This window comes from Trichosurus vulpecula, chromosome 8, assembly GCF_011100635.1.
Source record: "Trichosurus vulpecula isolate mTriVul1 chromosome 8, mTriVul1.pri, whole genome shotgun sequence".
Taxonomy (NCBI): Eukaryota; Metazoa; Chordata; class Mammalia; order Diprotodontia; family Phalangeridae; genus Trichosurus; species Trichosurus vulpecula.
In genome coordinates this window covers 24,712,227-24,979,825 of record NC_050580.1, presented here as the reverse complement: position 1 = coordinate 24,979,825, position 267,599 = coordinate 24,712,227, and the positions used below count along the sequence as shown (strand labels likewise).

At 41.7% G+C, this 267,599-nt stretch overlaps 1 protein-coding gene across 4 annotated transcripts; it reads right to left on the bottom strand.

Moving 5' to 3' along the window:
- Positions 1 to 58,771: 58,771 nt before the first annotated feature.
- Positions 58,772 to 264,630, bottom strand: ARID5B (AT-rich interaction domain 5B). 4 transcript variants are annotated; one of them, XM_036735070.1, is made up of 10 exons: positions 264,579 to 264,630; positions 263,908 to 264,162; positions 228,735 to 228,960; positions 172,180 to 172,410; positions 106,496 to 106,608; positions 96,225 to 96,429; positions 94,198 to 94,250; positions 85,097 to 85,194; positions 68,332 to 68,530; positions 58,772 to 64,892 (listed from the first exon to the last, which is right to left on the bottom strand). In XM_036735070.1, the coding sequence occupies exons 1-10, from the start codon at positions 264,597 to 264,599 to the stop codon at positions 62,760 to 62,762; spliced, it is 3,534 nt and encodes a 1,177-aa protein (XP_036590965.1). In that variant the 5' UTR covers positions 264,600 to 264,630; the 3' UTR covers positions 58,772 to 62,759. The 4 variants fall into 4 exon arrangements, with proteins under 4 accessions (XP_036590965.1, XP_036590966.1, XP_036590964.1 ...); XM_036735071.1 differs by having other exon boundaries at positions 61,538 to 64,892; positions 94,198 to 94,226; XM_036735069.1 differs by lacking the exon at positions 264,579 to 264,630 and having other exon boundaries at positions 61,538 to 64,892; positions 263,908 to 264,201.
- Between the last annotated feature and the right edge of the window lie 2,969 nt (positions 264,631 to 267,599).

Below are 267,599 nucleotides of genomic sequence, written 5' to 3'. Positions count from 1 at the left end.
ATATTAATTAGGGGAGAAAACAGGTTTTTTTAGGGGAGGGGGGATATATTTATTTTCTATGCCTAGTTGTCTCCATGCAGTTTCCACAACAGAATGAATGAGTCAGATTCTAAATGTAGTCTTAGAGTCTGGAAGAGTTAAGTTGCACCCACCTCAACACCAGGGTGTAAACTTTGCCCCCAGGGAAAACAGCTGAAAAATTGAGGGTTGTTGGGGAGAGAATCTCTAGTTATGTTATTAAATATGTGTCACATATTCATCCTGTGAATTTTAATGGGAATCAGAGTTTGTTTTAATTCATATTTCAAAAGTTTTATTCAAACCACAAATTGCCAAATCCACCCCAGAAAGTTTCTTTAATATTCTGGAATTCTCATCTGACATTTCACTGGCTCCAATTCAGTATTAGTCACCAGTTTATAGACTTGACCTTTTAAATTCTTGGGATAAATTCTGGAATCATATTGAATTCTTCATCTTTAAAAGGAATTTTTAATGCACTATTTAAAATTGTTTCCTTGATGAGCCCTGTGGCTGTGTGTTACCATTAATCTCTGAAAGTCAAATATATCCAATTTTGGTTTAGAAGTTACACATGACTACATGTTCTATGCATTATTGAACAAGAAATTCACTTTTCTATATCCAGTGCTAATTTCCTATTGTGTAACATTGGATTTTCAAACTTGGGTTTGTAATTGAGTGCTTGGCCAACATTTTAACATTTAATTAGCAGTTGTGTTCAAAGGAGATGGCAGATTAGGAATTCTCCGAAAAGTTGAATATGGTATTAATTTTCCATATTTAACACAAATAAATAGTATTTTTATTAAACCTGATCTCCCTTTCTTACTTAAAGGTTTGTAATGTGTTGTCTCTGTTATCTACCTAAAGTCAGATTCTTACAACGGTGACATAATTTCCATAGGTGGTAATTTCCATAGCAACTAATCATGGTGACAGAAATGGGATTATGAATTCAAGGAGAGGAATAAACAGCAGGAACCGATGAACACCTTAAAGGAACAAAAAACCCCTTTCTTGTTATAATGTTCCTTGTAAGCAAGAACAGAGGCTTGTTTCTTAAAAACTCTAATCCAAATTTCCAAACAAAGCATTTTCCATAAGGTGTCAGTAGCAACACCAACCATCTCAAATCTTACTGAATTCTAAATGTTGTTGGAAGAAGGAAATAAAAATACAAGGATTAAATTACTGCCCTGTTCTCTAATCTCTAGGGATCTTTTTAAAGCTATTAAAAGCTCCAAATCTTGGATCAGGCCTGCATTATTACAATGCAAAATAAGTGCTTGGCCAAAAGGGCCTCTGTTAATTTAATTGGAGCCTTTATTTTTTTCCCTGATAATATCTGTTGCCATACATGTGATTTTTATGTGTAGAATATATATGTGTGCCTATATGCTTATGTGTGTAGAAGTGAACACATAGAATGATGCCACTTTCTCTGTTATCTGGACTTGCATGCACTTTTTTGTGTAGCCACGATATATAGGAAGAATGAGGGAGACTTTCCCAACTGCTGGAGGAATAAGGAGAGACAAGATCCTCGGTGAGAAGGCAACCCTGAATACTTGGCTAGCATGATTTATGGAAGATTCTGCCTATGAAATCCTAGAAATAAAGCTAACTTCTTTCTCCAGTCAAAGAAGTTTATATTACTTGCAGTTTTGATTGTCCTTTTAACAAATGATGTTGAAAGTCTAAAAGCAAAATACCAGCATTAAAATGTAAAATAATTCTTTTTTAAAAGTAGGGCTGCTTTAGGTAGTATTTTGTGTCATCTGTTTCTGCTTAATTGTATATCTAGACTACGCCGGAGGCAGAATGGCTTGTGTCACTGGGATCGGCCATTCTCTCTTTCATAGTTGGAACCACTAACCTCTCTTGAAACTTTTGAATTCCATCCTTCTCATTTCTCATGTAAATTACAGCAGGGAGGGATTTTAGTTTGGTGTGAGTTAAAAGTTCCTGGCTACAAAAATAATTTACACACCAGTCCTACCTTTCCTCGGTGGGCGACTTTGAAGGTCTTAGACGTCGATGGCTCCGTTGTTTCTCTGCCAGTGGACGTGGAGGAACTGGGGCCCTTTACCGTCTTCCTGATGACCTCTCCGTTACTGATGGGCCAAAACCAAGAATAACATAGGTTCTCTTTATTTTAAAATTCTCATTTTGTTCTTTCAGTTAACAGACATCTTTTCTCTCCCTCTCACTGTCCTCTACCATGAAAGAAAGAAAGAGAGAAAGAAAGACCTTTTAACAGATATGCACAGTCAAGCAAAGCATGTACTGCATTGGCCGTATCCAAAAATGTCGATTGAATTCTACATCTTGAATCATAACTTCTGTTGTAAATAAAGGTGATAATAATAATTCGTGTTTGTATAGCACTTTAAGGTCTGCAAAGTGATGATAGGTAGATTATGTAAATAGATTATAAATAGGTAGAGGTTGATCAATTATAAATAGCAATCAAAGGAAAATTTATGTTGATGGTAATTTAATAGAAATGTACATGAATCGAGTGACCATTAAGCAGAATACCCAACATCTGATTAAGGATTTAGTCTATAGTAATCTGATCCTACTTGTGAGCCCCAAGTCAATTGTTTGCCCTTCAGAGTTTCACCGACTCTGAGGTATCTCTGGTACAATTTGTACACTGAAGGAAATAACTCATTATTCTTACCATCATGTCTGGAAAGAGTTAAACTGCCTCCCAAAACTAAGCAGTTTCTTCTCCTGCTGTCAGTGAGATCTGGGCCCTGTTTGCTTACGGTTTATTAGATTAAGTACCACAAGAGCAGGGAGTGTAGTAAAAAGTATTGAGTTGTACATTTTTCCATCATGCTCTGGTGTAGACACCTACATGATTACCATTAAAGTATCTGTGTTAGCTCTAGAAAAAAAAAAATTAGGATAAATTAATGAAACTTCTTTCCAAAGCTGTTAGAACAGGGACTTTACTGTCTCATAGCTATACCATGGCCTAATAAATGTCATCACTAGATGTTAAAGTGAAAATATAACTCCATAAAGTAATATGCTTCATTAGAAACAACTTCTAGGAAATATGTCTGTAAAAGGATTGTATGTACTATAGATAATATACAAATAGTACAAAAACATACAAAGACAGGAATAGCAGTACTACATTCATGACTCCCCAAAATCTTCTTTTCAGAATAGCTTATTTATCTGTTGGTAGGTATTGATCAATCAGCTGTACCATTTTCTGATCCAAAGCAAGTTTTCTAATTTAATTCTAAATCATTTCTTTATCCCCACAAATTTACGGTCATCATTGGGAGATATTAGAAAGACTTATTTTTTCCCCTAGACAAACACATTGAATTGAATGTTTTATGGAATGGGATTTCTGTCTCCCCTTTGCCTCTCATATGCACACCTTATGGAAGTCAGCCTTGTCCTACGAACAGCTTCCAGTCCTCTGTTCTCCCTTGAAGAAACTGTTAGAAGGTATTGAGTTAAACCCATGATGAAGTTCATCAGAGACCTGTTCATTTTATCTCATTTCCAATAAGGGGCGGCAGTTTATGATATAGAGTAATGTATGCTGAGTTGTAAAAAAACAATGCTGGCTCAGCTTTAATGAACGGGCTGTCCTTTCACATTCCTCCTGTGCCCTTTTAAATTGTTTCTTCACGTAGACAGATGATAAACTTGAAACAAAGCCTTTTTTGACTCAAACTTCAGCCCAATCTTGGTAATGATAGTCTTAATCAGTGAAACTCAATAGAGCTAATAGATGGATGGCGATTCTGTGATGATATTCTGATGCTCAGAAGATGACTCTGGTAGCAAATTTGCATTTTATGCCCTGCTACATGAATTCCCTCTAATAGAATTAATGTATTTTTAAGCATTGACAGTCACAGTGTGGCTAAATACAAAAATAATTGAATCACAGAGTGGGGATGGAGATGTAAATCTAGAAGGCATTTGGTTAGCATATAATTTACGCCTCCTAAGGTAAACAGCTTTTTGGAAAATAGCAGACATAACCAGTTCTCTGGTGAGTTTTGCAAAATCTGTTTTAACTTTCTCGGGTACCCCCTGACCTATGAGAGCGCCTTTTTAAGTGGACTCAAATGTATGTGGAAAGTTAAATCCATTTATAAATGCCTTATCTTTGCCCTTTAGGGTTCTATTAAATGTATTTTACCTGGTACTATTAAAAATGGAAATTGTGGTGATTTAGAGACAACCCATGTAAGGTCAGTTAGACATGTTTGTATTGTATAAGCAGTCAAGTATTTCTTCAGGCATGGATTCAAGCACCTCAGCCACCTGCAGAGAAGTTAATTAGTTCAGCCCCAAATGGAATTATAGGGCAGTGTGGTACAATTTATGTGAAATGCCATTTTAAAAAGCAATCACCTGTAATGTGGGGTGAGGACAGAAGTAGCAGAGATAGAATCCTTTTCTCTGAACTGGCAGGGAAATGCCATCGCTCCAAGAATTTTTTTTTCAATATGGTAGGAATTTAGCAAAACACAAATTGTGTTTTTAAGAGTGAAATATTAAAACACTAATTAAACTTTAACTGATGACAGTTTAATTTCCTGGTACGCCTTAAATGTTCCATTAGTCTTAAACTGTAATGTAGATGGCGATGTCTTTTTACACTTACATTTCAAAGACATTGCCGTAGTTAAATGTTTACATATTTACTTTTAATTGCTTTATGGGTACCAATCATAGGCAAAGGTTTGTTCTGGATGGTCTAACTTTGCAGTTAATGCTTTTTAGCCTTAACAACTAGGAAGTACTATTTCAGTTTTGATTTTAAAAAATAAAAATGCTTTTGTCTGACATGAAATTATGTATAATTTGTATTCTGTATTTTTTTCCCCTTAAAATCTGTGTTAAACTGAATTTCTGGATTAAAGGGATCTATTATACCAAGGACTTATATTTCCTTAAGCAAGTAGAAGCCATGCATTCATGGCAGCTATAAATTCAAAGAACCAATTCATGAGTACATTTTTTTTTTTGCCTCTTCCTCAAAGAGCTTTCCTCTGGGTTAATACTGACAATAATAAACAGTGTGGTGACCCTAGTTCAGTCAAAAGGACAGACATGCCAGGCGCTTGTGTTAATTGTAAAACTAATGTCCTCATAGCCTCGTCTGTTATAGCTAACATTTGTCAAATGCAGTATTGGATGTATTTAGCATCCCACGCTCTTTGCATATAACCTTTCCTTGAATACTCGACTTCCTCTTTTCATAGTCCATACTATCAACAATCCATGAAATGGAAACTCTAAGCTTACTCATAGCTTAGTGATGTGGAATTTCCCCAATGTCTAAGTAACTGATAGTAAATTAGGCACTTGAGAGAAACTGTCTCTCCTTGCCACTAAGAGACCACTTATTTTAATGCCACCTCCCTCAGCACCTAATTTATTCCCAAGGAACACCTTAAGAGATGGGGGTGGGAAGAGAAAAGAGCAATGGAGTCATCGCTTACTCAATTACTATGTTAGGTCTACACTTGATTGTCCAAACCTATAGCATAACCGATGCTAAAAAACCTCTCCCTTCTTGTGGAAATGAGCTTGCTTACGAACTGAAGGAAGGATGCACTAGGACCACTAAGATAGACCTGCCAGGTGTCAGGCATGTGCTAAGAATATGTGTACAAAGAATAAAGAGACCCCTCCTCTCATTCAAATTACAGTCTAATGAAGGGGACAAACACATAAAATATGTAGCATAGATGTAAATATATTTAAAATATATAAAATAAAAATAAAATATAAATAAAGACTTTTACAAAGTAGTTGGGGGATCAGGAAAGGCTTTGTGTAAGAGGAAGTACTGAAGCTGCAGTTTAAAGGAAGTGAAGACAAATCATTAAGTTGGGTGAATTTTCATGTTCAAAATAGGTTTTTTTTTGAGAAGTGCAAACCAAATATTGCCAACTTAATATTGCAGAAAATGCATTTTCAGAAGTAGTCCTAAAGGGTATGTGGTCATGTGTACATGTTCTCTTTATAATGAAAATTCATTACTGGCTCCATATATCAGAGTGTTTTCAATCAAAATATGTTCCATATGTTTCTTCGTGTCATTTTAACAAAGGGAAAAATAGAACCTACTGAATTACAAATGATCCAGTGGGCAACAGGGAGATGCATTATGGGTTTGAGCAGACTCTGCTTTGTTACCAACAATACCTTGTGAGTTAGATGGGCTAGGAAGCATACTAAGTGAAGTAGGGCCTCTAAGTGCCATGTTAAGTGAGAGAGAAGTCAGGAATGACCAAGGGTGGAGGAAGAGCTGGAGGTGAGAGTAAGTACAGAACAGCGTTCATTAAGTGTTAAATTTATCCATATAATTGTCACTCCTAAGGGGAAGCCCGATTAAGTGGAAGGTGAGCCTTGGAGTCAAGAAGACTCTGCCATATGCTGGCCTTGCGCCCAGGCTGTCACAGATGGCATACTCTCCATTTCCAGGCAGACTGGACTAGTAGCTATTAATTCTACCTGGTCCTACCCTCTGCAGTCCTGGCACTGTTAACTCCAGCCATCCCCATCATGAACACTGCAACTTAAACAACTGAAAGTCTTCTTTCTTTGTAAAATAACTCTTTTCCAGAAGGCAATACCAATCTCGAGCTGAAACTGCCCTTTCTTTCCCTCCATCTGCATCTTGCAGCCTTCTGTCTGAACTCCTTGCTTACCAGATTCTCCCCAAATATTGTACTGGTATACATGACTTCTTCCTCCATTAAAGATAAGCTCCTCGAAGGCAGGGACTATCTAATTTTCCATGTTTATAACTCCTCTAGCGAAAGGCCTCAAGGCCTAGTCATGCAAGGGTGGGGAACCTGCAGCCTCGAGGCCACACATGGCCCTCCAGGTCCTCAAGTGTGGCCCAATTCGGTCAAAGGGCTGCACTTGAGGACCTACAGGGCCACGTGTGGCTTTGAGGCCACAGGTTCCCTATCCCTGGGGATAGAGGATTGGCCTTAAGAGTCAAGAAGTTGCATTCAAATTCTACTTCTAACACTTAATAGCTCTGTGACCCTGTCCCAGTCATTTACCCTTCTAGTACCCTCAGCCACTCTCTAAGACTAAAAGCAGATGCTGATCTGCATTGATGGAGGGACTTTCCACACCAGTATTTCCCTACACCAAGGAAATCACAGGCCCAATTTAAAAAAAATACATATAAATATATATATATATATATATATATGTATGTATCAACCATGTATGTCCCAATAAAAGGTATGTTCCATAAAGACAACAACTCTTGCATCTTGCAACATAAGTAGGTGTTTAATACATTTTGGTTGTATTGAATAAAGGATTATTAAATTAGAGATGTTCAGAGATGATACAGGAAAGACCAGGTGCCATATTTTGTAGCAAAGCATCTTGGGAGCCTTCCATTGGCCAGTTGAACACTGCTCCTGTTTGTCATTGATTTGTGATTCTTTGGAACACTAGAGTCTCCAGAAAATGCAAGCTGATCATCCAAAGGGCAGTGGAAAAGAAGCACATTGTGAGTGTGAACTGGCTCTAACCCATGCTAAATGAGGAATTAATATAGAAACAGGGGAGTGGATATTGTCAACAAATGCATGACCCGGGAAAAATAAAAGATTGGTCATGGAGGAAGAGGAAGGACTGACCAGTGGACAGCTTGCAAGCTCCATTGGTATATTCATGATATCACAAGAATATAAGGAAGGCCCCTAGATCACTGAGGGGTGAATTTATAGAGGCTGCAGGAGGACAGTCAAGGAGGGTTTGTGATCATCATTGTTGGAACAAGTGTTCTTCAGCCATGTCTGATTCTTCATGGCCCCATTGGGGGTATTCTTGGCAAAGACTGGAGAGGTTTGCCAATTCCTCCTCCAGCTCATTTGACAGATAAGGACGCTGAGGCAAATAAGATTAAGCAACTTGCCCAGGGTCACACAGCTAGTCAGTGTCCGAGGCCAGATTTGAACTCAGAAAAATGAGTATTCCTGACCCCAGGCCTGGCACTCTATGCACTATGGCGCCACCTAGCGGCTTCTTGAGTCAGTGCCAATATTGAGATAACACTGAGTGAGAGATTTATTCTTCCATAAAAATCATAGATTTAGATCTCCAGCTCGATGCTTTCATTTTTCCAATAAGGAAACTTATTAAATTTAAAAAACAAAACAAAACACTTTTGCTGCTTCCTAGGAGCTGTGTCTTCCTCCGAAAGTCAGTTCATAACATAAATTCGTGACTCTCAGTCAGTCAATAATCATTGAGTGTTTCCTGTGTGCTAGGTACTGTGCTAAGCTCTGTGATGCAAAGAAAGTGAAGGCAGGCCTTGCCCGGAGAACTTTTCTGGACCACTGAGGAGAGAGTGTTGCCTCTCACTAATGTTTCCCCCCCACCCCCACCCCCGGTATTCAAAACCTATCACATGCATGAGCTTGTGTATGTAGGTCCTAGAAGGGCAACGCAACACTTTGCTAGTATAATTTTCTTAGCCTTGTGGCCCTCCACGGATCAAGATACCATTTATTTAATGATCATAGAGCAAGGCAGCCTCCATTAAAGCCTTCCCAATGCTTCCTTATGGTGTTTAGTTGACCAGGAGTTCTTGAATCTATGCCAGCAGAATATAAGCTCTGGCTTATATTTTCTTTATTTTCTTGGCAAAAGTACTGGGGGGGGGGGGTTGCTGTTTCCTTCTCTAGCTCATTTTACAGATGTGGAAACTGAGGCAAACAAGGTTAAGTGACTTGCCCAGGGTCACACACATCTAGGAAGTGTCTGAGGCCAGATGTGAATTTGAGACTTCCTTACTGCAGGCACTGTACCCCCTGGGTACCCAATGTCAGGTCCTACCAAACCAGAAGGGCCTTGAATATGAGCCCGAGAATGGACTATATTTCTGTTGTCCAAGGACCAGCCTAATTACCATATTTCCCCATGTATAAGACACACCTTAATTTTGGGGCCCGAAATTTGAAAAAAAAAATGTATTACATAAAGTTATTGAACTCAAGTTTTATTCATCATAAAATTCATGTAATAATACGGTGAAATTCAAGGACCTTCTCCTCATAGCTTTCAGGCATCTTTTGGGCAAGTCTAGTGTGTGTACACATGCTTAGTCCATTCCGTTTCATGGACCTGAAGCACCAATTTTGTCTTCCTTTGAAATCAGTAACTTCTTTTTCATCAGCATTTCTTCTTGCCCCATGCTGAACCATGTTTGTGGACACAGGAATTCCAGCAGCCCTTTGCTCTCCAATCCATATCTTCAATTCCTTCTCTAAATCAGGCCATTTTGCTGACTTGCCTCTCATGACCTTCTTCTGCCGTGGCATTTTCAGTAGGGTTTCTTGGATTGTTTTTGCAGTTGGAGGAGGACCAAACTTACGTTCGGCAGCACGCTTTCCATTCGCTTTTGCAAACTGGGTCACTTTTAACTTGAATTTAGCATTGTAGGAAAGTCTTTTCTGGGCCATTTTTGGGCAGAACATGGCAAAATGTAACCTAATATACCGGTAACAAATGCAAAATAATAAGTGCAAAGACAACAAGTACGAAAAAGTGGGAAATGCAAGTAAAAAAATCTACAACCACTGTATAAAATGCATCCAGTTTTTAGACCCCAAATTTTTCAGAAAAGGGTGTGTCTTATACATGGGGAAGTATGGTAAATGCCGTGTGGTGGGGGAAGTGTTAGGGCCTGGAGCCAGGAGAAGAGTTCAGATCACACATCTGTCACTTATTTTTTTTTCCTCCTTGCCTAGCCTTAATCACTAAATGGGTGTTGCCTCAGACAGACAGACCTGGGAAAGAGCTTAAAAAGACCAAGGTCTCCTGCTGCATCTGGGGCCATCTCCAGTCATCCTGTTCTGTATCTGGCCACTGGACCCAGATGGCTCCGGAAGAGAAATTGAGGCTGGTGACTTTGCACAGCCCTGCCCTCACTTAAATACAATGCACTTGTAAGTCAAGACATCACTTCCCTGAAATCATGGTCCTCTTCAAGAAGGAAGGATAAACAAGAACAACAGCCATAGAGAGGTCAGGGGAGTGTAGGTTTGGAGGCAGATCTTGGAAATCCTGTAGCCCATCCTCATTTTGCATGTGTGGAAACTGAGGTCCAGGATGGTTCAGGGACTTAGCCAAAACCACACAGGTTGGAGGAGGCAAGGCTGGGATTCCGACTCTGGTCCTCTGCCTCTAAACTCAGTTCTCTTTCCCCATGCATTGCAGGACCAGGAGCCACTTGGAGCCTCCATTTTCACACTTGCAAAATGGGCATGATATCTATAGCACCTGTCTAGTTGTGGGGGTCCAATGAATATACAGCCCTCTGCAAGCCCGTCAATTGCTAGTTAATGTCAGCCACTGTTAGTGGCAGAATTGTGACATTTGCTGCCTGTCTCATCCTCAGAGGCTGCTAAGGCTTGGAGGGCTTGTGACCCATAGTCCGTGCTCTGGAGAGGGAGCCCCTCTACCCATGAAATCACAGTCCCTTGCAGTGCTGGGGAACCAACAGACTCTTTTCCAGTTAGGAGTAACTGCCCCTGAGGTGGATTCACGGATTCTCATTTTCCCTTGCCCCAGTGGTCTTTGCTTTCACTTCCTCCGCTCGCCGGAACCTTTCACAGCCCACCACCGGAAGTGGGAGGCTGGACACAAGGACCTGTTCAGACATTGTGAGAGGCCCAGCATCAGGGCCAGGCTCAAGCTCTCCCAGGGTACTAAAAGGCTGTGTTTAAAAAAAAAAAATGTCTCTGCCTTTTGATCATACAGCATTTCAAGATGCTCGAACTGTTATTATTCATTTAGTCTGTCAGGGAAGGAGTGTTTCTCCCTGAGCCGAATGCACTTGGAGCATTTCTGTTCGTGCCTTCTGTCAAACAAGATTTCTTCAGCCTTTGATTTTTATCAAGATTTACTTCACCGTGCTCTTTAAAGCAGTTAATTCAAAGTTCACTGTCTCTGTGGGTGGATTCGTTGAGTAACTGAAATACCAACGGTGCCATGCCATGGTAGTTCGCTATAGTATTTTCTCTTCACGACATCCACTCTTACCAAAACAGGGGGCCTTGAACAATAGAACAAGCATCCACATATCTGACGTCTTCAAAGGAAAGGCACTGGGGAACAAACCAACTGCAATTTTTTAAAAACTAATTTTATGTTTTCCTCAATTACCTGTAAAAAAATTTAACATTTGTTTTTTTTTAAATTTTGAGTTTCAAATTCTCTCCCTCCTCTCCTTCCTTGAGAAGGCAAGTAATTTGCTATAGATTATACATGTGTAATCATGCAAAACATTTCCATATTAGCCATGGTGCAAAAGAACCAACGATGTTTTAGTGACAGATCACCCAGAATGGGATGTATTAAATAGAATATATATGCTCCAAGATGATGGTGGGGGGCAGCAGGGGGGGGGGGGACAGCTAGTTAGCACAGGCCTGGAGTCAGGAAGACTCATCTTTCTGAGTCTGAATCTGGCCTCAGACAATTCCTAACTGGATGACCCTGGACAAGTCACTCAACCCTGTTTGCCTCAGTTTCCCCATCTGGAGAAGAAAATGGCAAACCGCTACAGCATCTTTGCCGAGAAAACCCCTAACGGGTTCACAGACAGTCAGACATGACTGAAATGACTGAACAGCAAAGCTCTAAGATGATACTTAAAAGGTGAAGTTCTGGACTTGGAATTGAGCAGATGTTTGTTCACATCCTGCCTCAGACATTAGCTGTATGACCTCGAATGAGGCTTTTAAGCTTAAACCTCAGTTTCCTCATGTGTAAAAGTGAGGCCATTAGAGTGTCTAACCTATAAGATCTTTCTAGGTCTGATCCTGCCATCCTGGTTGGAAAACAAACAAACACTGCCCAGAGGAAAGCCAGGACGTAACTTTCATTCCATCATCTCTTTCTGACTTAGGAGCTGGGAGCACAGAGAAGATAGTTGGAAGGAAGGATTTATTCTTTTTAGACCTAGTAGAAATGGTCCAAGCACGAGACTCTTTCATAAGAGCAATCAGACAGAGGAATGAACGTTGAGGTGTCTCCTACCTTGAAGCTGGGTCCATTTTTAGTGGTGTCTTCAGAGGCGGGAGGAGAGGGTACTGAACTGGTCTGCCTGCCTGCCCAGCCCTGGCCTGGAACTCCAAATTGGAAGGGGAGTGGGGGAAGCTGCTAGCTGGACTTCCAGAGCGTCTAGGGAGGGGGGAAGACAGCTTTTGCCTGTGGGAAAAGCAGACGCTTTTACAAGCACGCATTCCTAAGGTTGGAGTCTTTTCGTAAATGAAGTAACGGTTTTATAGGACAAAATTACAATAGCTAGCATTTACATGGCCCTTTAAAAGGTTCACAGAATGCTTTAAAATGTTACCACAGGAAGTAAATGCTCCTATTATCCCCATTTTGCAGACAAGGAAACTGAGGCAGGCAGTTTAAAGTGACTTGCCCAGGGTATACAGGTTGCATGTTGTCTCCCCCATTAGAGGGTAGGGACTGTGTTTATGCCTTTAGATGTATCCTGTGTAACTAGCACAGGGCTTGGTATCTAGTAAGCATTTAATTATTGCTTGTTGACTGACTGAGCGGCTTACACAGCCCCAGTCATGCAGTCCCAGTATCATACAGGAGTCACAATGTTCTTGTCCTTGTGGTGTGGTGGATGAAGCCACTTGGGTGCAGAGGCTGGGCCAGGGCAGATGGTGTCCCTGCCACCACCCCACCACCTCCCCATCATGGCTGCTGTCTCTGTTGTCACTCTGGCAGTGGCTAAAGCTTCCCAGTGACATACTGCTGGGGTGCCTCAACTCCTCCTCTCAAGGCATTTGCTCAGTTCTCTTCTCTCCTGAGATCTCATCTCTCTCCCTCCTTTACAGTAACAGGAGACACCACCCTTTCAGACTCTGTCACAGCTCCTAAGGACTTGCGTATACAGACACAGGGTAATATGTGGCCCCCAATAGCCACTGATATCCAATGTCCTGCTACATAAAGCTTTAAGGTTTGCAGACCCCTTCCCATAAAGATTATCTCATTTCTATACATAGTAAAGTATAGAGGAGTGAGTGGGAACTGGCAGCGTTAGGAAGGCTTGAGCTAAGTGCTGAAGGGGTCTATGGACTTCTCAAAGTTGAGGCAAACCTGGGGGACAGCCTGAGCAAATCACAGAGGAAGGAAAAGAGAATACCAGTTCCTCTTGGGACTGTATGTTCTACAAAAGCAAAAATTGCCTTTGCTGAATTTTGTATGTCCTCCAGCCCCGTCCCCATGCTCTTTTTCAAGGCAGACATTTAATAAAGAATTGCTGAGTTGAATTCAATTTCTGCTTTCTCCCCTGGGAGTTTAACCTTGGGCTGATGTAGCCATACCTAGGACACCACCAGTCAGTCATTAAACATTTATTAAGCATCTCCTGTGTGCCAGATCCTGTGCTAGGTGCTGGAGATACACATAAGGAAAGAGCTTACAGTCTAACAGGGGAAGACAATACAAAAGGAAGCTGGAAAGAGGCACTTGAGGGTCCTGAGAAAGTATTGAGGATCAAAACTGGACTCATTGCAGTGACGGTGAGATTTCAGGTGGAGGGGAAAGCAGGATGTTCTTAGAGTCAAATCCAAGCAGAGCATCACCCTTCATTTAGGGGGCACATGTAATAACTGAAGGCACAGTGCCCATGAAAGTTATATCCACCTCAATGGAGCTAGCCTTACAAATAAACCTGTTAACATCAAAGCCTTTCCCATAACACCTTTCTATTGGTGAATGATGAAAATGTCTCTTCCTCTTCTTCTTCTTCTTCCTCTTCTTCTTCTCATTTTCAGATGAAGAAACTGAGGCAAATGAGGTGAAGTGACTTGCCCAGGGTCACACAGCTAGTAAGTGTTTGTAGTCCAATTTGAACTTGGGTCTTCCGGACTCCAGGCCTGAGCTCTATCCACTGCACCATCTGGCTGCCCTCTGGAAATGCTCAACGCTGATCATGTTGTTAATAGGATAATGTTCTAAAGAAAATGCTTCCTAAGGTTATTTGGTTATTTATGTACTGGCTGAATGATCCTAGCAAGCCATTTTAACCCACAGTCCCCTCTAGGCAACTCTTAAAACTTTACAAATTGCAGAACATTTGCTGATCCATCTTTGTACAAGTAATTTCCTCAGTGGGCATTCTCTAGTCTAAACTAATTAAGTCACAGGTCTGGACCCCTACGTTCCCCTCAAAACAACAACAACAAAAAAAGGTGCCAGGCACTATGCAAGATCCTGGGACTGCAAAGAAAAAAACCGAAAGCTACCCCTATTATCTAAGGGGGTATAGCCTACTGATAATGGGCTTTATGCCATTTCATATGTGTGAGTCACAATTTGTAATAGGATTCCATATACTTATGTTTCTTTAAATCTTGTTCTATTTAATGTCTGCATCTAAGACTTAAAAAAAAAAACCAAGTAAAAATTACAAACATGTATACTGCCCCTGAAGGTTTACAAAGCATTTCTTTGTACACTGTGAGAACGGTAATGCAATGATTATTTTACAGATGACAAGGAAACTGAGCTAAAATGAGTTTCTAGGGTCACAGGTAGAAAGGGTCAGAGCCAAGATTTCAACACAACATTCCAATTCCAATCTCAACCTTCTTTCCATGAATCCCCATCGTGCCTCAAATTAAAGGGAGCCTGAGTTGAAAATTGATGAATAGTGGGCAAGATTTTCTTAGGAAAAAGATCTACATTATAACACATTATTTGGGCACAATAAGGCCTCACAATTTCCCATTGTTCCAGCACTTGGAAGCATTTTATTCTGCCCTCACTAGTTCTAGAGAGAAATGAAGCAAAAACAAAATTAACAAACAAACTCATTAGAAACATTTTCATCAAAATAGGGTGTTTTGTCATAAAGACTTGAAATTACTCCGTGGCTACAATTTATACTTCTCCAATTGTTCATTCAGCATGTCATTAAAATTGCATGAAGTTCACAAAATCAACCTTTGGAATGAAAGTAAATCTGAAAGCTTTTAGTGGATTCAATGTTATTCAGTTAACAAATCTGTCTTAATTAAGTACTTGTGCTCATTCGAGTAATTTTCTGTTGACCATTGTGAAAGCCATCTATACTATTTGGAATTTAGAGAATCATGGAGTGCTAGAGATGGGAGTGGTCTTAGAGGTCATCTAGTCCAATTACTTCATTTTATAGAAACTGAGGCCAAGAGAGGAAGTGTGACTTAACTTGCCCAAGGTTACGCTAATTAGTAAGAGATGTAGGGAGAGAATCCAGATTTCCTAATACTGGGTTTTGTAATTTCTCTACTATATCATTCTTGAAAGAGACCAAAGAGTTAGAAATAGGGTCTAGTAGGTCCCTGATTTCACCCTCTGCCAAGAGAGGACAGAGTACCCAGAGAAGGAAATGGGGTAACCCAAAAGGAATTCATTCAAGTAAAGTATATGCTCCATCAAGGGCAGAGAATGTGTTTTGTACTTCTTGGTATCCACTGAAGCTTGGCACTGGGCCCCTCACTGTTGGTCCTAGGGACACAGAGATGAAAATGAAATAGTCCCAGCCCTTTACGTTGTACTGGAAGGAAAGAACTTATATGAAGACAAATTCTTCTACAACATATACAGGACAAAGAAATACAAGATTATGAGGACAATAATGTGGAAAGCATGAGCAACTGGAGAAATCCTGAATACTTCCTGTAGGAAGTGACACCTGGCCTGTGCTTTTAAGGAAATGATGGATTCTACAAGGCGGAGGCAAGGCAAAGATGGAGGGGAGAGATGGAGTATTGTGGAGAGAGAACAGCAAATCCACCAGTTTGGCCGGAAGATGGAACGTGTGGGGAGAGTGGTCTCATATGTGATCAGTCCTAGAAATAGAGGCTAGATACATATTGTGAAGGGCTTTAAACACCAAACAGAGCCAGCCAGTCAAACACCCTTGTCATCTTTCCATCCATCATCCACTCTTTCCTACCTAGATGAGCATCTCCACACCAGAAACTAGAAAAAAAGCCTCATTGCAGGGAGGTAGAAGTCAGGGAGGGGAGAGCTGAGGATGATTCTGTGCTGATGAATCTGGAGAGGTAGAAGAATGGCACTTCTCAACTTCTGTTGAGAAATAGAATCCTTTCTTACCCCCAAACTGCCGCAGTTTGGGGGTAAGAAAGGATTCTATTTTTCTAGGGGAATAATCAGTTTTGTTTTAGACGTGCTTAGATCGGGAGGCCAATGGCACAGTCAGAAGATGTCAGGCAAGCTTTTGGCCATGAGAGCCTGGAATCATCTGTATAAAGATGATCATTGAATCCAGGAGAGCTCATGAGTTCACTAAAAGAAGAGAAAGAGAGAGAGAAAAGTGGTCCCAGGATAGAGCATTGGGGAATATCTAAGATTCAGAGACAGGTTATTGATGGTAATCCAACACAGGAGGCTAAGAAGTGGTCAGACAAATAAAGAGAAGCGTCATAAGAATTCAAGGGAGAAGGGAATATCCAGGAAGATGGCATGGTTCACAGTGTAAAAGGACTGCACAAAAGTAAAAAGTGAGTCAAATGAGGGCAGAAATTGGGTGTGGGGGTTGATTAGAGAAGGTTTCAACTGAACTTGAGTTGGTCAATAAACAATGGTTAATTGGTGTTTTTTTTTCAAATGTGACATTTGACACACTAAAACTTCCAAGTGAAGACTTTCCTAAAGAGGAAGGCCAATGGGAAATTGACTAGCTCAACTCTGCTGACAAAATGGTCAATCCAGCTCTTTCCTCGGTCTCTACCTATAGTACTCAATTACGATGATTGATGATTGATTTTAGTTGAAATCAATTGAACACTAAAGCATGGCTGGAACATTTCATTGCATTTAATTTTTATTGCTACTTTGACAGCATAATATAGAAATCTGTGTGCCTTCTCTGCTTCTCTTTTCCCCATTGTAAATGGCAAAGAGACCAAGTTCTAGAGTCAGGAGATCTAGGTTCTCATCCTGGCCCTGCCACTCATTGCCTCTGGAACTATGGACATGTCTCTTCCTCTCTATGGGCTCCAGCAGCTTCATTTTTCAAATGATGGGATTGGTTTAGATGGCCCCCAAGGCCCCTTTCAGCTCTAACATACCCTGATTCTAGGTCAGAAGAATACTTTCCTTCCATCTGGAAGGTCAACTTCTAAGCCTCTTCTTCAGGTAAGGGTAGAAGGCTGGGAGGAGATAGGAAGAGAGTGGGAGGGTTTGGTGTATTCTTTTCCTGTACATCTGTCTCCTTCGTCTTTGTCCCTGTTTTACTTACCTACATCTCTCCTCTTATTTCAGTTCTCCCCTCAAATTGGATCTCCCTCTTCTCTGGCCCTCAACCTGTGCCTTTTTAGGGGAGCTTTCTGTAATGTGTGTGTGTATGTGTATGTGAAAGAGAGAAATGGAGAGAAGAGAGAGAGGGGAGAGAAAGAGAGAGAGAGGGAGGGAGAGGGAGAGGGAGAGGGAGAGGGAGAGAGAGAGAGAGAGAGAGAGAGAGAGAGAGAGAGAGAGAGAGAGAGAGAGAGAGAGAGAGAGAGAGAGAGAGAGAGAGAGAGAGAATGGGTTTTGAGACTCAGGGTGCATAGGGATCAAACAGAGGTAGCTACACAAAGAAAGGAAGAAAGTACTGTACAAAAAGGAGAGAGACCAGAGGCATTGAATCATCATTTAGTCTGAGCCCTGGGTGAATTACTAATTGCAAGGATGCTGTAGGGCATGTCCTAATACATCTATCATGTCAAAGCCTTCCCTTCCCAGGCATTAGCTAATAAGCCTACACCCCATTTTCATGAGCAGTCCTCATGGATTGTGTCACCCTCCTCACAAAGACCTCCTCTGATGCCTTCTCGTATTATAGAGGTGGCCCTGGGCTCTCAGAGGCTGCACAAGAGGAAAGCAAGTTCTGGCAGATTTTCCCAGGCAGGAAAGACTTCCAATATGGTGTAGACAGACTGTGTGTTTTCTGAGGCCCATCCTAGTAGAATATGGAGAGGCTCTCTCATCAACAGCATACTGACTGCAGTTTAATGACAGATGTCTCTGGTTATGGCAACCCACGAAGGAAGGAAGACTACAAAGTGGTCCTTGGCCCTGTGTGATCCCCATCTCCTTGTGCAAAGTGACAGAAAAGGGGGCAGAGAGTGCTGAGAATTACCAAGCTGTTAGACAGTTTAGAAACATTAGTTTAGCTTTTGGGGCTCAGATGTGAGCAAAATACTTGCTATAAATGAAACTAGAAGAAAAAATGGCAGTTGAGGGGAAGGGTGGCTTATAGGTTCTCCTTGGAGAGGTGAACAGATGGAGAGCATTGGTTTTAGCCTGCATCCAAAGGCAACATGCAGCAACATCATTTCATGGGGCATTTGGACCATGTTGTACTGCAGTGCTCATGATGAACTCTTACAAAGGACTGACACGAAAATAATTTCATCTCCTGCTCCAACATCTGTTGCAGAAGATGAAGAGGTAGTGAAATCCAATGAAAAATTCAATAAAACCATCCAAATTAAATCAATATATACTATGGTACTCAGTGACTTTAATGCAAAGGTTGGCATAGTGAGAATATGTTGGAAAATATGGTTTGTGATGAGAAAGGAATGTGAGAGGCCAAAGATCTGTACACCACATAAAAGCTTATTCCTTTATATCATTAAAGCTTTGAGAAAAGAATTGGGAGCCTCCAGACATAGTGAGCACAAATAGCATTAAAAAATCAAATTGATTATGGTTGAGCAAACAGGAAATGGTTTATTATTGAGGAGGGAGTCTATGACAAACCACCAACCTGTTAGGGCAAGGATCAGATTAGTGCAAAACTAAAAGAAAGAATAAAAATGAGAAAAGGAAATGGTATTCAATTAAAACAATCCCCACCTATCCTACTTAACAAATTGTTAACTCTGAAAAATGGAAAATGGACAGAGGAGAGCACGTTGACACCCTTTATAACATTTGTGAACAGAGGTTTAACTAATATAAACCATTGCCACAATGAGGAAAACAAAAGACCTCAAAAATTTCCTTAGTCAACAAACACTTGATCTAATTGTCAAATAGAGATACAGCAGTCAAAGGTAATGCCAGTTTAGAATATAAACTCATTTGAAAACTCTTACAGAGGAGAGTGGAAAATTGTAAATAGTATTGCCTCATAAAACAGAAGCATTGGGAGGAAAAACCAGTCTAAAGAAAGTTTGGCAAGAGACCCAACTATGGTATGCTATGTTATCAAAAGGGTATTTAAAGATGAAATTGAAAGAAAGAAAACAAACAGACAAAAGATAGAAAAAATCTGCAAAGATTTTCATAACATTCTTTTCATCAATTATCACAGTGGAATCCCATTTGAAGTCTAACATTACAGACCCAGTTATAATTCTCGAGTAAATAAAAATGGCACTGGAGAAAAGGAAGATGGGAAAATCAGGTGGATCAGACTGAGTATACACAAAGGAGGTGTATGCTAGAGAGAACACAATTTTGAGAAAAGGGTTTGATTTTCAAGGTGCCTGAAGGAGGGAAGGTTAGCAAAGATGTGTGAAAAATCTCAGACTTTACTATTACCAAAACGGGTGATCAAGAGAACCTCAACGATTTCCAAAACATAGACCTACTTTCCCATCTACATAACATTTTTATGTTAATAGTTTAAATACAATTTGAGGACATCACTGACAAAAGAACTAGAAGAACATAGGCAAGGTTTTGCAAGCAATCTTCCACAGAAGACCATATCTTTACTGCCACAGAATTGATTGAAAGATATAGGTAATAGAAGATCTTGCTGTGCTTACTGTTTATTTACTGTCAAAAAGGATTTGGTACAGACCAAAAGGCTGCCATAACGGCTCTCCTCTGACAAGATGTCTCCCATGTATGTGTCAATATCATATAAGTGTCTTTGACAAATGTAACAGCAGAAAAGTGTTCAACAGCTTTATGATTATTAATATCAGGTGAAGCATAAAACAGATACACATATCCTTGCCAAAGGTATGTTCGTCACTGTCATGGAGGAAATCCAGTAGAGAGTCCAAGATGCAGCAGCCCTTTTTACGGATGGTGAGATCCTCCAGATGCTCCTGTCCTTGAATGACCTGGTATTGTTTGTGTCAAGCCCCAGAATGCTGCAGAGTCTCCTGAATGAACCATAACTGCTTGAAAGAGTTTATCCTATGTATCCAGAGGGGGAAAAACACACGGTATTAAGTGTCTATCACCACATTTGGACAAGAAGTTAGAAAAACACCCCACAGATCTTGGACAGACATTGAAAATGGATAGGGCGCTGGGCCCAGAACTGCACAAAATGAAGAGAACAGGTTGATAGCCTTTGAAGAATTGTAAAGGTCTTTTAGTGCCCCCTGCCCCAAACCTCTCCTTGAAACAAAGACTCATCTTTCTACCTAACAGCAATAGATTCCAGGTGATGTATGGCTGTTGAGTCATGAAACATGACAGTCTCTAAAGAATTGAAGCTTATGATTTCTCAAAGAGAAATGGAGGGGCTCATCGTGGGTGTGAGCAGGTATAACACATCACAAACAAGGAATGATATGAGAGAATTGGAGTAAAGGATGTCCTCCAAGAAATGTATGATTGAAAAAAGATAAGCCGGCCTCACAGTTAGAGGGGGGGAATAATCAACGGAGAACCCCTATGTGCCACTGTTATTTTTGTGACATTAACAGAGTGAAAGGGAGGCATCCAGCATGCTGGGGAAAGCTTATGGAAGGGCATGGGTAAGAATCACACAAAATGGAAGACACATGCACATTGATGACATCACACATTCATTGGAGCCTTGAAGCATTGGTTGGGTAAATGCTACAACAGATAAGATAGAGTTGGAAATCAGAAGGCCTCACTTCTGGGCCCAGCTCTGCTATCCTCGGCCTAGACTTACGTAGAAATAAAATGAGAATAACAGACAAAGAGTGAGGTATGTTGGGAAGAGTGCTGGATTTGAGGTCATGGGTCTTGGGTTGAAATCCTGGCTCTTCTCCTCACTCCCTGTGTGATTTTAGGCAAGTTGCCTCCTTTCTCAGTCTCGGCTTTCTTATCTCTAAAATTGGTGATTTGGATTCGATGGCCTCTAAATCTATAACCTTGTTCCATATATTTCAAAGGACTCATTGTGAATATCTAGAGAGGTAATCAACAGGAAAACGATTTGGGAAAGTGCTATAAAAATGTCAAGGATTATTTTGGTGGGAGACCCTCCATTCTCTACCTTTCTACGAGTGGAATCCAACAACTTCTGTATAATGGGACCATAAGAGATCAAGCGACCATCTTAGTCGTCATAGTGTAGCGAAAACAGTACTAGGTCAGAGGACCTGGGTTCAGATTTCAGCTCTACCATGTGACACCCGGATGGCCTTGGGCCAGTGACTTAGCTCTCTGATCAGCAATTTCCTCCCCTACAAACTCTAAGGTCTCTTCCAGCATTAAATCTTGTGGAAAACTTACATACCACAGAGTCAACCAACCCACATAGAGCCAATGAGACCTTAGGGTCTTAATTCAATTCAAAAAATATTTTTGAATACAGACTATGTGCCAGACACTGTGCTTGGTGTTGAGAACACAAAAATATAAATGTAATAGTCTTTGCCTTCAAGAAGCTTACGCTCCACTACAGGATGCATCATGTGGTTGTTGTCCTTCCTTCTTGAAGGGGATCAAAATGATATCACTAAGCCAGAGTCAAGTTTTAATGGGTCTCTGACTGTGGCTGATCAGACCAATACGAGCTCGGAATGAATGCTCTACCACAGGTCGGGCACAAATAGTCTGTATGAACACTTGGGGTGGATATTCTAAATTTGCACATCCTCCTTTTCCTTTGAGCTGTTCCAATTCTGCTTTGCTCATAGCGCACGGCACCTTCTCTGATGTGTACATCATGTACGTAACCAAGGACACATGAAATACATACTATGTAACGCAAAATAATTTCAAGAGAAAGACAATTCTAATAACTAGAGACATATTAACAATAATTGCTAATAATAGCACTTGCGTAGCTCTTTATGTCTCTTGGTCGTGGTAACAGCTGAGAATTGTACCCAGGGCTTGGGACTCCAGGCTCAGGACTGAACATTTTTCAAAGCTCTCCCACTATGTTGAATCCATAAAGGACACTCGGTAGTTATTCTGTTGATTGGTTTGGAATAGGTAAGAAGGAATAGAAATACGGGAAAAAATATAAATAACCTCAAGGAATTTAGTGTCATCCAAAACATTTGAGACTTCTTCAATGTAATTTAGTGTAAAAAGCATGGATTGAGCACCTACTATGTGCAAAGCCTGGTGCCACATGAAAGAGTTCTTTGCTCAAAGAACTTCCATTTTACTGAGGGAGTATAATGTGTAAAAGGATAATTAAACACAAGGTAATTTAAGAAGCGAGACTTTATTAATAAGGGGGGGAGCAATCCAAGAAGGTTTCATGGAGGCAGGGACAAGGCTCCTTAGAGCTCAATATACCATATTTCCCCACGTGTAAGACACACCTTAATTTTGGGGCCTGAAATTTGAAAAAAAAATATGTATTACATAAAGTTATTGAACTCAAGTTTTATTCATCTGCTTATAGCTTTCAGGTATCTTTTGGGCAAGTCTGGTGCGTGTACGCATGCTTAGTCCATTCTGTTTCATGAACCTGAAGCACCAATTGTGTCCTCCTTTGAAATCAGTAACTTCTTTTTCATCAGCATTTCTTCTTGCCTCATACTGAACCATCTTTGTGGACACAGGAATTCCAATTGCCCTTTGCTCTTCAATCCATATCTTCAATTCCCCCTCTAAATCAGGCCATTTTGCTGACTTGCCTCTCATGGCCTTCTTCTGCCCTGGTGTTTTCAATAGGGTTTCTTCTTCCTGTAGCCAGTCTTGGATTGTTTTCGTAGTTAGAGGAGGACCAAACTTACGTTCAGCAGCACGATTTCCATTCACTTTTGCAAACTGGGTCACTTTTAACTTGAATTTAGCATTGTATGAAAATCTTTTCTGGGCCATTTTTGGGCAGAACGTGGCAAAACGTAACCTAATATACCAGTAACAAATGTGAAACAATGAGCACAAAGACAAGAAGTGCAAAAAAGCAGGAAATGCAAGTAAAAAAATCTACAACCACTATATAAGATACACCCAGTTTTTAGACCCCAAATTTTTCAGAAAAGTGTGTGTCTTATACATGGGGAAATACGGTACTCCCCAGTGCTTTCTGTAATATCCCTGACAGTCATTCAGTCTCTGCTTGAACTCTTCCAGGGAGGGAGTCTTGAGTGTTAGGAAATCTTCCTAGTATTGATCCAAACTTCAATGGACCTTCCCTCCATTGTCTTGGTTTTTGGTTCTTCTCTCTGGGGCAAAGCACAGCAAGCTTCAGTCCTTTTCAACATGAAAATCCTACAAATACTTGAAGACAGTGGTCACAAACTCCTTAGGCCTTCTCTACAATAAATACCCCCAGTTTATTTTTTTTAATTTTCCTTTTATTACCAACAACAATTATTCACAACCATGAACATTTCATTATACAAAGAAGAACAAAGAAGGGGCACTGCATGTGAAACTGACCTTTTGGTATACATGGGTTTTTTTAATCACATAAAATTTAACATGGTAGTAACAAAATTGCCCTGTTCATGTCATTTTCTGAATAGCCCATCATTTTTTTAGTGTATTTTTAAAATGTTTTCTTTAAATTCTTTTTTCATCTCTAACTTTACCACTAACTCACTCACCCCCCAAATAGAGATCCTCATTGTAACTCATGTCCACACTCAAACAGAACGAATCAGATTGTTGACCGTGTCAGAAAACTGCATGTCTCATCCTTTACCTCAAGTCTATCACTTCTCTGTCAAGAGGTAGGAGGCATATATCATCATCAATCTTTTGAAGTCATGTTTGATCATAGCACCGATCAGAGTTCTCTAGTCTTCCAAAGTGTTCTTCCCCTACATTCTTGGAGTCTTCATCTAAATTGTGCTCCTGGTTCAGTATACCTCACTTGGCAACTATTTATGAGCAAATTGTTCAGTCGTGCAATTATGTTGGACTTTACATGACCCCCATGGGCATTGTCCATGGGGTTTTCTTGGGAAAGATACTGGATTAGCCTGCCATTTCCTTCTCCAGTGTGTCCCCATTTTACAGGTAAGGAACTGAGGTACATACAGGTTAAATGACCTGCCCAGGGTCACACAGTAAGTGTCTACGGCAATATTTAAATTCAGCATGCCCACTATACCACTTATAAGCAGGTGCTATGCTTAAAAGGGTGGTTTTCCTGATTTCTCCAGGCATGATTCCCCACCTCTCCCCCATTACTTTGTATATATTTTTGCACTACTTATCTGTTTGTTTCCTTAAAAGTTTATTTCTTCCTGAATGAAGGGGAGATGATTTTTTATTCCCAGATGATAATAGGATCAGGCAGAGTTTGAGGTTCTTGCCAGGATCAAGTCACCATTAGGAAAAAAAAAAACATTGCCCATAATCATGAAAATGTTTCTTTTGCTAATTTACATTCGGATGGCTTGGACATTTCCAGTTTAGCTATTGGTTTGTTGATACAGTAAATGTGCTTTAGGGGGTAAAGAGGGGGTGATTATATGTATGCTTTGACATTGAAAACCCAGGTCTTAATCAGCAGAATAAATAAAAAAAGAACGACCTCAAATACTGTCTGATTCTACTAATGTGAAAAAAACTCTCATAGTCTCTTGTATAAATAATATTTAAATTAAGGTGAAATTATTTTCAAGCTAGAAGAGGCCTTGTAGGACAAGCTAGTCCACTTCATTTTATGAACGAGAAAAAACAAAAGAAATGAAATGATCGGATGTTCAGAATCATAGATGTAGCTGGAAGGGACCTTAGGAACCATCCAGTCCCACACCTTCATTTTACACAGGAGCCTAAGGCCCAGGGAGGTTGATTTGTATTTAAGGTCACGCAGATAGTAAGTAATAGAGCTAGAGCACAAACCCAAAACTTCTTACTGCAAATCCAGTGCCCTTCCTCAAACGCTGAACCACTGCCTAAAATCTCTTGATTTTTAGTCAAGCAAAAGGCTACTCTGATTTGACATTGGTTTGGTTTTGAACTTCAAAGTAGAGTGGAAGGTTTGGCAGAGGAATTGATCCCTTTCCCCTTTACACACCAGCCTCACTGAAGAAATTACATAAGGGAACAGGTAACAAAGAGAAGTGTTCGTGTACAAAATGGAAAGTGCAAAGATGTGTGTGTGCCCTACTATCCCTTACAAAATGTGATGACATTTCCCATATGGAGTTAGAGAAGTCGTTTGCTATTGGTGGCCTGGAAATTGGCATCCTATCTGATGTTTCTTAAAAAGCAAACTTACCAGTCCTAAGAGACAATTTTGTGGAGTTACCACTGTGTCTCTGCCAGAGGGGAGTGTATGGGGGAAAGAGATTTCTTTTTCTCATTTCCTCTCCACAACAAGTACGGACACCATCCTCGGGGGGAAAACAGTTCCTTTCCATGAAACGGAAAAGGCCATCAGGAATCTTGATCACATTTGCCCCCTGTGTGCCCTCGACTGCCAGGGTACTCTATATATGTTCCCCTTTTTCCCATTGACACTATGTGTGTTTATGGGAGAGGTTTACAGAGGAAATATTTTGTAGCTTCCGTTTGTATTATTCCATTTTAGGAAATGCCTTTGCTTTGAGCTAATTGTATCTACTGGCTATCTATCAAGGGTAAGCACACTGATGGGGGCTTGTGAACTACAGTTTTGGGAATACGTACCCAAAGAATAACTTTGAAACTAAAATAGAAGCCACCCTTTTGGGAAACATAATGTTTAAATATGAGAACAAGTTAAAGGGCAGCTTCTGGAAGGAGTGCTGCAATAGCTAAAGATGTCACAGCGTATGTAGCTTCTAAAGACAATCAGAAAATTAAACTGACTTTGTCATAAAAATCTTGTTTTAATAACAAGTGTTAACACATGAAAGTATTGACTGAGTGTGGTAAAAAAAATGCAGTAAGGCAAAATCAAACATACCAGTGAAAATTCAAACACACTCCTATGTACTAAAGCCTTTAATTAAGGCAAAGTATATGTTGTTTTTTTTTTCCTTTTTAAATAACAGACGCTTAGCCTGGACAATGAATGCCCCACAAGCACTTGATTTATCAATTTTATGGTTTTTCCTTCTCTTTTCAGGTTTCAGGCCTGACTTAGACACATAAAAAATAATAATAAAATAATAAATATACATAATAAAAGAAAAAAAGATAGAGCTCAAACTTATTTCCTTTACTGTCTCCATCCCACCCCATCATTTGGTGTGAAGCGAAGGAGACAAAGTTGGTTAGAAAGTGTGGTGTAGTGGTCCCAGCGAACCCTGACACGGAATCCAAGAAACTTGGGTTTTCACCCCATTTTTGCCCCTAACTCATCACATGACCTTGAGCCAATCACTTGGTCTTTTTCTATCTCAGTTTTCCTTCTCTAAAGATGACAGATGAACTACATAACCTCTAAGATTCCTTGTAGCTCTAATGGTCCATGCCTTTAATTTTTCCTATAATAAGGATGCTAAAATTGGCTGCTCCCACAGAGAACGTTCCCAGACCAACATGGCTTTTGCATTAATCTGCATCATTCCTCTTTTCTATTAGCATGGACAGTCAAGAGTGGTTCCTAAGAAGGAATCTTTATCGAACAGAGATCAGTTTGTACTAAGGATGACTGAAAGTGTAATTCACAACACATGGGCTGTTCGATCTGAAAAGAGCACTTAATTATTCATTTCAGATTAAATGGTCTCTCAAGGGCTGGTTTTGGACATTTTTAAACCTCATACACTTCTAGGAAGAAATGCAATTTTTAAACTTCTCACATTTTGTTTTTAAGTCTCAACATTACAGGATAGAGTAAAAAATACTTCACTTTTTCACTAGTCCTAGCAATTCAGAGAAGGGGGTGTGTAGAGAATGGATGAGGCCACCTTCACCTCATTTCCTTGCTGGCTAGATTTAAGTTACATTCTTGAGCCGAAGTCTCATTTTCCAAAGAAAACATCTATCTCGGAGAACCAATATCTTAAGTGGGAATGTTCCAACTGTCCAAATGGAGATTACCAAAACAAACATTTGTTTCCCTAGCAAGTGTTTTCACACAAAAGCATTTGATTGGAGTGCCGCAGAAAACAAACATTTGCTTTAGGCAGTTAAGGCAGCCAAAAGTTCTTGCAGAAAAATTTTCACAAGCTGGCGGGCATCCCTCCTCTGCCGTGAGCTTTCCCATTGTCCAAGACCACTTGGGAAGCCAGTGGCTAGCTAGCGGAAGGAGCCATTTGCAAAACTCTGAGGCTGTTAAGACAGCTTAAGCATTTTCGAGATGTGTTCTCAGCAAAAAAATAAAATAAAAAATAAAGGACACGTTGTGGTTAAGATGCTGCTCTGCTAGGAAATAAGTTCCCCTCTTCTCAATGCTTTATTTACCAATATAAACTCAGCCTTGGTGTAATTATAAAACCAAAATTCTTGTGAAAGTTCACAAAGGCAACTACACATAAATGCATATTTACACAGTTCTGAAGACATTATTTATGCAACGGACCATGAGAGTTCATTATATAAATAGAACTTTAGACTGTATTTAAGCCTGCTATTTACTCGGCCAAACAAAATCTGGCTTTTCTGTGCAAATACATATTTGTAAGGGTGTTATTCTTTTCAAACACTACTGGATAGACATGGCTCACACACAGAAATCCGGTCATTTCCCATATTGTTTAAATGTCTTTGGAATGAATCAATATTTCTGAGGGAGTCATTTACTTAAATACTTGCTCTCTAAAGCAGGAGGAGATTGATCCCGAACTCCCACTTCAAAGATGGGGTTTCCTAGCAACTGGACCAAGATTGATTCTCCAGCTGGTTCTGAGATGAATGAATGACAACCACGGCTGCTCTCACTTGAGAGGAGGCCACTGGGAGTTCTCCTGGTGAATAACCAAAGAAAGGACCTTGGCCACATCAGGGAGGGGTGCTTGAAAAATTATATTTCTGGCTAAGTAACCAATGAGTGCTTGCTAAGTGCCTGCTGTATGCCTGCTAGTCCATATGGTGGGAGGAAAAAAGAGATGTCCTGTCCTCAGGGTGCTTCCAGTCTAGTTAGGGAGACAAATTCTATCACATGTTAAATCATTAGTATTTAGAATTAAGGCATTGTGGACCATTGGAGATGGACTGATGATAATAATGACATGGTGAATGCACATGGGGTCTGGAGAGAGAGGATTCCAAGCCCAGCACCCTATCCCTCATACTAGTGCAAGAGAGTTTAGATGAGGTGTAATGGAGTGAGCCTTAGCCCTGGAGTAAGCAGACTTGGAATCAAGTCCTGGCTTGGCTTTTATCCATGTGACCTTAGCAAGTCAGTTGACCTTTTTGGGCCTCAGTTTCCACCTTTGTGAAATGGTGGAGCTGGACTAAATGCTCCCTGAGATTTCTTTAGCTTCAGATCTTTGCCTCTAAGTAGAGAGGAGAGAGGAAAGGGCATTATAGGCAGGAGGAACAACATGGGCAAAAGCATGGAAGTGGGAATGATTGTGTTCTATATAGAAGGCCTGTCCTAGAATGTTACAACTAGAAGGAATTTAGAGACTATCCTGTTCCACCCTTTCCTTCATTTATCCAACTCATTTTATCCAGAAAGGCTGGGCAGTTCAGTGTCTAAGACCACTCCTCTTGGAGCCAAGGGACCTAGCTTTGGGGCCCACTTCTAAGCACCAGCTGTGCAGCTTTGTACTGGGATCCAGGAGGCCTAGATTCTAGTCTTAATGATACTTGCATGTGTGTATATGTATGTATACACACACATGTATTTGTATTATATATGTGTGTATATGTGTTTATCTGTGTGTGTACATATATGCATATGTACATACACATATGCCATGTGGCCTCAGGTAAGTCACTTACTCTGTCTAGGTGTGTTTCCTCACACAGGAATGATGGAATTAGCCTGGATTTGTATCTTGGACCCCTTTGGCAGTCTGGCAAGCTCTAGCCACCCCTTGTCTTTTTAAATGCGTAACACGGAACATACGTGATCACAAAGAAAGTCAATTACATTGAAATGTGGTTTTCAAAATACAGTCAATCCTCAACTTTCGTGGGGGTAATGGAACAAGAAAATGGCACAGATAGTCAAAAAATGCTAATGCTGATACACTGGACTTACAGAAAATAGGGGTTTAGGTTCCCACAATCATCAAAACCTGTAATCTTTCACTAGAGATTGTGGAAAATACACTTTTCTGCATACAGTTCCTTCTAACAAAACATTAATTCTGATAATACAATTAATATAATCAATAATATTAATTTATAATTATCAATAATAACATAATTCAGATCTGGAGTGGATTCATGAACACTTTTATAATAAGTATTTTCCACCTTTTTGCAGATATGACGAATTGTCAATTCGTTGCCGACAGCAGCTGCAGACATTCCCTAACACCTTTATTTTCTCACTTAACCACATCACTGACTTAGCACACTTGGGCTTGGAGCCCAAAGGACTTGCACTGTACTTTCAGGGCATAATTACAGCACAAACTTGAGTTTTCTAGGAAGACAATGAAAATAGTCAACACATGCATGGGAAGCTCTTTACAATGGGAGGGTGATCAAGACCAGTAAATCAACTTGTAGGATACCAGCTGCTCCATAAAATTGTGGGCCTGGGGCCTCCCATGTCTTTGTCTCTACCATGCATAGCCACTGTGTGGTTGCCCAGATGAAAGTGAAAATGAGGTTACTAACAAAAATCACCAAATGCTGGAAGTGCTAAAGTTAAAACTGTGAATGTTGAAGATTGACTATATTGAAAAGCCAAGTTCACAGACTCCAGATTAAGAACCCTTGAGCTAGATAATCTATAAAGCATTTTCCAGATGAAATCTATAAATGTAGCTGTGGAATTGTGGGGAAGCACTGGATTCAAAATAACAATGTCTTGGTTCAATCTCCCACCTCCAGGCCTTTGCCGAAGTCATCCCCACATCTGAAATGTACTCTCCCCAATCCCTGCAGTAGAATGTAGGGTCCTTGAGGGCCACGGGCTATTTGGTGTTTTTCTTTGTCTCCCCTTCCGTAAGCCACTTGATCAATATTTAGTTAATCATTTATTTCTCTTTCCCATTCAGGGAAGATTATGTGCTGATAAAGCCCAGCTGAGGTCAAGGTCGTCTATCTCACCCCTCCTCACTCGATTTAATTCAGTAAACATTTATTTTGCATCAACTATTTGTAAGACTATACTAGCCCTGAGGATTCCAAGATAAAAAAAATCTTACAATCCCAGCCCTTGAGAAGCTTCTAACCTGCTGAGGGGAGGGGAGAAACATGTGTCCACAAATGAGTTTAATACAAAGCGGGGAGTGATGGGGTAAATGATAAATTCAGATAAAATGCTCTAGGAAAATTTCAGGAGGGAGAACCCTTTGGAGAGGGAGAATCTGGGAAGGCCTCCTAATGGGTAAGGGGATGCATTCTGGACTTAGAGTTGGGAAGACTTGGGTTTGCATCTCACCTTGGGCACTTACTGTCTGTTTGAGATTGGTTAAGCTATTAAGCCTTTCTGAGACTCAGTTTCCTGGTCTGTGAAGTGGGGATAATTGTAACATTTCCCTTGATAAGCACAAGAACCCTGGGACCACAGGTCCTACTTTCAGCCCAGCCATCATCTGGGGAACGAGGGGCCAGCTATCCCCCCTCCCCCAACTGGCAATCACAGGGCAGGTAAGCCTGGCAGTGCAATTTCTTGCATACTATAGCTGCTTAACACATGAAGGGAAAGGGGGAAAGCATTTATTAGGTGCCTACTATATGCCAGTTGCTGTGCTATGCACCCTGCAAGTTTTATCTCATTTGATTCTTACAACAGCCCTGAGATGGGCATGCTATTACTATTATTTGACATTTGAAGAAACTGAGGCAGTCATCAAGTAAGTGACTTGCCCAGGTCACATAGCTAGCAGTATCTGAGGCCAGATTTGAACTCAGGTCTTCCTGACTCCAGGCCCAGTGCTCTTGCCAATGTACCTACCGCCTAGCTTCCTTTAAAATTAAAGAACGTTATTGAGTTTAGTTAAACACAGCTGTGTCCCTGTTACTGCTAATAAGGAATGCTATAGAGTGGTTGCATTATTCGAATTCATGCTTTCCATTGGGCTGGAACAACGACCATAGTTTACATAATTATAACTTCGAATAGTGCAACTTCAGATGCATGTGGCCACTTCCCAGGATTCCTATTCCCCTGAATCAGGGACCTAAAGTGTGGATTCACCTATAAGCCCACAGCTCAGAAGTGTGACCAGTGAGATACAAATTCCATTTTCCTGACTCCCAAACCAGCGTGATGTCCACCCTGCCAAGCTGTCCCTGTGGGTACCAAACATCTTCTGGGATTAATGATAATAATTACCATCCTTTAGATGGCATTTCAAAGTTTGTAAAGCACTTTACCAACATTGGCTCTAGTTTCCCATTGACCTTGTGAAGTGTATGCTACAGGGATACTTATCCCCATTCTACACATTGAACCCCAAACAGTTGCCTGTGCTCACATAGCTAGTAAGTGTCAGAGCCTGGACTTGAACCCAGATCTTTATGAATCCAGGTCACCCAGATTTGAGGATAAACATCATTTGTTGTTGTTCAGTTGTTTACAGTCATATCGGACTCTTCGTGATCCCATTTGGGGTTTTCTAGTCAAACATACTGGAGGGGTTTGTCATTTCTTTCTCCAGCTCATTTTACAGAAGAGGAAACTGAGGCAAACAGATTTAAGTGACTTGCCCAGGGTCACACAGTGAGTAAGTGTCTGAGGTTAGATTTGAATTCAGGAAGATGAGTCCTTCTGACTCCAGGCCTGGTGCTCTATCCACTGAACTCTCTAGTCGCCCAAGCATCATCTACCAGATACTTTTTCCTTTGACATCATGATTCCTACCATGAATCTAAGCCCTCAGTTCCCAAATCAAATCGAACAATTAGAGAATCTCAATTTTTCCAAGAGAATTGGGCTTGGGAAACGGGCAGTGGAAATTTCCGCTTTAATGAGCCCCATTGGGGAGTAGATGTCATTCACTGACTGTCCCAGGATTCTATAAGGGGCAACACAATGGAAAATTAATAAAAGCTTAGGGTAGCCCTTCCCACTCAAAGAATTCCCAAATAAGGCTAAAATCCACTGCTCTTGGACCAAGCGTTTGCTACCATTAATGAGTGCTGAATTCTAGAGTTTAAGAACTGAAAGGGTCCTTCAGAGACCGTGGCCCAAACCTGAAGGCCTGCTTGGGAAAGCAGCTCCTTGGATTAACTGAATTTTCTGGTTTAGCTGTGAACTTTTCCCCCATTAAATAGCTTTGGACCATGGGACTCCAGCGGACATCTAATCCAGTCTTTTTAATAGATGAGCCCTGAGAGGCTACAGGGTGTTGGCCGAGGTCACCCAAGTGGTCAGTGTCACAAGTGGGGTGTGAACTCAGGAACCCGGTCAGGTTCTTTTCTCCTATGCCTTCGTTTTCAGCTCCGTTCTCAAGTCCCTCAAAATGCCTGTCCTCTGCATAGTGAGCACTGATGTGACCTCGGGCATGCCTGAGCCTCAGTTTCTTAATCCGTGAATTGAGCAGATTAGACTAGATGTGCTGGAGGTGAGGTGCCTTACAGCTCCAGACCTGTTAGCCTCTGGCTCCGTGGCTGATGATATTTCCATGACGCCGCCTCTCCCAGTGAGTCTTAGAGATTTGAGCTATTGTGTGGGCCTAGAACAGACCCAGGGAACGCTGCTCAACAGAGTTGTAATGAGGGTGCAGCAATCTGGCTTTTCCTGCAGGGTGCTAAAATTTAGGGGACGCTGGCAGCCCTTACATTTCAGAAACAACTGAATTTAGGACCTACTTAATAAAAAATTAAAATTAGAAGCTATCCAATGGGGTTTGCTTACTTCTCCCCTAGTCACAGTATGTCAGATCATTTCCACTTCAACTTGACCTTCCTGGTCCTGCTCTTCCACCCTGTCCCACAGCAGTGGCAGCCCCAGCAACAGACTCTCCATGTGTGGGGGTCTTCACTCATCAGGGCTGACCTCCCTTTCCAATTAAGTTTCTTGTAAAAGCTTGATGCGAGAGTGTGTGCCTCTTACCTCAGACATAAACATGGCTAGTTACAACTCTGCTCCCCAGTATTCAAGTGAATATGTGACACCATCAAGTGGGAGATCTTTTGGAAGACGCATAACACAACCCATCCATGCCTGCCCATTCTAGGTGACTCTTGTCCATGTTCTTCCACAAGTTTGCCACAGAAGGTCTACACAATGTTCTGGGGGCCTTCCTTTAAAAAATCACCATGCCTTCCAAAATCTCTTATGAATAATTTCTGAACCATTCTCTGTCTCACCCTCTTTGTCTTCTGCTCCACCATTCTTCCCTCTCTCTGTCTCTGTGTAGTCTCTCCCACCCCTCACGCCTCTTTCTCTCTCTCTGTCTCATTTTATGCAGGGTAGGATATTGACCCTGGGCAACTCACTTAATCTTGTTTGCCTCAGTTCCCTCATCTGTAAAATGAGCTGGAGAAGGAAATACCAAACCACTCTAGTATCTTTGTCAAGAAAACCCCAGATGGGGTCACAGACAATTGTATACAACTGAAACCACTGAACAACAAAGAAGGATAGAGGTGGTCACAGGGAAGTCCTTGGAATGAGGAAGACTTGGGTTCAAATCATGCCTCTGATCAGTCAACCACCTGATGTGCCCAAGGGGCCGAGTTACTTGATTTGTCAATGCCAGAGGCAATTAAGACCATAAATTATGGATGAATTGCAAATTGTAGAGAGATCTCTCTATCCTGATAAAATTTCAGACCCAAACCTTCTCCATCCATATCCATTATTTTCACACACGTCCATTTAACTCACAAGAAAACAGGATGTAATTGATTTTCTTGTTTTACAAATTAAAATGCAGAGTGGACTCCTAATATTCCTCTCATGCATAGAGTGGATTTCTCCCTCCAGTGTCACCCAAAGAAACTGCTGCTGACATTCTCTTTCTCCTCTTATCTGAGGCTGTTGTTGTCTTCGGGCCTAGCAGATGTTTTCTTACCCCAAAATACCCAGGGTGCAGCCTGCTCCGCTTTGGTTCTTCCCTTCCTCGACCACTTCCTGGGCCTCTTAGAACAGCCCTGAGAGCTCCCATGTCTCTTCTGCCTCCGAGCTCTTTGCAGTGAGAACACCAAGCCTTCTCCTATCATGGCCTTAGCCATTCTAGAGATGGAGAACCGAACATTCCATGGTGGGGCCCGGATGACCGTGCAATGACCAGTCACACAGAGAGTACACAAAACAAGTCTCCAGGTCTTCAGCTCCATCCAAAACTTGAAAGATCCATGATTCTGTGAAAAGCTATTCTAAATATACACGCAGAAAATGAATGGGTGGATAGCTAGATAAAAAAATAAATAAACAAATGAAAAATGGCTGCCCTCCCTATAGGGAGAACAATAACTGTGTGTATGTGTGTATATGTATACCCAAACACACGTCGGGGGGACAGAATCTTTGTGAATATCTATAACTATATGTGTGTGTATATATATATGTCTATAAAGGTGCTGCCTTCCTATGTATACATATATATAGTGAAATCCTATAAATGAAGATATGTATACACACACACACACACACATACAGTTGCTGTGCTCTCTCTTTCTCTCTCTGTCTCTCTCTTTTTCTCTTTCTCCCCCACCCCATCCCCCTACACACACAGGGTACTTACTCTATGTCTCTCTGTCTCTATACACACACACACACACACATCTGTGTGTGTATGTATGTATATATGCACGCACAGGGAGGGCAGTAACTTTGTGTGTGTGTGTGTGTAGTAGTAGTAGTAGTAGTAGTAGTAGTAGTAGTAGTAGTGGTAGTAGTAGTAGTAGTGGTAGTAGGTGAGACAGAAGAATCAGTTCGAATCCCAAAATGAAAGGCCAGAGGGCTTCTCTGTCCAAGTGAACAGTTACCCGAGGTCTCCATCACAGAGGATGAGTTTCAGAGGATTATATGGGCCCATTTGTTAAAAATATGAAAACCTAGCACATTTCCATTAGTTTGTAAGAACAACTGATATCAGAGAAAGCAGGATTTACTAGTCAAAATTCAACTGAAATTTTTGCCTAATTGGTGGTTGAGACTGAAAAATAGTCATCATGAGTTTGTAAATATCAAACAATGCCATATTTTTTTTCTGTTTGGATCAGGGAATCTTTGTGAGGTCTCTTTTCTCACCATGACAGCCGTTAAGATCAAGGATTAGAATAAACTAAACTTCAAACCAGACCTCCGAATCACCACATCACAAAATGTTAAACCAAGACTTAAAAAAAATAAAGCACATTCAAGTCACATTGTTTTCACTAAAATACTATTATTAAAAATATATAATCAACAAATTAATTAATTATACTTTATCATTAATTTCTGTAATCGATTGTTAGTAGTAATTATTAATAAGAATCTTGGCCCACATTAGGTATAGGCTGGGAACCAGAAGATCAGAGTTCGATTCCCCCGCTTACTAACTGTGAAGCCCTAAAACGGTCACTTTGGCACCATTTACCTCAGTTTCCTCATCTATAAAAACCAGAGGGCTGGGGCTGGCCTTGGTGGTGCCACCCGGGAGGTTAAGGCTGGTGGGATGGCTTGAAGGAATTCTAAGAGAAGAATCTGTGCACACAGAAGGCCCAACCCACCAATCAACTTAAAGGCCATGGTAAAGGTCATCTAGTACTAATCATGTGGGCATGCCTTCAGGGCTATATCCAAGAGGGGTCCTTCTTCCTGCAATCCAGGAAGGTTTGGCCCTAACAACAACTGCTCTGCGTGGACTGAGCTGGAAGAGCCCTCCTATTCAACTTAATAAATATGTATCAAGCCCTAGAACGTGAGTTAGTGGCAAGAGTTGGGATTGGCGTCAGAAGATATGAATTTGGATCACACTTTTCCATTTACTGCTAGCTATGTAACACTCTGGGCAACTTACTCAGGCTCCATTCTCTAAGACTGTAGGCTGCCGGGAAGGTGGAGCCTTTCTCAGGCCTCCTTAACCTTTTTGCCTTCTCTCTAAGATTATCTCCAATTTATCCTGTATTTATCTTGTTTGAATACAGTCGTTTGCATGTTGTCTCAGTATTGAGAGCTTGCCTAGCGTAGTGCCTGACAACACACAGTGAGTGCTTAATAAATGCTTATTAACTCGACTTGACCTGCACTGGTAGAGGGAATTCCTCATCTAGAAGTGCCTCGGATTAATGACATCATACATCCAGTCTCTAGGCTCATTCTCATGTTAAAATAGGGCTACAAACTCCTCATGGGTCAACCCATTTTCTGCGTATCTACCATGACGATGAGCCCAGAGCTGGACACATAGTAGGTGTTACATCTCTGCTAATTGGTTGGCTGCTCGGGTTTCCCCAGCCTGCCTTGCTTGCCCTTGATTAGGACCAACTCAAGGAGAAAATCCACTTCACTGATCAGCTGAAGCCCCTGGGGCAGCCGGGGGGGCAGCCATAAATGGCCCTTGGGGAAGTACAAGGTCCAAGTGCAGTGCTCCAGGGACTCCTAATTGGAGACATGGCTCTCACCAGTGTAGCTCCCAGTGGGAGGCTGACCCAGATTAGTGGAAGTTCAATGTCATTATCTTCTAACGATGGGAAGGTGGCCTTGGTCTAAGGGGTGTGAGAAGATGAATTCAGCTCCCAGAGGGAGAATCTCACGTTTCACAATTAAGTGCTTCATGAAGCAGTAAAAAGAGCATCCTTTTGTACCGTGTATTGTTATATGCTCACTACAGCTACACTCGCAATGGATCTCCAGGCCTGAAATTTATGCACAGGATGAGGCAAAAGAGTGAGTGTGGATAGAAGCCACAGAGCCAGAAGATCAGTGTTCTGCTCTACCCCTCACCATCCGTGAAGCCTTAAACAAGTCACTTTGGCTCCATGTACCTCGATTGCCCCATCTATAAAAGCAAAAGTGTTGGGGCTGGGCTTGGTGGTGCTACTGGGGGAGGCTAAGGCTAGTGGGATAGCTTGAGGGAATTCTAAGCTGTGGGATGGCTAAAGCTTAGATTAGGATTAGTACCAATATCATGAGCCCCTTAGAAGGGGAAGGAAAGTGGGGAGGAACCATCTCAGGTCAGAAACAAAGCTCCTGAGCCTATCAGTAGTGGAGACTCCAGGGAGCAATGGATGGCCCAGTGTGGGCCAAGATGTGGAGACCCTTTCTTTGGAAAACAAACAATAAGACAAGAGGGAAAGACTGGGAGTGGAGGGGATATGAGTGTGTGAGTGTGTGTGTGTGTGTGTGTGTGTGTGTGACAGAGAGAGAGGGGGGGGGGTGGGAAGATTTACTTTACCTCACCCCACTTAAAGTAAGTGATCAGATGTCCAATCAATCAATCTTTTCTCAAGCCTTAGACTAAATGTGGAAAAGGCAGTGAACTAGATGAGTTCACATGAGCCTTGTTGGATGAGCCAGGAAATTTGGCCACACCCAAGGGAGCATCTTCAAATTATTAAGCAGGCTCAGAAGGACTTGCTACCAGAAGCTGGAAGCAGCAGTGGGTGGTCTGGTTCCTCCTGAGGGGCAAAGGAGGTGCTGAGCAGGGAGATCCTGATGAAGGTCATGGGCTCTACAGGCATCTTGGAGAAGAAGACCAAGTAGGCAGAAGGAAGTCCCAAGAGAATCAGCTCTTTCCCCAACTTCTCCTCCCAGGGCCCATCTATCCACAGACACGGCAACATTCCTCATGCTTACTACCTGTGTGAGCGAGCAAGGGAGGAAAGGTGAAGTGGTAATAGAACTGAGATTTGAACTCAAGTGTCCTGATTCTAGAACCTTTGCCATTGCCACTTGTCCATGACCTCCTTCTCCTCCAGATGACCTCCAGGCTTCCTTCTGGCTCAGACGTTCAATGAGTGTATGCCCCAGACCTTCACCAGTCTCAGGAAACAGCTGGCTTCTTCTTGCAACAATGTGGAGGTCAGCATCAAGGACCCGATATTGGTTCTGCTCTCTGCTTCAATTTGACTTTTCTACAACGTCTTTTGCATCTAGTTCTGCTTCTAAACTGCTGCAGCTACTGTCTGGTTTGGGGGCCTCAATGCTTGTCTATGCTTACCATAGTACCTGGCACATAGTTGGCTCTAAATTAAGGTTGTCGACTTGACTTGACCAGGAACCTGACGTGGGCCATTATAATGGTGTCCCCTCTCCATCAGACACAACTGAAACAACTGAACAACAAGAACATTCTTATTTGATCCTCATAATCACCTGGGAGGTGGGTGACTTCATCATCCCCGTCTTACAGGTGAGGAAACTGACTTGTCCAGTGAGACACAGCTAGGAAGCATCTGAATCAGGATTGGAATTCAGGTTTTCCTGCCCCCAAGTCTAAAGTTCTATTCACAGAGGCCCCTCGCTGCTTCCACGTTCATGGACACTATTCCCTAGTGGACTTTAGAGGAAATGACATTGGAAGGCTGCTGACCCTGGCATATGCCCTTCATGTTATCCTCTGCTGCCTATTCCTGATACTGCGTTCTAGATCTGAGGGAGAAAATAATTCATTCAGAAAGACACTTTTAGGTACACCTGTGACAGCAAAGCCTGAGGCCACAGAATGTCAAGAACAATAGTTATGTCAGCCTTAACTAGCCCGGGTCATTGTCCCAGCTCCTTGTTAAAACCAATCAACTGACAAGACCAACTGAACTTTCTCTGAAAATTCTCTAACTAATAATACATCAACTCCCTGTAGGTCTGCTCACTGGAAGAACCCAGAGAAAGTTGTACAAACCCACCGGAAAGGATAGGAAGGCTCTGGCTCTTGATGAACATAAGTTACTCTTAGCCCGGGACTCATTCTCAATTTGTTATCACCTCTCTCCATCTAACTCCAGCAAGGGTCCTTCCTTTCCTGATCTACTCCCCCTCTGTGTGCTGATATGAAGACAGAAGTCAGGGAATGTCTTCTATGTTCTCATATTATATCATGGATATAAACACATAGACACAGACACAGATATAGACACAGATACAGACAAGGACACAGACACAGACCCAGACCCAGACATAGACATAGCCCTAGACACAGATATAGGCATAGAAATAAACCTTTAGAGTTGGAAGGAATCCTCAAGACTGTCCAGTCCAAACCCCATCAAGTTCATGCAGCTAGTAAACTAGGGTCCTAGGACTCAAACCCATGTCTTCTGACTCCAGATTGAGTACTATGTCCATGATACCATGAAACCCTGGTGCCCAGTGGGAGTGCCAGGGGCAGGAAGTAATGACAGAGAACCTGAGGAAGATGATGGTATGAAGGAGAAAAAAGGCACAATTAAGTGTCTAATGAGGCACAGTGTCACTCAGTATCCCTCTACCTACACAGGTGACAGCCCCCTTGTGACTTATTTACTAGTTTCTGCAGGAGAAAGTCCTCCGTATGGAGCCAAGCTGCTGGTGAGCCTCACTGGTCCCCAGATGGCAGACACACAGGCACTCAGTGGGCAGCTTCCTAGGTGCCTATATTGGAGCCCTTCCTAGTTTGGTAGGATCTGCTGGAGGTAGCATTCCACTAGCGTAGCCTTCAAGAGGCTGGGGTGTCTGCTACACTACACTGAAGTAGGCACCTCCAGAGAAGCAAAATCCAACTCAGCAGAAAGACTCTTGGATGACAAGACTGGGTAAGGACACAGAACCTGGAAAGGTGGTGAGACCTCCAAAGTAGGGCTGGGAAGGAAGCGAAAGCAGGCAGTCTGTCAGACCAAAGGGTCATAATGAGAATTCGAATCCCCTGAAGTCTCTTCAACCAAGTATATTGGGAGGAGGGAGCTCTACACCTACCCACAGAGGGATCTCTGTTTGAGCTACTGTTTATCTCCCTGCAGTCAAACATTACTAGATCCTGGACCCAATAACACACAAAAGAAATAAGGTTTACGTACATCTGTTTCACTGACTTCCTTCTTTGTCCAATGGCATGGAGAGCAGCTTGGCATCTTAGAAAAAACACGAGATTTAGAGGCAGACCAACCCTATCACTTACTTCTAGTGTGACCTTGGACAAGTCTCTTTCCTTCTTTGAGCTCAGTTTCTTCATCTGGAAAATAAGGGGGTTGGGTGAGATAATCTTTAAGGATTTCTCTGAGGTAGCTGGTGGCAAAGTGGGTAAGATGCCTGGACTTAGAATCAGGAAGACCTGGGTTCAAATCCAGCCTCAGATGTTTATAGGCTGTGTAACCCTGGGGAAGTCACTGAATGTCTGCCTGCCTCAGTTTCCTTATCTGTAAAAGGGGGATAATTAGTAGCACCTACCTTGAGAGGATCAAATAAAACCTACGTAGAGAGTTGCGCGAACCCCAAAGAGCTATAGAAACATTAACTATTATTACTATTTTAAAGTTCCCTGCTAGCTATAGATTCTAGAGAACTCTTCGTGACTTACATTTTGGTATGGAGCTCCAACTTGGCCTCCATCCATCAGTTGTTCTGATATTAATGTGTGTGACTTTGTGCACGTCACAACTTCTCTGGGCCTCAGTTCCCCCACCTGTGAAAGGAAGTGGTCGGACTCGATGTCCTTTGGGATCCCTTCTAATTCCCCTAAATTTGTGACCTGATGATCATATGCTCCTATGACATCAGTTAGGTCTAGTTTCCCAGCATGCTCAGCAGACTGTCCCCAATCCTGCTTTATATTCTGAGTTTTGGAATGATAACACTATTCAAATAAGATCTCTCCTGTACAGAACTGGCAGAAATCACTATTAGAAAACTCAACAAAGGGCCTGGTTCCATGGCTGGGTCTAACATTTCCAAACTTGGCTAGACAAAAGCCCATCTCTATTCCATCTTTGGGATCCTTTCCTGCTAATTGTAGAGGCCCTGGCTGTCGGCATTCTCTCCAACATGGGAGAATTACTTTCATTCCATGCCTAGCTTTTAAAAGAGTGGCAGATTCTGAGAATTTTAAAAGAATTTAAAAAGCCATTTTTTTCTGTGATTTCATTTCACACACACATACAAAAATCGTTTGTACTTTGGGTTATAAAAGCCATGTCTGCAGCGATCTGAATGTTCCAGCTAAACCAAATGGAATTGAGTTTATTTACAAAGGCCTTCATTTCCCCCGCCCTGCCAAAGTATCGTATTCTCATTCTTTACGTAAAACACTAGATGGAGTGCACAACGTTTTCTTAAAATAAAAAATTCTTTCCATTAACCCAATCTAAGCAGACAGCCCCAACCGGCTTTTGAGAATACAAACACAAAGACTACCGTAAAGGTTTCAGAAGGAATCGACCTTGGAATTCATTGCTTGAATGAGATTGTTTGGCGTACTTACACAGGGCTGTGGAAAATGAAACTTTGGGGTAGGGTTTACATGTCTAGCCCTGCCTGGAGACTGGGAATTAGAGATTAACTTCTGTTGTGAGGGGGACCCCTGATTTCATTAATTAATCAATTAAGTTTGACATCTGTAGAAGCTTCCAGATGTGTTCCCCAAAGTAGAATGGGCTGCCCTGGGAGGCTGTGGGTTTCCTACTTCTAGAGGTCTTTGAGAAGAGGCTGAATGATGGAGGTACAACGTGGCTGCTCAGGTCCCTTCCAGGTGGCGAATTCTATGGATTCCACTGCTACCTCCTACAGGAAGTCTTCTCTAATCTTGGTATAATGGAACAAGAACTATCTCAGGAGCCAGAGAGCTGAGCTCATTCCACCTCTGATATTCAATAACTGTGTGATCTTGGGCAAATCCCTTAGTCTCCCCCAGTATCCCCAACTATAAAACAATGGGTTTGGATTAGTGATCTCTAAGGGTCCTTCTGGGGTTAGAACTATGATTCTCTCATCTCCCCTTCAAAGATCTTCTTCAGACCTCTGATTCATTTTGTTTTGTACTATCTTTCTACATTGGAACATTCTCATTAATCATGTTTGTGTCTTATGTCCTTATTAGAATATAGTCTCCATTGTCTAGCATAGTTCTCAGTAGGTTTGTTGAATGAATGAATGAATGAATGTTGAGCCCTACCATGTGTCCAACTATGTACTGTGAAGAACGGAGAAATAAATAGAATTCAACAAATATTTGTTATGCTATGTGCCAGGCTCTGCACCTGGTGCTGGGGAGACTTATCTGGACACAGGTTGCATATTGCCAGTAGAATGTAAATCCTTGAGGACGGAGATGGGTTCACTTTTGCTTTTATAATCCTAGCACCTGGTACAATGATTTGTAGGCATTTAATTTAGGTGAAAAAGAGGAAATGAGCAAGAATATCCATTGACCCTGACCATCAGCATTAGTGATATAAAACTATAACCACAGTGAGGAGGTCAGAGAGCCTAGAAACTGTCTCAGCCAGAAAACAAGATTTCCTTGCTAGGCGGAGAGATATGGCAGGTTTGACAAGTATGACTCCCTCACTCTAAAAGCTCAAGTGACTCTCTATTGCCTCGAGGAATAAAGTGAAACTCCTCTGTAAGGCATTGAAAGCCCTTCACAGTCTGGCTCCAGCTTACTTTTCTGGGCTTCTTAGATATTACCCCTTTTACACAGTTTATATTCTAGCCAGCCTAGCCTGTTTGCTATTTCTCATACTTGATGGGACAGATGATTCCCCATGCCTGGAATGGTCTGTCTCCAAACTCATCTCTAGTCTCTTTTTCTACATGAGCTCTTCCTCTTGTCCCAGCTACTGATGCCCCCCACCCCAAATGGCTTCTCATTGACTTTTAATAAGCTCCTGGAGGGCAAGGACTGTTCTTGAAAAACAACTTGAAACATAATAATGGAAATTTACAAGCAATATCATCTAATGAAAGGATAGAAAGGCGGGGAAGGAAAAATTAGTCCATAGAAAACTTGGCTTGAGATCCCACTAAGACAAATCATCTTGAGAACATTTACATGAAACTGAAAGGAAAAATATACGTGAGATGGAACAGATTTTCTGGTGTTCCTAGAGTCATCTATTATCACTAATAATGGAACAAAGGGGCAGGTGGTAAAGAGCTTTGGATATGCAGTCGGATTTACAGTCCGCTCTTTGTGATCTGTATGACCTTGGCAAAACTCCTCAATCCTCTGGTCCTCAGCTTCCCCATTTGCTAAATGACAGAGTTTGGTATAGGACTCTTTCTCATGACAGGGGAGTTATAGGCCATCCTCCTCATTCTTCTTTGTCTTCCCAGGTTTTTCTTAATTCTTGATACTTGTCATTTCTTATGACACACTGACCTTCCATTGCCTTCATGTACCAAAATTTGTGCAGCAGGATTTGAACCCAGACTTCAAATTCCAGATTTTTTTCCCCACTACACTATCAGTAAGTCAGTTGATGAATATTTAATTAAGAACCTACCATGTGCCAGGCACTGAGTTTGGTGATCGGGATATAGAAAGAAACAAAAGACAGTCCCTGTCCTGGAGGAATTCATAATCTAATGAGGGAGACAGCAAGCAAACTAATTCACACAAACTAGTTGCTTTCCCAGTATCGTGTATGGGAAGCACTTTGCCACCTTAAAGCGCCACCTGAAGCCAGCTGGGCTTGTTTTTGTCTTCCTTATTGATGTGAGATTTGGCACCGCTCAGATCCTGCCTCCAGCCAAGTCGTGAGAGGGTTATTGGAGAGTAAAGACAGAGCAAAGTGTCTGAGGCAGATGGCTCAGCCATTGGATCAGGGCAAGTCCTGGAGTCGGGTTTCTGTGACTTCCCTTTCTTCCCTGGGAGCTGGTTCTGAGGCTGGACAGGGTCTCTCCATCAGGGACCAGCCGAGGATAACGGAAAGGAGACTCCATTCGGAGTCAGGAAAGAATTGGGTTCGAGTCTCTGCTCTGAAGCTTGCTACCTCTTTGACCTTGGGCGGGTGGCTCCCTGACTTTCTGGTCTCAGCAATCCTTTATGTGCTTAAAAATGGCTGAAGACCTGAGGATGTTTTCTCGTGTGGACGTATGCATGTATGTGTGTATATGTAATTATGTGTATGTGTATATATTATATTTACATATGTGTATATACGTATATGCACATGTATGTATACACACATACACACGCACATTGAACCATTGGCTCTCTGTGGGGAAAATAGGTAGGCAGGACAAACTTTAAATTTAATCTGCATTGTTAATATTTTCTCCACCATTTTCTTAAGTGTAGACAACTAACAAAACAATACATCTAGCCTTGATCTACAGCATTTTCTGAGGTGGAGATGCTCTCACTGAAAACTTAACAATTGGCTTTCTGTAGGAGAGCCAGTCTAAGCTGGATTCAGCACATCCCCACTTATATCTATTGATACATACTGTAGTAGAAATTAAAACCTCTTAGGATGATAGTGAAAATAGTTTTGACCTCGAGGACCCCTTGAAAGGGCTTTGGTGGCCTGCAGGGGTCCCCAGACCATACTTTGAAAACTGATGTCTCAGACCTTTCTGAGACTTGATTTCTTCATCTGTGAAAAGGAATAATGATGCTTTCACTACTCCCTCAGAGCACAGAGAGTTGTTCCTAAGGACGGAGGGCTGGGCTTGGAGTCAGTAATACCCAGGTTCAAAACTTACCTCAGACACTTAGAAGAAGCTGTGAAACCTGTGGGCAAGCCCCTGGGCCTCTCTGAGCCCCAATTTCCTTATTTATAGAACAGTGGTGATAATAATAGAGCCTGCCTTGTGGGGTTATTGTGGGGATCAAAGGAGGTAATCTAGGTGAGTCACTCTGCAGATCTTAAAGGGCTCTAGGAGTGGGAGTTACTGCTGTCATCCCCCATGTGGATGTGGTTACATCGTGTCCTGAATGGTGGGTGCTCTCAGGTGTGTTGTTAGCTAGCTAGGTGATACAGCAATGGGGGGGGGGCGGGTAGAGAAAGAGAGAGAGACAGAGAGACAGACAGAGAAACAGAGGGACAGAGACGGAGACAGAGAGACGGAGACAGAGAGACGGAGACAGAGAGACGGAGACAGAGAGACGGAGACAGAGAGACGGAGACAGAGAGACGGAGACAGAGAGACGGAGACAGAGAGACATGACAGAGAGAAAGAGAGAGGCAGACAGAGAGAGAGGAGAGAGACAAATAGGGAGAGACAGAAAGAAACAGAGAGACAGAGAGAGGCAGACAGAGATAGAAAGAGGGGAGAGGGAGAGACAGAGACAGAGAGACAGAGATGGGGGGAGACACAGAGACACAGAGAGACAGAAAGAGACAGAGAGAAGCAGAGAGACAGAGACAGAGATAGGGGGAGAGAGAGAGAGAGAGAGAGAGAGAGAGAGAGAGAGAGAGATACATATACAGATAGGTAGATTGATAGAGATAGATGATATAGTTAGATAGACAGATGGATGGATGGACAGACAGATAGCTGGATGGATGGATGATCAGTGCTCATTCTGTGTCAAGGACTATGGCGCTGTTTCCTTGACAACATCAGAAGTTCCTTAAGGGTTGGTTCTATGTTTTATATTTCTATTGTGTATTCTATCTCCCTTCCCATATCTCTCTCTCACACACACACACACACACACACACACACACACACACTTCCTACTGCCAGACTTCATACTGTACTAGGTCACAAACCATAGGATTTAAAGACTAGAGATCATCTAGTCCAGTTCCCTCATTTTTCAAATAAGGAAACTGAGTCCTAGAGAAGTTAAGTGACATGCCCAAGGTCATACAGGCCATATGCGGCTGAGGCAGGTTTCAAACCCAGGTCTCCTGACTTGTAATACCATTCTCTTTCCATTAGGCCACAGTGCCTGCCTTGGCACCCATGTGATGAATACTAGCCAAACAGAATTGAATTCTCATTTCCATGTCAGCCCCTTGATATCAGCAGCATGTGTCAGAGAAAGGGCAGGTCCAGGAGTAGGTGGGCAGTGAGAGCCCTCAAGGGTCACTTCCTAAACTGTGGCTGTGCAACCTGCCAGTCACCTGGTCACAAACTTGTACTCTCGACAGTTGGCATGTTGGCACAGCCTTGGTTCAGAGCCCTGAGGTGGTGCAGAGTGAGGAGAGAGACAAAAGGCAAATGCCTCCCCTCAATCTGTTTTTGTAATCTCTCTTTTATCTAGAAAGAGGAAATGCTATGTTCTTGAAGCCCCATTTACTTCTGCTTTTTAACCCTTTGGCTTCTGGGACCAAGTTCCCAGAAGGTCCTGCTCTTGTCCAGCCTTGGGCCTAGGAGGACCAGCTCAGCCATATGCTAGCTTAGAGATAGTTAAGTCAGCTAGGCTCCTAGGTGGTGCGGTGGATAGAGTGCTGGGCCTGGAGTCAGGGAGACCTGAGTTCAAATGTGACCTCAGATACTTGCTAGCTGTGTGACCCTGGGCAAGTCACTTAACCTCTGTATCCCCTCATCTGTAACACGGGGGCAATAATAGGGTCTGCGTGAGGATCAAATGAGATAATATTTGTAGAGTTCTTAAGAAATGCTTCTTTTCTTTCCTTCATCTTTGAACCTCAGTTTCTTCATCTGAGAAACGGGAATAATCGTACTTGTAATATCCCTCTTACAGAGGCGCTGTGAAGAAAGGCTTTGGAACCCTTGCAAAGCTGTGTAAAGTGTGAGTTATTGTTATTTCTTATTTTCCCAGGCTTCGGGGTGGGGGGTTGGTACAGAAACCGGACACCCGTAGAGCCGGCCCTCCCTCTGTTTCTGAGCCCTCTGCCCTGAAGCCTCACGCTCGTTCTCTTCAAAATGCTTTACTCTGGCTTGGTTTGAAGCAGCATTGGAGGGATGCTGGAAAAGCCTTCCCTTCCCCAACATAGTTACAGCAATAACGGTGCTTATAATAATAGGAATTTAAGATTGGCAACATACTTCACGAAATGACCCGGGGAAGGAAGTACAGCATAGTGGCAAAGCTCACCGGCCCCGGAATGGGAGGCCCTGGCTCCAAACCCCATTTCTAATCCTACGTCACCTTGAACCACTTACTCACCCTCTCTGGGCCTCAGTTTCCTCACTTGTAAAATGAGGGGGTTGTGCTTGATAGTCTCTGGGGTCCTTCTAGCTCTGGGCTCATCATCCTATAGAACCTTCTATTTGCTCCTCCCAGGTGGGTCCATCAGGTGGCTCTGCCGTCCAGGTGAGAGAAGTGAGGGGACCTGTCCAAGGTCACAAAATTCAGCAATCTGGGGTCCTGGGATCCAGGCATCCTCACTTCCAGTTGTATTAGGAGGGCAGAGTTTATAATCTCAAAGAGGATCATAAACATGTCTGAAAGGTTCGGAACCGCCGGATATAAGAAACTCTCAAAGTAGAAGGCAGAAGAATCAAAACATATATTTAGGCTCCACAGTAACCAACCCATGAACCAGCAACCCCATTTTGATACATTGATCAAAAGCTTCCAGGCCCAATAAGTACGCCTTGAAAGAGTAACCAGGAGGCTACAGAGAAGCATGATTGCATAAAGCAAAATCATGCTTCCCCCTCTATGGTAAAAAGATTACCCACTGGCCTGAAGTCTTTGTTCAGCTTCCTCCCGTAGGTCAGCTCTGCCACTGGCAGGTCCTGCTTCGGCTGTGGCTGTGGCTATAGCAGCCTCTGGCTCCAACAGCCTCTGGCTCCAACGGGAGCTGCTTTTAACCATCCGGCTTCTGCGGGGTGTAAGGTACGCCGGGGAAAGCACAGGTTCTTCCAATCTGCTTAAGCAAGGTGAAGGGGTTGACCGGGAAAGCACAGGTTCTTTCCATCAGCTTAAGCAAGGTGAAGGGGTTGACTGGGAAAGCACAGGTTCTTTCCATCAGCTTAAGCAAGGGAAGCAAGGTGAAGGGGCCGACAAGTTTACTCCAGTCCAACATACAAACAGCATTCAGTTCAGGGGAAAAAGCCAAACTAGTCAAGGGCACTTGTTGACTAAGTGCTAAGGAGCCCATTTCTGGTTGCCAACACACCAGTCCCTTACAGTACTCATTATATCATATCACCTCTATGAGAAACAATAATCTCCAATATTTTGAGTCCTTCATACATGTTTGAAGTGGCCTGCCCAAGGTCACATCTTGAACTAGAGCACAGCCCATAAAAGTTAATACCTGACCTTTCTATAGTGCTTTATAACATTTGAGATTTCCAGCAATACTGTGAGGTAGGAGGTAGAGGCATTATTATCCCCATTTTACAGATAGGGAAACTAAGGCCCAGATTGCTACAAGGCCTCAAAGCAAGATCTGAACCTATTGCTTCCTGACTTTAAGGCCCATAATCTTTTCATGGTCTCTTCCCAATGACCTCTATCAGAGGGCCTAATTCCATTATTTGAAATCTCTTCCTTTGGCTAAGACACTGCCCCATTGTGGCATCCCTTTTTCAAATGTAGATTATTCTGTGAAGAGTAACATAATAAGCAATCACATATTCACTTTACCATCTTAGAATTCTTAAATGCTTTGTCAGAGCCTCCCTTCTGAAACAATTAGCTGGCAAGAGGACCTTGAGGAAGGGGTATTCGAATGGAGGGAGGAGAGAGGCTATTTTGAAGCATGATTAGGGATGGCAAGATTTAGTCTGAAAGGGACTTTAAAGCTTCCATCACCTCATGTAACAGAGAAGGGAACCAAGTCTCAGAGAGTTGAAGTGACTCCCAAGGTCACCCAAATAGGAAGGGGGCAGGATAAAGATTGGAACTCCAATCCTCTCTTTTCCTTCCCATGTATTATCCCTAATCTTTTTCATTCTTCTTTGTATTTGAATCAGCTTCCTTGGGAAATAGCAGGTTCCCTCTCACTAAAAAAGACTGTGTTGGGTGTGTCATTGAGTGACTTCTTACTCAAGTTTGGGTCAAATAAGCTGGGCTCTGACATCCCTCTGTGGGTATGCTGGTAAAATTTTAACAACCAGATCTCTGAGGATATAAGTTGTACACGCAACATAAATAATCTGCATTATTGACATTTTCTCCATCAATTTCTTAAGTCTGACCAATTGAAGAATAAATCGAGCAGGGGCAGGGTCTTCGATGCAGGCCAGCAGCAAGACCCTGAGCCCTGACACAAGAAGCTTGGGACAATGCCCTCTCCACTCCAGGAGCAGAGCCCAACCTTACATAAGAAAAGTCATGAAATATCATGAAAAAGTCAGAAAAAATGAGCAAAAACAAAAACAAAAAAAGAACCTGAATGTAGAAAGTTACTATCATGATGGGAGGATCAAGGCACAAACTCAAAAGAAGACAAAGTTGAAATGTCTACATGTGAAACCTCAAAGAAGAATGCAAATTGGTCTCAGGCCCCCAAAAAAGAACTTCTAGAAGAGAGATCAAAAAGGATTTTAAAAATTAAATAAAAGAGGTAGAAGAAAGAATAGGAAAGAAAATGAGAGTAATGCAAGAGAATCATGAAAAAAGAGTCAACAACTTGGTAAAGGAAGCACAAAAAAAAATGGGGGGAAATGTACCAAAATTCCCCTAAGAAAGCAACTCCTTAAAAAATAGCATTAGCCAAAAGGAAAAGGAAGTACAAAAGCTCACTAAAGGAAATAATTTCTGAAAAATTAGAGCTGGGCAAATAAAAGCTAATGATTCCATGAGACATCAAGAAACGATAAAATGAAATCAAAAGAATGAAAAAAATGGAAGAAAATGTGAAATTTCTCATTGGAAAAACAACTGACCTGGAATAAAGGTTCAGGAGAGATAATTTAAGAATTATTAGACTACCTAAAAGTCATGATCAAAAAAGAGCCTGGAAATTGTCAAGGAGAACTGCTCTGATATTCTAGAACCAAAGGGTAAAATGGAAATTGAAAGAATCCACTGATCACCTCCTGAAAGAGACACTAAAATGAATCTCCCAGGAATATTATAGCCAAATTCCGGAGCTCCCAGGCCAAGGAGAAAATACTGCAAACAGCCAGAAAGAAATAATTCAAATATCATGGAGCCACAGTCAGGATTACACAGGATTTTGCAGCTTCTGCATTAAAGGACCAGAGGGCTTGGAATATGATATAGCAGAAGGCAAAGGAGCTAGCATTACAACTAAGAATCAGCAACCCAGCAAAACTGAGTATAATCCTCCTGGGGGAAAATGGATATTGAATGAAATAGAGGACTTTCAGGCATTCTTGATGAAAAGACCAGAACTGAACAAAAATATTTATCTTCAAATACAAGACTCAAGGGAGGTATAAAAAGGTAAACAGGAAAGAAAGAACATAAGAGATTCAGTAAGGTTAAACTGTTTATATTCCTACATGAGATGATAACTCTAACTCTTAAGAACTTTATCACTATTAAGGAAATTAGAAGGAGTATACATAGACAGAGGGTGAAGGTATGAGTTTACTATTATGGGATGATAGCCCCCCCTAACAATTAAGGGGCCAAAAAGAGGATTGCACTGGGAGAAGAGAGAAGGGAGACATAGAATGGGGTAAATTACCTCACATAAAAGAGATGTGAAAGAGTTATTACATTAGAAGGGAAGAAAGGGGTTGGGTGGGCAACCCTTGAAACTTACTCTCATCAGACTTGGCTCAAATAGGGAATAATGTGCACTCAGTTGGATATAGAAATCTATCTTGCCCTATAGGGAAAGAAGAGACAGGAATAAGCGAAGGGGGTATGTGTCTGATAAAAGGGAGGGTGGTTTGGGAGAGACAGTGGTCAGAAGCAAAACACTTGTGAGGAGGGACAGGGTAAAAGGTGAGAGAGAGGACAAACAGGGGAAAATATGATACAAGAAAATACACAGTTCGTTATCATAACTGTGATGAATTCATTCATAAAATGCAAGCAGATAGCCAAACAGATAAAAAATCTGAATCTTGTAATATGCTGTTTAGAAGAAACATACTTAAAGCACAGAGACACACAAAGAGTAAAAGTAAAGGACTGGAGCAAAATCTATTTTGCTTCAGCTGAAGTGAAAAAAAAAAAGCAGGGGTAGCAATCCTAATCTCAGACAAAGCAAAAGCAAAAATAGATTTAATTAAAAGAGATAAGGAAGGAAACTGAATCTTCCTAAAAGGTACCATAGACAATGAAGTAATATCAATTTTAATGATATATTCATGAAGTGGTATAGCATCCAAATTCTTAGAAAAGTTAAATGAATCATAGGAAGAAATAGATAGTAAAACTATACTAGTGGGAAATCTCAGCTTTCCCCTCTCAGAACTAGATAAATCTAACCAAAAAAATAAACAAGAAAGAAGATAAGGAAGTGAATAGAATTTTAGAAAAGTTAGATATGAAAATTAAATAGGAATAAAAAGGAATATATCTTTTTCTCAGTGGTACACTGCCCCTACACAAATACTGACCATGTATTAGGGAATAAAAACCTCACAACCAAATGCACATAAGCAGAAATACTAGATGCATCCTTTTCATCTCATAATGCAATAAAAATTATATTTGATAAAGGGCAGTGGAAATATACATTAAAAATTAATTGGAAACAATGATCTAATCCTAAAGAATAGGTGAATCAAAAAACAAATCATAGAAAACAATCAATAATTTCATTAAAGAGAACAACAAGACAACATCCTAAAATTTATGGGATACAGCCAATGCAGTACTTAGGAAAAAATTTATATCTCTAAAACACTTAAATCAATAAAATAGAGAAAGAACAGATCAATGAATTGGGTATGGAACTAAAAAGAAACTATAAAAGAAGAACTAAAAATCCCCAATTAAACACCAATTTGAAAATCAAAGGAGAGATGAATAAAATTGAAAGGAAACCACTGAACTAATAAAACTAGAAGCTGGTTTTACGAAAAAAAAAAGACAATAAAATAGATAAACCACTGGTTGATTTGATTTAAAAAAGGAAAGAAGAAAACCAAATTACCAGCATCAAAAATGAAAAGGCTGAATTCACCACCAGTGGAAAGGAAATTAAAACAATTATCAGGAACTATTTTGCCTAATTATATGCCAACAAATCTGAAAATCTAAGCAAAATGGACGAATTTTTACAAAAATATAAATTGTCCAGATTAACAGAAAAGGAAATAGTATACTTAAACAAAAAAGAAATTTAGAAAAAGTTTTAGAAAAAGAAATCAAACAAGCCGTCAAGGATCTTCCTATGAAAAAATCACCAGGGCCAGATGGATTCACAAGTGAATTCTACCAAACATTTAAAAACCAATTAATCCGAATATTATATAAGCTATTTGGAGAAGTGGGTGAAGGAGGAGTTCTACCAAATTCCACAAATAGGGTGAACTTAGAGAGTCCTAGATAATCAACTAAAAAGCTAGTTAAAATAGTGAACAACTTTAGCAAAGTTGCAGGATATAAAATAAACCCACACGAATCATCAGTACATGTATATATGACCAACAAAGTCCAGCAGCAATTGCTCATGGGTAGGCTGAGCCAATATGTATCAAGCTATATCTCTCTTCAAAGTTTGCATCTTCTCCAACTGCTGATTTGATATCTTCACCTGGATGGCTGACAGACACCTCAACTTCAACATGTCCCAAAATGGACTCCTCATTTTCCCCTGAAACCTTTTCTCCCAACTTTTTTCTGTTGATAGCACCCAATTACCCAGGCGTGAGCTAATCTTTGACATCCTCTTTGTTTTGACCACACAAATATAACCAGTTGTCAAGTTCTGTTTCTTCTCCCTCTCTAATATCTCTTACACTTATTTCTTTTCCATTTCCACTGGTCTACCTTTTTCATTTGGATTATTGTTAATACTTTCCCATCCTCTCTTCCTATTACCAATCTTTTCCCACTCCAATCATTGCTCACACTGATAATCTTCTTGATGAACTGCTCTGATTACATTACTTTTCTACTCAATAACTTTTAATGGATCCTAAATAAAGTGACCTTTAGCAGCATACCGAGCTCAGTATGAATTCTTGATCCTGGAAGTCCTCATCTATAAAATGGGCATGATAATGCCACCTCCCTCCCAGGATTTTTGTGAGGATCAAATAAGATAATGATCGTAAAGTGCTTAGCCTGGCATATAAATGTTAGTCTTCTCTTCTGCTTCTTCTCACCCTCCTCCTCCCCCTCCCCCTCCCTCTCCCTCTCCTCCTCCCTCTCTTCCTCCTCCTCCTCCTCCTCCTCCCCCTCTTCCTCCCCCTTCTTTTTCCATTATTATTATCATTCAAGGACTTCCATAATCTGACTCCAACTACTTCAGCATTATATTATTCTCCTTCAGTCAGCCAAGATTCCACCCGAACTGGACCATTCCCTGTCCTATCTTGATCTCTCCCACCACCATGCTCTTGCTTAGATTGTCCCTCATGCTTCAGATGAATTCCTTTACCATCATTATTTCTTGAACAGTGATAGTAATGATAATAGTTGATAATAACAACTTCCTTACCCACTCCTACTTATAACCTTCAAGTTACATGGAACAAAAAGTTTTCAAACTATGGCGATCTTACAGAAGAGATGAAAATCACCTAGGGAGGTCAGGAAGAATTTATGAACACTGTTGTGTACTGCTGAATTTGTACCATGGATGCTTCCAATCAGCTCATAACAAACAAGCTTACATTCTAATGCTTTTTATTTAGTTACAAAAAATACTATTTTTTTTTATCAACCTGTGCCATAGCCTGTAGAACAGTGAACATAAGAAATGATAGGGAGGTAGTGACTTGGCCCAGAATGTTTCTATTTCTGCACTCCATTAAAGAAGGTTAGAAGAAACAATTGACAAATGTCACGTGAAGGTTTGCAAAGCACTGTTCATAGCTCATTGGAGTTACACCACAGCCCCACTCTTTGGCTAGGGGGAGGTTCTGGACCTGTGATTCCATTGGTATAGGGATCTCCCTTGTGAGGAAACTCCCTCCAGCAAAGCAGCACCTTCTTTGCAATTTATAGTTTCAGAAAGTCACTTAGTGCACTGAGAGGTTAAGGTTAAGGTCACCCAGTCAGTAGTTGTCAGAGGCAGGATTTGAATCCAGTTCTTCCTGGCTTTGAGGCTAACTCTCCATCCTCTCAGCTAGAGATGTTAATGCCCCCGTTTTCTAGGTACTGAATCTCAGACGGGTGAATGACTTGCCCAGGGTCACTCAGCTCAGAGTCTCTGGGGAGAAGTCAAGGCCAGGTGTTCCTGAGTTCAGGTGCTAGGGCCCTTACTCCACATTGCTGCTTCATTGGAATCCTTCCCTTCCTTCAGCTTGGAGTAATTTCCTCTTATGATGCCCTCCCTGATCCTTCCAGATGAAAGCGATCTTCCCATCCCAATTTTCTTCTAGCAGGTCACCTGAACCTGTCTCTAATTATTGAGGGAACTTCCCCTCATTTTTTAGTTTATTTACATTCCCTCCTCCCTTATTTCCCTTCTCCCCAACAAGATTGTGAATTCTTAGAGAGCAAGACCTAAGTTAGATTTTACCCCTAAAGGATGCACACCATCTCACACATAAGACGTGCCAGGAAATGTCTGTTGAATTAAATAGTTTTCCCTCTAAACCCTCTCCCTTCCTCCCTTCCCTATTACTGCAGAAGGCAACACCCTCCCTCCAGTCCTTCCGGCTCACACTCTAGGAGTCCTCCTGGACTTGTCATTTTCTCTTTCCCCACACCCCCGTATCCAAGCTGCTGCTGTTATTGGATATGTCCATGTCACCTCGGCACCCTCTTTCCCATCTGCCCCCTTCTCTCCTCTGACACAGCTCCCACCCTGCTGCAGACCCTCACAACCTCACAACTGGACATTGTAATAACTGCTGGGGGTCGACCTGCCTCATCTCTCCCCACTCCAATCCATCCTCCATTCAGCCGCTAAAGGGATTTTCTTAAAGCACAGGTCTGATTGCATCACCTCCCTCCTCAATAAACTCCAGTGGCTCCCCATCACCTTTAGGAACAAATAAGAAGTGCTCTATTGGGTATTCAAAGCCCTTCAAATGCCAGCCCCCTCCTACCTTTCCAGCCTTCTTACACCTTACTCTCTGACACGTACCCTTCTGTCCAGTGACACTGGACTCCTGACTGTTCCGTTTCTCATCTCCGTGCTGGGCATTTTCTCTGGCTGTCCCTTCCTGGAATGTTCTCCCTCTTCAACTCCGCTTACTGGCTTCCCTGGCTTCTCTTAAGTCTAAACTAAGATCCCACCTTCCAAAGGAAGCTTTCTCCAACCCTTCTTAGTTCTAATGCCTTCTCTCTGTTAATCATTCCTATTTGTCCTGTCTAGAGCTTGTTTGTATATATTTGCATATGGTCTCCCCCATTAGATTGTAAGGTAGGGACTGTTTTTTTGTAACCCTAGCTCTTAGCACAGGGTCTGGCACATAGTAGGTGCTTAATAGATGTTTATTGATTATTTGATTGGTTGAAATGATTAATTTAGTTAGGAGTCTTTCTCCATAATACCCTGACTCCATATAAATAAATCATACAGATTGTATCCATATGTGAGAAATATCTTGGACTGAAAATAACAGGATGAAGCTTTCTGGGAAAAGGCATTTTGACATTGACATTTCGACCTCACTAATTCTCACAAATTCAGCCACATTTATTGAGCATGTCTGCTGTGCAGCGGGGCTGTGGTTGGCACTGAGGATACAAAGACAGAAACAAGATCATCCCTCCTTTCAAGGAGTTTACAGAAAAGGAAATCTGGGTGCTAGAAATGTTGAAATTGGGACTTTTAAAGAGAAAATAAAGAAAAACTATTTTTTAAAAAGAAGACTAGCTTCATTCATTTTAAACCCTTATAATCACTCACAAAAGGCAAAACCAGTGTAATGTAGAAATCTAATCAAGCCTGTTTTAATAACAATAATAATAATAATATATATGTATGGCTTCGAAGTTTGGAAAGCACTTTATATGTACTATGTTCCTCAAGTCTCACAATAATCCTGTGTAGTAGGGCTATTTTTACCCTCATTTTACAGACAAGGAAACTGAGACCACCACCATCTGCAAGTACATCTCTACTACAGAGGTTAATATCTGCATTTTATCCAGTGGTTGTGCCTAATGTCACTGAGCAATCAGGTGTCCAGAGTGGCTCTTCCTGACACCTTGAGATGTATTTGCTTCACTATCTAGCTGCCTCACTAAGACCATCATTCCATATTAAGGCTCTTAGGAAAAGACCAGCCCTTTTAAAAACAGGCTGAGTCACATAAAAATGATGGTATAAGGCTTGCCCAGTGCAAATTTTAAGAAATACTTTGATGTTTCAAAACTGCAATAGATGTTTGAACTCATCAATCAAACCTCTAAGTTGGCAAGCTACCCAGCCCGCCAATCCTGTGCCATCCTTGCCCATATCCTCCCCATAGGTCTTTGCAGAGGGTCCACCCAAAGTGCTGTAGGCTTCCTAGCTACTTCAATGCAGTATTTCATTGGAGTCCCATTTAAACAAAATTATCACGGCCAAGGCTTGTTAATTTCTAGATGAGCTGGCCCACCTGTGGAAGGGCTGGTCTTTTGGGGGAGCTAAGTGATGTAGTAAAGATAGAGCACTGGGCCTGGAGTCAGGAGGACTTGAGCTCAGATCCAGCCTCAGACACTTACTAGCTGTGTGATCCTAGGCAAGTCATTTCACCCTGTTTGCCTCAGTTTCCTCATCTGTAAAATGAGCTGGAGAAGGAAATGGCAAATCATTCCACATCTCTGCCAAGAATGACCCAAACGGGGTTGCAAAGAGTTACACATGACTGAAAACAACTAAACAAGTGACACCAGAATTCTGGGCATGCAATTAGCCTGGACAGCAGCGCGACTTTAGGGAAGTCGTCAAACCTTTGTTCCCAGTTTCTTCATCTGTAAAATGGAGATAAGCTAACATCTTTGTCCCAGGATTGTTGTGAGGATCAAATGAGATAATATAAAGCAATCTTGCAAGCCTTAACCTACTCTATCAGTTATGTTTATCATTTTGAAAGGAACAAAAGTATTCTTATTGAACCCCCAATTTCATTAGACTTTCATTAACTGCACTTCCTGACTTCCTTGTAATCAGCTTCGCTCGATTCTGTCCCCAGGTGTTCAGGTCCTTTCTACGAGCCAGAAATGGGCCAAACCATTAGCAAACAGACCAGGCTCTCAGGTGGAAGAGTAACCACAAAGACAAATGATTTGTGACTCCTGTGTTGTTCGAATGCCAGCCTGTTTCTGACATGAATTTACTTAGGATTCCCTTTCTCACACTGGGCACCAACGTGAGCTTCAGGTCTGATAAACAGCGCTTGCTGTGGGTTCTCAAATAGAGGCTTTTGGAATCACTTTGTTCAAAGGGAACTTAAGACCATTAACCATGAACTACTGCCCATTTGGGAGTCACCTCTGGCCAAGCCAACCTTTGTACCTCAAGGCAAGTGAGCTAACTCTGGGCCTCAGTTTCTTCATCTGTAAAATGAACAGCTTGGACTAGATGACCTCCGAATCCAATGAAAGATGGAAAGAAATCTTTTTCTCCTTTTTCTTACCATGTGTAGAATCTCATAAATGCTGATTGAGAACTAAAGTTTGGGTTGTTCTCTTTTTCAAAGGTCTTCAACCAAGCAGTATTTATTGAAGAGGGGAAACATAAACATCCACCTCTGAAAGGCACTGTACGTCCTAAGAAGCATGTCATGGTAGATGGGCACAGGACAGAGTCAGGAAGACATGAATTCAAATCCTACCTCACCCTTACTGTGTGACCCTGGGCAAGTCATTTAACCTGTCTGCCTGTTTCCTTACCTGCAAAATGGAGAAACAAACGGCACCTACCTCCCAGTGTTATTCTGAGGATAACATGAGGTATTCGCAAAGTACTCTGCAAATCGGTGTAAACTACTGCCCCCTATAAACAGATGGGAAAGACTGGAAAGCACAGGAAGACCTTGGGTGGCTTTGCCCAGGAAGTCCCAAGGTGATGAATATGCAGAGATGACCTGCACTGTGGAAATGGGGAGGTGCTGGGAAGGAGGTGCGGCTGATGGTGATGGGATTTGGTTCTGAGGGGATCTCCAGGAACCGGAAATCTCCAAAAAAGGGTCAGTCCAGGTGCACAGAGCTCGAACTCTTGTTCCTGACCATCACCCTTAACTGCCTGACAGTCAGCTCCTGCATCCCTGCCACAGGGAAGAAGACAACTCATAGAAGGGTGTCCGAGAATGATAACTGGGGAGAACCAGAGAACCTCCCCCCACCCCACCCCCCTCCAAAAACTCAGCAACCCTGGGAGACAGACCAGGGGTGACCATCAACAAAAAACTCACAGTACTGGCTTAGGGAGGCTCATTCAGGAGATTGTCCTGGGGTGTATTTGAATGGCATCTATGGGGATAGGCCATGTATCCTAGTGGAAAGATGGTCTGATTTGGATTCGGAGGATCTGATTTTGAAAACCTCCCCAGCTCTGTGACTTAAGGAGCTTCACCACTCTGCGCCTCAGCTTCCTCATCTGAAAACGAGGAGCTCTCACTAGATTTCAAAGGTCCCTTCCAGTTTGGCTCCTATTCTCCCCTAGGGAAGTAACACTTTTATTTGCATAAAAGGGAAGGTTGGGGGCAGCGGTGGGGCAGCCTTCAAAATTCAGTGACTTCTCAACGGGAATTCTCAACAGGAAAAAGAATTATCACTCAGGCACCAAAGCGAACAGATAGTAACATTTTTTATTAAATATGACAGTGGATCAAAAAGTACAAAATATCTCTTGCCTGCTATGTGATTGGGAAACTATTGGCACGTGATACAGTATCAAAAGCATTAATAAGTACAATTTGGAAAACATACAAAATCGAGTGTTTATAGTTGGCTCAGCTTTATTTCTGGTAGTGTTCAAACTAATGCAGAGGTTACTCAATAACCTCCTCCATGGGAAAGTCTCTAATATCACTGGGCCATTTTACTATATACAAATAACCACCTTACAGAGCATAGAGGTTACATAACTCAAATCACCAAAAGTATACAATATTTACAACAAAGGAAAAGTTTAAAAAAGTATAAACAGCCAAGAGATTATGCTGCCTTTTCTTCAAACATATTTCAACCATAGGGAGACAAGCAGAATATCAAATACATTTACAGCCAACACTGGAGTTAAGTGCTTAGATGATCGTTTCAATGGTGTGGGTCTCGCCAGAGTGAAATCATTCCCATTCCTCATTAAGATCAGGACAATTGGAAAATTGGACCAGATGGGACTTGGCTGACCACCACAAAATGTGACCGAATGGAACAATCGGTGAAGAGAAAAATGAACTGCTCTCTTTGAAGGCACACTACATAAAAGATTTTTGTGGGACCAACTCAAAACTTCCATGAGACACAGCAACATCGTAAGATACAGTACTTAAGAACTCATGCACCAGTTCAGTAAATTGTAAAGTCAATATTGGGCTTGAACAAAGCATTCTTTATGCTCTGATAAATGTGAACCGAGAGTCTCCAATAACTAACTAAATAAGACAGTCCTGCTGCAAATATTCCACTTTCTAATCATTTACTAGGAGGACACTGAATTCTGAAACAACTGGGCTCTATTTTTAAAACTGAGTTTGCTCAAGTAAAGAGTTGTTTTTGTGTTTTCCTTCCTTCCTTTCTTTTTTTTTTTGGTGGTGGTGGTGGGGGAGGCTGTTATTTAAATCTTATAACCTCCAAAATATCCAATGAATCATGAACTCAGTGCATTTGGAATTGCAACATTTCTTGGAAGCTGTTCTCAGTAAATAGATTTATGGTTCTGTAGCCCATTAGATTCCACAGTTTCCTTTACAAACCTACCAGTAACAATGGTTTGGTTGCACAACAAAAGACTTGCACAACTCCATTCAATAATAAGGCCCCTTGGACTCAAACAATACAAACAAAGCCCCATGTAAGACTTAAAAAAAAAAAGCCTTTCTCAACCAATGAGGAATTCAATGGTCTTTTGGGAGAAAGAATTCCAAGATTTTGGTTGAGATTTAAAAAAACAACAAATAATGTGTTGCTTCCGGAGGGAGTCCCACCATCTCTCATTAGTGGTCCTGAGGTTTTACCTAGCATTTGATCTCCCTCAGAGAGAAACAGTGAGCCTCCTCTTGCAACAAACGAATATAATGAATGCTGGCTTCTATTAACGTGATTTGAAAATGGCATGACCCAATTCCAACCTGATGGAACCAAAGTGAGATCAGTGCGTTGCGGAAAACAAATACCCCCAGGTCCACAACTTATAGGTGACCTCCACCCCCCAAAAGGAAGCCACCATTTGTTTTAAACAAGCTTGTTTACTGTGGAATGACCATGGGGTTGTTTTTCTTTCATATTCTCTGGTTCTGTCACGATTTATATCTAGTGCAACTTCCTTGTATGTCCCTGCTGGAAGGAAACCAGCTGGGATTATGATGTTCTCTCTCTCTCTCTCTCTCTCTCACACTCTCTTGTGCAACAGCACGATAATATGCACTCACACATGTATAACCTAAAGTCTATTAGTTTATTTAATATTCTCTCATATATATGTATATATGGGCATATATACATATATACACACACACCCACACACGTGTTTATCTGTTTTTTCCCCCACAGGAAGGTAAGTAATTAATTGAAGCAAATGGAACTTTGAACACTGGATGACTACATTCTTCTGTTTTTACCTTTGGATATTAAGTATGTTACATTAGATATTTGGCTTTATGTTGTGGTGACGTTTCAATACAAATAAATGCATTGCATGCATGGCTTTGTTCTAGAGCCTTACCAGTTCTGAAAATTCTGCAGGCGAGTTGCTTATTTAGAAGCTGAAAACTGGCATCAATTTTCATACAACAAAACATCTCAGAGGAAAAAAAAATCCCAAGACCTCAGGTAAATAGAGAACTAATGTCTATGGAAAGGGAGTGGTAGAGGGTTTTAACAAAATGATCGTCTATGGATATGGGAAGGGGGGCTCTCAGGGAAGGCCAAAAGGAAACCCAACATTTTTCTGGACTGACAAAACATTTTGAAAACAAAACACTCCGTGGTTATACCTCAATAGCCCATGTAACACAGAGGCAAAACAAATCATCCACATCTTTCCATGGCTTGACCAGCGTGAGCATTTATTTCAGACGACAGAAGCAAACATCAAGCAAAATCTGCTGCCAGATAGGCCACTGGTTAAAACGACCACCACGACAACACTGCCTTTGCAACCAAAGATGAGTTTCTTTTTTATATACGTAATTAAATACTCCAATTGTAATCCATAGCCATGATGACATGGTGGCAGTGGGTTCTTCTTTGTATCTGTAAGAGGCCAACTGGACCAGGCCAGTGATGACACTAAGGACAGCTCAGCTGGGGGAAGGAGTTTGATGTCTGGGCATTGTCTTCTGTTAAGTTAGTCCCCTCTGGCCTTCTCTCCCCTCCCCCTCACCCATCCTCTAGCCCTCCTCCCTCCAGCCTCTTAAAGGGTTTCGACCCAACATTAGTAGAGATCATCTTGGCTCCTGCTTTAATTTCTGGAATTCCTAAAATATCTGTACAGCCCACAAATATGTCCTCTGGATTTGGTTGTTATTCTGTAGCTTGTTGCCAATGAAGTTTGTGTTTTTATGATTCCTCTGGTATGTAGGACAGTTTCACAGCCTAGATAAGGTAAGTACAATGCTGAACATTTTCACAGAACCCAACACTTCAAAGCAAAGCCTTTGGTTGGGTACACAGTGGAGAAGCTCTTTCAGCCCTGCCATGTAGGAGGAACAAAATCCTTAAATCGCAGATTGGACAATGAACTTGGTTTGCACCACTGTGTGATCCACCGTCTGCCTCTTTCTCTCCATCCCTCTCTCTCCATTTGTTCCACTTGAATTGGTTGCTTCAATTTGTAAACAATAACTTTACTGCCCAAAGCTGCTCCAAATGATAAGATGTGGAAAAAAAATATACACACATCGACGACTGGGACAGCCTTTTAAAAAACAAAAACAAAACAGGGAACAGAAACAAAAGACCTGCCAACAAAATGATACTGTTTAATTAAAAAAAAAGGACAGAATAAACTGGGGAGCAAGGGGGAAATGGAACTACCTGTATATAAATTATGTGAACAAACAAATACAGGTACCTTTTAAGAAGCAAGTCTATACAGTCAATTGAACAGTGTTTACTTTTCCGGCTTAATAGTGTCAAAAGGAAAGATCGATTGCAGATTCACTATACATTGCATTGATTTAACCTTGAAAAGTCAAGCAATTGACCCAAAGATGGGCTTCCCTTGATGGTGTGGATTCACCACAGTCTTCCTTTTCCCCTCCTCTGAATTGCCACCTTTCTAGCTCAGGCCCAACAATCTGAGGGCAGGTGAGGGTCTCTTTTAGCAATTTTTGGACGTTGTTAAATCCCTTCACAAAACTCCTGTGCAAAGTGAAATGATTTGGAGGTTGGGGAGGTCATCAATATGGGAGGGGCGGGGCAGGGTCAAGACTGACCTAGCCCAAAGCACAGCCTTACTCCAATCAAAGAGACCTATTCATTCAATTCCCAGGGTGGATCCTGAGCTCTAGTTTAGAAGGAATACTGAGTTTTCCTTCTTCAAGATGTCATCATGGGGTAAGGAGTGAAGCGACGAGATTGACACTTGCATTTAGATGCTTTGGAAGGCTAAGTTTACAATTTTGTACTGGGGTGTACAGATGATAGCTGGGAAGATGGGAAGGCCGCCTGAGGGTTTATAGCAGCTAAAGGGTAGATGCTGTTGTGCAAAATCTCTCCATAGGAACTTCCTACAGGTGTGGCCGCAGCTAAATGTCTATAGAGCTGCTGAGAATTTGCTGGGGATGTGAAGATCCCACGTTGCATCACAAGCGAATGAAAAGCCAGGGGTTGCATTAGTGGAGAGAGCACAGTCTGGTTTTTCAAGTACTGCAAAGGGTGAGAATATCCAGCTGGGACACGGGAATTGAGACCCGAACACAGGGTTCCTGGATACAACCCCGTGAAGATAGGAGAAGAGAGGGGGAGCTTGTGGCTCTCCAACGTGCTGCTGGCATGCCCGCCATGACCTGGCTTAGCGCTTTCGCCGTCCTGCTCTGAGGCCTTGTCCTTTGCCGAGGCCTCTTTGGAGGAATCCAGGGGAGACACTGCACGGATTTTTTTCCCCGAAATCACGAGATCCAAATCCTCCAGGTTCCTCTTTAAAGGCCGCGCTGAGCCAATATTCTGGGGACTTGTTTTGCGGTGTATCATTGGATGAACCATTCCCTCCATCTTCCTTAAACTTTCTAGTCTCACATGGTGAGGCTTTCCAGACCTAGGAAGCGACTCAATGTACTTTTTGGGGGCCGACATGGTCATGGGCGACACTCGGCAGGCTTTGGGGTTACAGTCTCGATTTGTCTGGCTGCTCATAACCTGAAACTGTGAAATAGTTTTGCCTTCCTGATGCCCCACTGATGAATGAGCCAGGCCCAGGGCCTTTCCAGTCTGCTTATGGGTGCTCTTTGGAAGACTCAAATCTGTGGGTTGATCATCTGAAGAGGCTTCCAATGCTGTCTTTTTGTCTTGCAGATGCAAAGACGTGTGATAATTTACATTGAGTTTTTCTTGGTGTTTGTGTGAAAGGAAAGTAGAAATATTTTCCGATTCTCTATACATGTCTCGGGGGGGATATTTAGATGTCTGTTCATTACTAAGGTGGTGTTCTGTATGTCGGTAAAGGTTGTGTAAATGAGGAGATGAATAGAAATCTGCCAGAAAGCTGGGCACGTGGGAATGCTGGAGTGCCCTTTTCTCCATCAGTTTGTCTTTGCTCTCCTCCAGATCTGATTTCAGTCCATATGACTCGGTGAGTGGATTAAGGTGATGTTTGGAGAAACTGCAGCGGTGGGGATCTGGCTTACTTAATTTGTCATGCTTAAAGACTTCATTAATTACTTTTCTTTCTTCAGAAGTCTTGCTTTTGAAACTCTGCACATGCTGTATTACTGATGGCCGGCTGACCACCATGTGATCTGCATTGGGACCGTGATGCGCCTGGGACAAACCTGAACACAGTTCATCTCTGGCAGTCAGTTTCTTTTTGCTGATCAAAGGCGGAGGGGAGCCATAGGGATAGCTGCTGGATAAACTGGCCCCGCTCACCTGGGACAGAAGTTTTTTCTTTGCCAAGGGAGACATGATGCCTGGATTACCCCGGGAGTAAAGCAAGGGGGTATAGTTAAATGCAGGGTCGTCGTGGGGAACCGTCAACTCTTTCTCTTTGAACATGTCAAATGACTGGACCACAAGGACTTTGGGGTTTTGTTTCAATGCATCATGGATGTCATCGTGGCCAAGCTGGTCCACTTTCACAGTGCAGTTGGCGATGTAATCGGCCATCACGGGCAGCTTGTCATCTTCCATCTCGTTCTGGCTTGCCAAAGGTATCTGCATGGTGGGGAACCTACCAAATGGGGTTTCCTGAAGCTCATTTTCAGGACTCTCTGTAAAACTGCAGGTTTGAGGCTCTTGCTTCATGTCAATGAGGACATCTGGTGATGGGTGTAACTCTTTGCCAACTGATGGGATCTGGCCTGGCTCCTCCTCAGGGAGCACTGGAGGAAGGAAAGAAGATGGAGCCTCCTCCTCCTCGGCCTTGGCTTCCTCAGATTTCTCCTTGTTTGAGTCTCCTTTTTCTGGGTCTGCTGAGGATGCAAGCACCTCGGCTGGGATTCCTTCCATCTGTTTCTTCAATTCTACTGTGGCGAGGGGCGTGGTCAGATTTCTCGGATCTGGCATCTCCTTCTCCTTCTCCGATGAGACCTAATAAAATATTTCAATAGATAGTCAGAAGAAAGCAAAGAATGTTGACAGATCCCACTATGAAATACAATATTACACCCAGCAGCTTTCCTTAAAAACAGGCTTGTCAATCACCTCTGAGAGTTTTGAAAGGCTTTATTACTCCCCAATCACAGCTCTAAACAAAGAAATCTAAATTACAGAAACATTAAGGGAAATACACATATCGACTCTGGTTTCTTATGAGACACCTATCAAAATAGCAAAACCGTGTATACTGATGGTATACAATCATATCATCTCTTGATTCCAACATATAGTTTAATTCTGAGGTTGTCTTCCTGTCAAATCAGTCAATTATCCAAATGGGTTTTAAATTACATGTTGTAGTTTTATGATACCATTGAGAAAGATTAAAAAAAAATAGTTGCTCTCTTCCAGAAGGCAGGCAACCCCATTAAAAGAACCATACAACAACAAAGTGCATTCTCACCTCTTGCTGTTGCTCGAGATGGCCAGATTCACTCTAATTTCCGCAATTTGGCGAATTTAAAATTAGCGACTGCTTATGTGTTAATAATTTCTCCTTGGTGCCACACGATACACAAATAATGCTAAAATATTTAAAAACTATGCAGATGCCGTGGCAGCCTGCCTGCCAAGGAGAAAAGAAACTCCCAGTTTCCCTTTCAGCATTGTGGCAAGCTACATTTTTATTAAAGCTAAAAATGAAGTTGTCAACATTCAGGCGATGTGCGCCATTACAAATATAGCTTTTTCTCTTCCCTGAAATAAGTTATCGTCAATGAGACAGCCCCTCTTTGTGCTGCCCCATTGACAAAGCTTGTGGGCACAATCCACTCCATTCATTCCATTATGGAGCCAGATGAACTGCGACCTCCAAAGGTCATTATAACTTTCCATCTGTGACCCCGGCTGACTGACAAGGCCTTTCATAAGAGCTGTCATCTCATCCTGATGTGCCTTGGCAGAGGATGGTCACAAAACCATGCTTTGTGTTGGTCTTTGATGGTATCTGTCTCACCCTCCAACTTTGTTCTCCTCAGTTGTTAAGATAAGAAGCACCAAGAAAGTGATTATCTAAATGTTGCATGAAGGTATTCAGGGGAGCCTTGGTGGTGGGGGTAGCAGAGAGAGCATTTAATAAAGCATACCCACACCCATTTAAAAGATGTTTCTCCACAAGACCCCGCTGTGCTCGGGGATGCACAATTTGTTACAATCTTTGGTCATCCATCTCATCTTTTTTTAAGTCCAAATATCAACATGTCCTCTGTGAAGTCAAATCTAAGAAACTTATAGCTGGCAGCAACCATGGATGCACTAGTTGGGCAAGTCACTTAACTGTTTTGGGCCTCAGCTTCCTTTTCGGTAAAATGAATGGGAAAGTTAGATTAGATCATCTCTAAGGCTCCTCCCAGACCTAAATCCTATGATCTCTCATTTTACAGAGTTGGAAACTGAGGCCCAGTCACTTGCCCAAGGTAACAGGCTATGTAGCTAGTGAGAGCACCAAGCCCAGCACCACGTTCTTCCAAACCCTCTGATGATCACACCAGCCAGGCTTCCTTCCACAAAAACACTACTCTCTTGAGCTTACCTACTACATGAAAATGGCAGAAAAATGTGTGAGTCAAGGGGGAAAAAGGCAATTCACATTTAATATTTTGCCCTTTTATCTACTGAATCTACAAGGTGATTAGTGGTTGGGGAGCAGCAGAATCACATCATGATTTCTGGAGAAACTCAAGAATTCAGGCAAAAAGTTAAGACCTTTCCTGGTTAACTCAAGGGCATTTTTTCCCTAGCGTCCAATGTGGATATATGTAGCCCCTTAATTAGCATAAACCTGGCAGTTCGGGTCAATGAGAAGCAATCAATCTGAGAGGAAGACCTGCCACCCCCAATTTTTATAGGATAATCTGATTCGGTATTGGAAGTAATCAAAATCTTTAAAAAGCCAAATGAGGCTAAATAGGAATGGTGAAGTGACTTGTCCAAGGTCACATTGATAGGAAGCATCAAAGGTGAAACTTAAGTCTAACTTCAGGGTTAGCGTTCCTGAATGTTGTCACCTTCAGACACGGATTAGACCAGGTAGGTCTGGGCTTGCTTGTTATACTACGTCGGTGGGTTGGCTAAGGATGACGCCTACACCTGACAGGCCAGCAACATTTGGGAAGAAAAGCAGTGTCGGGTTGGGTATTGACACCCAACCATAAAAAAGAGACACTTAAAGGTCAGCTTTGGACCCAGTATCCATAGGGTGATCGGTTGCATGTGAGCAACAGCTGTGTATACATCAGACTTCTGTTAGCCCTCAGCAGAAGCAGACAACATTCCTCAGCGATCTGAGGCTCAAGAGACGAGCTTAGAAGCTTCCTTGATTGTGGCCTCATTACGTGGCCAATTCATAGGAGTGTGCGTGTGTTTATATTACTAGGGCTTAAAATGTTTATGAAATGAAATTTTTTTTCTCCTTCTGTTATCTATATAATCTATCTCTACAAGACTCAGCTGAGAAGTTTAATTTTCAGTTAGGGAGGGTTGCTTTTTTTAATTTTATTTTTAAAGAAGGTACTGTTTAATTAGAGTGTCTCTTCTGGGTTCATTATAGACCTGGTTTTTAGGGGTGCTTAATAAAAGCACCAAAATTCCCCCTGGGGTTGAATCCTAAAACATGTTGCTTTGAATGCGGCTCCTAAGTTGTTGTTGGTGTTGGTGTTTTAATAGGGAACAAGGTTTTAAAAAATCTGTTCATGTTATAACAGATTTCGAAACCAGTCTCTGTGTCTAGCTTCTGAGAGGGCTTCCATCAGAGCAGCTGTGGTCTACTGGTGGCTGATGCTACTTTTAAAATGGTCAGAAACTACCTATTAACAGAAAAGATAATAATGGTTTCTGAGGAGCCATTTCAAAAGTACCCAATAAATAATGCGTATTAAAAATGGTCTCATTGAAAATGGCTTTCCACACAACACATCTGGGCATCATGGCCAGATCAATTACATTGGGCAGGGATAACTCAAAGTTACTTAGGCGCTGAATGACCGAGCTATACCCGTGATGAAGACCTGACTCGTCTAGTTTTGAACCTCAGCTGATTTTTTAAATTCTTTTTGAATTCTCTGAATGCCTGGTGTGCTGCCGAGATTCTAATGTGGCTCGGGAAGGCCCTCTGCTAGCCCTCGGCAGAAGCCACACTGCCTCCAGACACCTGTTTTACTGGCCATCAGACCCCCGAAGGAGGGACTGCGATGGGTGCTGATGAAAGCCCATCCCAATCAGAGCACCCAAAAAGAAGACCCTGTAGAACTTTTCAGCCCTTGAATAAGCTACATGACATTTTGGCCAAACGTGTAAATTCTACCCTGAAGACCCAAAAGCAGGATATTTCTTATGGTAACTTTTCAACACAGGAATATGGTGGTTAACTAACCTCAGGTGCGTCCTGGGGCTTCGCAGCATTATCTTTTTCTTTTTTGTTCTTTGGGTTTTCACTTTTGACGCGTTTGGTTCCCGATAGTTTTGTTTTGCTTTCACTCTCCTGGGAACTGTTATCCTGTTTTCGAGGTTTGACTGGAGGCAGGGGCTTGTCTTCCTCTCCTTTAATAAATCTTTCATATGGCAGTATTAATCTAAGGATTAAAGAAAAAATAATTTATCAGCCCATACAGTTTCAGCCAAGAACATTGCACGGTGGCTCACTTTCTTCTCTTTTTAGTGTATGCGACCTGTCACCAAATCACAAAGAGTCAGAGATGGGAAGGTCCTTGGAGATCATCTACATTTTACAAATGAGAAAACTGAGGCAGAGAGGAGGCTTTCCCAAAGTCCTATAGTAAGAGCCGGGACTAGAACCCAGGTCTGTTTACTTCAAGTCAAGAGATTTTTCCATGAAAGATGACATTCCTCCATTGGCATAATTGTAGAAATTCCCTCTAAACTGGCATTAACCTGTCATAATCAGAATCAACACTTCATATCTTAAACAATCTTCTATACAAATAGAGCATCCTCTTGACTTAGCTTTATACAACTTGATGGTTACAAAGCACTTTATACCCATCTGTGACTCACAACAACCCTGGGATGTAGATAGCATCTCATCATTATTACCATTTTCCAGCTGAGTAAACTGAGGTTCAGATGGTTAAGTGACCTGATCAAGGGCATGTGGCAACTGAGTGGTGGAATCCTAACACCTGGCTTTGAACCTGGGTTCTAATGCCACTTTTCCACTCTACACAAAGATACCAGGGAAGACATATTTTACTAAAAGCATGACTAACAAATACGGCGCACCCAGGTTAGCATGAGGGCAGTAATATTTCCAGAAACTGAAGACTTGGCATGAGTAGGGGGGCGGTCAATGGCTCCTGCCATGTTGGCAGCAGTCCAAGGACAGTCCCAGAAAACAATAGGCATCTTATTGAGCATTTCCAAGGAGGAAAACTTTTTATGGGGGTCTCCAGCAGTCGGGAGGGAGTTTCCTGAGACTCCAGTTAGAATGAAATCATAAGGCAGCAAAGAGAAGAAGGGCACGAGACCACAAAAATCAGAGGACTAAAAAATTCAAGAATTTTAATTATGTAACTTTCTTTACCAAAATCCATAAAATTGCTTGAAAAAAAGAGAAACATCAAACAGCTTTCATTTTAATCTGTTTTCCCTTTGCGACGTAGCTCTTGATCTGAACGGGGAAAATAGCTGATGTAATTAAAAGGGATGGATTGCATTACAATCTCAGTTTCAACTTCAGTGATTAAAGTTTTTATAATGCATTTGGTGTGATTAATGACTCACTGTGGGATTAATACAAGACACAGCCTTAAAAATATGAACTTTAATACAACAAACATAATTTGTTTTAAATAAGACAAGTTGACTCAATGAAGAAAATGCTCTCTACTTATAAACAACATAAATCTGTTCAAAGATTGGGAATCCTAATTATCTTTAATCTAAGACTCCCAGGCAGAAAACCCTTTGCCTGGGATGTTCATTTGTTATCCTACAATTGGTTTCTAACCATGCAATTTGGATCTCTACCCCTTGAATGTACCAAGAGTCTTGGCTTTAAGAGTGCAGAAATGGAGCTGCCTGTGATCATAAAATTTCATTTTTTAATAAAATACTACATAAAATATGGCAAAATCAAATCCCAATTTATGCCATATTAGAGACGAAATTCATTAACTGAGCATGCTCTGACAAGGTATGTGCAAGGAGGCGTGAATAATACTTTCGAGCCCTAAATTTGGCAGTGGGCCAGCAACAAAGCTAAGGAGAGCCCATGGGGAATATTCATCTTCAGATCCCATTACAAACTGAGTTTAAACATGTTACAGCTGCTAAAACTGGAAAGTACTCCCTCTATGCAGACTTACTAAAATAATATATGGCTGCCAAATACCTGCTTCCCACTGTAATATTACAGCTAATGTTTATAAAATAAAAAGCATAACTAAGCAGAATAAGAGAGAAAAAAAACAATCTTGTTCGTACTTGAATTTATTCGACTTCATTTGTAAAGTCCCCCAACATTCCCCCAAACATCTAATAATCTCACCTGGGCCCTGCCCAAGGGCCCCCTCACTTCACAGCAGTGGAAAGTTGGGGTTCACGTGAGGACAATATTTACATCCTTTCCCTCCATGTGTTAAATATTTAAAACCGACTTTAATCAAAACACATTTTATTGCAATAATTGTTATCACAGAGATAGGATTGTTTGATTTTTGTTTGGTTGCCGTGGCAACTGGAGGTGTATTTGAAACTTACATGTTCCAATGGTAGCCATTATTCCCTTTCCCCACAATCTCCATGCCCAGTTGTCCTCATATTCAAATGAGATGATGATCCCATGGACAGAAGACGTTCTATGAGAACCCTTTGCAGGAGGGGGTTTGTGAAGGGAGGCAGCCAGGGGGCCTCAATCACCACTGAAATTCCTTCTCTGGAGCCCTGTGCAATATTCTCAGGCAAAAGCCTTGGTTCTGATACCACAAGCAAAAAGTGCACTGTGGATCATTAGACAGGTGCTAATTAGTAGCCAGCGCTTAAATTTCCTCTCATATTATAAGCTCATGAGTTCAAGCTGGAGGACATTTTCATTTTTTGGTCCTTTTTCCTCTTTCTTTCTTTCCACTCAACTCAGCAGCTGGGCTGGCCAAGAACAGTGAAAACACATTTCACTTTGCTGGTCAAAGGCTGAGAGCCAGAAGCAGGAAATCTGGAATTAAATGTTTCTTGTATCTGGAAAGAGGCATGACTAAGGTAAAACTGAATCCAAACATAAGCATTGCTTGTTCAAGGCTCGGAGGGCGTCCATGTGTTGTTCTGCTGTGTGTGTGTGTGTGTGTGTGTGCGCGCACGCGCGTGCACGCGCACACGCATTTGAAGGATAGGGTCATGGGCTGGGCTGTTAGTCTCCTGAATATAGTAGAAGGATAATTATAGTAAGGAAGAAAGGAAAGGCAGGAAGGCAGGAAGGCAGGAAGGAAGGAAGGAAAGGAAAGGAAGGAAAGGAAAGGAGGAAGGAAGAAAGAAAAAGGAAGAAGGAATGAAAGAAAGAGAAAAGAGAGGAAAAGAAGGAACAAAAGAAGTAAGAAAAGAAGAAAGGAAGGAAGAAAAGAAAGAGAGGGAGAAAGAAAGAACAGAAAAAGAATAAATAGAAATTAAGAAAGGGAGGAAAGAAGGAAGAAAAACAAAGAAGAGGAGAGGGATGTATATAAGGAGAAGTGGGGGGCAGCGAAAGTGAAGTGAGCAGGACTACAGACAGTGCAGCTCTCCCACCACAAACAATTACAGACAGCTTCAGATGGTGATTTCCGTTTGGTGCATTTTCACTGAATGTTTTTTCAGTTATCCTCTAAAGGTACAACACAATTACCCCACAGGATATGATCTTATCATTTGATTATTAGAAGTATTTACAGTCCCCGAGTACTAAAACTACTACAGGTTTTTGAGCATTTGAACATTCAACGAACATGCGGTACCATTAAAACAGGTTAGCCAATTGAAGGTCAATATTGCCCAACACAGGAAGAACGCGGTTTGGATTATACAAATATTTTAGCAGAATGCAACATGCCTGAAACCAGCAGATGATTATTTTCAAATATTTGTAGTACAACAAAGATTTAATCAGTTTCTAAACAGTGCAGATAAAAGCAAAAATGTCCCTCTCCCCCCTACCTCAACCCCCCCAAAATTCATTAATCTGGAGAAATCACTCAGATGAGCTTGCAAGCTTTTAGGCCACAGTTGGGTTTCAGGTGGGTGGAAGTAATGGGGGTGGGGGGTGGGCTGGGGGGAGCAACGTATTCATTAGAAAAACCAGAGAGCAATTTCTCCCCTCCCTGATCTTCATCAGGTCTGGGGACTGGAAGCAGTACAAATAAATGGATCTTTATTATTATCCAGATTTCAAATTCCAGATAAGCCAAATGCTTATTTATGACGCCATTAATGGATCTCAAATAGGTAAGCTATCATGTATTGAGAAATAACATCTTTCCATAGGCGAATGAGAGCAGCATGAGGTTTTTTTTTCCCTCTTTCCTCTTCCAGGAATAATACAAGAATAGCATTTTCCACCCCAAAGCAGAAACAGTAGGGGAGCCCTTTGCTATCACAAAGATTCTTATTAAATTCAGTCACTGTGAAAGGCAAGACTTTAATTTTTTTTTAAATAAAGACAACTTAAAATCAACTCAAGTTAGATGAACAAATCAGTGACGTTCTAACCCTGATTTACTGGGGTCTGGGCCAATAAATTATAATCATATAGAAATTGCTGGTTTGAAAAGATTCCTGCTTTACTGAATCTCAAGTGAAATAATGGAGCTCAGTGTAACCTGAGTTTTTAGATCTGCCTCATCTGATATTATGAAAAATTCAATGTATTTCTCTGCAGCACAAGTCAGAGGTCAGCAAATCTATTACAGTAATGTAAGTAATCTGGCTACCTGCCAACTCCCTTTATTTTTTTTTTAAACACCAAGGCAGATACTTTTATATTTACAAATTCTAAAATTCTCCGGGGATCTGTGTCTCTTTCTCAACAAAAACCAGAAACTTTACATTAGAGAAATGTATTTCACAGCATATCACACATGTCTCTGTCATTAGCATTTCATAAAAAAAGAAAAGCCTCTTCATCTTTATTAGTCAAGATTCCCTACTGCCCCCCACCCCCAACCCCCGCAGAATAATGTGCAGACTAACCACCAGTGTCTCCTGTCCTGATTAATGCCTGCATGGAATAACTGAACTCAGAGGCCAAAACATTTAGCAAACAGTGCTGAAGAAGAAATGGGAATTCATCTATTTATAGAGATTTGAAAAATGGGGTATAGGCGTGCATGGCCTGATTCGAAGTCAGGAGAAGAAACAGGCTGGGGAGATGCTCGGACCTCAAGCTCACCAATAAGGACTGAATGTTTCATGGGACTAGTTAGAACAGTGGGAAATACCAAATATTTCTGTAAGTGATGCCACCCCCAGAAGCAAAATGATTCTGAGGCAGAGGTGGGAGGAATATTTATTGACCTACTCAGGTTAAAAACTCTGGCCCTCTCTCCGTAGTTACTAAATTTTGTGCTCAACTAGTTCTCTTCTTTTTCAATGGCAACACAAAGAAAGTCATGCTATATATTGCTTCCACTGGGGCTCCAGACTTGATCTGACGTAAAATGCAGTCGTCACTTTTCTTTGCAGAGATGCTAGTGTCTCGGCATTCAAGGGTTTGGCCAGACATTTTCCCTCTGGGCCAGAAATAGAAAATATAACTTCACTGTGAAGTGTGAAAAACAATCTCTCACCAAATATTCAGCCAAAGTAAGGTATATTTTTCCTCTTCCAGTTAAAAAATTACCAACAAAACAAACTATTTAGTCTTCCAAGGATTAGAGAAAGATTCCAATGCCATCCACACTTGTTCAACTCACAGGGCACCATCTTGATTACAAACATGGCACTTTGCAGACACACACAAGAGTGCTCTGTAGATGCAGAGAGATATGTCCAAAAGAGACTGTTTCTACACTGGGTGCCGAGCTGTGAAGACAATAGCAAATGTGCTTCTTTGCTTCAGCTGTTGTAGACGCCAAACCCCACTCTGCAAAGATGCGCTCCAGATAACGATCTCAGCTCTGCAATGTTCTCGGTAGAGCATCTCTCAAATACTGGGCTTGATATGTAGAATGAACCAGCGGGAAGAAAGACAGTCAGCTCGTTCAGGAACAAGAGACAACTGTGAGTCGGTGAGCACTCACCACCACAAGCCGGAACCACAAGCTGCCAGAGGTTGTCTGTCTGCGTGGTTCAGTAATATGACAGGGAGAAACTGAGAAGCCAGCCTTTGTGGATGACCTGAGGTTGGGGATGGACCCCTCATTTTATCTCCCTGGATCTCAGTTTCTTCACATGTAAACTGAAGGGGTCAGACTTGATAGACCTGTGAGACCCCTCCCAGCTCTAAATTGACAATCCTATGATTCTTCCTCACAGATTATGAAAAAGATATTATGGATGAAGATCTTATATTTACACACACACACACACACACACACACGTTTGTGATCAAACGGCAGCTCAACTTCCTCCCTGCTTTCAACTAGATCATAAGTTCCTTGAGGTCAGCGATAATCTCGTTTTTTATCTTTCTATACCCAGTGCCCAGTAGAGGGCCTGGCACATAACAGACAATCGAATAAAGTTTGCTTTGTCTCACTGCGCCTATAAGTATTTGAGGCGTGATATTAATAGTGAAATTAGACATTGGTATATCACTTTAGTTTTCAAAGCAGGTTCACAAATAGTAGCTTTACAGTGAACAGAAATGATCAAGGCTTTGATAGCTTAAGATTGCACTTGATCTACAAGAGTCTCCTGGATAAAGCACATGGAGTCAGGCAACTTGGGATCATGTATCAACTTAGCTATTTCCTGTACGACCTTCCTGGGCAGATCCGTTGAACTCACTGGAACTTTGTTTCCTCCAGTATAAAGTAAGGAGGTTGGGTCCCGGGTCCCAGGTCCCCTGTGTCTATGAAACCAATTGATCAATATCCTCCATGGGAGAATGGAACCTTCTCTCAGCACTGATGTTACTCATAATGAGAGGACTGACGGATTGGCTGGTGGTGGTACAGGGTTTGAAGTCAGAGGGCCACTGCTACTCAGTACCTGAGAGACCCTGGGCAAGTCACTTTCATCTGTGGGCCTTAGTTTCTCCATTTGTAAAATGAGGGGGCAAAGTAGATTAGGTGCCTTCCAGTTCCTATAATAATCCTTATTTATTACTCCCTTATTATCCTCATGTCCATATGATGCCTAGCAATTCTCCAAAACATTTATCCTTTCAGCTAAAGTCCTGAATAACTTATGTAAAAAACAAAATGTTCTGAGGGTTTGAATGAAAGAGCTAAGGATATGTTTTAATGGTAAACAATTACATTCTTCTGTCATCTGATACTTTCTTTCTTTCTTTTTTTTTTTTGGAAACATGCTTTCTGAATTTTCAATAGTTCCTTTGTTAAAGCATCTGTTACTCACATAATTGAAAAGATGTTTGTGCAGTGGCATGCTTGAGAGTACAGTTATTTAATCTTAATGATAAAGCCCCGAGGACAGAAAATCATAAGTAGAAACCTCTTGTTATTTATCAAAAAGAAAGGAACTAAGACACCTAATCTATTCTCGAATTTAAATGCATGCTTGATAAGAAATATCAATAAAACATGGCACCTGGAAAGTTTTCTTAAGTCCTGGAGTTGGCTTCAAGAGAGGGAAGACAAAAGTTAGGAGGAAAACACAAACGATACGACAATGTCCTCGACCCGAAGAGAGCTGGACAAAGTTTGAGGATCAGACAAAGAAGGAAAGAGGCTTTCAAAGTATGACACAAACACTTTCTGGATTAGTTTGGGTCTAAGGGTGCTTTCTCACCCACCAGTGTAAAGGAAAACCTTTTGTTAATTACAACTTGTGTTAAAGGCAAATCTAAAAAAAAAAAATCCTGAAATCAAGATTTTTATTGGCTGTTATTTATTTTAAAAACTGGTTTTTCTTCTTCAGGGTTGCCTTTGTTTTTGTTTTAAATAAAGTTTCTTGAAAGGTCTCACGTAATAGAAAATTATTTGAACTGGTGAAGAATACCAAGTAGCCTTAATGAGAGGAAGGATATTAAATTAGCTCCCCAAAGCCACTGTGTAGAAAATTTTTAGGAGTGTGAAAAAGACATTACTCAGGAGTCTCACCTTGACCAATGGAGAATCAAGCTTCACAAGGAGCAGGTGGGATAAGGGTAGACCAGGTCCTTTCTGGCTAACTTCCAGAAATGAGTATTGGATTGTTTGAATTGGCCCCCTCCCGCCCCCCCATAAGGACACAGAGGGATAGGATGGGATGGGATGGGGTGGGGTGGGTATGATGAAAGGGAATAGGATAAGCAGGGATGGGGTAGGATAGGAGGGGATGGGATAAGAGAGGAGAGAGTATGATAAATGGGATAGGATGGGGAGGATGGGATGGGATGGGAACAAAGAGAGGAGAAGGTAAAGGGATAGAGACTGGGGTCTCAGTTTCCCCACATGTGATTTCTTCATTGTAGAGAGCTCCCTGGGCAATCCAGTGCAGGTGGGCACCTTCTCTGCCACTTAAAAGAGTCTTAAAGAGCTAAATGCCTAGAGCATCGAGAGGGATTTGCCTCAGGTTGCATGGTCAGTACTCATGGAACCCTGGCTCCATGGCTAGCTTTCCATTCACCGTGTTTTGGTATCTCTCTACCTTGTAGCTGAATAACTACAAATTGCAGAAGCTTAGAATTCTGGGGCTCAAAGGGATCTCAGAGACCACTTAGTACAGTTCTCTCTACTAACCTTTTTACTAAGGAATAGTATAAGCTCAGGAAGATGGAGATCCAATGAGCGGCCATACATTGAGTATGTACACTTGAAAGCACCCTATGTGTATATGTCAGCGGTTGGTTACTTTTGCTGTTGTCACTGCTGTTATGTTCCATTCTATTATAATGACTCAACCAAGGTCACCCAGGTATTGAGTAGCAGAACCATATTTCCTGGCTCTTAATTCAGTGTTCTTGCTCCTTTGTTGGGCCACCAGCCATGGGAAGAATGTGAGTGACAGGGGCCATCCAAGGAACCTTCAGTATAGAGCTTTTCTGAGGGGGATGGTCTTTGAATATGCTCACCCCTAAATGCAGACTTTCCTTCTCATTTGGTGAATCAGATCTCCGCCCAACTTTCCTCCTCTGCTACCTTCGTCGAGCAGCCACATTTTCAATCTCATTTGTGTGTTTCAATGTTTCTTTCCCCTTTCTTACACGTTGCAACTCACCAAAGACCAACAAAAATCTGAGTTTTCTTTAGGGGATCAAAGTTGAGCACACTCATCATTGATCCTATCCCAAAGCTTCCCTCATTCTTCCAAGTCAAGCTCACATCTGACCCCTTTCATCAATGAATTCTCCCTGCTGCTCTGACTAGAAGAGATCTCTGCCTCCATCCTGGAAACATCTCTACAATTTAGAGTCTAAGCCGCTCCTGTTCTTCTCCCTGGGTCCCTCAGAGTGCCTTGCCCAGAACAGCTCCTCAATGCCTACTGATGGGCTGCTGACAGCATTCAAGAAAGAGAAAAAAGTTGGTGGGAAACCTGAAAAAGAGGGTGCTGGTGGAGGGAACATTGACTGGGTGAAGAAAAACTGGACTCCAGGGGATACCCCCTTTCCTCAACAAATTCCAAAATGAAACACCTGTAAAAAGCTAATTTGCTCTTCGATTACATTATCACAGGTCTTAGGGAGAGAAGAGACCACAGAGGCCATCCGTTCAAATCCCAACATGGGACAAGAGGACTAAGGAACCTTGGAGGCCATCGAGTCCAAAGACCTTGTTTTTATAAGCAAGGGAACTGAGGCCCCCAAATCACATAGGCATCAAAGGTGGGATTTGAACCATCCTGCGAAGCTGAGGCCCAGAGAAGGGATGTAACCTGGCCAAGGACACATAGAAGAGCCAGGATTCAACCTGCCATTGCCTGACTCGACAACCAGCTTCCTTACGATACCAATGAGGTTGCCAGATCATAGGACATATGGGAATCACTGTACTCAGATCAGATCTTAAGTACAGTGTCCAGTTCTGCCAGCTCTATTTCAAGGTGTGCTGACCAACTGCAGAGTGTCCAAGGAAAGGTGACAAGTCAAGTAAAGGTCCTAAAGAGATCCCAGGATGGAGGAAGATGTCTGGCCTGGAGAGGAGAGAGGATAGCGCCACACAGACTTGTCATGGGTGGTCCCAGATGGCTGAGCCACAGTAGTGCAGCACCAAGAGCTGTGGACTTGACTGGGGAGGTCTGAATTCAAATGCTGCTAACAAGAGCTCCTAACTCTGTGCCTTCTGGGCAATCCACTTAAGTCCTTGGCTTCCGCATTCCCATCAGTCACCCGGGGGTGGCAATCTCTCATCAGAGTTGTGAGGAAAATACTTTTGTCAATCTTGTGATACTGTATGAATATGAATTATTATTATTAATGATAATAACCATCAGGAGGTAGCTTTAAGGAGGAAGACTGGAGTTCAGTATAAGGAAGGAATTTAGGAAGAGATCTGGCCAGGCTGTCCTGGGAAGAAAGAGAGTCCTTTCTTCTCTGGAAACACTTGGAGGGAGAGAGGGAAGGGAGGAAGGAAATAAAACATTTATGTCTACTATGTGCCAGGCCCCATGCTAAGTGCTTTATAAATATTATCTCATTTGATCATCAAAACCACCCTGGGAGGTAGATCCTATTATTACTCCATTTTACATTTAAGGAAACTGAGGCAGGTTAAGTGACTTGTCTAGGGTCACAGAGCTATTAAAAGTGTTTGAGGTTCTGGTCTTCCTGACTCCAGGCCCTCAGCTCTGTCCACTGGGCTACCCAGCAGGGAACGAATGCCCATCTGTTAAGGATCCCAGAGATAAGATTCCTCATTGAGTGGGAGGTCAGATTAGATTGTCTCTAAGATCTCTTTCAACTCTAAAATTCCATGATTCAGTGACCTTCTCATCTACCAACTTTATAGCCTCTAGGGTGGCAGAAACATACAAGAAGAGACCAGATTTCTATCTGAGCTGAAAAAGAACAGAGCCATAGATCACCTTGGTTTTCATTGGCCCCTGTCCATATAATTTGCAAAGCTGCCTTGGAATCTGGGGTATTTTTAGTATTGACACAGGGGCATATTTTTATCTTACTCAAAATATGTGGCCTGCCACGCCCTGCCCCGCACTTCCATGTCAGAAGGCTGATCTATCTGGATGTCATTCGGTTGATGAACCCGAGTAGACCTGGCCCAGGTACAGACCGATCCCCTCTATTCCTTTCGGGGAGACTTTCTTGACTTCTTGGCATAATGTTGGATCCCCTGAACATTCAAGGAAGGGAGTCAGGGCAAGCTGGGAGCAGGTCATTTGGGGTAGTACGAATAGTACATACAAACATGGCGCCACAGCATCTCAGTTCAAATCCCAGCTCTGCCATTAATTAGCTATGTGACTACAGAAGTCATTTAACCTTAGCTTCCTCATCTATAACATTAAAGGGGCAGGCCTTAAAGGTCTCTGACGTTGCTTCCAGCTCCAAGTCTATGCTCCTGTAATAAAGTCACTTTTCACTTAACTCCAATTGCCCTGCCTCCCCCTCCAAAAACACAAAAACAAATATTAAGTTACTTTTACCTCCTCGGGTCTCAGTTTCCTCATCTGTAAAACGAGTGGCTTGACCTCAATGACGTCTGAGGTAATGTCCAGCTCTGGATCTAGGCCCCCATGAACTTGGTCGGTACATCATGGAGAGGCCCCATCGCCCACTCTCCCCCCACCCCCAAGGACATTTGTTTATGATTTTGAGTTTCTGGATACTCAGAAAAGCACATCCTAAGGAACTTTTGTCTTAAAGCTCTTTTTCAAATCCGTAATAACAACTTCATGCACTCCACAGAAAGAAACCGTGTAATTTATTCAGGAAAATTAAAACCAGTAATCTGGTATTTTGTGTGAAGGTTTTCTTCTTTCCTTTTTTTTTTTTTTAAAGCAGAAAAGAAACCCGCATGTGAAAGCATACTGCATTACTGTCCTAAAAAACAAACTAAGAGAGTCTTCCACCCAAAAGTAGCCATGGTCCATTTGCGCTGCTTTTGATAGAAGACAGAGACGCGGGATCCCAGAGCAAAACAGAGAGCCCATGGAAGGTGAATGTGATGCTTTTAAATTCAGCAGCGAATAAGGATATTCCTTTCCACTAATACCCAATGCAATTCTAAATCTGAATTTAGAGTAAGAGATGTCCAAAATGATCATGCACAGGGCACCTAGTTGGCTCAGCGGACAGAGCACCAGGCCTGGGAACCCCCGAGTGTAAATACAGCCTCAGACACACTGTGTAACCCTAAGCAATTCAAACCTCTGTCTGCCTCAGTTTCCACATCTGTAAAATAGGGATAATAATAGAATCTCCATCTCAGGGTCATTGTGAGGATCCAATGAGATACCCATAAAGCAGCTGGCATACTGCCTGGCACATAGTAAGCACTATGTAAATATTAGTTATTATTATTAATTATTATTATGGCTCAGAAGCTGTGCTGAGTTTGAACCGTCTACATAGCAACAGTCTCATGATGGGAAAACATGAATGCTTTTTATATTGGTAATCATCTGTAACACGAGCAATTAAATACAGTATTAATGGACTATAGCCAAGAACCTGGTACTAATATTAAGAACTGACAGAGATGAATAGGTTTGGAGGCAAAACTAGGCTGACAAAGGCATTTTTATGAAGTGCTTGGACCCATTTGATTTAAACCAATCAGAGGCAGGTTTAAGCCAGTCAGACCCTCAGCAACAACAATGCATTCATTGGCATGGTGGTGATTCCTGCTACGCCTTAAATAAAAACATCCATTGATTCTAGTCAATAAGCTGAGTTTTCATTACTATGCTCGTTAGTAACCCAAAGTAGCCCAACTCCTAGGCTCTACAAATAACACTGACTGAGATATTGGCTACTTTTTTTTTCCTGATTGTAAACCAAAAGCATTTACTGGAACATGAAACACATGACCTGAAAAATGAATCAGAGGGGGATGTTCAGTAAATCACTCTTCTTCCTCCTCTTCCTGAAAAGAAAAGTGGATGTTGGGTAAAAATAAAAGCCAGTTGCTACTGTCATGGCAGAAAATGCCAGAAAGAGTAACATCTGCCTACAGAAAAATGAATCAAGGAGACAGGTCGAAGTTCCCAAAGGCAGGGAAACTAGACGATCACCCAGGAGGAATTTCTGATCCTCCCTATTTCTCCAAATCATTTGGAAAGCTGAAGTCCCTTCACTGATTTAGTGAATTTTATATTATTTCTGTTAACACTGGATGTACCTATCATGAATGCAGGATTTTGAAGTTAATATCCAAGCAGAGCGGACAGGGGAATTGGCTTGGGGTCTGGATATTAGGTTAAAATTAAGATTATTTATTGAACACCTCCTATATGCAAGTCAATTGGGAAACAGAGAGGTCAGAAACAAAACAGTCCCTGTTCTAAAGAAGCTTTTGTGTTCATGAGCCCCTGGGGAGTCGATGGCTAACTTTCTATTAGGGTTCAGACCCTGACTTTAAGCACCTCAAACGAAGCCACATTCCGTGAAAGTAATGGTTAATGCAATCCCACAGCCCCATGTGATACAGTTAATTCCCTAGGACTCAGTCCCTTTGCCCTCTTTATCAAATGACATCTTTCATGAAATAACCAGACTTTCCCCCTTCCCCAACCTGTTCCTTCATTCATAATCATTTCCTCAAATTGCTTCAGCCATAAACTTCCTCATTAGGATTGCAGAATGAGACCTGAATGAAACAAGCTGAGGTGTCTGCCACTTGCATAAGAGACAATCATTTGGCTGGAAGTATAAGCATACACCACCTTCAAAGGCGCCTATGTGCATAACCAGGGGTGGGGAACCTGTGGCCTTAAGGTCACATGTGGCCTTCTAGGTCCTTAAGTGCAGGCTTCTGACTAAGGTGCCTGAAGTTCCCCACCCCTGTCCTTCCACACTGATGCTGTTTCTACTTGGGTAACATTTATGACTGGATTTTGTACAGAAATTAAATCCGGTTCCTCACCAAACCATGTGCCTCTGGCTCCCAGGATGCCTGAATCTTCAATGCTTCCACCAAGTGAGTGTTGCTGAGAATGCCAGAACGATGATATTAGAGATGGTCTACGAAGAGTCTGAGCATTGTGTTTTTGAGGGATTTGCCCACATAACAGACAAAAAGGACATGTAGGGTCTCACAGAACAGAACAGAAGCTTCTTGAAGGCAAGACTGAGGCATGAAGATGCTCAGGACCAACCAGGCTCAGCCAGGAATGAACAGTAATTGGCTTCAATGCCATTCCCAGAGCACTTTTATCTGAGAGGCAGCATTAGGACCTTAGGATCAGACAGAAGATAGCAGAGATAGTGCAGACCAGTAGAAAGGATGCCGTCTGTAAAGTCAGGAGAGCCTTCTGAGATCATGGGGAAGATGCCGATCCTACAAGAGCCTGTTAGCTCATCTACAGACTTCATGAAAATCTTGATTTAATCCACCTCTTAGGGTAGTAAGGTAAAAAATGGTCATTTTTACTAACTGGGGGGAGTGTGGGAGAGGGGACCAGACCTAACATTCCATTGTCACAGGGAACTTCCAGTGGGGAGATTTCCTTGAGCCAAGCTGATTGGCCACTCATTTAGGACTTAAAGTTACAGAACAGTGCCTAGAACTCAAAGGGTAAGTGACTCACCCAGAGACACACAGGCAGCGTGTATTCCAGGCAAGACTTGAACCTGGGTCTTTCAGTACTCTCTATACTCTGGGCCACTGCCTCTTGTTAACAAGGATCAATATCGTAGGATATTTGTGCAAGATACAAAGAGTTGTCAATACAAATTTTACAAGTCAATATAAGGACTTATGTGTTAAAAAAAAGGAATGTATTTCTAATATATTCAATTTCAACATGTCACCAATTTAAAAAAAATTATTTGGGGGTGGGGCTAATAGCATAAATTAAAAACACCTTTTCCTAAGAATCTCTCACAGGGATGCATTCGTTGGGACAAAAGATGTTTAGAGAAGGCTACCATTAAACCCAAGTCCATTCATTGTAATTGCGCCCCAAACATGGAAAGATAATAATTTTTGTTTAGTCATTTCAGCTGAGTCTGACTCTTTGTGACCCCATTTGGGGTTTTCCTGGTAGATATACTAGAGTGAGTGGTTTGACCATTTCCTTCTCCAGTGTATTTTACAGATGAGGAAACTGAGGCAAACTGGGTTAAGTGATTTGCCCAGGGTCACACAACTACTAAGTGGTGCCTGAGGACAGATTCGAACTCAAGAAGATGAGTTTTCCTGACTTCAGGCCTGGTGCCCTATGCCTCCTAGCTAATAAAAATAATAACAAAATGTCATTTATATATGCTTCAACACTCACCAATTGCTTAAATATATTATTGTAGCCTCTCAACAACTCTATAAAGTCTAGACATTTCCACTCCCATTTTACAGGAGAAAATGAGGCTCAGAGTCAGACAACAAGCACGTATTAAGCACCTACTAAGGTGCCCAAGAAGCTGAAGGATTTGTTAAACTGTAGAGCCAATAAAAATCAGAGGCAGGATTTGAAGTCGAGTGACTCCAAGCCTTTCGCTCTCTCCACTAGACCTTGCTGCCTTCTCTCTCTAGGGATATTGTGCTTTAGGTATTTTCGAAGTGTCCAAACTGAAAGTGCATCATGCGAATAGTAGAAAGGAGACAGGACTTAGGGTGTGGCAAGTCCTGTTACACACACACACACACATACACACACACACACACACACCCCCTCGACCCCTTCGTCTTCACCTACACAACATGGGGAATGGCTTAGAATACTTCTAACTTCCCCTCTGAATGTAAGATTTTACAGACAGTTTGATATTCCACCAAAGAAATATAATACAAATAAAAATAAAAAAAAAAACCAACAACACAGAAACGCTCTTCAGCACCATCCTTTCAATTTCTCCAAGTGGTTAGTCAGTGATTTGTCCACAGGGCAATCCTTGACACGTCACACAGTTTACACATCTTTCTTAAGTAGGCCCTGGGAAGGGCATCTACTATGGCATTCTGTGGTCAGAGCTAGTACGGCGACTGTCACATTGGAGAAGAGTTAGCAAATGTACGATTGAGCCTGTCTCCCCACCAAACAAACAAGCAAACTGTCTATTTGTCCTGCTTAGTGCTTGTGCCTGGAGTCCTGACCATTAGTGGCCATTAATAAAGGAAGCCACGCCTAGATTTCACATTTGCATTTGAAACCAGGATGCTGAGCTCAGTAGGCGCCTTCCTGCTGGATCACCTGTAATCATGGCAGAGTGTGACCTAAACAAACTACCATTTAGTTTCGGGAATTGAAGCATGAAGCCAGGACAAGCAGTGACTGTTAACTGCTCTTTCTTGACGTGAGTAAGCAAGGTGCTGCCCTGATGAAAAAGCAGGCAGTAAGCAGCACATCCTCGACTGTAGGCTATGCTGGTAAGGCTACATCTTGTTTGGGCTGTCATTGCCTCCATGACAGAGGATGAAGCTTGTAAAAACGCAACTGTAAAGAATGGATTTCATATGTCAAATATGTCTTTGTAGATAAAAACATCAACCGAGGGAAGAAAAACCATGGAAATTTACAAGGGCTAAAGAAATGTTGACTTTCCAGACAGAGTGGAGGTAGCGTCTACTTGGAGTACGCCAATGTGGACCTGAGAATAAAGCCCCAGAGCTATGTTTTTCTGAAGCTGAAGGTCCCTCTAGGATGAGGGGGCCAGGTAGGGGGAGGAGTAACAATGCCTGTGAAAGTAGGGAAACTATCCAATGGGTGCCACCACCATGTAAACCCAAAGCAAAGCATCTTCTTTGAGCATCTGTAACTTTCAAAATAGAAGCTCAGATTTTCATCACAGAGTGGTAGGTTAATTAAAGTGGCAGAGGGATGTTTTCCATATCTTTTAAAAAGTCCCCCGACCTCCTCTTTTCTCTTATCCTCAACCAAGTGTCTCCAAAGTAACATGCTTTTAATTAAACAAGGATTGAGAATAAGCGTTCTCTTACCTTTCATAATGTCTGCGTGTACACGTAGCTGCACTCGTGCTCCCTGGATTACCCCCCAATTCATCATAAATATGCTTCCATTGTCGGCGAGCTGTTATCTGCAAAAAACGGCAATAACAAATTCAAACGTGCATCTTTAGAGATTCGACAGCATCTGAGCACACAGCCTTGAATGCATATGCAACAGTGCAAGAACAACATGTTCTAGAAGCCCAAGAGCAGAGAGTCTACGGAATGTACAATAAGCTTATGGCTTTGTACCCTAACCTGATATCCATCCCTTTTCTTGACTGGGAGGAAATGGAATTCGATGTTGGTTCATTATCATGTCACTCCACTTAGTTTCCCAAAAGGCAGCCTTTCCCTCCCCTCCCCCTTCAATATCCTGACATTTGCTCACCCCAATCAAGTTCTCCAACTTATAGACCCCGCTCCATCATATCCCATGGTTAGCCATCGGAATGAAACTAGAGCTCAGCAAAATTATCGATTAGCTCACGAGTCAAATGGAATCCAGGAAATCAAACCCGCCATGGAATTCGCAGCCGTCCCAGGCTGTATTTTTATCCCAGCTTGCTATGTCCGCCAAAACAAAACTCAAATCTGTAACTTTATATGTCACAAGCTGTTTATTTTTATTCACTTAGGTCAGCTAAAGAGTATATAGATCGAATGCTAACAAAATCTAAACACACTCCCCGAGCTAATATGTGAGCTACGTATTTTATTGGGTTGGGTGAAAGAAAATAAACATCTTACAATAGATTGAATTGCCTATCATGCTCTTGTTTTCGTTTTCCTTTTCTGTAAAGAAATTAGGAATCTACAAAATAACAGATGGGAGATCTGGCAAAAGAATAACTTGGGGAAACCACGTCATTAGTCTATCCCGGCAAGGCTAGTGGGTGTGTCCTTGAAACTAGGAAGAAAAATGGCAAATTTCTATACCTTATGTGAATACTCCAAAGCAGAGCCCATAGAAGACAGGAGTGCCCGGGTGAGGGTGAATGACTGGCCAAGGGGCCATTTTTGGTGGGGTTTAACACAATCAGAGCCCGAGACTCTGCTCAAAGATACCCACAGAGCTGCCAGTGGAGTTCACTAAGGGGCCACAAGCAGCAATCAGAAAGAAAACAAATCTCACAACTTGCAATCTGGGCTCTGTAATTGTAATTTAAAGAGGAGGAGATGGGTGGTTAAATATTATAGGGTAAATGGCGCCTTTCCTGCTTTACATAAAAAGAAACCCTTCATTTTCGTAAAACCTTCTCAACAAGCCAAAGTAGGGCCTTGAGACAATATGTTATTTAGTATTGTTCAATTCCCTGTGAAGCAGTCTTAAAACCCTTTGTTTGGTGAGTTCTTATTAGAAAGAACCACCTCTCACGTCTACCAGCAGGTAAAATGGAAATTAAAATCCTCCTCTATTCACAGGATGGTTTAGATTCTAATAAATGGTTACAGGAACCTTTTCAGCAAGACTCAAAATATATATTTTGATAAGGATTTTATATTTAATGACAATCTTCCCCCAACCTGCTTAAAGGTACAATCATGAGCTAATTCCGTTCAAGAGGCCTGTTTTCCCTTCAGAGACTTTGTAGGTAAAAAGGGAAGAAAGAATTGTCAAAATATGCCACTCCTGGGACGTCCTACTGCTCTTCAGCCTCTCTGGACAGAGAGAAAATTTGGGTGTGTATGATGTATTACACCCAACTGTGCGAGGACCATCATCCCTACCATAGTGCCCATGACAACTTGGCTCAGGTGGCCACTCAAGCGCTTTGGGAGAAAGTGCTTCTGGGATGAACATTAGCTTCTTGGCTTTGGTGTTTTATCAAATATTGATGGCTTGGCTAGATTTCTTCAGATTCCCATGCCCTGCATTTCCAAATATCTCATACACCACCAAATGTTCTTATACCACCATTACCACCCCCCTCATTCTAGGTCCACTATACATGTCCTGGATCTAAATGACCTCCCAAAGCTGAGTTGGCAAATTGCAAGTCTCTCAATACTGGTCACAAAAGAGTTCCAATTATGACTGGGTTAAGAAGTAAAGACCAACAGGGTCTTCTTCCTCCATGGTGGGACCTACTGTCAAACACACTTGTGATACTGAAAAGACATGATGTCTTTGAGAATAAGCAATGAATTATCAAAGGAGAAGAATTCTGCTCACACTGGGATTGAAAGTGAGTCAGCTGGAAGTGTGCAGGGCACAGTTCGACATTAATAAGCCACGTCCACACTTGTTAGAGTTGGGGTTTGTTAGCACCCACTAGTAGGAGTTATGTCTCTCTACAGCTCTTGCTAATACTTCTGTCATCATGAGTGAAGACAGGATCTCAGCCAAGGTTATCTCTGTTTTGACTGCATTTTAAAGCCGTAGCTCTGGATGGCCATATCCCTTGATGGGTTGAGGTTTTAAGACAAAATGCCTTTTCTCTTTATACTGGAAAAAAAAAAACCCATGAAATGTTCTCTTACCGACTACAAAAGGCTTTAAGTCCTGGGATCTCCTCAACACAAATTCCTCTTTGCTGTATTTCTCCAGCCTCACTCTCACTTACTTTTCATTCAAATGCTGACCATGGCTCATAGAATAAGAAATCTCAAAAGCCCACCCAGTGTAGGATATCTAAGATGTCTTTTGAGACTGACAAGAGGCAAAGTAATGATGTTTGCCTTGTCCCAGTCTCTCCGGGGAGGAGACACCCATGGCTACCACCCAAAGGGAAAACTTCCCTTCATATGAATAAGATAGAGCCTGGCCCTGTGATTTTACTGATTGAAGGCACTCCCAGATGAGGGAACCTCTTCTACCTACACCTGTCAGCATCTTTGCAACTTCTAGTCCTAGAGAGAGTTACCTGGGGCACAGAGAGGATCTGTCGGCAGGATGTATCAGAGGTGGGCTTGAACCCCAGAACTCCCTGCCTCTGAGGGCAGCTCTCTATCCAAGAATCATTCCGTCTCTCTTAATTGATAGCAGTAAATCAAGACTTAAACTTATCTCTCTCTTTTTTTTTTTTGGCTACAGTACACGGTGTATGTCCATACTAGGGATGCCTGCTGGCACTTGCATTCATCCCTAAAGCTCTACTTGGCACATACAGTGCCTGCCTAAGAAGCAAAGATAGTGCCTGCCTGAGTAGCCTCCAGGATGTGAGGCTTAAGTGGTGATTGCCCCGATGACAGGATCCCAGGACCAGAGATCTCTAGCTAGGCAGGAGCTTTGAGACCCTCCCAGCAACTGTTTTAGTTCACCCCTTCATTGAACCTGGGTCACTCTCGTCTTTCCCATCCACTTGTCTGTCTGCCCTCACCACTGGCCTTTCTGAAGTTCTACTCGAAGAATTCCAATGAAATAAGGTTCAATTTCTACAAAGTCCTCATATAAAGCATGTTCTCTCCTCATGCTCCCAGCACCTCTAGTTTCTTTAGATCTCTACTAGCTGCGTATTTCACCTGTGTCAGCTTGCATACTAATCAAAGCCAACAATATCTGAGAAATATTGAGAACTCATGAGAGAGAAGATATCTGCCTCTCCCCATGCCCAAGGCACCTGGCCATCCAGTGTAGCACCCCAATTTGAATGGCTGGAGTATTTTAACTTTAAAAGAGAGCCAAATGCCACAGGGACCATCCTTAGTAAAGCCTCAGCCCAAAGGACAATCTATACACCATCTCCACGATATCCTCCTGACAAAGCTGAGCCTGGGTTTCAAAGTTAGTTATAATAGCCCTGAAAGTAAAGGGCCTGTAATCAAAACCAATTCCAATACCTTATCTAGGTGTGGACATTGACCATGGAACCCCCAAAGGCTATGCCAATATAAAACAAGCCCCTGGCAATGCCTGCAGTGCCAGGAAGGTCTTGACTATGGGCTCAGAGATGGACACCATTATCTGAGAAACTAGACCAGCTATGTTTGGAGACATTCATCATCAGAAGGTTGGCCACCATTTTGGGGGTGGGGGGAAGTGTTAGAGTAGGTCATAGATTTAGAGCTGAAATAGACTTTAAAGGTAATTTAATTGAAACTCTTTATTTTAAAGAGAAGACAACTGAGGTCTAGAGATCTAAGAATACTAAGCTAGAAGTTTGCAAAGAATTTTACAAATAGCATTTCACTTGATGCTCCCAAGGGCTATCATTATTCCCATTTAACAGACGGGGAAGTAGAGTGATTTGCCCAGGGTCTACCAGGGAGCACCTGGCAGAAATAGGTATGACCCTGGTCCTCTGACTCCCCATCTACTGAGCTGTCTTCTCCTGTCATGACATGACCTATCGAGTGGTGGAAGGGTTCCGATCTCTGCCAGTGTAGGAAGTGCCTTCACCAATTAAATAAAAGACCTTTAAAAATAAGAAGAGGAGGAGGCTGGGATCAAATAGCCCTCAGTGAGAAGAGAGATCGTGGTAATCTTCTGGGACCCTGGGGCTGCTCCACAGTGGCCAAGGCAGGACCAAGGCCCATTTGATTCCAGGACTGCCCTAGCTCATTCTATGAATGTTTCTTCTGTAGGAGGCCTGAGGTCTAGCTGAATTCAAGGAATATGCCTTTTTTTTCCTGGTAGCACTCCAGGAACTCAAGTCTCTCCAAATTACATGACATCATCCTTGGCCCAGCTAGTTTCAAATTAAGCAAGCAGCTTTGTGTGCCTAGAGAACTGAGGTCAGATTCGGAGGATGTCATGAGAATGATGTCAAACTCTGCCTAACCCACACACTGTGAAGATAACAGGTATTTGCCAAATTGAAAAAAAAAAAAAACAAACCAAAAAAAGTGGCTTTGTCACTTGGGGGAGGGGAGAGGGGAAGCAATTAATCGACAGGCTTAGCAAGTACCGTTGTGGTTCATCATCCCAAGCCCCCAGAATAGGAATGCATTAAGACTCTTTTGTTCCCCCTGTGATCTTTTCCCCAGCTCTTGGCTGTACTTGGGCCACAGAAGCAGCAAGCCAAAAGGGAATGCCTCTCAGACCAATATAAGTGTCATGCACTTTGGAAAGGACCCATTGGCTCTAAGACCCTCAGCTCTCTTTAGGGATGAAGGAAATTGAGAGGTCACCCACCTGCCATCTGTCTAGCCAAAGGAGGTAGGGAGAGGGTGGCCCATCAGAGCATATGTCTGGAAGGGAAAGCTGGGAGTGACAAAACAATCATAGGCTTGTCACTATACATCAACAAGAGCTCCAGCAAAGGCTTTTATAGACAATCAGATCCATCCCAGTAGACCAATAGGCTTGGAACATTGGGATCTACAGACACCACATCCATTTCCGTATCTGCTGGCTGGCCAAGAGAAGAGAGAGCGCTACTTCTAACAGACCACAGAGACCTGAAGAACAAATTCTGCCCTGTCTTCTTTTTTTTTTTTTTAATTTGTCATACAATTCGAGGGCTGCAAAGGGCTGAGACCGAAGGCTCCCACAATCTGAAACAGCATCCAGAAGTTTTGAAATAGCTTACAACCACAAACAAAAACAAGCCAATTAAAAGAGCCTATTCCGTAACCACCATGGATTCCAGTGAGATGTCTTTATCTTACCATGAGTCAGAAGCGGAACAGATAAAACTTCAAGTTTTACACATGTGAGTGACTGACTACTGCCATATATGAACTCTCATCTTGATTCTCCTGTCTCTTTTAAAGCACAATTGTTTTCTCAACAAGAAGAGTATCATGGCGTAACAGGGCAGAATATGGGCCTGGATCTGAATGCCATCTCTATCACTGAACCCACTGAAAATGGAGGAGTCTTTTGACCTCTCTGGGCTTCACTTGCTTCCCTTGTAAATAATGAAAATGGCCTAGGTCAAGTGTTTTTAACTTTGTGTGTGTGTGTGTGTGTTTGTGTGTGTGTGTATGATGGATCTTTTTAGCAGTCCGGTAAAACCTCATCTCCGAATAATGTTTTGTTTTGTTTTTGCATAAAATAGAATACACAGGATTACAAGGGAAACCAGTTATACTAAAATACAATTATCAAAATATCTATTTTTCAAAATTTCATGTACTCCAGGTTAAGAACCCTGGACTAGGTGGTCTCTCAAGTTCTCTTCCTAAAACCTCAGTCAATGATTTGGACCAGTATAAACTAATATCTTACTCTAGACAACATCAGCTACAGGGAAGAGCCAAGTGATTGTAAAGATCATGAGAATCACTGGGTTTAAATCACCGAGTCTAAAGCCATAGATTATGTTGGTCATTAGAAAAGTTTTGAAGCTAGCAAGACCCGTCCTTGGACAACAGACACACACAAGGGATCACTAGATCCATATCAAGGTCAATTATGAAATCTGCTTACCCAGATATCTTGAAAAAGATAAGTCAGACACAAGGAATAGGCTCAGAGAGATCAAATGAGATTCTCCAGGTTGCATGGATAGTTTAGGAATGGATAGCTCTGGCAGTTGGGTATTTGAGAGAGAACAAACCTATGGAACAAATAATTCCTGTTGAACCCTTTTGGCCTATGAAGAAGTAGAGTCTACATGAAAATATCTAAATCAAGAAGACATTTGAAAAAAAGCGAAAAGTAAATCTCTTTCTGTGCTGTTGATTATGTGTGCTTTATCTGCCATGCTTAACTTCAAAGGAAAGTCCCTGTGATACAACCACACGGTTCTTACTAGTCAAAGTGGGTCATCCGCCCAAGACAAGCAGCTCCCTATACTTAATAGATCAGTAAATCTACAACCTTAGATTTATCCTTAGATTTTCCAGGCAATGGCTGCCAAGGAGACGAAGATAGATAAGGGAGGAAAGTGGGGCTGCTCTAAAAAAAAAAACAAAAAAAACCCAAAGTCCTCTCACCCCACCCCGGCAGAAGATGAGGGAGATGACAACGGGCAGCTCAAAGGAGGTGACAGTCACAGACTGGCTTGGCTTCAGGTTTCTTCAGAGGTCTGCCTCCAGGTACAATTCTACATTAGCTATGGCAAGGCATTCACACAAGTGGAAGATCAAACTCCACCTGGCTTTCAATATTATATATACATTTAGCATCCCAAACATCCTACATTACCTCACACAGGGATTTATAATCTTCTACACATGTACAACCTATGTTGTTACACTCATGAGAGTAAGCAGAATTGGTGAATTTATCTGCATTCTCCTTAACAGCGAATGGCAGAACAGTTGGGTCTAAAGAATGTATTTTGCAACAGTAGTATCCAATATGGTTTGAATATTTTTTTCTTTGTCTTTGATATTTCAAGGATCTGCCATTGAGGATTGTTGTGAGGTCCCAATAAGATGGCAGATAAAAAGTAGTTTAGACCATTAAAACTGTCTACAAATGTCAGCTACTGTTACTATCATCATTATAAATTATTATTTCACTGGTGTGGTGTTCCCTCTGCTAATCAGACTATGACTACTCTAAGAGTCAGCAGGTACGAGTGAAGGTGGGCAAAAGAGTTCAGTCCTTGCTGGTCAATATTCAGAGGACAACCCACTCCAAACTTAGCAAGACCCATCCTTGGACACCAATCACACACAGATGGGATCATCAGACAGCTTTTAAGAATCCAGGACTACCTCTAAGACATAATGAGGGCTCAGGGTAAGACTGTTATGGAAGCTTGCTTTCTCATTTCATAGAAATCATTTATACCTTTCCGTTACAATATAGGTTGGATCACAGGGTTGACTTCTAAATCTATGAGACACACTCTGAACAAGTTACCATCTTTCTCACAAAGATGAAGGCTATAATTAGTCCAGTATCTTACCAAGGCAGCAGCCATGGAGTCAAGGTTACAGCCTATCTACCACTCCTATCAACAGAGCCATCCATGTGTAATAATTACATTGTTTATTTTTATTCAGGGCACTTGAGAAAATAAACACTGTGAGTCACTCATGCCTGTGAGTGCACATTGTATATGCAGTTCATATATTGGTTGTATTTCCTTATAAACAGGCATATACCATATGTAAAATGAATTCATACATAGGAACACACACACAAACCTATCAAAGAATTCCAAGTCAGAATGCACAGCAGATTATCTGTCCTATAAATGCAGGATTCATCTGTGTCACATAGAGCTTGTCACCTTTTCCCCACCCCCTAGTTCTTTGCATCAAACCATATTAGTCTGTGGAACAATATGCTTTATCTGGCAAAAACAAAACAAAACACCCATTGGTTATTACATTTGGGCTAAAATGAATTTCATTTTCTTGATTTTGTGTCTCTTATTGTCATTTTACTACCAAACAGAGATAACCCAGATTACTTCTTTAAAAAAAAGATTCTTATTCAATTTCTGAAGAAATTGCACAACTTAATCTGATCACTGTGTGCAAAAGAAAGCATTTCCAGTGACGACATCTTCCTGTGTCAATTGGTTTTATTGCAGATGTCATCTCTGCGGGCTGTATTAATGCAGCTCTTTCTTATGACTTCAAGATTTTAATCTAAGTTTGTTGCTTTAACATTTTATAGGTTCAAAAAAAATGCTGCAAAACCTGTGGCCATCGAATTTTCCTGTGGGCTAAAAATAAACTGTTCCTGTCAGATAGAATTAGCCGATAAAAAGTGTCAGAGCCTTTTCTGAATTAGGTTGATTACTTCCTGTTTATGTGGCATTGACCCTTGTCTAATAAAGCCTTTTTTTGTGTGTGCTAGAAATAAGAGAAAATTCTGCTGCAAATGATTCCTGAATGGCCAATACCGATTGTTCCTGAAAGCCTTTAATATATTTCCCATATTAGACATGAACAGATGTCAGGTATGTTGCCAAGTGGAATTTCTTTTATTCTATCTTGGCCTCTTGTACAATAATAAGCCTTTCTCAACATGGGGAAAAATCACAGACCCAACTGATTTCCTAGACAAGGAAGAGTTCCATATGTTTTCCACTTGTCGTTTTTTTTACGACAAGTTTACAATTTTGCCAAACCTGGGACTCTTTGGGACCGTTTCCAAGAGTGGCCTGAGAAACCCCCAAAGGGTAGAGCTATTTGAAAAGCCAGTCTATGGTTGCCGGCTTTTGCTTCTTTCCCATTTTGGTCCAAGAAGGGAAAGTGAGATTGCACAATTATTTCACCGAAGTCATTTAAACACTTACTGTTTCATATCCTCCCAGGTTTTGAGCAGCTTGAAACATAGTCCAAAGGTTTACTGTTAGAGGGATAATAAGTATTTAGATAAGCATGGCATTAATGTACTTCCGAGAAATTTCAATTAAACATTAAAAAAAAGAAATAAACTGAGAAGGAGAAATAGGCATACTAATCCACCCCAGAGAGAGAGAGAGAAACTTATTTGGGAAACAGTTTGCCAAAGGGCATTCATTCATTCAACAACAGGATATGGGATGATTTACAACGTATCTTAAGGAACATTAATACACAGTTACGGAAATGGTTCTACTTTTAGGATCAGGAAAAGGACAATTTGAGCGCTGTTTCCATCAGTCTGACAGCAGAATCCTATTGCTCAATTGTCCTTGGGAAAAGTGTGTGATCTTAAAAGTGGAGTTACTCACCGAGCTTCTGTGAAGAAGCCATCGATTAAAGAGTAATATATTATGACTCTCTCGGAGAAGAACCACCATAATCAATAGATAACAGCTATTTTCATATATTATTGCTTTCATAATAGAATAACGGATGGCAACACCATGTTAAAGGGCCATCCTGTATTCCAGACACGCTTGGGACTCTCAATGACTAGAGCACCGATATTTCCAACCAGAATCAGCAGCCATGCGGCAGATCTATCAGAGGGGCAGAAGGCCTTCCTTCATTCTCAGAGGAATTCCGAGGTGAGCATGCTGTGTGTACTCGCTCAGCCTCTGGCCATCTGTGTGCTGGATATTGCTTTTTTTTACAGGCTTCTCTCTGCGGTGTTAGCCCATGTCCATGATGCTCAGCAACTCCAGCGAACAGCTAACAACTGTGTCTGTCTGAGTGGATTATCATGGAACAGGGACCACCATGGCCTGGGTAGTTTAGGCCCCCCTTCCTCCCCCAAATCTGAATTTCGAGTAATTCTTTGGCAGTAGAAATAAGGACTACAATAAAAATAAAACAAGGCTCTTTGACACATCACGTTCTCAAAGCCTCATTGAACCTTGTACTTTTTTCAGAGCACTCAAGGGCTTTGCTTAGGCCTTGATTTAATCTGAGTCAATGCATTATGCAGCAAAGCTGTTCATAGTACATTAATTTCACTTCTATTTTCAGAAACCAGTTTTCAGACAAACATTGTAATCATTCGTCGTTATATAAGTTTATAATGGCTGCGAGAGTTGGGTTGCAATCAGTGCCAATTGCTATTAGGTATGTAAATTGTTATGTAAAACACACAGGTTTGACATTCTTCATCAAAATGACACATGGTTTTAATCTAGGAAGATATGTTTAGAGAAGGGATATTTCAAGGCGGGGAGCTCTCTCTTTTGTGTACCACCGAATCTGTGGGCAGCTGAGACATTTTTACACACAGTGGTGAACTTGGGAGATACATGCTCTCCTCCTCGGTGGAATTCCACTCAGCTATGATTTGCAAATAAGCTTTGACACTTAAAATGTTAACGATAAAGTCATTGGAAATAGGGCCTCTGTTCTGCACTGTCTCCTTATTTCTTTTGAAGCCGGCTATTTACTCATTATCACCCAACAAATGGGGGGAGAGGGGAGTTTGCTGGGAAAACATGTCTCCTCTTTCTTTGTGGCTATTCTGACCATCTTTCAATGCCCTGGCTTAATATCTGTCTTTTCACAGGCAACATCTGTGCATGATAAAGCTACGTCATCTTATTATCTCAGGAGAAAGGCCTTACAGACACTATGGTTTGACAAAACAGAAAATGAGAAACTTTCAACATGTCTATTTCCAGTCATAATCAGTGGATTGAAGCCTATAAATATCTCTTTGCAACTGGCCCGGAAGGAGTGCTTGAGAGAGAAGAGGCCGAGGAATGCCTGGCTGGGTGACACGGGGCAGGGTCCAGTATAAACGGACAGCGTCAGCCCCAAATTAGGCCTTTAGCCTAATCTCTGGGAAGCACTTTTTTTTTAAAAATTCACAAGAAATCTGAACAGTTCTGTAATGCAGTAAGAAAAAAAAGAGGTAAAAAATCGTACTTACTCTGCTTAAAGCCTAAATAGGGAATGCGTTCTATTGGCGTCTTCCTTTCTTTCATGTACTTGTAAAGGGCCACTAGGAAGGCCTGCTCCTCTGCCCGGCATTCCTCCCCAATGGCAACCTTTGACTTCTCTTCACTGGAACCTTTTTTACAGCTGCTGTGGTTATTCTTGGGCTTGGCCAAGGTTGATCTGGCCTCACATTTCACCTGGAAAGAGGAAAACACACCACATCAAACCTAGCACAGGCCTGGAGAGCTTATTCAAAATCATGCTGGAGCCCGAACATTCCCAGGGCAGGAAGGGGGAACCAATCACATTCCATTGGAGGCCAGTTAACCATCCAAACAGGGAACACATCCAGCTCTAGGAGCCATCTCTACATGGGAAATGTTTTCAATGGTTTAAGTACTTTTCGTTTCTTTCTTTTTATGGGAATATCAACCTAAAACATCATTGCCATCTGCTGGGAAAGTTCTCCAGGTGCCAGATGCTGTTTCTTTCATTTTTCAAAGCAGCTCTATCCCTCATGCTACTGGGCAACTCATCCTTCCCAACCAACAGCCCCCATTTCGGTGACTGACTCCCCCCGCCCCCCACACCACTTCTCCAGAAAACTCATGTCTGTGATGTCCTCTTCAGCAACTCACGTCAAGATACCAATAGAAACAGACATTTCTGCTAATAGCATTGATGGGTTTGAGGCCCATGGGATTACAGATCTGAAGGTAGTAGGGACATTAGGATCCATCTAGTCTAATAATTCTTAACCTGAGGTCAAGGGTCTATGGACAGATTTCAAGGGATGTGTGAACTTGTATAAGGAGAAAAATCTTTATTTTCCACTAACTCTTAACTAAAATTGAGCATTTCTTTCAATTACGAATGTTGTCAACAAACCATTAACCTGAGAATAGGTTCCTAGGCTTTGATGGACTACCAAAGGGGTCCAGGATACACACACACACACACACACACACACACACACACACACACACACACACAAATTAAGAACTTCTATTCAAAAAAATAAAAGAACTTCTATTCATTCTAACCTCTCTATTCTTCAGCCGAGGGAACTGATCTAAGATCATGCACAGAATCAGAATTATATAGCTGGGTATCAGAGGCCCTCTTGCCACTGTCTCATTTCACAGATGATGCCAAAGAAAGCCAAGGGCCTTAACTAAGACTTGACAGATAGTAAGCATCATGGGTGGGATTTCAACCCGTCCCGTCCAGGTCCAGCTGTCTGTCTCCCAAACTATAAGATGAGAGGCTTGGACCATGTGATCTCCCAGGTCCCTCAAGCTCCATGAATCTTTTTATAGGAAGACATCCAGGACTATAGATCCATCTGTCTATCTCTATCTCCTAGACTACTGAAAGCTGACTTAGAGATAGCTTAGTCCAACCTTCTTATTTTAAATATAAAGAAACTGGGGCCTCTAGAAATTAAGGGCCTTGTTCAATAAATCTGATCTAATAAGTGGTACACAGAGACTTGAAAACAACTCTCCATACTCTATGCCCAACAGTCTTTAGAATCTGTGTAGTACAATGGAGAGAAAACTGGAGTCAGAAGATCTGGGTTCAAATCCTGGCTCTGCTTCTTACCAAATGTGTATGTCTGGCCAAGTCATTTGACTTGTCCAGGCCTCAGTTCTGCATCTATAAACTAAAAGGTTTGGACAACATAGCCTCCATTGTCCCTTCCACCTCCAATTCTATGATCCTAAAGAGAGAAAAACTAGGCTGGTCACCATATGGGGGTAAACCAAGTATCTCATGGTCAGTCCCCAAATGTGAGACCTGGATTGCCCTCTCAGCAAGTAAAGAAAGGTAATATATTTTTATGACTGCTTCTGCTTTCCACTAAGCTCTGAGGGCACAATGAGGGATGTTAACTTCCATAAAAGAGACTCTAGGTCACCCAAGCTCCTAAAAAAAAAATTCATGAAAAGCTCTGTAAATTGGGGGTGGTGGCAGAAGTGGGGGGGGGGAAGCTTTGCACACTGGCCAGATTTCCCCCCGCCCTGCAACATTATAGGAGAATCCAGAGTTTAGCATTGTGTGAAGCTGACCTAATATTCTATCCTCACTGCCTTTGATGACAGACTGTTCAATACAACATTAGGCTGCTGGGCTATTTTAATTGTAAAAGAGGAAGTACAAGAGGTCAGATTTTCAGCCCATGTGAGTCTGGGAGGAATTTCTGTATTCCAATATTCTCATACTGTCTATGGCCCCAGATCTAATACAGAAAGAGGACTGGAAGCGAGTGATGGAGAAATGTTATGAATAAAAATATCCCACATTTTCTTCTACATGTTTCATCTCCGGTTCTGGATTGATTTCGCCATTCTAAGTATGAAGGATGTTAAAAAAAATGATTATTTATTAAATGGAAACATATCCCCTGTAAGAGTTTTCTTCATCACTTATTCCCCAGAGTAACTGTGCAAGTTTAATATCTTTAGCCTGGTACTGGAAAAATAATACTTCCCATACTACAACTTATTGAGCCGGGCTTTTAGGTCACGTTTTAATTTTTTAAGAGGCTGTGGTAATGGGATTAAACTGTTTTTTTCAAAGGAAATCTATCACTTGCATTCTTTCTAAACTTTCATTCCTTGTAACATTATACAGAGACTATGCCGCATGAAACTTTACCTCGCCACCATTTCCCATCGCTGTAACTAGGGCTGGGTATGAACCTCTGATGAAATCTGTAATTTTAAAGGCTTTATTTAAATCATAAAATCACTCTACTCTATAATCGACATCACGCGCCAGCCTGGGAGTGATTTTTCAAAATATTAAGTTGGTAGTCAAAACTTGCAATTTGGAGAGATGTTTTCATTAAATTCAAGCCAATAGGAGAGCCTGTAGTTTAAAATGGTGATGTATATACAAGAGAAATAAAAAAAAAATCACAAATCTTGGGTTACTTTCCTAATATAAAAGGATAGCAATTCTTCTTGAGAATAGTACAGCAGCTGAATCAATGGCAGATGATGTTCATGGAGAGAGAAAATAATCATCTGGATAAATCGGGCAAAAACCTTCAGTGTGGAGTAAAAGGGTCATTTGGGCTCTCTAACCTTGATTTTGGAGCCCTGTATTAAGCAACACTGTACATACTTTGTATCTACTTCAAGGGCATGTGCTTTCTTAGATAGAATGTAAACTCCCCGAGGGCAAGCCCGTTTTTTTTTTTTTGTCTTGGAGTCTCTTTATTGCCTGGCACAGTGTCTGGCATACAACAGGCACTTAACTGGTGCTTTTTGATTTTGATTATAGATTTCGGGCTGGCCCATCTAGTCTAGTCCTCTCATTTTACAGATAACAATCACAACAATGATAGAAAGTATTTCTGCAGTACTTTATAGATATTGTATTAATTGACCCTCACAGATGTTATGTGACATTGCCACACAGTTAGTGAAGAAGACAGGTAGGGTTTGAACCCAGGTCTTCCTTATTCTCATTCTGGCCTTCCATTTATGGCTCCTCTCTCTCCGTAGGGCTTCTCTGAAGCACGTACAAGAATATATGGACCAGAAGCATCTAGAGTGACAAAGTATACAGGGGTCATAATCCCCACCAGTGAAGGACCTACTCATATGGATGGAGATCCTCAATCCATTCATGTGACCTGATCAAACATCATCGGCTAACAGCTTAGCTCTCCACTTAGGCTGAAAAAGCTCTCAAATGCAGAGCACAAAGGGGGCAATAAGTCAAGACCATAGCACCTCAAATATGCTTGGGGTTCTGGTGATGACCCCTGAGTCAGCTTGGTGTTAACTCCTTTAAGCATTAATTCCACTTTATAGTCTTCTCAAAAGTGATACTCTTGATTAGCCCCATCCATGGCAATGGGAAAACACTGATTTCTTTTCTAACTTCATTCTTTTCTAACTTTATTTATTAGGTACTCCCTCCATGCACAGCACTGTGCAAAAAACTAGGAATACAGAGACAAAAAACAAACAGCCCCAACCCTGCCCAAGGAGCCCACATTTTCCTCAGGGAATACAGCAGGCAAGAAGACCAACAAAACACAAGGTAGTCTAAGTAGGGAGGAATCAAACAAAACCAGGGAGGGATAAGCTTCAGGCTTCACAAAGCGGGTTTCACCTAAACCCAATCTTAAAGGAAAGTGGAGATTCTGACAGGTATAGCTGAGGAGGGAGGGCAGGTCAGCTACAGATGTAGAAATTGATATAGAATCTGGTGACAGAATGACAAGTTCCAGCCATCCCATTAGGACACAATGTAGACTGCATGAAAGATAAAGTAAAATCTATCTGGAAAAGATTAGAACCAGACTCACAGGCCTTAAATGGCAAGCTGAGGAATATGTTTTTTAATACCAGAAGTATTAAGGAGCCATTGAAAGTTCCACTTGAATAAAATTTCCTGCTTTATCACAAACAAGTGAGAGCAGGCATTAGAGCAGTGGCTACCAAACTTTTTGGACTCAGGACTCCTTGGATACTTTTCAAATTAATTAATTATTACTAATTATATAATAATATATAAAATAATGTATACTATATAATATATATATAAAATATAAAATAAAAAATAATTATTAATTAATTAAAAATTATCCCACAAAGAAGTTCTATTTATGCTGTCATATCTAAGTCTATTTATCCTATAAAAAATTAAAATGTCTCAGTATATTAAGAAAATAGTTCTGACCTCATGGATCCCCTGAAGGTCTCTAGGATCTCCCCTACTGAGGGTCTTAAGATTATACTTTGAGATTTTTAAGATTATACTTTAAGATTCACTAGCTTAGCTGGTACATAGTTACCCTTCGTCCTATATCTGACCCATATATGTGTGACCCTGGGCAAATCACAGACTTTCAGCATTCTAAGCAACTAACTCTCTAAGACCAAAGGTTGCAAAGATGTCAGCCTGCTCTGGTAGAAGGAATTTCTTCGTCCCAATGAAATAACAGGCGTATCACCTCTCCACACCACAAATGAACTCATTCTGTGATTTTTTCTGGTTAGGGACAGAACCAACTTTCTTCCTGTGCTTTCCTATATTGGCCTTGAGACAAATGGCTTTTTTTCCCTTCATTATTTTTAAGGTGTGGCTATGATGGCCATAATGGACTGGAAGAGGCAGTTTTCCTAAATACTGGTATTAGACACCTCCCTCCTACTACCCTCAAATAGCTTCTACCTTCTGATGATGGCTTTTAAATGAGAAGCTTGTTCTTTGCTACCACAAATAGAGCATACCTGGTGACTCAGAGAGCAAACCTTCTTGGTGGCCAAACTGTATTGAATACGTCTGACATCAAAACAAGCATGGAAGGAAGGGATGGAGTGTCTATGAAGCCTGGGATACTGTGATCTTCCCATTAGAAGGCAAGTGAAAAACCAGCACCAGGGCTCACAGATCACAGGCTAGAACACAGAGATCAGCTGGTTCATTCGCCTCCTTTCCAAACAAGGTCTAATTGTCATTTTTCAGTCTTGTCCGCCTCTTCATGACCCCATTTGGGGTTTTCTTGGTAAAGATACTAGAATGGTTTGCCATTTCCTTCTCCAGCTCATTTTACAGAGGGGGAAACTGAGGCAGACAGGGTTAAGTGACTTGCCCAGGGTCACACAGCTAATACGTGTCTGGGGCCAGATTTGAACTCAGGAAAAGTAATCTTCTTGACTCGAGGCCCAGTGCTATGTGCACTATGGCGCCCCCAAGAGAAATAACAGGTCCGTTAGAGCCTTTCTCTGGGATTATCTCTCATTGATATAGCTTGTTTGTACATAGTCGTTTGCCATCTCTCTCACTGGAATAAGCTCCTTGAGGGCAGGGATTTATTTTGCCTTCTTTGTATCTCCAGCACTCGGCCCAGTGCCTGACACATAATGAATCCTTAAGAAACCATTTTAGCTATTATTATTACATTTCAACTGTAATGCAGCCCTTGAAACGGAGTCTGGGTGTTTTTTCACAGCTTGTAAGTCTTGTGGTTCCTGAGGCCACAAATGTGACTAAACAGAACAGCCAAGATTTGAACTCTCATCATGTGGTTTGATTCCAAAACCTTTACTTGGATTACGATTTTCCCCTTTCAGACCCTTTTTTAGGACATCTATGAATGTACACTTGATTGACTTCAAGTCATTGGAAGATGCCTCTCCACGTGAGAGGAGATTTGTCTCCCTCCCACACCCAGAATTCCCTTTAATTCAAGACCTAGAACACATCTGGATTGTCACACAAAGTCTGCTGCAAGACAGTCATAGTTGGACTGGATCATGTTGATTCAGAAAACCAAGAATCCTGAGTTTAATTCAAGACTGAAGTCTGGACAAGGCCTCGGGAGGCCCAAAGGACAGTAAAAGCTGGCGGCCCAAATGAGTGGCTCCCTAACAGGAAGCAACGGACTGAGCGTCAGAAACCAGCCCTGGGCAATCACCAGCTTGGAGAATACAGGCAAGTCCTATCGTTTCTCCTCATCTGTAAAATGTGGAGTTAGACCTAGGTGATCCTTAAGGTCTTTCCCAACCCTGATGTTCTCTGATTAAAAGAAACCTGTACAAAGACTTGAAGAAAAAAGTCCAAGGTGGTGGTGGAAACAAACTCCTCCAGGGAAATCCTTCCATTCTGTGGGCAGCCTCTCCTTCCGTACAGGCCTGCTTTTAAAAAAGAGCCACTGACATAGCTTCTGGCCATGAGTCAGAGTGAAGCACTTCTACCCCAAATCCTTCCAGTCAGGTCATCCCTGGATTTGGAGACAGGAGACACAGGCTGGACCTCCTCAAATGTGGGTCCCAAGATGTCCCCCTCCACTCAATAAACTCCAGCGGCTCCTCCAGGAGCTAATACAAAATACTGTTTGGCATTCAAAGCCCTTCCTCACCTGCCTCCCTACCTTTCTAGTGTTCTTATACCTTCCTTCCTCCCCACTCTGAGCATTGTCTCTCCTGCCTGGAATGCTCCACCTGCTTTGCTGACTACCAATCTCCCCAGCTTTCTTTGAGTCACAGCTAAAATCCCACCTTCTACAGGAAACCTTCTTAATATCAGTGTTTTCCATCTGTTAATTATCTCCTATTTATCCCATAGAGCTTGTTTGTGTATATTTGTTTGCCAGCTTCTCTCCCATTTGATTATAAGCTCTGGGAGGGCAGGGCCTATCTTTTGCTTCTTTTTGTATTTCTGGCACTTAGCGCAGTACCTGGCACATACTAGGTACCTAATAAATACTGACATGATTCCTACAGTTAAGTGACTTGCCTAAGGTCACACAACTACTAAGTGTCTGATGGTGGATTTGAATTCTTGACTCTAGACCCGGCACTCTATCCTTTCTGCACCACCCATCTTTGCTCCTCCCTAGTTGCGTGATCATAAGAAAATCATTTAACTTCTTTTCTGCCGGATTATTGTCAGGAAAGTCCTCCGTAAATCATTAACTGTGACAGAATGGGAGTTACGTAAGCTCCCTGAGGGCAGGGACAGTTTCTTTTTTGTGTCTGTATCTCCAGTGCCCGGCACAGAACAGATATCTAGTGAATGGGTTCCACCAGGGAATGGTGGATAGTCTGGCACCTCAAGTCAGGAGAGATTTGGTTTCAAATCCTGCCTCTGACACTCCTTGAATGTGTGACCGTGAGTGAGTCACGTGATTTCTAAGTTGTGACGTGGGGCTAATGAGACTATCTACCGCAATGAGGATCAAATGAGAGAATGCATATAAAAATACTTTGCAAGCTTTGAGCACTATACATAAATTTGAATTATTATTTATTACATTCAACTGTCAGTACTTCCTAAGCAAGCAGCCCTTGAAACAGAGGCTGGGTCTTTAAATCTCACAGTTCGGGAGACTAGATACTTGGCCCCAATGAGTTAACACAGATCTTTACGTGAGGAAAAAGCCCACATTCAAAATCCAAGCAAGTCTATTGGAATCCCAGATGACCCGACTGCCAGGACAGGTTGGTAAACTGATGTGCTTCTGAGAGGCAGTAATAGGGGAGTAGTCCTACAAGCAGAACCTTGCACTCCCTCTCTCCTCCCCCCAAACCTGTACCCACTTGACACTTTCCTAGGCACAGGGGGAACAGGTTGGCTTGCTAGGAATGAGACACGGAAGGGAGCTGCCAATTTTCATGGTTTTGCAAGACTTTCAGGCAGCATATTTTGGTAGTGACTATAAGTGACATCAGAAGGAGTACCTGCTGTGCTCACGTACAAAACATGCTGCCTTATACCTGTGATGTCACACCAAAGGTATGGGGGCAGGCTGCCAAAACACGGAATTGGCAGTGCCAGGCCTCGCTGGGTGCTCGTGTCCTGAAACTGCCTGGCCCCACTTGGTAGTATCTTGTCAGAGCCTGCAAACCACATCACAGGTAACCAGCCTGCTCTCTCAATAACCTTATGCTCATTCGCTTATGAACCCCATTTGATCCCCTAAGAAGGAAAGTGTTAAGATTGAGCTGCATGGAGGCAAAGACAAAGGTATCCAACTCATTCAGAAATACCTTTCCCAATTTTGTCATCAATCATAACATAAGGAGAAGACATTTGATTTGCTCTTGACCAAGAATAAAATAGACCCCCTATTTCCACTCAGCCCCTTTGGGAAAGTCTCAGGACGCTTAGGATGGACAACCACAAAAGACCAGTCAGTATGGCGCTGTAGAAAAAACATGGATCACAGATTCAGGACAGGGATTCAAATCCTGGCTCTTTCATGGACCATTCATGGGATTTGGGGCAAGGCATTTCCTCTCTCAGTCTCTTCATTTGTTAAAATGAAAGGATTGGGCCAGATAATCTCTGAGATCCCCAGAAATGCCTCTGTCCCTGTGGTCCCTTCTGATTGGTCAAGAAGAGTCCAAGGCATCCATGCTCACTATTCTCCTGGCTCCATTCCAGATTTTCGAGGCTTTTCCACTTTATCGCCTCTTCTTACCCCAACTTTCCTTTTATGTATTATCTTCCCCCATTAAGTAAGCTTCTTGAGGGCAAGTATTGAATTTTTTTTTTTTGCTTGTATTTGGATTCTCAACACTTAGCAGAATTCCTGGTATGTAAATCTCTCTCTGTGTGTCTGTCTGTCTCTCTCTCTCCACCGACCTATATACCTACACGCCACTGAATTCCTTTGGGCTTTCTGGTGAGACAGTCATGCCAGACTGAAACAATATTGATTATTTGGGTTGTGAAGGAAGCACTTTGTAAGTCCTAACATGCTATATAATCATGGACTATGATTAAAAATTCTGGGAGGGGAGGGTCACCCACGGGGGCGGGTCACAGGGGCCAAGCTCCTATTTCCCCACATCAGAGCCTGCCCAGGTTCCCGCTGGAAGCTTCAGGGATTCAGAATTTAGCTCTAGAAATATAGTTTGCTGAAATCCGGCTCTTAATTCTAGTCTTACAGAGTTGATTAAGATGGCTGGTTTTGTTTTTAAGGGAAAGAAGCATAATTGTCTTTGGCATAAAATGTCACCCAGTCCAAATAACCTGGAAGAAATACTTGGTAAACCGAGCTATAGAAATCTGACCCAAGCCAGCAAGACCTGAAGAGGCAAGTGAACAAATAAATACGAAATGACCCCTTTACCCTTCACGTCAAGTGAGAATAAAACACTGCAAACATCTCTTTTCAAGGTTCTATGTAATTTGTGCCCAAGGAACAAGCTGGGGATTTTGGCTTTCATTTCATGTTCCTTGCTCCTAGTCAGACCCTTAATATGGCTCTAGTGTAATCTGGGGGTGACCTGGGGGGAAACACAATTACAATCTCTATATTTAGATACTTCTAATTTCATCCTCTGTTAATCTCTGAAAGATATTTAAGAGTGAAGGGTGGGGGTTGGGGTAAGAATGGCTCAGCTGGTTTATTTTTGACATGGCAAGAGTAAACCATGTCATTGTGTCCCCAACTGTGAAATCTCAGCCTTGATGACGTGGCTGCTAATCACAGTCCCTTTACCCAACAGCCAAAGCTAGAGGTGGGAAGCCTTTCTGTTGACTAATCAGAATGTCAAGTTTCAATCTCTCTCTCTCTCTCTCTCTCCCTCCCCCCTCCCTCTCCCTCTCCCTCTCTGTCCCCTCCTCCCCACTCCACCATCACTCCCCGCCCTGACACACTTCAAAGGCTTAGGATGCCAAAAGTCAGATTCTGAATGGAAAACTGCAGCAAGAAATAAGATGGAAAGATTTTTAAAAAGAGAAACAGAAAGATTAGTAAAATGAATAGCTCTGAATGAATGACTGTACCTTGGCAATGCTTTTGCCATCTGAATTACTGCTGGAATCCTTAACTCCATTTACCGAATCTCTTCTCTGAGGGCACGGTTTCTTTTTGCGTGGCCTTCCTTTAAGATTTGGCGCTGAAAAGAAATGGAGAACAATTTATAGTCATTTTCATTTACATGGGTTTGTTTTCTTAAACAACCAAGCCAGGCTCAAAATCAATCCCCTGTAACTGTTCATAGAAATGTACACATCTGTACCCAGCCACCTCTCATTAGGAGTCACTCACTCTGATGGGCTGCATTGGCATAGACTATAAACCACAGTACCCCATTTCCCAAGACTAATCTATTATACTTTAACATATCTAATTAATATAAAAGCAAGCCCTTTGTCTCTAAAGGACGCTGACAGAAAGAAAATGCATTTCCCTGCAGATGGAAAAGATATCTTCGTAGAAACATCCAGGGTTGGAAATCATCTCTGAACCAGGCTGTAACATACTCCGTTCTGGATCTCAGAAACCTAAGTGATCAAGCAGCCTATTTGTGAGGTCATGGCAACGTGAGCCTTTGAAAACATCTGCCTTAGAAAGTTTCTCAAAGTAGCCACAGTCTCTCAAGCAGCAAAGTAAATAAATACATACAAAACAAAATAATTATACGTAATAGATAAAGCTATAGATATATAAACTGTATCTAAATATACACATATATGCATGTATATACACATGATGTACAAACCAGCACACATGTGCGTGCATATGCACACACATGTGGACACACATACATACACCGACACACATATATGCATACGCATACATGTGCACAATACAGCTACATATGCACACACACATACACACATACACAAATACATATATATACACACATTCTTATACATACATACACATATACACACATATACATATACTTATATATACACAAACATACAGATGTATACACAAAAATATATGTAAAAGAAATTCACTAAAAGAGCCTGAGGAGTATTTGAATGCATTTTACCAATCTGCGGTCAGAACAACCAACACCTTTAACACATTTAGCAGAGGCATATAAACCAGCATTTCTGAATCTCTTCAGGACCAGTTTCATGGAAATCCTGAGGTTTATTTAAAGCACCCTCCCCCACTTCCCCCACCCCCCCCACCCCAAGCTCATGCTGAGGCTAGTTCAGCTCTTCTGAGGCTTTTGGAAAAGGGCCGTACCCAGAATGCAAATCAAAGTCGTATTTCAGCCCCGATGTCAAACTTAATTCCTTTTAAGACCCACATAAAGGGAGGAAGAGAAGGCAGATGTTGATTTAGCATCACCACTGTCCGGCATAAGCTTCTACATTGAACTCCCAGCGTTAAGCAGCACCAGGCTCACTTAAGAGACACGGAGTACTGGAGTACTAGTGAGCACGCTACAAACCAACTGGTTTCTCTAGGCAGCCACGCGATGCCTTCCTTCAAGGGAGGATTAGGCGAACCCCACAAACCTCTCCCTCCAGTGTTTCCTAGCTGCTGGTAATCTAACTTTTTGCCACACAGTTAACCAGTGGGTTTTAGGGCATCTCACCTCCTAAGCACTTGGCAAATACAACTAAGGTTACTAATTTGATTTTTCCAGTTTGTGGGGAAAGCTGCCTTAACTCTAGGGATAATAATACTAATGATGATGATAAAGGGGGAGGTCGCTGGGGTTTGTCGTTGTTCACTAGTCCCCCGGTTCCTCCTTCCCCCGCCCCCCAAAACTTGAAATTCTTTCCGAAGCCTCGCCTGGATTTACGATCAGAAGAAAACATGCCCCAGAATGAAGCAAAGAGAAAGCATTGATTTACCCATTCCAATCGACAAGCATCGGCCTGATTTCTATCTGTGCTCATGAATGCCAGCCGCACGCAGCATGTGACTGCCCACTACTACATCCCTGGACGAGCCTTCCTCCAAATGAGCCTTCCGAGTCTCTGCTCTCTGCTTCCAACTGCCCTCCCCCCGCGGTTCCATTACTCATGTAAACACAGAGCCGTGACTAGCCCCGAGTGTGGGAGTGTGGGAGTGTGGGATGAGCCCCTGGCGTTGCCAGACTGGCAGCCAGGCCGCTCCGCGCTCGCTCTCCACCTTCTTAATGGGGCTGGTGATTTCATCCTAATTGTTTTGTTTTGTTGACTCTGACCTCTTGCACCAAGCCCATCTAGGACTCCATGCCACGTTCCATGAATGTGACACCCGGAGGAGCCTCGAGCCAAGGAGCTTCGTATCTGGTGTAGGCGACACCGTAGAGGAACACAAGTGTTCCCGAGAAGTGGCTGGAGAGCTAAAGCTGTAATGCCTGTGACGTACTCGGCACACTCCGGTGTCAGGAACCAAAATAAAGTCAAAGCCGAATGCAATGGAAAACTTGGCCTGGGCCCCACTACAAACCAAACCAAACCAAAACAAGATGCCACTGCCCCAAAGCCCGCATTATCTCCTGTCCTTAGCTCTTCTACAGTTCTAACAAATACCCCGTTCCTGCCTTCCAGGCAGGGTCCACTGAGAGAGGGCAAGACGGGTCAGAAGTCCCCAGGAGTATAAGCCACTTTTTACATTCCTTGAGCAGCACAGGAAGTTACAGACTCAACAACAAAGTAGGAGTCTGCATCCAATTCCAAGGATTCAAACAAATAACAAACAAAAGAATTAACTTTTAAGTGGGACAAAAGAGTCGAGAAAAAAACTTGAAGTCTTTAGGAAGTTAGGGACTACAGAGGCTAGAATAATGGGCTGGACTCAAGGCATGCCCTCAGGTGATTTCTGGGTGTGGACCCTGGATAAGTCATTTAACCCGTGTCTCTCTGGGGGGGAGCCAGCAACATCACCTAACTCCCATATTGTATGGATAAAATGAGATAACATTTATAACGTCCTTTGAAAACCTTAGAAGTGCTATATAAATGCCAGACATTTAACAACTGATCCTTTAACAAGCGGCACCATTTCGGTTTACTATGGCATGATGGCCAAGCTGGTGTCCCAGCCTTTTTCCTTCTCTTTGCTGGCTGTGACTGCCAACGTGACCACACAGGGTCCTACCCCCTCCCAGGCCCAACCCACCTGTTGCCTATATATAGTCGAAAGAACAGAAGAAAATGAATCAGTCAGGTATGTGTTAAATTTGGGATAATGGAAAGGGATATGAGGGTTGATACTGGAAGGTGTATCATGTGACTTAGAACTGCTGGGCCCCAGAAGATCAAGTTAGGGGAGAAGCTATAGAAACCCAGACTTTGGGGAAAACTTTCTAAAATTAGAATGAACTTCCTCAGTAGGTAGTGAGCTCCCCATCACAGGAGGTTTTCAAGTAGAGTCTGAGTGACTACTGACTGGAGATGTTATAAAGGGTCATCAGCCCAGGTATGGGTTGGAGCCAGTGGCCTCTGAGAGACCGTAGTAGTCCAACTGCTCTCGGTTGCTGGCCAGATGTTCAAAGAAAGTCCAGTGTGGTGGCTGTTCAAGGCTCTGTTCACCAGGGGCTATCTGAAGGGTCATCTCAAGCCTGGGGCTACACTGAATGAATTTCTGAATGTCCGGCTTATCCTTTTGCCAAAATACTACCTTGAATGGCACTGAGCTAGAGACCACTCTGACTTCAGGGCTTGCTTTGAGATCTGAGGACACCACCTTTTGATAAAAAGATGTCAGGAAATCTTAGAAATAGCATATTTCTGACTGGGGAACAGGGCAACCAGAATATACGCCACCTTGGAGTGGGGGGGAGGGTAGAAATGGGGAGAAAATTTGTAATTCAAACTCTTGTGAAAATCAATGCTGAAAACTAAATATGTTAAATAAATAAATTAAATAAAAAAAAAAAAGAAATAGCATATTCATACAGGGTGGGCCAGGCCTAAGTAGTGCATGTGGGGGTGGGAACTTACAGGGGACAAAGGGGAGGCATCTCAGCCTTTAATCATTCTACTTATTTTGAGGGTTCCATGGTAGATAGAGTCTTGGTCCTGGAGTCATGAAGAGACGAATTCACATCCTGACTCAGACATTTACTAGCTGTGTGACCCTGGCCAAGTCATTTCAACCTCTACTTGCCTCAGCTTCCTCAACTATAAAATGGGGGTAATCACAGGGTTGTTGTGAGGGACAAATGACATAATGTTTGGAAAGTACTCAGCACAGTGCCTAGCATACAACAGGTGCCAAATAAATGCTTGTTCCCTCTCCCCTCCCCCAACTCCCTACCACCATTGCTATCCTAAACCAAGCCACCCTGGAGCCCTCACATACATCTCCTCCTTAATGATAACAGCTGGAAATTCCACCAAACAGGAGCTCCTAACCTTTTGTGTGCGGTGGGCCCCCCTGACAGTCTGGTGAAACCCATGGGCTGATTCTCAAAGTAACATTATTAAATGCATAAAATAAAATACATTGGGTTACAAAGAAAGGTGATTTTACTGAAATTCAGTAATGGAAATATACATACATACATACATACATACATATGTGTATGTATACATGCACATATTTTAGAGTCCATAGACCCCAATTTAAGAATCTAAGCCTTAGGGCTTTAAGATTTAAAAAACACTCTACATACATTATATCATTTGATTTCCCTTGAAGAAAAAAGGTGGTCACCATTTTGCTACAGAGAAGAAATGACATTTTTAAGACACCCCCCCCACCCCCAGACAAAAGGGGACGGAGGGTGTTATATTAGCACTCCAGAGGAAAACTGGTCTCCACTAGGGAAGGCACACAGGGAGATTGGGGCAGCACCTACTTAATTCATGCTTGGCTCAAGCCAGTTTTATTAATCTCTCACTTCTCAGAGACCATTAAGCTTGCCCACAAATTTACAACACACACACACACACACACACACACACACACAAAACCAAGAATATGCACATATTTGCCTGTAGAGGGTGCATGTGTGTGTGTGTATATGTGTAATTCACATCTAGCCACCCACACTCATGTAAGGAGACACTTATTTTAATAAACCTGCCCTGAAAAGTCAATAGAGAACTTTCTACAGTTGAAAGAAACTGCCCTGTCCATATCACTACAGGACCACAGAACATTTGGCCATGGCCAATCTCTGGGAGTTCAGTAAAATGGACTTTACTGAACAGGGGGCCACAGATATCCAGCGAAGGGTTAGAAAGCAAGGGGTTAGAGGTCTTCACCCACTCATGCTTACTCCTCTGTATTAGTCACATTTGCTCTTCTGGCTAATCATTCAAAAATCTCTGTGGTTTGAACAAGGATTTCCTGTACCACTGGCCATCTTTTCTTCTTACTTACTCGGTGCTATAAAATGAACAAATATTCACCTTTATGAAGTCCCAGCCACCGGGAGAGCCAACAGCACGAGTGTTAATCCCAGGATAATTCAGAGATCCCCAGCGATCCTGTGTGGCCTGACACCCTTTGTGGACATCATCTGGGCATTGTCTTCCACCGGGCTAATGAGCTGTTCCTGACAGCTCTCCTGGCCAAACAAACCATTTTAGATCCCAGATCGCTCGGGTACGATTGCAAATTCACTTCTGTCTATTACAGAACGGGGCAGGTCCCGGTGTGGGGAATGGTTTCAAACAAAAACACTCACTAGAAATAATCCCAGTAAGAATAACAATTCATAATAACAAAACAACGGAAATGTACCCAACTACCGGCCAAGTAAATTGCTTTTGGCCTAAATGTTCCTGTTTTTCAATTTGTCCTTTCCTTCCTGTGGTAACCCTCTCTTTTTAACATTCATGATCTTGGAAACACCATAAAGATAAACACCTCTAAAAGCTGGATTAACTTGACATTTAACAGTCTTTCCCGTTTTGTAAAGAGAAGGCACTCTCCCAAGATACGCTGGGTGCCCCTCCACCCCAGAGCTAGGAGAGGCTCTCCGGTGGGCATTGGCTCCAACAGTCCTCTGAAAATCACGGGTGTAGGTTTCCCAAAGAGCACTTGACAAAGTCTGACACCAGTGATCAATATCGAGAGGGAGTCAGAGGAAAGTGAACTCATTTGAGTGCAAACTGCCACAGGGCAGCAACACCAAAGAAAAGACTGGAGGCTGAAAAGCATTCTCTATGTGGTGTGTGGAGCATACGCTGTGGATAACAGCCTACATTGCTCTAATGCCATTCCTCTGAGGATCTCAAAGCTCTGTTTACAGAGACAGCAATCTTAAAAATACTCTGATGAGTTGCAGGGTGGGACACGCTCTTTCTGGAAAAACTAATTTAATTGTCATTGCTCTGTTCTATTTTAAATGTTTCCCTTTTGACTTTTGAGAAACTTCCTCTTTCACCGTGGCAAAAAATAGTTTGGGTGTTTTTAAGTTATTAATTTAAAAGGTTGAGACTTGGAGGCTTCTGCCAGTCTTGGTTTCTATTGAAACCACATTTGACATTGAGAGCTTGAAAAAAGAAAAAGGATTTTGCAGATCGTCCCTTGTAAGATTTCTCTTCTTTCAGATACCTAAAACCAACAACACCAAACTAAAAACTAAAGGACTCTAAATTTGGTTTCAACACATGGCTTTAAAAATATAAATACAGAAATGTTTCCCAGAAATTGCATTTTATTTCTATATTCACCGTTTTCAAGCACATCTGCCTATGCACAGGCCCTCACACAGTGGGGCTACATCAGTGTGGTTAATTCCCTACACCTGGCAACTGGTACGTATAGCCATCAGCTGAATCCAACTTTGTCTTTAGAAGGCACCGACCCCACAGGGCTGCAGGCCCTGAGTTAAGAAGCTGCTAGCTGGCTTTTATGAAATTTTTTTCTGCTAGACATTGAAAATCATTACAAATGCTTCAAGGGACTGAGAGATGAAAACAAGAGTGGTATCCCCAAGGATGACAATGATACTTGGTCCTAACCAACATTCTAAATGTTGTCAATGGTGGCAATGTCTAGATGGTTCTCGCCTACCATGCTGCAAAAAACTCTAGGGCACCAGCACTGGAGCTGGATTCAGTGTCAAGTGTCCGAGGAACAGTTTAGTTATACCATCTCCAGGATGAACATCACAGAATGATGATTTGGGGTGAGGTAGGAAAGGGGGAGAATTCTACAACTCATGAATTAGTTTCCTAAGGCATGGACAGAAAGGTTGTGTGTGATATGGATGAGTAGAGGGAATCTCCCACAGAAGAAATCATGGATCGTTCTACTATCAGTGAATAAAGATATTTATAGGTGCTTCAAAATCAGACTGTAGGATGTGCTATTTTTCAGTTGTTCTGAAAATTCCCCTTTGACAATTCCCCTGTTTTCCAAACAAAGATATTAGAGATTTTCAAGACTCTACTTCTTCGTAATTGGATAATTTGGCCCCAGGTTACCCCAACAGATGAGACTACAAAAAACCACATAAGGAGACCATGAGCCCAAGGTGACTGTCCAATCCTAAGTTATCCTGGGCAGGCCCCTTAGATATCATATGATCCAGGAGGACTAAGCAGATGCATTGGAGAAGGTTCCATGAACAAGAATGTGGTTGGGAAAAGTGGGGGACAAGCCTAGGCCCTGAGTTTCCTGGCTTGGATCCATTTGCTACAAGGCCTCCTGGCCAGAATCCCTGTGCCCACTAACTACAATGTTCGTAGAAATCAGGTCTCAGGACTGGGAAATGAGCAGTCATTTTGTTACAAGGAGGATGATGAAATGAAGCTGGAGGAAGTGGAGGCCTCACCGTGATGGCATTTGGTCAAAATGAGTGAGGTAGTCCAATGGAATGTATAACCTCATTCATCATACCTGCACCTCTCCTAAGCAGCTCATGTCCAAAACAGCCAAATACTCAACAAACCATGTAAGTAAATAAGCACTCCTCTATTCCCTCCCAGAACAACCCCTTACCTCCCACTCTCACTCACTCCCTCTCAAACTTGGGAAGGCTAGAGCGATTGTTAATGGCCTTGATCGAAGTTTTCCGGATTTCAAAGCCATCTGATTTGCATATCTACTTCCTCATTCTCCTTTCCCTTCTCTGCCTTGGAGGGCTTCATTTCTCAGAAACATTTAAAAACACAAATTATTATATTTTCCCCTCATAAACTAAACAAATCATGCTGGTTCATCTGTATCACTAATTGGTTTGAAAGCGTGTGACTCCATGAATTCTTGCTATCAAAATGGATGTAAGCCACTTATGGCATCTTTAGCTTTGTCAACATTGATGAATTTCCAAGGGAGAATGGTGAGGAGAAACATCGATCAGACAATTCCGACACCTCCCACTGACCAGCATGCAGTGCACCATAGGTTGTTTTCTCATCATCTGGGGTTGAGTGGAGGAGGCATTTCAGTGATTATAGAAAAAATTTAGTAAGTCTGAAGCGGTTTTTGACCCAAAGGATGATGATAACTGGAATACAGTTTGTGGATATTTACAGACTCAGCATTATCCAGTGAATAAGAACGGTGAACTTAGAGCCAAAAAGACATGAGTTCAAGTCTTGTCTCTGACATTTGCCTCAGTGGTCCCTTCTGTAAAATGTCCTTCCCTCACAGGGTTGTTTTAGGCAGGAGTTCTTAATCTGGGGTTCCCTAAATAGGGTTAAAAATTTGATAACTGTATTTCAATATAACTGATTTCCTTTGAAATCCTGTGGGTTTTTTTTTTATTTTATGCATTTGAAAAGGGGTTGAAAGGCTTTTCCAGACTACAAAGAGGTCCATAACACAAAGGAGGTTCTAACCCATGGTTATTAGGCTCAACGAGATAATGGATGAAAAGTGCTTTGCGTATTTTAATGTGTTATAAGTGAATTTCAGATATTATCTAAGTCCAATCCTCTTTTTATAGCTAAGGAAACTGAGGAAATGATTTTCACCAAGTCACACACCTCCGAATCTCTCGATTTCCAGCCTAGTCCCATACTGTTACATTGTGATGGGTCAACTGTGCCCTTGAGATGCTATCAGTGATGCTGAGAATTGAGGGCAGCTGTAAAAAGATAGGGAAACAGAATGTGTTATGGTACTTGGTCTTAAAAAAGTCTTCTACAGGTGGGAAAGGAGATCAGGATCCAAGTGAGACCTGTCAAAGTTTCACCTTCCCTCAGCCTCCCTTCAAACAATGCCTTCCTCATCAGCCAAGCTCTTCTGAAGAAAGGGGAGGTGTCCTCAGGAAGGCAAGAAGCAAGGGGAGGGGAGGCAAAACACACTGCCTTGAAGTCATTTTGTAGCCAAGGCTGCTCGGGATTGCTGCTCAGGGGCACAAGGGAACTCAATTGCTTCTGAGATCAGAAGGGTTGGGAGGACATCTTAGGATGCGTTCCTAAATGTGCTGTCAATGCATGAAGGCCAGTGTCCTTACCACCCATAAATTATCTGTGACTTAGCTTAAGATGGCAAATATTTAACAAGTCCTACCAACTCCAACTGGCAGCTAGGTGGCACAGTGCTGGACTTGGGAGTCAGAAAGATGTGAGTTCAAATCATGCCTTGGACCATTCCTAGCTGTGTGACCCTGGGCAAGCCACCCCTCATCTGTAAAATGGGATAATAATAGCACCTACCTCTATCTAGAGATAAATAGCACCTACCTCACAAGGTAACGTTAGGAGAACCAAATCTGGTAACATGTATAGTGCTTTATAAACCTTAAAGAACTATGTAAATGCTATTACTGTTATCATTATTATGACTCCAGAATTGGCTTGGGGGGGGGGCATTAAACTTTTGTTCTCTCTACCCCCCTAGTCTACTTTTCCCTGACTCACCATCTTTTATGGATCGACTTGTGAGGAGCCAATGCCAGCCAACAGATCAGGTGGGCTCTCGGTAGACAGAGAACACAATAGGGTGGGGGTGGTGTGTGGGGGAACCCTGCAAGTGGCCCATTTAAACTAGGACAAAAGAATATTGTTCAAATGTTAAACTAGATGGGTCTTTAAAAAAGACTTAAGCCTCAATTTAGAAAAATCTCAAATTCCCATTTTTGGAAGAAGTCTCTGTAAACACAGATATACATTCTTTCTCAGGATGGTATCACATAATAAAAAATTAATGTTAACCCCTCAGATGCTTGACATTTTTTTTCAGTGTTTCAAGATTTGTGTTGGAAATACTTCTACCACAAACAAAAATTTGGATTTCCTCAGTCTCCAAAGGATTTAAAGCCAAGTAACCTTGTAAATACAGAGGATAAATTTTTGTCATTAAAAAAAAATAATCAAGAGACCTACTCCTTCTTATCTGTAATTGAAATGTTCTGTGGAGTTAGAACAGAACATGACAGAAGAGATTTGAAAGCTACATTTCGTATTGAATATCCTTGAAAGGAGCAGTAAATATCAGAACAATTTTCTAACTCATATGTACACAGTGCATTCTTGGAGAACCATTTCTCCTGGTTTGGGTTTGGAAACGAGATATTCTATTCTCGACATTGAGGATAATCGATTTGCTACATCTCTTAAGAAAACATTCCCCATTTGAAAGTAACTGAAATGGACACTTTTTGGGGGTGGTGTGAATTAACATGGATACATTTAACTGAGTGCAGACTTGAGAATGAAAAATTATGAGGGTGATTTTTATTTTTAATCCTTGACTTTCTCATTAAAAAGTGGGGGGGGGGGGTTGTGGGCAGAGCAACACAAAGGAAGGAGTTCAAGGTCACCAAGGGGAGACTTTGGTTTTAAAAGGCTCTATTCTTTCAGTCAATAAAAGAAGTTTTAGAAGAAGAAAAACACACTCCACAAAATGAGAATTTTCTCCCTCTTTTTGATTTTTCTGCCACCATCAGGATGAAAAACTGAAATCCCAAGTCACTCATATTTGGACAAGGTCCTAAGGGCAGAATCAGTCCCTATTTAAAACGAAGAGGTTGCTAGATAAAGGACTTAAGAGTTGGAAAGGATGTGATCAAGCCTCAAGGGAGCTGGGTAGTCCAATGGGTGGAAGGTTGGCCTTGGAGTCAAGAAGACTTAGGTTCAAATCCTGCCTCAGGTTATTTCCTAACTAGGTCCCTAAACCTTAGCTTCCTCATCTGAAAAACGGCAATAGGAATAGTGTCTACCTCCTGGGGTTGATAGGGGAATAAAGAGATGACATTTGTAAAACACTTTACAAAACCTTCCAGTGACAGGTGATTGCCAGCTGTCATTATTACAATTACTATTATTACTATTAATTATTATCTTGTTCAACCCCTGAGGTTACAAAGGAAGAAAGGATTGGAATTCAAGCCTTTGACCACCCCATCTCCCCCAGTTCAAGATTCTCCCCATTAAGCCACACTGCCTTAGTTACCAATGATCTTCAGCATCAGTGATTCATTACTTCCTCAGTTACAGGTAATATAAACCCTTCCTCTACCATTACACACACACACACACACACACACACACACACACACACACGTATATGTTGTAAGATGGTCCTTGGTCTTGGTGACTATACATAGGTAACAGCATTATAAAAAATTATTAGTAAAAGAATATTCTTAAACACCAAAAATTAGTGTAATGTGCAGAAAGGAAGAGAGGGGGTAGATGGAGGAGTCCTCTGGAGGGGAGAGAAGAAGAAAATGGGTCTGTGTGGTACCTGCAGCATGAAGTGGGCTCGATTTGGATCTAGGTTCAGATCTTGATTCTGCCACAATACCAAGTGGGCAGTTCACTTGTAACCTCTCTGAGTCTCAGTTTTCTCAACTATAAAATAAGGGAGTTGGAATGGAAGGCTTCAAAAGCCCCTTCTCGATAAAATCTAGGACCCTAAGGAAGGAAAGCGTAAGTAAAGCTCAATGACACATTAACAAAAAGTAAAAAGTACTGATCAGTTAGAAAAAAGGGGTTTCGGGTAAATAGAAAGCTTGACAGAACAGAGGCGGTTCCTAGACAGGCATCCTTGCTTAAAGGCTGTCGGGGGAGCCAGGGTTTTGAACTTCTCATTCTTTTTTTTTTAAATATATTTCCCCCAATTAAATGTTAAAAAACAATTTTTTAAACTTTTCTTTTTCAGGTTTTGAGTTCCAAATTCTATCCCTCTCTTCCCCCCTCCTGAGATGGTAAGCAATCAGATATAAGTTATACATGCACAATCATGCAGAACATTTCCATATTAGTCATTTTGTACAAGAAGACTCAAATAAAAGAAAAAGAATGAAAGAAAGTGAAAAATAGCATGCTTCAATCTGTAATAAAAAAAATCAGTTCTTTCTCTGGAGGTGGATAGTATGCTCCATCATGAGTCCTTTGGAATTTTCTTGGATCGTTGTATTGCTGAGAAGAGCTAAGTCGTTCACAGTTGATCACTGTTACAATGTTACTGTTACTGTGTACAATATTCTCCTGGTTCTGTTCACTTCACTTCGCATCAGTTCATGTAAGTCTTTCAATGAATCTCTCATTCTTAAGTGATAAACATTGTGGCTTCAGTGAAGCTTCCTTTTAAAATGTCACAAATTTTCCTATAACCCTTTTGGTATTTTGTGGTAACTTTCTAAGGTTATCTTCTATTTGCTCTGCATATTTACATGTTGTGCCCCCATTAGAATGTAAGGTCTGTGAGGGCAATTGGTGCACTGCCTGGTACATAGGAAGCTCTTCAATGCTACCTGCCTGCCTCTCCTTCCTGGACAGCATCCCAGCTCTGGGATGCCATCAGAATGTGCAGGAAAAAGGACAAGAGATCCAAGAAGGGCACAAAGGGGGGGAAACGGTACTTCTTAATGCACCTACCTAGACGTCATGAGCTCTAACAAAACCACCCAGAAAACTGCTGTAAGTCACTGAGTCAGCCCCTTCCGTTGTCTAAGGCCTGGAACTCACCAGTAAGTGGGTCACAGCCCCTCCAATCCCAGGCTCCTCCTCCTGTGTCATGTTTCAGTCCCTTCTCAGTGCAGAAGCCTAAGCAGGAGATAGCAGTCCCCCAATCCCAACATGCCATAAAGGGACTTGCACCAGCCTGGATTAATTTGGGGCACACCCTGAAGGCCTTGATTGTGAAAATCAAAAGGAAACAGCTTTCTTAACCCTAACTCTAGGACATATTTTCCTTTCTTAGAAAGACCCTTGCCACCCTGGAGTGATTGGGGCAGTACCTACAGACTGAGAATAAGAGGTGGGTGCATCGGGGAGTCCAAAGACCAGGGTTCAAATCCAGCCTTTGCTGCTTGCTACTTGTGTGGCTTGGGAAAAACTACTTACTTATTTCTTCAAACCTTAGTTTCCATATCTTCAAAATGGGAGAGCTGGATTATACCTCTGACATTTGCAACCTATCTTACCCTGGCCAATCACTGGGACTCAGTTCCTTCATCTGTAAAATGAAGGAGTCGGATTAAGCTTCTGACCCTTCATATCCTAGCAAATCATGTGACCTCCCTGGGCCTCAGTTTCTCTATCTGCCAAATAAGGAGGCTTGCCTAGCTGCCTTCTGAAGTCTCTTCCAGCTCAGGAGCTGTGATCCTGAATAGACACCAATAAACTCCCTCCTTGCTCTAAAATCTCTACAGCCCTATGGTACCCTCTGGCCAAGCCTCCAGACAAAGATAAAACCTCCTTCTTGGGACCCTTTCCATTTTCGTTAAGTTCTTGGACTAGTTCAACCCAGATAAGGCTGTACATTCTCCTCCCTTGTGCTACGGTTCTGATGTGTTTGTCTTTGTTCAAATGGTTTGCATATTTCAGCACGCAACATTATTAACTCATGACCAACTGTCAGCTGATCATTATCTAACCCATGGGGGTCTCCCCCCCAAAAAATCCTTATTTGGGCAAAAGCTCTTGTCTGCACTACTCCCGATTTCCCTCCAAAGAGCTTTATTTGGACTATTGTTCACTGTCGATGGAAACTCCAAGGTTACATATGTGGCGATCAGGCAAACAATTCCTTAGCAAGTTTCAACACCAAGATGATATTAAAACCTTCTCAGAGCTTTGTTAGCTGAAAAGAAACTCTCAGTGGCCCTCTAGTGTTAAATCTCTGCTCTGCATAAAAGAGACCACAGAAAACCAGGAGGTGGAGAGAGAATATTCAGTCACTTCAATCCGATGCAGAAAAAGACATCGGTCTCACTGGTAATTCCAAAGTAGCAGCCATTCTGTTTATTTGTTAGTTTTTAATTTTTAAAAATATACTCTGAGGTAGCTGGGTCTATGGAATTGACAATCCTTTGTTTTTCCCACATACAATGACTTCATTATATTTACAACCATAACTGTTGTCTGTGGCCAATTGATTTTTCCAAGCTTTAGGATCCTTCGAAATCACTGCCCCCTGCATTAAAGGTTCCCTCACGACCAAAAATAAACTGGTGGAAGAACCAATTCAGTATTATAGGAACAGAGGAAACGAGCTGGTAGAATTCCCTAATATGGAAGAGTAACCAAGATTTTTTTTTTTAAAGAGCAGTTTATTTTGCTTCTGAAAATGGGCAACATATGGAAAGTGTGACCCTATTGAAACAAGTGGCGGTATAGTATCTCTTCTTCTGGTGAGATAGAAAGAATGGTGATTTTAGAATAGGATCATTTGGATTAGAATCCTGTTTCTGCTGCTCACTTGACCTCAGGGGTGGGCCTCAGTTTCCTCAATTGTAAGAGAAGGTGGTGGTGTGGCTGGATGATTTGGGGATAACTTTGACTTTCTTTCTCTTTAGAGAGATTCCCTAATTTTCCTCCTCAAAACAGCCCACAATCTCTATTCAAGGTTGGCCAAACTAAGCATGCACACTTTATTAAAAAAATTCATTTTCAACTCCGGCTGGAAGACTTTGGATAATTTCCTGTATAACAGGCCCATCCCTGAAAAGTAAACAGACCTGGTATTAAAACAAACCAATCAGTGTATCTGCAAGTACATGGAAGATTAATGGAAAGATGGGAGAAGCCAGAGGAAAGTGTATGAAAATATGAACCTTTCCTCCCTCTTCTCCTAACACCAGGCAAAAGTATTGATGTTTTCTTAGGTTTGACTTCTAGGCTGATTAATCATGACTACCCCAATCAGCATTAAGAAAAATGCCCTGTATTTTTAATATGATCTTAGGAGCTGATTAAATCTTAACTCGGTTTTCCAAATCACATATGGCAGGCCAGTTTTGCAACAAAAGCCATTTGGTTTTGTCTTTGAATTAGCAAAGTTATTAAAGTAATTTTACTATAAAATTAAACAGCTGTGAGCTCTTTAGAAAAACATGATGATTCTTGCTCTCCTTTGTACTATTGTGCAAGTTGAAAATACCCTTTCTTTCATGCCTTTTTATTCCAACATGAATTCCCCAGTTAGCCGGTTTAGCTTTTAAAAATAATAAAGAAAACACAACAAAACAAAAAGTATTTGATGACCTCTGAAATCCAGTGTTTAAGTAGTAGGTAATTTACAAGAGGCTTACAGAGAGTGGGTACTCAAAGGGCTTTTGTTTGGTTTCCATTATTGAATAAGTAATGATACTCTGTCTTAATGCTGTACCTTTCACTGAGAAATACAAAGCTTCTTACAAATATTTTGGGGAAACAAGAATTATACAGCCATTGCACAGATGGACAAACTCTAGCATATCAAGATGTCGGTCTAGGGTAACTAAGCCACCAAATGGGGAAGGGTAAAGACAGGGGTCACATACAGAATCTGACTCCTTGCTAAGATTTCAATTCTGGGGATTTTTTATTTTTTTGGAATCAAAAGAATGGCAAAGTTAAAAATATGCTTTTTTCATGATTAACAACAGCCCTTCAGGCCCAGACTTTGCCAGGCTTGCTACTACTTTAGAAATAAGGGGCATATGGAGATTGGTTGCTTACAATCTCTTTGACATATTGCCAAGAACCCAGGCAACTTGGTTTGATGGAGCTAGATGTTCTAGGGATGTCCAGACATCTAAAGTGAGGTCTAGTAGATAAACCTGATGCCGCTCAGGTCTCCCGACTTGGCAAACATTTTAAAACAAAATTTTCTTGGACCTCCCACAGACCTTGGTTTCACATTTTCTGAATGTATTTTCAACCAACCAACTAACCTACCCACTCAATCAGAAATATTTATTAAGATGGAAATGTTTTACATGATTGCACATGTATAACTGATATCTGATTGCCATCTTGAGGGATTGAATTTGGAACTCAAAACTTTAAAAAAATGGTTAAAATTTATTTTAACGTATTTGGGGAAAAAATAAAATATATTTTAAAAATTGTTTATTAAGCATTGTGCTAGGCTATGGAGATACAAGTACAAAGAATGAAACAAACCTCTTCATGGGAGAGACAATTACATATAAAAATATGTACAGCATAAGCATAAAGTCAATATATACATACTTAAATATTCACCAAGTTGTTAAATGTCAGGTGGCTTGGGACGAAGAAAGCTAGAGATGTACTTATGCAATTCTGCGTCTTGTAACCACCAGCCTGCCTGTTATTCCTCTACTGAAACTGTAATATCAGTGAGGGCATGGACCATGTCAATCAGTCAACAGTCAATAAACATTTATTCAACATCTACTCTGTGCCAGGTACCATGCTAAGCCATAACTTATTTAATGGTGTATCTCCACATCACCTCAACAGTGCTCTTCTGAAAACAGTAGGTGCATAATAAATGTTTATTTAATACTGAAGTTTTATTGATACTTTCTGTTTTTTACATCACAGTCATTTCCAGACACATTGCCCCAACCCTACTGCCAGTGAGTCTTCCATTATAACAAAGAAAACTGGTTAAGCAAACCCAATAGCAAAGAAGTTCCATTTGACATATATACAAGATTCCATAACTGTAGTTTCCCACCTGTCCAAAACAATGAGGGAAGGACATTTTCTGATCCCATCAAGCCCTCAACCTGAGCCACCTTGTCATATGCCTACTGAATAAGCCTCACTGCTTCCTATTGTGACCAGCATCACCCTGACCCTCTAGAACCCACCAAACAACTTTGACCTTGGATGGAGCTGAGTCACCTCAATTAGGGTATGAATGAGTACCAACCTACTTAGCCCCCTGGACCAGGCTTTACATCTCATCCAGCTCTCCATTCAAGTCATGTATGGTCATCCTCATTCCTTCCATTCCCCTGCCATCTTTTGTTCTGAGCATTGAATCAAATCAACACTCCAATACTGGTTTTGCCTGCCCTATGGATCAACTCAACATCCATGTGACCCTCTAAACAACCAAATCATCCTCTGGCCACCATTTCTCTGTCTATTGTCTCCCTCTATGGGAATATGAGTTACTTCAGGGTAGGTCCTACTTTTGCTATTGTATTTTTATCACCAGCATTTACCACAGTGCCTAGCTCCTATTAATCATTTAATAAATGCTTTTTCCACCATTTATTCATTCATTCGGTTTTACATTTCTTAAGAGCCAAGACAATCTCAGACCGTATACCAAGATAAGGTCAAAACTGGTACATGATTTACACATAAAGAATGATATCATAAGCAAATTAAGAGAGCATGGAATAGTTTATCTGTCAGATTTATGGATAAAGGAAAAATTTAGGACCAAAGAAGATACAGAGAGCATTACAAAATGTAAAATAGATAATTTTGATTATATAAAATTAAGAAGTTTTTACACAAACAAAACCAATGCAGCTGAAATTATAAGGAAAGCAAAAACTCGAGGGGGTATTTTGCAACAAGTATCACTGATAAAGGTCTCATTTCTCAAATAACTGAATCAAATTTACAAAAATACAAGTTATTTCCCAATTGATAAATGGTCAAAGGATATGAAGAAACAATTTTCAGACAAAGAAATCAAAGCTATCTATAGTCATAAGAAAAAAATGCCCTAAATCACTACTGATTAGAGAAACACAAATGAAAACAACTCCAGGGTACCATCTCACACCTATCAGATTAGCTAATATGGCAAAAAAGGAAAAAGTTGAATGTTGGAGGGGATGTGTGAAAACTGGGACACTAATGCACTACTGGTGGAGTTGTAGATTGATCCAAACATTCTGGAGAGCAATTTGGAACTATGAACGAAGGGCTATAAAATTGTGGATACCCCTTGATCCAGCAATACCACTGCTACATCTGTATCCCAAAGACATCCAAAACAGGGAAAAGGACCTATTTGTACAAAAATATTTATAGTGGTTCTTTTTGTGGTGGTTAAGAAAATGGAGAGATACTCATCAATTGGGGAATGGCTAAACAAGCTGTGGTATAGGATTGTAATGGAATACTATTGTACTACAAGAAATGACAAACAGGATGATTTCAGAAAAACCTGGAAAGACTTATAAAAACTGATGCATGATGAAGTGAAAAGAACCAGGAGAACAATGTACACAGTAACAGCAATACTGTTTGATGAAAAATTGTGAATGACTTAGCTATTTTCTCAGCAATACAATAATCCAAGACAATCCCAAAGGACTAATGATGAAACATACTATCCTCCTCCAGAGAAATAACTGATATTCTTTGAATACAGACTGAAGTATGCTATTTTTCATTTTCTTGAGTCTTCTTGCACAAAATTACTAACATGGAAATATTCTACATAATTGCACATGTATAACCTATATCTGATTCCTTACCAGCTCAGGGAGGAGGGAGGAAAGGGGGGGGGATAGAATTTGGAACTCAATAGTTACATTGGCTTCCTTTTGGAGCTCTTTTTGCTTACGTTATAATAGTTACTGTGTATACTGTTTTTCTGGTTTTGCTTGCTTCACTCTGAATCAATTTATACAAGTCTTGCCAAGTTTCTCTGAATACCTCATATTTGTCATGTCTTACAGTGTAATTTACATAATATTCCATTACACTTCTATACCACAATTTGTTCAGCCATTCCCTAACTGATGGGCATCCATTTTATTTCCAGTTCTCTCCTACCCAGAAAAAGTGTTGTTTTGACTACTTTGGTTTTGAAGGAGCCCTTCTTTTTGTCTTTGATCTCACTTGATCAGATGTTTAGCACTGAGATCTCTAGCTCCAAGGGTGCCAATGACTTGGTGACTTTTAGCACATAATTCCAAATTTCCTTTCAGAATGGAAAAGCCAATTCACAGGTCCAATAAGAATGGACTAGTGCCCTTATATATTCCCACAGCCCTCTAAATTGTTGGTTATTAAACAGCCATACGTGTTTCCTTCCAATCTAATTTCTAATAACGATGTGAACTTTTATATTCTGATCATGTATCCATTTGGGACTTATTGTAGTATATGACATAAGAACTGGGTTGGAACTTTTTTTTCAAAGAGTTTTTTGGTGATACACCTTTTCCTCTAAGGACTGTTTTTGCTGCATCCCAAAAGTTTAGCATATTGTCTCACTGCTGTTATTTTCTTTAAGGAAATTATCTATTGTTTCTATGGTTTGTTCTTTGACCCACCAATTCTTTAGGGCTGAGTTGTTTAGTTTCTATTTTTGAATGCCTTCTTTAAAAGCCTTTTATTTTATTGCACTATGGTCAATAAAGAATGTGGGGTTTTTTTTGCATTTTTTTTTGCATTTTTGCATTTGCTTGTGAAATTTTTATGGTTAAGTTTTGTAAAGGTACCAGGCAGTTATTAGAAATATGTATAGTCTTTTCTATAATCATTTCGTAATTATCAGAGATAAGTCACATTCAGCCTTTCTAAAATTCTCCAAGCTCTTAAATTCTTTCTTGTTTATCTATTTTGTTGGATTTGTTCAAGTTTGAAATGGATGGATTGAGATTCCCAACTATTATGGTTTTATTATTTCTCCCTGTAAATAATATAACTATTCCTTTAAGTATTTATATTCTATGCCATTTGGTAGATAGACAGACAAACATACAAAAAGAGAGAGAGAGAGAGAGAGAGAGAGAGAGAGAGAGAGAGAGAGAGAGAGAGAGAGAGATGGATTCACTGTCTATGGTACCTTAAGCATAAGGCCCTTTTCCTGTTTATCTCTTTAGTCAAGTTTGTTTTTACTATAGCTTCATTTGAGATCATGATTGCTTCCTCTGCTTTTTTAGTTTTATTTGAAGCATGATAGATTTTGCTCTAGTCCTTAATTTCCTGTAAACAACTCATTGTTAGATTTTGCTTTCTAATCCATTCTGCTACCCTTCTCTTTTTATGGGTGAGTTCACCCCATTTATATCCATGGTTGTGATTGTTAATTGCGTATTTTTGTCCTGTTGTCCTCTTAGAAGCTTTTTTCTCTTTGCTCTTTACTAAGATGAAGAGAGTGATAAGAGAGGAATGTGCTCAGCACTAGCAGTCTGCTCCTACTCCCCTGACCTTTCCTTCCTCTCACCTAGACTCTAAAAACTCAGGTTCTTATTACCCTTTCTTTTCTTCCAAAGTGCTTTTCAGCCATAGCCCTTTCCAGAAAATCTTGCTGTATAGTGAATCTTCTTCCCAAACAGTTTACATTCTTGACTTTATTAAACCCTGGACTACTGAATATTACTGTTTCTGTTCATTGCTCATCTTGTCTGTATCACTCATCTACTCTTTTGTTTCTGCATTTATTGGATGCTTAAGGAATGGATGAATGATCTCAAAAAGATAAACTTGGATTGGGGGCCAGTATAGACATTAAAAAAAATTTATTTCCAGAGGTACCGGAGTTTACATGTTAACAACATTGTTATTCCATTAGAAACAAATCCAAAGTTTATTGCTAGGGACAAAAAAAGGGGAAAACATTTGGTAAGAGTCTGGTACAGGGGCAGCTAGATGGCACAGTGGATAAAATGCCAAGCCTGGAATGAGGAAGACTCATCTGCTGGAGTTCAAATCTGGCCTGAGACAGTTGATAGCAGGGTGACCCTGGGCAAGTCATTTAACCCTGCTTGCCTCATCTGTAAAATGAGTTGGAGAAGAAAATGGCAAGCCATTCCTGTATCTTTGCCAAGAAAACCCCAAATGGGGTTACAAAGAGCTAGACACTACTGAAATATGACTGAAACGTACCAGGCATTGTGCTAAGCACTTTTATAGGATATTATGTGCCAGTAGGTCTAGTTATAATGGACCTTTTTACTGAAGAATTATAGAATTCTGGAGTTGTTAAGTCATCTTAATAATGGCCCAATTCAATTCCCTCATTTTACAGATGAGGAAACTGAGGTCCAGAGTGGTAAAGCGACTTGTTCCTGTTCACACAGAGTCAATGGCAGACCTGGGATCAAGGTTCAGGTTGGCTGTGGCACAGTGGTGATCACTGGTTTCTGAAAAGACTTTGAATACCTCTACCTGTGTCTATGTTAGAAAAGCAGGTACCATCCTCCTGGGGCTGTATGTTACTAAAACACAAATTCCAAGGAACTATAATTAATAAAGTCAATAAAAACCAATGAGTACATTCCCACTGTGTTCACGTGCCAAAAAACACAACAGGAAAAGCTAACTTGGAGCCCTCTGCCTCCACTGTGGGTCACTCTGGCAGGCCCTTCAGAGCACAATCCACCCGGCTGTTTGCTTAGGCCTAAATTAAGGGACCAAAGGGAAGACGTTGGCAACGGCACTGGGGCAACCCCACACCCCCACCCCATATTTGGCACTGACGACAGCCTCCTGCCTGCTCTTGTCAGACTAGGTTGGAAAATCAAAATGACTCAACCCACCTTGTCCCAGGTTTTCAGAATTCTGAGCCTCCAACAGCCAGGAGAAATCGGCACCAGCCTCATGGAGACAGTTAACAACCAAAGGGCAAGGTGAAGAAGCCCAAGCCCTGGCCTTTAGCACCTTCCTTCTGGCCAGTATTGTCTTTACTGAGGGGAAGACACTCACTCCCCAACAAGCTCCTGCCACCCACGTGATTCTGAACTAGGGCCAATGGCAACTGCTCCCTATATAGAGAGCACGAACACTGTCATCCTGGACTTCCTCTCCATCAAGGTCCCACTTCTGAACATCATCACGTCTTGTTTGGTGTGCCAAGATCTCTTTCAAAAAGAGGGCCTGAGTGTGAACCTCCGCTCTGGTCACATATTACCCATATGACCTTGGGTAAACCTCTAGGCATCAGTAAGATAAACAGAAGAAGCAAGATCCAGTGGAAAAAGCCCTAGAGTCAGATGACCTGGAACCTTATCTCTGATACTTACTACCCACTGCTGAAAGTTGCTGAGCCTCTCTGGCCTCAGTTTCCTCATCTGTAGACTGATAGGATTGGACTAGATGGTATCTGGGGGCCCCTTCCAACTCTGAATCTTGATTAAATGGTCTCTAAGCTTCTTTCTAATAATGGTAAATCCTATCATCCTAATGAAGAAAGAATCAACAATTTTTTTTAAAAGTCCCCTCACTAAGATGGGGCCCATTGGTGAGGATTATTTTTTTTAAAGAATTTCATCTATTCAATGCTAACTAAAAATAAAGTTAAAAAAAAAAAAAAGAAAAACCAGCCTGAACCTGCTGATGAAATTCTGGGAAAAGCCATAACCCAGAGATTAAATTTAAATTCCAATAAAGATTTTAACAAAGATCAATAAAAAAGAGATTGATCTGCAGCTGAAAGTTCCCAGTAATAGGATAGTCTAGAAATTTCATAAATAATGCTTTTATCTTGATTGCAAAATAATACCCTGCCACAAATACAGGGAGAATCAAGGTAGGAAATTGTTCAGTGGGAATTAAAATGTCACACTTTACACAGAATAAAGCATTGCAATCGCCAGGGAAACACACATTGCAAATGTGTTAACACAAAATTACATACATCACTTAATTATATAAGGGCAGAGCTTCTGACTAACCCATTAGCTAACCGTGTCGGGCTAGGCTTTAATATATCCATACAATATTTCTAGCACAGAAGGGATGTAACTATGTCAGAGGCTGGCACCGTAAACCTTGGAATGGCAAGTACTATTAAACTAGGATGTAATCATGTTGAAAGGGAAACATTAGCAAACAGCAGACAATTGAGAAGAAAATACAGTGCGCTTGTGTCCTACATGAGGCTCCAAAGTCTTATATAACTATTCACTGTCTATTTTGCCTGGCTTGAATCCCGGGTTTGTTCTATGCAATACTAATTTTATAATAATAAACTGCTATACAAGCTTTATGCAGTCATGCATACGGAGAGGTTGTGAATGACATTATATCTGATTATCTTTCCAGCAAAAGACACCATCCTGAAACTAAATTCAGCCCTCTATGAAACACCCTCTTCGTTGAAAATGGCCTCCACCGCCTGCTTTGGGAAAATACCACATCTACCTGGCCCCAGCCCCCAAACAATAAAAATGCCCAGGCCATTAAGATGGTTGTACAGCACTGCCTTCTGAAACCAGATCCTTCACTTGATTCCTGGAGGAGACAATGAAGTGGGTGTAAGTACTGTGCTGTGGCTGAGGGGGGACCTGGGGCCTCCAAGAGAACCCACTAGCTCATGGCACCTTGGAAAAGCCGCCCCTTCATCGAAATGGAGGTGACCCCCTTGGCAAGCCCAAAGAAGGAAGAATTTCTTGTAAACTCTGGGACCAAGTGACACAAGACTCTAGCACATCTCCATGGAGTTTAACTGTTGCCTGTCCTGACACATTCTTGTGTTACAGAAACATGGCCCACAGTTGTGAGGGGAAAAAAATGATACCTTTGATTTCAGGTTTTCCCCCAGTACTCCCTCAGGATCTCTACTTTGCCCTGAGCACAGTCAACTCTGCCTCCTGTTTGGGTGTGTACAAGTCATGGCCTTCCAATGGAGGGAAGCTATGTGAGGGCAGGCACCATTTAAAAGCAAAGAAACAAAACACAAACCTAAGTAGGCCCTTAATGACTGTTAAATTGAACTGGAGAAGGAAGGTGTGTTTTCCACTTTTAGATCGATCAGATTCCCCCTACTTACGAAGCTCTCAGTAAAAACAAGGAGTTGGGAAATAAGAGGCAAATCTACCAGTAAAAACATGAGTATGCAGAGGGGCCACCTCCAGTGCCCCCAGGCAGATTGCAATGGAAGAAATGTTTAGCAAAATAAATAAAAATACAATATAACATAGATGATGTGAATTTGTGGTTTTCTAAGTCCTGATTAGAAATCCCTTAATGGGCCCGGCTCCAGTTGAGTTTGACATCATTGGTCTAGTGGACTTATGGCTGGCCTTGGTGTCAGGAAGACCAGGGTTCAAGTGCCACTTCTGACACTGTGTGAACCTGGGCAAGTCACTTAACCTCTGGTACTCAGGGCAATTCTCTAAGACTTTATGTTTCAGAGAAGGTGCTGATCTATAATGGTAGAAGGATTTTCCCCACTGGGAGGTTGCCCTACACCACAGAAATCACAGGTATGGCCAAAATAAACAAGCAAGACTCAGGAGAATTTGGTGGCAGGACAGCAATTGACTTGGAGAACCGTCAATCAGAGAAACACTCATGGGATTCATGGGTAGCACAAGACAGTAGATGGACCACTGAACTGCCCAAACAAGAGACTCAAGTTTTAATCTTGTACCTGCACTAACCATATGATCATGGTTAAGTCACCTCCTTTCTGTGAATCTGCTTCCTCATCTGTTAAGTGAGGACCTGACCTTGGCACAGGGTGATCCCTTCCAGCTACAAAATAAGCTTCTATGAATAACCATCTGAGACACTTGGTCAAAGAGAATGAGGGAGGGGTTCTCCCACCTTGGATAAAGCTCCCCTGCTATTCCCAAGGCACACTCTCTATCCAAGGGGTAAGGGCGTTACCAGAGAGGAGAGCAGGTTTCCACAGAGAGTGTAACAGATCAGATGGACAGGTAATTAATTCTGCTTGATGAGATTAATTGTATCCCAGGCTTATTAGCACAGTGCCTGGCACATAGTAGGCGCTTAATAAATGTTTATTGGATTAGAAGGAAATTGAATAAATGTCCTCATATAGGGGATAGGGTATGGAACTTGAGAGTCAAGAGGATATAAATTCAAATCTTAACTCTGACACTTATTAGTTATGTGACCTTATCCACATCACTTCACTCTATGTCTTAGCTTCCTCCCCTATAAAGTGAAAGGGGGAGGAGAGTTATAGAATCAATAACCTTAGAGATCCCTCCAGCTTTAAATCTATGATCTCCAATCACTTAACCCCTCTGTGCCTCAGTTTTCTCTGAGTAAAGGGAGGGGTAGGGAACTCAGTGGTCCCTGGGGTCTTTTCCAGTTTTTAAAGCTATGATCCTCTGAACCTCTAGAGGTCCTTCTTCCAGAGGCTTAGTCTCTGTCTAATTTGACTACATGACTGAAGGCAAAAAGCATCTTCCAAAGGGGGTTTTATGTACACTGGGATAGATGGTTACAGTCGGAGTGATATCTGGAAGAGCAAATCCAATTCCTCGGGCAACTGGGTTGGGATCCACAGCAGAATCCTGGTCCCTTCACCTACAATGCAAACTACGCTTGCTATTCATTCATTTTCGGCCCTTTGCTCTCCAAAAATGCTTCTGAGTGGTTGCTAGGCAACTATTGTTGAATACATGCATGAGGCATTAATTGTCTGAACACTTTCAAAAACAGAAGGAAAAAAAATTATTGAAAAGCGAGGCCATTACGAGAACCAAAATAAGGCCTTTCCTCCTCACACGGACAGTGAGTAAGCCAGGCAGCTGTAGGCTGAAGCCTGTCAGGGGCAGGATGACTCACCAAATTACTTATCGACACATCTTTCCTGCCCCCATCAACAAGGATTCAAAGGTAGCTTCATCCTGTGGCAAAGCCTCAGCTCAAAGGTAACTGGGGTTTTTGTCTGGTTAATTTTGCTGCCCTTATTGTTGGGGCGGGGGGGTCCTCATTTACCGTATTTATACCTGACACATGCATTTCATATCTGAGGATCCTCGGGGTGCCATCTCTGGAGGCACCTCAGTTACAACCCCAAGCTTGAGGATTCACTAAACAGCTATCTTCTCCTTCCCTAACCCAAAATGGAAACAGTAAGCACTCTCTTCTTCTTCACATCAAAGAGCCGGCCTCCTGACGGATGCCAAGAGCTTTGTGCTTCTTACCAGTAAATGCAGACTTCATTTTATAGTGCGTTTTCAGTGCTTTTCCCCCCACCCCCAACCCCCACCCCCTGTCGGAACATTCCAATGTGATGATCAAGCTACAGAAGTCAGTAAACACAGACTTCCATAAATTGAGTCAAACTTCTAAATTAAACAACTTGTAGGAATCGTTGCAAGGTATTCTTTCTTTTGTTGAAGGGGAAAAAAAAATCCCAGCCCTCCAATGATGAGACTTGGACCCCCAAGATACTACACACACGATATACACCTCTTGAGAATAGACAGTACCTGGGAGCCACAACTTTTGAGGGTCCTGAATCAGCTACTCTCCTCCCTATCCCTGGCCAGATGAACTCTCTTATTTGGCGTATTGGGGGGGGGGGGCATAATTCCATTTAAAGATTATGCCTTTCCTACAAAATCAGTCTGAGATAATCTAATGAGGATAATTGGGCATTATGATTCTTTATTCCTGGCCACCAAAGGTCATCTGAGAAATAAAAGTGTATTAAACAGATATGTGTCTTGCTTCTCAGACTGATTATTTCAGTTTGTGACATTCTGTAATAGGTCATGTTCTTACCTGGGGAAACAAATCAGCCATCCCCCCAAAGAGCTGTACACTTTACGTGGTTTTAGTCCACAGGCCTGGTTTTTCAGGATGAGGAAGCTTTGGAGGGTAGGGTTATGTATAAATAGCCTTTGAGTTCCAGGTTGATAGGGTCATGTGAGCAGATTATTAACTCTGCAAAATTACAACCTGGAGCACCTACCATTGTGGTTCTGGGACTTGGGAATCTGTCCCTTCTGGCCCCCATATCCTAGCTCTAATCCCTAAAACCTGGCTATTCATAGATGGCAAACTCCATTAGTCAACAGTGTCACGGCAGCCAAGAAGCCGCTGATGTTCTCTTGAGCTCCATTAGGAGATATGTGAGGTCTAGGTCTAGGTAGGTGCGATCTTTGCTGTAATCAGACTTGGTTAGACCATAGCTAGAGTTCTGCATTCAGTTTCACATTTTAGGAAGGTGGAAAATGTCCACAGGAGAGCACACGAGGTGATCAAGGCCCTTGAGATCACTGTGCTATGAGAACATCCATCCAAAGAACTGAGGAAATTTAGATGTCAGAGAAGACATAAGAGAGATGTGATGGCCTCCTACAAGTTTTTGAAGGGCTGTCATGTAGAAAACCTTGCTCTACTGGACCCAAGAGGGCAAAACTAGGAGCAGAAGGTGGAAAGTTTGAGCTTGATGTCAAGAAACATTTCTATTAATGAGAGCCATCTCCAAATGGACTGGCCATCCTCAGTAGTTGGTGGCTCCTCAGTCTTAACCGTCTTTAAGCCAAAGCTAGAGGACCCTAACTGAGGTATGTCAGCGAGGGGATTTTTGCTTGGCCTGTTAAGTCATGCCCAGGAGGAGAACGGTTAAAGAATGGGCCCGTGTCAGCTGTTCTTCCAGATGACTCTTTGATGTAGTGAACTTGAAGGCAGGGCCCAGTCCTCTAAAAATCCATCCCCAGGGCCCGGAGTTCAGATGGATGGGTGTCCTCAGGCCATAATGGGCAATGAGCAGAACTAAGAATCTGGAGGCTGGCGGGGATCGCACCCATGTGAGTATGGAGGGGAACGGGGGCAGAAAATACCTTTCTACTCCTTCTTTTCCTCAGTTCTTAACACTGCTTTATTTCAAATGCTTTTATGATTGGAAAAATAAATAAAAGGGAGAAGAGGACCTGGAAATCCAATGATGTTATTGTTATACAAAAGGGAGTGGCAGGTCCTTCCTCATTAATTACAATAATTAGCATCTGTATCTTGCCTTAAGCTTTGCAAAGGGTTCCAAAGGCTTTGTCTTAGTTGATGCTTACAACAACCCTGAGAAGTGGGCACTCCATGTATTCCCATTTCACAGATGAGCAAACTGAAGCTTAGCAAGAGATTTAAGTGATCTGTCCAGAATAACACAGCTTTTTCTTTCTGAGGTAGAATTCCAACTCAGGCTGCTCCAATACCACCTTCTGCAAGAAGACCTTCCTGGAATCCCGCTGGCTGCTTCGCCCTTACCCACTAAGCTTGCCTTCCGTCATCTGCTTGGTACATGTATCTTGACTGCGTCTGGCTATTTATGTTGTCTCCACTGTTAAAATGTGAGCTCCTTGAAGGAAGTAACTGGTTTTGCCTTTCCTGTTATTGATTCCTTCCCTCTTGGTCATCCACCCTGCAGCTATACTCTTCCTCATGCAGAGGAAGAGACACAAAGCAGGGGAGCTTCTGGTGCCCAGGCAGCCACAGATCATTGGGAAAGGAGGGGCTACAAGCACAAATTATTGTGACATGGGCCAGGAGTTGGGTTTAGGAGGCTGAGCCCACACTGTTCTGACACTCTGGTAACCCCATGTTTACAAACTCTCCCAATAGTCACCCTTTCCAATGGATTCAGATTTGGACTCAGATCATACAGCCTCAACATCTGGGGGTGAGGAGTTCTTCCTTACTTCAAGGAAAGTGACCACTCTAGAATTTATGCATTACTCTAGAGAACAGCTTTTTAACTATTTTTGTGTGTATCTCGGACCCCTCTGGCACTGTGGTGAAGGCTACAGACCCCTCTCTCAGAATGATGTTTTAAATTTTGTTGTTCAGTACACCCAAAGGGCTATCAAACATACCCTCTGACCCAGCAATAGCACGACTAGGTCTGTATTCCAGAGAAATTAAAAAAAAGGAGGGCAGCTAGGTGGCACAGTGAGTAGTGCACCAGCCCTGGAGTCAGGAGGACCTGAGTTCAAATCCAGACTCAGACATGACAGGCTTACTAGCCATGTGGCCTTCGGCAAGTCACTTAACCCTAATTGCCTTTCCTTTTCCCCTCAAAAAAAAAATTTAAAAAAGAGTGAGGGAACAAAGAATGTATTAGTACAAAAATATTTATAGTGGCTCTTTTTTTGTAATGGCAAAGAATTGGAAATTGAAGTGATGCCAATCCACTGGGGAATGGCTAAACGAGCTGTGCTATCTGATTGTAATGGAACACTACTGTGCTATAAGAAATGATGAGCAGGATGGTTTCAGAAAAACCTGGGAAGACTTAACATGAATTGATACAAAGAGAAGTGAGCAGAACCAGGAGAACACTGTATACAGTAACATCAACGTTGTTCGATGAAGAACTGTGAATGACTTGGCTATTGTCAGCAGCAGAAAGATCCAAGACAATGATGAAAGATGCTAGCCGCCTCCAGAGAAAGAACCGATGGTGTCTGAATATAGACCAAAGCACACTATTTTTCTCTTTCTTTTTCTGTTTTGTTTGAGCTTTTCCCCACAAAATGACTAATATGGAAATGTTTTACATGATTGCACATGCATAATCTACATTATCAGATTGCTTATGGTCTAAGGGAGGAGGGAAAGGAAGGATAGAATTTGGAACTCAAAATTTAATAATGAATGTTTAAAATAGTTTTTGCATGTAATTGGAGGAAAACACAATATTAAAAAAAATTGCCATTTAGTCATGTCCAACTTTTTGTGACGCCATTTGGGGTTTTCTTGGCAAAGACACTGGGGTGGTTTACTATTTCCTTCTCTAGCTCATTTTACAGATGAGGAAATTGAGGCAAAAAGGTTGAAGTGACTTGCCCAGGGTCACACAGCTAATAAGAATCTGAAGCCAGATTTGAACTCAAGAAGGTAAGTCTTCCTGACTCCAGGTCCAGCAGTCTACCACTTCATTGCTCCAATGTTTTAAATGCTTAAGATAAAATCCATGGGCTCAGAAAGAAAACCAATTATACTGAAATACAGTTATCAAAATATTAAAATCCAAGTTCACAGACCCCAGGTCAAGGCCTCCTGGTGCTAAAATTCATAAAGCACTTTCCTCAAAATACGGTGTAAGAAAATGGAGCAAATAACAAAAAGCCCTTTTTATTTATGGAGAAACCAAAGCTTGGGAACTTCAGTGACTTTCCCATGGTAAGGTGGTTAGTAAGGGACAGAACTCGGCCTTGAATCTAAGTCTGTCTATTTCTGTTGCCATTCTATCAGGCTGCCTGCGAGAAACTTCTGTTAATGTCACTTCTGTGATTTGTCCTTGTAATGAGAATTGTAGTGCAGGATGATGCAAGATTCTGAAATGCTTCCTGAATCCAAGAGAGAAAGACTAAATGGCATTTAGTCTAGTTTGGCTGTTCGGTGAGTTTTGTTATATTTGAATTTAATCCTATTGTTTATCACATAATGTTTAACCATTATCAACCATTTAATCATTATTAACCCTAACCTTAATGGTACTCTACCAACATACATACATGCAGACTTTCTTTTAGAAAGAATAACTAATTAGCCAGAAGAAAACCCCACTCCTTGACCAAGAGAGATAACAGAGTATTCATTGCCTAAGACATGTGGGTTGTGAAAGACAGAGGTGCTGCAGCCCAGAATTTGGGGGCTACTGGTCCCTGTTTCGCACACCCCTGCCCCCTGCAATACTGCCACCTAACACTAAACAGACCTTTTAAACAAAAAAGAAAAAAGGAAACAAGTTCATGCTAAAATTTAATACTGACTAATGTCTAGCTCGGCACATGTAGCTACTTAATAAATGTTTATTGAATGGAATTAAATATCTTCCCCATAGCAGCAACATCAAGAGAGAATGGAATCAAAGAATTATGGAATCATAAGATGTTAAATTATGAAGAATTGTTGGAGGCCAGCTAGTCCAGGCATTCTTAATTGTAGGTCTGTGAACTTTAAAACAAACTATAATACAAACATATATATGTATACATATGTGCATACATATAAAATCAAATGATTGAGTCATCTATAGGTAAATCAATTGACGACTATATTTCAATATAATTGGTTTCCCTTGGACTCCTATGTCTTTGATTTTATATATTTAAAAACATGATTTTGAGAAGGGTTCCCTGACACAAAAAAAGGGCTAAGAACCCTTGACACAATCCAACCCCTTCATTTGAGAGGTGAAGAAGCTGGGGCCCTGAGAAGTTAAATGACTTGCCAAAGGTCACACAGCCATTGATGACTAGACCCTTGGTCTGTTAACTCCTAAGCATGTGTTCTTTTCCTTAAAATATTAGAGCTAAGGATTCAGAGTTAATGTTGTCATGGTGCTGTGAAGAAACATGCAGCTTACGGGCCAATCCCTACTGTGTGGGATAAAGAAATATGACATTAAAGAATTTAACATCATCCTCCAATCCAAGTCAGCATTTACCTTGGTAATCCATGACTTCAATGAGAAGGCAGGCATGGGAAAAAATGAATCTAATTTTAAAAATATGATTCTGGGTTACGAAATCAAAGAATACAAAGACTTGTTAATTACTTAAAAGCTTCACACTTTTATCTATATCTTCTTCAAATGATAGTTGGAAGGCTCTGGACATAGTGAACACTAAGCAATATCACACACAAAAAAATGAAATGAATTCCTAAAAATAAATACCTTAATAGAAAGGAAATTATAGGTTGTTAGGAAGGGAGTAATTTCATAATTGGCCATTTGTGTGCATTCAGGTCATAGGCTAGTTAAAGCAAATGTAAAAATTAATACCCAGTTAAAGAAAGGATAAGGACAAGAAGATCCTGAATACAGTCATAACTGTTCCTACCCAACCTGTTTAAACAAACAAGAGATCTTTTTAAAAAAATGAGAAATTGATAAAACTAAAGACATTGACTCTAACATGATTTTTTAAAGTTAAGTAATGTTAAACATTCCATAGGGTCTAGGAGCAGATTTCACATTAGAAAGGACTTAAGAAAGTACCAAGTTCAATTCCTTCACTTCACCCACAAAGAAATCCAAAATGGCTCAGAAACAAGAACCCACCTTGCCCAGTAAACACTTGACTTTCTTGCAATGGAGGGACATTCCAGTTAAAAGTGACACCAATTTAGAGACCAAGTCTAAAAGTAAAACTTCATACAGGAAGATGGTAGAAAATCATAAACAACATCACCCCAGAAAAACAGTGAAATTCAGTAGAGGGGTACAAAACTTGCAAAAATCTTGGAATGAGACCCAACTATGCCAAAGTGCTCCAAGACCATTTCTAGATGAAGCTGGAAAGAGGACAACAAATAAATGGAAATTGGAACAGATTTGCCAGCATTTCTGTAGTGATCTATTTGAATCACAAATCCAGTGAAACTTCAACATTTAGACTCTAACACCTCAGGCTCCAATGTGCTAGATGAGGAGGTGGAAATGGCGTTTAGGAAGATGAAGTCAGCAAGAGCAGCTAGACATGACAAAATTCAGACAAAATAAAGCTGTGTGAGGAGCGACACAATGTTAACAACACTCTGGGAGTGATATTCAAAATATCTGCAAGGAGAACATTGGGAAAGGCATAGAAAACATCAAATATGGGATTATTACTCCCTAAAAAAGTCATCTTCATCTCCTGATCCTGACGTCTTATCTCTATGAAACCTTTCTAAGGACACTTATGACCATAGGGAGGATGTCAGTGAAGAAAATACGAGAAGGGGGCAAAACGGGCTTTCATGGATGATTTTCAATCATCTTGTCAGGGACACAACTGACTGAAAGGTGTAGAGAATACAAGATTTAATTCAAACTAATTCAACAAATATTCACCGAGCACCATCATGGGCAAAGCATAGTGCTAGTCACTGAGAACATAAGGCCAAAAATGAAATAATATCTGCACCCTTGGAACTTACGCACTCCATATATGGGCTATAATATTTAGACAGATGAGTCAGCACAAAGTATATAAGAGAGATCCGACACTAACAAGTGGGGAGTGATTATGCAGTAGCACACGGGCTATGATTGGAAGAAGAACGGCCACTGCTAATAACATGGAGTTGGAGGGACTGCCCATGGAGTCGTTCTATCAGCATACACAGATCACGGACAAGTGATGAGGAAGGACAATGAGAAAGGCAGTCCGGATTGCTTTGGGGAAATCACATCATTCTTTCAAGAATCTCAAACAAATCCTCTGCCATGAAAGCCCATCCTTGTAAAACCAACATCCCCCCACTGGGTCTATGTGGCACACCATGATGTCCAAGGATACAAAACTGATGGGATCATAGGGAGATGTGTGGTGGTTATAAATAAAGCTATAGAATATAATCAAAGATGAATTATGTGTGATAAACAGGGTGAAAGACCTCATCAGGGATATCTATGACCAGAAAGGTGGGTGGGCTGGTCAGGTGATGAGAGTGAAGAATGACATATGGACAGTTCCCAAAATTACACTGGTATCCTGCCAGGCGAACAGGTATTTTTAAGGTGCTTATTATACCCCTAGCACTAGGGATACAAGTAATGCAAAAACAGTCCCTGCACTCAAGGAGCTCACATTCAAATAGGGGAGACATCATGAAAATAAACACGTCTGTGACATACAAATTGAGCAAGCAGAAGATAACTGTAGAGGGTTACCAAACAAATATGAAATGAATCGGAGGCAGGGCTTGGGATTGTTTCATAGAATGATACGAACAAGAGCTGCACATAATGGGACAACGTAGATGGACAACATGTGAAGTCAGGAAGCCCTGAATTCAAATCCTGCTTCTGATATTATCTATGTGGCCCTGAGAAAGTAATTTTGCCAATTTGGGACTCATTTTCCCCATTGATAAATTGGGAGATTTGGACTTGATGGCCTCTAAGGTCCCTTTCACTTTGAAACCTAGGATTCTATGATCAGTTCTAGTTGAGGAAATATACTCATAGTTGAGATCCTCGGTCTGTCTAATTATTATAGTCTAATGAAATACTACAATGTCAGAGTGCTTTGTGAGTTCCTGGGAGGCTTCCTGGAGGAGCTGGTACTTGAGCTAAGCCTTACAGGAGGGACTGACCAGATCTGGATGGGCAGAGGAGAGGAGCTGGGACATAGACACAGAAACTCATTTTCCTCTGCCATCTCTTTCTCCTTGGACTATAATAATAACAGCAGCGGCTGTGGTGGGCCGATGCCTTCTTAGCTCAGCAGCTCCCTGGCCCTGGGACACCGAGTCTTCATTTGTGTGTGACATTCTCATCGAAAAGAGGGAGCACATTCACTCCTTTCATCTCCCCTACCCCCAGTCCATGCTCTAGCTCCTTCTGTGGGCTGAAGGTGCCTCTGTAATATATGAATCTTCTTTTACTCACTTTCTGCTAACAAATAATTTTTAATTAGCATGTTCTTTAAGAATATTGAGCAGATTATTAACCAGGTGCATCTTCAGAAAAAAAAACGGAAAGAAGTCAATTTGTATGTGTATATGGGGGGAGAAGGAGGAAAGGAGGAAAGGAGAGAGACAAAGAGAAAGAAAAAGAGATACAAAGACGGAAGGAGGGAGGGAAGGAGAGAGAGGAGAGAAAGAAGGAAAGGGAAGAGAAAGAGGAAGGACAGAGAAAAGGGAGGGAAAGAAAAAGAGAGAGGAGGAAAAATGAGAGAAAGAAAAAGGGATGGAAGGATAGAGACAGAGAAAAAGTAAAAAGGGGAAGAGAAAGGAGGGAGGATGAGAGAGGGAAAAGGAGAAAAAGAAAGAGGGAGAGGGAGGGAAGAAAGATGGGGGGGAGGGAGAGGAATTTGGGGGCTTAATTGGCATTAGTCAACATTTAAACTAAATCCCATCAAGCTACATTTTTAAGCCCTGACTCAACTAAAGATACCACAGGGCAGAAAGAAAGGAGTGGGACTGATCTATTAGTCACTTGTGAAACTTACCAGTTCTTTGCCTGCATTAGTTCCAGTAAAATATTCAAGGGAATATTCAAAGTCAAAAATAGAAAGTCATATTCTATCTCTGTATATCATCAAATGAGGCAGCATGATGCAATGGAAAGGAATATGGCTCTATGTGTAGGAGCAGATATATGGAAATATACAGACAGAGATGAAAGACAGATAGATGAACAGACAATCACTGAAAGTTACAAGCACTGTCCTCCTGGTGAGATGAGCAGGAGAAACTCTCAGAGCAGTGAAGTCACTTCTGCAAGGGCGTCCAGCAGAACCGGGGAAGCCAAGTTTTCTGGCTTTAACGCCAATGTTCTTTTCAATATACCGTACATGAGGCCTTAGTTCCCTCATCTGTAAATGGGGCTTGGACTGGAAAGCATTTGAGCCTTGAACTTTTGATCTGCTAACCCCAGCCCACCAAAATGATGGCCTTGGCTGCCCTCTCTCCCTTACTGCATGGCTCTGGGTCATCTTGACATTTCAATTCCTTAATTTATAAAAGGGGGGATAATAAAATCTGCTATGTTGATCTCAGGGGGTAATTGTGAAGAATAAACCAGAAAATCTGTCATAGCTGTGAACTGTGTCAACTGTGACCCTGGAGACAAGATTCAGACATGTCCTTAGAAAGCTCCTTTTGAGGATGGAAAGAGTACCAGTCTTGTACTCAGAAGAAGCAGGTTCAAATCCCGACAATGACACTAAACGCTCTTATGAGCCAGGCCAAGCTGTTTGCCCAGTCTTAGCTTCAATTTGCTCAACTCCAGCATGGGAATAACACCAACATTCGTACAGTGCTTACAGTAGCATTGATATGTACAGAGTGCTTTGTACGTAGGATCTTGGATGATCCTCCCCCATCTGCCCTGTGAGGAAGACTCAGGATCCTAGAACGAGTGTCGGAAGGGACCTTAGACACCGTCTAGTATAACGCTGAAGCCCAGAGTAGGAAAATGACTTCCCCAAGGTCACCCAAGCAGTAAATGACAGGGGTGGGATTTGAGCCTGAGTCTCTGGATCTAAGACTTCTCATTGCACTACTCTGACCATTTAATAAATATATAATGTCAGTTACAAGAGTGAGGAGGAGAGGAAATGGAAGGGGAATCGATGGTAATCCAGCACCACTCCTGGAAAACCAGCTCAAAAGCATGGGCCCTGCTGGTGCTACAGCAGCCCCATCATCTCCGCATCTGAAAGTCTGGCTGTCATTTCTCTGCCGACTACAGGCACACACAAGAAATGTCAAAGCCAGCATCTGGGAGAGAACAGGACTGCATATACTAACCTATCTGTGTGACCTCAAACTAATCATTTAACCTCTTGGGGCCTCAGTGTCCCCAACTGTAAAATGAGATTGCTGGACCATCCAGAGACCCTCCCATGACTAGGGAGAATTTCCTCCGGGCAAGCGTTCTAGATGCAAAACGAAACACTTTACATATACGTGTGTGTGTATGTGTGCGTATACACACGTATGTACAGGTATACATACCAATACAATTGTATATATATGCACACATGCATATATACATATATACGTATGCCTGTGTATGTGTGGATCACCAATAGTGTCTTAAATCTGATGACTGTGGTCATTCCTACAGAGAGCTAGGGGTCATCCTCTTGGTCAGGAACTTAATCTCCTATTTTAACATTCTTTCTAAGTGAAAATCATAGTTCACCTCACTTTCCTTAGAGTGTCTTTGCCTCGAAGCAGAGTCAGGAAGACCCATGTTCAAATCCAGCCTCAAATACTTACTAGCTCTGTGACTTTGGGCAAGTCACTTAACCTTAATTGCCTCATCTGGAGAATGGGGTAATAATAGCACCTCCCTCCCAGGGTGATTGTGAGGCTCAAATGAAATAAAATGTTTAAAGTGTTTAGCAGTGCAGTGCATAGTTCATAAATGCTTACCTCCTTCCTCTCCACTTCACCCACTATAAGTGACCAGATATCAAAGTAGGCCAGAGACACAGATGATTTTGTTCCAGATATCTCCTCCCTTTCTCTGCCAAACTCCTGACCTCCACTTCCTTTCCAATCAAGTCCATCCCACATGTTGTTGCCAATGTAATTTGCCTTCAGCCAAGCTAACTACATGACTCTCCTACTCAGTCGACTCAAGTGATTTCCTATAGCTTCCAGGATCAAAGACAAAATCTTCTGTTTAGTTTATAAAGCTGTCCACCACGTGGAGGCCTTGACTTCTCTTTCCGGCCTCCAATGGCCAGTACTGGTCCTCTTGCATTTTGTGATGCTGCTAACTGAGCTGTCCTCTATTCCTGACATAGGAGCCCCGCTCCCATCTCAGAGCCTTTGAATCACTCGTTTAATGGACATGAACTATACCCTCTCTTGTAAAGCCCTCCATACCTTGGTGCCTTCCTACCTTTCTTACCTTCTTCCACCCCGCTCTCCTCTACCACCTCCGGGATCCAGTGACTTTGGCCACCTTGCTTTTCCTCAAGCATGATCCTCTATCTCTTGACTCCAAGTCACTGTCTGTCCTCCAAGCTTGGGATGCTCACCTCCTCACCTCCTCCTTCTGTCTTCCTTGGCTTCCTAAGGTCTCCCCTTCTGCAGGCATTCCCCAGCCCCCTTTAATCTCAGTGCCTTCCCTCTGAGACAGTCCCCAATTTATCGCGCATATCTCGTTTTCATGTTGTCTCCCCATTAGCATGAAGTCCCTGAGAGTGGGGATGGGCTTTTGCCTTTCTTTGTCCCCCCAGAACTCAGCACAGTACCTGGAACAGAGTAAGGGCTTAATAAATACAGATCAATGGAATGATATATGATAAATACGGCTCATTTTTTTCCCTTTGGACTTTTAAGAGTTTTCACTTTGCTAGCTTGATGGCAGGGGCCTTTCTAACTACTTCATATAACATAATTTCAGAATACCTTTTCAGAGTGAGAAGAAAAAAAAAACTAAACATTTTTGCATACTATATTTTTCTTTAAATTTTTTTTCCTTAATAGTATTTTTTTCCAATTACATATAAAGATAGTTTTCAACATCCATTTTTGTAAAATTTTGAGTTTTAAATTTTTCTCCCTCTCTCCTTCTCCTCCCAAGAGTAAATCATTTTGGGTCAAGTGATGTCTCTTCTGTATGTCTACCATCATTCTTTTCATTGTCCTTTGAGTACTTTGTGATTCTGATACTTTTCAGATTGTAGTCATCTATGATTCATAAGTCTGTAGTATTAAGAATGAAAACATTGGTGTTTAAGTGATAGACTTTTACAGCTGCAAGAAGTTTGGGATCATTGAAGAATTCCTAAAGAATTGAGAAGACCATGGATAGTTGAATCAAACCCAAGACAGCAAGCAATCTGATAAAGGTTATACATCTTATTATATTTTTCTAGTTACAGGGTTAGCTTAGAAGAGATTTCTGGGAGGACAGAGCTTTGTAGTGAGCTAGGGCTCAAAACAACTAAATACAGCCTGATCCAGTATAAGGAAGGTACAGAGCATCTTGTCATCCATAGAGAATGCTTCTTTTATTTGGACTCTGTGGGACATCTTTCAACCGTGGAAAACATCTTACAGGAGCAGGTTCTCCCTATTTTACCCATGGCTATTATGTTGATACTCTGCGGATCCAGAAACAAAGCTATCTCCACAAAATGCATGTCTCATAGAACCATTTATAATTTTATAATCTTGATGTATATATGGCGCAACAGCTTTTGAAGGTGTTCTTGAGACTGCTTCTGCCAAAAAACAAAGTAGCAAATATCTATCCACCTATCTGCTTTCTCATTTCTATGAACTCTCTCGGGAAAAAGGTCTATGTACATTGCAAAGGCATTCTTGATGAGAACTTGAGCTGGCTTTTCCTGATGATTCAACTATCCATGGTCTTCTCAATTCTTTAGGAATTCTTCAATGATCCCAAACTTCTTGCAGCTGTAAAAGTCTATCACTTAAACACCAATGTTTTCATTCTTAATACTACAGACTTGTGAATCATAGATGACTACAATCTGAAAAGTATCAGAATCACAAAGTACTCAAAGGACAATGAAAAGAATGATGGTAGACATACAGAAGAGACATCACTTGACCCAAAATGAGTTACTCATGAAAAGAGGTCCCAAAGACACCCCTGCAGACATGTATGATGGGTAAAGGAGATGATCTTGTCATGGAAAACAAGCATGGACTGGTGGTAACCCCTAAATGTTAAAATAGGGAAAATTCTAACACCTTTAGTGGCTACCTTAAGGCAGGGGTGGGGAACCTGCAGCCTTGAAGCCACATGTAGCCCTCTAGGTCCTCAAGTGCAGCCCTTTGCCCAAATCCTAACTTCACAGAACAAATCTCCTTAATAAAAGGATTTGTTCTGTAAAACTTAAGACTTGGTTAAAAGGCCATACCCAAGGACTTAGAAAGCCACATGTGACCTGAAGGCCGCAGGTTCCCCACTCCTGCCTTAAGGAGAACTTCTGCGCAGGAGTTATGAAGAATAAGAAGATACGAAGGGGATGCAGTCTTCATAGCAGATATCCCACAGGATCACAGGTTTAGGCCTGAAGGAATCCTTAAAAGCCATTTAATTACAGATGAGACAAGTGAATCACAGAGAGAAGTAACCTGACTCCAATTCTAGGGTTCCATTCACTCTGCCATTTAACTGGGAACACCAACGAAATCACGGTGCTATCAAAGGGTGGGAAAATATGCAAAGTCAATTTCCCTTCCTCCCTCTCCTCATTCAAAGGACAAGTCTGTCTAACTGTTTTAGGAAGGAATGTAAGTTCTTGCTCCTCCTCACTGTGGAGCTGTTTATGATTGAGTAGAGAATGTATCAGTCAGGAAACATTTGCCTGTGATAAAGTTGTGTTTTGCAAGAATTTGATGAGTAACAGGTCTTTATCAGCTAGTAATTGCTACCCAAAATTCAACAGAAAATTTGCCTCCCCTGCCCCCGTTTACAGGACAGGTCCCAAAGAACAGGTTCACTGTTCAACCCTAAGGCTGACTAGGGGCACGGACTGTTATCATTAGCTATCTATTGACAGAATGGAACTGGGGTCTGGCTCATTTTGATCAAAGAAGACTCTGGTAATGTAGGAGTACATTGAGTCTTCCCTCCATGAGTACACAGGCATAAAATCAGGAAGTTACAAGATACAGGGGTATTTGGGTAACCCAAGTGAGGAGTAATCTGAACAAGGACAAACCTATTATTTGACTCCATTGGAATGTGAGCTCCATGAGAGTAGAGGCTTTTGGGGCCCTTCTCTATATCTCCAGTACTTAGCATAGTGCTTGGTACATAGAAGGCACTTAATAAATGTTTAATGACTCAACCACAAGCAAAGTAACATATGTAAAGCATGATCCAAACCTTTAAATGCTAAAGAAATCCTAGCTCTTATTACGCTATTAGCCTGTTAATTGGTCTACTTCCAGATTCACCATATCCAATCCATTTTCTACCCAGCAGCCAAAATATTCCTTTTATTTTTTTAATTAAGATTTTTTTTTTATTTTTAGTTTACAACATTCAGTTACACATAATTTTGAGTTGCAGATTTTCTTCCCACCCCACTCCCTCCCCAAGATGGCACAGGATCCAATACATCTTCTACATATGACTTCTCATTGGACTTATTTACACCATAGTCAAGTTGTAAAGAAGAATTATGACCAATGGAATGAATCAGGAGAAAGAAGAAACAAAACCAAAAAAAAAAAAAAAAAAGAGAAAAAAAAAGACCAAAGGGAGAAAAAAAAAAAAAGGAGAGCAAACAGTGTGCCTCAATCTGCATTCAGACTCCATAGTTCTTTCTCTGGATGTAGATATCTCTCTCCCTCATGAGTCCTTTGGAGTTGTCTTTGCACCTTGTATTGCTGAGAAGACCGAAGTCTATCGGGGTTAGTCATCACAGAATCCATACGTCTGTGGTTGTGTATAATGTTCTCCTGGCTCTGCTCCCCTCACTCAGCATTATGTCATGTAGGTTTTTCCAGGTTGTTATGAAGTCCGTATCATCCCCATTTCTTATGGCACAATAGTATTCCATTACCTTCATATACCACAGCTTGTTCAGTCATTCCCCAATTGATGGGCATCCCCTTGATTTCCAACAAAATATTCCTTTTATAGCACAGGTGTGACACATTACTCCCCTCCTCAAAATCCATCACTGGCTCCCCTTTGCTTCTAGCACAAATATTATTAAATGAGAAAATATTTGTAACACAGCACAGTGCCTGGAACACTGTATGTGCTTAATTAATGCTTACTGTCCCTTCCTTTGCTCCTACTGCTTATTATCCCTTCTAATCTAGGGGTTCTTAAAGGGTCTGAACTTTAAAAAAATATTTTTATTGTAGTTCAATATAATTAGTATAATTAGAAACCTTTTGTTCTTCCACAGCTTAGCTCAGGTGTTACCATAGATACATGAATTAGTTATTGCAAGACCCTCTTAGTAGTTGGTCATTTAAATATTATGAAGTTCACAAGATATGAGTCATAAAGCTAAGAAAACCAAGTTTACTCGAACTTCCCTAGTTCAGATGAATAGGGGGCAGGGACAGGAAGTCTAAGATATACAAGCACATACACATACACACACACACACACACACTATATAAAAATATATTATATAGAACCTTATATCATTATTACAATATAACCTACAATGTTTAACACAAAATAAAGTTTTATTTCTTTATAGTACCTCTTCTAACTGCTAACCAAATATTTCTTTAAAAACATATGGCTTTCATCAACAGATAAGATTCATTTACAATTAGCAGCATGCTTTTGAAAACAAGCAGTGGATGGGCTAACATCCTTAAAAACAATTTACTTCTTTTGAGAACACTATCAGTCCATCCAAAAAAAGTCTTTCCTGGGTACCTATTGTGCAAGCATGGGGTTAGGTACAGCTTCTCATAAGGAAGCAGTATGAGCCAATGCCTGTCCTCAGGGAGCTTACAATCTAGTTGGGAAGACAAGGATAAAACACATCTTGGCCCTAGGGAGTCAAGTTGGGGAGACTTAGACTAAGATACTCCAAACTCTACAGCCCAAGCAGAGATGCCTAGCCCTATTATTACAAGTTCTGATTTAGAGTGACCTGAATGAATGAGGCTTCACTGGCCTCTTATTGATGGGATTTGACATTTACACTCCAGTTATAGAGAATGCACAATTAGCTGCCTATGCTCTCTCCTGGCTGCATGATCGGTGCCAGGGTCAATTTCTCCCTCTCTCCCTACCTCCCTGGGTTTCTCCATTCAGTTCAATCACTCCCAATGCCCAGTTAACATGTGTTCAGGAGAATTCTACTTTATTTGAACAACATTTTAATAATGAAGCCCCAATCATGTAAAGCATAAGTCAAACACAAATTACTTCTCAATTATTAGCCCTTATGGATGTTCCAATTTAGCTGTGCCCCTCCTCCATTAATATGAACAACAGGGCAGATGCTACACAGTTATGGGATCCCAAAACTCACTGGCTCACTCACACACTTGTAGTTCTCTTAGAAGGGACATGGTATCCCCCATGGGAAGACTTGAAGTAGTCATCCAGAGCCTTGGTTCAAAGATTGTGATCCAGAGCCTTGGTTCAAAGATAGTGGTTCAGGGCCTTGGTTCAGAAAACAATACCCACGGAAAAGATGTTATAATGTCAGAATCCTAGAAATTCAGAGCTAAAAAGGACTTCAAAGACCATCTTTCTAGACCATTCTTTATATCAATGAAAGAAGACATCAAGACCTCCATTTTGAAAGATGGAATTTCTGTTGCTACCAGATTTCAACCAAGCAAACAAGACTAAATGTGAGACAAATTATTCTGCTCCTTTCAGAATAAAGGTCGAGGAAATCAGAGGGCAAGCGGCTACAAAGTTTTTAAATGACTGAAAACAGCCACGGCACGTAAGAGTTAGAGGACTTGAAAATACCCTGCATGCCTCTGAGTCCCGTTTGCCATTTCCAAAAAAAGAGAAAACTACAAATTCTTAGTAGTTCATTGGACTCCTGTCTGTGGGATAGCCAACTTAGAGCTGGAGGGGGCCTTGAAGGCCATCTAGTTCAACCTCCTTATTTTACAAATAAGGAAACTGAGGACCAGAGAGGTTAAGTGACTTACTTGCTCAGGATTACATAGCCAGTAAAAGTGTCCGAGTGGGGATGTGAACCCAGGTCTTACTGGCTCAAAGTTCAACCTTCTATCTATGCAGCCTCTAAGTTTTATCATCTCCCAATCACTGTGATTGTACTGATTATATTGGTTTCTTTAAGGCTCCACCATAAACTCTATGGCCTAACTGTTGCCCAGCACTGTGGTGCCTCAGTGAAAGCCAGAAGGCCCAGGGCTTCCTTCCACTGGCAGTCTATTACTTCTCCATGACTGGGTCTGTGCAGCATTGAAACACTTCAATAAATTAACCTCTTTATTGACATATAAACATCCCGGCACAGAACAGAACAGGCCAGAATGGGCATTTTGGGGTCATGCATTTTGGATAAGGAGAGAAGAAAAAATCCACTTTTTGGTAACTATTTCTTCCTTTCCTCTGGTATCACTCCCCTCTACCCTCCACCCCCACTTTCTTCTTTCCTGAGGAGACTCTCCTTTTTAATAAATGCTAATATTTCTAGAAATCTGAATTTGGGTGCCCAATTATGCCAACTTTCTCTTTCTCATTCCCGTCACATACGTTTTGAAGTATGTTTACAGAACTCCCCCATCTTTCTAAATAAATACACAAGAAGTTCTGAAACATACACATTTTAAAGATTACTTTGTGCACACCAAGTTTTCGCCAGATGTTTTACATTTCGAATTTCTCAATAAATGAATAACATACTAAAAAAGCAAACACGAGCTGACAGTATTTAGTCTAAGTTTTTTAAATGGCATAACATCTGTAGCTAAAAACAATTTTCAATAACTAAATTTAACTATCAGCAGTATTAAGGAATTCAAAACCAGCTTTCGTGGGATCCAGCTGTGAGGTTTTACAATGTGGTCTTTAGGTTTCTTTTTAATTGTTTGCTCTTTCTACAAGCTACATTGCAGCAACAACTCTTTTCTCGTCCGAGTTTTATATATATTCATGTGACAAACCCATGATCTCAGTGAACTGCCACAAGAGCTCATTAACAGTCACACAGTCAGATCGGCAGGCTTTGAAACAGTGCCAGGATGGGGGTAGGGGTGGGGGTGGGGGGCAATGCAGCAAATGGCTCTCTGGCCTTTCTGCTTCTAACTTGGTTTCTAAAAAAAAAAAAAAAAATCTCTGAACCTCTCCCCCCACCCCAACTCTGCTGCTGCCTTCAAAATCTCTGATCTGCTTTCTAAATGCCTAATGTTCACTCATTAAGCCCCAAACTATGCCACATTCTTATGTAATACTCCATCCCTTCTCCTGGTGTTGGCTTGTGAAATCTCTTTAATTAAAAAAGCTAAAAGAACTCTAAATCTGGATGGCAGACTCATTTCCAGGGCATTCAGGCTTGTCGTCTAATTTTAAAACTCTGACAGGATACATGTAAATTTATGCAAGTTTCATAAAAGTCACAATTTCCTCCTTGAATTCAAGCTAAAGAAAATGCCTTCAAGCTTTTTGTGTGTGTGCTGCTGTTTGTTTTCGTAGGAAACATTTCGCCCATTGTGCTGGTGAGAGCATTTCTACAGGATATCCAATATCAGCTCCCATCAGCTCCCTGAGCACGAAGGAGTTAAATTTCACCTCCATTGATCTAGGGACCCTTTGATCACTATTTATGACTCTCAAACCCAGATGGGGGAGGGGGAGAGAAGGGAAATATTATCATGCAAATTATTTCGGTTGACAGTAATTAAGAAATTATATGTTAAGAAAATCAGTAATTGTTCACATGAGTCATTAATGTGTTTTCATTCTTTGTAAAACTTTCTGGCCCGCCCTTCCTTTTTTTGCTTTAAACAAGCAAGCACTGGAAAATATGCATAGTATTTGGAACAAGGGGAATGAGAGATTAATTCAGCGTTTGCTTCTCAACACTTGGAAGGGGAGCTTATGGAAAGTCAAGCCTGCTTCCTCTGCTTTCATTGTCATGCTCGCCCCAACGTCCAGCTCTACATGGCTGATGGCCTTCTCCAGGCAGCTCCCTAGCCTCCCACTCTGGAAGGAAATCAGGAACAAGGCCACAAAATGGTGAATTTTATGTCCAACTCCTTGGAAGCCGTGATTAGCTCATCTGGGTTAACAGTGCGGCTCCTGGAGAACACTGGACACAGTCACAGCACTACTGGAACGATGATCAGCTGGCAAAGACTTGGCTCCTCTGCTCAAGACAATGGATGACCCAAGCCAGTGACGAACAATGCTATCCACCTCCAGAGAGAGGATTGGTGAACTCGGAGCTTGCACTGAAGCAAACTTCTTTAAAAACTTTCTGGATTTTTCTTGTTTTATTTGCTGTCTGTGTTTTCTTTTGCAACATGGCTAATACAGAAATATGCTGTACGTGATTTTACATGTGTAATCGATATCAGGATTCTCAAGGAAAGGGGAGGGGAAGAATTTGGAACTAAATTTTTTTTTAAATGGTAATTTTTTTTCATATGTAATTGGGAAATGTTTAACAAAATAAATAAAAATATATTAAAAAACGGAAAACACTGAGGGATTCAGTGGTTAGATCTGAGGAGCAACCGTTGCCAAGGGGGTGGTAGGAGTTGTTGGTTTTGGAGGGGGAGAGGATTGTTTTTTAAATGAACAGTAGAAGGCATAAAAGTGAGTAAGTTTGTGCATGTGTGTGAGTGTGCGTGTGTGTGCGTGCGTGCGTGCGCTCGCCAGCCTTCCAGATAACTAGTGCACTTAATGAACTCAGGCTTACAAACAGCCTGCCTCAAAAAGAACATGAACCAAAATTACATTTATTTGGATAGCAAGAAAGTTTCGAGTGCTGACACGCACCGTATGACATGTGATACATAATAATACTCTTAGAGCAGTTCTGACATAATATCTCCCGAGGCCTAATAACCACAAATGATTGCGTTAGCTAGGAACGAGCCAGGAGCAAAAGACATGCACGTCAAAGTAGCCTCGGCCATAAATACCCCGACAATATTTTATGTCACTCTGTAAAAGGTAAAGGAGTCCCCTAATAATTAACAACCCAAACTCCACGTTCGGTACCATTGGAGGCTGGCTGGGCCAGGTGCTTTCAGGGTCCCACAGCTGCCAGTGATGTCAATTATTCAGGCACCAAGAAGCATTTAGGAGAAATACCAGCAATTCAAATGAAAGCTGATGTAATTCATGATAAACAGTCATTGGAAAATATTACAATGTTGTCTCTCTTCGGAGTGAGTTTAATCAGAATGTGGCCATATTCTAACATCCATTATTTCTCGGGATTTCCATTGTACCAACATGGGGAATATGGGCACTTGGGCGGGCTACAGAGTGTTCTTCACAGTCACTGCTGACGCTGACACCTCCAGGGAAGGTAACGATGTAAATTTGGGATTCTGATTGATGGATCTGCTCCCGGGACTAAGCTCCCCAGCCTGGGCACGCCTGGTGGTCCAGGCAGGGGCTGAAATGTGAGCTCCATGGAGCCGGGATGCCTTCAAGAATCCGTATCGCAAAGATGGCTTAAAGAAAACACCCCGGAATTACTTCGCTGTCACATCTCATGGAACTTTGAAATTCAGCAGAAATCTGACAGGTGTCCTGACCATCGTGAACCCTGTTGCTGATTGCCCTGGGTGAAATGCACATCCAGCCACATGCCAGAAAGCAAATATTTGGGGATAAGGAGGAAATGGAAAGCATCAGCAGTTCAACTTGATTCAATGACAATCATTTATTAAGAGGAGTGCTGGTGCACAGTGTCAGAGTGGGCGTTGGGAAGACATGAGTGTAATGCCAATGACCACAGACAGAGTTATGGAATTTCTGTGGGTCTCAGTTTCTTCATCCGTAAACTGGAGCTAAGAGCCACAACTACCTCCCAGGGTTGCCATGAGCTAACAAACGTAAAGCATCTTGCAAACCTTAAATCGCTACATAAACGGTAGCTATGATAATATTATTAAGTGCCCTTTTAATGTGAGCTCTGAGATCAGGGACCACCTCTTGCCTTTCTTTGTATCCCCAGCATTTAGCCAGTGCTTGGCACACAGTAGGTACTTAATAAATACTAGCTGACTTGTCAGATTTGCTGGGAATGGACCTGCGATTTCAATGATATTTCAGCGGTATAAGGAAGACCATGGTGAGGGAACGCCCTTGCCCAATGCAAGTCTGCACCTTCTTAGCAACCTACAGCCTTAGAAAGCTGCCTAGGGCAACTGGGGACTGAAGTGACTTGCCCAAGGTCACACAGCTAGTACGTGTCAGAGGCACGACTTGAACCCAGAGCTTCCTAGTTCCAAAACCAGCCCTTTATCATCTATGCCATGCAAAGACATGAAACATTCCCTGGACTCACTGAGCTTCCCTTCTATGGGGAAAGAACAGCTCATCTACAAGCATTTATTAAGCCCCAACTGTATGCCAGACACGGTTAGGCACTGGGATCAGAGGCCACGATCATTTATTATTATTATAGCAGCTAACATTGACACAGGGCTTTAAGACACGCAAAGCACTTCACATATATTATCTCTTTGGAGCTTCATAATGACCCCGGGAGGTAGGTGCTATTATGATCTTCATATAGCAGATAAAGAAACTGAGGCTGAGAAGAGTATAGTGATTTGCCCAGGTCACGCAGCTAGTTAAGTGTCTGAAGCAGGATTTGAATTCAAGTCTTCTTTCTCCTGTGGGTTAAGGCACACAGAGGTTAAGTGACTTGCCCAGGGTCACACAGCTAGTAAATGTCTGAGGCCAAATCTGAACTCAGATCTTCCTGACTCCAAGCCCAGTGCTCTATCCTCTGAGTCACCCAGCGGCTGCCTCTTTCCCATTTTACGGATGCCACAGCAATAATTATGACAATAATTCATATTTCTATAGTACTTTAAGATTCATAATAATGAGGGCGATACTACAATATCACCCCCATTCTAAAAGTGAAGAAACTGAGACTCTGAGAGGTAAGATGCCCAAGTGCTCATGGTTACGTGGCTCGTAAGTGTCAGAGGTGCAATGGGACCATAGAGAACTTCCCTCTTGGCCTCCAAAGCCTGATATTCTTTCTATTCCCTCAAACCATCTGAGGTTCCAAACCAGGCCCACATACACCTAAATTCTTTTTGACTGGTCACTGCTCATGGGCATAAAATTCTCTGTAAACAAACTGAGGAGAGGCCGACTAAAGAGGGTAGGAAACCAATCTGTACCAGCATGGAGGCTGGAGAAAGTTCACGGAGTTCAAATAATTGGGCCCTTTGGGGCTGGGCAGGAGGTGAGAATTTAAAAAGGATGGTTGGATTTGATGTTGCCATTGTGACATCATGTCCTTCAATCCCAAAGTTAATTTTAAAGCCATTCGGTCAACTATTGATTATCTGTGCCAACAGAAAGAAGACGAGGAAGGAGAAAAATGTGGACAATCCAGTATCTTATTTTCCCCCACTGGCTCCTACTTCATTCATGATGGGTTTTTCCCGAGGGCCTTGTGAAGAGCAGCAGAATGAGTTTCATTTTCTCTTCTTTTCTTCAAGGCCAATCCTTTGGTGGAGGTGTGAAGGAGCTGGGCTACAGCCCAAGGAAGGAGTATGGGCTGGAGGGGGCCAGGGTGGGGGTGGGGTCCGGAGGAAATCAGAGGCCTGGATAGTCTGCATGTGGGGGCCCCCTTCCCCTGTATAATCTCTATTTTGTGCCCCTTGTGCCTGGACAGTAAAAAACTGACTGGACTCTTACGAAAATGAATTTCAATACTTCCTGTACAGCAAAAAGATTATTTTTAGATTCAAGAATTCTTACACAAAACGAATCTACCTCCAGGGGTTCACTAGCCGGCCACTCCTTTAAAATACTCTTTCAAAATAAGATAAATGACTTTCTTTGGCATTTTTACTGATACAAATGCATTTTATCTCAGTTTGCCACACACAACTTGCTTTCTCTAAATAGCCTGTTGTGAATATTATCAGTGAATTTTGCTCAGTGTACAAATATTTTATGTATTACAATGAGCGACAGAATGCAAAACTTGCAAATATTTATTTTTAGACGTATGGGAAAAGAAGCAATTAGAGCCAAAAATGTGAAGAATGAAGAATTCACTTAACAGAAGTGATTACCAAACGGTTCTAATATCAAACTTTTATTCTGATGCTACAAAGACTATTAGGAAATACACTTGCACAAAAAAAGAGAATATTATTTCCCAACTGAAATAATTCAATCACTATAAACAACATCTGGGGGTCATTAATAACTCACTCTCCATTGGATTAGTCAAATTATAAAAAAGATCTGACTCAGAATTCCAAATATTTCCATTTCTGAAAAAAAAAGCCAACCCCAAGACTTATATTTAGATTTATGAATACAGTATGTACTACTCAAGTGAGTATATAAATGTAAGTTTGTGTATGGTGCACACACACACACACACATACACACGCATACACATACGCACTATTATATATTAATCATAACTTCCCCTTAAGCAATGTCCTGTTTTTGTTTTGAGGAAGCTTACAATCGCAATACTGAGCTAAGTCTCTATACCGGGCGCCTTGTATATAATTTGCATATTTTTCAGACTAGTGAGGATACAACCATAAGCAGCATGTGAGAAGGTTCCAGATTCCACGCTACTACAAAGCCTTTCGTGGCCTCATAACACATTTTGAGAACATGCATAATGTTCACATATTTCAGACTCAAGATGAAAGCAATAACAAATATCTCAGCTGCAAAACCTACCACATTGAAACACCCTAAATATTTATACTAATGGAGGCTAGAAATAGTATCAAAGAACAATGCCAAAATATTCTTTGGACTCCCTATTAGTCTTTGGGAAAAGTGATGCCAAAAATTCTAGGGTCCCATCACATGGCAAGATCTGTATGGTGGCTGGTCAGGGTAGGTCTAAGAAAGACTATAGTGGCAAGAAGCAAAAGACGTGTGTGTGTGTGTGTGTGTGTGTGTGTGTGTGTGTTTAGGGGGGAGGTACACGGAAGATTGCTCTCTCAGTCCAAGTTGTATTTAGAATATGTCTGACCGCCCAAAAAAGAAAACCATCTCAGAAGTGAAACATTCAAATCATCTTCAACCCATGGTTGGCCTACACAAACCAGATTATGAGTTTTAAAAATAAGGGGCTGCACCTGACATCTTTTGTAGTCCAAGGCTTGGAATGCTATCCTGCACATAGTAGGGACACAATAAATGTCTGTTGTTGGCAAGAGCTTAAGGTTTTCACTGAACCTTCATGGAAATCACTATTTATCACTACATATATAACAGAGAGGCAGTATTGCATACTGCAGGGCAGGGCTCGGCGGGTTCAGGTCCTGCAGTGTGACCTTGAGCAGGTCACTCAACCTTTGTTTGCCTCAGAAAAATGGGCGTAATAATAGCACCTACCTTTTCGAGGATCAAATGAGGTAACTGTCGATTGCTTAGCAAGGTGCCTAGAACATAGTAAGCCCCATCTCAATATTAACTACCACTTAACCTCTCAGAGCTCTAAATTCTAAGACTATAAAGTACAGAGAAGGTACCAACCTGCATTAACTGGAGGACGGAATTCCCTCACCGGGGAGTAACCTTAGCACCTTTCTAATTATACTTTTATGTCCCAGCTTTCTGTAAACGTATCCCATCTAGTAAGGCGAGAAGATCCTTGAGGGCAGAGCCTGACTTGCTCATCTCTACAGCCCTCACTGTGCCAACGTTTATGGAGTGCATGAATGAATGCGTGCATGAAAATGGCGAATTAGCTCAATAGCCCAGTTGTTTGAGCTTGAAAATGGACCCTTAAGGAAGGACTGTAGCCTCTACCGGCTGACATGATGGGGCCAGCCTAAGCCATCCGAGGTCATGTCCCAAGTGTGTCTGGCTACATACATTAAAGAGGTTCTTGGAAAAGCTGCACAAAATTGGGGTTTTGTACAGTGAATCATTTTAAATGCACTAGGGGAACTCAACACGTAAAGTAAATCCATGGCAATGTAAAAAGAAAGAAAATCACTGTTTAATTTATTATTCTTTGTAGATCGAAACTTAAAAATATCGCAAAAACTGGGCATATTATTTGACATGAACTTCGATTAATCAGAATAACCAGGGAATGTCATTCCAGGTAGCTTAACCTTCATATCGACTGTCGATTTAAGATTCCTTCATTTTAATCCTAGGTTCTGAAATTCCTAAAAAGCAAGGCATACTAGGGCTGGAAAGGATCTAGGAAAGCATTTTAATCCAATCTCTTCATTTTATAGATAAGGAGACCCAGAGAGGGTCAAAGGTTTGCTCCAGGCCCACTGGGAGCAGGATGGATGCAGTTCCTCCAGCAGTACCTGACTTCATGAGGAAAACCTCATCACCTATTTCCATTATGATCGATTATATTAACCAATCTTCTGACACACTAATGTCTACTCATCACAGCACATCAATTCTTTATAGGCTCAATCATAAAGCATTCAAACACCTAGGAAAAACCAAAACAAAACAAACAAAAAACCAGTCATCCCAATGCATCATCTACTCGCTACCAAACACTTTGATGTTTCCCAACATGTGTAGACAGAGCCAAAGTTTCCATTTTCAAATTCATTTTTTTTCTACCTAAAGCTGGGATGATGCCTTCCTCGTCCTAACTAAACAAATGTCAGGCATACTCTTAAGGTTCTGTAAAAAGGCGAAATTCTGCCAACCAGACCTCTAACACATTCCATGGTTTCAGAGTTAGGAGGGTCTTTGTCAAATAGCAGCTGAGGCTCTTAATTCTATATGGACAAGCTGAGCTTGGTAAGGCAGGTAAAGACATTTTCCTATGTGGCTGACTCTGCCTTGGCTGTTGCTTGAGAGGTTCCTCGATGTTGTCCTGGAAGATCTGTTGATGATCTGAGATTCTCTGCTCTTCCAAACATATGGTTCCCATTCTCTATGATGGACCCTGCTGGAACCTGATAACAGCCTGAGCTAGCTTCCCCCATGGCAACTCTCCCTTGTCTTCCCTGCCCCAGGCTACTTCCTGTCCAAGCTGGGACTTAGCCTTGAATTCAAGACATCCTGTCCATTCTATGGTCAAGAGCAATGTCTGTGATGGGTTATGACAATCTTCCTTATTTGGTATTTGACACTGTGGAGAATGAATTCAATTCAGTGAAACAAACTCAGATTAAGTACCTACGGCATGCAAAGCTCTGGGCTGGCACAGAATTATCATAATTTCATGTTTTCACAAGAATTTATGGTACTAGAATAAATTGTTCTAAATCACAGTAACATGACTCTCCATGCTACAGGCAAGGCTAAAATAACCCCAGGTAAGCCCAAGGTACATCCTTTATCTTAAACCACCAATCCGATACAAATTGGGTACCCATGCTCACCACGTAATGCTTTTCAACAAAACCTCTACATCCCTTAGGTGGAAGTAGTTGGCCTAAGAGGGGAGCGAGTACTAAGAGTTGTTTCTTCTCTCTTTCTCTCCTCCCCTTTGTCTGTCTGTCTCCCTCCCTTCCTTTCTCTCCCCTTCCCAATAATCCTTTCACCTTTCAGTCCAAGAACTCTTGCAATCGAATTCTAAGCCTTCCTTGAATCATGCCCATAATGGTGGCCATGGAGAATCCAACAATCTCTGCACAAGGCTATTTTTTGGTCTTATGGTATACTGAACACAATTCAATCTCTTCTGGATGAATGGAGACCTTGAAAGACCTCCAGGGCATTACTATTTGTAGGCACCATAGGCTTCTGAATTGGAGCGGAACTTGAAAGACTAGTTCAAGCACCATAGTTCACAGGTGAGCAACGGCAGGCTGGTAATTGTTTAACAACTGGCTCTCTGGAAGACCATGTACCTTAGAGGTCCTTTTAAGATTAATCTGCATTATTAACATTTTCTTCATCACTTTCTTAAGTCTAGACAATCAACAAAATGACAAACTGAGACATAATTGGTAGCATTTGCTGATATCTAAGGTGAAAATGCTCACATTGAAGATTAAACGAGTGGCTCTTGATGATTCAAGTCGGCTCCATCTCGCCCCTGAGCAAAGAGGTATGCAGAGTAGAGAGGGCAGAAGGAAAATGGGCAACAGAAGTGGTGATAATCCAATGTCTTTCCAACATGCCCATTTGCTAGGTGAGAAAACTCAAGGAGAAAAAAGCTAGAATTGGAAGTGGGATTTCTTGTAGTGGAAAGAACACTGAGTTAGGCACCAGAAAATCTAGTCACAGCTTTGCCACTCAGTGTGCGACCTTGGGTAAGTCACTTGATTTCTCCCAGTCTTAGTTTCCTCGTCTGTCAAATGAATCAATCGTCAAGTTGGCTCTCTCTGGTGCCTAAAAGTATCATGAGCTGTGGTATGATAATCTGGCAAAAGCATTTGGTCAATAAAAGGATAGAAGTGTAGGTGTATGGGATTATTATGATCATAAAATGAATGGAAGGCCCTGAATTTGAACTCATGCCAATACCGACATGGCAGGAGAGCTCCATTTCTTCCTAGCCATGGTCTTTTTTGATTTTGTGTTTGTTTTTGGTTGGGAGTTTTCCGATCTTGCCCAGGCTAGAAGTGCCCAATACTAATATCGACTGGCATGAAAGTTTTCATTTTCTCCATTTTCCAGACCCAAGCTAGTTCATCCCTCCTTAGGCAGTCTGAGGGTCCTCTACTCCCAAAGCGCTAAACTTAATATGGATACCAGACAGTCTTTGGCTCCCTATAGCTCAGAACCAATCTCAGCCTCTCCAAGAGCAGGGACCATACTCAGCCTGCCTATGGTCTAGAAGTCATAAGCAGGCCTCCAAAAGCACTGTCGAAAATCCTCTGTTTCTATCACGTTTTCCCTCTTTAATTCTTGCTAGGAATCATGTAACTGAATAGATCTGTTGCCTAGTGCCAGCCATTCAGGCAAACATAAGCACTAAATCTCTACCTATGAGTGAGTACCAATGCCTCAGTGTCTCTACCACGAAAGTTCAACTTCACATAACGTTTTTGATCCATTGGCTAAAATATCTGATCTTGTCTAAATACTGAGTACCTCTTCAGGGCCTGGAAGGGGATACATGATCGACTTGGCGCTACGATCTTTCCAGGGCCAAAAGTCATTCCTAGGTTGGAAAACCACTTGTTCTTGCCAACAAGTAATCCCAGTTGAGTAAGGGGACCACCAAAAATCCTGTGAGACTATAGAATTCATATCATCATAGAATGTTGGTATGGGGAAGGACCTTTGAGATAATCTAGTCCAATCCCTTCATTTTCCATGAAGCTTAGAGAAAGGTGAAACATTTGCTCAAGGTCAAACAATTAGTAAATGGCAGTCATTCCAAAAGTGATGATCTTCTGCTACGTCAAACTATTTCCTCCAGAGGGGAGGTAATCAAGTGTTCTTTATCAACCTCACTTAAAATTTGACTGACTGACTGATTTGACCTCAGCAGGTACAAGGTTACCAAACCCAAACCCCATGAATATCTGATGGACTAAAAACAACCTCCCCTGGAGCTCCACAGAAACCACTGTTGATTAGGAGGTGAAGGAGGGCTCAATGCTCTGTCTTCTAACAGCCCTCTCTGGGGGACTTTTCCAAACAGAATCCCAAAGCCTACAGAGAAGTGCAAGGCAGATTCAGCCCAAATTGTATGGCATGCCCCCTATTTAGTTAGAAAGAACCTAGTCCTGGGCTTTGAATGAAGAATAGATCTGTCAAACATCTTCACGGTCTTCATCACCCTAAGAAATTTCTTATTACAAAGAAACAGGGCCCTCTTGAGTGAGATTTCCTTTTCTATAAGAGTCAGCTCAACAGGAACCAAGCTAACATAGTCCTTAACTAGAACAGAACAAAAACTTTTCTCAAGAAAATATTTATTAATTGGCTACACTATGAAAAGCACAATGAAACAAAGTGAAAGGTAACTAGGCATCGGGAGGCATTGGAAAGGGCCACAAGGCCAACGGTTTGTTTCAATGCTAGTTTGATTTTATTTTGCTAAAATGTATGTAAATGTACATAATACATTTTTCTCCACTATATCTAAAATAAAGGCTGACATTTGAGAGAGTTTGGTGGGAGATTTACCCCATGCTTGGTTCAACTGCTGGTTAATTGGTGTTTACTATAAACGCTGAGTTTACAATAATGATAGTAAATTTAATAAAAGAATAATTAAGTCAGCAGGGAAACAACTAAAATATAAAGTCTGTACTAAAGGGGCTCTAAACTCTAGGGAAGGAAAGAAGATGGAGAAGCAAAAAAAAAAAATTGATGAGAAGGCCCCTGAAAGCTGCCAGACTCTTCCCAAAAGCTGGGGTGATTGCGATGGTTAATTCACACTTTCAGGAGATAATTTTTTGCCATCCATTGAAATCCCAGTTGACTTTGCTCTCTCACCTTCCACCCCAGGTGGCCTCTATTTACTCTCTGTATCCCCAAAAGGTAGCCATTGCATTTTAGAAGAGGCAAAAGCTTGCTATTTTTTCAAAGCTCCCAGCCTTACATTCTGCCTGTTGATGAAAGTCCCTCGACCTGCTTAGAGAAGATGGGTGGCTCCATATTGGTAGCTTGTGATCCTCATGTGGACTGAAGGGTTAGCCTTTGGAGGGATAACGAACCTTGCTCTGGAAAGAGCTTTAATGTGGCGATTTGTCAGTCCAGATGAAGCTGGAAGATATTCTTGCTATCACCTCAAATACCACTTTCTTCAGGAGGCCTATCCTGGTACAACCAGCTGCTAATGCCTTCCCCTTTCTGATTGTCTTCAACTACTCTGTACATACCTTGAACATATGTTTTCTTTCCCATTAGAATGTAAGCTCATTGAGGGCAGGAACTATGTTTTACCTTTCTTTGAATTCTCTAGTGCCAGGCACACAGTAAGTACTGAATAAATGCTTGTGGACTGACCGACCTCTTTGTTCATATTAATCCTTCCTCCTTTTACATCATTATCTGGTTCCTTCTCCTCCTTTAAGACCCAGATAAAGGCCTACCCTCTCCATGAAGTCTTTCTTAACTACTTTAGTCCTCAGAGATCTTTCCTCTGCTAAACTCCTGTAACCCCAACTGTCTATTACATTCATTTAGCCCTTGAAATATGCCTTTGAAGTATCGATGTATTTAAAATTCATAAAATGCGTTCCTTATAGCACTGTGAATTAGAGAGAGCGCTCATCAACATCACCATTTTATAGATAAGGAAGCAACTGGGCAGCGGAGGGGTTGAGTGATTTTGACTAACATTTCCAGATGAACAAAGTGAGGCCTATGTCATGACCTGTCGAAGGTCTAGGGGCTAATAAGAAGCACCCAGTTCTTCTGTCTCCAAATCCACTGCTTTTTCCATATCCCTCCCCCCCACCATAGCCATTAAGTGTTGGAGGTGGCATTTGAACCAGTGGGGATTGGGCCCGAGATGGTTTGATTCTCTGGCTTCCAGGACACTCTGCTTTCCACCATGTCACACTGTGTCCCGGCACCCATAAGTATATGATAAATGTTTGATAATTCATTTAGAGTAGTAAGTGTTTTTATTATCATTAGTGGCGGCATGGATATTGCTGATATAGTACCTGTTCTAATTCTTCTCCTCACAAGGGAAGCTAGAAGACCAGAACTGGAACAATTTGAAGAGTTCCCAGCAGGAGGATTTTGTGTCCATGACCAAAGTGAGCATGAAGGCCAGCCGATAGAATCAAGGGCAATGCCAGCTAGCAGTGAGATTTCCTGAACAAGCGACACAGTCTTTTTTCATGCCAAGAACTTGCCTACTTGGCCTCCTTTGAAAACCCATTACCAAATCATGGCAAGCAAAATTTAATTTAAAAAAGGGAAATGATTTATATGTTACAGGAATACAAATGTGACAGAAACAGGAAAGCTTGCATACATTTCAGTTTTTGAAATTAGCCCTATAATTTTTTCATTTAAAAAAAGATGCCGATTTGGGCATGCCACTGCCTTCCAAGCAGAAAATTGTTGCAAGGTATAGAACAAAAGCCTTGTCAGCCACCCAGCTCCAACTTATACCAAGGCTGTGGGAGACCTGAGTACCTCCTATTTTCCTTCCCAGAGTTCTAAGTGTCCTTAGCACCTAAAATGTTGAGCTTAAAGCATTACACATCTTTCTTTGTAGCTAGCCCGCAATCATAGCCCATCTATCTTGGGATTGAGAACCCTTATGAACCCTTATGAGAACCCAAATTACCTTTGGTAATTTCTGAATTTCTTCCACAGCTAGTAAGAGTCACTCACCACTTCATTCTCCTTCCACCCTACCATTTGGATTATTGCTGGCTGACTTCATCATATATTACCCCACATACACTGAGTTCCTTGGGTACCCTGGCTTCTAAAATCTCTGCCAAAATAGGGATGTTTTCTGGCTTTGTTGGCCCAAATATGTTCTTAAAGCCAAGGCAATATATGTTTATATATGTGAGTTCATCATTTCCCATGAGTGACTCTTTTCTCCCCCAAAGAATCTATCTGACTTCGAAGGTAATGGTTGCATCTTCTTCATGGCTGCAGTGATTCAGAAGAAAGGGAGCCACATTTGGCTTCAGAGGACGAGTTCTCATTCGCACTCTGTGTGAGTTTGGGTAAGCCATTTTTTCTAGATCTCAGTATTACTCATCTGTAAAATATAGGCTTGAATTAGACAATCTCCAAATTCCTTTTAAGCACTAACTCTTAGATATACTATGATCTCTAATATCCTTTCTATTCCTAAATCTATGATGGTACAATTTTATTTCTGTATCCATCACGGTGCTTCAGATGATACTAAGTACGCAGTGAAAACGCTATGAATCCCTGTGACTGGTCCTGCAGTCAGGAAAACACAAGTTTGAACCCTGCCTTACACATTTACTGGATGTGTATCCCTGGGCAAGCCTTTAATCTCAGCCTCAGGTTCCTTGTCTGAAAAAATGTGATGATAATAGCCTTACAGTGGAATTGTGAGGTTCAAATAATATATGTAAAACACTTTGCAAACCTAAAAGTGATAGATAAATGTTACTTCTATTACTACTACTGCCACTACTACTACTACCACCACCACCACCACCACTACCACTACTGAGTTGCTCCTCAGTAGGACAAGGAGGCTGCAGCTACCACCAATGGGGGCTCATTTCTGACTAGGAACATTCAGACAAGCTTTCTTCCCTATAGCCCAGGCTACAAAATGCAACCTTAGGAAAAGGTTAAAGATGAATGTTAGTAAGAGAGTGAGTATTCCCGTTTATCAAAGGGCTTTCTTATTAAAAAGACTGAATGAATATTCTTTCTCCATCATGTGACTTCCCCCAGCCTTAATAACTGTACAAGATGATTTTTTGAAGAATCAGTTTCTTCCTGTGTGCTTTTTCTTATTGATAAAAATGTCCATTTCATTCAGCAGAAGACTATGTTGATCTTCCTAATGTAATGGGATAGAATTTTCCTACTTTTCTAGATGAAATGTTTGGTGAAAGATTAGCCAATATAGGCACAAATCCCTTCTTCTGGGATGAACAGAAGTTTATTGTACCCAAGAGTCCAGATAGGTTTTTAATAAGCGACTGAGTCCACTCTGCTATTAAAAAGTAACCTGAAACAATTTCAAAATGTTCTTTTGTTTTAAAAAAAATACAAGGGGGAAAAATCCATTCACCCTACTTCCCTCCATGCTATGTCTATGTTTAGGCTGGAATAATTTACAGCAGCAACCACAATATTCTTCCCATTAGCCCTTACTAGACGTGATATGTTTTTACCTGTTACAACCCTTTGTCCTTTTATCCCGGCTTCCAAGTCTCTGCCAAAATAGGGGCATTTTCTGATTTTCTTGGCCTAAGCATGTTTTTAAAGTCAAGGCAATAAATCACCAATTACATATAAGAGAGAAGGCATCTAACTGCCTTTTACAGGCCCCATTTCCCAAGTAGTTAGTTCGCCATACTGCCTGGTGAAAATCGATGGGTTCCCTACTTTCTCCACTCGTCTCTTTAGATGGCACTTCCAAAAGATAGCATGGAGTGAGACACGCACAGTCACAGGGGCTCATGAGGACACTGTGTCCGCAAATGTATGCATTTCTAGGACTTCAAAGAAAAACCAGTCCTATGTCCTGGCCTAGTACTTCTTTGTAACCAGTCCATAACATGCAAGAATTTCTTTACTGCTTATCTTTAATTAAAGATAATTTTGAGGGTTTTTATTATCTCCAAGATCAGTAAGATACGAACTGGCAGGGGTACACTTCGAGTGGCAGCATTCTTGTGAACAGGGGCCAGGAGTTTGTGATCAAAGAAATCTACAGAGACCAGGAGAGTATACAAAGACCAAAAAATAGAACTGCTTATAAATTCTCAATGTCTTTAACAAAACATCCACCTTTCCCTCCATTTATCGCACAAACAGGGAATATCTGGAACAGAAGAAGCTATGGGTAACTGCCCCCCCACTTCCATTTTTTTTCTTTTCATAAAAATTCAAGATTTTCTTCTTTCCTTTTTTGTCTCAATATATATTTTCTCCCAAGAGGAAAGTGAAAAAGGAGACTGGTTAAATAAGTATCTTTAAAGTGGATTAGAAAAAAGTAGGAGAAATTATGCCCCTTCTCCCCATTAATATTTTGTTAACAAACAGAAGAGTTCAAAGGTCTCAAGCTATATGAGTTCTTCTATCCAGTGGCTCTTGATGGTTGCCTTTGCAGAACCTACCTTAAGGTGCATTGGGCCTGAGAGGTGGTGCCTGCTTGCAAATATGAGCGTGTACACCTATGTGCATGTATAAATAAATCTTGAAATTCCTATGACCCTTACCTGAAGATCAATGCTTACAATGTGGACACACAGACTAACAAACAAAGAATACGTTACTTTCTGTAAAGCTCAAACTTCTTTAAGATGAAGAATCTTTCCTTTCACTTACTCCTGGTCTCGGTCAGAAATGACCATATATGTAACTCTGACCTCCTAAGTGGCCTTAATAGACCTAGACTGGACCTGGAGTCAGGAAAATACAAGCTTGAACCTTGCCTTACTGGATGCGTATCCCTGAGTAAACCTTTAATTATCTCAGCCTCAGGTTCCTCATGTGAAAAAAATGGGGATGATAATAGCATGTACCTTACAGGAGAACTGTGACGATCAAATAATATATGTAAAACACTTTGCAAACCTCAAAGTGGTAGATAAATGTTACTACTACTACTACTACTACTACCACTACCACCACCACCACTCCTATTAGCTTTAGGACACAATTTCCTGTGCATATTTTCAATTTAGAAAGATCAAGGAGTCCAAAACTAATTACATCTTGTCCCCTTTCCAGGCGTCTATAAGAAATGGTCTTGGTAGCATTTAGGCAAGTTGGGTTCTCTGTTAGATCTCATTCTCAGAAGCCAGTACCTTAGAGTGAGCCATTTTTCTACTGTAACCTCTCTCTCCACATCACCCCGCCTCCATCTTTGTTTAGATTGAACTGTCATCACTTTACACAAGTGAAATCAATCTACATGACATTAACATAAACCCTATGCATTAAAAGGTGTTATACATTTTATTGTTCTACTAGATAAAAGGTTTTGGGGGGCATTTCCCTCTGTCATAACATGCACTGAACACAATATAAATGACAGGGTATATTTCATAATGGAGAAATCAAATGAAGGAAATGGCTGAGCACCTGGTGGGGACAGGGTGGAGTGGGGGAACGGGGTGGGGGGATTCTAGGATGGTGGTGGTAAGGACTCTGAACTGGGTTCTAATTTTTGTAAAAATATTACCTTAAGGGAAAGGATCTTAAACATTTTTGTTTTGATTTTATTTTTGCCATAGGTACTTTTGGCCATCTCTAGTGAAGCCTATAGACTTAATCCTTTTCTGGATATTTGTAAATGAATAAAATAAAATACACAAGATTGCAAAGGAAACCAATTATATTGAAATGTAATTATCAATTAAAAAGTTCCCAACCCCCCAGGTTAAGAACTCTTGCCTTCAGTTTTCACTTTTGCCAATTACTATACAATTTCATTTTCTAATCACAAATTCATCATAACCTCTCCCTCTCCCTCTCTCTCTCTCTTCCCCCCCCCTCTCTTTTTCTTGGCGGGAGAAGAAGGGGTGGCCTATTTCCATGCTAAGAAAAGAACACATGACTTTTAAGAGTGGAGTAATTGAGAGGGCCAAGGAATACAATCAGTATCCAGATGTTGAGTCTTTCCAATCACCTTTTATTAATACTCCCCAATTCAGGCTTTAGACCCAGTCCTAGAATCTGTACAAAGCTGTAACCAAGGAATGAACTTGAATAAAATGGAGTCAAGAAAGCAGATGGTCTGCTATCAAAACCCTTCAAGCCTAAAATAACCTTTCCAAAGGAAGGAGGGCAGTTAATTAAAACCAAGCTATATTTATTCAATTCGAAATATCTCAATGTAAATAAAAATCTCGATGGTGCTCCTGTGATGTCAGACTAAACCATAGCATTTCATTGATCCTCTTTTTCCATAAAGTTTCTAATCAAACTTTTCATTAAATAGCTTCAGAAAACTCCATGGAGTTTTGCACTAAATAACCACAGATCTGTGGCTATTTATGAAATGCCTTCATTCAGTGGAACACCCTGAAAAAAGGGGTACACTCTGACAGATATGTTACATCCACCCATGAGATCCTGGTTCCTGGATTAAATAAACAAAGGGCATTGGGCCAATGAGACTTCAACCCCATCTAGGGCACTTAGGTTTGGGAAGAGAAAGAAAATCCTGTTCAGACACCATAGACTATACATTTCCCCATGGTTCCCCAATTCATAAATCTATCCCCACTGTTAAGGAGAGGAACCAGGTTAAGAGTAGGCAATTTGTCACTATTCATAGAAACAAACCCAACTGTATAACATAGGGATGATGGGTACTAGTGTCTTCCTAAAAAAAGTGAAAAAACAAAACACACCAGTCAAAACACTAGCAAAGGCAGCCATGATGGGTTAGTTGAGACAATAGGAAACAGTGTGGCGAAGAGTGTTGGATTTATAGCCAGAGGACCTGGGTTCTATACCTGTTACACAATTATTTCAAACTACCTCATTACCTCCATGACTGTGGGCAAGTCAAGTAACCACCAAAGAGCTTCAGCTCCCTGATCTGTAAAATGCCAGGGTCGATCTAGACAATAGCAGGATCCTTTCCAACTCCGTCTATGAAGACTTTGAGAATGCTGGACCAGAAGTGCGAAGAGCTGGGTTCTAGGCCTGGTTTTACCACAAATTAATCTGCCACTATCCTTATATCTAAAATGAGCATAATACTCCTATTTCTCTCTATTGTTCTTTTAAAAAAAAGATAAAGTATGTGAAAGCAATTGGCAGAGTACAAAGCTCTGTAAGATGTTATGTACCAAGACGCAAAGTTATTTTAAGGAATGTAAGAAAATACATATTTATATGATACATATTACATAGCATTATGTATCATATGCAACATTATACATTTTAATTTAATAGGTAAAATACAAAACAATTTTATACCTTATGTAAATATAGCTGGGTGTGTTGGCAAATGCCAACAATGCAATCCCAGCTACTGAGGCTGGTGGGTTCCCTGGATCTTGGGAATTCTGAGCCAAGGGCTGAGTGATCATGTGTCTGTACTAAGTCCATCAATTGATACAGTGGGGCCCCAGAAGGGGGGGACCTCTAGGTTGTCAAAGGAGGCACGAAGTGGCCCTGGTCAGAAATGGAGCAGGACACATGCCAATCTATATTAGGGGAATTGGGTTTGTGAGTAGCCCCTGCCCTTCCAGTCCAAGTGAAATAAAGAGACCTAGTCTTTTAAAAAATCTCTATCTACATATATATTCATTATATATTTACATACTACATAATCTATCATTCAAACGGATAATATGTTCAAATACGTATAACACATAAATATGCTTATAACATGTAATATAAACACACATGTATATACATTTTCTCCCTAATAAACCTCTATACTCCTGTTCATCTTTCATGACCAATTCATACCCTACTATGAATCCTTCTATAAACCTTCTGGCTTACACCCTAACTCTATTTCTCCCTCCTCTAAACCCCTATGCCACCTTTTGTCTATATTATTCATTTGGTGCTTAATTATATACTTCTCTGTATGCACAATGTCAATTAGCTTTTGGGTAAGAGTGTGTGCGTGTGTGAAAGAGAGAGAGAGAGAGAGACAGAGAGTGAGACACAGAACACAGGCATAGAGAGAAAGAGAGAGAGAGACAGAGAGTTCTTCTCTTCCCAACCAGACCCAAGGAACTCTACTCCCCCACAGCACCTAACACAGTGCTCAGTCCATAGCAAGGCCTCAGGAAATACTGGTTGATTAAATAAACATTTGTTAGAACTAGGAAAACAGACACTGTCCTTACAATGGGCAATGGAGAGGTATTCTACAAGCACTCACACATTTCACATGTCAAAGGTGCAGCTACTAAGGGCCATATACTTTCTACCATCAGGTATCCTATTCATCCACCTGGCGATATGACTAATAAAATTTGATTTTCACAGCACAGGCAAACTGTTACCTAAATTACATCTGACCAATTACTGAAGCAACCAGACGTGTGGTACAGAATATATATACTGTGCAACAAATTCATCTGTGAACCCCCTGGCACTCTGGGTAATCAAACAGAAGTGTTTCAGTCATCTGGCAGTGTTTAATATTAGTAACATTTGTTTAATGCTAGTCACTAATTAAATTTATGTCCTTCTACCAACTGCTAGTTGTGGGGAAAAATCCTAGCCATACATTTTAACAAACTCCTTCAGCCCGTGGCTCCCCGGCAAGACCAGATGATTTAAAAGTATACTCTTTGGAAACTTAACGTGCATTCCACAGGGGGGAGGGAAGATAGGTAATATCAAAGTTTCCAAAATTAAGAAATTCCCTGATTCTGCTAGTTTGCCTCATAGCACACTATGGGAAAATTTCAAAGGCATTCCATTCCAGAAACATCTACCGCCCTAATTATTATGGCCAGATATCCCAGAAGCTCTTTAAAGGTACTTTCAATAAAGAAAGTTAACATTGCAAAAGACAGCTTCCACTTTAAGAGGCCCGGGAAGAAAAACAGCATTAAAATAAGCAATGTCACCAGGAGATTCAGGAAATTGTGGCTTCAAAAAGTCAGATGCAAAGGTTTGGAAGAAACATTTAAAATGGATTTAGTAACTCGAACAGCCATCTTGATCACTGTTGAATTGTTAAATTCTCAAATTACAGAAGAATCTTAATGGTAAGAGCTTTGAAACTCAATGACTAATAACTCTTAAATTAGCCCCAAAGGTTAAAACCTTTTTTTTTCCATTGCATTACATTGTGAAATTCTAATTTCAAATGCTCTCAAACAAGAGGGAAGGAATTCTTTCGGTTTTATTTTGTGTCAGTAAATTAGAGGCCTCAGTAGAGTGGCAGGGGGTGGAGAGGGTGGTTTGAGGGGCCAAAGAAGGGAAGCTTAGGGTAGGACCGAAAAGCGGGACACACACAGACACACAGACACACAGACACACACACACACACACACAAATATTTTTATCTAGCTAAATAAAAATTTTATTTCAAAGACATTCCAGAAACATCTACCGCCCTAATTATTATGGCCAGATGTATTTGTACTAAAATATTCACATATCTTTGCTTTATATACTAGGGAAGGGGGTAGGGAGGTGATAAAGTCTTCTTTCTTTTTTTCTAATCAGTATTTTCCCTTTAAGGACTGGAGATTTGATGGACCTATAAACTCCATAGCTGACACAGCTTCAGGTCTTTCATAGGCTTTAGGAGCCACTGAACTCTGACCTAATCATGGCCCTTCCCTTTCTCCCCTTGACTTCTACCCTATGTCAATACTCCCCCAGGGCAGGGATACTGGGGTAGGGGGGGAACCTCCACGAAGCCTCTCCATGGGCATTACAAGAATGATTACTGTGGCTGTGTATAGTCAATTGGTAGATATCACAATGGACTCCCCTCTAACCAGGAGCCCATCTGAGAGAACCAAGTCAAGGAGATACATCAGGTCACGGGATGGTGTAAGCAACAAGTCAGAACTCTACAATGTTTGGGGCCTGGATGACAGAGGTGGGGGGGGGGGTGTATGTGTAACTTGAAAGACAGTGGAAATTTTTAGTCAAAGAATTTGAATTCTAAATCCTATCTTGGGTACTTATTACCTGTGTGGCCTTGGCCAAATCATTTACCCACCTCCAGGCCTCAGCCACTAATGGGGGAACAGGGAGGTTGTTGGACTCAGTGGTTTCTAAGATTCCTTCCAGCTTGAAATCTAAGATCCTAAGTACAGCAAAGAGATTTCCAAAATGGTGGACATCTAATTCTATCCGAATACTGACAATGAAATACACACACTGACTCATGTTTGCAGAGTGACTTGTTAGGGAAAAACCAATACACTACAGAGACAAACCCGAGATGCCTGTTGATCCACAACAGGGCCAGTATATAGTGTTGCACCACAATGAGAGGTGAGTGACCATTAAGCAAAAACAATAGCCAAACAACTCAAGTTCATTGTAACAGGAAGTTTTACGCCTTCTGGTTCTTTCCCAAAGTCCAATTTCAAGGTCTAACAAGCAGCTTCATGCTGTATATGCTGAACAACTTGTCTGTAGACTTGAAATAATAACCCCTTTGCCTATGGTAAACAGAGGTTGTGAGAGAGACCCGAACATGGTTAAGAATCCACAGCCAACCATCATTTGCCACAGTAATTGGGTAGAAACATCAGACATGTGAGAATGAGCACTGTTCACCATTACTGCTCTTTTAAGAGCTGAAAACAACTAGAAAAAAAGAAAAGTTTCACATGGGAAGCAAAAGAGAGAGACTTACCAAATTCATCACATATACTCTCATTTTCTATAAGAGTTGGGTGGTCAAAAGTGTCCCGACAGTAAAGGATTTGAGGATTCTTACTGACCACGGCAATTCCACCCAAGGCTAACACAAACTGGTCTGTTAGCACCGATGATGGCTTGTCTTGAATGCGCTTCAGCATGGAACGGTAGCGACAGTACTGGGGATAGCTGAGGACGATCACATTGGAATCTTCATCGTCTTCACCTAGAAAAACAAGAAAAGACCTCAGTTATGCTCTTTCTTCACACAAAGAAGGCAACGCATGCAATAATCAACACACATCCTAATTTCAATCTCCAGACTCTGTTTTCTACTTGATATAACATACAGCAGTAAGACATCTCATGTCAGTCCTCATTCATCAGAGCCATAGCTCATGCCTCTTCCCTTCCTCCACTGATTCATCAGACATATGGGTGTCACACAGTATGCTTTGTTTGGGAGAGAAAGTAGTATACTCCTCAGATTTCTATGGATCTAAATATCATCATCATGACAATCCCCTCTCTCCTGACTCTCTTCCATGCCAGTCACCCCCAGCTAGTCGTGCTTTTCCTTCCCCTATTCTAATGTTCCCCAAACCTTCAAAATCCATCTGGCAACTTGGCAAATCGAAGGGAACCCTGCCGAGAAGTACATCCCAAGAGCCCTTGTTAAAGGACTCAATCAGAACCAACTTAAGTCTGATGAAAATGCTTCAGCAATTTTAATGAAGCCTGTTCTCGATGTTCTTGGTGCCTGTTTACACCTTGCTATATTTAGTACCCATTCACCAAATGGAGCTCTTCATGGATAGGTCCCTCCATCATCTTAAGCTCTATAAATGACAAACAATCCATCCCTTCTGTGACTCCAAGTCTAAGCAATGCTAAGCTAGATTTAGCATCCCAGAGCTCAGTTTGCCACTGCACTCAACAAATCTACCATAGGGACAATCGTAACCAATTCCCAAATATGTCACTTATTTATCCAAAGGGAAAACACTCAATATTTGGAGGCCTTACCATGCTGTAGGGATTTGTACAAGACAGTTGTTAAGGATACCAACACTATTCTGGCCATCTGGTAACCAGTGGGAAATGTCTTAGGAAGGAGAGAATATAATGATAGAACGTCATCAGTACCAATAGAAGGTGCGGATGTGACCTTTTCAGACAGGAGGCTAATACCTAGATGTATTTCTATTTATGTTCATTTAGTTCCTCGGGCTGCTTGTTTCTCCTCGAATGGAGATGTTTCGCGGCTTGCAAGATGACATCTTTTTACAGTTTACATTTCTTAGCCTCCTGCTTAGTTTGTGGGTAGCCACTTCTTCAGCTGGCACACTTAATTAAAAGGAAATATGTTTACATTGAAGGAAAGTTCCAAAATTAGAAGCCATTTTTAAAGACGATAGAATGTGTCTCCTAAGACATGCTAATTTGAGATTTTTAAAGAAGACCCGAAAATAGTTTCATGCTTTTGGTTAAAGTAGGTACTTCCTATAGAGCTAAAGCACTTAACTAAATATTTTAAGTGTTAACATCCACCAGTCTTTGTCAAAACTCAAGAGTACCTAAGGGCCATCTAAAGAGGCAACCACAAAGCTGCAATTGTACAATTGTACCATCCTCCACGGAAGAAGAAATTTCAAATGAGAGAGGGGCTGTGGTCTGATGGTCTGCCTAGAAGCCAGGACACTGCAAAATCCTCACTGAGGTTCCAAGCAATGGCTTTCATTGGCATTGAGAAAGAGGTAGTGTGGCTGCCTCAGTTTCTCCATATCATAGGATAATAGATTTTGAGGGAGAAGGGATCTTAGAAGCAATTGATTCCAACCCCCTCTTTTCACAGATGAGGAAGAAACTGAGAATGAAAATTGCAAGATAAAGACAACAGCACTTATTGACCTAACAAGAGAAGAAGAAGCCTTCGGTGTCATCCCTTAATGGAGAATTTCATGTGACTCCTTTCAACTATGTCTCTCTCTTGCCTATTCTCATTCCCCAGACCTTACTCCTCCATTACTCAATGATCCTTTCCCTTGACACTGGGCTCTCCTACCAAATAACTGAAGTCCCCTCTTTGTCTCCCTCCCTCCCTCTTTTGGCCTCATTGGGCCTCTTGCATATACCTTTTTTGACCTATTCCATAACATTTTCTCATTCTAATTTGGGGAGATGATCATAGTAAGGCTGAGAGGGGGAAATGTAACTGAAGATAATCCCTATTTCTTCCCACTCACTATTTTACAGATAAGGACACTGGGGCCCAGAGAGACCAAGGGCTTTGTCCAGTCACCCAGTAGCAGTGCCCAGATCCAAAACTGGGCCTTCTCTCTACTTCATTTGTGCACATATCTCATCCCTTCACTGATACGTCAGCCCTTTGGGGCTCAGATACGGAAAATTCCTGACAAATGTTCGTTCTAGTTGAATTTCTCTCCTTCATTTAAGCAGTTCCTGAAGTCTCACCTTTTCCACGATGTCCTTCTTGATTAACTGAAAGCTAGTCAATGCCTTTTTCACTGAAACCAGCAGCTCCTCATTCTCCATTCGCCCAACAATCTAGAACAGCTGCTTATGTAATGCTTTGTACCTTTATGAATTTAACATGTTTTCATTTACTCGTTCAATCACTAAATCACAGAGTCTCGGCATTGAAAAGGGCCGGGCAACATGTGCCTGAGGGTGTCCTCTCTACCACACACGGGAGAAGGGGCTGCCCAGTGTCTCCCCCGAGGGGGAGCCTATCCTCTACCGGGCACCCATTTTATTTTGAGATAGCCCTAGTTGTGAGAAAGTTTTCCTTGCTTATTCAATTGTCTATGTCTTCCCAAAACGAGGCAGCACAGATGTTAATGAATGTTTATGAGTAGAGGACAGTGGTTCCTGATTAGTTAGGCTAAGAACAACCTATTTCATGGAAAGCTGTGGAGAACAACCAGCTGTGGACCAGAATTTCCCATGTGTTTTTATAATAGCTCCCTATTACCTCCAAGATCAAATATAAATCCTCTTTTTGGCATTTAACCTTTTCAGAACCTAACCTATTCTTACCTATCTAGACTTCTTATACCATCCTCCTTTCCACATACTCTGAGATCCATCTAAGGTGGCTCTTTTGTATTTCCTCACTGCTTCCCATCTCCACCCCTTTGCATTGGCTATCTCTCTGGGTCTACAATGCTCTGCTCCCTCATCTCCATCTCTTGGATCCCTTCAAGACTCAGCTCAAATCCTACCTTCTGCAGGAGGCCTTTCCTGTTCCCCTCCTCTCCCTCTGAGATTACCTTCTATCTATCCCACTCCATTCTCCATTTGCACATATCTTGTATGTACCTACTTAATCACATGTTGTCTCCTCCATTAGAATGTAAGCTTTCTGAGGGCGAGGGTACAGTACTTGGAAGATAGAAAGCACTTAATAAATGCTCACTGACTGTTGAGTAGCAAGCCACATCTCTTCACAAAGACTCTCCCAACCTCTAACAAATCAAACGGCCCCTTTCCAGAGTTAGATCTGGAATTCAATAAGTCTACAAACGAGCGACAATCATTGATCGGAATTATTCTCCGTTTCGAGCAAAGTCGTGTCATGCCAAAACAACTGGTTCACAGATGGAAGGAATGAAATCAGTTGGTTGTTTTGTCGACAAGATCTCATCCACGACTCCGTCCGACTGATTTCTGAACAGAGAGAGCTGATCAGAGTGTTGGCACTGTACGGACAAAGCAAAGTTCAAGTCTGACAAGCCTTCTTGCTAATGAGTCCTTCCCCAAAGGGGGTTCCCATGTACTTCTCAAACCACCATACCAAGATGCCAAACCTCACTGGCTCGCCAGAACATTGAAGAGTTAGCCCTCTGGCTAGGTGAGAGGCGCAGAAACAGCAGCCGATCAGGGGCCCAGAAGCAGAGCGTCCCTTTACTGGGGGCTACTGCTTGGTAGCCTCTCCGTGAACTGAACAGAAGCCATTTGTTTAACTGGGGGAAAAAAAATCTACTTAAGACCATGTGTGGTCATTTTGATATTAAGGAATCTATCAATTTATATGTAAAATTGATTTGGGGGTCAGGATGAAACAGGAAAGAGGAGGAGGAGCAATGGATGATCTCAAAGCTCTTTTCCAGTTCTAAAAATTCTGACTCCCTGATTTTACCATAAACCTTTGTATTCAACTAACTTCCTCCTGACTTGATATTAAGAACCTTTAAAACCCAGTGCCTGGTACAGTATCTTGACTGGGCACACGGGAAAAAAAAAGCCAGGTCAACCTGGAAAGACTTTTTAATATAAATTCCAAGTTACTTGTTTTTGAAATTATTTTTCTTACTTGTGTGGCTCATATATGTGAGTGTATGTGTATGTATATGTGTACATAATAAACAAACACTTCAATGCAAAGTTAGCCATGCCTTTAACAAGGCCTGCCAACAAATGCTCTGCCGTGCATTTTTCCCCTTTCCAATTCATAATAGGGCCAACAGATAAATCTAAGAATGAATAAAGAATGAATAAATTGCACATTTGTTTAGTGAAAGACAAACAAAGTGTTCCTGGAACAAAGATTTTCTTTCAACCACACCCACATATGAAAAGAAATCAAAGCATTGCTCTAACAAAATACAGGCCTGAGAAAAAGAAGTTTTCTTCTCCCAACTTCAGTGGGCTGCCCGGAGTTGGGGTGCATGCACTACTCTACTTTTTAGACGACAGAAAATGATCAGTGAGGAGTTGCTGGCACTGGTGAAAATTTTCAATTAATATAATTATGAGTTTCTAGTAAGGTAACAATCCGTTTTCCCCCATGTCCACTTCCCCCCGCCCTCCCCCCATCTGTATAAGTATTTTTAAAAGGAATTACTAGCTTGTGAATAGGAGATACAAAATTGCTAAGCCTCATTTTAACTTCAATAAAAAGAATTTTACCTATTAAAAGTTAATACCTAAAGTACATTGCTTGTAGATGCTCAACCAAAATTACTCTAATCCAGGGCTTATATCATAATTACACGTTTTGTTAACCTCTCTCAATGTCAATTTTTCATTTATTTATATATTTTCAAAGTTCAAAACAGAATTCCATAGAGAAACTGTAATTACATTGGGAGACTCCACCCATGCTTTTCAAACAGTAACTGTATACCACTGCTTAATTCACATCGTTGGGCTGGGGGAGTGGGAGGTGGAGGGGGGGGGACAGGGTAAGAGCAGGCATTCAGGCTGAATAGCGTGTAGCTCAAGTTGTCTTTGTGCTAGAGGAGATGCATGAAATAGCAAACACAATGACTTAATGGGGCACTGACTTCCAAACATCCATAATGCTATTTTTTTAATAGCAAAAGCTGGCCAAATGCACAGAGTGGCTGAAAACATGATTTCCTGAGGAGAAATCTGCTTCCATACCTTCCAAAATGATTCAGAAATACAACTTTCTTTTTCATTCTTGGGGCTGGGGAGGTGGGTGGGGTGGGGGTGGGGGGGTGGAAATGAAGGAAGGCTGCTTGTTTCGGAAACATCAGACCATTATAGTTACAGCTAACCACCATAATCTACCTTGAACATCAGTAAGCTTTTTTTTAAACTTAAAAAAAAAAAACCTTCACGCCAGGATTTTATAGAGCCTGATGGAAAAAGTATGCATGTTCCTTCCTGCACCTAATTACCTCAACTGAGAAATCTGCCAAGAATCCGACCCTTTAGTTCTCTTAATCGTATTAGGGTGAAGGCATTTGGATGCCAATAGAAACAAACATTTACGGATTTTTCACTTAAAAGATTCCAAATATGTATTAAAGCTATGCTAGAAACACAACGTCCCCACTGCTTCAAAGACAACAGAGAGTGGTTTTTAAAAGAGCAAACCTGAATTTGCTCGTGTTATAAAACTTAATGTCTAGTTTCAGGCCAATTGAAGTAAAATCGTGTCGATATGAACTCCTCTCTCCATGATTTATGCTGCCTTCTGTTAGTTTATTACATTAGACATTCCTTTCTCAACGCTTTATACTTTTTCCTGTGCTCCTAGCAACCAGCTAGGAGAAGAGGCATCAACTTTATATACCTGGCTTCACTCCAGTTTTTGCTGCTATTGATAATTATATTGAAGTTTCCATTTAATTGCTGCTCGGTTGTGACACTGAATATTTGTCATAATTAGGTGTTTCCTATTTTCTGTCCATTCATTTCTGATATTACTGAAAATGAAGACTGAATCCAGAACACAAAAAGCCAAACAATAACACAGATAAGAGCAGCTACAGCTGTTACCATCATTACCAACACAGTAACGTGTGGCAGGGAAAAAAAAAATTCTGAATATAATTTCTCGGAAGGTAATTTTCCTTTCAGCCTAAGTACTCTTATTCATCTTACAGTTACTCAATGATTTCCTGTTCTAATTACAAGACATTATACAGAAAGACGTTTGTAAAAGGAAAATACACCACAGCAACATAGCTAACTAGCCTGAATTGGTTGGAAGTGTTTAAAATTCCAAATTTGTTCACCAACTTTATCAATTCTTGGTTACAGTTCTGGGTAATGTGTCCTACCACATGCTAAACCTCTCTCGAGGCAGTCAAGTTAGTGCCCAAGACTACATCAAAGGGGAAAATACACTTGCAGTTAAACTGTTAAGAGAGAAGGGGAAAAAAAAAAGACCAGTTATTTTTTCTCACCAAAGCTGTTAAATTGGAAGCATGCCAAGACAAGGAGTGGAAAATATTTTTTTTTTATAAAAGCAAAATGCTTGATTAAAAGAGAGAAAGAGCAAGATTCCACCCGGAATCTAAATGAATACAGCACAAACGATTTCATAAAAACATGCTGTGACGTAAATTACACATCAGCATTGGACTGTTGTGGTTATTTTGAGAAATGGTTTGTACTGTAAGTCAGCTGGTTCTGCCCCACCCTTAATAGTTTGTAATTCTCTACACAGCAAGTGAGTGGAGGAGTCCTGAAATTGCTAAGAAGGAAAACAGACATAGCCATATAGAGTTGGCAATAAAAAGATAATGTACTTTTAACATAACAGAACAAGAAGATTGGTTTTATTAACTAAAAAACTACTTTAAATGGTCCCCAGCTTGCCATTTGTTTTGATAAATGGGAACACAGATCTTCCTAAGATAAGCAACAGAAACAACACTGGGGAACTTTAAAAAGTGGGAAAATGGATTAGTGTAAGGACAGCAAATTAAGCAAGAAAATTCCAAATGCATAGTAAAAATAAATTAAGATTCAAGGGCTCTGAATAGACCTATTCTTAAAGCAGGCCTCTTTGGAAAATATACACTCAAATTTTAAAAAAGGATTTTTTTTTTAGCCCACACTAAGGCAAACAGCTGGGCATCCGGGGGGTGGCTAGATAGAGTATCCTATCTGCAACACATCAACCCGTTTCCGAAATCCTGAAAGAAAGGATAAAAGGGAGGTGACAGAAGAGGGACAACTGTGATATCATCTCTCCAAATACAATGAAGAAATATGGGCTTCCTAAAGTATCGAGGGTTTGCTTTGCTCTACAGCTCACTTTCATGAAATCTGAAGTCCATATCCAAATATAGACAAGTCATCAGAAAGGTCCATTAGTGAGATTATGTGGGGGGTGGGGGGGTGGGGAGCAGGATACACAAACAAAGCACATAGATCAAAGATTCAAAACCGGAAGAGACTTTTGAAGCCACCAAGACCAATTCCCTCCTTTTACACATGGCCTCCCATGTGGATTATTTCAGCCCTCCTTCCCTCCCCCCCCCCAAAATAAAGCCCTTTCCCACCTGTTCATAGCCTAATTCCTAAGAAGAATATATATATATATGTGTGTGTGTGTGTGTGTGTGTGTGTGTGTGTGTGTGACACACACACACCCATCTCTTACTTAACTCACCTCATTAATGCCTGGAGGAGATAATACTGTCAATTGTTATCAGCCATTTATTCCTTAGTGTGAATACATTTTGGATTATTTCTCGGTAGGTTTGATAATTAAAGAGAAACAGTGCACAGTGGAAGGGGATGGGGGAGGCAAGAAGACAGTGAAACCAAAAACCAGATCATATAACTAAGAAACTTGGGTGGGGGTGGGGGGAAGGTGAGGGGAAAGGTCTCTCACCTGCTTCATAGTCAAAGATAATGCACGCACTGGAAAGCATGGAACCTTTTTCATGATCCACAAATCAAATCTAGAATGTTTCAGGTAACCTAGACTGCCCTGCAGATGACGATATCTCCCATGATAGAATGGAAATTCCTGTATTTTCATCCCCAAACTGCCCCCAGCACAGTGCCAGGTATACAGCAGGTGTTTAATAAATGCCTCCTGCTAGATTAAAGGCACGGGCTACTTCTTTTTTTTGCCTTTGTATGCCCATTCCCTAACAGAGTGTCTGGAACATAGTAAATGATTAATGATTAATGTTCCTTGAGGGCCAGCGTCCATGCCAAGAAGATAAGGGACTCTGCATTTAATTTGATCTGCTATCAGGAACGTAACCTGGCTCTCCTTAGCCTGTCCTGAGCAACATGAGACAGTGTGGCTATCTTTCCAGAAGGCCCCCACAACTACGCCCGGTGATTCGGTGTTCCAATATTCCTTCCCTTCTGTTATATCTCTGTGTTTCATTCCAGAGATTTCAAACGAGAGAAGACGGGTTCATATGATTTCAAATTAGAATGGAACGGGTGTCTGTGTTTGGGAACTTGTGTGAGTTGTGCATATCCCTAGATGGTGGGGTTTTTATGCCAGCAGGTGGCACAGTGACCTGGAACAGACCTAAGTCTGAACCCTACAACTCTCAGATGCTCACCAGCAGTGTGAACCTGGCCAAATCACTGAACCTCTCTCAGCCTATTCCATCATCTGCAGAATGGACATAATAATGGTACCTACATCACAGGACCGGTGTGAAGGATTTGTCGAAACGTAAAGCACTCTAGAATGATATATTGATCCACTGATGGAGGTGGCGGATGACCAGAGTCTCAAAAACTCAGGAATTCAGGCAAAGCACACGTCACAAGGCACAGATAATATGAACTCACTGTCCAAAGGCCTGCCTAAAGCCTCTCACCAGGGACACTGCCCTTGTCCCAAGCTTCCACTGCAGTTCAGGTGCCATCACCTCTGGCAGTGAACAGGGTAACATAGCAACCAGACAACAATCACTGCCTGGGAGTCTCTTTAGAGAGTGAGACCAGACATGAATCAATTCCCCTTTATAGGCATTGGTTCCCTCATCTGAAAAACCATCTCTGAAGGCCCTTCTAATTCTAAACTACAGAAGTCCTTCTCACACCCCACATTCCAGCCAAACTGGGCTACTTGCTCCTCCCCAACATGGCGTCCCAGCTCCCATCTCTGCACGATTCAGTAAGCTGTTCCCAATTCCTGGGACATATGCCTATTCACCTCCCCACATTGGATCTCTTGGCTTCCTTCAAGGCCCAGCTGAGGGGCCACTTCCCAGAAGGAAGCCCATTCTGATTTCTACCCCTGCCCCCATTTCTTTCTATCTACCTCGTATCGTTGCCCACAACCTACTTCCCTAGCCCTTCAGTTTGCTTTTGGGTTACCTTCTCCTACGTCACTGTAAGGTCCAGGAGGCCAGGACTGTCTTTCTTTTTCCTAATTATATCTCCAGCATTTAGCACAGTGCCTGTAGCGGCTTAATGAATGTTTGTTGACTAACTACTTTGTACACATTTTGTATTTAATAACTTTGTATGCATACATTTTATATTATTATATATAAAATACGTATTATATATTTTCATTTATTACTATATTCGATAACCTCATGTGTACACCCGTCTATATCTTTTATGTACCAAGAAATTTTCAAGTTTGTCTCCTCCATTAGAATGTGAGCTCCACTGAGGTAGGAACTGGGTTTGGGGTTTTTATTTTATTTTATTTTTTTGCCTTTCTTTGTATCACCAGGGCTTTGCCCAGTGCCTAGCCCACAGTAAACACTGAATAAATGCTGCTGACCACCACGCTGTTTTCTCCAAGGGAATCCGAGCTCTCTGAGGGCAGAAACTGTTATGTTTTTGTCTTTATTTCTAGCACCCTGTAACATGCCTGGCGTGTATAGGTAATAAATACTTATGTGTCATGAAATGTCCGGGGATACCTTTTAATTTTCTATTTAAAAATAAATATTAATGGATATCTTTTGTTTTTCCTTTGTTCCTCTTCCATCCAAGAGAGGCATCCCTTATCTATCACAAAAGAGATAGCATTTTTATAGGACTGCACAAGAGAGATCTGGCATACAACAAAATACTCGGTAAATGTCTGGGGAACTAAGGAATGCACTGACCATATTTCACCGGCAACGGCCAATGATTCGTCCAGGATTTAGTATGGCAGAATGTTCCGAAAGTAGGTTCCCTACATGCTAGAAGATCACAATCTAAGGACACAAAATGGAAATAAAGGACACACTGTTTTGAAAACAGGCTTTTCCTCTCTGTTCCTATAATCTGGCTGCTGGGGTGATTGAGCTGGGATGTATGGAGTAAAGGGAAGATCTTCTCAGCACACCAGATAATCAAGATGAGTCATGTTAAGAACCCAAAGGACATGAAGAAGGAAGGAGGTAGTTTCAAAGTGTAGAGGATGACAGACAAGAGTCAGCATGACTTAGCAGCACGACTCCTGGATATGGGGTCAAAGGACCTGCATTTAAAACCTGGTGATATCTACTTATTACCTGTGTAACTGTGGGAAAGTCCCTTTACCATTCAAAGCCACACTTTCCTTATCTGAAGAATGGGAATAATAAATACTTGTAGAGCCTATCTTACTGGGATTAAATAAAGCCCTGGACATACAATGCTTGGCTACTACAGGAATGTCTGCATCATTAACTAAATGAGAAAATATCTGTAAAGCTCTTGGCACAGTGCCTGGCACACAGTAGGTACTATGTAAATGCTGGCTGTTATTATCGTCATTACTTAGTCCAACATCTCCTTTTAAAGATGAGAAAATCTGAGGCCAAACAGCTAAGGGGTATATTGGTTAAAGTCTTGGGCATGTAGCCAGGAAGATCTGAGTTCAACTCCTACAGCTGTGTGAACTGTGCCAAGTCACTTAACTTCTTAGTCTCAGTATCATCATTTGTAAACATGGACATAATAACAGCACCCATCTCACAGGGTTGTTATTAGGATCAGATGAGATCTACATAGAGTGCTTTGTAAATCTTAATGCTCTCGGTTAAATACCAGCTATTATTATTAATTACTATTATAACACTCAATCAAAAAGAATTACTGAGTAACTGTTATATGCCAGGTATTATGTTAGGCACCAGAGAGACAAAGAACAGTGAAACAGTCCTTGCCTTCAAGGGGCTTCTGTTCTATTAGAGACAGCATATTCATATATACAAAGTCCCCACACCCAACATGTTTTCGTCTATGTCACACTACGATGATGAGACTAGACAATCTTTAAGGGCCCTTTCGGCTCTAAATCCTATGAACCAAGTGTACTGGGAATCAAGATGGGCTCTCAGCACTTATTCAACCAAGTGCCCTTGAAGAGTTTGGCCTTTGTTTCCTTGATTAAATTAGGAGTCTTTGATGATCTTCTTGCCTCAAGGAAAAGCCTAGTTTACATGGGTTCGAGTGACATATTTGTGACATCAGAGGCTCTTAGACCATGTGGGTTTAAGTTACATTTTTGTGACGATTTTAGGTCCTGTGGGTAAGTTGCATGTGTGACTCACCTTTGACCCTGAACAAGAAATATAAAAACCAGGGGTTGGCTTTCTTTTTTTGGAGCTCTGACCCACAGCAGGAGTATTGCGTGACTCTGGGCCAACCCTTGTCCAGCTCCCGGCTGAACTCAGATGTTGGTAACTATGAATTGTATTTGGTCTGTCTGTTGATTTTGTAATTTGTTTGTATTTGCTCTGAAGTTCAGGGTGCTGGCTTTTTCCCCTGAACTAAATGAATGATATCTGTATGCTGGATTAAAGCAAGACTGCTAACCCCTTAATGTTGCTTTCCTTAGCAAAGCAGATCAAAAGAACCTGAGCTTGCAGCGTTCTGTGAGCTGGTTGCTAGCCGGATTGTTACAACACCAAGAAGAGAGGAAGAGGTACCTATGACATACATAAGGACAAATGGAGTGATTTAATGACTACTGGAGTTCTGACCACCACAGCTCTGAGGAGGGCCCAAGGGTAGTTCTTTCAATGGGGCTATTTCTGTTGAGTAACCCCTGCTTACCATATTTTGCTTTTGGTGAATGATAAAAATCCATTTAAAGTAAAACAGAACCACATCTCAAATATGTGCCTTGGCAAAGGAAGTCCTCCCCAATGGAGGACTTCCCACCAAAAAATCGAGCTCCAAGTTTACTACACCTCCTGCCATTTTCACAAACGAACCACTACTCTTTCTGTCATGGTACTAGAGTAATACTAGTCATTCAGAAAGGTCTGTGGTGTGTGTGTGTGTGTGCGCGCGCGCGCGTGTGTGTGTGCAGTGTGCACAATCCTAAAATGAGTTTAACATCTGAAAGAAATAGATGCTTAGAAATGGATGGGAGACTGAAACCGCTCTTCAATCTCCCGAATACGCAGTCTTGTAAAAACTCCGACACCTTCTAATGTGCACTCAGTGCACACTGTGGAAGAACATTATTTCAGAGCTGATGCTTTGGATAAGCTCCATCTGAGTTCTTTTTAAGAGGGCTGGGAGGGAGGGAGTGGGTGACAGACAGACAGGAGGACAATGGCTCCGTGCTGTTGGCCTCTCACCTCTTTTATGACACATGTATTTTTGTTCCCTTTCCCACCCTCTCTGTCCCAACCCACCCACCAACATAAAAGATATGAAAAATAATGTGGGGAAATCATTCGAATGCTGTGCTTTTGTATCCCATGATTTATCTAATTCTGTAGTTCCCAAATCTGGGTTCTCCTCCCAGGGAGTTCTAAGTGTCCATGAATGGAGGAGAGAGAAAAAAGTACCAGCCCCAAAAGTTACCTGTGTGATCTTAGGTGAGCTGCATAACCACTGTCCCTCAGTTTCCTCATTTGTAAAATGAGAGGGGGTGGGTGGGCAAGCTGCTTCCTGAAGTCCCTGCCCTGAATCTTATAATTCCACAGACAAGATCTTCAAATGCAGAGACTTGTCAGCTAACTTTCTGGATGCTCCTCACAGGCAGTCAGTGCATGAAATCAACTCAGTGCCAAGTTAGGCATTCTCTTCTCCGTTCAACTACTGCTAACCTTTCCAAAATGCATACCTCTCATCTTTGTGGATGTGACTACATAAGTGGGTCCCTGCCCACTCTAGTGACGTGTAAAAAAAAAAGGAGGGTGGAACCTCCACCAAAATGTGACATTGAGTCGGGAGCCCCATGTGGGTAGTCTCAGACTCAATCATTGAGAGACAGAAGCATAAGTAGATGTATTAATAGCCAGCAAAAGTGGATAACAATATAAGCTGAAAACAGCAAATAAATAAGTATCTAGAGGCGACCGGAGGAACCCTGGATGGCTGGCTACTCAGAAGTGTCCATGTAGAAGGACTGAGTAGAGACCAAGAGAACAGATGGTACAATCATCCACAATCGCTTGAACGTACAAGCTGAAAAGGAAAATAAATACCTTTTTTCCTTGGAAACAGTGGATACTGAAAATAGTAAACACTATAACCCTGGACATCTAGGATGGACAGTGGAAAGATCATTGACTCTCTCGAGTCAGAAATGGCTTTTTAACTCCTACTTGTACCACTTGTTTAACCTTGGCTAAGTCACTTAATTTCTCTTGACCAGGGTATCCTCATCTGTAAAATGGAGGCAGGGTGGTGTAGGATTAGATGACCCTCGAAGTGCCTCCCAGCTCCCAATCCAGGATCCCATGGTTCTAAGTGTAGGATGGACCCATGGACTTTCCCACTGGGACAGGAGGAGGATCCCTGGCAAGAACCTGAAAACTGTTTAGGCAGGAAACCATTGGCAGTTTCCTGATTTCCCCTATCAACTGCCAGCGACCCCATAGTGTGTTGGCAATTACGAGAAACCCCAAGGGCCTGGTTCAATAGGTAATTGTGAAAACCAAATTTCTGGTTTCATGTTTCATTCCCCAAAGTTTCTTTTCAAGTTGTAGATTTGAAATAACCCCCCAAACTCAAGCTAACTTCTGCTAAATGCTTGCTTTTTACCTTATTTGGAGATGCTGCCAAATAATATAATATAGTAGAGTATGTGAAATAATACCTCCTCTCTATCCTATATGCCTCCCATCCCCACCCCCACTCTTAAACTTATTAGGAATTGAGTTTCAGAAACAGAATAAAACCAGAGGGATTTCCCCCACCTAGATTCAGGTCTAGCAGCAAAAATATATTTCACCCACTGTGGCCCAGGAACACTCTTTATAACAAAAAGAGAAGAAAAAGAATTCTCTGTTAAAATTCTACTAGTAATGATTTTTATTTAAAAAAACTCAATAGATATTGTGCCTCAACTCCACCAGCCCCACTTAAAACCAGCTTCCCTTTCTGCTTTCCCTGTTTCTGTTGATAGCATCATTCACGCAGGTGGGGCCAATAGAGATGACCTTGAATCTTCCTTCAAATTCAAATTCCTTACCACTTTAGGCCTTGGTCTCATAGGTATAATGAGAGGGCTGTGAAATAGGTTAGTGGTTCTCAAACTTTTTGGTCTCAGGACCCTTTTATACTTTGAAAAATTGGGGGCTCCAAAGAACTTTTGTTTATGTGGGTTACATCTATTGATATTTACTATGTTAGAAATTAAAATATCTTAGCATTATTATCAAAAGTCAGACAGTCAACAAACATTTATTCACCACTGAGTCATTTCATATGTGACCTCATTTGAGGTTTTCTTGGCATTTGGTATGCCATTTCTGTCTCCAGCTCATTTTACCGATGAGGAAACTGAAGAAAACAGGGGTAAGTGACTTGCCCAGGGTCACACAGGTAGTAAGCATCTGAGGCCAGATTTGAACTTGGGAAGACCTAAAGTCTTCCTGACTCCAAGGAGTCCATTCTTCCAATTACATATGGGGAAAGCTGTTCATACTTTCTGTCTTCCTCTAGTGTTACAAAACACTGACTTCTCTTTGCCATCACGTACTTCTGTCAGTGTCACCTCTGAGTGTACAAAGGTTCCAAGCCATGATGAGCCACACTAGAGAGAGCCAACAGCATTGGGCTTTGAGTATAAACACCCAGGTGGAAAGGGATGGATATAAGGATAGGGGGACAGACTGTACCTGTGATTTCACTGACATAGAGAATGCCTAGATAAGGAAACTCCTTTATCAGTACGGGTTGGCAGCTTCTTTGCAACTTAAGAGTCCTAGAGAATTTCTTGGAGCACTTAGAGGTTCAGTGACTTCTCCAGGCTCACAAAACCCAAATATGTCAGCGGTCAGATGTGAGCCCCATCCACCCTGGCTCTGAGGCCAATTCTCTCTCCATGACATGACTCTTATTATATTGTTTGACTGGTACAGGCCAACGAGGGCCTCTTCTTAACAAAGGTTATTTTGTGGAGGTTATTTTTGGCGATGAAGAATCAAGACTGAGTCAAATAATCATAATTCACATTTACATAGTACTTGAAGATTGACAAGGTCTTTTGCACACATCTTCTCATTTGGTGCTCCCCAAACCCTGTAAGGTTGGTAGTGAATACAAATTTACATTTCTACAGTGACTTAAAAGTTCTCAAAGCACTTTGCTACAAACAGCCCTGAGCATTATGAGCATTATTTTCTCCACTTTACATCTGAAGAAAATGAAAACTCACGGAGGTAGTATGACTTTCTCAAAGCCACACAGCTAGTTAAGGGTCAGAGATGACACTGAAACCCAGGTCTTCTCAAGCCAAGAACAATGTCTTTCCCCTACATTCCCATATATGGATAATGTGAGTCGAGAGCCTACAGGAGGCACACTGGCGAGGGTGAAAACCTTCTTTTGAACACAGAGCACTCCACAGACCAAGGAGCAATGAAGGAGTTCATGCCTCAGCTCTGAAAGAGATGTTTATTCTGCTGTCTTGGATACAGAAGCTACAAATGCTATGGCAGACAAAGGAATTGTATGTAATAAGAGGGGCCTTAGAGATGCAATCTGGGAACGCAATCAGGCCTGTGTGCAAGAATCAGGCCCCACTACGCAGGCCCCCTATGATTCATTTTCATCCTTTGTTTCAAATGTTCTAGAGTTTCAACAGGCCAAGTACTTTTGACTCCAGAACTACCAACAAGTTAGATCTTACAATGCAATAAATGCATATCTAAAATTCAAACCTATATTAATTTTTCATTTCCTAAGGTGGGATATGGACAATAAACATTCAGGTAGTGGGAGCTCTCACTTGGTAAGACATGACCGAATAAGTGCTTGGTGGCGAGATGGCACTTGTGCAGCCCAATTTCACGGTTACATTTAGACTCTTCACAATGAAGATGATTTCAACAGGCTCTGAATGCCATCCAAGATACCAGCAAAGTCTACTTAAATACCAGCAAACATTACACATTTTTTAAAATTCCATATTTGTTTCTTTTGCTAGCTTAACAAAATCACTTCTCTTGCCTTACCTTCATATAGAGAAAGCCATCTTAATGCTGCAAAGAAATGGGAGAAGTAGGCTTCACTAAATTTTCCTCTTTCCTACAATTACCAACTCATGTTGCCCATGACACCTTCTCTTTCCCTCTTAAGGAAGTAGTGTGGTTCAGTGCACCTACCTCCCAGGGTTAATTTTGAGAAGCAAATGGGGTAATGTAAAGTAATGGGGTCATGAAGAGTCAGACACGACTGAAAAGCTGCTGCTGCTGCTGCTGCTGCTACTACTACTACTACCACCACCTTTTTTGTTGACATGATTAGTTTACAAAGAGAAATCTTGGGGTTGTTTAGCAGCTGAAATGCTTTCTCCATGGTGTTATGTAAAGAATCCTGGTTCTGGGGTCCAAACCAGACCTTAGCTGCAACCCAGTCTCCTGCATTTCTCTCTACACAACTCTGAGCAAGGGACTCACTTTTCAAAGTCTTCATTTCTTCACCCCAAGTTCAGTATATTGTTATAATGGCACTGGGCATCACTTCTTCAGTGTTCATTTGGTTAGAACTCCATAGTTCTCATGCCCAAACCAGGGTGCCTCCCAAAACAACCTTCCTTCTTTCCTTCCCTCCCACCCTTTCTCTCTGTTCCTTCCTTCCTTCCTTCCTCATCTCTCCTTTCTTCTTCCTTCCTTCCCTCCTTCCTTTCTTTCCTTCCTACATTCTTTCCTTCCTTTATCCCTTTCTCCTTACTCCATCCCTCCCTACATGCCTTCAAAGGCACTGGGTTTGAGATTTGGTTACTTCTATTCTCATGTGAAAATCACCAGGTCCTCAAAATGTTATCTAGCTACAATGTACCTCATACTACTATTACGACTAGGAAAATACTTTTATATACCTCTTTCCTTATCTTATATGCTTGGGGAAGGATATTTAATTAACAAATACTTCCCCACCCATCAGTCTCAGCAAAATACTATCAGACATATGGGGTCCTTTTTTGCCCTTCCTGAAGGGTCCCAAGGTTTTACAGCTATTAAGTCTCTAAGGAGAACTCAAACCCAGATCTCCCAACTCACAAACCACTGATACTTATATTATGCCATGCAACAAGTCATTTTCTTTCTTTCTTTCAACATCCTAATCTGTAGAATAAAGGGGCTTGACTAGATGGTCCCAGGTCCTTCGAGGAGTGTAGGAAATCAGCTATTAAGGTGAACCAATCAATGTATTTGAGCACACAGATTCTTGCAGTCCCACAGCGAAATGTTGCCATGTTCATTCTTATTGGGTGTAACTTACTGACGAAAGGAACAAAACCTATTTCCCACACAATATACCATTTATTTACAAGTTCAAACACATAGGCAAATATCTAGGTCTGGTTAAAAAAATAACCAGCCCATTCTAACCTCAACTCCTCACCTGTGACACTGCTTTCTCCAACACATGGAAGAGTGAGAACAATTATTTGCTAAGAGTGTCTTATTACATTGATTTAAATAAGATTTCCCAACCTGAAAAAAACCGACATTTTAAAATGCAATTTGTTTCAATAAAGGTTCTTCATAGACAAGTTAGTGAAACCCTTTAAAAACCAACCTTGGGATGGAATTGGATGATGGCTTTTTCCTACAGACATGTGACAAAAGAATCCTAGCATTTGGTATTACCAGGGAGCCAGTCCATTTCCACTCACGACCTCCCTCCATAATGCAACAGACAAGTGTTGAGAGACGCCCAGCAAGGAGCAAGAGTTGAGGACTTTCCAGAGATATTATGCCACGCAGGCAGCTTTGCTTAATCTCCCACAGTATTCAACAGCAATTTACATGCCACACTTTCCTTTGAAGACCTTTCACACCTCCACAGGTAAGATACCGTCCAGTTTACAGACTGCCAAGTGAATCTAAGATTCTGGGTGTACACAAGTCAACACTATTTATTAACATTGGAGATAAAGAGATGCTTGAAGCCCGGAAGAAGAAAACAACATCCCAAACTACCAGGTTGTCAAATTACAATCCTACCAGGATATGGAAGAATGGTCTAAGAGAAAACTCCTGATGCTTTATCTAATAATAAAAATAACCTCTGGATAATGCTGTAAGGTTTACAAAACATTTTTCCACATATCACCTTATTTAATCATCAGCATAATCCTTTGACGTAAGTGCTATTAATGTCACTAAGATAAGAGGGAATGGAGGGAATGGCCCAGGGTTACACAGGCAGTTAAGTGTCTGGGGTGGCTTTGAACTCAGATCTTCCTGACTCAAGCATTCTATCTACTAAGCCACCTAGCTGTGCTATTCATCTATCCAGACCACAGTATCTGTGGACAGATTTCAAGGAGTCTTTGCACTTGGACAGAAAAAAATTTTCTTTTTATATACATACACACATATGTATATTATATACACATGTATACACACATATATACATACACACACATATACATATATACGTATATATGTATCTTTTCATTAACATCTAACTGAAACTTAGCATTTCCTTCGACTATGAATGTCGGCCCCAAACCATAATCGTATTACTAATTACCTGTGACTTTGTCATCAGCAGAAGTCACAGATATTTTCATATCATATTACAATTGCTACAGAGATCATTTAGGCTTATAACTACTTCAAAATTACTGTAGTTATTAAACTTGCCAATAGAATGGACGCGATCAACCAGGCTCCTTACCCACAGCCTCTATTTCGGCATGACTGGTTTCTACTGTAATCCAATATATTTTATTTTATGCATTTAAAAATATTCTGAGAAGGGTTCCCTAAGCTTTATCTGACTTTCAAAGGGATGCACAACACACAAAAAGATTAAGAATCCTCGATCTAGTCATTTATTAGGCACCTACAGTGTGCAAACACAGAGCACTCCTGCTCATCTTTGTGATATAAATTAACATCTTAATACATCTTCCCCTTCCCACTTCTCCCCCTACAAAGCCACTGTCTCAGAAATTTAAAAATAATAAAGTTACATTTTAGCAGCCAGCTTCATTCCATCCTCCCCTCTCACTCTTATCCCATCACTGGATCCGGAGCAGGAAGGATCTTTCCTATTCACCTACTCCAACTTCCTCACTTTGTAGCTGATGGAAGTGAAGCCCAGACAGCTTCAGTTACCTGCCCAAGTATGAAGTGGCAGAGTTGAAAGCAGTTCATCTAACCCTAGATCCAGGTGTTCTCCTATACTTAGAAGCCTCCCTGCAAGTGTTATCCTGCTCAGGATTCCCTCTGTCTGCTCTCTGTAGTGCGGAGGCTCACACTGAGAGCCCAAGGCATTTCTGTTGGGTCAGTTACTTGATAAAAACATTGATGGCATACTTATCCAACTGGGCCTTAATGAGGGTTAAGTCACTTGCCCAAGGTGCCTCATGCCTGGAATGCTCTCTCTCTTCCTTCCAAAATCCTAGCTGCTCTAGCTTCCTTCACAAGTCACATCGAATCCCACTTTCTGTGAGAGACCTTGCCCAGTCACCCTAAATCCCTTCCCTCTGAGATTTCCTACCAACTAAACTGAACAGTTCTTGTAAATACGTAGTTGGCATATTGTTTGAGCCATTAGAATGGGAGGGCAGGAATGATATTTTTGCCTTTCTTTGTATCCCGTGACCTTAGTATGGGTCCTGGCACATACACCTAATAATGATAATGCTTAATGATAAATGGTTGTTGACACAGCAAGTACTCAATGAAAGTACGTTCACTGATTCACAGTTCATAGGTGGAAGAGCTGGAAACTGAACCCAAGTCCATTGGCTCCAAATCCAATTCTCAGACCATGGTTGCAAATGTGACTAAAAGGGTGGGAGAAAATAGACTGAAAGCTGGGTAACGATGTTGGCTGGCGAGTCTAATCTGGGAAGGAGGGGGCTATTGTCACCACCACTTGCTGAGTGACAGATAATTCCATGATCATAGGCTTTGAACAGAAGCAGACCAGCATCCTGCCCCGCATCTTTACGACTCAGAATGGCTACCAAGATGTCACGTTGGGTAAAAGCACGTGGCTCTGTGTGTTCCCCAGCAGAGGACGGAGGCAGCCTCTTCTCACTTTGCAATTATAATTCCTTCATTATCCACTAAGTGGTGGTAGGTACTTTGTTTTGCTTATTATCATTTTAAGAGAGGCCTTTGAAAGGAGGCCCAGAACCAGAAACCTCGATGAATTTATGAGATCGGTAGCTATTTCCCCCCAGTTATAATGCAATCCATTTCATTTGCAACTGATTTAACATGAAGCCTTGTTTAAGAGAGACGAATAAAGACAACCCACATTGCTGCGCTTCCCCTCTTTACTCTCCAGTCGTACTACAGGAAATTTTTCATTGATCACTCTACGATTCCATTAGAGCCAGGACAAACCGACCCAGGCAAAAAGAGTTTGGAGAAGAAATTTACCTCACCTACCTTCCCCTGGGCACTCTCACTTCAAGAAAACAACAGGAGGGAGAAAAAAATGGAAATGCAGCAGGAGAGACACAGCATTCAAACTGCTCTTTCTATATAACTATCTATGTTCCCTTGGGCAGGACCTCTCTGGGTCTCCGTTTTCTCTTCTGCAAAATGACTAGGGGCAATCTGGGTTCAAATCCCACCTCTGACACTTTCGTGCTGTGTGACCCTGGGCAAGTGTGTTTGAACAATCCTAAAGTTCGGTCTCCTCATCTATAAAATGAGGGAGCTGAACTCAATGACCTCTAAGGTCTTTCTGGTTCTAAATCTATGATGCGCGTCCTTGCCCCCACCACCAGGTCACGTGGTGCCCTTGGACAAATTACCTGGGTTCCATGGGAAGGAAGGATTCGGACTGTCCTTCTTGGCCTCAGAGGGCCCATCTTAGCGGAAAAGGTGGAACTTCCAAGAAGTAAATTTTGGCTTGATGTCAAGAAGAATTCCCCAAATAGTAAGACACATCCAAAACTAGATTGGGCAGCCTAGAAGGCCAATGGATTCCCTCTCTCCCTGGAGTTCTCCATGAAGAGAGTAAATGAACACTTGGTGAATAGGATTCCTTTCGCACATAAGTTGGACTGAATAGCTTCTGAGGTCCCTTCCAACTCTCAAGTTCTGTTATCTGAGTACTCCCTGAACCTCAGGGTCTTCTTCTGTAAAGTAAGGCAGTTGGCCTAGATGACCAAGGTCTCTTTTGATTATGCCGATCTGTGACCAATCCTACTGTCACTTCTACTTAGTGGCAGTTTCCCCAAATGCCAAAGTATGCTCCAAACCTGGGGGAAAATGTTAATCTAGGAAATGAGGATGGGAGTTTGAAGAAACAAAGGATGAGGAGACACGGTCACTGTTCAGTATTTCAGGAAGTTCTCAAAAGTGACATTATGCCAAACAAGAACTGAGGCACTCTATGAAGTCAGACAGAGCTTTAGTTTTATGAGACTTAAATCTCAATTTCATTGTTATTTTACCAATTTGAGAGCTTGTTTCCCAAGAAAACACTTTAAAAGAACTAATTTTTATATCCCAAGCGAAATAAGGTGTGTCAAAGTGACATTTTCTACCTGTTTGAGAATAAACACCTCTTCAATCATTCTGCCAGCGACATAGAAAACTTCTAAGTATCTTAAAGGTTGAACATTGTCCCCTCAGGTGCAAAGACAGAGCAGGGGTAAATGCAATTTTTCAGTTCACTTTTTTTCCTTGTCTGTCAACCACTAAGACGTCCCGCCCCTTTCCAGTGAACACACCCTGTGGAGCTGCGGATGCTTAAGAGTCTGCGCCATCATCCTCGTGAAATTTAGATTATTTGTGGTCTCATCAGTATGGATACACTGCCTACTGGCACACAGTGCCAACCCTCCTGCCTTTGTATCCTATGTGATCCTGATCTAGGGAATCACTGAAAGCACCAAGTAATTTCCAAAAGCAATTCAGCCTGATTTCCTTATAGTTGAATACCAATCACTGTTCAACTGTAGATCCTGTCTATGTTACATGTGCTTAGGAGCTAACACAAGGAGTTATCCCTCTAGCTCCAATGTAGTTAATGCAATATGCATTTTCATCCACTTTGTTTTTTAAATACGAATGGTTACATGGATCTTTTTTAAGCTGATTAGGGATTTCACTGTGAAGGTTTGTTGTGTTCTGAGGTTTCATAAATTCATGTTATATCATAAAAAGTCATATGTGACCAGGAGCACTGGAATAACTTTGCTATGAATGGGGACTCCTTTACTTGGACTCTGCACAGTACTTTCTCCACGGCACTGAGGAACCCCGAGGAGCATAAGTCGCCTTGATTTATGCTTCACTTGAGGCTAATATTCAGCAGATCTCTGAACCAAGTTATTCCCATAGTTGTATCTGTCATGCAGCCTTCAAAAAAATTTAACAAATGGGTAGGAAACACCTTATTTGAGGACAGACTCTAGAGCTTTATTTTGTTCCACTCATTTAAAAAAAAAACATATACAAAGAAACTTTGCATTTCCTATTCCTCTAAGCTTGCTACGGTGATGGGGGCTGTATCTGTGATTTTACTGGCACAGGAAACTTTCATGTGAAGAAACTCCATCTACCAACACAGTCAGCACCTTCTCTGTGCCATAAAGACTTTAGAGTTACCTAGCGCACTGAGAGGTTAGGTGACTTGGCCGGAGTCACACAGCTAGTATATGTCAGAGACCAGGCTTGACCCAGGACTTTCAGGCTCTGAGACTAGTTCTCATGATGTCACACTGACTCTCTATGAGTCAGGTATACAACTATAATAATGTGGTCTGATGCTGAAAATTGGCTGTGAAAGCCTGCCAGGAGCCTTCTCCCATTTTCATCAAGGATATCCTTAATGTGTGCAGAGACCATTCTCATTAACCAAAAAAGAAATAAATTACAGGGCTAAGAAAAGAGGAACGAAGATAACGCTGCTGCTAAAATCTTGACTGCTCTTTCTTTAGCGGTAGCGTAGCAGAGCGATTAGCCTTCCAGTCAGGGCACCGTGGGTATATATCCCTCCTACGACATGGTCTAGCTAAGTGAACGTAGGGAAGTCACTTAACCACTCTGAGCCTCAGTGTTCCTCAGCTGTAAAATGAGGGTAGAAATGCTGGCAGCATCTATCTCCCAGTGTGGTTGTGAAACCAAAAAGGGATGACTTACATAAAGCTCTTTGTAACCTCCAAGGCCATGTCATTATTATTCTTGTCATTTTGTTGTTAAAAAATAACTGTTTGTGACCTTTGCACTCTTTTCTTTAAGATAACCTAAAATCGAACTACTAATTCCTTTAAATTTGTTACTTCCTTCAGAGGTTCCTTTAATAGACATTTGGTCAGGTTGAGGGGCTCTCTCTAGGTTGATCAACTTAACTGCTCTAACTTTACAGAGGATATTTAGTTCTGAGGTGAGAAGAGGTGAAATGGGATGGTTCCCTCATTATCACTTATGAAAAAGATCACTATATAAACACGGGCAGGTCTGTGCTTTTTTGTTCCTATTTGATGTCCTTCCAGATGCACCTACAGATGCTTTCACAGTGACCTGGCTTCAGTGACTCTCATACCAAATTTTCCCTAGCTCTCTGATTTCCCCCAAGTTCTTTGTGTTGTTTTGTTAAATGATGATGTATGAAATATCTAATCACTGCCTCCCTAAAGTCTAGTTTACAAGTTTACACATAGGACAGTGTTGCCCGTGGCTTCCAAATTTCTCTGGAAAAAGATGAGTGTCTAGTGACTAAAACAAGTTAATGGGCCCTGCCAGCCTTCGCCCTATGCCAACCTGTTTCTTTCTTTTTGACTCCTCTCAGAAATAAGTGATAATTAGAATCAGTGATAGAATTAGAATCGGACAACATTTTAGAGATGAAAGCTTGTTTGAAGAGGCTGAGTTGGAGCTGCTATAGTCAATATGTAGAAACAGTAGGCTGTGAGCTTTAAGGAACAGGACCATGCCTTCTCCAAACTTTTCCCCCTAACACCCATGAACTAAAATACATTGTTTATCCTTAACACCATCAACGATTGTCCAGAAATTAAATTATCAAAACCCCCTACAGGATAATTTCCTCATCTGTGATATGGTGCATCTTAAATGCCTATTTCCTAGGGGAATGATGGGGTAGGAAAAGACTAAGACAAGGCTTAAATATTGGGCTTCCCTGACCAAACAAACTGCGGTACATAAATGTAATGGGATGTTACGCTGCAAGAAATGACAAATAGGTGGATTCAGAGAAGCACGGAAAGATTCACATGAACTGATACAAAGTATATTAAGGAAAGTCAGGAAAACCATAAATGCAATGACCACAACAACAGAAAGAACATGCACCACAAAATAATCACCAATGAAGGGTGTGAAATTACAACAAACAGGTATGCCCCCAAAGAAGAGACTATGAGAAGACATCTCCCCCTACTCCTTTTCAGAGGTGGAGGGTCCAAAGGTACAAAACATTTCATATAATAACAGATTTTTTCTTTTGATACATGGATGAGTTTTGCTATTTTTTCTCTTCTATTAATTTTTTATTATTATAAAGGATAGCTCTGGGAGGGAAGAGGGAAGAATACAGGGGAAATCATGGTGATAGAAAAACAACAGATATCAACAAAATCTCTTATTTAAAAATTTTGCTTCCCTAGAGTTGGAAATTTTTCACATTATTATCTCTGCCAGATTTCAAGCCTTTGCTGCAAACACCCATCAATCAATCATTTATTAAGTGCCTACTGAGTGCTAGGCACTGTACTAAACATTGGGGATGCAAAAACAAAAACACTCTTCCCAAGGTATTTACATTCTATTAGAAGAGATAATATATAAATACATAGTGATTTTTTGGGCGGGGTGGGGGGGGGGGTGGTGTGCCAGAGGAGGATCTGGAAAGGCTTCATGTGGATGGTGGCCTCTGATCTGAGTCATGAAGAAAATTAGAGACAGAGAAAATGGCAGTAAGTAGGGAATGCATTCCTGGCATGGGGGGCAGTTAGCGTAAATGTGCAGAGATGGGACCTGTAATTTGATTCTGCAAAAAAAAACAAATACCTGTATGCCATGGAGTGTGGAAATTTCTACCAATAAAAAAATGTGCATTTATTAAAAGTTGCATTAAAAGTGTCCCTTGTGGCATTCTAAATGGTTGCCTACCTTGCCTAACCCCTAAGTACTAGCTCTGCATAGAAGCCCTGTAAGAATTAATATTTAGAAAGCAGAAAAGACTAACCAATAATAATGAAAAATATGCTCTGTAGCGCCCATTCCCCTGCGGCAAAAAATATTTCTGGTATCAATACAAGATATCTTTCTGTATGCAAAGAACAGGGAGGACTGCATAAACTCAGCACCCAAATGAGTCATTCAGAAAATTCGGGACCAAGGTTCATAAGGAAGCCTGGAGTACAGAACTGTGTATATCACCCTGAAATTGACCAGTGCGCTATTTCTTATTTCTAATTCTTATCTGTGCTGTGCGGTGACTTAAGATTCTTGATAAAACCAGCCCCACCATGCCAGCTCTCCCCACCCTTCCCCAGCACCCCCCCACCAAGATCAACAATCACTTGGCCGAGAGTCATCATAATTTTTTTGCTCCCATAATATTCAAGGACTAATCTTCAGTAACTACAGGCTACACAAAACATTATTAATTTATCACCAAAGAAACTATTTGTACTGTGGGTGATCAATCTCTGATAGCCATTCTGGCGTACAAGCTTGATAAACTGTGCTCTGTATAATGCAGCTGCTTTGCATTTTGAATTTTTTATTTATAGAACAAGTCAAATTAATAACTCAGAAATGTTGTTTCAGGCAAAGTAATAGACACACAATAAAACTATTCATTTCCTAAAAGGTCACTCTAGGAGATGCATACATTGTTTAAAAAGCCTACCAACAATTCTATTATTCCACAGAAAAGGGAAAATGTATAATAAGCAGTTCGGGCACATATCTGCACTGGAGACCTTAGGCTAATTTAAAGTGGAATCACAAGGCAATCAATCATACTCTAAAATTACTTCATTTTCCAAACTGTTTACACTTTTTAAGTTACAAATCCACTTTCTGCTATTTCAACTCACGATTTACAACTACAGATTTAGCCTGCTTGGCTGACAGCCAAACGCGAGTCATGAGGGAGCTAATGATATGAACAGATCAGTGTTTTATAATGGAGAAAAGCGCATGTAAATTTCCAGTATGTCTGCAAGTAATCAAGGCATTGCTGACTATAAATGAGGCCGTCTCAAATTTATTTTAGGAGAAATATCTTAAAGCTGTACTTCTTCTCCGGGCCAAAAAAACGCCTTTCAGAGGAACTCTGAGATTACTGAAATTATTGTAAATAAACTGTTATGCAAACAATATGTAAAGAATAGTACAATAGGTGACTTATTTCAACATTCCCTTCTCACAAGCCCTTATCATGCTTTCTGGAATGCTGGAGTAATGGAAAGGAACAAAGAAAAGATTTTGCCTGCTTCTCCCTCTCTCTCTCTTTCCCTCTCCCTCCCTCCCTTCCTGTCCTCTCCCTCCCCACCCCCCAAATGCTGTTAACTGTAGCAGCAAATTAAGTTTGTTTTAGTAGCCAAAAAATGCTCTAAATAAAAAAAAAAAAGAAGACCTTGGGGGATACTGTTTTAAATTAAATATGATCTTTATTATTTCATTACAATGGCTCTGTGCTATTTGTACAAATAATGTAGGGTGTTCGTTTTTGTGCGGAAATAATTACTCTAGTCTATCATACTCTGCTTGCCCGTCAAATGCTGCCCCTCTGCTGTCACCAGGCATGTGCCTTGTCCATATTAGAAGCTGAGGGCTAAATTTAGCTAAGTTTCATGGGTTCTTACATGTTTCAGAGCAAAGTTAACTAACCATATTCAGATGTGGCCGTGCCTTTAAGAGTACAGCTTGAACCAGCCTCCCTGTATATATCACAAAATTCCATTCACCATGATTGATATTTCAGTTGGAACATCATTACATGACTAAACTCAATTTTATAATTGGATAAGGCCAGAAACAATAAACTGGCACTGTATTGTTATAGCATCCTACATCTTAAAAGTATCTGTAATCATAAATCAACCTAATTATTTGAAATACTGTCATGAAGTGGAAAAGAAGAGGAATTAACAGAACTAGCTGCATGAATATCTCATTTTGTTTTCTAAGGCCCAAAGCATTTTATTGGCACTTAATCCCAGCACCACAATGGCTGGTAAACCATACTCTTTAGATAAAATCATGCACACATCAAATCAATAAGTTAAAGGATTAAAAGCCTTCCCCTCCTCCCCCTCCCCCAAACAGCAATGGCTGATTCTTCTGGTCGTTCATAAAGTAATGGTACTAAGGAGTCCAGAGGTCAGCTAGAAGAATAACAGCTCATTTTATTAAGAGCTAAATTCATCTGCATTTTCATGGCAAACTCAAGAGCTACTGGAAGTGGAAAATCCAATTTCTGGGTAATTTCATGATAATAGCTTGCATTCACATGGTGCTTTAAAGTTTACAAAACACTCTCCCCACAAAGAACTCGTTCCCCAAAGAGCTCCCATGATGGATATGAGCTCCTTGAGAGGAGGAGTCATTCCGCTCTTTGTCTCGGTATCCCCAGGGCCAAACGCAGCGCCTAGCACATAGTAGGAGCTTTTCAAGTTGCCTGACTCATTGATGCGTTCATGGCGTCATCTTCGGGATCAATTTTCACCAGTCAAGAGCAAGTTACAGTAGCTTAACCCTTCCAAGAGTGTCAGAGCCAAATTAGTAATCGGACCCTGCTCTCCAATTTGGGGGCAGCATCTGCTTCCATCAGAACAATAAAAATAACAACAGCTGGTTTAAGACTGACAAAGCACTTCACATTAGGTTACTTCATTTGACCTTCAAAATGTTACATGGATAATCCCCATTTACCAGGTGAAGAAACTGAGTTCAGATGACTTCTAATGGTCACACAAATACTACGTATCAGGAATGGGATTCGAACCCAGTCGCCTTTTGATGCTCGGACTAGCATTCTGTCCCCTACGTGATGGAAAGAGCTTAAAGAAACGGAGAAATGCCCCTCTATGTACAAAATATAACATAATGAAAACCAAAATAATAAACCCAAAACACCAGTAACAACCACCACAAATATTTACATAGCGTTTATTATGACCCGGGCACTTAACGATTATTATTTCTTTTGAACCTCATAACAGGGAAATGCTATTATCGTCCTCATTCTACAGACGAGGAAACTGAGGCAAACAGGGTTAAGTGACTTGCCCAGGGTCACACGGCTAGTAAGTATCTGAGGCTGGATTTGAACTCAGGTCTTTCTGACTTTAGGCTCAACACCTAATGGAGTTACTGAATCACAGGGAAAAGGGCTGGACATATAGGGAACTCCCAGGCGAGAAAAATCCCTCCACCAATCCAAGTCTCTGCCTTCGTTGCAACTTATAGACTTAGCTAAGCCCCATCTTCTGTGTGAAGCCTTCCTGACCTCCGCCGCCACCCCCAACTGCTAGCACCCTCTTCCCAAACTCCTTTGTACTGACTTCTGTATGTACTACTGTGCATATTTGTACGTACTAACTTTGTGTTTATGCTGTACGGTATATATTTTTATATGCACAGTACTGTCTCCCCCAGGAGAATATAGGTTCTGGCAGTAGGGACTGTTTGATTTTTTGCATTGGTAGCCCCAGCTCCTGGCACCCAGTGGACCTTCAGTGAAGACTCACTGATTGATCAGAGTGGCCTGGAGCACTGAGAAGAGAAATGAAGAGCCCAGGGTCACACAGCCAGTCTGGGTCAGAGGCGGGCTCTGAATCCAGCTTGTCCTGACTCGGGGCTCCTGGGAGACATTGCTTCACAGGATAATTAAATGGATTAAGAATTAACATGGATCTTTCAACCTAAATTCCTTATGTTATAGATGAAAAAAACTGAAGACCAAAGAGATGAGATGATTTGTCCGGAAGAGCAGGATTGGAAGCCGGTTCTCTTGCCGCCAAGCCCAGGCTTTTCATTAGCCTCGCTGTTTACCAGCCTGCAGTGAGTGACCTTTGGAATGAGCCCTGAATTAAGCAAGGGGAAGCGCAGGGCTGCGGAGGGTAAGAAACACTGGATGTTTTCCTGGGTAGTCTCCTTCAGCCCTACCCTCAAATGCAGAGTCAGGGCCAGGCAGTCCCACCCATTGTGCAGATCACAAAATTTGAGAAGTGGTGTAGACGAAGCCCTGACTAGGTTTGGGGCCGTGTCTACACTTTAAGAAATCCCCCGAACAAGAACTTCTTCTCTTATCTTTTTGAATCTATTATCTTGGCTCTACCCTCTTTGGCACTGGTGTCCACAAAGAAGGTAGCAGCATTTTCCCGGTTCGACATTTACTTATTGTTCTGAAAAGAGGCATAACCACAAGATATGTATCTTGTATCTATCAAGCTATATCTATCATCAATAGGCATTTATTCCGTGCCTACAAAAAGAGGCAAAAGCCAGTTCCCTGCCTTCAAGGAGTTTACAATCTAATAGGGGAGGCAACAAGCAAACAAATATAGACAAAGCAAGCTGTATACAGGATAAATGAAATAATTAACAGGAGAATTATGTACGTGTCTTCCCTATTAGACTGTAAGCTCCTCAAGAGTAGGAATTGATTCATTTTTTGTACTTGTATGATGCCAAGCAACTGCCTCCCATTGGCGGATTTGGCCAAAGGTTCAATTAAAGGGCAGGGACTATGTATGCCAATTTAATGTTTGCATGTTCAAGGCTCGGCACAAAACCTTCAGCCACTCAGTACACATTTATTAAGTGCCTACTATGTGTCAGGCAGTAGGCTAAGTGCTGGACAGAGCAGATAATTAATGGATGTTTATGGGTTTTAAATGAATCTCGAAATAATAATCAAATGAATGAAAAAGTACTTTTGAAGTTTAGTATGCTCCAATCACTGACAAAAGTGAGAGATATTTCCCTGCCCTCAAGAAGCCTATATTCTAATAAGGAACATAACACATAAAACACATAGAACACATATATTCTAACAGAGGAAAAAAACACCAGGGAAGGGTGTTTTGGAATGAGAAGCCCAGGGATGGGGAGTGGACTTGGGCCTTCCAGAAAAAAATGGAAGAATGGATGCTTTCTCAGTTCTACCCCAAACAGACACACCACATACAAAGAGCATAATATCAGGCAAGCAAAATTGGGCACGCATGGCACAACAGAAAGCAACGTTCCATCTGGAGTCAGAGGAGCTGGGTTCAAAATCCTGCCTTTGTTATTTACTGGAATTTGGGTAAACCACTTCCCTCTCTGGACCTCAGTTTTCCCATCTGTAAAATGTGGGTACTGGACCAGATAGCCTCTTAAGTTCTCCTCCAGTTCTAAATCTATGATCACTGATTCTCTGGGTCTCAACTGATTCACCTAAAACGAAGGGGTCAGACTACACCACCTCCAATGTCCCTTGTAAATGCGAAATCCTCTAACTAGGCCTATTAAAGCAAAGTTCACTGGAGGCTCACAATGCAAGCTGACGTTCTCCCTATATACTTGGCTCTTTTATTGACATTGAAAGCTTCCCTTCCACGGGATCCACATCAACATTCTGAAGGTTGGCACAACCAGGGGAACCAACAAGGCCCCAACAGCCCAGCCCTGCGAGTGTCAAGGCCCTTCTGCCTCTGGAAAAATTTAACCACTGATCATTAACATTTCATTTTCAGCCCTTCTTTTCTTTTCCTCTTGCAGGATACAAAAGAACAGGACCTTGGTACCTTGTACAAGGGAAAGAAGAAGAGGAGTTTGAACTGAGGCCTCCATCTTCTTCTTCCCTTCCAAATAAGAGCTGCTTTACAAGGGTAAGATGACACAGAATGTCATAATGCAAGAAACCAAACTGAAAAAGGGAAAAGAAAGCTTGTTCTTTTTTTTCCCCAAATGAAGTTCAGTGCTTTTGCCTATTAAAGTAAACCAAATATGTTTCTCTCAAAAAATTAATGCCAAAAGGCAAGATGCCAACCACAGTTAACAGATAAATCACTGTTCAAGGATATTTTTTCCTTTTCTTTTCCCCCTTTATTTTTATTTTTTCCCATTTCTGACAACAAACTTATAACAAGTAAACACAACACTCACTCCCCACCTTTTGATTTTAACTCCAAACCATCAACCAGGGGGGACAAACCCTTTGGAAGAAAGCACTGTGGGATTTTTTTTTTGGGGGGGGGTGGAACAACATGATGAAACAAATTCTAACTTCTTCATCAAAAAATCAGAACCAAACTATTGTACCACAAACCACATATAACTTCTAATTGTAATTCATTTATTACTAAGGTCACTGTAAACTAGCTGGGAATGTGTAAACAGAAATGAATCACTGGTTTCATTTGTGTGTCCTTTTCAAACTGGAAGACCTAACAGTTTCATGTTCCAACATACGAAAGAGCATTACTCCTATAAACCTACTCAGTGCTCTCTGCCAGCACTTTCCATTTAATTAAACTGACAGCAAAACAGGGCTCTTGCTAATGTGATCCAGACCAATTTTCCTTCAATGTAAATTCTCAGGCATGAAATTACATCTGAAACAGACACAATAGTCCTTCTATATCTTAGACATATGTTTAATCTGTAATAATTCCTTTGTCAATCCTACAGTTTGCTTTGGAATTCAACGATCCTTGTTTTGAGTTGGAAAAAATCTCAAGAATTATTCGACTTGACCTCGTTGACTTGATATTAGGTTTCCTCCAGTGCCCTCCCTATGTGGACTCATAGGTCCTGGTGAAAAAAAGCTGCTCCTTTCCACCAAAGACCGTCTTTCCAATACCAATATTCTTCCTGGGATGCTACAGCATATGAGTGCAAGTCATGGAAGACAATGATCTCCAAAGAGTCAAAAGAAAATGTGATCCAATGCTCAATGGAAGGACATATTGAGTGTGTCTATGTGAGTGAATGAAGCATATGCTCAAGATGACTTGCATTAAATAAACAAATGACCCAAAAAAGATGTGGAGCCTGGGCATATAGTCAGGGCAAGGGTTAAGAGACTGAGAGTCTGCATCCACCAAATAGTAAAGGATCCACAGGAAGGCCTCAAGCAATTGGGGAGATCTATGGAGAATTTCTGGGGAGAAATGGCTAAGAATCATTACCCCAGGGTGATAAGATAATGGAGTCATCAGACTGAAGTACATTTGTGACTACATTACTAGCCCCCCAAATCACTTATTTCAGTAAGACTACCCTGGCTGATTATTTTCTTCCTGTAAAATCATGGGATGGAGTTGGACTAGATCAGAGGTTCTTAATCATGAACTGTTTAAAAAAATTTTTGATAACTGTATTTCAATATAGTTAGTTGATTTCCTTTATAATCCTAAATATTTTATTTTATGCATTTAAAGCCATCATTCTCAGAAGGCATCCAAAGTCTTCACCAGACTGCCAAAGGATCCATGACCCAAAAAGTGTTGGAACTTTTGGACTCTTATTCAAAGCTCATCACTGTCTGTTATCCACCTACCTTTCCAACCTTCCTCCCTTTGATGCCCCATTCTTACCATAGAGCCTCCGCTTCCTCTCCATTATCATCTGGACCTCTCTCATCTTGCACAACGTCCATCCTATCCCCTGTGCCTAGAATGGCCTCCCCCCTTCATCTTCATCTGCTAAAGTCCTTCATTTCCTGGCACAAAGTAAATGCTTAGTCAAATGCCAGTTGACTGGCTGACTTCCTTCAAGACTAATCCCAGATAGCATCTTCTCTATGAATCATTCTCCAGTCTCTCCAACTAAAAGGGAGCTTTCCTTCATTAAATTCATGGCACTTGACTCAGAGTTCTCCTCTGAATTTATATTAACTGACAGTATTCACCTGGGTATCATCCAAACTTGACCAACCTCTCCCTCCACCCCCTCACCAGATTGTAATCTCAAATCTAATGATGAAAGATTCAGCGCTAGCAGGGGCCTTAGATAGACTTTCAGCCATACTTCTGGGAAGGTTTGCTTGTATTTCACAATTGTGTCTGAAGTTCACAAGTTTTGTATTTCATATCAAAAAATCTGGCTATTAAGTATTTTCATGCCTTACCAGCCCTGATAGAAAAGACTTTAATTAAGTTTCTAGTCCAGAAAAAAAATTATACCAAAAAACCCCCCAAGCCCCACCCTCTACAGTATTAATAAGTTGATTAGTCATCCATTAACCAGTTTAAGGTGTGTGTTACATACAAAGGAAAACTACATCTCTCTCCATACATAATATCTCATTAATGTGGAGACTCTCCCCAATCCACAGATCTAATCATTCAGGCCTACTCACCTGGTGGTTACCCAAAGGTCTCCCTAACAGCTGGAGACCTTCTTCCCAGTCCTTAACCAGTATGTAGGTACCAACACAACACTTGGGTTATGTATCTGTCACCAGCACTCTCCTTATATGAATGAGTCACTATTTCTTCCAGTCATACATTTTCCCAGTGGTATCTTTTCCTCCACTCCTTAGATGCAAGTTGTCATTGGTAAAATGCTATGGCCTCCTGATCCCCACTATTCATCTTCCCATCCCCCTTTGGGTCAACAACAATTTTTGTTATTCTGAAATCTGATTTATTAGCTTCCCTTTATACTATTTCAAATAAAGATCATTCTATCTATGAACAACTTCCCATTATTTGATGAGAGAGACCAATGATTGTAGAGAAGACATTGCTCTGAGAGTCCAGAGATCTGGGTTTGAACCCTAGCTCTGAGTGACCTTGTGAAAATAACTTTTCCTTCTCTGTCCCTGATTTTCATCATCTGGAAAACGAAAGACTGGATTTGATGGCCGCAGCTCTACATAATCTGTGATCTGTGATTCTATGACTTGGTGATCTCCTGATTCTTGTGGGCTATGATTCTACCTTTACCAGGAATTTGGACATACAAGAGGTCAAAGACAAAAGCTCTCACTTAAGGATGAGAAAAATCCAAAGTATCTTCAAGGCTCTAACTGTGTCAAAGTCTTGTCAATTCAATGGTCATCAAGTCACACATTTAAAACTTAGAACCAGTTCAATCTTGTCAGCTGGTAATAATATAGACTATTTAGGAGTGTATGTGTATGAGTAGATGCATATATACATAAATGCGTACATATGTATGTATGGGTTATATATTATAGACTAAATTATAGGCCACAGACTAAGAGTTTCAATCATGCATTGTTTTTTGGTTAATATCACAAATCCATTTGCCCTCCTACCAACTAAACCTTCCTTTTTCTTCATAAAGACTTATTAACATGATTATTTATTCATCTGAACAAAGGGATTAAGGGCTATATGCTATGACTCGAGGGTCTGCAAACGGCCGGCAGCAGATGTGCTAATGCTGACAAAGACACAAACAGCCAAACAACTGTATTCTTCACATTACCAACTGCTGGTCTTGTGTCCTATAAAACACACTCTCGCACAGAGAAGCAAGCTGTGAGAACTAGATTTCAGGATGAGTTAGGTGGGCTAGTTAGGCTGCAGGGCTAATGGTCCCTGCTTTGGGCCAATCTATTCCTCAGCAAAAGCCTTGAAGGACTGACAACTACCATAGAAATGGCTACTTGTGCCTTCATCCAAAAAGAAGATGGGTCCCTAGATCATCTAAGAGGCTTTTCACTGTCATTTTCTTCACTTGGTCCTGGGGAAGGACAAGAGTTGACATGACTCAACATTTCAGTGAGTGGAGGGTAACAATTCCCCACCTCCCTCCCACTTCCATGTCTATTTTGAAAACATCTTGGCATCCCCCATCACAATGCTAATCAAACTCAACCAGCAATGAAGACATCATTTGGTGTGTCAGAGAAAGCCATTTTTCAAGTAAATAAGCATTTAAGTACCTACTATGCGCACAAGGCACTGTGTTATGTACTATGACCACATCTTAGAAGCAGCTGAAGCAGAGGCACCCTGCGAAGACAAGCCTCAGATGAGTTACTGCCATTTTTATCTGTAAAGATGAAAATGAATGCCACTGTTTTCTTAGAAAGTAGAAAGCAAAGCATTTTATTGAAAAAAAAAAGAGGAGGAGGGGGTAGGGGTGGGGCAACTATCCACTAAATATCCTGACAGTCTCTTTGAAAATGAAACATTTCATATAGGCGGCAGAAGATGATGGTTGTGGCAAGATTAGAAGTCATTTCAAATCTCATAGGTAACCAAAAGCCAGCCTTTTCATGGGTATGGAAGGTCTCTCGTTTTATAGAAAATGCTAAACAAACAATTCTATGGACAGAAATGTGAAACCACTTTATTACTGTTCTATTCACTTTGGCTAAAGACTTTAGAAAGCCACACAAAGTCTAAAAATAGAAACCTTTTGGGGGGCAGAGGGAGGGAGGGATATTAAAGAATTGTTTCTCATAGGACCAAAGAGAATTGGCATGAAATTGATGCCCCTTCTCATTGGTCGGGGGCACTGCCCTAATGCAGGCCAGTGCCCAAACAGTCTATTGTTATATCTGTAAATGAGTAAGGCAGAAAACCTGCCCATGATTTCTTTAGAAAAGAAAAATGAAGGTCATCATATCACAAATGAGTTGAGTTTTTATTCTTTCTTTTTTGGCAGTAGTGTTTTTTTTGGGGGGAGGGGGGTTGTCCTACATATCAGATGTGGGCTTCGTAACCACTTATGCCAATATTTTTCATTATGTCATAAAATAGTAACAACTCATGTTTCTGTACTATTTTAAAACTACAAAATGTTTCCTCCACAGCAATCCTGTAAGCCAGGTAATGCCAATGCTACTGGCCCATTTAAGAGATGAGTAACAGACTCAGAGATGAAGTGACCTGGCCAAGGTCACAGAACAAGTAGGCTGTACAGCTAGGATTTGAACTTGGTCTTCTGGGTGTAAGATCTGGGTGCTTTCCACTACCCCAAACAGAGAAAGCATAGTGCTTATAGGAGCAATGATTTGGAAACCTTTCAATTACATTCTGTTAACAAATATTTCATGGGCAATGGAAGAAACACAGTAAGTTCTTCAGGGATCACTACAGTGTTTGGGCAGGACTAAATTAACCATTAGCTGAATTCAGTTCCTTAAGACTGGGACAAAGTAAAGCATATAAAGAAGAGGGCTATGAAGATGGAGAAGTATTTGAAAATCACACCCAATGGCGAACAGTTGAAAAAACTGGGTCACTCAGTCAAAGAGAGAGGGAGGAGAGGAAGAAAATGAAGAAGGAGGAAAAGGAGAAGAAGGAAGAAGAGGAAGAGAGAGAGAGAGAAAAGAAGAGGAGGCAGAGTGAGAGAAAGAGGGAGGGAGAGAAGAGGAGAAGGAAGAGGAGGAGGAGAAGGAGGAGGAGGAGGAGAAGGAGAAGAAGAAGGAGGAGGAGAAGAAGGAGATGACGAAGAAGACGACGACGATGACAAAGAAGGAGAAGGAGAAGGAGAAGGAGAAGAAGAAGAAGAAGAAGAAGAAGAAGAAGAAGAAGAAGAAGAAGAAGAAGAAGAAGAAGAGAGAAGACAAGAGGTACTTAGGTACATTTGTCTCTGTCCTCAACTTATTGATGTGGAAGAAAGATTGAACTTTTCTGTGGAGCTCCAGAAAGCAGACCTGCCTCAACAGTAGAAGTTCCAAGAAGTTCTAGAAGGAAGATAAAGAAAGTTGCTAGTCATTATAGCTTTCCAGCAACAGAACTGGTTGTTGTGGGAAGTCATGTTCCACAAAATAACGTCACTGAAATAGGTCAGGAATGTTGTAGAGGAGGAGGTCAGACTTGTAAAGTCCTTCCTAGTTCTAGAGAATCTATGAGTCAGTGGAGGCGGAGATCACCATGGGTCAGGCTAGGCTGAGCTGCACAGAAAAGATAAGGCTTGAACTGAATCGAGCAGAAATTAAGTCTAGGAAATCCAAGAGTGGAGATAGAAAACAGTCCTCATGTTGAGACACTGAAGTAGAGATCAACACTGGGCACCAAGGTCATTCATTCCCTAACAAAATATTTGCATGGGTATGTTGAGAATATACCGTGGCCATACAGCACCACATGGGGACTCCTGACGGGAAAGAAACAACCCTCCTCCCCCAAAGTTTCCTGAAATGGCTAGGAAGAACTGAAGTCAGAGAAGACTCAGTTACTCTTATAGCCTGGGTTACCAATTTTGGCAAGAATTCCAACTTGAAAGACTTCCTTCATGTCTGAATTTTTCAAAGGTCAGAGATATTTTAGTATGGGTATTCTCTCTGCTGATATAGGGCCTTCCTGATTACTCCACACCTCAGTGGGCAGTTTCATGAGCTGACTGTGGCCAAGAATGAATGAATGAATAAACACAAGTCACCTGGGAGTCAACTCTGAAGAGATGAAACTTAGTGAAGCCATTCGGGACAGGCCAAAACTCAGCCAAACCAGCTGAGAATGGCCTTCCTCCCACTGCTGTGGCCTTGGTGAACCCAGGCAAGCTTTAACCTTGATGTGACATATATGTACCACATGTGCATGCACACAACACACCTGTAACATGTACGTGCACACACCCACTTCTATGTGTGTTCATGTATTCACATGTAATATAAATACATACAGATAGTAGCTAGTTCTGTGATGTAAAAATTCCTAGATGAAGAAACTCCCTCTATCAAGGCAAAGTGCCATACCACAGAAGGGGTAAAGGACCTGCCCAGGGTCACACCCCTAGTATGTATTAGAGGCAGCATTTGAACCCAGGTCTGTTTGGTTTGAAGTGTGGCTTTACCCACTCTACAATACTGCCTCTCAGACTAACAGGATTTGGAATCAGAAAATACCTTAAGAGATCTATTAGTTCACTCTCCTTATGCTACAGCTGAAAAAACTGAGGCCAAGAGATTAAATAATTGGTCCATGGTTCCACATGTGTAAGCATCAGGTCTCTACTCATGACACCATATTGCCTGCCTCTATACACATAATATTGGCACATGGTGAAGTTTGCAAGTGACCCTTCACCAAGGATGTTCAAAGGAGTTGTAGGTCTGGAATGTGTCAATTTATATCTATCATCTCCCTTGAATAAAGTCTGGGCAAGGGTCATAAAACTATGAAAAATGTTCTGCCCCTTTGGACTGCTAAAAGCTAATCATTAGCCATCCATCTGTAATGTTTACCTGTAGAGTACATTACTTTCACATGTTTCTTCATGGGGACTAACCCTTAGGATTCCCCTCTGCCCAACGAAAGTCCATCCACTGCTCACTGGCCAATGATCTCTGGGCCCAGGGCACTGGGTGACTAAGGAAGGCCAACAGCCTCTCACCTTATATTTCTACTACTGCTGCACTTCGGCACTGGCATAAACTGACTCCCAAGCCCCTCACTCTGGCCGCTTTCCATGGGCCGCATGTACCCCTAGCTTGTGCAAACCATTTACTCCTCCGTGGGCCAAATCTAGGAAACGAGAGAATGGAAACAGAGTGGGTGTCCCAGAAATGCTTTATTAAGCTCTGATGTTTTATAATGTCTCTCCCTCCCTCCTCCCTCAAAAAAAAAAAACCATCATGGCTCAAAATAATGTATTTTTTTTCCTCCGCATCTTCAAGTACGCTTGTTTGCATTTAAATATGCTTATGTAAACAAGGTGTTTGACTGTGGGGAGATTTTCTAGTCACCAAGAATTCAAGAGCTGGAGTGAAGCTATTCAAAGAACTAAGTATTCAATTCCTTAGGCCAGATGCTAGTATAAATATGAAACTGTGTTCACACTGCAGATGAAACTATTTTTAGATGGTACATTTGAGCAGAATGTGACTTCGATGGTTCTTGAAGCTCTATTCTGCTAAATGTCCTAAGGAACACTGGTACGGTGCTTCAAAGGCCTCTGAAATCCTCCTTCTCAAGAGCTCCAGGCCCCTCCAGACCACACCATCGACCTAAATCAGGCCAGGAGCTGACTCTGCCCCCTCTCCCCACCAAAGCTGGGATTTTTATTTGACATCAGCCATTCAAAATATATTGGCTGTAATCTAAAGAGGATTTTAAGTATAAATAATGTATAAAAAGCATCTTAGACTGAGGGCAGTCATTGGGAGTGTTCACAGCCTGGCATTAATCACGGAAAGGTTTTGGGGCCGATCCCTTCATGGATTGATTCTTTTCCAGCATGTAGAAAAGTAGGCAAAGTTGGAGTCTAACAACAACAGAAACAGCATTTACACAGCACCTCTGAAGGTTTGCCAAGGACTTCACAAGTATCTTCTCCTCCTATCTACCCAGTGAGGCAGGTGGTATTACCATTTTATAGATTATCAAACTGAGGCTGAGAAAAGTAGATTGACCTACCCAAGGTCACACAGCTAGAAAGGAATGAGGCAGCACTGGAATTCAAGTCTTCTGACTCCTAGTCCAGTGTTCTATCGGCTAGATGGTGAAGAGAGTTGTCTGAAGGCACTGAGCAGGCACAGAACATGGTGGTCAAGAACATGGTGGAGGCTCCAACAGGCCCTGCTTTGGCTGTACATCCTTGAGTTTATAAGGATCTAGAGTTGGAGGGTATCTCAAAGGCTTTCTCATCCAATCTCCTCATTTTACAGAGGAGGAAATGAGACCCAGAAGATTTCTCAATGTTATCCCAAAGTCACAAAGGGATTATCAGTCACAGGATTTGAACTCAGGTCTTCTGACTCCAAAGTCAGTGCTTTCCCCACTGTGCCTTGAGCCTCTCCTTAAAACCACCTGCTAGGATGATAACATTATACTTTCCAACACTGGCCTTGGGAGTAGCTATCTAACAGGTCAGAGCATCATACCTGTGGGAGCACGTGCGGGAGGTCTTCATAAGGGTCTGAGGGACACACACCCTAATTTGAATAATCTCATTGTCACTTGGTTGAAAAGGGTCTTCCTTACTATGAATCAAGGTCCAGCTGCCTATGTACCTTTAAATTTCTTCATCTTGCATCAAAGGGAAGGGGAGGCTATGAAAACTAGAGCTTCATTTTTTCACCCAAATCAGAAACGAGATTTAAAAAACATAAAAAAATAAGAACAGCACAGTGAAAGCCAAAATGGAGAGGAAAGTGGCCTGGTCATTGTCTGCCTCTTCTCCCTTTTAGAAACATCCTTCAGAGGAGGGGAAGAGGACATGAAGGCGCTGAGAGGAGGACAGGAGAGAACACTGTCTTTCTCCTTAATTGTATTTTGGATTTGTTAGGAGATCCATGTATTATCCAGGCCGAGGGGCTATTTTCCCCTAGACAGACAAGCCTAACTCCCACTGGCCCTAATGGGAATGAGAAGCACGTCTCACCAAAAGAATAGGGCCCTAAAACTGTAGCACTGTGAACAAGGCTGTAAATATTTCTCAAGGTTCTGGTAACATTAGAGAGCACTCCAGTTCTGCTCGGGCTTTATTATGATATCACCAAATGCCCTCCATGTATTTATAGCCCTGCAAGACACAATTACCAATCATTTGCACTGTGTCCATAGAAATGCTTTTTTGGCACCTTAAACACAGAACTGATACTATTAACGCCCGGATTAAGGGACTGTCCGTGAATGGGGAAAATTTATTCTAGCAGAGATTCCAGGAGTTCATTCGTCAGATATTTTATGCCACTGTTCTCTTTTAATGATTCATTTACCTTCAGTAATATTTGTATTCTGAAACGCAGCGTCTACTCCACAGTGCGATGCTCGGCTGAATTATCTTTCTCTTTCACGGCATAACGAAGTCGAATAGTCAAAAAAAAGATGGCCTTTAGTACTCTCCTGGAATAATATTGCCTGCCAAGCATATCCAGACCCATTTCTCAAACCACATGTAATGCTCTGACTACCAACGTGCTCATAAAATCATTAACAAGCATTTTAAAGGAGGCATGCTATCCATATTTCAGTGTTTGGACCAGCCCATTCCCAGACACACTTGGGCTCCTATAGCTCAGGCAATGGAACCCAGATGGGAGTGTCCGCCTTCATTTTCCATGTACTCCTCTTATATAAAACTCATTTACCTTCACCCACTTCAAACCTGAGGCCCAGGCAAAGCGTCTGTCCCACATGGGCCCTTCCAGGATTTTAGAAAGAGCAAGCCGAGAGAGTCTCTGCTTCCCAAAAGATTTCACACTAGAAAATCATCTTCAGCCATAAATTTTTTAAAGGAACTAATTTTATATGGTCCTGAGTTTTACAAACTGACGGAAATGAAGTCTACATCATGGTAGTTACCTCCACAGCTGCACCCACGGCCTGTCCTACCCCAGGTGGTGGAAAAGAATATCAGAATGTCACCAGATACAAAAAGCGCCCAAGTTTGATCTGACAATCCCTAAAATTTCACGCGCCATCAAACAAGTAACCAAAAAAATAAAAAATCTGAGTTAACAACAGGAGAGGTAACAAGTAGATTGTAGAATGAAAAGCCCCTCAATATGGCCTTTAAGCCCTTTCATAGGCTTGTGGTCTCAGTAGTCCAAGGGTAATAGGTCCAGAGTTAGGAAGGATCACAGGGCCACAGAATTCAGGCCAAAAAGGAATTCAGAGACTACCTTATTTTAAAGAAAAGAAAAATGCAGTCGAGAGTGGGTCATTACCTTGGCTCAAGGTCACACAGGACTTCAGAAGTCTTCCAGTCTAACCTCCCCCAGCCTGGAAACTGAGACCCAGAGAAGTTAAGTGAGTTGCCCAAAATACAGGTGCCAGAGCAAGCACCCACTGACTCTAGGGCCAGTGATTTTCCACCACACTATCCTGCTACGTCATTCTAGCACTGCTTCTTTGGCCAGGGCTCCATGACCCAGGCCCTGGGTTGCATCTACCTGCCTCAGACGCTGACTAGCTGTATGACCCTGGGCAATCACTTAACCACTCTGTGCCTTGGTTTTTCATCTGTAAAACAGGGATAACAGCATCAAGCTCGTAGGGTTGTTGTACGGATCAAACGAGAAAACACATATAAAGTGCTTTGCCAATCTCATAGAGCTAGATAAGCATAAGCTGTTTTTATTATGATTCCTTATTTAATAGTAACAAGCATTTATCATGTATTATGTATCTCTCCCATGCTGCCTTGCACAGTCCTTTGCCCATTCTGACCTTAATGAATTTTTGTTGAATTAAAAATGTTAAGTCTCAGTAAAACTATATTACAAAATAATCACAGAGTGGGAAGGGACCTCAGGAAGCATTTAACCCAACATTCTGCTTTTATGGAAGAAGCCCTGAGGCCCAGGGATGTCAGGAGACTTGCCCAAGGTCACACCTCTGTAAGCATCAGAGGTAGAACTCAAGCCCAGATCCCCTGATGCTCCTTCCATCATTCCATGCTGCCTCCTGACAAAATGCATTTGCACAAGTCCTTGAGGCAGCCAGCTTTCCTGGGACATTTAAAAGAGGAAACCATCAATAAAAAAATGTACTTTGTCTAATTTTTTAGGAACACACGCCCACTGCCAAATGTAAACCCTGCCACTGATGCTTACCACCTAAACATAAAAGAGAAATGAAGGAGACACAGAGCCGCACTGCCCTCCTTCCCAAGGTCAAAATGAAAATCGAATCCTGCCCCTCTCCCCACCTGAAAGAGCCACCCCACAGGTGAAAGGTCCGTAGGTGGCCCCCTTCCTTAGCGATCTTTATTGTTTCAAACCTTCCTCGCTCAGGTGAATGAGTGAATTAGATCATCAGTCTCCCCCGTCACACAAAAACTGAGCAAGGAAACAAGGTCAAATCTCGATTAACGGGAATGGTCGGGTGGGGAATGATTATTCTTCCTTTGATGATGGTTAACTAGAAACTCCTTTCTGTTTTGACTCCTGCTGAAAACCTACCTTAATAAGTAAAGTATAATGCACACATCTGATACTTTTTTTTTCTGAACTGAGTTCTCAAGGTCATTACTCTAAATACCAGTTTCCACTGTGCGGTCTTCTAAATACAGAGAAGAGACTCAGTGGAACTCGATCTGATCCCAGGTGTTGTTTTTGACCGAAGTCCTTGAGAGCAACATGTTTTCCTATGAGAAAGAGACATCTAACAAAAACCAAAAGACGTCCAAAAAATCCAACAAAATGAGGTTCCTGGTGAAAAGAATTCGGATGGAGATTTTTGCTATATTCTGTTTCATCATTATCAACCACAGAAAAGAGACCTCTCTTATGTGCTGTGTAGCCCTGGGTCATGGGAGAGGGGGCACATCAATCAGTGAACACGTGAGTCAATCCAATAACTTGGCTGAGTGCCCATTATAGTAGTAGCTGTTAAGGTTAGACTAACTCCCATAAGGAAATCAGGAATGTGTCTCAAGAAATGGCCTAGATCAGTGGCGGCTTGTGGTGAATAGTACAGCAAACTTCAGTCACTGGAGTCTCCATCTCTAATTTCACCCCATAATAATAGTTTACACTTACATAGCACTTTAAGGTTGACAAAGCACTTTAAATATATTATCTCACATCATCCTCATAAAACCCCTGTGTAGCTACTATTATGACCCCCATTTTGCAGATGAGGTATCAGAGATTGAGGGAGGTTAAATAATTTACCCAGGGTCACACAGCTAGTAAAAGTCTGAGGCAGGATTTGAACTCAGTCTTTCCAACTCCAACGTCCATGCTTTATCTCTGTGCCACCTAGCTGCCATATGTAATGATGCTACATGGAAAAATCACAATCACCATAAAGAGGCAGTAATAGAAATGGTACAAGTGGTCACCTACCCCTTAATTGGCAAATGGAAAACTGTGGCATATTAATGAGTTAAATGTTACTGCACCATAGGAAATGATGAATATGAAGAATTCAGAGAAGTATAGGAAGACTTATATGAACTGATGCAAAGTCAAGTGAGGCGAACCAGGAAAATAACGTATAAATGACTCAGCAACAATGTAACTGGAAACAATGTCACCAACAAAGATTAAAGCGAACCCAGTATAATTAAATGATGAAGCTTGGTGCTAAAGGAGATAAGAGGAAATGTGTCTCCCTCTTTTCTAGGCAGAGGTGGTGATCTATGGCTATTGGACATCCCACATACTGCCAGTCTCATCTGATATGTTGGCTAGGTTTTTTTTTTGAACTGCTTTCCTTACCTCTTTTTAAATTTCTTTGTTATAAGGGACGGCTCTCTGGGCAGAGAGGGCAGAGGGATATACATGAAAATAAAGGTCATGTAAAACCATAAGACATAAATAAAACCTTTTGTTTTTAAAGAAATGTTCATCTAATTTAAGGAGATTGGCTTGACAGGGCCTGATAAATAAAATGAATAAATAAAACTGGTACTAGGCCAAAAGCCAGGATTTTCAAAGAGTGGCCTGACCCATCCTTGTCTCTAGAATATCTTGTTGCCTTTCTTTGCCCACAGGATAAACCTCACGGTCTTGGTATAAAAATAGTGGCTCTGGGCATATTCAGAGCAGTTACACTTTAAGACTCATAAGCCAAATCTAAACTACTTATTTTTAGGGTTTAATTCACATCCTTTTAATCCTTTATCAATAAAAAATCCTACCGTTGAGCAGTATCTCGGCCACCATGTCTCTGATCTTAACAATACCGGCAGAATCCCCTCTAAAACTTTTGCCCAAAGTGGGGGATGTCCAGCCTCAGTTTTGTCATCTGCAAAATGCGAATACTAAAAGCCCCAAAACCCCAGGATTGTGGTGGGGGTCAAATGAGTTAACATATGCCAAGTATTCCACAAACCTTAAATGCTACATAAATGCTACCTTTTGTTGTGGCTGTCCCTGGCATCTTCCTGTTATCTACTCTGCTCTGGATGCAGAGCTTCTCAACGCAACCCATGAGTATATTAGCTTTCTGTCATATCACCCTTCGAATGCATGGGAGCATGCAGACAAGACCAAGAAAGTGCTCAAGTCACTGTCATATAAGACATTATAAACTTAGCGACAGAGCACGGACCTGGGATTTCACTGCTATGACAAACTCCCTGTGAGGAAATGCTCTCTGCCAGTGAAGATCCATACCTCCTCTGCAGATTGGAGGGAGGTGCCCAGTGCTGAAGAGCCCACCGGTAGCCCACAACACTCCCAAGTGTGGCCCAAAGCAGATTAAAATGTGGCTCCTACCTGATTTTAATGTGCTGATGTATTAATAAAAAAATCTATAAACACGTGTGGTTTTCTAAGTCAATGTGTGAACTGCGGGGATCTTTAGTGGCCTAGACTTCTATTGGAGCTTGATGCCACTGGTCCAGAGCATTCATAGGTTAATCAGGTGACTTGCCTAGGGGTACAGACTCAGTATGTGTCATGGGCTGGAATTGAATCATTCAATTTAACACAGTGCCATAAAGTCTTGTTGTTCAGTTGTGTCCAAATCTCCATGACCCCATTTAGAGTTTTCTTGGCAGAGATGCTGGAGTGGTTTGCTATTTCCTTCTCCGGCTCATTTTACAGATGAAGAAACTGAGGCAAAGAGGAATAAGTGATCCGCCCAAGGTCACACAGCTAGTGAGTGTCTGAGGCTGGATTTGAACTCAGGTCTTCCTGACTCCAGGCTGAGTGCTCCATCACTGCGCCACCCAGCCGCCCAGACTTTCTAACTCCAAATAAAGTCCTTTCCATGTAACACTCACGTGAGTAGGCCAAGAAAGAATTCAACAAACTTGGAAAGGTAGTATAGGTCAGCTGAAGGAGCTCTGGGATTTAAGTCAGGGTACCTGCGCTTAGATCTGGCCTTTGTTATTTCCTCCCTGTGTGGCCTTGGGCAAGTCACTCATGGAAGCCCTGGAAAAGGAGAGGATTTGATTGAATGATCTGATGGCTCCCTCCCAGGACTAAGCTGATGATCCTAACATAACAGGAAGATATTCTGGAATGGAGCTGCCTTCCCATGGACGGCCCAAGATGTTTTCAGAGAAGGAGAAGATCTCTTAGGACACTGTCAATCAAGCTTATATGGTGGATCATTGGCAGGAGCTTCCAACTTGATGGGAGTTTTGGTGTTAAAATTACAAGTAAGTCATATCTGTTATTCTTGGGCTCCTCTGGTGGGATTTCACCCCTTAAACACTCTCTGACACGATCTGGCCAGGGAGGTATAGTGGCCAATGCAAGAGGCAACATTTTAGCATGGTCTGTATGCTTTCCTATCTGGAAAAATTTACAAGCTCGAATGAGGATAATTTTTAGGTGGATGATCACCACGGCCATGAATCCAATTCAATTCAGCAAATACTTATTAAGCTAACAGGCAACATTTGCATACACTTCAGCCACCCTGGAAGGCAGGAGATGACAGAAATGAAGTGACTTGGCTGACCAAGAAGAAGAAAGATATTTTACAAGTGACAGCACTCAAAGATGATAATATATTAAAAATAAAGCACAGCAGACTGAAAATAATACTGGAATGGGTGTCAAAGAATATGGGCTATGTATTAGCTGTGTAAACATGGTTAGATTATGATTCCTTGGGACCTGTTTCCCCATCTATAAAATGAGAAGGATGGACCATGATCTCTCCTGTTCCTTCAGCTCTAACTACATATATGTATATATAATATGTATGTATATGTATATATAATATGTATGTATATACACACATACATGTGTGTATGTGTATATACACATCTCCATATATGTGTATGTACGTGTGTATGTATGTATGTAGTTTGCTTAAGAATGTGGTTGTCCAAGTGTTAACATTAAAAAGAAGCAGACAGAGCCAGCGATGGCCAAGTAGTTGAGACAGCAGGGTGAGTGAAGGTGACAGGCAGATCCAGACAGGGCCTCAGGGGCCATCTAGTCCAGTCTCCTCATTTTAGAGTTGAGAAGACTGAGGGCAAGGGTAGGAAAGTGAATTCCCAATATTTGGAGAAGATAACCTCAGAGGTCCCTTTCCTGGCCTAGGATTCTCTTCACCACCCTCAATGTCCACGTAATTTCTCTCATCTTAAATCGATGTATCGTTGTTTAAGAAAAGGCGACATATAAACAATCACCACACCAGAGATCTCTCCTAAGGTACAATGAATCAACCAATCAAAAACATTTATTAAGCTCCTACTATGTGCCAGGCACTCTAGCACTGGAGGGAGACCTGAGGAAGGCAAAATCAGCTGATGCCCTCAAGGAGCTCCCATTCTGAGAACCTGAACAGTAAGCTTAGGTAAGTGAAATAAGACAGATGAAAGGTGGTCTCAGAAGAGAAGGCACTACTAGCACTGGGCAATGGGGCAAGGCTCCTGCAGAGAGTGGCTTGTGAGCAGGAGGAAGGAGGAAGAGTCAGAAGCCCCTGAAGGAAGCAGGGCATCCTATGGCTCAACCACCCCAAAACACATGCATGGACCATCACCACCTGTAAGCAGACCAAGTCCCCAGCCTGAGAACCTTGTCACTTGTCACTAGTGAGCAAGGGCCGCACATCTGATATCCTAAAGCACATTCGGAGCTCCTGGGGCCAAATCTCCTGGTGGAGCAGATCAAATGTCCGCCATGATTTCTGAGTGACCAGAAAAAGGGAGGGGGAAGAGATTCCGGGGACAGATGGTTTGCAGGGCGCTACAGGCTTAGGAAGGTTCATTCTCACCCAGGAAAATCAAATAAACACCAGCTGAAAAAAGAGTCAGAGAAATCTCAAATACGATAAGGTTAGTAATGTTCTTTGAAGCTTAGTCATTTTTAAATGCTCTGACTGTTGCCCTGACTTTCTTAAGGGAAGTTTCAGAGCATGTAGTCTTTCTCTATATATGACTAATCAGATTTTATCCAATGCTTTTAATGACGCTAATGTGAAATAGCTGACTTGATTCATCTGAAGTAATGCTTACATGCACGGTCCTCATTCCAAGTCTTTGGTGCTATCAGAGATGGGAGAGGGAAAGGGTTGGGTGTGCTGGCACCCCCTGGGGCAAGCATCATCACCAGCCCTTCCTCTTGGGCAAAGGTAACGCCAGCCCACTCTCTCTCTAGGTAGCATTACTGTAAAACCAACCAGGTCCAAAATAGCTATGCCCCAATTTAAAAACAGGCCTGCACACAGATGCCAACTGAATTTCTAAAAACCCAAATTTGGCACACACGACCATCATAAGAGAGACAAGTTCCCATGGAAGATTTATCTGGTCCCTAAGGTATCTATCAGGTCCTAAAGGGCTTAGATTAAATCAGCTGGTGGGCTGAGGATCCCTGAAGGGCCATGGTGCTACTGTAAGGGACCTTGAATCCATGGGAATCAGCCAAATATTGTCTTCCTTATCTTAATTTAGCTTCAAAGCAACAGGCATGCTTGGATGACTAGCTTTCAAATGTATGTCAATGCTGTTGGGATTGGTACAAATTAATTTTAAAGCATTACTGAAATCACAGTAGCTTTTATTTTTAGGTGGCTAAATATTTTTAAGTCAATGGATACTAATAATACAGCCACTAACATGTGAGAATCTGCAAGGTTTTTGGACATTTAAAAAGGGATAGCATAGGAAGGAATGTTGGGAGCCACTTGTGATCTGGTCATTTCAGTCAAGTCTGACTCTTCATGACCCTATTTGGGGTTTTCTTAGTGGAACAGTTTGCCATTTGCTTCTCCGGTTCATTTTTACAGATTAGGAAAAATGAGGCAAATGGGTTTAGTGACTTATGGAGGGTCACACAGCAAGTAAGAGTCTGAGTCAGATTGGAACTCAGGTCTTCCTGATGCCAGGCCTGATGCTCTATCTGCTGTACTATCTTAGCTGCCCTTGGGAGCCTCAGGAATCAACAAACTCTGTACAATGCTGTGATTTTCTATAGAGCTCAGGGAAGGAGAGACCACTGTGGGCTCATGCGGTCTAGGAAGCCTTTGTGGAAGAAGTGGCATTTGGCCAGACCAGTACAAACTCGAAGATAAAAAAAGGCAGAGGGGAAGAGAACGGCATTCTGAAAGTAAGCAAAGGCCTGGAGGGGAGAAAAGTTCAGGATGAGTGGAATAGAAGCTCAGGAATAGGGGAGTGAGACATAGAGTTGGGGAAGCATGCTGGGATTAGATTGTGCCAAGATTTAGAAAATCCCACCCCAAGCAGTGGCATGGAGAGGCAGAAACACTGGACTAGGTGTCACGAGAGCTGACTGTGAGGCCTCATTCTGTCTCTAATTGGTTGTGTGAACTTGGTAGAGTCACTTACAACTCCAGCCTCTATTTCCTTACCTGTCACATAGGGGTGGGGGAGATCATCTTTAAGGTATCTTCCACCCCTAACTCTAACTCTAAAGCTTGATCTCCCTTACAATGCCAATTCACTAAAAGCTTGGGAGCAATCAACCAATCAGTCAGTACACATTAATGTCATTTACAATGTCAAGCAAGGGAGATATGAAGACAATGTTATCTTTGGAAAATTAAATGGAAGCCGCTGGAGAAGCAATTAATCAAATGAGCGATAAATATTTATTAAACACCTACTATGTGCCAGGCAGTACCCTAAGGGCTAGGGATGCACAAAGAGAGAAAAGACAATACCTCCCTCAAGGAGCTTACAGTGGGGGAGGGAGGCCCTCTATACAAATATAGACAAAGCACGCTATAGACAGAATAAAGAGGAGATAATTAACAGAGGGAAAGGCACTAGAAGAAAGAGGGATGGGGGAAGGCTTCCTTAGAAAGCTGGACTTTAGACAGGACCTAAAGAAAGCCAGAGCAAAGAAGGGAGAACAACAAAAGCAAAAAAAGAAGTGGGGCTCTGGTCTATTGTTTTTTAAGGACAGATGTGGCTGGCTATAGGTAGTGTAGCAGAGTGGAGAGAGAGAGAGCTAGGTTTTGAGTCAGAAAGACCTGGGTTCAAGTCCTGCCTTGGAGATTTTGCACACACACACACACACACACACACACACACACACACACACACACACACACACTACATGATCCCAGGCGAGTCACTTAACCTCTTCGTGCCCCAAACACTCCCCCACGTCCATAGGCTGGGAAGAAGACCCCCACTCTGCATGGATAGAAGGAATTCTTTGTATTGATGAAATCAAAGGCTCAGGCTTTTTTTTATTTTTAAAGGCTTTGGACTAGAGCATCCTATCTCCTTTTCAGCACTGAGTGGACCCACAGAGAACAAGGTCACGGAGGAGGGGAACACAGAACCAGCAGCAACAACATTTACCTAGCACCTGCTGAGCATGGGGCATTTTATGGAACCTTTCTGAGTCTCAGCTGCTTTTTCAGGGGTAGCCTGTCCTAAGCAAACATATTTATAGAAAGGAAAGGGGAAAAGAACACCAATCACCACCACCTCCCCCTTCCCTATCCTTCAGCTGGCTTAAAATATACCAACCCAACTCCCCAATGGACAGATGATCTTTGACATTTTGGAAAATGCCTATTTGGGGTAAACCAGACAAATTAAAGTGCTCTAAAAAAATGAATGAGCTATTTGGAGGAATCAGGGTCAATACTAAAAGATATCAAGAATGATTAATTTAGTCCAATATCAGTGTGTAAAGCCCTCCTGAAAAGCAAAAGAGTCCCATGAATTAGAAATGGATTATACACTGTCTGAATAAACACAGTCACCATCTGAAGATGATGCTACAGACCAGGGGTTCTTAACTTTTTGGGTATCGTGGCTTTCTTTAGCAATCTGGGGAAATCGATGGGCCCTTACACAGAAGAATGTTTTTTAAATGCTAAAATAAAATACATAGAATTTCAAAGGAAACCAATTATGTTGAAATGCAATTATAAATTTTTTTTTAAGTTCATGGATCCCAGGTTAAGAACCCCAGGTACAGAACCATAGGTAGTGACATCAACAAGATAAAGGCCAAAGACAAATATTTTCTGATCACGATAAGTAAGAGAAGAAAAATAAGGAAATTGACATCATGCTTCACTCCACCTCCACCTTTAGGAAGGGAAGTGTTACCCAATCAAGTTTCATTTTTCAAAGTATTTGAAGCACTGAGTCAATTTTCTGGGCAGGAATGATATTACAGTTTTCCATGGAAATCATATAGATTTAGCAACGCCCAAACAAATCTGTACTGGAAACACTATTGACAGAACCCATAAATGATGGCCCAGGGGGAACCAAGAAAATGTTGGCACAAAAGAGAGAAAATTAAGCTCATTTTCACATGGAAAACTGCCACACAAGTATTTCTGACAGATATATAACTTCATAGTGAATATTTCAGTGGGGGTGGGGAGGGGGGGGTGGAGAAACTGCTGGCATCAAAATGTTTAGCAGAGGAGCCCTACCCACATTCTCGAGAACATCCGGATTGTGCAAAGTAGGGTAAGCAATGCTGTTAAAAATAATCAGGAACCAAAGTAATGATGCATTGATGTCAAGTTCAAGTTTCCTCATCACAACAGATCTCTTTTCAGATGTGGAGGTCACCCAACAAGGGCTATGATTAAAGCAGGTTTAATCTTTTTTCGTGTCCTGGACCTTCTGGGCAATTGGTTGAGACCTATGGACCCTTCTCAGAATAATGTCCTTTAAATGCATAAAATAAAATATACAGCATAACAAAGAAAACCAATTACAACAAAATGCAACTATCAAATCTTTCTTTTTTTAAGTTCATGAACCACACTTGAGAACCTCTGGGGGTTTAAGGCTTTTTGAAAAAAGAAAAAGTATTAAAAATGTAAGAGGACATACTAAGTAATAGTGGCCTATGAAAACCATTTCTTCTGAGCAGTGCCCAAGGTCTCTAGCAAATGTGTTTTTGTTCTATCTCCCCCACAGCCAAGGAAAGTGGCCCCACACTGTGGTCTTCCCATTTATTTGGGTCTTGTCCATATCAGACCTACCGCTCATCACAGGGGCTGAAAAGAGACATCTGGCTGGGTCCTAGGCTGTGGTTTGTTCATTTCCTATCCCTGAAGGTGATCAGAAACTACCCCTAGGACAGATCTTTGGGGAATAGCGGGATTCCCAAAAGAAGTCAATGAAGTAAAAGGTCAGGGGTATGGATGTGACATCTTGTGGATGGGCCGAGCACGACTGTAGCTTCAGGGGCAGAGGGGGGATATGAAAAATCAAAGTACATTTATCTTTCTTTTTATTTCTCCTTATTTCCTTCCTTCCCTCCCTCCCTCCCTTCTTTCCTTCCTTCTCAACTAAGCTGGACAAGGCTCAGAAATGGTCCCTAGGACTAAATTCAGCCATGGCCACACCCACTGCCACCATCTTGGTCTTTTTTCTCAATTTCAGCTCAGACTCTTCTATCTTTTATTTCTCTTTCTAAAGACACATTTAGAGATGAAACCATCCATAACTGCCTATCCACAGACAGTTTGTGGCAGCATAATTGACAATGAGTCTGCTGCAAAAAAAATGAAAATGCTGTTTTAATAACCTTAGCCTAAAATACATTCTCTTGTATGCCTCAAAGGGTTTCAATAAAAAGTCAACCTGTAGAGACATATTTTCTTGGCTTAAACAACAATCCAAAGCATATAAATGTAGTCCAACTATAATGACATATTTATAGGCCAATAAAGCTTACACTGAAGCTCTCAGACCTCACTTAAAGGTGCTCTGTAAGAAACAGTAATATAGAAAATAATTTGAATTTATTTTCAAACTACAGCTGAAAGAATATAAAAATGCAAGTTTTCCATGTTTAACCGTTTGTGTTTCTATAGTTTAGTTACTAAAATTTTGGAAAATGAAATAATTCTTCATTTGCCAATTTCCCACTACCCTACCAAATACGGGTATCAAGTCCACTTTATTACAAAAGCTAAGTACTGTAATTCTGACGACAAAAATAAATAACTAGAGGGCTGTGTAGCGAACGATTTAATCAGCCCAATTCTTCTAGAAAAACAGGTTCTTGTATTCATTATGCTTATGAATAATACATTCCTCAGCCATTCTATTTTTACATATTGTTATGTTTCTTTATTTTTTTTTTAAAGAAACTGAATAAAAGAGTCAGGAAGAAAGGAGGAAAAGGCAGCTCACTAAGTCAAGTCTCAGTCTGGTTTTGTGCTGGACTCTGGGAAAAAAGAAGCAAGAGGAGATAGCGAGAGGGACGAGGAAGACCCAGACTCTTTCTCTCTAAAGAACCTGGCTCAATTCTTGGCCCTGTCCTTTCCCCTGCTCAGGTCTGTTGTAATTTTCACCAATCACGGTAGGATTTTAAATGGAAACTGCAGAGATTTAAAGCACTCCAACACATACACAGGTAAGCATTACCCAAAAGGCCTAGCAGGAAAGAAGGGGGAGGTGACAAGAATACCTGTTGTCATTTGAATGAGAACAGTCAATGGAAGCTAGCTGAGTTTCTCTTTGTAGAGTAGAAACTGGTTGGCAGACACAATTTGTAAGAACCCTCTTGTTTTTCCTATTCACAAAGAGGCAGGAAGTGAGACACGCTAGGATTAAGGGAAGCTTGTTCTACCTAAGTGAACAGTCTGGGTTCCTTAATTAGATTTGTATGCTTAAAAAAATCCATTCCTTAAAGGGCAATGTATTTATTTATTTATTAAAAAAAATAAAACAGGATGAAATGACTTAGTAATTAAAGAAAACATTCTAGAGTTTTCCTTTATCCCCAGAAAGGTGAGGTGTCCAATTTTGCTTCCTTCCACCAGAAGGAAAAAGAAAGGGTCTTAAATGTTCATACAATTCATCTCCTCTCTTTGGTCATACCAAGGAAAGACCTGTAGTGAGTATGTGAAGTGCCATTAGCAATGTGGGGTGGGGAGGTGCTTTCAGGGACCAGGAGAAAGGGAGATAAGAAAAGCATTATATGCAAAGAAAAGAGCAGACAGCAAATATTTTGAAGCTGCACCCAGAGAGGGGAAAAAGCTGGGGAAAAAGTGCATTCTAAAGGTGTGGGGACAGAAATGGGTGCCTAGCAGATGACACCAACGATCTCCTCCACAGAAATCCAGACGACGTAGACTTGAAAACCACAGATCAGGGAGATTAAAGGAAGCTCATTATATTAAGGAAAGTTTTTGTTTCTCTTTGCACATTATTACAACACAGTGTGCATTCCAATTACAAAAGTGATATCTTGAATTCCCCACAGCTCATACCAGCTAACTGGAATTTCAAGGCCCCAAATCCTATCCTTAAAGGGCATTCTGCTAAAAAAAATAATTAGTTGGAGTTACAATGACTTGCCACCCACTAGAGGACGGATTCCTAACCAGCTCTCCTGGTCTTTGTGTTATCTTTCTTTGGACTAAACTGTAGGTCAGGTCAAATGTAGATATTCTAGGCTAATCCAGGGTCCAAATTCCTAAAAACACATTTATTAAGCTCCTACCTTATGTTCAACACCACGCCTTAATCAAAAGTACTTAAATCAAAAGGGTTGTTGGTGAGGCATTTAAAATTTTTGGTGCCAGGCAAGGCCCTTTGAAAAATGATCCAAACATCAAAGCAATAAAGCTTTAAAAAAAATGGAAATTAACGAATAAAAACACCAAATTATCTGCTACAGTGGGAGGGTTGAATTTTTTGTCTTTTTCCATTCGTAATGCCTCGATTAAGAATAAACCCTGGTATAAAAACGCATCGGCTTCCTTATGAAGTACTAGCTACATATCCTCCTGTCTCCCAGGGGTTTCCTGCTGGTCTGTTTGTTAGTAACAGTATATTCCATCACACAGGAAAAAGGAAAAAAAAAACAACCAAAAAATAGAAAGATTTTTAGCTTTAAGGGAAACACAGAACAATGGTAGCGAGATTGGGCTGTTGAGTCAAAATCTCAGTACGATTCGCAAGTTCCTCAAAGTGAGAAGGATAATGGGCCATAATGTCCTTGGCAGTTTTAAAGTTAAAAACCAGAATATAGGGGTGCCCAGTCAAGAGACACACTCTGTAACTTTGGAAGGAAAGACACCGGTTTAGTAACTTCCCATAACAATAAGCATACACATTTGTGCATATGCTGACTTTCCATGTGAGCCCTGCACCTGAAAGATGAAGACTCCAATGCCTTCCAGCAGACACAATGGATTGTTCAACCGAAATAGTGATCAAACATTAAAAATAGAGCTGACTGCAAAGAACTGGAAAAACAGCCAGTTCTGAATGAAGAAGCTATCTCTTCAGAAAATGGAGACCATTATCCAGACAGAGGGATCATTAATATGATGCACTTTTAAAAAACTGTAGGTAATGTCTGCTTGAAAGACAGCACAGTCTAGTGACAGGAGCACCAGCCTTGGAGTCAGGAAGACTTGGGGTCAGCTCCCATCTCTTCCACGTACTTGCTATGGGACCCTGGGCAAATCACTCAGCTTTCAAATTCTAAATCAATGGAACCAGGTTTGAATTTTGTCTTGTCTTCTTACTAGCCACATGAGACTGGACAAACTGTATAATCCTTCTGGTCCTTAGGACCAGATTGGACTAGATAAAAGAAGGGTTCTGACTACATCAGGGGCTTTTAACCTGGACTCTATAGATACCAAAGGGCCTATGGATAGATTTGGATATGGATAGATAGATTTCAGGGTATCTGTGATCTTGGATGGAAAAAGAAAAGGTCTATCTTTATTTTCATTAACCTCTAACTGAAATTTACCATTTGACTCAAGTATGAATTAAAAAACAGCAACATTATTCTGAGAAAAGGTCCATAGGTGTCATTAGACTGCTCTGTAGGGCTCTGTAATCAAAAGAAAAGCTAAGAACCCCACACTATAGACGATCTCCAAAATTTCCCTCCCGATTTACAATCTAAGATTCTCTGACTGGATTCCTTAATTTTTGGCAGCCTCCATGGCAAGGAGGACACAATTTCATACAGTAGGCACTCACTAAGGATTTGTTATAAATGTTAGTGATGTGTTCCTATGTCCGTTTGTGCTCATGATCAGCGTCTAGACCTTGGGAAATACACATGTCCCAGTATGGCAGAGGGTTGGAGACCACAAGTCTTTCTGGGCAGTCCCTAAAAAAAAAAGTTACCCCCACACACATGCCAACACATGGACACGCATCCCACCACCACCTCCCAACGATGTATCCCAGATTTAGGAATGGAAGCTCTATTTACCAAGGTCTGCTTTTTCCTTCAGGACGTCTTTGAAGTTGAGGCCACTGTTCAAGGTCGACTGCCTGTATTTGAGCAAAGCTTCCTTCTGACCATTCTTGCTCAATTCTTCAAGTTTTACTGGCCCAGCCCGAAGACCACACTTCCACTTGGAGAAATCTGAATGGGCCCACTTGACCAGGTCTTCAAGCTTCACAATTACCTTTTCGGAAACTGCAATAACTTCATCCTAAAAGAAGTTGTCAAAGAAGAAACCAAAATGTAATTTCCAAGTCCAAAATGAATGGTACAGCACAGTCCTAGTTGGGCAAGCTTTGCAGAGGCAGACCATAATTTGGGGTGTGTGCGTGTGTATGTGCGAGCGCATGTGTGTGTGTGTGTGTGTGTGTGTGTGTGTGTGTGTGTGTGTGTGTGTGTGTGTGTGAGAGTGAGAGAGAGAGAGAGAGAGAGAGAGAGAGAGATTTTTCCTTTTGTATCAAAGAATATTCAATAACTCATTTTTATTTTTATGGCCTTTCAATGACACCATTAGCTGCTGACTTAGGGAAAAATGTATGTGATCAAAAATACCCCAGAATATCAAGGCAGTAACCCTAATGGCAATTCTTAGTGTTGATTCTTCTGTGGATCCAAAGCCTTGGGTGAAAGCTAGCATTTTAGGTGCAATTAACTACAAATGTAAAAGAGGAGGGCCAGATGACTAATGGTTAGCCAGTCCTCATATAAATGGACTAAGTAAATCTGGGATTCTTGGAACTCTGACTCACCAGAAAATTCCTATGTTTATGGTACATTTTCCCTTGGCTTATACACAAATATTGAATTTAACTTTTGTCCTAAAAATTAAATAAAACTGTGATGTAATCCCAAAAGAAATACTCCATAAATGTTATGTTTTTCCCACCGAACAAAACTTACACATTCTCATGTTTCTTAAAATCTTTGTAAGTTGAGAAATGAACTGATTTTTTTTAAAAGGGGGGGGGAGGGGAAGCCCACAGTTCTAAAAAAAACAACCAGTTTAAACTTAGGCTCTCCTATGGAAAATGAGTCTGAATTTTAAGTATATCTAATTGCTTCCAGGAAACAATCAACTCTTCTTGCTCAGAATGTATAAAGTAAGTTAATAAATCTCTCCGCATGTAACAGAACTCCCTTTCCCTCCCCCCCAAAGATGAGTTGGAAAAGGTGTCAGAAGATAAACTCCCTGGTCTTAACTTAAATAGTTGAAACATGTGACATTTCAACTTGAACTGACTCCTTGAACTTCTTTCCATCTCCCATGTCAGAAGAAAGCCTGAGCTGTGAAACCCTTTACAGCCTGTGATATCTCTGCTATCAACATTTTTTCCACACAACAGAAAGATGTCTCGAGGTTGTTAAACAAAAGGCGGAGTTGATTCTGCCTTCCCCACCCTTTAAACACATTTACACACACATACATTACTCTATGGGAAACAAACAAACAAAAGGTTATGGAGATAAGAACACCATAATACGGACTCCTGGCTTTAGAAAAAAACATGTCAAATTTTCTTTTTCCTCATTCAATTCCAAACTGCTTTCTGAGCAGTGTCTATTACACGGCAGCAAGACAATAAATATTTCATCAGAAAAGAAATGTATGTTTCTGTGCTTGAAAAAAAAATAAACTTTTGTAATGGAATCCCTTTCCTTATCGCTATTAAATATGAACTTCTGCTAAGTGGGAGACAATGGAAACGGTGTTTTTATCTTTTGTTTAAGAACATTTTTCAATACTTGGTAAACAATGGGGCATACTATAAAGGGGAATTTCAACGGATGATTTCATCCAATTTCATCACACCATCCTCTTGAAATAAAAGATCTGAAGTTGCGTGAATTTCATCGCTATTACATGGTGATTATTAAACGCCAGAATAAAAATTCAGGCTGGGAGGTGCATCAAAGCCGACTTCACAGTTCCTGGACAGAACACTGTGGAAGCCTTGTTTAGAATGCACGAGCAGATAATGAAGTCTCACAATATATCACCCTCAACATTAGAAAAATGTTTTCTAGCATCAGTTGCCATAAAATATGGCTCCCCAGATCAGACATGTTGGGGGATAAGTGTTATTTTCAAATAGCCCTGGTATGATCAAATGATTATCATTTCAATTACCAGTTGCTTCAGATACTTTCCAAGAAATAGTATGACTAGCTCTGGCTGGTATACAAAGGAAGCCAAACAAATCATTTATTAACCAAGAAAAAAATGGAGCCCTTCTTCTGTCATTGGTGAATAAGCTCATCTTTCAAGATTCGACCCAGAGATCTCAGTGTCTCATTCTCACATATATAGCACACAAATCAACACAAAAATACCCGACTGCAGGCAACTCATAAACCTAAGTATGGTTAAATTGTGAAACCACTAGTCTATTTCACTGTGGATTCAGAGAAACTGGTCCTACCACATTGTCCAATGCCAGAATTCAGAAGGAAATCTGGTAAGGAAAACAAAGGAACAAAAAGGCATCCCACATATACACACATACATACATACATGAAGTGGTCCCAGGAAACATTACTTTCCAGACCCAAACTGCATGTTCAGTTTTACTATTCTGACTGACAACCAAGCCACAAAGGCAAGCGCTGACTCAGGCTGTTAATACTCTTCCAGTCCCTGGGTGAGTATGAACCTCCAAGACAGGAATCTTAGTACACTCATCATACAATTACATTAGCCCTCAGCAAACCAGGTATTAGCCCTAGACAAATATTGCTGATGTACCTGAGTATAATACAAAGGGGACATGAAGAAGTCTATATCACTCTTCTAATAGGACACACTACAGTTTTATCAACGTGAACTGAATTCAATAAGCATCCATAAAACATGATATATAAAATATATGTATACAGATATATATGTATGCATATACACAGACACGTGCACATGTGTACGGGGAGAGAGAGACAGAGATAGAGAGAGAGAAAGGCGGGGGACAGAGGGATGTAATAGTGCATGGTAAGAGAAAGTTAGTCCCTCAAAGCTAAGAAGACCTGGGTTCAAATCTTGCCTCTAATACACACCAGACTCTGCTTTTGCCTTTCTTTATATCACCAGAGTTTAACACAGTATCTGTCATATGCACATAGTAAACACTTAAATAAACTGTCTGTTGACTAACTGACACTTGGCAAGTGAGTTAACCTATCAGTGACCCAAGCAAGTATCTAATGATAAAAGTTGACCAAAGGGGGCCAACCTTAATAGGTAGAGGGAGTCTCCTCATCTGGCTATTCCCTACATCGATGAATTCTAAGGGACTGGTCCCAATCCCTATACACATGGACAGAGCGCTCTTTCTTGACTTTGGAGTCAGAGGACCTGGATTCAAATTCTAGGCCTCAGTTTCCTCATCTATAAAGTGAGGGAAATGGACTTGACGCCTCTTGGTCCTTTCCAGCTCTGGAGCTTTATTTCAAGCAATCAAACAGTCAACATTAAATGCCTGCTATGTGCCAGGCACTGTGCTAAGTGCTGGGGATACAAAAAGAAGCAAAAGACAGGCCTGGACTTCAAGGGACTTACAATCCAACAGGGGAGACAACATGCAAACAAACACACGCAAAGTGATAAATATGAAAAAATTAAATGAGGGAAGACACAGAAATTAAGAGAGCTTGGGGAAGACTTCTTGTAGAAGATGGGATTTCTGTATATATTAGATTTTTATTAAACACAGCAAAGCAGATAATACAGACATCATTATTCCCATATTACTAGGAAAGAAGGAAGGAAAGCATAAGGAAGGAAGGGAAGGAGAGGAAGAAAGGGAAGGAGGAAGGACAGGAGGGGAAGAGGAAGGAAGGGAGGGAGGGAGAAAGAAGGAAGGAAGGAGAGATGGAGGGATGGAAGGAGGGATGGAAGGAAGGGAAGAAAAAAGGGAGGGAGGGAGGAAGGAAGGAAGGATGGAGGGATGGAAAGAGGGATAGGAGGGGAAGAAGGAAGGAAGGGAGGAAGGAAGGAAGAAGGAAGGAGGAGAAGGAGGGAGAAAGGAGGGAGGCAGGCAAGCAGGTAGGCACACTTACTTTGTGCCTGGCACAGTGCTCATGCTAAATTCTGGGGAATTAAATACAAACAAGCAAGACAATAGCTGCCCTCAAGGACTCCGACAGTGGAAGGCCACACCAAACGAGAGCTGGAGGACTCCCACGCAGGGCCATAGTCATGGTTTGGAAATGGTGACTGAGAAGTGACCTGGAGGTCTGGTTGTGGGCAAGATGAGGCAAAGGCTAGCTTATCACACCCTACAACCCAGGGGCAGAGTCTGAAGTTCTAAAAGGGAAAAGATGAGGATGAAAACTTGAGCCTAAATCTTTATGATGTGGAGGCCAATTCTCTATCCAGTATACCATGCTAACTCTCTCCTTAATTAATAATCAATCAATGAACATTTAATAAGCACATTTAAGCACATATTAAGAATATTTATTAAGTGACAGGCACTGCTAGGCACTAGGGATACTAAGACAAAGTGCAAAACAGTACCTGCCCTCATGGATCTTACATTCTATCTGGAGAGGAAATAGACAGATAGATAGATAGAGAGATAGATTGATCCATCTAGGCCAAACAGATGGAAGGTATTACAGCGATGGGAGAAGCCAGCAGTTCAGGGAACCAGGAAAGGAAGGCAGCACTTGAACTTCTTCTCAAAGGAAACCAGGGCTTCCAAGAGGCAGAAATAAGGAGGTAAAGCATTCCAGGCATTGGGGAAAGACCCCTTACAAAATGGTGCCCATTCCTCATCTCTTGTCAATAACCATGGTACTTCGAGCCAAATCACAGAATCAGAATTGTAAGGACACTTAGAGGTCATCCATCTAGTCCAATGCCTTCCTTTCAGAGATGAGAAGACCATTTGTCCAAGGTCTCCTAAGTAGCCAGTGACAGAGGTGGGACCAGAACCCCCAGCCCCTGGCTTCCTAGTTTAATGCTCCTCTCAGTGTAGTGAGCTGTACCCAACAAGCCTTCTTTTGTCCCTCAGCAACAATGTTGACTATTGCTGCTTTCCCGAAACTTATTAGTTCAGTCATCCTTCACTATGCTGGTTCTCACTTCTCAATGCCTTGCAATCATCTCCCAACACTCCACTGAAGCTACTCTCGCCAAGGTCAACAATCTCACCTGCTAATCCGAGGGCCGTGCCCCTTCCCCTTCCTCTTTCTTCACTCTACTCAACCATTCCTCAACATGTGACAGTCCACACCTCCCTCCTCTTGGACGTCCCCTTCCTTGGCTCCCCTAAGCTGCCCCTTCTTGATTTTCCTTCTACCTGGCTGACCATTTCTTCTCAGTCCCCTTCTGGCAGCTCATCATACTTACAGCCCCTCAGAGTAGTTGACCTGCAGGGTTCAATTCTGGACCCTCTTCTCTTTTTTTCTACCCCTACAACAGGGATTCTTGATCTTTTTTTGTGTCACACACTCCCATCAGCAGTCTGATGAAGCTCATCACCAAAGAATAAAGTTTTTAAATTCATCAAAAAATATACATAGGATTATAAAGGAAACAAACTATTAAAATATACCTATCAAAATATTTTTTAAAAAGGCAATAGGCCCCTGGTTATGAACCCCTACTCTTCAGGTTCTTCCTTGGTGAGCTCATCAAAGGCTTCCATCCCCCTCCCCCCATCATTACCTCATCACCAATTGCGCACTGTACATCTCCAAAGGATGTCCTATGGACATCTCAAATTTAATATGTCCAAAATGGAACTCATTCTATTTTCCTCAAAATTCATCCTTTCTCTAAACTTTTCTATTGAGGTCCCTTGCCACCCAAGTTCACAACCTTAGAGTTAATTCTTGACTCTTCCCTCTCCTCTTCTCCCACACCTCCCATAGCCAACCAGTTGCCAACCAGACCTCACCTTCACAGGATCTCTCCCATCTATCCCCTTCTCCCAACTCCCAACTTTTTTTTTTAAGTCTAGGCCTCTGACAATTCTCTTGGCCTCCTGACAGAGCTTCCTAATTGGTTCCTCTGCTTTTATTTTGTCCCTGTCTCCAATCCATCCTTCATACAGTTGCCAAATAGGTACTTCCAAAACTTAGATATGACCATACCTCTCCCTTATTTAAAAATCTTCATTGGTCCCTGCTGCCTCTAGGATACAATGCAGAAGGCTCATCCTGGCATCTGAAGCCTTCCACACACAATATGGCGCCCACTACCTTATTTCTCATTACTCTCCAGCACATACTCTCCATTCTGGTCAAACTGGACTCAAATGAGCTTCTGCTTTAATGTAACATTCTATCTCCCACCCCAGTGTCTTTGCACAGGCGGTCCCCAATGTCTAAAATGCCCTTCCCCTCTTTAATTCGGCCTCACAATATCTCAGTTTCCTTCTAAGTCCAGCATAGATACCTCCTCCTCGAGTTCAGAGATCACCTTCTGGTCCCTCACCTCCAGGTTAGTGCTCTCCCTCCCGCCCAACATTTTCTGTCTTACATTTTTATAATTTATAACTTTGTATTTATTTAGTTGTGTACTTGCTCTACCCCCCCACCCCCTCAGTTAGCAGAAACTCTTTCATTTTTGTTGTACAACCTATCCTCAGGGGCCAACATGGCAGGCAATTAATTTTTGAATTCAAATGAAATTCTTCTATCTCCCTGATCATTCCCTGTCTCACTTCTTTGATCTTCTTTTCCCTTCTTTATCTATCCTTGACACTGTCTCTGACCCTCTGCTTTTTCCTGTCTACATTCATCTCTTCAAAAAAATCATGTTTTTTGTATCTTTGACAACCACAGTCATCACATCTGTGATTGATTCCCAATGCTCCTTCTCTAGTTCCCAGGACTCACCTACACTCTTGCCTATGCCTAGCTTGTATTTGCAATGACCTACAAGCATATAATTTAGAGTGGTTAGAACCATTTGGGTCTCCTGGAAGAGGTAAAAGCTTAATGGTGGTAATGAGGCAAGGATGTCATTAGGACAATGGAGAATTTAGAAGGCTCATCTCTCTTTCGATGATTTAACCCAAGAAGAAAAATGATAGAGGAACTTTGAGGACAGTGAGGTGTTCAATGGAGGACTATTGTTGGGGAGAGATACATGCTGATGAGTTCACAGGAATGACAAAAACGCAGAGTTGGTAGGGTCTTTACCGACTGCCCAGTTAAGTGCCTACTGTGTGCCAGGAACTATGACAAGTGCTGGGGTGGGGCATGCAAAGAGTGGAAAACCAAACCAAAAACAAAAATTCTGCTCTGTTGGCAGAGGATACACACAAACAGCTCTGTACAAACAAGATACAGACAGGAAAAATGGGAGGTAATCAACAGAGGGAAAGGACTAGCATTAAGGTAGCTCAGGAAAGGCTTCTTATAGAAGGTAGGCTTTAAGCTAGGACTCAAAGGAAGCCAGGAGGTGGAGGTGAGGAGGGAGAGAGTTTCAGGAATGTGGGATGGCTAGCCAGTGAAAATGCACAGTCCAGAAATGGAGAGTCTAGTTGGAGGAAGAGCGAGGAAGTAAGTGTCAACTTCCTCTTTTACCGGAAAGAAGAAATGGAGGGACTAGGAGACTGAGGGACTTGCTAAGTGTCACACAGTTATGGGAAATGCATGAGACCAGATTGGCCTGGGTGCTCCCAATTCCAAGCCCAACACTGTTCCACCTTGTTGTCTCAGGAATCACACCTTTTGGCATCTCCTTGCTTTCGCCTCCTTTGTTTCATCAGCCACTGAATTTTCTCTTTCTTTCAGGCCTCAGTGACTTAGTGGGCTTTGTTCAGTCTTTCACATTCTCTCTCAATCAGCATTCACTCTCCCTTCCCATTCTTTCATTGTTATCGTATGAACATTATGTATTATCAGGGGAACTATGATAACAAAAGGTTTCACTCCCATAGAGCCCTACCCAGCTGCCGGATACACATGGTAAATGGACCAGGCAGGTCAGGCACAGAGCCACATTGGTTGTCCTGGATGGAGATAGAGTTGTTCAAAGAATCCCTGGGTTGACCAAAGACATGGAGTCCCCACGGAGTACCCCCCTCCCAGGAGCAGTGTGGTCCATTAGCAGGTTAAAGGACAGAGTGTCAACAGATCAAAAGCCAAGCTCACCTTTCTCCCATAAACAATTTTCACTTTTCCACCTTCCCCATTTGTAATTGTACTATCATTCTCCATTTCCAGGCTCAAAACCTTGGAGATATCTCTGACTCCCTCTTTTTCTTTGCCCCTCATATACCATCAGTAATCAAGTGCTGTTGATTGGAGGTTTCCTAGGATAGTTCCTTTTCCCTCTATGTCCAAACCAAGTCTATACCACTGGACATCTGGGTAACTGCAATTTCTTCTAAGATGGGTTTCCTTGCCTCCGGTCAGTTGATACTCATCTCTTTTGCCCACCACTGACCAATTAAGTTTAATTTTATCATTGTAGGTCCCTATTAAAGAATTTGAAGCTTTCTTATTGACTTATGCCAAGTCAACACTCGCATCCAAGGCCCTCCACCATAAACAGAGGCCCTCACCTCCCCCCTTGTCTTTTTATCCACTTTTATTTCTCCTCTAACACAAGAAAGGCTGCTCTCATGACGTGACAAAATTCTCCTCCAAGAGACAGACTAATTTAGGGGAAAGAATACCTGAATAAAAGTGAGGAGAACCAAACTCAATTCCTGTTTCCACCTCCTAATGGTGTGCATAATATTTTGGTGCATCCGTGATCTCTTTCATATGAGTACACCCCCTTCCAACACAAACTGTAACCCATCCAAGCTTTGTCTTCTGTGATTCTTATTCATGTCTTTCTGTAGATCTCTAAGTGGTGTGGGGAGTGGGGGGGCGGGGGGAGGGCAGGTAGAGTGGGGTGAGGGATGGGAGGGTAGTTCACTCAACCTTCTGGGGACTTCCTTTAGTCCAGGAGTTCTTCCTATTTGTGTCATAAATATTGTGGGCAATCTCCTAAAGCCTAAGGGCTCCTTCTCAGAATAACATTTTTAAATGCATAAAATAAAACACACAGGATGACAAAGGAACAGGATGAAAAAAAAACTATTCAAATGTAGTTATCAAATATTTTTTTTAAAAACCCAACTTCCCAGAACCCTGGGTAAGAACCTGTGCTCCAGACACTATGAACTGTCTTTGACGTTCTTTTGACAGTCTTTTGACTGTCTGTCTATCAGTTGGTTATCCTTTGCTCTAGCCACATGACTGGCCCACAGGCCTTTCAGCTCATGTATCTCTGATGAGATCTTAGGCAATCAAAACACATTTATTAAGTGTTTAATGGGTCAAGCACCATGCTAAACGCTGGGTACAGAAAAGCAAAAACATTCCCTGCCTTCAAGAAGCTCACAATCTAATGGGGAAACCTGCAAATTACTAGATATGCACAAGATCCATGAAGAGTAGATGGGAAGTATCCTCAGGGTGGGGCGGGCATCAGTGGTTGCTTCCTCTGTTGTCTTCATGCCTACCATCTGCCTCTCCACTGTCCTTTGATTGACTATGTGGCTTTGGAGCAATCACTTAACCTCAGTTATAGAGAACATCTACACAACCCATAACAACAAGGCAGCTAGGTAGGCAATGGATAGAGCACCAGGCCCTGGAGTCAGGAAGACTCATCTTCCTGAGTTCAAATATAGCCTCAGACACTTTCTAGCTGTGTGACCCTGGGTAAGTCACTTAACCATGTTTGCCTCAGTTTCCTCCTCTGTAAAATGAGCTAGAGAAGGAAATGGCAAATCACTCCAATATCTTTACCAAGAAAACCCCAAATAGGGTCACAAAGAGTCTGACATGACTGAAACGACACAAAAATACAACAGAGAACATACCTCAAGAGGTCGTTTAGGCCCCTAGGCTTACAAAATTTAACCTGTGATAGGGACTACAGGTCTACAGCCTGAGATAGCTGGCAGCTCTAAAGAGTACGATCCCCTCTCCCCTTTGACTACCGCCGTGGTAGCAGTGAATGTAGAGTCTACCAGCAACAGAGCAAGACCCTGAGCCTCCTTTTAACTCTACCTCACTGTCCCCACAGCATCAGAGATATTGAAAACATCTTTTAGATCATTTCACATATGGGAAAACTGTGACCAGTCGGCCAATAAACATTTATTAAGCACCTACTGTGCACCAAGCACTGAAGATACAACAAGAAGCAAAAAGATAGTGCTTCCCGTCAAGGAGCTCACAGTCTCATAACCAGTGATAACTGATGTAAACCAAAGCAGGATAGGGTCCAAATCTAGAACAGATTCTAGCCAGGTCAACAACCAGGGGAGATAACGATAAAGGGAGAGCAGGGAAGGAGAAGGGGAAGAGTAACTAAGAAAGAAGCAGGTTGGGTTTGTAATGTGCCCATGCTGAATAGCAGAGTCAGCAATCAAACACACAAATACATTACTTTCTAGTGGTGTGGCTTTAGGCAAGTCACATAACTACCAATGGTCTGTGGGATACTTTGATGAATCTACGATCTCTTCAATATGTGTACTTCTCCTCACAGGATAGACTGAAACCTCTCCAAGCCTTCTTTTCTTCTCTGACTCTTGTCTCTATGTCTTCCTGCAAATCTCTAAGTCGAGATTCACTCAACTATCAGAACGGCCTCACCTCAACTGAGGTCCATTCCACTTCTAAGTCTGACTGACGACCTTTGGCAAATCCTTTCCTCTCTCTTGGTCAGTTTCCTCATGATGATCTCTAAGGCAACTTTTGACCTCTAAAATCTCATAGTCCCATGACCCTATAAATCTCAGATTAGTCAGGAATCAACACACTATCAATTGAGTTAAAGGCAGGAACAGGGAAAGCTATAGCCCAGTTGAGTATAAGCCAGCCAGACCTATAATGATGTCTCATGGTCATGTGCCAAGGGCAAAGCAGCTAGGGACAAAAGAAAGCAGAGATGACTCTTCCCATTTCCTAGGCAGCTGCCCCAATTTGAAAGGGTCCATCCTTTCAGAGCTATATAAGGTCCAACACCTGTCAACTCCCTGAAAAGTATAGCAAGTCAATTTAGTCAGGTCAGACACCCATCCACATACGTCATTTGACTACACAGGTAGGTTTGGTGTTGTTATGTGTGTCAAGCAGAAGACAATAATTCACATTATAGCCAACTGCATCTCCATATCAAAGAAGTAATTCAAAAAATCGTAAATATTTTATGCTCCTAAATACATAAAACCATGCTAATGTAAAATAATGCCTAATTTCATCCTGCTCCACTGAACAGCAACTAACATCAGAAGAGAAATACAACTTGCCAACTATCCACACTTAAAAGTTGTCTGATAAACCAACAACCCTATTACTAAATTCTTCCATTTACCCTGGTCCTTCTTTTTGTTTTTTTTTTTTTAGGTTGTTGAAAACAATTTTACTGGAAACACCAAATGTTATGTTAGGGACAAAAGCATACTCAAGCCCAACTGCTGAGGCAAAAACCTCCAACAAATACAGAAGGTCCTCGGGCTTCTCAGGATCAGTCCCAGTCCTGATGTACCTTAGTGAGGAAGGCAGCAGCTGACTTGTAAGGTGGCCCTGTAAACTCACCTAACCCTGGTGTGAACTTCAAAGCAGGGAGTGTGACTACTCTCTTGTTCTTAGTCTAAATGCCCACACCCAGGGGTGTTCACAGAATGTGTATATATAAATAGACAATGAGCCCAGTTTTAGTTTTGATTCTTTGATTAGCCACACCCCTCAAAAAATAAACATAACCTCTCTCTCTCTCTCTCTCTCTCTCTCTCTCTCTCTCTCTCTCTCTCCACACACACACAAACACACACTCACACATTTACAGCAACAAAAACAAGCAACAAACCTATATGAGGCTCTTACACTACACACTTCGGTAGACTGTAAACAAGGCGAGTTTCTTTTTTAAAAAATTATTGGAATTTTGGGTTTTTATATCTCTTTCATTTCCAAATGCATGCCATGCTTCTTTGTATTCTTCATATTTGTTACTTCACATGTAACAGTACTATTCTTGTACCATAATTTGTTTGGAGATCCACCAATCAATGGGTGACTGTTGTATTTGCAATTCTTGGCTACTACAAAAATTGCTGTTATGAATATTTTGCTGTATATAGGACCATTTCCCCATCCCTCTCCAAATGCCTTCCAGTGGGATTTTTGGATCAAAGGTATGAAATTTTTAGTCATTTTCTTCCATAAGTCCAAACTGATTTCCAGAATAACTGAAGCAATTCACAAGTCCACCAACAATGTATCAGAGTGCCTATCTTTCCACAGACACTTCAACTTTCACTATATCTATCTTTTGTCATCTTTGCCAATTTTCTCAGATGTTTTGATTTGCATTTCTCTTTTTAGTGCTTTGGAGAATTTTTTTTCTAGTGATTTGTAATTCTTTTGAGAACTTCCTTTTAGCATGCTTACTCATTGAGGAATGACTCAAACAAGGTCATTTTCACAGCTCCCACTCACTCACCAGGTGTATGACTCTTGACCTTAGCATGCAAATTAATAGATTCTATACTACACAAAGAAAAGACTCCTTGGAAGTTACATGTGCTGTTGTGCTATGAAAATCAAAGAGGAAATTTTTTTGAATATTGTGATTATTTTCTATGCACAGGCATAGGTTCTATGCTGTCTTTGTGGGTCATCCCTTTGCCAATGCAGATCTCAAAGCCTCTATGACTTAGAAGTCAGTCTTTACCCATAGCCTTGTGACCCAATGGGTAATGAACCCATTGCCCTTGGTTAGGTGGTGTCAAAGAACCGGATTCAAGTCCTGGGACTGCTACTATGTGACCTTGGACCAGACACTTAGCCTCTCTGGGTCTCATTTTTTCCCCTCTGTAGGTAGGGAGTCAATTAAAGAAGTTCCCAAATCATAGGTAAAAAGGAAGATTTAGAGCTAGAAAGGACCTCTGACCTTATCTAGTTTAACACTCGTCACTTTACAGGTGATGAGAATGATGCCTAGAGATGTTAGTTTGCGAGTTAGACACATAAGCAATAAGCTGCAGAATTATAATTCAAACCTAGGTCCTTGGACTCGAATCCAACACTTTTTCACGATGCCATAATTTATAAACTTAGAGTACAGTGTCAAAGAAAATAATACATTGATACTGATACTGTCCTCTTTGTGTAGGCTAATGTCTGTCAGAAACGTTATCCAATTTAACATTAATCTAAATCTGTACCATTTCTAGTTTGAAGAAAGAAATGTCCAGACTGGTAGAATCCCCCGTGCCCTCCAGTATGACTCTCAGCCACAATAGTATTTCAGGTAGTATTTATAGGAGTCTTGAACAAACAAAACACAATACGTAACAATACAGTTCTGGGTTAATATTCCTGAAGCTGAGCCACCTAATCACTGTCCTCCCCTCCCTCCTAGAGTCAAACAAAGGGAACTCTTCCCTAGCATGGATTTCCTAATCTTTTCCAAATTAAGGGCAGGTTCTCACTAAGCCAATTATTTCAGGTAGGTGGGAGGAATATGTACAAGACCAGAATCCATAGCCCTAAGAAAAACCTTTTTGGTAATTACCCACCTTGAAGTCTAGAAAAGGCTTTGTAGAAAAATATTTTTGAATATTTTCAATTTTACTAAAAGGGAGGTTTTAAATATATGTCCACAGCAGCAAGCCTTTGCTTGGACTTCTGAAAACATCTCTCTGTGGAAGGTGTGTGGACATTTCTATTAGTATCATTTTAAGAGGACTAAGGCCACCTAGGAAGCTAGGTGGCATGGTGGATAGAGTGCCAGGTCTGGAGTCAGAATGACTCACCTTCCTGAGTTCAAATCTGACCTTATTTATCAGCGGTATGACCCTGGGCAAGACACTTAGCCCTGTTTGCCTCAGTTTCCTCATCTGTAAAACGAGCTGGAGAAGGAAATGGCAAACCACTCCAGTATATTTGCCAAGAAAACCCCAAATGGGGTCATGAAGAGTCAGACACAACTGAAATGACTGAACAACAAAGGACAACTGAGTGACTGAGGTTGCCCCCAAAATGAATTGGTTGGTTTAGCACCTTCCAGCTCTTTGGACTTCCCAGAGAAAGGGGTTCATTAATCAGGAGAGAATGGCCCAAGAACCAGATGAATTAGCTCTCATTATTGTGGGATGGACAGTTTTAAAGGGAGATACCACCTTTTCCCAGCCTACAAGAGAGCTACAGACATGGTTTTGCATTCTGTACAGGGCTACATAAGGAACTGTTTAATAGCTGCCTTGAGGCTATTACCAAGTGGACCAGGAATATAGTTCCTGATAATATCAAATTCTTGTCCTAAGCTTTAATCAATCAATCAGTAAATATTTATTAAGCTCCTACTGCATGCCAGGCACTGTGTTAAGCACTGAGGATACAAAAGGAGGGAAGAGATGGTCCCTACCTCAAGGAATTCAGTGAGAATCAGTAAGTTGACCTCTCAAGCACATGGTTGCTATCAGGAAGACAGCCCAGTGATTAGGTGTGAAGGTTACCCTGCTAGTAGCCCCAACTTCAAGACGTATTGCTTGGTAATGCTAGGTAAAACTTGGAGGATGCCTCACAAGTAAATTCCAGTTTGAGAATTCATGGATCTGGCCTTCCATTGAGAGAAGTAGAATTTAATGAGCAGTGTGCCTCTTGGAGAGAAAAGGATTGTGCATGTGGCTTCTGGGCCTGGAAGAATCAAGAGCATTGGCCTAAAACCATAGTACAGAGGAGCAAGGGAACAAGCCTTAGCAAGTGCAGATCCAGTAAGAGGGAAGAGGGGGCTGCCCACCTAACACATCCAAGAGTCTGGAGGAGTCCAAACTCTGAGGGTTTCTATGGGGTCCATGTGTTATCTGTCTAGTAACATTAAGTTTATTTCCCTTATGAGGGAATGTCAAACCGCAGGGTTGCACTACAAGTTTGGAGAGTCTGTATAGAATCTTAAGACAATAGAACTCATCAGAATATTGAGGACGGCAAAAGAGGCTGCCCCACTGCCAACTCTAGATTCAGTTCCCTCCCAAGGAGGCAACCAAACCAGAGGGAAGTTATTCTAGAGGACTTTAGGATCCCGGGGCAAGTAGGACACCCATGGGATGCTGATTGTCTCCTATGGGTCCACTGTATCTTCTATGTTTGGGAGAGAGGTGTGAAATGAAGGCTATGTTGTACCCAATATACAGATATATGTGCATATATATGTATGTATTCATTACCTTGAGTGCTTTTATAGAATGTGAAGACCTTTTTGTTTTTATATCTGAGGAAACTGAGGCATATTTTCAGATATGTCCCCAGGGTAAATTCTGGTTAGGGGCAATATGAGCCAAAGAGAGCCATTCTGGGAGTAGCCCCCGGTCGGACTCTGTCTGCTAGATTCCAGAGCACAGGGGGCTGGTGGGCTGGACCAAAGTTTCCTTCCAGCTTTCAATCTGTTCCTCTGAGGTCCCAGAGGAGGCCTTGAGTCAAATCCCACATCTTGGGATTACCTCATGGGTCTGAGGGGCTCTGGCACAAAGGGATCAAAATTCCAATAAGCAGCCCCGGGGGTTTTGCCCAGCTAGCTAATGGCAAAGGTATATTAAGGCTATTTAGGAAGCTTTCATGTAGAAACCGAGTCAAGCTTTTTGTGTTTTGTGTAAGCTGCATTTAAGTATAAACATATGATTTAGACATGCTTCCTCTTGTCTTCCAATTCTACTCTGTTCACTCTGCACAGTTCCAGTCATTATCCTCATGTGTTCAATGCCAGTGGAATAATGTGAGACCAACAGCTTTATTTAATAATGCAACTACTCTATATTGGATTACTCAGAAGCGCTTCGGTCTTTTAAGTTCCACTTTTTCCAATACCATTGATATATTCTGCCAGGGTAAATGATTTCTGCTTCAATCAAAAGCTCTTCAGCTTGTAAAAGTATTGTGTGCTAAAAAACCCAAACACTCAGAATTACGACAAGTGCCAATTTTCAACCACAGTGGTCACCTCCATACTTCTAGCCAAAGGAGGCGGAGTGCATTCACGTGAGCACTGGATGGAGACAAAGGAAGACCAGTCCTGCCTTGAACGCTTACTAGTTTCCTAGTGACCTTAGGTAAGTCACTTAACTTCAAAAAAGTCTCTGTTGTTTCATTCATTAAATGGAGGCAGTAATACTCAAACCACCTACCTCATCGGGTTGTAGTGAATGAAATACTCTGTAAACCTTAGAGCACTAAAAAAATGTCATCTCCTATGCTGGGACACCAGTGATTTCACACAATGGCCTTGTTGCTACTAGCTCTTTCATCAAAGAGGTGCCTTAGAGGCAAGGGAAGCCAGGATTCACTGCCCTCAAACACGTCCAAAGAAGTCCCATGCAAGAGGCATTGGATATATGCCATATGGCTCCAGGAGGTAAAGGTAGGAATAATGACGGAAGTCACCAGAAGACAGAGTCTAACTCAGTACAAGAAAGAATTATCCAACTATGGAATGAGCTGATTTACAAAGTAGGGAGCTTCCTGTGTCTAAAAGTATTCAAGCAGAGGATATATATCTACTCCTTAATAGGGACTCCTGTATGGGGATTGGAGGATGGACTGAAGGTGCTACAATGTACCTTTTAATCCTAAAAGTAAATTAATCCCAAAGCAAAAGACGTATGATGTGCTGAAGGAACTGGGTTCAAATTCTGCCTCTGATATTTACTTTCTATGTGAAAAGAAACATGGGCAAGACACCTAGTTTTTCCTGGCCTCAGTTTCCCTATCTGTAAAAATGAGGAGGTTGGGTTCAATGACTTAAGGTCCCTTTCAGCTCTAAATCTGACATAAAACAGAAACGGCAACAACCACCACAAAATCTACAACTGTGGGACTCCTAGAAGGTCAACTCCTTGAAGGCAGAGTTGGGGAATTAATCATCTGTGTCCCCACAATACCTAGCATAGTGCCGCAGGGCAAGCTCCCAACAAATGTTTGCTGGAAGTCCGGAGAGTGCATGCTTGAATAAATCAGAATAATAGAGTGGGTCGAATTTTTTGGTGCCAGATGTTGGTGTGCCAGTTTTCATGATTCCTCAAGGAGCCTAGATAGAGCCGCCCCTATTTCCCTTCAGGAATTCTTCATGAATTTGTCCCTGTCATAGTCCTTGGTGAAGGGGGAAAGGGTTTTTGTTTTTGGCCCCAGAAGCTCCATTCTCCTTCCTGAAAATGTCTTTGATTTTCCTCCTCCCACCCATTGTCATTGAGACTTGTTCTTATGATAAGAATGGTCAAGTTCATGGTTGGCCCCAAACCATTTTCAGGTGACACTCAGTCGCTGACAAATGTACACCCATCATGGCAGGAGCCACTGACTGAGTCAACTTTTGCTATTAAAAATAGATACCGGCTTATATACGAGCACTTGCCCCACTCTCAAATCCTTAAAGGCACAGAGTTATTTTGTTAAGACCTTTGTCAAGAGCCAATCTCTGCTTCCTAGACCAGAAACAGGGGGCACACCTTCGACACGTCAAGGATGGAGGGACTGCTGCTCTTGGGGCCTAGCTGGGCCCAAGGAATAAGCCAGAGGCCTTCGAAAGATGCACATTTCATGCCCTTCAAACACATCTCTGATGCTGCTTCCTACTCCCATGAAACCTTGCCCAAATCAACCTCCCTGGGTCTCAGGTTCTTCATCTGTAGGAGCTTGAACCCAGTGGCTTCTGAGGTCCCTTTAAATTCCAGGTCAGGATCCTATGAACTACTTAGTAAGGAAATCCTATTGAATATTTTGGGCTCTTAGGCCTGGTCTAGCCAACCAAGACCAGGTAGAATGTTAACAATTTCTGCAGTCATGTAAGCATTCGCCAGTGCGGGGATGGGGGGAGAAGAGCCATTTTGTTTTCCAAAAACTGAAGATTAACTGACTTTGTTTGATGCTTTCTGCTCCTCCTTCCTACTTCACTTGGCAAAAACCCGCCATCTTGTTACACTTAGCACCTCTCCAGGAAAATGCTCTGAGCTCCCGATATAGACATTAGGTAAAGAAAAGACCAAGACGTGTTTGTTGACATATAGTAAGATTAACAAATCTTAAGAGATTAAAGAAATCTGCCATCTACTATTTATGTCATCCCTAATTATATGCCCATTATCAGAGAAGGAAAAAACCACCCAAGGAGAACTCATTTTTTAAAGCCAAGCTGGGAAGAAAGGAGGAAGGCAAGAAGGAAAGGGGGTAGGGGGTGGCAAGCAGGATATGAGCTAGAAAAGAACTCAGAGGCTACCCAGTCCAACACCTTCCTTTTACAGAAAGAGAAACTGAGGCCCAGGGAAGCAAACAACTTATCCAAGACCACACAATTATGAAATTGCTGGTCCAGGATTCAAATTCAGCTTCTGGGGTTGTATATTCAGTTTTCTTTCCTCTAGATCTGGCTGCCTCTCAATTCCCAGCAAAGGAGCCCAGCAATAAGGAGACGGGCTCTGCTGAAAGGCTTTCAGTGAAAAGCATTTTTATAAGTTTTGGGCGTTTTCCTCCCCAACAATGAAACTGGGATTGTGATAAAGAAATGTTTCAGCTGAGCCTGGGAATTCAATTAATTTCCAGCCACTGAGAGTGTTGACCAGCCACAGAAAATGCTCTGATTAGCTGTCTGAACTTTGAAATCTTTGAAATACCCAACTATGAAGGGTCCCTGTCTCCTGGAGGCCTGGAACATTTTAAATTGCATCATACTACAATTCAATTCTATCTTCCAGAACAGGGTAGAGAGGAAAGGCAAAGAGGATCTATTACCAGGCAATAGCTTTTATCATGGCTTAGGGTGGCATTTATTCATGTACATATAGGAACCAATATTGTATGATGTAACTGGAGTCAAAAAACTTAGATTCAAATTGCACCCCTCATGCTCACTGATTGTGTGATTGTGTGACCTTGGACAAGTCACAGCCTCTATGCGATTTAGTCTCCCTCATTTGTATAATGCAAGGGGTAGGAGGAATGGCCAGAATGGCCTCCCTTCCAGCTCCAGATCGCAGATCCCGTTTTCCCTCCCTTGGTCAGATATAAGCTCCCTGAGGACAGGAGCTACTGACCATGCCTATTTGTAGATGCCACACCAGTTGGCGCAATGCCCAGAATATCCATGTTGCTTAGCAGAACCTAGGTGGGATAAATGAATATGTAGCAAGGAAAAGGTCAAACTGTTTCCAGAAAAAAAATTTCTTTATTGGTTTAAAAAGCAAAAAAGCATAACGTTAGTCATTTTTGAAAGGAAAGACTGATGGGGGGAAGTGTGGATCTGGGAGGAAAAGCCATCACACAGAAATATCCTCTCACTGTGTCTAAGCAACCATCCTAGCTAAGAAAGGAGCCGTCATTTGTTACCTGACTCAGCACCGAGCGACACCCTCACCTCGAAGAAAAAGTTGAAAGCATCATCTCTTTCTCCTCCTCTTCCCCTTTAAAGAGCCATTTTGAAAAGGCCCTTTTGCCCAGCTCACCTGCTGGACCCAGGATGCCTGTAAGCAAGTTGTGAATTCCTTTTCACCACAGCTACTACTCCAAGAGATGGTGATGAGACAAGGTTTCTCTTCCCTTTCGAAAGAGGAATGAGAAAGTTTTAAAAAAAATTAAGCCAACTGAGATATCTGTGAATTCTGACATGCTGAGAATGCTTTCACGCCATTGCTTCAAGGGGTCATTAACAGAATTCTAGAGGTCGCAAGTGATTTGAACACCTGCTCAGGGGTTTGCTGAAGTAATGATCTCAGAACATCAAATATGTGTATAGATGAGCAGGACCCAGGTTGTAAAAAAAATGAAATAAAGCCAAACAGGAAGAATCTACCACTGCTGATAATTACAAAAGACACTGTCTGCTATTTATCTCATCCTTGTAATTTACATTTAAAAAACATCTTCAGCCTTGTTATTGAAACCTCTACCGGGGTAGATGGCTGGGGATGCATATTTTATATGCTAGCACATTGTTGTTGAAGACACACTCACCCCGAGGAGGACAAAATACAATTAGACTATTATGGACTACATTCACAGAAGATAATATATCTGTATATTTCACTTAGACATAAAGGGCTCCATTACTGTCTGTATTGACACCCCCCGTATGTTCAATTTGGGTGCAATTTGGTTAGTAGAGTGGCATGACCCAGTTCTCATTTGAATTCAGTACAGCGGTTATTACATGCTGGATTGGCCCAGAGCATAGAGACACATGGGGCCAGCCAGTGGGTCTGCTCTTTCTGTAAGAGGCAGGAAGGGAGGGAAGCCTAATGCATTTAAAGCATAAAGCTATAATGCTTTATAGAAATGTAACTTCTATCTATTCTAGCCAGGACTCCTATTCCCCGCCCTCCCCCTCCCAAAGGACTTTAATTAACCTCTGGCTTCTTTAAAAGACCTGGCCATGAACTTGAAAAGGCCTGGTTTGTAGAATATTTTCAAAAAGGAGAAAGAAGAGGAGAAATATAGGAAGATGATGTACATCTTTCTTCTTACTGTTTGTTGTGTCCTGGGGCAGGAAGGTTGAAAAAAAAAATGGGTGGGAAGGAGCAAGGTCTCAAGTAAAGAACATTGGATTCTGAGTTTTATTCTAATCCCACATGTGCTATTTACTACCTGAGGCAAATCGCTTTACCGATCTAGATTTCAGTTTGCTCCTTGGTAAAATGAGGGGGTTTATACTGGAAGGAGAATCTGATCCTAATGGTACATCATGGATCACCTGGAGGCTTCCTGGTGGTTTCAACATAAAAAGGAATGAACCCGGAAATAAATACCCAGGATCAGGTGGGAACTCTTCTTCTGGTATGAACAGAGTACTTTTCTTAGTCTCCCATTCTATTTTTTGGTGGCTGCCAGACAGGACCCCTTGGGAATGGACTGATCCAAATGGAAACAAACTCTAGAATTTATAGGACCATCTCCAGAGTTTCCTCCACATCTTCATAACTCTGATAGAACAAGTTGGTTAACAATAACTCTCCCAAAATGACTCTAGTTTTTAAAAAAAAAAAGGCAGTTGTTGTTTTGAAAAGGTCCCTGGTTGTATGCAGTAACAGCAATACTGTTCAAAGAACAACTGTGAATGACAAAGTTATTCTGAGCATTATAAATACTTCAATCAACTACAAATGACCTGTGAAGGAAGATGCTCTCCACCTTCAGAGAAAGAACTGAGAAACAGAAGTATGCATAGTATGATTTTACAGATTACATATTGAATACATATATACACATATAGATGGCCTTCTCTAGTGCAGGGTGGGGAGGAAGGGGCGGAGGGAGACAGCTCAGAACTTAAAATCTAACAAAAAATAAAGAAAATTTTAAAAAAGAAAAGGCTAGTGGAATGAGTGAACAACTTAAAAAAGCTTTATAATTCTTACCAAACACTTTTTCTAAGAGTAAACCAACCAATAAATATCTGAGTGCTTATGACAAGCCTTAACACTGTGCTAGGCACCTGGTGGGAGAGGAGAAGGGCAAAAAAGAAATATTAAGCCAGGATCCTTACACTCTGGTAGAAAGATCTGCACCTAAGAGGTGCTTAATGAATTTGTGTAGACTGGCTGATTGCCTAATTGGGAAGGACAAATCAATGTTCTAGTAAAAGGGACACTGGATTTGAAGCCAAAGGATCTGAGTTCAAATCCTAGCTCTCCTTCTGATGAAGGTGACCATGGGCAAGTTACTTCCCCTGCCTATTTGAGCTTTAATGACCTCTAAGGGCCCCTTCCAGCTCTAAATTCAATAGCCCTATGGAATCTTTACCATTCTCTAAACATTTCAATCTATCTATTAAGTATCTACCATACCAGGCTTTGTACTCAGTGCTGATACAAGGGCAAGAAAGAAACAGACCTTGCCTTGTGGGAGTTCACATTTGACTGGGGGGAAACACCACATACATAGGACATGAAATACAAAATATTTCCAAAGTAGATACAAAGAAATTCCTGGTACCCTCGAGGCCCAGGATGGTTTTCCTAGAAGAGGAGGCCGTTTAGCAGAGTTTGAAGGAAGATTGGGATTCTCTGAGGATGGGAAGGAGTCATTCCAAGCATAGATAACCTGTACAAAGGGCCAGAAAAGAGAAATGGAATGTCCTGTCCAGGGAATAGCAAACGGGCCAGCCGAGCTGGAATGTTGGGAGACTGAAGAAGAGTAATGTGTAATAAGCCTGAAGCCAGACTCTGAAAAGCCTTCAAAGCCAACTAGGAGAGCTTTGTCTTTTATCCTAAAGGCAAGAGGGAGCTTCAAGAGCTTCTTGAGCAAGAGAGTAACCAGGTCAAACCTGTCCTTTAGGAGCATTCACCTGGCCACACCTGTAACAGCTTTCTTGTCTCCGGGCCTTTCTCAGTCATTCCTGAAATGTCTTCCTCAATGCCAAGACCTGTTCTAACTAGCACCCAAATGCCATCTGGTCCATCATGTCCAGATAATTCCAGCTAGAATTCCAAGGCTATGCTGGCAGCTCATAAGCTCTGATAGGACCCACTAAGATAGAAAATGCCTAAGCACAGGCACAGTGTCAGACTCTACCAATATTTTCCAAGGGCTGGGCTAGTTTAGAGTCACAAAACCAGCCTGGCTACAGGCTGACAAAACTTTTTGTCACTGCAATTCTCCATCCTACTAAATGATGGGATCATAATTTGGAGCTGGAAGGTTGAAGCCCCTCATTTTACAAATGAGGAATCAAAGCGAAGAAAGGTGAAGTGACATAACCATCAAGTATCTGAAGCCACCTCTGAACCCAGGCCTTCCTGATTCCAGTACTCTATCCACTGGGTTGGTGAAGGGAGAATCCATACCAAGGAAATCACAGGGGGATGAATAATAAGCATAACAACGTTAACAAATGCTACATTGTGTAGTATAGATAGTGAATAATAAGATTAACCAGCAGTTCCCAATGCTAGGTAGGATGCAGGTGGAATTATGATGAGACTCGGGCTCTTGTCTCTCTCAGCAGTAATCCAGACTCTGCTTGAGGACCTTACTACCTCTCTTTTTTCTTCATCGGTATTTTATTTTTTCCAATTATCCGTAAAGACAACTTTTAACATTCACTTTTACAAATTTTTGAGTTCCAATTTTTCTCCCTCCCCTCCCCTCTTCCCTTGCTATAGGTTATGTATGTGCAATGGCGTAAAACATATTTCCATATTGGTCATGCTGGACCTCACTACCTTCCAAGGCAGCACTCTCCACTTTCTGGCAGCTCCAATCATTCAGACTCTGACAGATCCCATTAAGCTGGGATCTGTTGTGCAGAACTATCATTCTTGGTTCCACCCTATTGGGTCACACAGAAAAGTCTAACTGTTCCTGCACAGGATAGCTCTTCAAATACTGGGCAGAAGCCATCATGTCTTCTCTCCATCAAGCTAAATATCCTCTGTGCCTTCAATTGATTCTTTAATGACATTATCTATACTCCCCTTACCATTCTGATCACCCTCCTTTAGATACTCATGACTTAGTCAGTGCCTTTCCTAAGAAGTGGAACCTAAAGAAACACCAATACTCCACATGTGGAGAGACAACAGATGAGGGCAGAATACTGTAGGCCTAACATATATTGTCTTCATAATCAGCTGCAAGGAAGAGATGGGTCTTGAGTCAGAATATGAAAGGTGAGCTTAAAATGAATAAGGAGGAGAGATAGCATTCCAATGATGCAGGAGCCAGCATGGCATGTAGAGGAACAACGAGCAAACAAGCCCAATCAGATTCTAGGTTTTGTGTTGTAGGGTAAGGGAAAATGAAGTTGAAAAGTTCTCTTCATTTCAGAGACACCTCTGAAGATACTTCCCCAATCCCATGCTAATGCCTTCATTCCATCTACATGCTGGGCAGTTAAAGAAATAGCAGCTCTGCAGACTATCCAAAATGCTATCCTGGAAAAGCCTGGCTTGGACCAACACACACTGTACTCATGAAAGTTTCCTTTTTATTTCATGGGGGAGTAGCCACCAGGTGGGAGATGTAGTCTATTGATCATGGTTTCTGGGTCATTATCTTCCTTTGTATGTGTACAATCAGATTTCAATCCATCTCTCTAGAGATTCCAGAGAGTAACATCTCCTTACTGGGTCATCTGAAGAAGCTAAACAGGATATAGAAACTCAAAACACTCCAAAGGGCATTGATTGCATGACATTAATATCAAGGCAAAGATGAAGAAATCCCAAGAACATTTTTCTTAGATAAATAGGTTTAAAGGTTTCATTGCTTCCAACATCATCAAGATGTCATTCTCACAATGCGGCTGATGAGCTTCACCAACTAAAATTCAACACCTCTGCGTCCTCTATCTCTAGAACTATGTTATCATTATAAGACAGTCAAATGGGAGAGGTAGATAGACCAGACTTGACTTTTCAGTCTGTCAAGATTTGATCCTAGGAAATAGATCCTAATATAGAAGAACAGCAAACTACAGGAGAGGGGGAGAAAGCAACAAATACTAGATTTCTTTCTTCTGTGTAGTTTTACAGTTTTCATCATTTTCCTCTTAATGATACAGTATTTGGAGCAAGAACAAATAGAAATGATAACTCATGGCTAAAGTGGGAACTGTCAGGAAAAAAGAACAACCACCACCTAACAAGCTCTGACTTGGCAAAGTTTCTAGAGATGGGCACAAACATGAACACTCTGACTTATTGGTGTGTCACCAAAATTTTTTTTTTAAACAAAGAAATTTGATCTGGTCTAAATGCAGTCAGATACAAGAGAATTTCTGACCAAAGGGAAAATAAGATTCTGTCAGGGGTGTGCTCTTAGGAGAGACCACCCATCTCAGCATGGACCAGCTGATAAGCAGATTGACGGGCTGGGCTGCTAATTTGGCCTATTCGAATTGGAGTGTGCAAAGGCCTAGCCTGTAGATTACATAATTATATTTTTTCTTAACAGGTTTAAATTATGCAAGCCTATTCTTTTGTCTCAAGTTGTATTGTGTTCTTTTGTGCTGGTAAAACAATATGTGCTTTAATTAGCAAATATCTGTAAATAATTTACTTGCTTTTCATACAACAGAACAATGGGGCCAATTTTCACATACATTTACTGAGCTTGTACAGCGGGTTTCTTACGCCAGTATCTTTCATTGTTTAGTAACTATATCAAGCTGCCCAACACTTGCTGCTCCCCTTTAAGCAGAAAAGGAAACCCAAGGTCTAAACTAGCCAGTCACAACAAGTCATAATACCAAATAGCAGCTCACATTTATATGGCGTTTGGGATCATAGGCCTACAGATAAAGAGCTACACCGCAGAGGCTATCTATCTAGTCTGACCACCTCATTTGACAAATGAGGAAACTAAGGCCCTAAGGTCACACTGGCAGTTAAGCAGCAGAGGACAGAGGGGAAGCCAAGTCAAGCCAAGTCATCTCACTTCAGACCCACTGCTCTTTATCCAATACCAAAATACATCAGCCCAGGACAAAGAGAGCACAAATACCACTACCTCTCCATTTTACAGAATAGAGAACTGAAGTTGAGAAGAATTGATGTGATCTGCCAAAGTATACAGAGCTAGGTGAGTTTTGGAGCCCAAATTTGAACTTGGGTCTTCCTTCAGTATATCTACCCCTCATCTTTGGCTCACAGAGGTTGCCAGGTCCAAGTTACAGCTAATTCTAATCATCTTTGACCCTGGCACCTCTTAATAGGACACAGACACAGGCCAAGCACTAGCATCGTTGGAGAAATGCCACTGGATGCTGGCATCCTTCTGACCTCCTGAATGTAGGCAAGGGAAGCTCTGCTTGCCAGGGGGATGGCTGGCCCCGGCAGGGTTAACCTTGGGTGTCTCCATATTCTCTGCAAAAGAAGCCATTCAATCAAATGAGAGTGACTTCTCCAGGACTGGAGGCACTATTATTTTGAATAAGATTGGAAAGGCCAGAGAAGGCAATTCAAAAACATTTCAATTATGTATTTCCCAGAACTCCATCTTTGAGCAACTAAAGCAAATGTTAGCACATAACACAACATCTTCCCACGTAGAAGCATATAAAACAGACTGAACAGCATATACTTTATATATCATATGTATATTTTTGATGATTAATAAAAAATTCCAAATCTACGTGTGCTTTACTCTCCTAAGCAATACAGTAATTATGATTAAAGGACAAGCAACACCAAAAGGAGCCAATTTATCTTACTCGTGCTCAGGAATACTATTGTGTAACTAGGCAACTAAAGACAAAATATGGTCTAATTAATTCACTCCTATGCTTATTTAAAAGACACAATTAGAACATTTTTATTTCCCAGCCTGCACAGTAGTGTAACATGCTGGAGGCTTGCAGAATGTAAAGCCCATTATTCTCAAAGACAAGAGTTTGAACATTCAGTGCCACTGATCGGCCTGGGAAAGCCACTGTGGGGAGCACTGGGTGTGTTTCCCATTCTCCATGCACAGGGAGAAGTCACAAAGAACTGGCAGGTAAAGGCGGAACTAGGTTGATGTGGCCACTGGTTAGAGACTGCTGGCTAATGGCTAGCAACATGTGGCTTAACAATGACTGATGCCTCTGATCTTGGCTTGGCCGATTTGTGGCTGCTGCCAGAAAGGATGGAGAATATGTTGGGTGTTGTAATGGACAGCAAGAGTATGCATATAGTCAGTCAGTCTCTCTCTCTCACACACACTCTCTCTCTCTCTCTCTCTCTCTCTCTCTCTCACACACACACACACACACACACACACACACACACACACACACACGCATAGGGGCCAATATGGAGAATTGTTAGGCAAGAGATATAATTATCCAAACAGTACTAGTCTGGGTGATAAATGCCAAATGTACATCTCAAACACTGCTAACAGTGGATTTGATTTCAGAAGCAGAATTAATTTACGCCAAGTGCGTGTTGAGGATTGATGGCATTAGCATGATTTGAAAGCACACTTTGATAATCATAATATGCATGTTTGAAATGTGCTGTCATTAGTGATGTTGACAGACCAGGATGGGAGATACACATGCCGTGGGCTAAGGCCTCGATTCTAATCTCCAACCAGCAGACAAGTATCACAGTGTAGCTTGAAAAATCCATTATTGTACAAGTGCAGGGGAGCAGATTTTTCAAGAAACGCAGGGGCCCATGACCATGTTTCTGAGAGGCGAATGAATCCTCAAGCCAGCGATCAATAAATTTGTTTTAAATTTCTTTAAAAACCAATCCTATAGAGAGTCACCAGCAATGCTATTATTCTGAGTGAAAAAATGGAAAACATCCAACTGTCCAGAGTATAAAAAATGATGGGCAAATGCTTTTGATTCCAGCAATTATATTCTGGATATTGGTAAAAACGAGACATTGATAAATGAGCTTTGGGTCATGTATCACTAAGATGCCACTATGAACAAGGGCACTCTTATCAATAATTAATAACAATTTATTTACAAGAGTGGACTCCTGTACATCATTAAAAATAACATTTCCTTACTTCTTGCCTAACAGTTCAAACATCAGTGGAGATTTTAATTGCTTATAATTTGGACTTGATGGAAAGCGTGTGGCCCAGTTAAAAACGATCATCCTTAAACACATATGAATGTAATTTGACAACAGTCACTCCACACAAAGGCCACTGCCACAGTCAAGGTCAAGTATTTAAACAGGCCTCCCTCCCCCACCTCTACCTCCAAACTGCTGCACTTTTTAAGCTGAGCCCATGTGGGAGAGCTCCTATTTAAACAAGCTTCACATATTAACTACAATGGTGTGAAGTCAATGCCTTCCTAGTCCTTTGGTCAATCATCAGTTGGCATTTTTATAGGACCTAAGCACTATACCTACATTATCTTACCTGAGCTTCACGACAACCCTTTGAGGGCAGATACGACTGATATGATTACAGACCCCCCCCATTTTACAGATCAGAAAATGAGGTTCAGAAAGGTAGTGAATTGTCCAATGAGATACAACTAATAAGGGTTGTTTAGGATTTAGATCCATATCATTCTGACTCCAAGTCCCTTCTTCTCAATGAAAAACACACACCGACACTTAAAATTTACACAGTGTCTTAAATTTTCCAATGTGCTTTACACACGCTATCCTATTTGAATGATTCCCACTCCTAGAAAGCAACATGCACATATGAGCATCGTTTCAATTATGTGGACTTCGAAGGCATGACCAAGGTGAACCTGGGTGCCAAATATTTATAAGCAGGTAAACTGCTGTTGGGCAACTAGGTGGTACAGTGCACAGAGTGCCAGGCCTAGAGTCAGGAAGACTCTTCTTCCTGTGTTCAAATCTGGTCTCAGATACTTACTAGTTGTGTGACCCTGGGCAAGTCATTTAATCCTGTGTGCCTTAGTTTCTTCATTTGGAAAATAAGCTGGAGAAGGAAATGGCAAACCACTCCAGTATCTTTGCCAAAAAAACCCCAAATGGGGTCACAGAGAGTCAGACACAGATGAACCACAATAACAACAATCTCGAATTGTTGTAGGTCCACTGTTGGGAAGAAAGCGTAAAGAAATCAGTGTAAGACAGAAAGTTTCATTGTGGCCACCAAAGGCTTGCACAGTAGCAAGAACATTTGGCTTTTGGATAAGAGGACCTGGGTTCCAATGCTGCCACTCACTTGTTCCCTCAGTAACCTCGGGTAAATGATGGACATTGGTTTCCTCATCTATAAAGTGAGGGTTCTAAACCAGAAGATCTCTAAAGTTTCTTCTAGCTCTAAATCTGTAACCTTGGGATCCCATGTTTGGATATAGGAATATGTCCAGGAATGGCTAATATCTATATTAAATGACTTTAAATGTGTAAAACGCACAACCCAAAACAAAAACGCCCTGTCGGCAAAGACGCCAAACAGTAAGGGGCCAAGATGGCTTCTCATCATGAGCCAGATGCCGGGATGTACACATTATCTGGTTAAACACAGAAGCTGGACCTTCTAAAAAAAAATCTACAGGACTTAAATCAATTAGTCTTTATCTGAATGATTATACTTATTTTCTGGACCACACAAGCCAGCATTTCATTAGATAATGTCTTATATCATTCTCTCCCAAAACAATCAGAATCGAAGTTGATCCAAAGGGCAATGGAATATGTCTGCATGATGGGGGTAAGAAGCATAGTACTGAAGATGACTTGAGCTCGAACAGTGGTGTAAAAGATACAAATAAGGACATAGATGAGTAGAAAAGGAAGGCAGTCAGTCATGGACCAAACATAAGGACAGGGCAGCTCAAGCGCTGACCTGGTGCCCATGAAATATGAAAAGAAGCCTTCTAGTTGGCTGGCTCCAGAATGGAGAATTTACAAAAACTTGGGCAAGAATGACACGGAATAAGAAGGGATGGATGGTCTCAGATCTAAACAAGAAAACAAATGGAAAACCAATAAAATAACAGATCCACTTCAATGTTCTTCTCTCATTGTTTTGTGTCTGTTTATTTAACCTCCTCAAGCACATTATAAATTCAAGGGCAGAGGGCTATGTTTTGTTCGTCCGTGTATCTCCTACAATAACTAGCAAAGTGCTGGGTAGGTACAATACAGAACGTCATACATGCATTAACTCTAAATGTAGATGATGTAAACATTGCTGTAGTTTAAACTTAAACCATTTTTAAAAAAACTCATGCCATGATACAATAGAGTATGTACTCACTTCAAATGTTAATATACTAAGCTATGATCTTTCAGTGACTTTGGGCAGGTCACAAACTCTTTGGGCCTCAATTTCCTAATCGGTAAAATGAGAGGGTTTGATTAAATGGCCTCTAAGGTCCCATCCAGATTAAATCTATGACTCAATGATCCACCATTGGGGTCTACAGAGAGGGTGGGTCCCAACAAAGCAAATACCATGGAAGGTCACTGTCCTACAGACTGTTTCACCTTCTAAGTAAGAATGAGCAACAAGTGTACATTCACCAACCTGACATTTGGGAGACTCCAAAGGCCAGGCCAGTCTGCAAGAAATGCCCTCCCTATCATGTGGCCTTACTGTGACAAGGGTCAAGTTGGTAGATGGAAACACCTCACCAGTCTATTTAACATAAATCTGATATTTTAGCAAATACCAATAAAATCAGCTAAAACATCTCAAAGACATTCCCTCCCAAAGAGTCAATCTATGAATTCTTGAAGCTGAGGAGATAGCTGTCCAAGAGTACAAATACCTCTTCTCTTTAGTTTGGACCCTGTCTAGACAACTCCAACTTCATAGTCAACTCTAGCTGACTCAGTAGACTGAAAATTCAGTAAATGTAGATGTTTGACATCACAGTTGGGTAAATGTAGACCAAAAAACGGGATAACTAACAGCCTCAATTTCTTCTAGAATTGTCCATATATGCTGGTGTCATGGAGATATACCACTTTTGGTAGGGAAAAGCAGAGGCAAGCATGTTTCGGGACAGCTGGTGGGAATGTGAAAGCCACTGCTATGATAGACGACCCACACAAAGGACTGACTACCAATGCTGCCATCAGGGCCAGGCAACTCTGGGGAGCCCTGGATCTAGAGTCTGAGAAGCTGCGTTAGAATTTTAGCTCAGCTGCTTAGGGAGAATCACAGATCAAGAGTGGGTAAGGGAACTCAGGTGAGCAGTTAGGTAGCACAGTGGACAGAACACTGTGCCTGGAGTCAGGAAGACTCCTCTTCCTGAGTTCAAATATAGCTCCAGACACTTACTCTAACTATGTAACCCTGGACAAGTCACTGAACCCTGTTTGCCTCAGTTTCCTCATCTGTAAAATGAATGGGAGAAGGAAATGGCAAACCACTCCAGTATTTTTGCCAAGAAAAACCCAAATGGGATCACAGAGAGTCAGACATGACTAAACAACAAGGGACCTCAGAGAATATCTAGTCCAATTCCCTCATTTTACAGATAGGAAACAAAGGATAAGGAATTTGTCCAAGATCATGTGAGTAGTAACAGGGAGGTGTGCGATTTAAACACAGATTTTATTGCCCTTGGGCAGGTGCTCTTTCTTTTATAGCATGTTCCCAAATCTGTACCAATCTTGGATAAATTACTTAATCCCCCTAGTATCAGTTTGCTTCTCTGTAAAATGAGGGGGTTGGACTAGGTGGTGTCCAAATGAACCTATTAATTCTAACCCAAATCATCCTGCATTGATGGGACACCCAAACTCTAAGCTCCTTAGAAACATTACTTTGCTAATCCTTATTCCAAGAGTTGCAGTCCATCACCCTGCCTTTTCTTTCCCCCACCCTCAGGACCCGGCACACTGCTGGCCAGGCTTAAATAGGAACCTGAGAGTTGTCTGCAAGCCTATTTCAAGAGGCTATAAAATTGCCATTAAACTAAGCGCTTGGCAACTTGAAAATAAATGTCATCAGAAGTTACCAAGTAACAGAATGGTTGCCTGCCTACTTTGCCATTTTCCTTCTCTGAAGAGCAAATGGCTGAATGTTTCAATTGTGGGAAATTATTGATGAAATTTAACCCCTTCTGGGCACTAGACTGCTACTCATTCCTTTGGCAAAGATAATGGAGGAAGAAATTATATGGTTGGGTATACTGAAAGTTCTTATATTGGCCAACATTTACAAAAATACCTACAGGGAGCACCAAATGAAGCTCTTTGGAGGTAACAGGGTATATACACACATGGTATTACGATAGTTACTACAGTGTTAATTGTTGTCGATAGAAACCTCTGACTACCTCTTAGCTGAACTCTTAGCCAATTGGTCTGCTAACCAACCATGTTACTCATACCCAGCACCAAATGACCTTTGACACAGCACATTGACAATTGTGAAATGTACAAGATTACAAGCTTCCATAATATAATATATACAATGTGGTGCTCTGGGGAATAGCTTTCTCTCTAACAATTATGATCTGCCAAGTCTTGCAACATATCTCTATATTTCCAGGAGTTTAACAAAGATAACAGAGTGTTTCTATTAAGGAAACAAGAAACAAACAAACAAAACCCTACCCCAAAACAAGCCCTAAGTGTCCTTTAGGAATAGATGCTGATGTCAGTTACATAAAGGAATTATTACCCTCTGCTGAGTTACTTAAAATAAACCGTGCTCTACTGATTAAAAGTGCTAAATGTTTTTCCTTAAGTAACAAAGTGTAAATCACTAAGAAGCTTTTCATTTTCGTTACCCATTTAAACACCAAATTTATCATTCAAAACTATTTAACATCAATAATAAAAATCATTTCAATGTATATAAACAAGTTAATGGAGTAAGTGAAAACAAAGTACATTTGTTAATGGGAGTGTGATGTTGCCCTCTTTAGGTCCTGGCTCTAAGTGCGAGTTTCTGTAGGCTCTCGGCCAAAGAAGTATGAGGTCTTGCTGCTGCTGCTGCTGCTGCTGCTGCTGCTGATGCTGATGCTTTTGCTGCTGCTGCTGCTGCTAGTCTGCTAATGAATGACTAACTTAGGCCAGGGGGGAAATGACATCACCAGGGTGGAAAACCGATCCGCATTAGGAAACTTTCTACCTGCTCTAACATTTTTCATAATTATTTTACACAATGCAACCCACATTTGCATAATTTTAAGGCGTGTCATTATTTTCGACTGAAAATTGTTTTAATATGGCTGGATAATTCACAATGACATCAGCTGAGGTCCTAATGAAATATACAAGCATAATCATACAGCTAATTACCAGCCATGTTAGCATTAAAAAACAAATCATGCATAATATTAGAGGACGTATATGCAGCTGAGAATTATAAATAGAGTCATCTCCACTCCTCTTCCCCCCTCCCCCAGTTTTCCTTTTTAAATGGTAAGATTAATTTTCTCAGGTAAGGTGTCTCATAGTAACAACATGAGCTGATCATTAAAATGGCTCATTTCCCTCTAATAAACAAAGAAAAAGTAGGGTTTTTTTTAAAAATAGTCACTGTCAGCAGTTTTTTTTTTTCTAAAGCAAATTCAAACCTTCAGCTGCTCTATTTTTTACCCGCAAGCTAAGCCTCTCCACTGAATCAGCCAAACAGAAATTAAAACCTGTACCATAGTGGGGTCAACACCAAGTCTTTAAAAAGATCGCAATTCCAATTTCGAAGGTGACCACAAAATATCCCGTAAAACACTGAATAATTTCCTCTTGGGTTTAGTCAGAAGTCTATTAGACTCCAGTTCTTTTTTCTGGATATTTAATCCTTCCCTTTTTCCAGATCACAGGCCATGTTGAAGTAATAAATTTGAAAAGCAAATAATAAGGAATCAGGAGGGGGAGGGGAGGGGGGAGGAGAAAGGGAGGGAGACAGCTGCACAGGAAAGTTGGACAGGGGGAGGGGACAGAAGGAGATCTTGAGAGGGGAGGGGTCAACCTGTAGGTGGATTTCTAGGTTGGCTCTACGTTCCCAAATATCAATTCTTAAATTGCAGACAGACACCAGACAATATGCACGGTTAGGACAAAAAAGTGGACTACAGGGAGGGAGTGGAGGGGAGGGATTCCTATTTCAGTAGAGGCAGATCGGAGGGCAAACACTGGACAAACTACAGTAATTAACAAATATATAATACTGACGGGTAATTCGATACTGAGCGAAGGGAGGGGGGTGGCGTCTTAGAAAAGTACAATTACTCCATCAGCCTCAGGAATGCTGAAGGGGCTGGCAAGCGCTCATTCTAAGAGGAGTTAATGGGGACCCATTAATATCCGAGCCTTACACCTACCTCGCACCTCGGGCGCCTGCCTGCCCCATGGTTAGTTAGTTGCTTTCAGCCACAATATGATTGCCCTGACCTTTCTTTCACTTAAAACAACAGCAGCCAGCAGCAGCAGCAGCAGCAGCAGCAACTCGCCAGGCCGTCAGTCAGTCGTATTGCCCATCGCGCTGCGGGTACACCATCAACACCAAAATAGCTCCCCAGCAATCACCCGGCGCAGGCAGGCGGGCGGGCGGGCGGGGAAGCAGCTGACGCCAGAAGCCCGCAGAACTGCGGTCACCCGTGCAATTACAGCTCGGGAAGGTGGCAGGCTGGGCGGGAGGCGGCCGAGCCCTGAGATCGGGACTGGCCATGTCCTCCCAGGGATCGGGACTGGGCACCTCCGGGTCCAGGTCTGGCTCCCGGGGGTGGCCCACTCCTGCACCCGAGGAAAAAAACGTGACGAGGAGGCTCTTGTCCCTACCTACAGGCACCCCCACTCTTCACCAGGGCGACCGTCTGGGAGAGGAAATGACTGGACTTTCAGGGTTAGTGTGAGAGTCACACACCGCTCCCCCACCTCCTCCTCACCGCCCCCCCCATCTCCTTTTTGGAAAAGGGCCACTTTTCGTGGAGTCATTTAAAGGGAGTCCAGGCAATAGCTCGAGGAGGGGGAAGGGGGGAGGGGACAGGAGGGGGTGGGGTGCAGTGCAGTGCGGGGCGGGGGGGGGGGGCGGGGAGGAGAGGAGAGAGGGAGAGATAGTTGTTAATGCTTAACGTGTTTGTGCGGGTTACTCGACTGCTTTGAAATACGCCCAGGCAGACCTGCAAGTTATTTGAATGTATTATCCCAGTACCTGTCATTTATCACTTTATTCAACACGTCTTTGCCAGCTCAATAGCTTTTGATCCCAACTCAGCCCTCCATTTCGTAATTTCCGCCCTCTTAAACATATCAAATACTTAAAAAAAAAAAAAAGAAAGAAAGAAAAAGAAACGTGAACGATATCGAAACCCACCGAGAAGAAATCCACCCAGCCCTGGCTGAGCCAGACACCAACCAAGGTAATACGTACAGGGAGGCTGGGAGAGAGGAGAGGAGGAGAAGGGAGAGGGGGAGACCGGGAGATAGAGAGAGATCTCAGCAAAAATACAAAAAGCATGTGACGTTCAGACAGCAAGCAGCAGCATCCAGAGCACTAACACACACATATACACACACACACACGCACACACACTCCTCCAACAAATCCTCTCTCCAACAAGTTATTTGATCATTACTGGAAAATCAGCAGTTGGATCTTCTTTGTAAAGCTGACAGCCAAAAAACTCTGACAACGGCAAAAAAAAAAAAAAAAAAATCGCTCCAGCCCCAGAGAGTGGCGCTACCCCTTTAAAAAAAAAGGCTCGACCACGCCGCTCCCTGCAGAAGTGAACACATACAGTATATTTCAAGCTCGCCCTGTAATAAGCATTACTAGCAAAATAACAGAAAAGAGAGACAAGAGATAGGTTTACCACCTCGCCATGGTCGGTATTCCTGCCCTGGGGAGTGTCTTCTGGGAGGAAATAAAGTTTGGAGCTGGATAAAAGTTGTCTGCTAGTCCTCTCTTCCCACAACAGCTGCAGCTCGGCTATGCAAATCGGATCCTTTGGCTTACATCTTACAAAGAAAAAGTCGCCAAGGGACAAAATTCTTGGTCTGCCTTCAAGGTGGAACTGAAAAGCCTTGTAGAAAATGTACGGTCCGTGCAAGCCACACGGAGAGCCGACCCACTGCAGGGGAGAAAACAATCGTGTAAATAAGACAATCATCGTTCCGCATACATTCAGAGATAGACACTCACACTTACACACACACAGTCACCCATCAGATATTAGCTGGGTGGAAAAAATATATCGAGATTACGCACAATATCGACCTCCCTTAAACCCCCCCACACCCCCTCCCCCTTTCCCAGCCCCTCTCCACCCCCCCCCACCCCCATCCCAGAAGGTAAAATTAAATGTGTATGTAGAATGTGTGCAGGAATTTTGGGAAAACAATAAAAATGATTTGGGGAGCTGCAGAGGGCAAAAGTTTGGTGGAAAGTTTGTGGGGGGCTCCGGAGGGGTGTAGGGGTGCGGGCGGGCTGCGGGCCGGGGGGCGGCGGGGCTGCCGGGGGCCGGGGGAGCGGAGCCGAGCAAAATACCTGGAGTGAGCTGAGCTCCATCTCGACGTTCTGAATTGATTGAACTCAACATTCTCTCCAAACTTGTTGGCTTGAATGGATTGCATCAGGTCCTGGCAGGGAAAAGCATTCTCGCCCTCCAGCCGGCTCGGCGTCTCAATATAAAATCAAGCCCACCCCTCCCTGCCTCCACCAAAATGACCAAAAAGGACGCCTAATATTTCTCCGGCGCCCCAACTTTCCCCCCGTGGCCCAAAGACCCAGCTCTGCCCCGAACCGCCGGGGATCAAATTCACAATCTCGAGAGAGACTGGGTTGTAGACGGGGGACAGAGCGGATGGATCAAGGCAAAATGCATGTACCGGCCCTAAGAAAAATAAAAGACCCCCCAAATCTGCGTCCGCCTTACACGGGGTTTCCTGCAGATAGCAATGGGGGCGCGCACCCAGCGTTTCATTTTTTCGGGGGGCAGAGTGTGGTGGTGCTCGTTCATACATCTGCCAGGACCTGCTTATATATGTCTAATATAAAGAACGTTTCCTGCAGAGATTCAGGGGCGCCCGCCGCTCTTTAGCAGATCTGATTTTATTAGACATGTAGATTTGTTTGATAGTTAAATTACGCTTCCTCACTGCCATGTTTTCAAGAACTAATCTGTTAAATTATCTTTTGATGCCTATTTACACGGAAGGGAAAAGTGGGTTATCGATTATATAAACATATAAATATTAATGCATTTGTTCGCTTTGCAAAAAAAAAAACACACTCGGGAAAAGCACACACACACATACACACGGAAAGGCAAGTGAACCCAGTGCACACACACACACACACACACACACACACACACATCCACGGGATTTCTTTTTTGTTGTTGTTGTTGGGTGCCCCCCCCCAAACAATATTGAACGGACGCTGACTGCATTTAGGGACTGAAACAATAAACGGTGCATGATAAATCAATAAACGCGAGCAGTGGGTCTGCTCGGAATAGGAATCTAGGCTCCTGGTTCTGCGTGTGCATTCTTTAATTTTAAAGTATATACACTAGGACGTGTTTACAATGCTGATGGACGCCAAGGGCGCTCTCAAATGATAATGTGTTTATATAACCCAGTGCTACAGCAATAATATACTAACTCTCTCTCTCTCTCTCTCTCTCTCTCTCTCTCTCTCTCTCTCTCTCTCTCTCTCTCTCTCTCTCTCACACACACACACACACACACACACACATATCCCTCACCCCCTCCCAAAAGAGAGAAGGGAAAGGGAGGGGAGGGGAGGAGAGAAGGGGGGGGGGGTCTTCCTCCGTGTAATAGTTGGAAACTGGGAGGGGGAATCCATTTGCAAACTAGTTAAATACAACTAGAAATTAAGCTGTTTAAAACCGGGGGCACGAACCGTGAGACAATAAAGGCTTTAAATGTGTATATTTATTGTTCTGGAGCCCTGGAGCACTGGGAGGTTTGCATTCAGGGTTATTATGCAAACACAGAGAAACTTAAGAGCGTCGGAACAAGGAACAGGCAGAGAGACTGCATAGCCCAGCTCCGATCCAGCTGCCGGGGTTCTAAGCGTCTAGATTACATTTTCGCAGTGTTGATGTAAAATGGTATATTCTCGCCGCGCCCCCCCCCCCGCCCCATTCCCCATCTATCCTCACTCAAGGTCCCCCTCCCCGTCCCCGCCCCCTCCTCCCTCACCCACACCGCCCCCCCTCCGCCAGCTCTCCCCCCCCTCCAATTTTATTATATTGGCAACAATCCTACTAAAGTAGGTCTGGCATGTTAAAAAGTAAACATGTAATATATGGGGAATAAGGTCTGTATAGTATGACAGTTGAAACTTGATCTGTGATAAAATTACAGGATGTTGAAATTACTAGTAAGCTATTTTTAACGCTTTCGCAACGTTTCACCTCTAGTCTTAGCATCTAGTTGAAACAGGATTACTTTAATAAAAAATTATATTCACATGGCTGAAGTTAATACACTCGGCAGAGAACAAATGCCTAAGACTCAGGGCTGGAGGTGGGGAGAGTCCCTACATGTATTTTGATGCATTTTCATAATGTATGCGTCCACTGCAGTAAGAATTAGGGCACTTAACGTGATCTAAACCACATTTTTGATTCAGAACATGGGGAAGTAATAAAGGCATGATCTATCTCGTTTCTCTATACCCTGAGATAAACGAGAGAAAATGGCAGATCGTCAAATTACACTAAGTAATAAAAGCCCATGCCAAAGAGAGCCGGGATCCTGAAAGCTGTCGAAAACTATTTTAATAATTTAAATATCACAACTCTGCAGAGTACAGGGAGACAATGTAGCAATTTGCAGGCTCCCCATCTTCTGCATTAGCCAAATTACGCCTTGCGCCTCACTCTTTAATTATCTTTCTTGAAATTTCATCTGATCTTCCTATTTCATCAACGTGGGTTGCAAAGAGGAATTACAGCTCATTTCCCTCCCCCCCCACCTCACTTTATGATACAGTACGTCCTGCGTGTGTTTGATTAGACTAACCCATTTTATTTATTTTTTTATATATAATTTTTTTTTTTTTACAGATGAACGGACATGACTGAAAGGCATTCTACACATTTCTGGAACATTAAAGGCTCCTGATAGATACATGGGTTAAGCTTTCTGCCTTGCTAGTGTAAATATATACGTCCAGTTCAAGAAATCCTGCTTTAAAAAACTGGAGTTGCAGTATTTTGACAAGATCATATTTGAGATGGACTCTGAGTCAGTTTCCTGTAAGACCAAAGCGGCAGCATTTATGCAGGAAGGCTCGGCAGAGTGCCTCAGGGCATCCCTCTATTGTATATTAAATTCTCTCTCTCTCTCTCCCTCCCTCTCCCTCCCCCCCCTTAAAAAATACAGTTTTTTTTTAATAGCAGCTGAGCAACTTGTGTTGTTTGATGTTATCCTCCATAAGAGACTTTTAACAGAAACAGTTTGGCCATTTATATAAAAATAGGAGCTTCACTTATTTGGAAACTGTGTAACTCCTCCCCCCCCCCATCTTACCCCT

Excerpts from the sequence above, each read along its gene's own strand:
- ARID5B (XM_036735069.1), bottom strand. The coding sequence starts at position 264,201 with ATGATTGTCTTATTTACACGATTGTTTTCTCCCCTGCAGTGGGTCGGC. Across the intron at positions 228,961-263,907 it reads GGAATACCGACCATGGCGAG|GATGAAGTTATTGCAGTTTC; the intron begins GTGGTAAACCTA and ends AACTTCTTTTAG. Across the intron at positions 85,195-94,197 it reads ACCTGGGAGGATATGAAACA|ATAACAGCTCGCCGACAATG; the intron begins GTAAGTGTTTAA and ends CGTTTTTTGCAG.